This window comes from Bos javanicus, chromosome 12 (assembly GCF_032452875.1).
Source record: "Bos javanicus breed banteng chromosome 12, ARS-OSU_banteng_1.0, whole genome shotgun sequence".
Classification (NCBI taxonomy): domain Eukaryota; kingdom Metazoa; phylum Chordata; class Mammalia; order Artiodactyla; family Bovidae; genus Bos; species Bos javanicus.
The window spans coordinates 19,110,498-19,398,855 of NC_083879.1; the positions used below are offsets into that span (position 1 = coordinate 19,110,498).

A 288,358-nucleotide genomic window follows, 5' to 3' on the forward strand; every position below is an offset into this window, starting at 1 on the left:
ATCCCATGGACAGAGGAGCCTGCTGGGCTGCAGTCCATGGGGTCGCTAAGAGTCGGACATGACTGAGCAACTTCACTTTCACTTTTCACTTTCATGCATTGGAGAAGGAAATGGCAACCCAGTCCAGTGTTCTTGCCTGGAGAATCCCAGGGACGGGGGAGCCTGGTGGGCTGCTGTCTATGGGGTCACACAGAGTTGGACACGACTGCCATGACTTAGCAGCAGCAGCAGCAACACTTATTTTGCAACACTTATTTTACCCAACAATAGACATAAAATACTTCAAAAATAGCAATGCAACAACAATTATACTACTGAATATATTCCACTAAGGTACAGTCATCTCTTGTTATCCACGGGGGACTGGTTCCAGCCCAATCTCCTCATGGACAACAAAATCCATGGATGCTTAGATCCCTTATATAAAATGGTATAGTGTTTGCATATATCATATGCACATTACACATATAATTTAAATCATCTCTATATTATTTAACAATGTACATGCTCTATAAATTGGGGCAAATTCAAGTTTTGCTTTTTGGAACTTTCTCGAATTTTTTTTTTCCCGGAACATGCTCGATCTGTGGTTGGTTGACACTGCAGATGCAGAGGGCCAAGGTACAGTTCAGAATTTATGTTCTAAAGTCACTAAAATTAGGGCTTCCCTGGTGGTCCAGTGGTTAAGCATCTGCCTGCTAATGCAGGGGATATCGGTTCAATCCCCGGTCTGGGAAGATCCCACATGCTGTGGGACAACTAATCCCATGAGCTGCAACTACTCAGCGTGCACACCCTAGAGCTCATCTCTGCATCAAGAGAAGCCACTACAATGAGAAGCTTGAGCACCGCAACTAGAGAAAGCCTTTGAGCAGCAACGAAGACCCAGTGCAGCCATAAATAAATTTAAAAGAAAAAGTTACTAAAATTGTTCCTTTTCTTGAGTGGCTACGTCATCAAAATTCTTTATAGTTATGTAAATTTATTTCCTTTTTAGATTTCTCTTTCTACCTCTTTATTTTTGAATATGTAAACATACATGATTCTAAGATCAAAACTATACAAACAAGTTATAGAGAAATCTCTCCATCATTGGCACCATCCCTTCTACTTATAGATTAATCTATAGACTCTTCCGGAGAAGGCAATGGCACCTCACTCCAGAACTCTTGCTTGGAAAATCCCATGGACGGAGGAGCCTGTTAGGCTGCAATCCATGGGGTCGCACAGAGTCGGACTTGACTAAAGTGACTTAGCATAGCATAGCATAGTTAGGCAAGGGTGGTGGTAATTTACTTTTCGCTCCTTATAGATCTGTGTGGTTTTCTAAAACGATATATGGAGAGATTTGGATTTAGAAAGTTACCAGTATCCTACAAAAACCTTGAGCCAGGTTTTCTTTTTTTAATTTTTGAATTATTTTCTTGACTTATTATGTGTGATCAAAATTTTGACTTTTTGTATTCTGGAACCAAGATATTCTTTGTGGTCTAATATAGATTTTTATAACTGTCCTCTGTGCACTTGAGAAGATATATTCTCTATTAATGGATTCAGACTTTGATACAAATCTGTAAGAGCTACCTTAAGGATTTTTCTGGTCCACTTAACCTGACTTACGTCGAGACACGTGTTAAAGTCTTCTATTATTAGCAGGCTTCTGTTCCTTCTTACATCTCTAGCAGTTTCTACTTTATATCTATTGATGTGTCATTTGGTAAATAGATATTTTTAAAAATCTTTATTGTAAATATAGCCCTTAGCTTTATAAGGGCTATTTTATAATATCCTTCACCTTAATACTTTTTCAATTAAATTCTGCCTTAATACTAAGATGATGAACCCTGCTTTCTAAAAAATTTGCATTTATTTGATGTCTTACACTCTTATTATTTTTAAATTATTCATTTACTAACTCCCTTTATTTATGATTTTTACAACTGTATCTTTCATATACAACAATCATTAAGTTGAGCCATATACATTTATTAATACATCTGATATATTTTGCGGTGAGATAATGCTTCGCCTTCTATTCATTTTGTGTGTGTACAGATAAAAATATATAGAATATGTGTTCACATCATTATATGGTCTGTTCTCTTTGCTCTTTTTAGGGTAGGTATTTCTTTTAACATTTAGGGGAGTGTTGTGTATTTTGTTATCAGGGGTTAACTCTATAGTAATAGCTTTATACAATACTCTTCATTTTCCCCCCGCCCTTTTTAAGACACCCTTGGTTCCCTGCTATTAGCAGTAATAAAATTAGTAACTTCCTCTTCTGCACTTGGTATTGTAACACTTTTATGAGTGCTTCACATCTAAGTACGTATACTTATTTATAACATGTTTCTGCCCATCGGTCAGTGTCAAGCATTATCCTTTTCCTTACAGCTCATTCCTTTGAAGCAAGTGACCACTATTCTACTTTGCAATTCCACTCACCTCCTCCTCCCTTTTTCTGTAGGTTGTAGTATTTTAACATCAGATTATATAACATTTACATAACATCCTACCACTATATTATGATTCCAATCACTATTATGTATGAAATTCTCCAGGATATTCTTCAAGAAGTGATCCTAGGAACAACATTCCTTGAGTTGTTTCATGTTTATAAATGCTTGTTGATGTCCTGAATTCTTAATAGTTTGGTGAGAAATGGAATATTTATTTCCTTGAATTTTAAAAACATGTTGGGCTATTATTGTTTAGTAGCTAAGTTGTGTCCAACTCTTTTGCAACCCCGTGAACTGCAGCCCGCCAGGCTCCTTTGTCAATGGGACTTCCCAGGCAAGAATACTGGAGTGGGTCGCCATTTCCTTTTCCAGGAGATCTTCCCAATCCAGGGATCGAACCTGCATCTCCTGCATTGGCAGGAGGATTCTTTACCATTGAGCTACCACCATGCTTTGTTAACATCTGGCATAAAATGTCACTGCTAAAAAATCTAATCCTATCTGATTTTCTTTCCAAGTTTACTTGGTCTTTTCTCCATGCGTGCAGTCATGGAAGTCAAACTTATGTCTTAACTAATACAAATTTAAGGTTAAGAAGTATGGGCTTTGTCAATACTACCATCGGAGAAGGCGATGGCACCCCACTCCAGTACTCTTGCCTGGAAAATCCCATGGATGGAGGAGCCTGGTAGGCTGCAGTCCATGGGCTCGCGAATAGTCAGATATGACTGAGTGACTTCCCTTTCACTTTTCACTTTCATGCATTGGAGAAGGAAATGGCAGCCCACTCCAGTGTTCTTGCCTGGAGAATCCCAGGGACGGGGGCGCCTGGTGGGCTGCCGTCTATGGGGTCGCACAGAGTCGGACACGACTGAAGCGACTTAGCAGCAGCAGCAGCAATACTACCATGGCATATGAAATGTTAAGAAAAAGAAAAGACCTAAAATAAATCAGGACAGTGGCAGTGATAGTAGAAAATGAAGAAAGCCATTTGGAGGCTGAAGTTACAGATTATAAAATTGGGCAAAAGGGAGACATAAGAATATTGTTCTAGGGCTCGGCTGCGCGCGCACCGCCCCTCGCACCAGTGCGCGCGCGCGGCCCCGCCCCATTCCCCGCCGGCGCTCGGAGCCCGAGTCCGCGGGAAGATGGTGGCCCTGCTCATCCCCCTTTCCCAGCAGATTCCCGCTGGAAATCCATTATATGAGTCTTACTACAAGCAGGTAGACCCAGCATACACAGGGCGAGTTGGGGCGAGTGAAGCTGCACTTTTTCTAAAGAAGTCTGGACTCTCAGACATAAAAAAAAAAAAAAAAAGAATATTGTTCTACATCTGAGCCACTGAAAAGCCATTAATCAAGATAGGAACATGAAAGAGGGTGAGTAGTACATAAATTGAATAGATCTAATTGTCAAAAGGCTGTGAGACATGTGTGTTAAGTGCTTAAGAGATAGGGCTCATTTACACAAAAATGAACAGCAGGAACAAGTGAGATTTCAAAGGAAGAAGTAGTATTTCAATTCCCCTATGCTTTTAAAAAAACCCTAAATATATAATAATTTAAACATTTCGTTTAAGTGAAATATAAATGTACCATGTGTTTACCTCAGAAGCACTTTCAGTAGTTAATGGACATTCTCATGATTCAGACATCCAATCAGTTCCATTGATTAGCTGAAAAGCACAAACTGCGGTAGTCATTTTGATTTTTATACAGGTTTTCTTTTTTCTTTTTTTAAATTGAAATATTTAATTTACAATGATGTGTCTTTTTCTGTCATACAGAAAATTGATTCAGCTATATGTGTATACATTTTTTATATTCTTTTCCAATACAGTTTATATCAGGATATTGAATATAGCTCTTTGAGCTATACAATAGAATGATCTTTATAAGTTTTAAATAATTTTTTATTTTTAGTCACATTGTTTTATTCCCATAATGGACCTTATTGAATATCAGAAAAATAATGGTAAAACACATCAAATTAATGAAGAATACAGAAATATTTCTGAAAATTTCAAAATGTTCCCCCTAAAGTGACATCTACATGGTCAAAACTAATTCCAAAGCCCATCAAAGTATTTCTGGTACTTCAAAATAAATTTTAAAAAGATGGTTATATGCAATTTAGTTACAGAGAGGAAAACCTATCACATTTTAATGTTTTTTTTTTAAATAAAAAAGTGCTTGTATTTTCACTTATATATGGAATCCGAAAAATAAAACAAATGTAACAAGGCAGAAAGAGACTCACAGATAATATACAAAGAACAAACTAGTGGTTACCAAAGAGGAGAGGTATGGGTAAGCGGCAAAACAGGTGAAGGGGATTGAGAAGTACAAACTGCTAAGTATAAAACTAAAAAGTTACAAGAACGTAATGCATAGCACAGAGAATATGAAACTGAGTCCCCCTAAAACTGAGTTCCTCTGCTGAGTTTATGATTAATCTCTCCAACCAGAACTTTATTTCCTTTCTTGTCCCCACCTGTTCCCCTCAAGATTAAGCAGTATCAAAGAAAAGGAGGTACTGAAACAAAGCAGGTTCCTGGGGGCCCTCCTTGGTACAAAAGCCCCCTCTGTGTTCCCCATTTCTGTCTTTGTAGAAAAAGGCTTTAGTCTTCCAGGCTTTCCCTGAGTTCCAAAGAGCAGGCACAGGCAGTTACTAATTATGAAAATGAGGGAATGCAGAAACAAAGGAAAAGCAGTTAAACAAGAAAAGTAATGACAATAAATCAGTGATAAAGCAGAGTCTTAGTTCCTCCTCAAGGGACAGACATAACAACCTGACGGCTATCTTTACAGGGAACTAAGCCCCCCACCCAACTCCCCACGCAGGTGGAGGATGGTGACTACATCCTCAAGCACTAGACCCCAGATGAGCTAGGGCCGGAAGGCTGACGATTGAGACTTCTGAAGCATCACTCTGTTACCTCACTACCAACCAATCAGAAGAAAGTCATGAATTCTGCAGCCCTCACCTTGAAATGCTGTTTTTAAAACCGATCCCCTGAAAACCACCCAGAAGTCTGGCTCTTTTTAACAGAGCTGCCCATACTTCTTATTAGGGCCTGCAATAATCGTTGCACTTTTCTTTACCATGCTGCTGCTGCTGCTAAGTCACTTCAGTCGTGTCCAACTCTGTACAACCCCATAGACAGCAGCCCACCAGGCTCCCCCATTCCTGGGATTCTCCAGGCAAGAACACTGGGGTGGGCTGCCATTTCCTTCTCCAGTGCATGAAAGGGAAAAGTGAAAGTGAAGTCGCTCAGTCGTGTCTGACTCTTAGCGACCCCACGGACTACAGCCCACCGGGCTCCTCTGTCCATGGGATTTTCCAGGCAAGAGTACTGGAGTGGGGTGCCATTGCCTTCTCTGTTCTTTACCATAGGCACTGTCAATAAACTGGCTTTGCTGTATGGCAGGTGAGCAGACTCACGTTTGGTTCAGTAAAAGATATAGTCAATATTTTATATTGACTTTGTATTAAGTATTATATATAAAAATATTGAATTGCAACGAACACCTGCAACTATATAATATTTAAGTCAACTCTAATAATAATATAAAAGAAATGCTTATCATCACTCTAAAACCTTCACACATAAAACCTTCTGGCATTTTTAAGTACCAAATGCAAGAATTCCAAACAGGTTCTGAAAACAATTTTTATTGACTTTTTAAAATGCCGTGTTAGATTCCAATCCACATTCAGTCACAAAACATATTTAAAAGGTGTCATCAAATTTTCTTTTATAAACTATGTATCACTTGATAATGGGAAAAAATCTAAATTTGTATATATGCTACTGCTACTGATAAGTGGTTTCAGTCGTGTCCGACTCTGTGCGACCCCATAGACACAGCCCACCAGGCTCCCCCGTCCCTGAGATTCTCCAGGCAAGAACACTGGAGTGGGTTGCCATTTCCTTCTCCAATGCATGAAAGTGAAGTCACTCAGTCGCGTCCCACTCTTAGCAATCCCATGAACTGCAGCCTACCAGGCTCTTCCGTCCATGGGATTTTCCAGGCAAGAGTATTGGAGTGGGTTGCCATTGCCTTCTCCTTTGTATATATGGGACTGCGTTAAAAAATAACCTCTAACGTCAAAGTTAAATCAAAGTTAAATCACTTTTACTTAACATCACTTGACATTGTTCACGCAAAAGTGTTATTTTAAAACATTTCTATGGATCTTCAGATTATATATTATGAAATCTACAGAAGTATATTCTTCAAACAAAAGTCTGCAGATACTCACCAAATTTGTTATTTTAAAATTACTTATATACAGAACATATTTATGCACTATAGTAAATGTAAACACAGTATTTTGACTTTAAGTTGTGTTAAAAAGAAAAATAGAAGAGTAATAAATTTTCTTCAGCAGAAGAGACTGAAAGCAATAAGTTTGGCATCATTTACTGAGACTGGATACTTTGAAGAAAAAAATGGCAAATAGAGCATTATTACTTAAAAGGTTCATTTTCATTATCTCTACTGTAGGATCTCAAAACAGACCTCAGAAAAAAAGAATTATGAACCTGTCCTTAGTATTATTCTAACGTATAAATTGGAAAAGAAAAACAAACTGAAGGTCAAGTTTTCTGGAAAGCAGACTAAAAAGTTATTTTTTAGTTAGGCTAAAGAAAAGAAAATGGACAGGAGTTTGAGTAAACTCAATGGACATGAGTTTGAGTGAACTCTGGGAGTTGGTGATGGACAGGGAGGTCTGACGTGCTGCAGTCCATGGGGTCACACAGTCAGACATGACTGAGTGACTGAACTGAACTGAAAAAAAAAAGTATATCCATACCTCCCAATTGCTGTATTTTTTAATTCATTCATTCAACAATTTTTGAATATATGCCAAGAACTATTACCATGTTATCGTTATCCAAAGGCTTTCACAAACATTTACTGAGCATCTACTTTGTTACTGGTGTTTGTTAGCCACTAGTCCCTTTGATAGCCTATATAGTTCTCCAGAGCCAAGGACTGGTTCCAAAACTCCCCACAGATACCAAAATTCCTTAGGCACCTAGTACCTAAGCCATCAACTCCATAATAAATTACTGATACTTGAACTCTTATAACTTAAGTTTTTAAGATTCATGGATAAAAAGTAAAATTTTTAAAGAAAATTAATTTTCAATTGTTTATTTTACATTTTACTGCTGTTCTCCTTGATACTCCTGCCACAAAATACAAGGCACTGTTGACTTGATTGGGTTACCAGTTAACCTTGATAAATGATTTCTAAACTCAAGGCAGTATCTTCGCTTCTTCTCAGTATCAAAACTGCTAACGTTAATAATAAAATACTAGCCTTTTAGCTAGGTTTTCGGATCTGAGATAATTTCCCCCTCAAATGAATAACCAAGCAAGCTTTCTACTTTGATTTTTAAAAATAATAAAGAGGAGAAGGAGGTAATTCCTGCCTCTGTCCTCCCATCTCATAGAGCTTGGGAGTTAAAAATGCTTTCTTTTACACAAACCTCTACCTACCCAGGACGAAGCCACCAAGCATGCCAAAGCTAACCCTGAGATTCCCAAATCTTCAGCAGATCGTAATCAGGAAAACCAAGATTTGACAAAATTCTTCCTTCGCTTTCTGTTTCTGCAAAGGCCATCCACGTTCTAGCTTTAAAAAAAACCACCACTGCAGGAGTGCCGGCTGTACACTAATGAATAAAACTGCCCTAACGCAGAAGCTGGGGCTCACGGCTTCCAAAGGATGGCCTTAGAGGTTAAGCAAAACACATGAGTTGTTTAGAGGGAGCAAAACACTCCCTCGCAAACGACATCAAACGAAGACGTCTCTTTCGACTCGTAAAGATAGTCGTATCTCCCTCTCTCCTCTTCCATCACCAGTCTTGTTCCTTTCTCAATCAGGCAGTCCATCAGACAACCTTCCTTGTCAGTATAGAGGGTTGACTGTCAGAATGTTTCGCAGACAACGATTACTAGAATAGTTCCCTGGAACCCAAGGGATCACTGCTAAAGCATCAGTCCACGCCAAGCCCTGACAATAACAAACCAAAGCCTGTGATCCTAATCACCTCCATCATTTATCTCTCTTTCCAGTCAAGGCTGAGACTCAGACCAGGAAAACCTTTCCCTTTCAGGGAAGTAAGAAGCTTCCAGGTCTGTTTCCTAAGGCCCCTACTTTCCTCCACTGCTTCTTCAGGACAGCTCTACAGCTTGAACCGCTGAGGAAGGTTCCAAAGGCCCAGCAGCCCAATCCCAGCCACACACAAGATGGCAGCCAAACACCTACCAGAGGAAACAGACGAACCACCACTCCAGCGAAGCCGGCCTCTCGACTGTGGATATCCGCATTGGTCCAGTCGGAGAGCGCGAGACAACCCGAGAACTCTGACAGCCAATCGGAAGGCGGCGCGCTGAAGCGCCGCCGCGTTGCAGGCTGTACGTGCTCGGAACCTCTAAGGCGTTGCAGGCTGTACGCGCTCGGAATCCGGTGGGGGTGTGCAGCCAATGAGCTAGGGGCTGGGAAGTGGGAGCGGTCGATGTCCTACTCCTCCCATTTCGGGTTCAAGGACCTTACAAATATGGGCGGTCCTCCCTACCCAGCTGAGGCGAGGCGGGACTGTTGGCTGAGGTGAGGTCTAGTAAACGGTGAAGTACTTCCCGGCCAGGGGGCACCTGAGGCCGCGGGTTCTCGGCGGCGTGGAGTGGGAGAGGAGTCCGACGCGCGGGGAACTCAGCCTCGCCAGCGTGGCGGGCGGAGCGCAGCTTTCGACTGTCGCGGGCTGCGTGGAAAGCGTTAGCTGAGCTAATGTAACTGCCGTGGGTGGCCCTCCCGAAGGCTCTTTCGGTCCAGGACCAGGGAACGCGGCGGAACTCTCTGCCGCCTGGATCCCAGCCCTTGGGACCTCCCTTCTCCCTTTGACGCGTGTTCAGTCCCGAACTGAAGAGGGGGACCGCGGGCGCCCTGAGTTCTCACCCCCCGCATTTCAGTCTCTTGTCATCCGGTTGCACACATTCTTGAGAGGTGATTTCTAAAGCAGCTGGGAACCTGAAGCTGTAATGGGGGCTGCGGAAAATGAACTGCAGCCCAAAATCCAGAAGCAGAACTTGGTGGTTTAACCACTGACCCATTTCACAGGTAAGACTACAGAAACGCTGAATAAAATCGTTTCCCCAATATCACGGAGTTGAGAGCAGATGCTCAGAGCTCCTCTCATTAACCACAACCCAATAGGTAGTTATCCCCAATAGGTAGGAAATAAAATAAACAATACGTAATTGTGCTCATCAGCAAGTGAAATCCTGCAGTGAGTTCTCTGTGTGTTAAGAATGAGGCGGTAGATTAAAAGGATCAAAAACGGGCTCAGAAACCAGGCTGCTTGGTTCCTTAGTTTGTCTTTGCCATGTACAGTGTAACATGCTTTAGCCTCTTCGTGAGAAAAACCAGGCATGCTGCGGTTTGTCCCTCGTGATTGTTACGCAGGTTAATAAGAACACGGGAAGTGTTTAGAGGCCTGCCTGACACATGGTTTATACTCAATAAATGTTCATTACTGTCATCGCTGTTAAAACATAACAGAAGAAATGGTCACAGTTTCACAAAAGCCTATTGGTGAAAACCAACCATAAATCGAAGCGAAACACTATTTTCCTGCCAAAATGAAAAAGAAGGGAAAATATGAACAAATTTTTAAATACTGTTACAATCTAAAGTTAAATTGGTAGTCTCTGGATGATGAGATTATGAAAGATTTAAATTTTCTTCTCTATGCTTTACAATATTCTGCAGATTTACTGAAGAAAACCTTTTTTGTGATTACTAACATAATTGGCCTTTTTCACATCCTCTTTTTTTACGATGTTTCTATTCCTATCTTTTGTATTTTGTATTTTTCCATTTTTCTTTTTAAATGAGGTTAGCCCCAAGTTTTCTTTGTTCTGTTTTCTTTTTCATACTGTACTTTTACATTTTTTAAAATTTTTATTGGAGGATAGTTGCTTTACAATGTGTCACCTTTATATTTTTAATGCAATTCATACATTTAGTTTGTATTGATATCCTCTGTACAAAGAACTTAGTATGATTTACTTTACTTTCTGTAATCTTACAATCCCCTTCCGTCCCTCCTCCAAAAAAAACCGTTTCCTGTGGTTTTATTTTCTAGCATTATTTCATTTGTCATTAAAACCCACTTTAAATCTGTTTTTAATCTAGCATTAATGTGTTTTATTTACGTATTTGCTCACTTTTGTTTCTTTTACTTCAGTACTTCCTTCTAGATTAGTTTTTATTAATGAAGTACTTCTTCATTTCTTTCAGAGTCTCTGAATGGCTCTTTGAGTGTCTGTAAGAGTCTTTTTTTGTTTTTAAACTCTTGCTATTGAAACATAAGGTGGCTGGAATAGTATTCTGGATTCAGACTTATTTTCCCTTAACATTTTGCATCGACATTTCTGATGAGAAGTCTGATTACCAGTTTGATAAACGTTCATTTTAAATCATCTAGATTTTCTGAAAGTTTCTGAGGCTTTGTCTTTATTCTTGATGTTCTGAAGTTTACCCATGGTTTGTCTAGTGGTTTGTATTAATAAGTTTATTTTGTTACTCAGTGGACCATTAGTGGCCTACGTGTTTTCCAGTTATAAGAATTTTTTGATCATTATTGCCTTGTCTTCTTTCTACTTACCCCCCCCCCCTTTTTTTTTGCCAGTTCTTTGCTCTGTATTCTGAGTGAGTTACTCAACTTTGTCTCCTAGCTTACTAACTGGCTCTTCATCTGAATCTGTTACTGTGACTGTTAATTATTGAGTTTATTTAACAACTACTTTTATATCCAAGATATCCAGTTAATTATTTTTCGGAATTGTATGTTATTTCTTTAGCTCTTTTATATTAAATACAATAATATTTGTTTTAAAATTATTTTCAGGATGCTCCGTTAATTCTCTTTAATTCAATTCAATTCATCAGTTTGGTGGGCTTGTTAAGTCTCTTCCATGGTGTAACTTTTTTCAGATGTTTGATGACTCTTGGTTGTATATACTCATCTCCTGTGAGAGAATCTGCTCTTTATTTTGCCATGGTACGTTTGTGGTTGGCATTATCTTTGCAACTTCCCATCTGTTTCCTTTCCACAGAGAGGTCCCACAGACTCAGTCTATAGATAATTTCCTTTTTATTTTCAGCATGATTCTATATTTTTAATTAAAAAAATTAAGATTTCTGTGAATTCGGTGTGGGAGTAGGAGAAGAATTTACCATGTGTTGACTAACATCCTGAGACTAAAAGTGCTGACCTCTTTTTGACCTTTAGTTCTGCCTCTAAGTGTGTATCTTAAGGAAATAATCAGGGATAGCCATAAAGTATATTCCATCATTATTTACTGTATTGGAAAAATAGAAATAATCTAAATGTCTGATATAGAAGTTTACTTACTAACTTACTACATTTTAATTATTAAAATTCTTTAGTATAATTTAACTTAATGGATTATTGACCAAAGTATATTGTACAATCACTTAAAAGGTCATATTATAGGAAAACATTAATGATGAGAGAAAGTGCAAGATATATTATCAATGAAAATTATAAAAATTTATATATACTAAAATTCAAATTTTGTTTTTAAAGTATATATACGGAAAGAATAATAATAACTGTTAGCATTTATTGAGTCCTTTGTAATGTGCCGGGTATTATTCTAAGGGATTAAGTCAGCCTCACAACAGTCTTTTGAAGTAATTAACATTATTAGCCCCGTTTAAAAGTTTTTAAAGGTTTATGAAATGGAGATAGTTTATATTAATTAACATATATTTTAAATAGGTAGTTTTGAATTTTTCTATAATATTTGTAATGTTGATATTTTGTATGTTTTTCCAGTTAATATGTATTCTTTTTTCATGATAATTCATGCTATTTTAAAAGATAGAGCTATTGTTACAACAGCCCTTTTTTTCTGATATATTTTATTATTTTCAAATATGCCATTTACCATTCCTTATTGTTTCCTTACAGAATGTTTCATGTATTCATGGACCAAAAGATGGAGTTGATTTTTGTTTTTAAAAAGATACTGTTGATGATCTGATACAACTGTATGTATTCACTTGATAAGGATTCATGGAGTGATCATTAAGTTGGACTAGTAATCATTTCTGAAAGTTTCTTCAAGCACTGTTTAAAATTCAGGTGTCAAAGAATATTCGGCTTAAAACAGTATAATATATTTTCTTTGAGTACTGCAAATTTCAGAGACCACAGTTGGATTCCAGTTATATTCTACAATCAAAGTGATTCAGTTCTTTGATAAAGTTAATTTCAAAGAATTTGATGTTTGTTAGCAGCGCCAAAAGATGGGAGAAAAAAATGGTAGGTTGAAAAACCATTGTTAAACTATGTTTAAAAGTATATAGACTACTTAATGAAGTTGAATTGTCGAATTTTCAAGTTTTTTCATTGCACGTGACTTTCCTGAATTACAATTAAGGATTTATTCTCGTGGAACAACAGTTTGGACTTTATAATTAATTATGTATCTGTAATGCTTAGTGAGTAATGTACTTTAAAAACTATACTTTATTTTTTTAGAAAACTTTAAACTTTACAGAAAAATTGAAAGGCTGGTACAGAGTTCCCTGCACCCAGTTCTGCCTATGATTAAAATCTAACATTTGGCTGATAACATTTGTTACAGTTATTGTTACTGACACATTATTGTTAACTAAAGTTCATAGTTTATTCTTATTTCCTTACACGATGTCTATTTCTATTCCAGGGTCCCATTCAGGATACCACATTACATTTACTTGTCATGTTTCCTTAGGGTCCTCTTGGATACAACAGTTTCTCAGACATATTGTTTTTGTAAGATTTTGTATCCAAGTGTTTTATAAGATGCCCCTCTATCAGAATTATTGAGTGATATTTCTTTTTCTCATGATTAGACCTGGGGTTGTTTTATTTGGGGGAGAAAGACCATAGAGGTAAAGTGTCATTTTTTACCACATAATGTCAAGGGTGCATGTTATCAACATGATTTCTCGCCTGTTGATGTTGAGCCTGGCTGACATCATGTTCAGTGATTTCTCCACTGTAAATTACTGCTCTCTTTTTCCCTCCATTTCCCTACTTACTTTTTGACAGGAAATCACTATGTACAGCCCATACTTAAGGAGTGGAAAGTCATACTCCTCCTCTTTGAGAGCAGGATACTCACACTATTATTCAGAATTCTTCTGCAAGGGAGATTGGTCTCCTCTCCCCAATTTATGTATTTATTCAGTCATGTATTTATATCAGTATAGATTCTTGGATACATATTTTATATTTGGGGTTATAATCCAGTACTTTTTTATTTTGTTATTCAGATTATCCCAGGATTGGGCATTGGAGCTCTTTCAGTCAGGCTCCTCCCCCTTTGACATACCCCATCAGTGCAGTTGGTTTTTGTTTTGTTCTTTGTTTTTGGTTTTTAGCACTTTCTTATTTTCTGGTACTAAAAGATGTTCCAAGTTGATCTCATATATTTCCTGCCATCTTCCTAGAATGAGCCGTTTCTTGAATGAGCCTACCTGGTTCCTTTTATTGGAGGATGGTATTACAAACCAAGATCTGGGCAGTAGGTGTGTTTGTTGCTCTTGGGGTATCTTGATTATAGGCCCTCTCAACTGACAGAGCAAGATATATATAAATTGTATTTGCACGTATCTATAAATACTTCTGTATGTAACCATCTCTAACTATACTAAGTTAAACATGAGTTTATACTGATGTTTCTGGCTCTAATCCATTACCACATGGGTATGCTAACCTAGTCTCCTTGCTTATCCATAAATTCCCATTATCTGTTATCCACTTGTTTATTTGCTTAATTCCCATATATATGTATAGCAGTATCAGAAGTATATACTGATTCCGAGGTCGGAAACCTCAGTGCTTGTGCAAGTTCCTTTTGCCGGTAGTTTTACAGAGTCCACTTATTTCCAAAGTTGTTTCAATCAGCATCTTTTCCACCCAGCCCTTCAGCAGAGTTGTGTATACATGCCTTCCTGGGATCCCTGACCTCTTAAATGATATTGCATACATTAAGCTTCCCTCGTTGTGCTTTCAAGTACTGTGGGTTTTGATGAATGCATAATGTCATGTATACACCGTTCCAGTAGCGTACAGAATGGTTTCACCACCCTTTAACATGTGTGTAATAGGTGAATTGTTACAAAGATTGTAGTACCTAATTCACTGGACAGTTATTTAGACCAGTGGTTTCAAGCCTTCTTTTGGTTTCAGGACTACTTTATACTCTTAAAAGTATTTAAAACCCTCAGTAGCTTTTGTTTATGTGGTTCATATCTGTTCATATTTACTATATTAAGAAATTGAGAAGCTTCAAAAATGGTAATTGACCTATGTTTTTAAAATAATAAACCCAACATGTTAATATAAATTACGTGAGAGAGAACTATTTTCTGAAACAAAAAAAATCAGTGAGAAAACCACTGTTTTTTATTTTTACAAATCTCTTTGATAGTTGGCTTAATAGAAGAGAGATTCTCATATCTGCTTCTGCCTTCAGTCTGTTGTGATATGAGGCTTTGGGGTAAATATATAAAGAAAATGAAGCTTCACACAGACAAGTTTTTAATAGCCTCTCAGATGATGATGGAAATTTTTATTTGATACAACTACAAAACTCAACAAGTAGTCATTCCTTCAAGGTTAGTTATAGTGTGGAATCTGAATTCCTATCAGTGAGCTTTCTTTACACTGTTACACTAAAATCCATGGATTTGTCTTGCACTTTGAATGGGTCTCTTACACATGTATGATTTTATAACATCGTGCATTGGCCACTTGGAAAACATTGGTGCAATGAATTATGCAGGTTTTTCCAAATGTTGACACATTTAATCACAATATTTTAAAATTACATTTCTTAATATTGCTATCAATCATCAAAAATTGATGAATTAGTGAGAACCTTTCAAACTTATGGCAGATACAAGTTTTCTAAATTTTCAATTTTAATTTGGTAGCTTGAATTTTATCATTAGCAATGACTGCCATTACTTTTGTACTTCAAGTTTGAGAAAATGTGTACCAAACACCCAGTCAGAAAACCATAATTTTTATTAGTGTTTCTTTTAAGTAAAAATGGTTTTCCATGGTCATGAGAAATGCTGGGCTGGAGGAAGCACAAGCTGGAATCAAGATTGCCGGGAGAAATATCAGTAACCTCAGATGTGCAGATGACACCACCCTTATGGCAGAAAGAGAAGAAGAACTAAAGAGCCTATTGATGAAAGTGAAAGAAGAGAGTGAAAAAGTTGGCTTAAAGCTCAACATTCAGAAAACGAAGATCATGGCATCTGGTCCCATCACTTCATGGCAAATAGATGGGGAATCAGTGGCTGACTTTGCTTTTCTGGGCTCCAAAATCACTGCAGATGGTGATTGCAGCCATAAAATTAAAAGACACTTGCTCCTTAGAAGGAAAGTTATGACCAACCTAGACAGCATATTAAAAAGCAGAGACATTACTTTGCCAACAAAGGTCCACCTAGTCAAGGCTATGGTTTTTCCAGTGGTCGTGTATGGATGTGAGAGTTGGACTATAAAGAAAGTTGAGCACCGAAGAATTGATGCTTTTGAACTGTGGTGTTGGAGAAGACTCTTGAAAGTCCCTTGGACTGCAAGGAGATCCAACCAGTCCATCCTAAAGGAGATCAGTCCTGGGTGTTCCTTGGAAGGACTGATGTTGAAGCTGAAACTCCAATACTTTGGCCACCTGATGTGAAGAGCTGACTCATTTGAAAAGACCTTGATGCTGGGAAAGATTGAGGGCAGGAGGAGAACGGGACAACAGAGGATGAGATGGTTGGATGGCATCACTGACTCAACGGACATGGGTTTGGGTGAACTCTGGGAGTTGGTGATGGACAGGGAGGCCCTGCGTGCTGTGATTCACGGGGTCGCAAAGAGTCGGACACGACTGAGCGACTGATCTGATCTGATCTGATCTGATCAAGGACCCTAAGTGAAGTTGGTGGTAAACAATACAATGGCTTACTGGTAGTTTGGTGCAACTGCCTTGATTCACACTAAGGCTCCAGCACTTTTATTCACCAGAGCTTTTGAACCATCAGCTAATGTCAGTATAGGGAAGAAAAAGGCAAATAATGTATTACTATTAAAATAGTTTGACCTAGTGTATTGTCTGAAAGGATTTGTGCTATGCTGTGCTTAGTCGCTCAGTCATGTCCCGACTCTTTTGACCCATGGACTATAGTCTGCCAGGCTTCTCTATTCATGGGGATTCTCTAGGCAAGAATACTGGAGTGGGTTGCCATTCCCTTCTCCAAGGGATCTTCCCCACCCAGGGATCAAACCCAGGTGTCCCACATCACAGGTGGATTCTTTACCATCTGAGCCACCAAGGAAGCCCCAATATCCAAGAATTCATAAACTATACTTTGCTGATAACAGGCTCGAAGGTGTCTTAGAGATTCTCTGGACCACTGCCCTGAAGCTCTTCAAGGAATGGATGGAGAAATATAAATACATACATATACATGTACCTAGGTCATTATCAATGTGTTTAGTAAGCAGTTCATAAATATTCATCTACTAAATGAGCTCAGGTCAATGTGATTCATAAGTGTTGCCTATTTACAAAGACTTTCTAGCTCATGTGAGATTAGAAGACATACAGTATAACTGTATAGTTTGCTTGTCTTCCTTCTTTGCAGTGGTGCATACCTCTTCATGATTATGTTCTTGCAATAAATCTTAATATCTAGCTGAATAATGGAGCAAGCTTGGATAGACAGTGGAGTTGTAAGATGATATTCTTCATTTCTAGAGGCGAGTAGCAGCAGTATTAGTTTGCTGATTTGAGTTTCAACTCAAGTATCTGCTCCTATATTTCTTCTCAGTCTCCATGATTCCTTTTTCTTATTCTCATCACTTACATGTTGATGTTTTACAGAAAACCCTTCTCGTTCTACGCATTCTCTCTAATCACATCTCCTTTGTGGCTTCAATCAAGAATTTTTGTATTATTGACTCCAAAATTAATTTGTATAGCTGGACCAGATCTTACTCTGGAACCTACATATCCACTTTACCTACGCTGCTTGAATTTCTCACTTGTTGCTCTACCTTTATTCACTATTGCAAATAATACCAGTATTATACATATGGTTGACCAAATCAGAAACAGAGAAATCAATCTTGACTCCCTTTTCCCACTGCCCCGTGAGTGAGATTTTTAAAAACAAATTAATGACATAATGATAAGATGCTTAAGCCTCTTAAGTGGCTCCCCATTGCCTTCCATGTAAAAATAAGGTTGCTTAGTATGGCACACAAGGCCCTCCTTGTAACAGCCCCTACCTTTCTCTAAAACATCATTTCTCATCCCTTTTGCCTTTTCACATTGTGTTTCTTTTTTTAAGTGTTGAAACCTTTGTCTGAACTGTGCTTTGGGGAATTAAAAGTAGGCTTAGTCTTGTGTAGTACACAATAGGCCAGAGAGTTAACAGGGAAGCAGTGCTCCTCCTGAGGCTGCTGGAGAGCAGCGGCCCTCATTAGCCAGAGGTCCCCTTTGGGTAAGATGACTGCCAGGGAGAGTTGGGACTTTGAAGTCTAAGCCTCTTTTGAAGAATTCCCCACCGTTACTAACTGGGAGGTTCTGGGTTTAAATTTTATGAAGGAAAATGTATTTTTTGGTCAACTTACTGTGCTGTCTGCTCATTAATCCTCCCAGTGGCTTCTCAAGTGACCTGTCTACAGTGCATTTCCTCCTCTGCTTAAGGTCCAATTCATTTTAAGCATTTTATACATTAATGTTATCTATTTTAGAAATAATTTGTGTTTAACATTTTGGGTATTTTTATTACTTTTAAACATGGTGTGAGATTTGACTTTTGTCAGTTTATTTTCATCGCATTTCTCACATTTCTGTTTTCAGCTGTGAAAGGATGGAAATTTTTAATTACAGTGTTAGTTTGCTGAGCATCTGAAATGTTGGTTTATCTATATAACTTTATAAAAGCTTTAAACATTATTTTGCCTCATGTCACTGTGAACAAAAAATATTGCCTGCCACTTCAGAAGATAATGAGTGCTGCCTGCCATCAAGCCAACATCTACATGCGCCCCTAGTGGCACTCCCTGAGGAGAATTCAGAAGGTAGAAAAACTAGATACTGACGTAGATAGTTAAGATGCATATCTGAAGAATAATTTCAGTGAGCCCAGCCTCTTGTATCTCCCTAGACGTAAAAAAGCACTAACATCGTTAAATTGAGACGTCTGTTCTTTGTGATTGGCAGTAATCATTCAGTCTTTAATTGCATGTTTTATTTTTACCTCTCAGCAAAAACTGTTTATTCTGACTCTTCCCTTACCTCTTGGGAGCCGTTTCTCAGAGCTATCTCAGAGGCTGTCTCCCAGACTGTAGTCCTCAGTAGTTCCCCAAATAAAATATAATTTGCAGCTTTTAGATTGTTTTTCTTCAGTCAACATAACTATTAAAAAGTTGATAGCCAAGATATTTTTAAAAGCATCAGTGTTAGATATTTCATTATTTCAGCACTTGTTGAGATGTTTCATTCTGAAACCATCCACTCGCATACTTATTGGAGGTTACATCCTTGAAAAAATTTAAATGTATAGTTGTCCATAAGTACGCCCGCTTCCACCCCAGAATGAAATCATTCCTTCTGTTTTCCAGTCAAGAAATAGTTTCACTAACGTTTTCAACACTTTTTTTTTTTTCATTAGCAGAAATAAGGGAGATGCCTAGGTCATCTTCTTTGTTTTTCATTCTTTCTAAAGAGATAGTGACCAAGGACTCCAGTGGTTAGGCCTCCACACTTCCACTGCCAAGGACCCGGGTCCCGTCCCTGGTCAGGGAACTAAGATCATGTGGCCAAAAGAGAAAAGAAGAAACAGTGACGAAAATCTTTTTCCTGAAGGAAAGTAATAGCCCAATTAAATCTTGATTTTATTTAGAAACCAGGTGGATTTTTACTAGCATGTGCCTTAGAAAATTTACAGTCTATGTCTGTTGAGCTCTTAGGCTATTCACCTGTTTTTTCTTTAGGTGATGCAAAAACTTTCTGGATGGAGCTGGAAGATGATGGGAAAGTGGATTTCATATTTGAACAAGTGCAAAATGTGCTGCAGTCACTGAAACAAAAGATCAAAGATGGGTCTGCCACAAATAAAGGTATGAAGCAATAAAAACTTTCAACACATTTAATGCTAAATATTACCCACTGGTAATACAGTTTAGTTCTAATTCCAATATTGCTATTTGTTTTTAAAAGTCAAAATATTTTCTTTTGTTTTCTAAGAACCTAACATCAGTTCTGTTTGCTTTTTTTGTGTATATGCTCTGTTTCTATAAAAACTCATTTTTATACTATGAACACTTGTCGGAGAAGGCAATGGCACCCCACTCCAGTACTGTTGCCTGGAAAATCCCATGGACGGAGGAGCCTGGTAGGCTGCAGTCCATGGGATCGCTAAGAGTTGGACACGACTGAGCGACTTCACTTTCACTTTTCACTTTCATGCATTGGAGAAGGATATGGCAACCCACTCCAGTGTTCTTGCCTGGAGGATCCCACGGATGAGGGAGCCTGGTGGGCTGCCGTCTATGGGGTCACACAGAGTCGGACACGACTGAAGTGACTTAGCATAGCATAGCATGAACACTTGTAAAAGTGGATGAAGATGATTATTTTGAATAATAAATTATGAATAGATAAATAAATCTCTCTTTATTTCAGGCTACTTTTCTCTTCCTCACTTTATCTTTATGCGGGGGTGGAAGGGGTGTATTACAAAACTCGTATGTGCTCCTTGTAGAACATTTGGTACATACAGAAAAATACAACAGATTATCCATCACCCAATCTTTCAGAGACAGCTTAGACATATATGGATATGTTTTGCCTGCTTTAAACAGCATTTGCGTTAGTAGTCTTCAGAGAGCAAACCTTGTATTTTACGTAGGCAGGCAGTTCAGTCATCCAGGTTTTTATTTTTTCTGTTTGTCTTCAGCCCAGGTAGTTGTAGAATATAGACTTTTATATGGAAACTTCCTTCATTCCATCAGAATACATGATTTTCAAGCAAAATTTCCCCCCTCCTATTCTTTGTTTTCCCCAGGATATTCTTAATTCTTTTTGGATATTCTATGACATTAGTCTGTTGTGTGTTTGTCTACAAAATTAATACTGTCTTTCATTTTAATATTCTCATTCCTTCATGAATCTAATATATCTAGGTTTGAATTCACTTCTACCTCTTCCTATCTGATTGACCTGAAGTAAACAGTAAGCTACTAACCTCTAAGCTTCAATTTCTTTGTCTTTATTTTTTTTTTAATTTCTTTTTTTTAAATTTCTTTGTCTTTAAAGTAGATACTCATAAAAACCTCTCAGAGGAGTTCCAAAGATTGAATGAGATAAAGTATGTGTCAGTGAATTGCATAGCACAGGAGCTGACATCTTGAATAAAGGTGATGCTGCTGCTGATTGTTTTCATTCTTTTTTCCCTTCCTTAACAGAATACATCCAAGCAATGATTCTAGTAAAAGATGCAATTATAAACCACAATTTAACATTGATAAAGGGTATGTACATTTCTAATCCTAACCTACAATATTCTCTGCTGTTTTCTTGCTTTGAAGCAAGCCAGCCTTAATTATGTTGCATTAAGCAAAGACAGTTTAAGATAAAACTGCAGGATCCATATAGGTAAGTTATGGAAATCATGTGTTCCTAGTCAATGAAAAGTCCTGCCCATCCAGAGATAGGAAATGCACACTCTATTAAACCTCTCAGGAAGAACAAATGTATCTCTTCTTCAAAAAAGCTTCTCCTATAAGAAGCACAAACAGAATCCAAGACTCCAAACCATTGTAAACCTGCTTTGTGTAAAGAACAATGCTAGAAAGATATATTTTGGTATAGATAAATTGATGGAAACTTTTTTCATTTCTAGATTATTATTAGAACATCAGTGTATCAACTTTAAAGGAATTGAACAAAGATGATGTACTAGGATTAGAAAAAGAAAAATTGAGAAGCTATTGTAGGTAAAAAACAAGGTCCTACTGTGTAGTACAGGGATCTGCGTTCAATATGCTATAATAGTCCATATTGGAGAAGAATATGAAGAAGAACATACGTGTGTGTGTGTGTGTGTGTGTGTGTATAACTGAGTCACATTGCTATATAACAAACACAACACTGTCTATCAATTATCCTTCAATTTAAAAACTTTTTAATTAAAAAGTTATCAGAATCACTAGCTTATAAATCTTAGACTATCACTAATTTGGTAAAGCGTTGAGGAAGTACATTTTCTAAATTTTAATACTGCTAAATATTTTCAACAGATTGTAATCATTTTAACTGTCATAATTTGGAGCCTTAGAGTTTTAAATCTCTGAAAATATGGTTTAACATCATCAGTTTATTTTTTATTTTTTAAAATATATATTTATTTTAATTGGAGGCTAATTACTTTACAATATTGTTTTGGTTTTGCCATACATCAATGTGAATCTGCCACAGGTGTACACATATTCCCCATCCTGAACCCCCCTCTCACCTCCCTCCCCATACCATCCCTCTGGGTCTTCCCAGTACACCAGCCCCGAGTATCCTGTATCATGCATCGAGCCTGGACTGGCAATTTGTTTCACATATGATATTACACATGTTTCAATGCCATTCTCCCAAATCAGCCCACCCTCGCCCTCTCCCACAGAGTCCAAAAGACTGGTCTCTTTTGCTGTCTCTCATATAGGGTTATCGTTCCCATCTTTCTAAATTCCATATATATGCGGTACTGTATTGGTGTTTTTCTTTTTGGCTTACTTCACTCTGTATAATAGGCTCCAGTTTCATCCACCTTATTAGAACTGATTCAAATGTATTCTTTTTAATGGCTGAGTAATACTCCATTGTGTATATGCATCAGTTTATTTTAAAGAAAGGTTTTGTTATTCAGAAATGTTTTCAGTTTCAGTCGCTAATGTAAAGTTTCAGAAGAGAGTACATTCTTTCAAGAAAACAGTCTTTCTCCCAGTGGCCTACAGTAGTACTTAGAATCAACATACCCTTAAGGGGTTAGATTCGTTTTCTAAGAGAGAACCCTATAAGTGCAAGAGGTGGTAAGAAGAAATAATTCTAAACAGCTTTTTTCTTTCTAAATAATCTTCCCCAGTAAAAGAAAGTAAGTTGGGTTTTTGTCTTGGTTCTTTTAAAGTAATGATTTCATTAGTAGAAATGCAGAGTATTCTAGTTTCATATTTTTATATGTTCATCTGAAGTATAATAAATTTATCAAAATAGAAGTATATGTTTGCTAGTGGTAGAGCTAGCAAATGTTTTTAAAGTAATCAGGGAATTACGTAGTGACATTACTAGCAAATGTAGGGGTTAAACACTTCATAGTAACTTTATTAAACTTTAGGTTTCATATTAGTATTTATTTTAAAAGGAATACTAAGACTGGGAGAAACAAAAGGACTTGGTGTTGAGGTCAAAACAAGCCATCCCAGATCCAGCCTGAACTCCCCAAACCACTAATTTACGTTTGATTTTTCTTTGCTTGTGTATAATTCTATAAATATTTGCTGTGTCCCTATACAATGACCCTATACAGAGTCATTGGAAAAGACTGATGCTGGGAGGGATTGGGGGCAAGAGGAGAAGGGGACGACAGAGGATGAGATGGCTGGATGGCATCACTGACTCGATGGATGTGAGTCTGGGTGAACTCCAGGAGTTGATGATGGACAGGGAGGCCTGGCGTGCTGCGATTCATGGGGTCGCAAAGAGTTGGACACGACTGAGCGACTGATCTGATCTGATTTGATCTGATCCCTATACAAAGAACTGGATACTGTTTTTTTGAAAGAAATTATTTCTCCTTTCTCCTCTTATCTAATGGTTAATATAAAATCTCCATGTTTTTTGGTAAATGTTGTTTCTGACTATGCTTATATACCTTTGTTATATTTGTTATCTGTTAGTATGGCATTATATGGCTCATTCAAAGAAATTTCCTGGGAAAAATCAGAAATTCTTAATTTGAAAAACTTACTTTTTTTTTTAAAGGCTGTGCCATGTGGCATTGGGTTATTACTTCCCCAAGCGGGGATTGAACTTTTGCCCCCTACTACATTGGGAGCACAGAGTCTTAGCCACTGGCCAAAACTTATTTATTAATCAGTTATTGTAGCTCTCTTCATCTATCAGATTTTAAATCTTCCTTCTTTACCTCAGTAACTAAAGAGGGATATTTGCTTTCCAGTTAGCCAAGGATGACCTTGGATTAGGGCTTCCCATGTGGCACTAGTGGTAAAGAACCTGCTTCCCAATGCAGGAAGCATGAGACGCAGGTTCGATCCCTGGGTCAGGAATATCCCCTGGAGTAGAGCGTGGCAAATATTCTTGTATTCATCTCCAGTATTCTTGCCTGGAGAATGCCATGGACAGAGGAGCCTGGTGGCCTAAGGTCACAAAAAGCTGGACATGACTGAAGCGACACATGCATCTACACACATGACCCTGGATTATAACTTAAACTATTCTTTTATTTTCTTAAACTTTTTTTTTCTGTTTAATAAGACTGGTCTACACTGAAGGACCAGTGCAAGTTAATAATAAGGCAGGAAGAGAATCACTTTTTTATTAAGGTCTACCACTGCATAGGAAAAAGCATGATTAAAAACAATTTTTTTAAAAAACAAACATAGACTGTTCTGCATATTCATTTTTTTTTTTTCCCAAAATAAGAGCAGGAAATCTATGACTTTTTTTCATTAACTGCATAGCTTATTTGTGTAGTGAAGTCATGTTAGAGAGTAAGAATAGGTGAAGTTGGAAAACACAGCGACAAGAACGAACCACGGACATCCTGGCTCAAGATGAAATTAAGTGCAGAAAGATACAGGGGAGACTAAGAGAACTATGAATGAACAAATGAAAAGACAAAAAGAGCAGCCCAAATACTTTTCCCTCTTCTACAAAAGTAGAAAGTAATAGAATAATGAGAAAGCAAGAGAAACGTAAAGGCTTCCTATTTTGCGACCTTAATAGAGTCTCTGAGAGTTACACTATTTTTTCTGTAAAATACAAGCAGAAATAGGGATACTTGATGTTTGCTTTAAAGGATGATTAAAATTCAGATAAAGTTTGGGCCAAATTAGAATTTCTGCAGTAGAAATTTCTTCTATGTCTTATTTTATCCTATCTTATTTTCTTAATATTTTTGAAAATGTTGATACCTAATTTTTGCCTCAATTTTGAAACCTTAATGGTTTCAGATTTAAGGGCTCCTTATATCTCTAGTTAATAGAGTTATTAGATATTACAGTGACTCATTTTTAACTTGTTCGTAATTTTTTCATGTAGATCATAGATCTGTGACCAAGAACGCAGAAGAAAACAAGTCAAGTTCATTGCCCTCGACATCATATGAAGACTTCTTTCCAAAAGACTGCACCTCTCTGTATGTATAGAAGTTAAATTTATTTATGTTGTTAGTGCTTTTGCTCCCAGAAAGCGATTTACTGTTGCTAATCATTTGACGTAAGAGTAGATAAAGTGAAGTTGCTCAGTCGTGTCTGACTCTTTGCAGACTGTAGCCTACCATGCTCCTCTGTCCGTGGGATTTTCCAGGCAATAGTACTGGAGTGGGTTGCCATTACCTTCTCCAGAGGATCTTCCCGACCCAGGGATCGAACCCACGTCTCCTGCATTGTAAGCAAGATGCTTTACTGTCTGAGCCACCAGGGGAAAATATATTAAAAAAGGATTCTTTCCCATGAAAAGTTTTTTTTAAAAAATCTTCTTTATTTTGTATTGGAGTATAGCCGATTAACAATGCTGTGAAAGTTTCAGGTGGACGGCAAAGGTACTCAGCCATACATATATATGTATCCATTCTCCCCCAAACTCCCTGCCATCCAGGCTTCCATATAACATTAAGCAGAGTTCCCTGTGCTTTACAATAGGTCCTTGTTGGTTATCTATTTTAAATATAGCAGTGTATACCTGTCCATCCCAAACTCTATAACCATCCATTTCCCCTACCCTTCTGGAAAAGTTTTAAAAGTTGTGTACTTTATGTAGGTTCATAATTCTCTACATAGGTTATTTGTTAAGTCTGTAAGTAATAAAATCTTTTAATAAACTTTAGAACTAAGGATACCCCAGATACAATTTTTTCTCTTGAAAATATGCTGTTAATCCCTTCATAACAAAGAACTTCTTGAATCATCAGTATTTCATATTCCCCTTCCCCAAAAATAGGAGAAATAAATTGATGACATTTTGTTGAAAAGAATGCCACAGAACCCAGCTTGAAACATAATTTATTTGTTTTAAAGTTCAAAATCAAGTTGAAAAGGGAAATGAAACACTTAGTTTACTGGTTATACAACCCTAGTGGAATTGCTCAGTTGTGTCCGACTCTTTGCAGCCCCACAGACTGTAGCCTACCAGGCTCCTCCATCCATGGAATTTTCCAGGCAAGAGTACTAGAGTGGGTTGCTGTTTCCTTCTCTAGGGGATCTTCCTGACCCAGGAATCAAATCCAGGTCTCCTGCATTGCAGACAGACACTATACCCTCTGAGCCACACCGTAGCTATGTAAATCACTCAAGAGTAAATTAGTCTAGAACAAAACAAAGAACAAAGCTATGAGAGCTTAAGAGAATTTATTTCAGTAAGTACGGAATAAAGCCAAAGGTATATATATCCCAGGTAGACAAATAGTAGTGCTCCTAGCTCAGAATATACTATAATGCTTTATAAGAAAAAGTGGTAGAAAGGAACTTGGCACTTAATAATAAGGAAAGAGTAATTCCAGGCACAGTCTTTAAAAAAGAAGGAAATACTGAATACCAAAGTAAATAAAGAAATCAAAAACTTATTAAAATGGACTAGGCTAAGAAGATAGAAGTTAAATGGAAAAACAAAGCAAAATGGAAGAACAAAGCAAAAAATGCATAATAGACTATATTTTTACTATGGAATGTACCCCCAGTATTATTTAAAAACTACTAAGATAGATTGAAGTTATTTAAGGAAAATCATAACCTTACCTCTTTTTTTTTTTGTTTCTTCCCTCATTTTTAATGTATTAGGTGCTATTGCATTGTAGTCCATGGATATGATAGATTTGCATTGATCTTTTAGCTGCATTCTCATTCAATATTTTTTACTATCTTTCTGAGAATTTTTAAGATTGAGAACATATAAAAGAGTATAGCAAAAACTATACTAACACCAGCCAGAACTAACAGCTATTAACATTTCATTGTATTTGCTTCCAGTGTCTTTTTTTTAAAAGAAAACAAAACACTGTAGTCTCTTTGAGCCATACCTGACTTCTCACCCTGACAAAGTTCTGTTCTCCTCTCTGCCTTTATGAGCAGTCACTGTCATCAGTTATTTCTCTAGTTCATTTTTTTAATATTTACATAGCCATAAGTAATATTTAGTGCTGTTACTTACAGTTGTTAAATTTTACATAAATATTCATATATGTACCTTCTTACTTTACTCAGCATTAGTTTTGAGATCTAATCATGTTGCTTGCTGTGTTATAGATCTGTTTCATTCCCTTTAACTGTTGTTTGGATTTCCATAATGTGAAAATACATTTTATTTATTCATTCCTTTAAGGATGGATAGATCATTCTAAATATTACCTAATGTAAATAGTAGTACAGTGATCAGTTTTACCCCAAACTTTCTTTTAAGAAAGTATCCATTGTGAAAGTTGCTATTAAGGAACCCAAAGGTTTAGTCTGGAATCTATAAGATTACCCAAAATGTAGAAGAAAAGGGCAAATGGTTGAGAAAAAGAAGAGAATGATGAATAGTGTTCTTAAAAAGAAGCCATTACCAGAAAACCAATGATTTTAATGAACACTATAGAAATATTTTCTGGATTATCCATACGTTATAATGTTTTTTTAGAAAATGTTAAGAGTTTCAAGCTAAGATGATAGAGTTAGGGCCACTGTGCTGCTGCTCATAGCTCTAGTGAAGGAAATCACAAAATCTAAACTAGGCTTCAGGATGGTTCCAGCAACTAGAAAATGAAAATACATGTTTTTCATTTAAAAATTTGTTACTTAGGGAATTCCCTGATTGTCCAGTGATTAAGACTCCCATGTTCCCAGTACAGGGGACATGGGTTCTTTCCCTGATCGGGGAACTGAGATCTACACGCCATACAGCATGGCCAAAAGAAAAAGAATTCAATCGAAAGGCAGAATGAGTCTAGAAAATAAGAGAACATTTTTGTGTATTTATAAAAACTTAAAGATATTAAGCTAGTAAGTCAAAATTAGGTGAAAGGACTCTTTACAGTATTCAGTAAAAGACTCTAGAACAATTGGATATCATTTGGAGAATTTAAGTTAGATATTCATGTTACATCAATATAAACTCCAGATGAAATTGAACTCTCAAACCTAAAAAATTAATTATAAAATTAGAAACCTTAAAATCAGAAAAATAAAAGATTAGATGTCTTTCCATAACATTATTTAACATGGCATTATTCATAAAATCATTTATACTTTATTATAAATACTTAATTCTCTGCCACGAATGTAAGTTCCTTGATTACAGAGCTCTCATCTTTGTTTTCATAGCACCTGGCACGTAGCAGGCATTCAAGAAATCTTTGATGCCCTTGCAGCCCTACCTCCCAGCCTCCAGGGAGGGGAGAAAGGCTGCAGGTGGAGATAATCACCAGTAGCAAGTGATGTAATCTTTCATGCTTAAGCAGTTAAACCAGTATAAAAAGCAACAGGGCTCTTGGAGGTTCCTGGTTGGCAGACACTTTGAGGTGCTGGGAGGGGGGTGCATTTGGAGCGGGCATATGGGAACTCCATGCCCTTTCTTACCTACGTTGCCCCATGCCTCTCTCCCATTTGGCTGTTCCTGAGTGCATCTTTTATTATAAACTGGTAATAGTAGTTAAAGTGCTTTCCTGAAGTCTGTGAGTCTTTCCAGCCCATTAACAAAGAGGAGGAGTTTGTGGGAACTCATGGATTGGTCAGAAGTGTGGTGACCTGGAAATTGCATTTCGCATCTGGATTGGGGGCAGTTTTATGGGACTGAACCCTTTAATTTGTGGAATCTGATGCTGACTCCAGGTAGATAATGCCAGAATTGAACTGAATTATTGGACACTCATTGAAGAAGTGGTGCTAGAAAAAAAATACCATGTATTAGGTGCTCAGAAGAAGATTAAAAAAAACACTTACATAACTTTCTATAACTGCAAAACATAGATGTTTTATTTCAGGGTCTGGCTTATTTTCATGTTGTCTGAGAAGAAACTAATATAGGAATTAAATATCATCTTAGTGGTTTTTTTTTGAATATGGGGAATTGTGCTATAAATTTGAGGTTCTAATAAATAATTAATTTTAAACAGATCTACAGAAAACCAGGAAATTCCCCCTATGGAAAATAAAGTTGCAGACTTTAGAGAAAAAGAATCTTCTTTAAATTTATCTTACCAAAAGCATCAGTGCTCTGGCTCCTGTCTGATGAAAATGCCATTTACCTTCAAGGGGGAAAACCCTCTGCAGCTACCAATCAAATGCCATTTCCAAAGACGACACGCGAAGACAAACTCTCATTCTTCAGCACTCCACGTGAGTTATAAAACCCCTTGTGGAAGGAGTCTGCGAAACATGGAGGAAGTTTTTCGTTACCTGCTTGAGACAGAGTGTAACTTTCTATTTACAGATAACTTTTCTTTCAATACCTATGCTCAGTTGACTCGGAATTACCCAAAGGAAGAAGAAATTGTTTCTGATGTGGATATTAGCAATGGCGTGGAATCGGTGCCCATTTCTTTCTGTAATGAAATTGACAATAGAAAACTTCCACAGTTTAAGTACAGAAAGACTATGTGGCCACGAGCATATTATCTAAACAGCTTTTCCAACATGTTTACTGATTCATGTGACTGTTCTGAGGGCTGCATAGACATGTGAGTAGAAGAACATGGCATTTCAAAAAAATCTTCTGAATGTAGGGGCACTTGTCAAGAAATGCTGCTGTGTATCAGTTTGTTTGTCTGTCTTATCTAAAACCAGTTCATCAAGAATTGAAAATAGATGCACTCTCTCTTTAGCAATAGGAAGGAAACTCTTCACCTGTTATTTTATTTATTTGGGAATTATTTCTTGCAGAGATAAGTTTTTCCCTTAATCTGTTACTGTAACTCTTAATAGCAATAATTAGAGCTAATGCTGTGTAACTGTGCCAAACATTGTGACAAGTGCTTTCCCTCTATTTTCTTGTTTAGTCCTCACAAAGTCTTATGGAGTAGTTAATATTATTTCCATGTTACAAATGAGGAAGTTGAGAAACCAAATGTAAGGTCAACAAATTTAAGCACTAGGATTTTAACCTATGCTGCTTGCTGCTGCTGCTGCTAAGTCACTTGAGTCATGTCCGACTCTGTGCGACCCCACAGACGGCAGCCCACCAGGCTCCCCCGTCCCTGGGATTATCCAGGCAAGAACACTGGAGTGGGTTGCCATTGCCTTCTCCAGTGCAAGCATGCATGCTAAGTCGATTCAGTCGTGTCCAACTCTATGCTACCCTGTGGACAACAGCTCACCAGGCTCCTCTGGCCACAGGATTCTCTAGGCAAGAATACTGGAGTGGGTTGCCATTTCCTTCTCCTATGCTCTTAACTGTTATATGTCATGTTTTACTTTTCACATATCTTTTCCTTGCTCCTTTTTTAGACAGTTAATGGTGCCTGTCCTGATCCTAAAATTGACATTCCATAAAAAAATGAAAACATGTTCTAATATATCAAGACTTTGAAAACCATTTTGTTTTAAAGGTGTATAATTTACTGGTATTTGTAGGTTTGCATCGGTAGAACAGAGTTGCATTATATGTACATTTGCTGCTGCTGCTGCTAAGTCGCGTCAGTCGTGCCCGACTCTGTGCCACCCCACAGACGGAAGCCCACCAGGCTCTTCTGTCCCTGGGATTCTCTAGGCAAGAACACCGGAGTGGGTTGCCATTTCCTTCTCCAATGCATGAAAGTGAAAAGTGAAAGTGAAGTCACTCAGTCGTGCTGACTCTTAGCAGCCCCATGGACTGTAGCCTACCAGGCTCCTCCGTCCGTGGGATTTCCTAGGCAATATGTACATTTAACTTAATGCAAATTTAGCTGCCTATACTAGGAAAAAGAAAATGCATGAGAGAGATAAACAGAATTAATTTAAATTGTATAGATAGTAGTTTTTAACCATCCTGTCAGTTAGGAGTGTGAGATGAGGTACATAAATACAGTTTGGCCCAGTTGCTTTAGGTTTTGTCATAGAGGAAACCTCTCACTGTGCCAAGTTTTATTCTGTTTAAATATAGGTTGTTGTTTTTAAGCGTTGCCTCTAACCTGTCTACATCTGGCCAAGCCCAGTCTCCTTCAGTGTAAAGGAAAAACTAACTGTTGGGTTGGACAGTGTTTACTGAACTTTATGGTTAGTTTAACAAGGTGTTTTTCAAGAATAATTTTGATGGTGTGTGATTTTTGCCTTAGACCATAGAAACTAATCCCCATGTAACGTGCACCACCAGCATACATATGTTCGTTTTTTTGGTCACAAATTACAAGAGAAGTCACAAAATAAGCAAAAGCTGAGGCTCACGGGAATCTGGAATTGGACACAAGCACTGTGGCCAGGGATTCTAATCCTGACGGGAATGGGAATTAAACGTGTCTCATGCATGGTGGAGAGTGGGCACCGAGCTCTCAGGGAAAGGGGGCAGAAACAGGGACCTACCCAAGGCTAGGAGGTTGGCTAATAACAGGGCCTGCAATTGTATAATTGTATTGATAACAACCAGGCTTAGAGCTGTGAAACCCATAGGTCGGATCCAGAGCAGCCAGTGTAGAGGAACACCCAGGAGTAACCTGTACAGAAGTGTAATCTCGCATAGTCAGAGCACACAGAGGCATTTAGGATCATGAAGGCAGCCTAAGTTCCAACAAATGGCAGAGTTCACACCTGAGGAATCAGAGATAAATGTAGAATGTGACTGAAGGAGACTTTAAAATAGGTATGTTTAAAATGTCCAAAGAGATAAAATATTAATATCCATGGAATGAGGAGGTGATTATTTTTAACTATACTGTATAAGTAAAAGAGCCATTTAGAAATACGGGAAATAAAGCATATGGTTATGGAAATAAAAAACTAAGTAGAGGGACTAAGTGGTAGCATTGGTATAGCTGGAGAAACAATCAGTGAATAGCAAAGCAAAACTGAAGAGTTCTCCCAGAATGCAAAGAGATAAAAATATGAGGAAAAAAAACTTAGAGGTTAAAAAATATGAAAGGTCAATGAGAAATTCCAACATACCTCTGAGAAGAGAGCATCATTCAAAGAGACAGTAGCTGAGAATTTTCCAGAACTGAAGAAAGATAGGAGTCCTCAGAGTGAAAAAGCCTACTGTGTACTAGGAAGGGAAAAATCTTAAGATAACTTACATTTAAATATATCATGATGCAACTTTGCAAGTATCTAGGGCAAAGAATAAATATGCTAGCAGATGGAAAAGAGAAAAAATACATTGACAGGGCAGTTTTTATCAAAAATAGAAGACAAAAAGGCATATTAGCTTAAAATGCTGAAGGAAAATAAATATAAAACTAGAATTCTGTAACAAGCCAGTTATATGGTAGGGGGTGGGGGTGTTAAGAGGGTGTTCAAACAATTACACAGCAGTTGAAGATATGCACTCCTGTTTTTCAGCAATAGTATTTTTCTACCTAGAGCATTGTTTTCCAAGCTCTAAGTTTCAGTTCAGTTCAGTTCAGTCGCTCAGTCGTGTCCAACTCTTTGCGACCCCAGCACGAGGCACGCCAGGCCTCCCTGTCCATCACCAACTCCCAGAGTTCACTCAGACTCACATCCATCGAGTCAGTGATGCCATCCAGCCATCTCATCCTCTGTTGTCCCCTTCTCCTCCTGCCCCCAATCCCTCCCAGCATCAGTCTTTTCCAGTGAGTCAACTCTTCGCATTAGGTGGCCAAAGTACTGGAGTTTCAGCTTTAGCATCATTAAGCTCTAAGTTTAGTAGGATGTAAAATCACTTAAAGGGCTGTAACTAGAATCTTAAAAATTAAATTGTACAGGAAGTACCATGTGTACAGGAAGTACAGTGATAAGGTACTTATATGTGACTGCTATTTCTTACTTTACATATACACACATATAAATATGCATGCCTCTTGTAGGATCTTTTCTTAGAAATGTAAGACATTTCTTGGTATGAGTTATAGTCAAAAATATTTGAAAGCTGCTACCCAAAAGATGCTTAGACAGGGACATAAGAAGAAGGATGTTGCAGCATTGTTGTATTGAAAACTAGAAGCAGTTTAATTGTGATTCTAAATGCTGTGGAAAAGTTAAGAAGGTAGATCTCAAAAGCATTATATTGAATGAAAAGACAAGTTGTAGGATAATAGCTATGGTAATTTTTTAAAACAATACATTGTATTGTTTGTGGGTAAATATATATGCAAAAGTATAAAGGATGCCTCACCAAACCTCTTAAGAGCTTAGTTTTATCTTTTTTTTTTTTTTAAAGAAGATCATTTATACAGTATATATGTTGTAAATTATAGTTGACCTTTGAACAATGCAGGGGTTAGGGGTGCCAGCCCTCGAAAACACAACATGTAACATAATTGGCCCTTCACATAAGTGGTTCCGCATCCATAATTCCACATCCAAGTTTTCATCCAACTGTAGATGAGGTAGTACTGTGTTATTTACTATTGAAAAATATCCACATATAAGTGGACCTGTGTAGTTCAAACCCGTGCTGATCAAGGGTCAGCTGTATATACATCGGAGAAAGGACTAGACAAAACGATGACAGCTGATTCTGTCTGGTCAAAATGAGTGTTTGTTATTGTTTGTGTTGTCTGTACTTTGTAAACTTTGCAAACAAACTTATATTGAAAAAGCAACAATAGATTTCTACATCTGTAAATAGAATTCAAGTCAGTCAATATATTGCTTATTTTTTCTGTTGCAAACGGTAGTTACCACTCTGACATGTATATATACAGAAAAATACTGAAATGAATCATAGACGAAACAATCTAAGTCACTTGCCGTTTAACACAGGAGATGAGAGTCAGAGATTTTTAACCAGTAGTCACACATCAGGTTTGTAACTGAGACGCCCAGGTTCCTTACGCCTATAGAGTGTTAAGTCCCTGTCATGTTAGATAGTCATCTCAGTAGTTAGAGAGGAAATTTGTTTTTAGGTTTTCATGTTTACTGCTTAGCAGTGCTATGAAAAATAGCCGGATGCATGGCATCAGTCTCCTCAATCTATTTTTATGTCATTGGAGACAGAGATAATATAAAACATACACAAAACTATGTAAGTTCTTCTGAGCTTGACATGTTTAAGTTTATCCATTGTAGGAGGGCAGACCTGGGAAAATTCTCACAATGAAGCTTCTGCTGAATAGGAAATGAAAGGAATTCATTTTGAAATGTTAAAACTCATAGTTAACTATTTCATGAGCAAGTCGAGGTACAGGGCAGTTTATAATTATTTATGAACTTCTGGTAAATGTTGTCTTTCAAAGAGGTGTATTTTATTTAGGGAAGAAGTCTCGACTGTCCATGCGCCAAACAACTGTTTTAAATACAATTATAGTCTTTATACTTTTGTCAAGAGAGTCTCTTAACTTGATGCTTTTTTATTCTGACTTCTCCATACATTGTCTTCCTCCTAGAACAAAATGTGCATGTCTTCAACTAACAGCAAGGAATGCCAAGACTTGCCCCTTGTCAAATAATAAAATAACCACTGGATATAAATATAAAAGACTAGAGAGACAGATACCTACTGGGTAAGATACGCTGTGGATTTGTTGCAGGGTGTTTATATCTTTGAAGGAGGGTGCTTTATCATTGTGGCCTATTTAGTCTTATAAATATTGTTGATGTGAGAGTTGGACTATAAAGAAAGTTGACTGCCGAAGAATTGATGCTTTTGAACTGTGGTGCTGAAGAAGACTCTTGAGAGTCCCTTGGACTGCAAGGAGATCCAACCAGTCCATCCTAAATGAGATCAGTCCTGGGTGTTCATTGGAAGGACTGATGTTGAAGCTGAAACTCCAATACTTTGGCTACCTGATGCGAAGTGCTGACTCATTTGAAAAGACCCTGATGCTGGGAAAGATTGAGGGCAGGAGAAGAAGGAGACTACAGAGGATGAGATGGTTGGATGACATCACCAACTCGATGGACATGGGTTTGGGTGAACTCCGGGAGTTGGTGATGGACAGGGAGGCCTGGCGTGCTGCGATTCATAGGGTCGCAAAAAGTCGGACATGACTGAGCGACTGAACTGAACTGAATGCTTAATTTCTTATTTGTTGTTCTTGTTCAGTTGCTAAGTTGTTCCCGACTCTGCAACTCCATGGACTGCAGCACACTAGGCTCCCCTGTCCTTCACTGTCTCCCTGAGTTTGCTCAAATTCATATCCATTGAGTCGGTGATGCCATCCAACCATCTCAACCTCTGCTGCCCCCTTCTCCTTTTGCTTTCAGTCTTTCTCAGTGTCCGGATCTTTTCCATTGAGTTGGCTCTTTGCATTAGGTGGCCAAAGTATTGGAGCTTCAACTTCAGCATCAGTCCTCCCATTGAATATTGAGGGTTGATTTCCTTTAGGATTTGACTGGTTTGATCTCCTTGCAGTCCGAAGGACTCTCAAGTCTTCTCCAACACCACAATTCAAAGGCATCAATTCTTTGCCACAGTTCAAAAGCATCGGTTCTTCAGCCTTCAGCCTTCTTTATGGTCCACCTCTCACATCCATTCATGACTACTGGAAAAACCATAGCTTTGACTATACAGACTTCGTCGGCAGAGTGATGTCTGCTTTTTGATACACTGTCTAGGTTTTTCACAGCTTTCCTTTGAGGGAGAAAGTATCTTTTAATTTCATGACTGCAGTCACTGTCCACAGTGGTTTTGGAGCCCAAGAAAATAAAGCCTGTCAGTGTTCCCACTTTTTCCTCATCTGTTTGTCATGAAGTGATGGGACCAGATGCCATGATCTTTGTTGGGTTTTGAGTTTCAAGAGAGCTTTTTTTACTCTCCTCTTTCACCCTCATCAGGAGGCTCTTTAATTCCTCTTTGCTTTCTGCTTTTAAAGTTGTATCATCTGCATATCTGAGGTGGTTGGTATTTCACCTGGCATTCTTAATTCCTGCTGGTGACTCATCCAGCCTGACACTTCTCATGATATACTTAGCATATAAGTTAAATAAGCAGGGTGAAAATATACAGCCTTGATGTATTCCTTTCCCAATTTGAAACCAGTCCATTGTTCCATATCTGGTTCTAACTGTTGCTTCTTGATCTGCATACAGGTTTCTCAGGAGACAGGTTAGGTGATCTGGTATTCGAATCTCTTTAAGAATTTTCCACAGTTTGTCGTGATCCACACAGTCAAAGGCTTTGGTACAGTCAGTGAAGCAGAAGTAGATGTTTTTCTGGAATTCTCTTGCTTTCCGACAACAGATGGTGGCAATTTGATCTCTGGTTCCTCTGCCTTTTCTAAATCCAGCTTATACATCTGAAAGTTCTTGGTTCCTGTACTGCTGAAGCCTGACTTGAAGGATTTTGAGCGTTACCTTACTAGCATGTGAAACGAGTACATTTGTACAGTAGTTTGAACATTCTTTCGTATTGGCCTTCTTTGGGATTGGAATGAAAGCGGACCTTTTCTAGTCCTGTGGCACTGGCAAGTTTCCAAATTTGCTGACATATTAAGTGCAGCACTTTAACAGCATCATCTTTTAGGATTTTAAATAGTTCAGCTGGAATTAATTTCTTATACCAAAAATCTAAATTAAAGAATTTTTTTTAAAGCCTGTATATCATTTTTGGAAATGGAAGTCAGAGTGCACACATGTAACATGCAGACTGTACTTGACACTCATCTGCTTTTCCTCTGACTCTTACCCCTGTTGGGTTAGCTTACTTTGGGTAGACATTTCCCCATTAAGACATATACTGTGCAGAGGTCATCTGAGAATTGGGAATTTTCGTCTTTTCAAGGTGGTTATTGCTAAAAGACAAACAGAAAAGTATTCTTACTAGATTTTCCCTTCTTAGACATTGGGAGACATTTTAAAAGAGCTAACCCTTATTCTGTGCCAGGCATTGTCTCAAGCACCTTGTAAATACTGACTTATTTAATCTTTTTTTAAAATTAAATTTTATTGAAATGTAGTTGATTTCCATGTTGTGTTAGTTGTGGCTATACAGCAATGTGATTCAGTTATACATCTATCCACTTGTTTTTAGATTCTATTCCCATATAGGCCATTATAGAGTACTGAGTAGAGTTCCCGTGCTATACAATAGGTCCTTATTAGTTGTCTATTTTATATATAGCAGTGTGTATATGTCAACCCTGATTAACGATTTATCCCTTTCCCCCCTCAAATTTCCCCTGTGGTAACCTTAAGTCTGTTTTCTACATCTCTGACTCTATTTCTACTTTGTAAATAAGTTCATTTATACCATTTTCTTCGATTCCACATGTAAACAATATCAGGTGATACTTGTCTTTCTCTGTCTGACTTACCCAATTCATTTAATCTTCACAAAACCACCTTATGCCGTATAATCCATATTGTATGGTAGTACCATATAATCCCCATTTTAAAAATGGAAGATTGAAGCACAAAGAGATTAAATCCATGGGCACACAGCTAGTGAGTGTTGGAGCTGTGATGGGAACTAGGCAGTCTAGCCCTGGGAGCCTTCACACTTAGTCTCTTTCCCTCAGTGATTATTAGCGAGGTAGCAATAGAAAGTGCTTTTGCTTTTAATTTGTCTAATTGATTTTCTCTTGTATATTTTATTGACAAGCATTTATGAATGCAGCCTATTATGCAAGTGTGATCGACGAATATGTCAAAACCGAGTTGTCCAGCATGGACCTCAAGTGAGGCTACAAGTGTTCAAAACTGAGAAGAAGGGATGGGGAGTGCGCTGTCTAGATGACATTGACAGAGGGACATTTGTTTGCATTTATTCAGGTAAAGCAAAGGTTTACTTTCACATTACGCTGTGGTAAGATCTACATTTCTGAATCTCCATTTTACTAGTCAAGGCTACTGAGATCTTATAGCAAGGATAAGAGCAACAATATAGGAGGAGTATCAGAGGAAGGCAAGTGACTGGGAAATTGAGCACTGAAGGGATGACATGCGTTAAGAGGTACCAGGTGTTCCAGAAAAGAAAGGCTAAAGGATAAAACTTGGGTTACTGCATGAGATGTGTTTTTGGTCTCTGTGGCTGCAGATGCTTCGGGGTAAAGTAAGAAAACTTTTAAATAGAAAAATAAATGATTTACTAAGGTAAAGATTATTGGTCAGAGACTGTCTTCGTCAACATCTTGAGCTATTAGAATTTAACAAAAGTTAATGTTATAATGAATACCTTTAGGTGATGATTCAGTCAAGGCTGCTGCTGCTGCTGCTACCAAGTCGCTTCAGTCGTGTCCGACTTTGTGCGATCCTGTAGACGGCAGCCCACCAGGCTCCTCTGTCCCTGGGATTTTCCAAGCAAGAGTATTGGAGTGGGTTACCCCACTGCCTTCTCCAAATCAGTCAAGGCAGTTCACTCCATTTCAGGGGTTCTATGGAGAGTTGCCCATGTTCTGAGCAAAGCCTCCCCACCATGTGTTCAGTTCAGTTCAGTTCGGTCGCTCAGTTGTGTCTGACTCTGCGACCCCATGAATCGCAGCACGCCAGGCCTCCCTGTCCATCACCAACACCCGGAGTTCACTCAAACTCACGTCCATCGAGTCGGAGATGCCATCTAGCCATCTCATCCTCTGTCATCCCCTTCTCCTCCTGCCTTCAATCCCTCCCAGCATCAGAGTCTTTTCCAGTGAGTCAACTCTTTACATGAGGTGGCCAAAGTACTGGAGTTTCAGCTTTAGCATCATTTCTTCCAAAGAACACCCAGGACTGATCTCCTTCAGAATGGACTGGTTGGATCTCCTTGCAGTCCAAGGGACTCTCAAGAGTCTTCTCCAACACCACAGTTCAAAAGCATCAATTCTCTGTGTGTTAACGGTTATGCAAATTACTGATTCTTTCAGGCTATAGCCCACAGCCCAGACAGGTCCATCTCTAGTAGTCTTTTCCTTTTACCCCAGAGTGTTAGGCAAAAGTCCTCACTTTGTGTGTGTACCACGAAGTGAGAAAGGTTGGTGAAATGTGGCTGTCAAGGCAGTCTGAAGGAGATGTGCCAGGCAGCAGGGACCAGAGCAGTCCTCCTCATCTGGAATTCCAGGTTCACTTTAGTGAGGGCAAGAATCCTCAGAGTTCAGAACGGTCACGGCTGGATCCCTGCCACATCCCACTTACAGACACAAATACTGCACAACTTGCCTGGACATTTGTCTCTCATGTTTCTCAAAATAACTCTTTGATAAAAGTTATCTTACCATAAAATGCCAGATGGTGTCCAGGAAGTATCATTTACTGACTTTATCTGCATTGCTAGAAAATGCACCTAAGGGTATCTCTCTAATCTAGCTGTTAATTTTGACTTATTAACTGTAATTTTAAGTTCCTTGAAAAAAAATGCATAAACTTCAGACTAACATTTTGATTACATTAAGGCTTAAGAAGAGAACAGGCACATATCACCACAGATTTAAATACATCACTTTATAAATAAAGTTTTTAAATGATAAAGCATTCATAACTAGACACAAAAGCTATAATTGTAAGACTAGAGTTCACCTCTCTAATTTTCTAGAGTGCTTTCTGATCTGTATTGTTTTATATTGTAGCTGAATCTCTTGTCTTCTGTGATACTCCACTTCAGACAAATACTTGTTCCTACGTTTTTTCATGTACTGGAAGATACGAAGTCTCTTCTTGGTCTTTTATTATTTCTCACAGTAGTTTTCTTGGATGAATTAATGTTTCTCTTCATTCTAGAAATGAGGTTCCATACACGGTTCTAATAGAGCAGAAGAGATGCCCTTTTGTTGCTTAATAACTGTATTACTTTTTGTCATATTTAGCTCTTTTACTTTTTCTTTTAGGAAGATTACTAAGCAGATCTGACACTGAGAAACCTGATGCTATTGATGAAAATGGAAAAGAAGAGAATATTATGAAAAATATGTTTTCCAGAAAGAGGAAAATAGAAGTTGCAGATTGTGAGGTTGAAGTTATCCCAATAGAACTGGAAGCACGTCCTAGAAGTATGGAGACTCAGGAGTATCCACCTAAGCTCCATAATAATACCAAAGAGCCTATTACGTGAGTGAGATCATAGGAACCCAGTCAAGATTGACCTATACTGTTTAATACCAATTAAGAGTAGTTCTTTTTCTTTTTTCTTATTTTCCACTCCAACTTCTGTATCTCCTGTATATCAGTTTGCTTCCCAGTTGTAAGTTTCACACTGAGAAATCTAGGGCACTTAAATTTAAAAATCTAACCAACATACTGTATTTTCTCAGTTTCCATCTGTGGAACTTCATCTTTAAAAACTTTGACTTTAATCAGATTGTTTATGGATGTCATGACTTTGGCAGTTCTTTTTATTTTCTATAACCATTTTATTTGCAAAGGTTTTCTTCGTTTTTTAAATATACTTCCAGAATGATTGGCTTTAAAATATGACTATTCTAGTGAGGAGTAGGCATAGGTGTTATAACTTAGATTAATTTCTAATGAATATTTACATAACTGATGCTATCTATATTTCGGGGCACAATAAAGAGCATTTTTAGTGATTTACAGAATAACTTTGTTTTCCTTTTCAGAGGAATGAAATATAACAGCATTTCAAGAATTCGATATCATTCTGTCATAAGAAGTCCTAAAACCAAGACCGTCATTATTCAACACAATGGGAAAAATATGGTAAAAACTGTAAAACATAGATGGTGCCCTTCTGAGAACATTACTACTTAATTCAAATTGTTTGTGTTAGTTAATGATGTGTAGGATTTCTTTTATTATTTTGTAATGTGGTGCTGTTGAAGTGTTAGGACTATGTTTTTTAATGACTTTGTATCCTAAGTAACGGTTGGCATGTTCCCAACTTAGATACAGAAGGAGAATGTTGATCATGATCTGACAGTGTATTCTACTGAGACTTAGAGCTATACAGTGTAAGAATTCATGGAAGAAGCTAAAGTGATAGTGTTACATAAGAAAGAAGGATGGAGTAATTTAGGTTGAGGAGATATGGTTGTGAGATGTAGGAGAAAGAACAGAAGCAGTCTAATGAGAGAGTCATCCAGAAAGCAGCACTTTACATGATAGCTTGTGAAGATACACTTTGCAGTCTGTCCTGAGAAGAATAGCTAGTCAGAGACTATAACTTAAGAGAATGATGCAAGAAACAGAACAGGCAGACAAAATGGTAGTTCATGGCTTGTTGGTGAAAAAAAAATTCTAACGTAGGTGGTACACAAATACTTGCCCTCTGCCTAGTAACATACAGAAGATAACTCCTTAATACCACATCATTATGCGAAGATTGGGCCAGGAGATCACATAGACCTGGTTTGCCCTCCAACACTGCACCTTAACTAGCTGGTTAACGTCTTCTGTCTACAATTCTTTTTCTGAAAAATTAGAATAATAATATCTATGTCAGAATTAAGAGGGTTAAATGAGATAATGTCAGAAACGTAGTGTAGCACAATGCTTGACACCCAGCTAAGTGCTCAACACATGTTGAACGTTGAAGTCCATGGAAAAGAATAATAATGGTCAAATGTGTTCCGTGCCAAGCATTGTGCTAAACCTAATACCCCTTTTTGAAAGTTATCATTACCATATAAAGTGATTGCAGTGTCCTCAACTCATGGAGATAGGCAGCTCCTTTAGCCTTTTCTTTCAAGTAACTACCTAAAGAGTGTTTTTAATCTTTGCACATCTTATAGTGGAAGCCAAATTTATCATCTGGTATCAGAATTGAGGGATACCGACGGATATATTTGTATTTTATTTTGAATTTATAATGCCTCAAGAATGTCTTGACAGTCCTTATAATTGTCATAGCTGTGGCTCATGAAAGTGCCTGGGAGTAGAACACAGCTAAAAGGGCTCCATCCTGTCAGAGATTCCTCAGGGTATCAGCTTTGAGTCTTTGAAAACTAATCTAATTGCTGCAGCCTATGAAGATTGATACTTGATGAAAGAGGCCTTACTGCTAACTTAAATTCTTTTTCCTAACCTAGAAAGTAAAGACATCTTCCTTGTTTTCTTTTAAGGGATTTACTTCCTCAGAGTCTGTCACCTCAGAAGATAATGGGGAACTTAATCCAGCTCAAGTACATCTGAACTCTAAAGCCAAGGAAATGAGAAGTAGGCTTTGTTTCATTCTGTGGTTGTCTGCCTCTTCTGCTTTTTGTCTCTCATGCTCAATACTCATAGCTCATTTTTTCAGACACTATTACAAAAATGCTGCATTCATCACAGGGCTTTCTCTACGTCTAGATCAGAGGTCGACAAACCGTGATGTGTGGGCCACATCCAGCTCACCACCAGTTTATGTATGGCCTGTAAGCTAAGATAATTTTTACCTTTTAAAATAACTGAGAAGAGATGAGAAGATAAATAATACTTTGTGACACTCGAAACTTACAGGAAATTATATTTTCAGTGTTGCTAAATGTATCGGAAGATAGCCACACTCTTTTGATTTAGTATTGTCTCTGCTTTCGCACTATGGTGGCAGAGCTGCATACTCACACAGAGATGGTGGCCCACAGTGTTTACTGTTTGGCCCCTTACAGAAGACGTTTGCTGACCCCTGGTCTAGATGCCAACCGTGACCTGATGCTGGGCAGGAGAATAGCGTGGACAACTCACAGGCCATCTCTGGCTGTGGAAGCCCTGCCCAGCGCAGCCATTTCCTGACTGTTTGTTTAGGCTCCTTTAAAAATAAAGACATGACATTCTCCTGCAGTATTCCAGCCAGTGCTGCCCCAGAGGATGCTTAGCAAAAAGTGAAAATATTGCTACCCTGAGTGCTCATCTTTCAGTGTTACCAGTCTTGCCATGGTATAGACTATACAGTCCATGGAATTCTCCAGGCCAGAATACTGGAGTGGGTAGCCTTTCCCTTCTCCAAGGATCCTCCCAACCCAGGGATCAAACTCAGGCCTCCCGCACTGCAGGCAGATTCTTTACCAGCTGAGCCACAAGGGAAGCCAATTTAATATTAAAACCTGACAAAACTGGACTTGAGTTCATTTACATCTCAGTATACCCCTCAGTGGGGAGACGTTGCTGAGACATGGCCCTTTGTGAAGAACTGACTGACCGTGGCCTCTTCTCCCTTTGGGCTTCCTTGGCATATACACCCCCAACTCCCCACCTTCCTAGTATTAACAGAAAGAGGGACACCTTTGTAAATTTATATCCTGTTTTTAGGCAGAGAGAGGAGAGGACTGAGAGCTTTTCCTGTATTACTGCTTAGCTCAAATTGCCCTTAGCTCAAAATAGTTCTTATGTCAAAGATGTGTATTTTGGGACAACAGTCTCATATATCACCATTTAATGCATGAAAGTCATCTGAGAACTATTGCTCTTGGTTCTTTTGTTGTTTTCATTGACCACTATAGTACATATAGCAGGCAGTAAAAAATCAGTTATTAATATTACTGCAAGTAACCTATGATAGGAAAAAGCAGCCAGAAACAGTGATGATTACATCAAAAACATTAATTTTAGAAAAGTATAATTTCTTTCTGCCACTGAATTGGGAGGCACAAATGACTTTTTAACAATAAATAATTTTACTTATTCCATTTGACAGGCATTCATACTTTTGAATATTTTGGAAAATTATTTGCATTACTGGATAAGAAAAATAAGCAGTTCATCTTCTAAAGTATTGTTGTTTGTAAAAGTGTAATTACTGAATGATCATCTAGCAAAAACACATATACAAAACCCATAGCGGTAGTTGTTGCTACTGGGCCTTAGAGCGGCTGACTCTTAATCAGGGTCTCCCCAGCCTTTCATTGGTATCATAAAGGCCTAAAATGCTCCCTAAACCCTCTCTGTTACAGCTGTTTAGAATATATTTAAATGCAGAGTCCAAAGTTGAAGAGAAGTCAATTTGTAAGGAGTAGAGCTTAACTATAGTAACAGGAAGCAACATGTATACAGATTCATAAAAAGGTATTGTTAGGTAGTAGAAAGAAGGTAGACTTCAGAATCAGATATTTCTGATTCTCATTATTATTGCTAGTTAGTTGAGTGAATCCCTTAAGCCTTCAGAAGCTCAGAATTTTCATTTGTAAAATTGAAGTACTGTGTACCTTAATACATTGTACGGATTAGCAATAATTAACACAACTTGCACTTAATTAGTATTGTTACTCTCAGCAGTATTGCTCAGCCATTTGTATTCCCTGACAATTCCTTCCAAAATGTTTATTAGAGGACTCAAGCTCAAACCAAGTTGAAGATTGTAAAGACAACCCTGTGATTGATTCCGATGTGATAGATATAACCAAGTGTAGAGAAGACACTCCGCCAGGGGACACAAGTCACCAAGCAATCACACTGGATAACAAGAATGAGGTTCAAATACAAAAGCCGCAAGAGGAAAAATCTCCAGCATGTCAAAACCAGCAGGTCTTTTGTGGTAAAGAGTTACCGAATGAAACCAAAGATGCTTCATCTGATTCTCTAGAGAAGTTCAATAAAGGGAATGTGTTTCTATTGGATGCCACAAAAGAAGGAAATGTGGGCCGCTTCCTTAATGTGAGTATGTGGGCTGAGATTCCTATATCTAAACACATTTTTTCCCTAGGCTTCTTCACAAAATCATGAGGAAAATGTGACTGACGGGTTCCAAAGCCACGCTACCTGGATTAGAATCCCAGGCCTCTACTTACTTGGCCTTGGACATCTTGCTTGACCTCTCCAGGCTGTATTTCCCATTTCAATAATATGGAGTTAATAACTATCTAGAGTGTTGTGAAGATTAAATGTATTATATATAAAGTGCTTAAACGGTATCTAGCACACAGTAAACATTTGCTTAAAGAAACTGTAAGAAATTATAAGTAAGAAAATATATGTATTTATTGAAAGGCTTTTAAGATGCATTCCTTCAAAAAAAAAACAATGGGAGCACATAGAATAAGTTTTTCTTTTGTGTCATATAATAGAATGTCTTATTCAGAAATGCCTCTATTAAAAAAATTTAGTTGGGAGCACTTATGTTTTACTGTTCTCACTAAATTTTGATTGATTTAGTGGCTTAGTACTGGAGAATGCAATGGCAACCCACTCCAGTACTCTTGCCTGAAAAATCCCATGGACGGAGGAGCCTGGTGGGCTGCAGTCCATGGGGTTGCTAGGAGTCGCACGCGACTGAGCGACTTGACTTTCACTTTTAACTTTCATGCATTGGAGAAGGAAATGGCAACCCACTCCAGTGTTCTTGCCTGGAGAATCCCAGGGACGGAGGAGCCTGGTGGGTTGCCGTCTCTGGGGTCGCACGGAGTCGGACACGACTGAAGCGACTTAGCAGCAGCAGCAGTGGCTTAGTACAGAAAACTATTTATCAGAATATTGCATTTTACTATCTTACTCTTTTTTTATTCCTAAGCCATAGTCATTTGCTATTTCTGTATATGTTTGGGATACATGTAATGAGACTTATTTTCATTTATATAGAGGAATATTTATGATTTCTCTGATTTAAGGTTCATTGGGCTTCCCTGATAGCTCAGTTGGAAAAAAATCCGCCTGCAGTGCAGGAAACCCCGGTTCTATTCCTGGGTCGAGAAGATCTGCTGGAGAAGGGATAGGCTACCCACTTCAGCATTCTTGGGCTTCCCTTGTGGCCCAGCTGATAAAGAATCTGCCTGCAATGCGGGAGACCTGGGTTCGATCCCTGGGTGGGGAAGATCCCCCTGGAGAAGGGAAAGGCTACCCACTCTAAGTATTCTGGCCTGGAGAATTCCATGAACTGTATAGTCAGTGAGGTCACAAAGAGTCAGACACGACTGAGCAACTTTCACTTCACAAGGTTCATTGACACTTAAGACTCCTGGCATCTTCTTGATGAGAGGGAAACTTTGTATTATTGGCCGTAACTACTGTGTAGGGTGGAATTGGAGTTAGCTTTTCCCATCAGACTGCCAGTCTCGTCTCTCCTGCCTCCTACCATCATACATGCTTTTCAAAGAATGTATAGTCCCAGAAATTTTCCTGGGGAAAAAAGAAAAATACCTTCACCACTAGTCTCAGTGTCTGTATAGACTGTCCTGTCTTTGGCCAGCTGGACCATGCAGAAGCCACCTGCATTCCTCCTCCTCTCTGGGCTCCACTTTGTTCTGACTTATCCTACCCAGGAGGGTGACAAGGAGTCGTGGAAGCAGGACGGGAACTTTATGATAGCCTCTGCATATCCTTTGGAAAGGTCCATTCAGGTTCACTGATCTCTGGATATGGCCTTAATTTTTCTCTTTGCTCTGTATCAGAGCTCTTCTTCCTCTCTGTGGGGTTCAGTTAGTGGGATGGGCAGCTTTGACTTTTCCCTTAAAATAATGGGAAGCATGCATAGCCCAAGATTCCTTTATGTATTTCCTTTGCTAAACCCAAGACCTATTTATTTATTTATTTGTGGCTGTACTACTTGGCTCACAGGATCTTAGTTCACTGACCAGGGATCAAACCTGTGCCCTCTCAGTGAAAGTAGAGTCCTAAGAACTGAACCACCAGGGAATTCCCTCAACACCTCTTTAAAATGTGACATTTGAATGGTTTGATGTTTCATGATAATTTTACATGTAATTCATGTGCCATCAGAAGAAAAAGTACTCTCAAGTCAGAAAATCTTTGAAACCAAAGAACTTTTTTTCATTGCTAGAGAAATCTGTTTGGCCTTTTTCTTTTTCTCTCTCCCAGTTAGAAGGACACTTGGTTAACAAGAGAATCCTCTCTGAATACTGGAGTGGGTTGCCATTCCCTTCTCCATGGGATCTTCCTGACCCAGGGATCGAACCTGGGTCTCCTGCACTTTCACTACTTCTACACTATTGCCAAACATGCTGGAAGCTACTAAACATGCCAGGAGAGCCAAGAGATCAGTCAAGAATGATCCCTAGCAAAGGACTGGTGGTGGCTTTCTTTCCAGTCAGTTACGTTGAATAGTGGCTGCACTGGAATTATATGGTTGGTCTCACGAGCTGGATCCCCCCTTGTTTATAGGAGGAGAAAAAAAGGCTTTTCTGTCTTTTTAAATTTAATTTTCTACATAGATAATCCATTCTCATGATTTAAAAACTTAAATAAAACACCTTAGAAAATACAAACAGAATTGTTTCACAGCAGCTCTGACCCTGCCAAGTAGGTACCCTGAGTAAAGCTCACCAGGCTCAAACTGAAAAAAAATGTATGGATGATGGGAAGTTATCATTGAAATCTAACAGTGGTCAGTGTGTCTGAGGAATATTCCTGGGATTCGATCCCTTTATGAATCTGGTGATAGATGACTGTGTAGCAATAACAGCTCATGTGCAGCAAAATAACACTGAAATGGTGGTGATAGGAGATAGTTATCACCATGTTAGAAGCCTTGGAGAAACAATAAATAATGGTTGTGTTCAGCAGAGAAATCAATTACTTACATAGATACACTTTCCAAAGGATCTGTTTGATGTAAAATTCAGGTCACAACATATTCTTCGTATTAAACTTTTTGTTTTGTTTTAAAAATAATGTACTCTGCCCTTGTTCACCCTCTATAGCAAAATCATTTTTTATTACTTTTTGGTATATTATTATAGTTTCTGTATGCAAATACAAGTAAATGTAAGGATGTGTTCTTACTCCTACCCCTTACCTAAAAGATAGCATATTACATTCAGCGTCCTACACCTTGTGTTTTAAGTTAACAATATACCCTGGAGATCTTTCTGTATGAGTACACAGAGCTCCTCGTTTTTTTTTTGCTTATAGGCGCATATGATTCCAATGTGTGGCTATCCAGAAGTTTAAATAATCCTCTTTAGATAGACATTTGCATTGCTTCAAAACCTCTACTGTTGAAAACAATGTTCAGTAAATTATCTTATGCGGATACATATGCAGATATATCTGTTGAATACACTCCCAGATACTGGATTGTTGAATCAAAAGATAAATGCATTTATAATAATGATAAATAGGAGTTTTTACTATTTTGCATTTCTACTGGCAAGATGTAAGAATGTCAAAACAGGGCTTTCTGAATGAATTCCTACCATCAAAATTGTAATGAGCTATGATATTTTGCATACTAGTCAGAAAAAAAAAAAAAAAGATGTGTTGGAAACAGAATGGTATTCTAATGCTTCAAAGAACAATGTATCAGGCTTTATGCTATATCTAACATGTATTTGTCTGTTTTTGTTGACAGCATAGTTGTTGCCCAAATCTTTTGGTACAGAATGTTTTTGTAGAAACACATGACAGAAATTTTCCCTTGGTGGCGTTCTTCACCAACAGGTTTGAAAAATTTTTTAATATGATTAATTTTGAAATTGTGACTATAAAAATAACAGTACAAAAATATTAAAAGAAGATATATGCTATAGCCCCAACTCTCTGGTACCCTAGAATACTCAGTCATCCCAAACTGTTTAGAGGCAATAAAATTTTAAATAGTTGAAATTTTAATTCTTATTTCCTCTTAGAATTAATGTCCAAAAAGGCTAAAAATGGCAGGTCTCAGCCAGTTCAGTTCAGAGAATAAATGATGCAGAATGCTACATCTTTTAAGTCAAAACTACCCCCGATTACTTCCCCGGGCCTCAGTGCATTGCTGGGGCCCACTCTTTTTAAAAACACACTTCCTCCCTTGTGGATATTGACAGGTTTCTTCTTATTTGGGATTTTAGTAGATTTCTAATAAAACTCAAATAAAAAGAGCATTCCTAAGTAGTGGATGTTGGAGAGAGAAAACCATATTGTTGAGGAGGGTTAATGATGTTATATGAAAATTGATTATAATCAAATTTGGTTCATTCAGGATAATTTATGATTATTTTTAAAATTTCTACTTTCTAGGTATGTGAAAGCAAGAACAGAACTAACATGGGATTATGGTTATGAAGCTGGGACTATGCCTGAGAAAGAAATCCTCTGCCAATGTGGGGTTAATAAATGCAGAAGAAAAATATTATAAATCTGTAGTTAATACCTGCTCATGAAATCAGCTGATCAAGCTGAACCTAGGGCCATGCAAAAGAAACCCCTGTGGTCAGTGGAATTAATTTACATTACGATCTGTCAAGAGAATTCCTCTCAGTTTACCCTTATTGGGAGAGTTTATTTGCATTACTTAGAAATGCTTGGAACAAAATAGGGACATTTTCATACACATAGTCTATCTCTTTATTCTTACTGCTCTTCAACTATACATGAGTAGAATGGATGTATATATTTTATATGAAATACCACTATATAATTTGTAACTTATTTGTAAATTATGTATTCAAAAGAACAAATGTCACAGTTAATTTCAGCACTTCTTACTGCTTTTGTAATTATTATCTTTGACTTTCAGGGCCCCACAGGGCCAAATTTCACCTCTTTACCTGCAAAATTTATTTATGTTTAATTCCTGGCAAATAATTTACCATTGTGAGCCATAAGCTGGGCATCAGAACCTGAAGAATATTAATATTATGCAAATTACTTCCAAGTATTTTAAATTAATTGAATAAGCTCCATGAAATAATGTCCCGTCAGTCCACTTGAATGAGAAAGAAGAGAAAACTCTCCTAGGGGAAAGTTTTGGCACATTTTTTGAAATGAAACTTCTTTTCCACAGATTCTCTTCACTCCTTCTATACAAACACAGGAAAAGAGGGAATAGAAACTTGGAGGAGCTGAAATATTTTTGTTCTAGACAGAGTAGAACCGTAAGAAAAGGAAACTTAAGAGAATAGTCAGATGTGGCTTATTTATTGCCAGAAGAGATGGTGCTGGGTAAGAATTGTTGTAAACAATTCTGTTGAAAAAGTCTGAAACAGACTGTTGGAGTTTCCTGGGCATGATGCGCAAATTATTTTCCTAGAGAAAAAGGGAAAGATTTACTCTGCTGTAGGTTTCCTGACCATGATCATCTAGTGAAAAGGGGGTGAGAGCCTCCAAGAGTTAAAACTAACTTTATCTATAACAAAGATGTACATTTGGCTGTCAGGAAGTTCTCCCCACCCTTGGAACCAGCATAGGAATACTAGCTCAAAAAGGAGTAATTGAAGTAGTTCTGGGTTTTTTAGGGTTTGTTTTTTTCTTTTTTCTCAGCTTGCTTCTGGGTTTAATTACCTTTGGTTACCTTTCAGACAATGGAGAAGGAAATGGCAACCCACTCCAGTATTCTTGCCTGGAGAATCCCAGGGATAGAGGAGCCTGGTGGGCTGCCATCTGTGGGGTTGCACAGAGTCGGACACGACTGACGTGACTTAGCAGCAGCAGCACCTTTCAAACAAGAATCTAAGTTTGTACCGGATTTAATTTCTTAAAAATATTGAAATAAATAAAAATTTAACTTGAAGGTAGTTTAGAGAGTGGAAAACCAAAGAGCTAGGAAAGTGAGCAAGAAATTGTAACCCGACAGCCATAGACAAATGGGGAAAGCTGAGAAGTTAATTTATTCACAGTAAAGATACACGAATTTTAGGCAACGCACTGAAATGAAATGACACTTGAAAAGTATGGGAGATTTGTACAGAGATCTGACATCTTGATCTCCTTCATCTGTACTGGTTCCCAGTTGTCATCTCCCGTCAGCATCCTAGAGATTCCCTTTGTCTTTCCGACGTCAGGTCTATTTCTAGTTAAATCCCCTTATTTCTCCTTTCATTAATTTACTGCCACATATGGGCATGGAGTCACAAAGAGTTGGACACAACTGAATGACTCTCACTTTATGGGTGAAGCACATTCTCCAATACCTTTTGAAAGGGAAAAAATGAGACTATATGTTTCAACATGTTCTTTTGCCCTTAGACTTGATTGCTGTTTTGGCAGGGCAGAGAGTTCGTGAGTAGCCTTCATACCCAATTTTGAACATACCTACTACATTCCAGTGTTGCTTTGAAATCTGAAAATGTTCTCACCTCTGGCCTTCAGAGTGACTGTTGGAAGTCAGAGGCCATTCTTTCTCCCTTATATTTGTGACCAGTCTCTCTCTCTCTTGAACCTTACAGCAATCTCTCTGACCCAGCGTTCTGTTCCCAGTAAAGGTCTATTATTATACCTGATACTAGGTGCTTGGTGGGATCTTTCAATCTGAAAACTTTGTTCTTAGGGTCCTTTTCTTGAAGTGTTTCTTTAATGATAACTTATCTGTTCTCTCTTTCTAGAATTCCTGTTACCCAGACAGTAGACCTCCAGGATTGGTTCTCTGATTTTCTTACCTTCTCTGTTAATTTCCAGCTTTGTCTTATTGCTCTACTTTTTGGGAGATTTCCTCAACGTAATCTTCCAATTTGTCTATTGTGGTGGGTTTTTTGGTTTCTTAGTTTATTTGAAGGGGGGGGGTGTCTCATTTTTTTATTTCTAGAGCTCTCTGAACATTTTGTTTTTCAATAGTATCCTATTTTTGGTTCATGGTTGCAGTATCTTATCTCTTGGAAAATACTATTTATATAGTACATCACACACAGGCATTCATGCCTATATTTTCTTCCTGAATATTCTGTGACCTGCAAGTTTTCTGTTTTTCTATGTTTCCTTTGGTCTTTGTCTTTCAGGTTTTAGGCTCTCCTTAGTGATCTTGGCAGTCTGCTCCTCCTCAAGAGTGGAACACTGAAAAGCTGAGATTATGATCTGAGAATGGGCGAAGGGGCCCTTCACCTGCTTCATTTGGCCCAGCTGAGCTATTCAATCTCTTTTTCAGTTTCTTTAGGACTTTTTGGCCTGGCAATGAGTCACTCTTACCGCCTGACGGCAAAACACTGCTGCCAGAGCCTACCCTTTTCTCTCGTTTTGCTGCTGCACACACCTGCTTCTGTAATTCATGTGTGTTGGTCAAGATTAAGTTATCCTTTTTAACACTTTCTCTTTTCTATCCCTAATTTGCCTCCTTTCCTCTCTTCAAAACCTGCTCAAAAAAACAAGACTTCAAGAAGTTTTTCCTTTGATTGCCTCAGCAAACCACCAGCTATGACAGGTTTCTTTTTTACAGAGCAACTTATTTTGTAACTGCGATTTAATTACCCGCGTCTATGTTCTTTTGTGTATTTGTTCCGCGCGCCAGAAACCTCATCTTGTATGGTGCTGTGTACATTATGGGTGCTAAATAAAGGCTTACCACTGGAAACTGGCATTGTACTGTTAATTCTGCCTCCGCTTATGATAGACCTATTCAGCCCAAACTTGGGGTGTGTGTGAGTGAAATAATGGCTGACCACTGGAAACTGGCATTGCACTGTTAATATTTGGGGGGGGGGGGGAGGAGGGGGGTGTGGAGTGTTAGTTTTGATTGTGCCGCATGGCATGTGGGATTTTAGTTCCCCAATCAGGGATTGAATCCGGGCCCCCTGCAGTGGAAGTGTGGAGTCTCAATCACTGGACCGCCAGGGAAGCCCCACGTGATAACGGCTTTTTGAAAATAACGGGTAATCCCTCAGGAAGACCCATCAGTTCTCCAGCTGAGTCCAGGGGCTTCGGCCACCTTTCCTCCGACCATCGGATAAGTGGACACAGGGTGGGAAGCGCCTGGCGTGATTCGTTTTTTTTTTAAAGCAGTTCGAATTCAGACTCGGAGGTAGAGAAGCCGTCTGCAAAGCCTCGGTGCGCTTCCCCGGCAGGGGAAATCCATCAGCTTGATTTCGCCAAAGCGGACTTCCGGCGGCGGGGACGCAGCGCGCAGACATGGACACGGCGGGGCCTTCCGCGCCCGAGTCGACCCGCGGCGCCAGCTGGTCCGAGGCCCAGGCCGCGCGGGACATAGTCCCGCTCCCGACCGGTGAGTACGGCGCCGGGGGCGGTCGGATGGGGCTCGGTGGAGGCCCAGGGCAGCTCTCCGGTCGCCGCCTTACGGGAGTCGCCAGCCCCCACTCCGAGACCGCGCTGAAGTCTTTGCCCCGCGGCCCCCGGGCGTCCACCGCCGGCGGCCCCGCGCCCAGACCACTACCCGGGGCCTCTCGGAGGGGCGATCGTTTGCCTCCGTTTACCGTGTGCCTTGCCTCCCCCACTGCAGATGGGACAGCCCATTACTGCGGTCCTACAGCGCTAGGAATGCAGCCAGCTGGGAAAAGCGAAAGAAAAGCCTGTGGGTTTCCTTTCCCAGCGCGGCTCCACCCGCTTTTAAAACAATGCGGTCGGAGAAGTGCCCGGGGGAAGGGGGAGCTAGGTTGGAGGTGGACCCCTTTTGAAGGGACTGGTCAGTTGGGTCTCAGGATCAGTTGTTTAGTCGCTAAATCGCGTCCGACTCTTTGTGATCCCATGGACTGTAGCCCGCCAGGCTCCTCTGTCTAAGGGATTCCCCAGGCAGGAATACTGGAGTAGGTAGCCATGCCCTCCTCCAGGGTATCTTGGCAGGCGGATCATTGGCAGGCGGATTTATTTATTTATTTATTTTTAAACCGCTGAGCCACCGGAGAAGCCGGGCGGGGAGAGGGGGTGGGGCTGGCTGGGTTTCAGGAAGCAATTTGGAAACTTCACAGAGAATGTAATGTTTTGGAACCATGCCCTCCTTTCCATTTAGTAGTTAAAGTCTGTGGCCCTGTCTTTAAGTGAGACAGCAGCCTCTTGAGGGGGCAGCTTTCTTGCAGTTCAACAGGTGTGGGTCTTCTAACCCGTGTAGACCTTCTTCCCAGTGCAGGCTCAGGACCAGGTGCCAGGAATACAGTGATGAGCTAGGCAGACCCTGCCCTAGAGAATCTAATAGGCAACTCGTGTGTGAGCTGCTGAGAACCACAGAGGCGCAAATGAGGGGCTCCTTCAGCTCAGCCTGGTGTTCAGGGGACACCCTGTCTTCGTTTTAAAAGGCAAGAGTCAGTCACCCAGGGGTAGAAAGGGTGAAAGGGCAGTCCAGAGATGAAGACTCGAATAAAGGCGCCAGCCACAAAACATCAAGTGTGGCAGCCACAAGTGAAGCAACATGTTGACTATTTCATTTTAGCCAGCGAGCATTTAGCTAGTGGGCTTCCCTGGTGGCTCAAACGGTAAAGACTCTTTCAGCAATGCAGGAGACCTGGGTTTGATCCCTGGTCGGGAAGATCCCCTGGAGAAGAGAATGGCTGCCCACTCCAGTATTCTTGCCTGGAGAATCCCATAGACAGAGGAGCTTGGTGGGCTACATACAGTCCATGAGGTCGCAAAGAGTTGGACACAGCTGAGTGACTTAACACTAGCACTAGTGATCATACAGAATGCAAGATGAGTTACTGGAGATGAGGTTGTTTCTCGACCTTTCCCCCAAACTCCAGACTCCTATAACCAATTTAATCAATGCCTGGAGTGATCTCAAACTCCTGTTTGCCTGCACACACCCACATTCTCCAGACCTACTCAACCACTAGCAGCCTTCCCCCTTCCGTTCACCCAGGTGCTCAGACCAAGACCCTAGTGCCACACTCAGTGCCGCTCTTTCCTCCTTGCCTCCCACCTCACGTGTTAGGCAGACCAGTCAGTTCTGTCAACAAAATGTATCTCAAGCTTGACCTCTTCTTGCCACTTCTCTCACTACCATCCAAGCCACCATCATCTCAGGCCTAGACTGTGGGTTTCCTGGCTTCCACTCTAGCCTCTCGTACAGACAGGACTGCACGGTAGCCAAAAGGACCTTATAAAACAAAAAGCAAATATGATTCTCCTGCTCAAAGCCCTCCAGTAGTCTCATTGCTTCCAGAATAATCTTACTGTGGCTACCGTGTACCCCATGTCCTGATCTGATCCCGTCCCTACCCATCTTGATGCCTGCCACCCCTCTCTGCCTTGTGAGTCCTCTAAACCCCCACCATATTCAAATCTCTGCTCAGCAGTGACCTCCACAGACAGCCTTGCCTGCCCACCCTGTTTAGAAGAGCCGTCCCCCGTCCCTCATCAATCTCACCCTCCTTCCCTTGCTCGGCTTTTCTTCATAGCACTTACTACTACCTGAAAATAATGTGTTTGAGGGTCTGTCTCTACTACTAGGATGTAAGTTTCATGAGTGTTGAAATTCACATCTTATTCCCTGCTTTATTTCTAGTGCCTAAAAGGATGCATAATAGGTGCTCATCACGTACTGAAGAAGCCAGTGAGTCTGCATGTAAAGAGCTTGGTTTCTATTCTCCAGGTGATAGAGAAGGGTTTTTAGCAAGAGAGAAACATGGACAGTGGACATTGTAGATAGCCCTCTCTGGCAGCAATGTGAAGAAGGAAGTGGAGGTGTGACAAGGGAAAGCAGGAGGAGGGACATGAGCTTATCAGAATGGACCAGATAAAAGACAGTGAGGGCAAGGCAGTCCACTTTTCCACACTGCTGCCAGAGCTCACTCTCAGGTGCACATGTGCCTGCACACACAGATCAGGCCATGGTAGTGGCAGTGTTCACTAGGGCCTGCTGGCTACAAATAGTGCAAAATCAACCTGATACCATTTAAGCAAAAGGGATGCTTATAACTGGAAAGCAGGGAGACCAGACTCATCCCAGGAGCATGGATGCTGTTGTGTTTTCCAGAAAGAGCCAGGAACCAGGGCCTGAAAAGTCTTCATAAACTTTGACAGCACTCAGCATATCTGCTTTGTTCTTCTCTTTCTTTGGTCCAGTTTTCCTGCTAATGGGATAGAAGATGGCCACACTCACAGCTTCTCAGTTTTTTACATCTCCTTCTTCAAGAAGCCAGCCCAGTCTGAACTAAAATCTTCTATTCTGAATTCTGTATATCTGGGACGGGCAGGTAGGTCCTCTAGGACTGTCAGCTGCATAGGGAAAGAGTCACATAGTACAAACATGTCTGCTGGGAGTCATTCCTATGTGTGATGGTGAGCCTGGATAAACCAGGAGACAGTACAGCTCTTATAAGTCAGGAAAGAGGAAGGAAATAGTGACTAACCCAGTAGAAGAATGGGCTAAGGATGTCAGTGCCAGAGAAGAAACGCAAATGCCACCTTGTGATATCCTATATTCATAATTAGAGATGATGATTCATCTCTCTCTGCACTTTGTATTCTTTTTTGACTCAGTCATCTAACTTTCTGTCCCAGCTGTACCTTTATAGTATGTCTTAAAATCAGACAGACACTCTCTCATTTTTCCCTAAGTTTTGTTCACTGCCCATAATCATTTATTCTTCCAAATAATACATTTTTAAACCTCTTTAAAATAACCTTCTTGAGATTTAACTTGAAATGGTATTAAATCTAAAACTTATGCCAACCAAAGAAAAGCACAACCTAAAAATTGCAAGTTTTGTTTCATGTGGGGACCTTACTCAGGACTGTAGCCTGGGAGCCAGAGTCAGGAACTGCTTTGAAGAGGTGAGGGAGGAGCCAGGATATGTAGATTTTGCTGAAAACAAACATGTGGTTGAACATCAGAAGACTACTGCTAATAACAAAATCTCAAGTTAATGATTTTAGAGCTTTTCTAAGTATGGGAAGAGGCAAGAATCTGGCCTCATGGAAATTATTCCTTAGAAATGCATTGTAGGTATTTAGAGCAAGTATTCTTTCTGGTTTCACCATCCTGAATTCCCCTGAGGGCACCCCATTTTTGGGGGGGGGGGTATTGCTGCAGTGGCTGATGGCTTGATGGCAGGCAGCATGTTTTTGTTTGCCCTTACTTGAGATAGAACAGACAGCATTATGACATCCAGCCTTCTGTCCAGGTGCACTGTATTTCTCTCCTTGTACTGAAATGGAGCTTAAGACAACTCTTTCATCATGTTATTCCCCTCCTCAAAAATCCTTCCTGGCAGCCTTTCACCATCTGTTCCTCAAATTCTTTTCCAGCTTCCTTTGCACGAACTCTCCTCTTCAGTCCCGCTGATCGGCTGTCTCCCAGTCAGACCTCTTGGCCTCTTCCCCCGTCTGTGCTTCTGTCTGCAACGTCCCTCCCACCTTGACTCCCCTTTTCATCTCCAGGTTGTACCGGCTCAAATCCGTGTCCTTGCCAGCACCCCATCCCATAAGGAGCATTTCCTCCTCTTACCATAGCACGTATTTTATGCTAGCTCCAAAGTGAGGTCTTTCCTACTCAACAGCTACTTTACTCTGTGCCAGGTATTCTGTTATTTTACTTTCCTAGTTGCTACTGCGTCTCCTTGTTTACCTTGTAAGCTTCTTGCAGGCAACAGTTCTGTCTTATGTTTCTTTTATATTCTCTGCTGTACCTTCTTCCATCTGTACCATATCTTCCATATAGTAGCCACCGTCTGCCTCTGCCTCTTGAGCATTGAAAATGTGGGTTGTCCAGTTGAGACGTGCAGTAAGCACTAAACACACTGGACTTCAAAACTCGGTACAAAGGATGAATTAATTGTTTTATTGATTAAGTGTTGAAAGGGTGGAATTTTGGATATATTTGATGGAATAAAGCCTATTAAAGTTAATTTCACCAACTTCCTTTTGAGGGGGACCTGCCATGTAGCATGTGGAATCTTAGATCCCCAATGGGATCAAACCCATGCCCCCTGCATGGAGAGCACAGAGTGTTAACCATGGGACCTCCAGGGAAGTCCCTCCTTTGCTTTTTTAAATGAGGCTTCTAGAAATTCTTCATTTGCACCTGTGGCCCACATGGTGTTTCTACAGTCAGCGCTGGTCTAGAGCCCTCAACACAGTGACTCTTGTACAAAGAGGTGCTCCCAACTCGGTGGTAGTTGGAGAGGAATGAAAAGCAGCAGTTCGCTGGTTGCGTTTCATCTGAGGCATTTTCTCTCGGTCTCGCCCACTCCTGTTTTCTTGGTTGATAGGAGCAGGAGGATCACTCATCTGTAGCCCCACTAAGCAGAACTCCAATCCAGGAAACATGATAATTAAAGAAGAAACTCATCTGAACGTGAAACAAATGCTAGCTCCAAAGAGAGGTCTTTGGACAGTGTGAGATGCAAAGTCTGATTTAAGAGAGGTGCCGCGAGATCTTCCACTTTGGAGTAACCAAAAAGACTTTTAAGAAGTGCTTAAGCAGTTTAACCTCATCTAAATTAAACCCTTTCACCGTTAAATGAAGTTTTGTTTCAGAACTAAAATTTGAAGGTAAAATTGAAAGTGCTTTCTGCTATGGAAAACCAGATGAATAAAGAGGATGAGCATTGGAAAGGGCGAAGAAATACTCCATGGATGCTTGTGGCCAAATTAACAGCAAACTAATAGATTAGAGAGTAAAGGTTGTCTCCCACTGGTACGTCCAAGTGGGCTGTTGGGAACAGCTGGCTTTTTTCTCCGTCTCTGACTCTTCCCTGTTCTTCCTAGCTCTCTCTCTGTTTCTTTCCCTTCTTCATTCTTCTCTTAAAAAAAAAATCTGCTTCCTATCATGTATCTTTCTCTCCTAATTTATTATAATGCTAGATTATATCACATTTAAGTACATTGTTCATTTACTTCTTTAATTCACCCCAAATTTTTGAATATAAGAATCTAAATTCTTTTTTATAGGTGGTTAGAGCATTATTTCTTGAATACAATTGATTTATAATGTCAATGATTATAATTGAGAACTTCCTATGGGCAGGAAAGTGATGTGAGAACTTTGTATTTAAATTCCTACTAAAGTTTGTTAGGCAAAGGGTTTCCTCATGTCTGTGTGTGCTCAGTGTCTCCAGTCGTATCTGACTCTTTGTAACCCTGTGGACTGTTAGCTCACCAGGCTTCTCTGTCTATGGGATTCTCCTGGCAGGAAGACTGGAGTGGGTTGTCATTCCCTCCTCCATGGGAATCTTTCTGACCCAGGAGTCAAACCGCGTCTCTTATATCTCCTGCATTGGCAGGCAGGTTCTTTACCACTAGCGCCATCTGGGAACCCCATTGTCCCTCATGTTTAGATCTTTTATTTATTTAGTTTTTAGAAAGTCCCTGGACATTTTAAATAAAATATTTTCTTTTTTTTTTTTTCATTAAGCCATTAAAAAAATGCAAAAGTAAAATTTAAATAATTGCAAAGGTGCTTTTCTACTTGGGTCCCGAATTTTCTTTCCCTGGGAGCTAAGACTCTCTTCTAAAAACAAGTGCCCAGCCCTCTCCTTTCAGATGGGTGGAGGAGTTACAGACCAAGGAATTCCACTTTTCCATTTCTCATGAGGGATGTTACTTTGTAGGTGTCTTCCAGGTTGCAGAAAGGTTGCAAAAAAGGATATGCGCGCTCTGCCCCAAAGACCTCGAGTGTAGTGTCCTGTACTTTGCACAGTCAGAGAATATAGCTGCTCATGAAAACTGTTTGGTAAGTTTGAACACACATGAGTCCTTCAGGGAAGGACATCCTGAAATAGATAAATGTACTTTGAATACAACAAAGAACAACACATTGGCTGCCCATGGTTTGGGCTTTTAAGTGGGGATTTGGGGAGCATATTTTTCTCATTTTAAAGTTTCAGATAGTAATATTTTTTGATTACTTTTGGTTTTATTTATAACTGATCAAACATAAGGAATTATGGTGAAGAAGCTTCTTTAAAGATATTTTAAATATTTCAAATGTAACAGATACCCATAGACATTTATAAAATGTCTACCCCAGACTTATTAAATGATATTATATGATACTCACTTCAGCTTTTATTTTTTTTAAGGAAAAACAACGTAGATAGTTAAGGACTCTCCCTTCTCTGTCCCATTCGTGGCATTCCTTCACCAACACAAATTTGGTACTTATTATTATGTTGTGTTTTTAATTTTATGCTTCCACCACATATTTAAGTATTTCTAAACAATAATATGATATTGTTTTATATGTTCTTGGACTTGACAGAATTTCTATCAAATTCTGTGGATTAGTGAGACTTATCCATGTTGATAGTAGCTCTAATCTTTCATTTTAAATGTTACAGTATTCCATTTTATGACTGTAATTAGTCTTTTTAAAATGATTTTGTTTTTCTTTAGTATTTACTTATCTTTTGCCTGTGCTGGGTCTCCGTTGCTGCACCTGGGCTTTCTCTAGTTGCAGCAGGCAGGGGCTGCTCTCTAGTTGGCGGTACGTGGGCTTCTCAGCGCTGGGGCTGCTCTTGTTGCAGAGCAGAGGCTCCGCAGGGCGCAGGCTCAGCCGTTGTGATGCACAGGCTTAGTTGCAAGACGTGTGGGATCTTCCCGGATCAGGGATCGAGCCCAAGTCCCCTGCATCGGCAGGCACATTCTTAGTCACTGGACCCCCAGGGAAGTCCGTATAATCACTATTAAAGTGAATGATCATTTGGGGTTTTCCAGTTTTTTATGTGACTGACCAGCTGCCATGAATATCCCTGGATAGGTCTCCTAATTCATGGGAGCTTTCCTCTGATCTGGGGGGCACTTAGCAAAAAGCAGAACTGCTGGGCTCAGGAAGAGTGCATTCTGCGCCTCAAGAAATGTGCCAAACTGCTCTCCAAAGGGATTGCGCCAAGTTCGACTTCCACTGTTCTTCTTTGTCAACACTTAGTGCTGTGTGATCTATTTATTTATTTAGATCTGGTAAAAGTGTGCGTAATTATGTAGAAAATTGCCGAACTGTCCTCCACGGTGGCTGTGCCACTTTACATCCCCACCCGAAATGAGTGAGCTCATGTTGTTTGTATCTGAATTATTAGTGGCCTGATGACACGAGATTTTGAACATCTTTTCATGTATTTATTTGCCATCTGTGTATCTTCTTTGGTGTTGTCTGTTCAGATCTTTTGTCCAGTTTTTAATTAGCTTGTTGTTGTTAAGTTTTAAGAGCTCTTTGTATTTTGGATAGAAGTCCTTTGACAGATATATTTTATGTATTTTCTCCCAGCCTGTAGCTTTTCTTTTCTTTCTCTTCACAGTTCCTCCTTGGGTCTGTGGTTTGGTGTCTGTCATGATGCTATGAAATTTAATGTTTTCCTTTCAGATGGGTGTGAGATAGTCTCTTGTTTGTATTTGCAGTTCCTGGATGACATAGTGGGCTTGCACCTCCCTTGCTGTGCTTCTTCTATGTGGTTCTATTTGCTTTCTTTTTGCAGTTCTGTTTGTTGATTCTGTGACTTCTGTTCAGAGACTACATTTTATTTTTGAGATCTTAATTTCACTTACATATATTTACATAAAAATACATTCAATGCTTTATCATATATTTGGCTTCTGATTTTATTTATGGTGCTTCCTGTTGCATGGAAGCTTGTAATGTAATTAACATTCATCATTTTCCTTTATAATTTGTAGGATTTTCACCCTAAAAATTTCTTTTCCATATTAAGGTTCTGTTTCCCAAAAAGTTTAAAAATTGTGTTGTTCTCATTTAGTTTCTTTTTTAACTTATGCTAATCAGTTTATTGTTGATAATAAGAATGCCTTTGGATTTAGAAACAGCTCATTTAGGACTGAGGTAAATTAGAAAGCTATGGGCTTCCCAGGTGGCTCACTGGTAAAGAATCCATCTGACAATGCAGGAGATGTGGGTTTGATCCCTAGTTGAGAAGATCCCCTGGAGAAGGAAATGGCAACTCCCTCTTTTGCCTGGGAAACCCCATGGACTGAGGAGCCTGTTGGGTTAGAGTCTGTGGGTCACAAACGAGTTGGATACAACTTAGCTACTAAACAACAACAAATTAGAAAGCTAAAGGAAAGATTGAAATAATTAAGGGAAGTGATATTTTTGATGCAACTGAATTTATCTGGATTACCATATAAAACAGGGATCTACTTTTGACAGCTTATGGTGAACAATGCCAGATTCTTGGTATCTGAAGATGGTTTAGCTTTGGGACCAGGAGCCAGGCTTGATCACTCAAGAGCTTTTGTGTAGCAGTTTTATTAAAATGAAAAAGGGACAGAGAAAGCTTCTGACACAGACATCAGAAGGGGGGTGGAGAGTACCCCGCTCACTGGTCTTTGCAAGGGCGCTGTATACCTTATTATAATAAAGGGTCTTACAGATGCACTCCCACAACATACATCTTAAGATAACAAGATTAGTCAGAAGGTTCTTGTTAAGGAGAAACATGTCTTTGAGCAAGATTCATTGTTATATTGACTAAGACAAAGCAGTGTAGAAAAAAACATTTGTCCTTTTCTCCTCTTTGGGCACTCCAGCCCCCTCTCTCCTCTTTGAGTAACCTGGACTTCTTATCAACCTACCTAGGAATTGACTCTTTCACTTTTTTTGTTTTTTCCATGTGATTAACTACTTCCCCCAGCTCTATCTCGCCTGCAGTGTGGGAGACCCAGGTTCAATCCCTAGGTTGGGAAGGTCCCCTGGAGAAGGAAATGGCTACCCACTCCAGTCTTCGCTGGAGAATCCCATGGACAGAGGAGCCTGGTGGGCTACAGTCCATGGGATGGCAAAGAATCGGACACAACTGAGCAACTAACACTTTCACTTTCCTGCACTATTATTAAAAAACAAACTATCCTTTCCTTACTGATCTGTAGTGATAATAATGGTTATTGTTATTATGATTTGGTGTCCACTGTGTGTAAGGTAATACTCTGGGAGCTTACCTGTGCTTAACTATTCACCCTCACCACTACTCTAAGACGGAGGTTTTGTAATTACGCCCAAACTAAAGGTGGAACAACTGAGGCAGAGAGAGATTAAGTGACTTGCCCAAGGTCGCAGGGCTGTAAGTGACTGAGCCAGGACTCTCACCTAGATGTCTAGTTCTTGAACCTTCATCCTTACCTGTTGCTCTTAACAGTATTGTCATATGGGCACAGATATCTTTCTTGGCTGTCCATTCTGTTCCATTGGTCACTTATGTATCCCTGAGCTGGTACAATGCTCTTAATTACTATGATTTTACGATAAGCCTTAGTTATTTTTTTTGCACTTTGAATTTGAGATCAGCTTATCAGGTTTCACAGAAATTTCTATTGGAATTTTAACTGGAATTCTATGGAATTTATAGATAAATTTGGGGAAAATAGACACCCTCACAATATGTCTTTCCATTAACAGGGCTGTCTCTCCAATTAGCCACATCTTTTATGAATTTCAAAAATGCCCAACAATTTTTGTCAGAACTTTGGGTCCGGTCTATTCCTGCGTTGGTTTTTGTTTTGTTTTTGTTAATACATTTTTAAAATGGACTATTATTGGTATACTGGCTTCCTGGGTGGCTCAGTGGTAAAGAACCCACGTGCCAATACAGGAGATGCAGGTTCAATCTGGGGATCAGAAGGATCTCCTGGAGAGGAAATGACAGCCTGCTGCAGTGTATGCTTGCTTGCAGAATCCCATGAACAGAGGAGACTATAGTCCACAGGGTTGCAAGAGTCGGATGTGACTTAGCAACTAGACAACATAATTGATATACACAAACACTATTGATTTTTTTTTAACTCATCCAAAAATCTTGCCAAATTCTTGCATCTAAAAATCAGATTTACTTGGATATTTTATTTGGGCAGTCCTCATCTATAAATGAAGACTTTTTTTTCCTATAAATTTTTGGGCCTCTTAATTTCTTTTTCTTATTTTACCACATTTTTCTAGAACATTTGTTATACTGGTGATTAGAAGCATTTTAGTGAGCCTTGATTGTTCTTATATTACTGGGATGCTTCTAGGTTTTATCATTAAATTTGTATTTAAGTTTTTAATACTTCCAATTTATTAAAATTAGATAGCTCCCTTTTATTTTTAGTTTTCTACAAGTTAAAGTATTGAATATTATGAAGCGCTTTTTTCTGCATCTATTGTAATGATCTTCTGGGTTCTTTCCCTCTCTTTCTCTGGGCATGCACAATGCTAGATGCTTTCTTTTTTTATATACATACTTTGACTTTCTTAAATCTCAAACTTACAGAAAAGTTGCACGTACAGTACAAAGAATCTTTTTTGTTGGAACTGATCAAAGAACTATTCACATATTGAGATACAGGAAAGTCATTCTGGCTTATACATGAGTTAACTTGAATTTTATGCTAACTAAAATAGTCTTTCTGTGGCCTATCAAATATACATTGTACATCTGCTTTATTTGTTAGAGATAAGGGGACATTGACCAGAAGTAAAAAAAGTCCATGTTAAAAATAAAGATTAAATGCCTCTCTTCCTGGCATGCCAACACAGGTCCTTCGTTGATGATAAACCTCCCTTCCCAGGTACCAAGGTCCTACTGACTCACTGCGTATGTGCTGGTCTGTTCTTTTTCTTCTTCTTTTTTTTAAAAATAATTTTGAAGAAATGTAACGCTGACTTGTTTAATGTTCTTTGTTCTAACAAGGTATAAAACTGTACTAGAAACAGTGTTTCTGCGGAGCAGTTTCTTAGAGTAATCTGGGAAATGGACTTCCAGGCTAGGCCTTCATTTGGCTCAAATCCATTCTTATTATAGATTGTTCGTTGATTATTTTCATTGACAGAACCATTGGAAATTGAGACACGATATATTATCTTTCCTGAACACTTAGTGTGTCTTTTTTACAAACAAGGATATTTACATAATCACAATGTAACCATCAAAATCAGGGATTCAGCATTAATATATTACTATCACCTGATCCTCAGACCACTCAGGTTTCAGGTTCAAGTGTCCCAATAACTTTCTTTATAGCAGAAGATTCTGATATGTTTGGTTTTCATGTCTCAAGTTTTCTCCTTTTAATTTGTTACTATAAGGTATGTGCTTGTTTATTTTATGCTGTTAAGCCATTCTGAGAATAACACTATTTGATTGTGATGTTTATCCTAATATACTCTTAATGTTCATTTTGTATGTTCAGTTAACCCTGTTGGTACAATTTACATTAAAAAGCACTCATTTTAAGTGTACAGTTCAGAGAGTATGAATTCACGTATTTGCCAATGTAACCGCTACCACCATCAAGATGTAGAACATTTCCGTTACCCAAGAAGGTTCTCTCATGCCTCCTTGTAACCACTTCCCCCCCAGCCCCAGCACCTCTAGGTTGAACCTGTCTTTCTCATCTCATATGAAAGGAACCAGTATGTATGCTTTGTGTCTGGCATCTTTTGCTCATTAACAGTCTTTGGAGATTCTTCCATGGTGTTTCTTGTATCTGTAATTTGTTCCTTTTTAGTTCTGCATAGTATTCCATTGTATGGATCTGTCCTAATCTGTTTATTCATTCGTCTGTTGATAGACATATGTATTATTTTCATTGTGGGGCTATGCTGTGTGCTGTGCTCAGTTGGTTCAGTCGTGTCCATCTCTTTGCAACTCTATGGACTGTGGTCCGCCAGGCTCCTCTGTCCATGGGATTCTCCAGGCAAGCATACTGGAGTGGGTTGCCATGCCCTCCTCAGGGAATCTTACCAACCCAGGGATGGTACCTGCTTCTCTTCTGTCTCCTTCATTAGGGTGGGTCCTTTACCACCAGCACCACCTGGGAATTTTAAGATAACTCTGCTGTGCACATCTGACTGTGTGTCTTCATGTAGGCATGTTTTTTGTGTATTATATCACTAGTTTATTTTTTTAGATTCCACATATAAGTGATGACAAGTACTGTCTTTGACTTCTTTCACTAAGCATAATACCTTCCACATCCATCCATGTTGTTGCAGATGGCAAAATTTCATTCTTTTTTATGGCTGAAGAGTATTCCATTGTGCGTTTGTGTGTGTGCATACTAAATATATACATACATACATACATATATATGTGTGTGTGTATATATTATATATACATATAGGAGCTTCCCTAGTGGCTCAGATAGTAAAGAATCTGCCTGCAGTGAGAGAGACTCGAGTTTGATCCATGGATCTGGAAGATTCCCTGGAGAAGGAATCTTCTGAAGTGGCTACCCACTCCAGTATTCTTGCTTGGAGAATTCCTGGACAGAGAAGCCTGGCGGGCTACAGTCCACGGGGTCACAAAGAGTCACACACCGCACATCTTTATTTTCCATCCATCTGTTGATGGACACTTAGTCTGCTTCCACACTTTGGCTATTGTAAATAACACTGTTGTGAACATTGTGGTATGTGCATCTTCTTGAATTTGTGTTTTCATTTTCTTTGGATGCATACCCAGGAGTGGAATTGCTGGATCATATGATAGTTCTGTTTTTAGTTTTTTTGAGGAACCTCCATATTGTTTTCCATAGCAGCTGTACCAACTTACATTCCCACCATCCATGCACAGGGTTCCCTTTTCTCAACATCCTCACCAACATTTATGTGCAGTCTTCTTGATGACAGCCATTCTGACAGGTGTGAGGCGACATCTCTTTCAGGTTTTCATTTGCCCTTCTCTGATGATCAGTGATACTGAGCATCTTTTCATGTGCCTTTCGGCCATCTGCATGTCTTCTTTGGAAAAATATCCATTCAGATCTTCTGCCCATCTTTTAATCAGGTTGTTTTTTGATCTTCAGTTTTATGAGCTGTTTGTATTTTAACCCCTTACTGGTCATATCATATGCAAATATTTTCTCCCACTCAATAGGTTGTCTTTCTGTCTTATTGATGGTTTGTTGATGCAAAAGCTTTTAAGTTTAATTAGGTCCCATTTGTTTATTTTTGCTTATATTTTCCTTGCATTTGGAGATAAAAAAGAATACTGCTTTTTGTCAAAGAGTGTCCTGCCTGTGTTTTCTTCTAGGAGTTTTATGGTGCCCCATCTTACACTTAGGTCTTTAATCCATTTTGAATTTATTTTTGTGTATGATGAGAAGATGTTCAAATTTCATTTTTTAACATGTTGCTGTCCAATTTTCCCATCACTGCTTATTGAAGAGACTGTCTTTTCTCCATTGTATATTCTTGCCTTCTTTAAATGTGGACATACACTTTTATTTCTTGAGTGAATACCTAGAAGAGGAATGCTGGGTCATAAAGTAAGTGTATGTTTAACTTTAAAGGTGACTGCATTATTTTACACTTCTACCAACAATGTGTAAGTATTTCATTTGCTCCATACCGGCATTGACACTTGGTTATTTTTCAGTCTTTTTAATTCTAACCGATCTGGTGAGTGTGTACTGGTATCTCATTGTGGCTGTGGCTGCGGGTTACCGGTTTTGAGCATCTTTCCATGTGCTTATTCACCATTTGTAACTCTTCTCTGAAGTGTCTGTCCAGATCTTTTGGCCATTTTTAATTGTATTGTCTTATTGAGTGGCAACAGTTTTTCCTATACCCTAGATATACGTTTTTTGTCAGGTATATGAATTGCAAATATTTTCTCCCAATTTCTGGCTTGCCTTTCTTTTTTCTTAGCAATGTCTTTCAAAGAGCAAAAACTTTTAATTTTGATGAATTCCAACTTTTTAACTTTTAAAAATATTTATCTATTTATTTGGCTGTGTTGAGTCTTGGTTGCAACATGTGAAGTCTCTTTTTGCAGCGCATGGGCTTAGTTGCTCCATGGCATGTGGTATCTTAGTTCCCTGACCAGGGATCAAACTCATGTCCTCTGCATTGGAAGGTGGATTCTTAACCACTGGACCACCAGGGAAGTCCCGACCAGCTTGACAACTTTTTTAGAGTTTCTGCTTTTATTAGAAATCTTTGCCTATGTCAGGTCAGAATGTTTTTCTTATGTTTTTCATGCGCTTTATAAATTAAATACTGTAATGTTGGTCTTTCATTAGGAAGTAGTTTGGATTCTTTTGGATCCAAAAGCTCTTAGAAACTCGAGCCAACCTGAATACATAAGAGGCTTTGTGAGTTGCAGAGCCCCTCTGTGGCTCCTAAAGGCAGCTCCAGAGGCAGGGCCAAGAAACAGGAGCTGAGAAGCCCTTAGGAACCTGGGGTGTCCTGACTAGCCCTCATTTTTTGTTTTCCCTCTCTCAGTAGACTGGCTTTCTCTTCTCTGACTGTGTGCCTCAGAGCCTATTTAACTTTCCTAGAATAGGAACTTTGGTTGGCCCAGCTTGGGATCTGGGCCTTGACCAAGTCCAGTTAGCCACTGAGGGTCAGGGTTAGGCAGTGTGAAACATGCCCGGGGATCAGGACTTTTCCCAGAGAAAAGCTGGGTGGCTTGAGGTCTGCTCACACACCCCGAAAGTTTGTCAGCTTCCATTCCTGGTGAACACTTTTTTGGTACCATTTTCTGACTTGTAGCTCTCAACATTTCTTTGTACATAATCTGGATTGTTTTTCTTTTCCCAATCTGCAGCTGTATTCCTCGGCACTTGTGGAATGTGAGGACTATGATCCATCTAATAATGATAGAAATTTTGATGTGGAATCAGTAAAGAAAGAAATCAAGAGAGGAAGGAAGTTGGTAAGTATGAATGATTTTCTTAGAAAGATGAACAAACCCTTGGGGATGCCTTCAAAAAAAAGTCTATTTGATTAATAAACCAGGGATACAGATGTATCTTGGAAAGCTGAAAGAAGTAGGATCTGTATTGGAAACTTACATTCAATTGAATATATTAATATTTTAAAATAAGCTACAATGTATTTCATCAGCAAAGTATCAATAGATAACAAGTCAGAATGCTTTGGCTAAAAGTAGAAGGAACTCTAGCTGAGACTGGCTTTTAAAAAAAGAATGCTCATTTTCTCACTTAGCCAGAGGAAAAATTGGCTTCACCGTTGGTTGATTCAGGGGCTCAATGATGTCATCAAGGGCCCATCATCCTTTTCACCCTGCTGTCCACAGCATCAGCTGGTCCCTTTGTGATCTTAGGGTGGCCACAGGCAGCTGCTGAAGCATCAGGCTTTCGTCTTCCTGTCTATAAAAAGTTCTTCCCCAAGCATGGCCTAAGAGCCCTCCTGAAAGCTGAGTTAGGCCGCATTTCTCTTTCTGCACCAATTGCTAGAGGCGACCGTTCGTAATCAGGATCTACCCTTGGAGCTGGGGTCAGCTCCCTGGGAAGGAAGCACCCTGGGCAGTTACCCTCCCGGGGCTGCTGCAGGAGACTCCCCCAGTGACAGCACCCTTCACAGCTTAGACAGCAGTACAGTAAGCATAAGCACTGACACGCTCAGCACCACCACAACCCACAGTCAGGTTAGTGATCCAGAAAACATTCTTTGAGTCCTTGTGCGATGTCAGCATATACGGGGGCAGTTTCCGCAGCACCCGATGCACTTTGAGATGTGCCTGCTCTGGGCGCTCAGTGAGCAGGCAGCTCAGCACAGCTGGGGCTCAGGAAGCCTTCTGCGCTGGGGGTGGGGCTGAAAATGAAGACGGGGAATTCCAGAGAGAGGGGACAGGGCGTGCAAAAGCTTATGGAAGGCCGGAAAGAAGATGCGGTGTGTTCATAGAACCACAAGCATAGGACTCTCCCTGGCATTCTCTTTACTGACCTCACAGAATTATACAGATGTAATAGAAGGTGTGAGGCCACTCCCTTGCCCTTAGACGGTGAGTTGACTCCGGTTTCCACTGGAACAGCAAAGCCGCAGTAAGCGTCTTTGTGCATTACCCTTATGTGCTGGTGTGAGGGGTACTGTGCGGCACAGTCCCAGAAACAGCTGAGTCAGAGAGAGTTCCCTTTAAAATCTTTGAAACGTGCTGACAAAATGACCCCCAGGAAGACTATACCACTTTATACATCTGTTCTTCGTGGATGAAAGAGCGCTTCTCCCAGCCCTAGACAAAAATGAGTGTCACAGACCTTGTTGATTTTTGCCAGTCTCACCAAGTTCTACATTGCGTTTCCCCAACCCCTGGAGAAGCTGACCATTTCCCCTCCTAAGTCACTGTCCTGGCCTCCCGGCTAGCCCAGCTGCAGCGGCTCTTCCGTGATCTGTGGCCACGGCCCAGCACAGCCGTCACTCCCCTGCGGCCCTCCCCGCCCCACCGGGCGCCCTCCGTGCTCACGGAGCAGAACCCCTCCCTGGGGAAGCACGTCTGTATGATGTCTGCAGGAGCTCAGTAGTGCTGGCAGCCCAGCAGTTAACCCGAGAAAACCCACAGATGTTCTCACTGATCTTAGATTCACAGCCATAAACTTCAAACAGACCGTCAGCACTTCACCCTCCGCACGAACTGATTCATGTCCTCTCATCTGTCTTTTAAGTCTTGCCCCACCCCAACTTCTCATTCCCAAGATGATGACTCTGCCTGTTGGGTTTTGGTGTTTTGTTTTTTTTTTTTAATATTTATTATTTATTTATTTGGCTGCACCGGGTCTTATTTGCACCGTGTGAACTGTTAGAGCATGTGGGATCTAGTTCCCCAGCCAGAGATCAAACTAGGGCCCCCTGCTTTGGGAGCTTGGAGTCTTAGCCACTGGACCACCAGGGAAGTCCTGGTTCTGTTTTTCTTTTTGATAAGACTTTAGTTTTAGGTTCACAAAAAAACCTGAGGGGACAGTACAGAGAGTTCCCATATCCCACCCCACCCTTTATCAACACCACCCCCCTCGAGAGGGGACATTTGTTACAACTGATGAACAACACTGATACATCAGAAACACCTGGAGGCCATCACTGAAGTTAGGGTACTCTCCTGGTGGTATACATTTCTTTGCCTGATTCTTACCGAGAAGGTGGAAGCGATTAGTCAAGAACATCTCCCAAATACTCCACCCCCCTGTCCCCAGACCTCCAGCCTGTCAAAGCTAACCCTGCACCTGGGCTTTGGAGCCGCTGCCCCCCACCCGCTCCCTGAGGACTAGGCTCTTGCATTTTCCTCCCCTGCCCCTTCATATCAGCGTCCCCTCTTTCTACTTGATTATTCCCATCAGCATATAAACATGATCAACTGATCATGTCTTCTTTTAAAAAAAAATCCTCCCTCATACACCAAAAGCTGGTCAGTTACAGGGTCACTTGTCTGACTTAGGTGACCTTCCGGCAGGACCCTCACACCGGTCCCTGCCCTGCATCTTGCAGCACTTCCTTCTTCTCACGTCCCGGACATACTCTGCTGGGATGTCTTACCTTTCAGGCTGCTTCCCAGGTGCCTGGGCTGTTTTTCCTCCTCTGCTCACCCTCTGTGAGGTTTGGAGTGCCCAAGGCCCTGTCCTGGGTTCCTTCATCAATCTGAACAGCCTTCCTCCATGACCTCATCCAGTTCCCGTGGCTTCAGGACCACTCTTATCCCTGGACTCTTTTTATCTCCAGCCCTGAAGACCAGCCTGACATACTTAACCTGGATGTCTAATTGCATCTCCCGTTAAACTGGCCCAGAAAAAAACTAGTTCCATCCCCTGCACATACCTGCACACGGTCCATCCACAGCTGTCTGCTTCTCCTCTGCAAATAGCATATCGCTTGTCCACCATCATCTGCTCCGCAGCCCCAGCCCAGCATCAAGCCCATTAGCATCACCCTATAGATCTTGTGCCCTCCTCTTCTCTCTCACCACCACCCATCCACCAGGGTGGGGTTTGACCCACTCTCTCAGATGGTTGTTGAACACTGTGGATACCTGTCCCGCTTTTCTCTCCCGCCCACCCCTCCCATCCCATCCTCCACACAGCTGCCAGAACAGCGTCTTTACGCGTGTTTATGCTCCCCTTGCACGAAGATAAAACTGCAGCTCATCACTGTGGTTCATAAGGCCCATATGTCCAAGCCCTCAGTTGCCCCCTGGATCTTAGCTCAGACTCTCCCCCTTGCGTCCCCTCTGTTCCAGCAACACTACCCGTCCCTCTTGTAAGCTGGCCAGTACGGAAGCTCATTTCTGTCACAAGAACACAGGCCTTCTGCTGACGATGTCCTTACCTCTGCTTTGATGTAGACTAGGAGCCCTTATAATGTCACCCCTTTAGGGAGGCCCTGTGTATCACTGACCACCCAGTTTGAAATAGGGAACCAGAGACACTCTATCACTTGGCCTTAATTCTCTACAAAGCATATGTCATTGTTTTAAAGTTGGCTTTATTTGATCATTGTCTGTCTCCACCACAAAGTTTACTTCATAATGGCAGGTACCTTATCCACTCCTGTTTCCCTTGTCCTAGAAGAGAGCCTGCCAGGTCAACAGGGACTCCGTGGTCTTTCGGTGAGGCAGTGTTTATTGTTCAGTTGCTAAGATGTGTCTGACTCTGTGACCCCATGAATTGCACACCAGGCTCCTCTGTCCTCCACCATCTCCTGGAGTTTGCTCATGTCCATTAAGTTGATGATGCCATCCAACCACCTCATCCTCTGTCGCCCCCTTCTCCTGGCCTCAATCTTTCCCAGCATCAGGGTCTTTTCCAATGAGTCAGCTCTTCGCATCAGGTGGCCAAAGTATTGGCGCTTCAGCATTAGTCCTTCCAATGAATATTCAGGGATGATTTCCTTTAGGATTGACTGGTTTGATCTCCTTGCTGTCCCAGGGACCCTCAAGAATCCTCTCCAGCACCACAATTAGAAATCATCAGTTCTTCAGCACTCAGCCTTCTTTTTGGTCCAGCAGTCACATCTGTACATGACTATTGGAAAAAACCATGGTTTTGACTGTGTGGACCTCTGTCGGCAAAGTGATGTCTCTGCTTTCTAAAACGCTGTCTAGGTTTGTCATAGCTTTCCTTCCAAGGAGCAAGCGTCTTCTGATTTGATGTTTATTAGCTGTTTGTATTTCTGGTGTGATTTGCCTCTTCCCGTTTTTCTGTGGGTTGGTAGATTCTTAACCCGTTTTCAACTATGCAGCAAACAGTCTTCCTTTTTTCTTTTTATGGTATCTTATCACCTTAAAGGTGGCGCTTACATTTTCTTATGTAGTCAGATCAGTCTTTTTCTTTGTGGCTTCTGAGTTTCCTGCCTTGCTTAGACAGCCTTCCTCACTTCAGTACTATACTTTTTTTCTTTTCTCATATTTTCCAGATTTCAGTAGGTTTTTAAAAATAACCTATTTTTTATATAAAGCCTTATTCCACATGAAATTTATTGAGAAATATATTGTGAGGTAGGGATCTTACTTCTTTTCTGTGCATCTAGTTAGATGCCCCCCCAACGTTAAACGATCATTCTTTGTACTCTGACTTCACATCCTGCCTTCCGCACAATCTAATTGCTCTCCCATATTTGCATTTTGTTTATTTAGAGTTGTGTGTGCTGCTCTTGGGATACTGTGTGAGCTTTCTCCTGTTTTGCTAGGTGGTTACCTTGAGCTTGTACTTCGTGCAGCCAGAGCGTGATATAAACCAGCCTTGGTCATGGCTCAGATTCCCCGAAACGGTTAGGTTTCTGTCCTTCTAGCCATCTCTACCCCACCTTCCTATCAGGCCAATAGACTAATACAGAGGCAAGAGATCAAATGAATTGAAGTAAGGAAAAAACTTACTCTTCAGAAGGTTTTTTATGTTTGTTTTTTTTACATTTTTGGCCTTTCTGCATAGATGCCAAAGAGGTTTCCCTTCCTTTCTCTCATGTCTCCTCAGTCAAGCGTCTATAAGACACGCGCTGTTATCCCCAGGGAAGAATGCAGGTCCAGGAGAGGGGAAGGAGCCTGCTAGAGATGGCACAGCTGTTAGGGCACCCCCTGGAGCTGCCCTTGGCCACAGGCTCAGTGTCACCTACAGAACCTCTTGCCTAGAGCCAGGCAGTGTTGCTAGCCCAGCTTTTTAAAAATCTCTTAAAGAGAGGGGACAGGATCAGATCATTATAAAACATTCCAGTTAGCTGAGGTTGTGCTGAAATTCCAAAACGAGCAGCCAGATGTCAGGACCCAGTGTTTGTAACTGAGGACATGAGGGCAGCCAGCTTAAAAATAGCACTTGATGACCTCTTGCCTTTTAATTTTCAACAAAAACTCTGAAAAAGCAGGTGCTTACTCAGTAAATCTCCTCTTCTGTAGAAATGCACGTTTTGCGGGAAAAAAGGAGCCACCGTGGGATGTGACTTAAAATCCTGTTTCAAGAATTACCACTTTTTCTGTGCCAAGAATGACCACGCAGTTCTGCAAGCTGATGGACGTACAGGAATTTATAAGTATTTAATAAAACTGTTGTAAAGCCACATTTGGGGGAGGGGTGGATTGGAATATGGAATGGTTAGATTAAGAGAAGACTTTTTAAAGCTAGTTTTATACAAATTCTTTCCAAGTAGGAATGTGGTTTGGGAGATGCCCAGTTAGGAACCTGACTTCAAAAGACCATCCCTGGCTTCCCAGGTGGCTCAGTGGTAAAGAACCCACCTGCCAGTGCGTGAAAGTGGGTTCAGTCTCTGGGTCAGAAAGATCCCGAAGGAGGGCAGGGCAGCCACTCCAGTATTCTTGCCTGGAGAAAGAATCCCACGGACAAGAGGGCCTGGCGGGCTACAGTCCACAGAGTCACCAAGAGCTGAACACAACTTAGCGACTAAACAGTAACAATAGTTGTAAGAAGGAAAGCAGGGTTGGTTTTGTCTGGAGTTTGCTCTCCCTGCACCGTGTCTTTCCTGGTAGAAAGTGCTGCTTGTCATAGGGGCGCAAGTGACCTAACAGGTGGCCACAAGGATGGGAACCAGTCCACACTCGCTCTTGTCTGCAAACAGGAAGGAGCCTTCTTAGTCACAGGTCCCCACTATACCATCTTGTCTCCAAATGGATGCATTTTCCCACTAATGTCACCACCCTCTTCACTATAGCCTCTGAAAATGACAAACTAGGCAGCAAGTACAGTTATCAGACATCAAGTCCTTGAAGAAAAACTTGTTTTGTCTTTCAGTTATTCTGTCGTGTTAATTTTTACACAGTGAGGCGTATTTCAAATCTACTACAAGTGTATTTGTTTTACCCGGAGAAACTTGATCTTCCTTCTGATGAAAGATGTCAGTTAAGTCATTATACAGTTTAGTCAGAGGAAATCAGTAAGCCAGTTGTTAATTGATTCAGGTCATTGTAAGTGAACTCTTTCATATATAGATGCAGTGTAGAATATGTTATATAAAGGTGAAGAAAGTTATATAATGGTCTTAACAGTTTTGACCTTTTTAATGTTATGAGATGGAGTAAAACAGAGACTGATGGTCTAGCGTGGACAAGCCAGGGAGACACCTGTCACTTCTTTGGGGGCATGTGAATAGATTCTGATCGAACCGGACATTTTATTTATTTTCGCTGTGCTGGGTCTTCGTTGCTGTGCACGGGCGTTCTCTAGCTGTGACGATGGGGGGCCACTCTCGAGTTGCTGAGACGGCTGCTCTTTGCGGTGGCCTCTCTCGTTGCAGAGCTCGGGCCCCGGGTACACGGGCTCTAGGGCACAGGCTCAGTAGTCGTGGCACACAGGCTTAGCTGCCCCTCAGCATGCGGACTCTTCCCAGACCAGGGATCGAACCTGTGTTCCCTGCACTGGCGGGTGAATTCTTTATCACTGGACCACCAAGGAAGTCCTGGACATTTTAAAGTTCAGTGAAATACATACATTTTTTTCAGTCACAGTATCTGAATAATAGGATCAGTGTTAAGAGGATTATTATTTTATAGTTGGGAGTATAGCTGATTTACAGTGTTGTGTTAGTGTGAGGTGTACAGAAGTGATTCAGCTCAGGCTTTCTCAGACTCTTTTCCATTACAGGTTGTTACAGAATAGTAAGCAGGGTTCCCTGTGCTCTACAGTAGGTCCTGATGGCTATCTGTTGTATATATAGTAGTATATATATGCTAATCCCAAACTCCTAATTTATCCCTCCCAGAGGGTTACTTTTAATACGATTTTTTAAGATCTATTACATTCCTAAATGATATTTTAAAATTCCATATGGAGGGTAGACTCCCCCACCCCCAATTTTATCAAAATCTTCCAACACTAACTTTATAACCCACTTACTTTATGCCAGGAATACTTCAAAGTACTTTGCAAAGATTAATTCATTTAAAACTCATATAATAGCCCAGTAAGGTAGATACTGTTATTCCCATACTATTATGAGGAGACTGAGGCCCTGAGGGACAGTGATTTGTACCCAGGCCACACTTTTGGCAAGTAGCAGAGCTGGGCTAAAGGGCTCCAGAGGCTTTGCTCTTTGCCACTACATCCTCTTTAAGCTTAGGGGCCATATATGCCAAAATATGGGCAAACCTAACATTCCAAAAAGTCTAAAGTAATTTATAAAATAATTTGACTTCTGATTTTACAAGTTCCATAGGTATTTTCTTGCTTGAGACTAGACAGGAAATGTATGAATATGTTAATTTTATATTTTTTATATTTGATTTACAGAGAAACCCATGGGTTGTAATATTCTTTCACTTTTATTACTTACCTTCCCAAAGAGCTTGTTTTATTATGACTTCTCCAAAGTCCTGAAACACCCACTGTGAAAGACTATTATTAGCAGAGCTACAAGGTCAAACAAAAAGAAGTTCCTGCTATACCTTAAAGTCTGAAAAAATACTGATCATATATTAGAACCACTGAAGAGAGACTCCATAAAATAATCCTTTTTTGTCATAGTTTTTATCAAGTATCAGGCTTCCCTGGTGGCTCAGACAGTAAAGAATCTGCCTGCAATGCAGGAGACCCAGGTCTGATCCCTGGGTCAGTAAGATCCCCTGGAGAACGGAATGGCTACCTGCTCCAGTACTCTTGCCTGGAGAATCCCATGGACAGAGGAGCCTGGCGGGCTATGGTCCCTGGGGTCGCAAAGAGTCGGACACGACTGAGCGACTGACACTATCAAGTACCAGGTGAACTTTCATTGATTTTTTATTGAATTGAAACATTCAGAGTGCCTGTCACGCACAAGACCCGTTGTTATGTGCTGTGATATAAAGAGGAACAAGATGTGGACTAAACCCATTACCTCATGGGAGAACCAGAAGGTCAGAACTATCAGCCTGTGGCAGGATGGGAGCAGGAGGGGACTTGCGTGAAGCTGGCTTGGCCTTCAGTTGATAATTGTTGAAAATGGGTGGGGGCATGGGAGTTCATCACATCTCCACTTCTGTTTGAAATTTTCCATAAAAAATTAAGTATACCTGGCAAACAAAAGTGCTCAGAGATACCAGAATCCGAAGGATGAGGAGATTAATATTGATTGGGGATGGGGGGTGGTTTGTTGGGAGAACTGCATGGAGGAGGCGGGCACTGGTATAAGATGGGAAGAATTCATACATTCTCCTAGGCGCGGGGGACCCTGCATCTGGGGGTCAGCACCTTAAAGATCTGGGGGCAGAGGAGGAACAGAGGCTGCAGAAAAAACTGGGGCCAGGGCAGCTCCTTCACTCAGAGCACCCCTCTGCTGCAGCTGCACTTCTTCCTTCTCTTCTATGGCTGATCAGTTCCAGGCTTGTGAAGATCAAAGATCTGGGGGCGATGTCTGTGGAGTTAGAGAACTACTCGCCCCGCAGATTAATGCATGCAACTTGCAGTTTCAGTTTCTTGTTTCTTTTTGGCTGTGCCTGGCCTTTGTTGCTGCATAGGCTTTTCTCTGGTTGTGGAGAGCAGGGGCCGCTCTTCATTGCGGTGCACGGGCTTCTCATTGTGGTGACTCCTCTTGTTGCAGAGCACGGGCTCTGGGCGCATGGGCTCAGCAGTTGGAGCACGTGGGCTGGGGTAGCACAGGATCAGTAGTTGTGGCATGCTGGCTTAGATGTCCTGTGGCACGTGGGATCTTCCTGGACCAGGAATTAATAACCCGTGTCCCCTGCTATGGCAGGTGGGTTCTTAAACACTGGACCACCAGGGAAGTCCAATTTTGTGCTTATTGTGGAAAAGCAACTTTGTATAGTCAGATGAAAATTTGTGCCTTAGCTGTTGGATTGCTCAGGATCTTTATACAGTAAAATCCCACTGACCCCTATGTAATAAACATATTGTTTAAAATATGTCATCAGCACTCACCCCTGCAGAGACCATGTTGATGGTCCACGTGGTTCAAGGGCACCAGGGACGCTGGTATGGGCTCCATCTGCACTTGATGTGTGTCAATCACGAATGCAGGCTTGAGCAGCGATTTTTTGTTTGTTTTGGGGTTTTTCCCCTTGGCCATGCTAATGTAGCATGTGGAATCTGAGTTTCCTGACCAGGGATCAAACCCTCACCTCCTGCATTGGGAGCACAGAGTCCTAACCACTCAACAACCCAGGGAAATCACAGCAGTTTTGTTTTTAATGATTTTATTTATTTATGGCTGTGCTGCGTCGTCTTTGCCGCAAAGGCTTTTCTCCAGTTGTGGCAAGCGGGGGCTTCTCACTGTGATGGCTTCTCTTGTTGCAGAGCACAGGCTGTAGGGTAAGCAGGCTGCAGCAGTTGGGGCACATGGCCTCAGTAACTGCGGCTCCCAGGCTCTACAGCACAGGCTTAGTAGTTGTGGCGCACACAGGCTTAGTTGTTCCAAGGCCACGTGGGATCCTCCTGGATCAGGAATCAAACCTGTGTCTCCTGGATTGGCAGGCAGATTCTTTACCACCGAGTCACCAGGGAAGCCCAGCAATTTTGTTTTTAAAATAAATACTTAGGGTTAAGCCCTCATGAAAAACAGGTTAGTTCCCTTTTAAGTTACAAAGCAATAGGCGTAATACTTTAAAAATATAAATCAAAATATCTGACTCTCTGAAATTTCATGTTTTCAGAGTGTTTTGCCAACAACATGCTGACCCTCAAAATGGTAAGTATCTAAAATTCAGTGTTGTGGGTTTAAAAAAGGTAAACATTTAGGTAAGACATGGAATAATCTGATGTACTGGCCTCAGTAAGTTAAAATACAAGTTTTTGAGTTAAAATGTTTAATACTTTTAAAATTAAGCTGTTGGTCCCTGTGCAGTGTGCAGTATATAATGGACTAAATTTCTCTCTGTAACTAGATCTACCATCGGTGAAGCCTTTGTCTGGTGTCTTCCATTCTCACTACAGTGAGCAGACCAAACCAAGACACGGTAAAAAGCTGTGGCTTTTGTGACTATTCGTCTTCTAAAACGAGTATCAATTGCTGTATGTTCCCTGAATGCGATTTTCCTAAGAATGCATGATTAGCATTTCTGTTCTGAGGACAGTGGGTCCTGGCTGCTTAGAGTTAGGTAGCCTTTGTGTTCTGCTGGAACAGCCGTCTTGCCGACACTTAACCGGAATGCTGTCTGTTCACGGGAGTCAGCCCTTGGGTAAAGGCTTAGTTCCCTGTCCTGCCAGCTGCATTGTGCGGTGTTAAACAATGCTCTCTAAACCTATGAGTTACCCTCATTCTTCAACCATTAGCCTTTCAACTTATCAGATATACTATAAAAAATACTGTCAATCAATGTTTACTGACAGGAAAAGATGACCATAATGTGTTTCCAAAAGCAAACTGTAATACCATTTGTAATGAATCCTTTCCCTGGATGAAACCTTTTTTTTTTTTTAATTCTTCCAAAAGTGTTCTGTGTATACAAACATATCTACTACTGTCCTTCGCTTTTTTCACTTCATGTATCTTAGAGATTCTTCCCTGTCAGTGGCTGTGAGTAGATCTTACCTCATTTTTTAAAATAGGCTTCATAGTCTTCCACTGTGTATCTTACTCAGTTGTATAGCTGAACCACTTGTTTCCAGCTTTTTCTATCACATTAAATACTGTAGTATTCTTCTGGAATCATCCTTGTGCAGGTATGTAACCATACTGTTTGACTTCCTGTAAGTAGATAGCTGGGTCAAAGCGTATGCAGAGTGAAACTCTGGGTTAACTGTTGGCTAGTTATCTTCTAGAGGCCACACCAGCAGTACACACGATGACCCAAATCCTTGCAAACTTTATATATTAAACATCTTCATCTTAATCTGTCCAGTGAAAAATTGTTTTCCTCTGAATATCTTTACTTTGGGTGAAATTGAGTGTATTTCTCTATCTTCTGATCAGTCCTGTGACCTAAGTTGTTTTTCTGTTTAATGAACCCTCCTCTCCAGGGCTCCCCATTTGCCTTTTTTCTACCTACGCTGCCCTTTTCATATTGATTCACATGGTCTTTTTATATTTTAAAATTTGCCCTTTTGTCGTTTGTTTTGCAGACATTTAGTCTTAAGTCTGACATATCCAAGTTTGACATTGTACACTTTATGCAGTCAAGCATTAGTCTTTTCCTTTACGAATTCCAGTGTCTACATAATTTGTTTTTCAGCCTGCTTTTCAGGAGTGAAAAGAAAAAGAGGAAGAAGTAAACGTCATCATGTACAGGTAATTTGACTTCATTTTATTACAGCTTTAATTTTCTCCATACAGTCTTTTAAACCATTCTGAATTTTGGGTGACACAATGATAGATGGTAAGATGAATACAAAAGAGAAGTCGGATGTGTCTTGGGTGTGCAAGCACATAACCTCCAGGTGACCATCCCGTGGCTCCTGTAATACGTGCCCTGGTACCAAATCAGTGAGGATCTGAGCGCACATGGTACATGGAACATCCTTACCTAGCCAAGTATTTCCCAGCTACAGGATCCATATTTGCCCTAATACGTGACTCATAATTTTCTGGATTCCTGTTATGGGTAAAGCATATGAAAATGTTTTGGGGATTTGCAGTAGCTCATATAAGCTAAATTAATATGAGCCAGTAGCCTTCATCTCTCACCCTTTATACAAGAGGGGCTTATTACACCTCTTAAGGTTTTGTTAGACAACACAAAAATACATTTGATGTTTATGCCTATAGACGTGACTTTCACCGTAGGCATATCACTGAATTTGATAAAACTTCTCATTTTATGCAATACAGTAAGTCCCCTCCATATGAACCTTCAGGTTGCACCCTTTCAAAGACGAGGACGTGTGTTGGCACGTCCAGTCACATAAGCCGGTTACTTGTCTGGCATACACTGTCACCTGTGTGCACCCTCTACAGGGGGTGGTTCTGCTGTGCACTTTACAGTACAGAGACTACAGTAGTACAGTATCTTTATTTTAAGCACAGGACCCGAACGTAGAACGGCACGCGAAGGCTGCAGCAGCCGTTCAGAACGCAGTCCCGTGCCGCCCCGTCACCTGTGACGAGAAAAAGAGAGCTCCCATCCAGACAACACTGGATCGCTTTTTCAAGAGGGTAGATAGAATTGAATCCAGCAAGGAACCAGAACCTGTGCCCTCAACCTCAGGCGTGAGTGAAGCTGCGGCTTGCCCTCCACCTCCTACCACTGCCGACCCTTCAGCTCTAGACCATCTCCCACCTCCTCTCCCTTCTCCAGTCAGTAGCTCCTCCTTCCACTCAGCCAGCCCCTGTGTGCCAGCTGTTATACTGTACTACTGTACTTTTCAAGGTACTGTAACACTAAAAATGTTTTTATTATTTTTGTGAAAAGTATTCTACACCTATTACAGTACCGTATAGCTGATTGTGTTAGTTGGGTACCTAGGTTAACTGTTGGAATCACAAATTGGACTTCCAAATGCGCTCTCAGACTGGAACTTGTTCATATGTAGAGGACTTACTGTATTAAGTATCAACAGTAAAAAATCAGTGTAAAGTAGTTTTGATTCTTCTCTCCTAGCCACCTGAGAGAATGGCATTGAAGAAGGAAAAGGACGGCAGACACACAGGTTTGCTATAAGTTTTCAGTAACAAATATGGCTTACAGTACTTATTACCGTGAATTTTAGAGTTGGTATCCTACTTTATTCTTCTGGACTTGTAGTAGTGAACTGTGAGAGTAGAAATCTTCTGTCATGACTATCCACTCCATCAAAATCTCAACAGATCAAGGTAACAGGGTGGGATGGTCCACAGCTCTTCAGGATTAGGAAAGGATACAGAAGCCAGGTTGCCCAAATTCATCCAGTGACACGCCGCCCCTCACCCTGTAATCCCCTCCCTCCCTGCACCCCAGGAGGCTGAGCCAGTAATTTTACCTTTCTGTTAAGGAAATGGACTTCCCTTGCAGCTCAGCTGGTAAAGAATCCACCTGCAATGCAGGAGGCCTGGGTTTGATCCCTGAGTTAGGAAGATCTCCTGGAGAAGGGAAAGGCTGCCCACTCCAGTATCCAGTTAAGGAAATAGATATTCCATAATGATAAACAGTCAATTGTGACAGAAAAAAAATGAGACTGTTATCTCAAAGATTTGAAGCTAAATTTTAGAAAATTCTATTTACATCATTATTCTAAGCAGAGAAGTTGTTTTCCCTTTGTATAACATTTCATTGTTTCAGCTTGGAAAAAAAAGAGCTATGGTGAAATTAGAAGAAAAGATAAAGGTGCTGTGCTGTGCTTAGTCACTCAGTCATGTCCAACTCTTTGTGACCCCATGGACTGTAGCCCGCCAGGCCCCTCTGGACTGAATTGCCATGCCCTTCTCCAGGGGATTTTCCCAACCCAGGGATCGAACCCAGGTCTCTCAGATTGCAGGCAGATTCTTCACCAGTTAGCTACCAGGGAGGCCCAAAGTGCTGTGTATGTATTACCTAATAACGCTCATCCACCATCAGGGAAAGCCTGAAGGAGTGAGTGTGTGTGGGATGGCTGCCCTGAGACGCACCATGTCCTTCTAAAGTTCTTTTCTTATTCTTAGACGCAATTGTGAAAGCTGCTTTTCTCAAGAAATGTAAAGAAGCAGGGCTTCTTGACGCTTTATTTGAAGAAATATTAGACAAACTTCATTTGATTCAGGAAAGACTCATGGATGAGACCACTGCAGAATCAGGTACTGAATTAACAAATTTTCTACATACAGAGATGTCTCAGACCTACATCGTGAACAAAACAAACACCCCCCTAAAGTACACATTTTCTATGCTGTTTCTTCTTTTCCTTCTTTATCTCATTCTTTAATAAAGTTTATTCATCCAGATCTCTGTAAGTCAACAGGATGTAAGTAATTCACAAACTCATTAATGTAGTAAAAGAAAAAAAAATAGCCTGGTGCCCTGGAAGTTTTAATGTTTTTTCCCAGAGGTTCATAACTAGATTCATTCACACACTTGCCCCCTCCCCGCAACTGAGCATGTTCACTACTAAGATCTGAGAACGGCATTCATTATGTTAGTTTTGATTTGACTCAGATTCTGTTTATTAAAAAGCTAGTTGCCTTTTTTTTTAAACTATAAAACATAAAGAGATTTTAACGTTTTTGTTGATTTGGGTTTAAAGATGCCTTTCCGAAACAGCTCTTTTGGCGGCTTAAGTTCCATCTGTACACGCAGGTATATAGCCACGTACCCTTCTTCTAAGCTGTGTTAGGAGCTTAAAGGCAAGGATACTGGACTGAATTGCCATGCCCTTCTCCAGGGGATTTTCCCAACCCAGGGATCGAACCCAGGTCTCTCAGATTGCAGGCAGATTCTTCACCAGTTAGCTACCAGGGAGGCCCAAAGTGCTGTGCATGTATGATCTAGTAACGCTCATCCACCATCAGGGAAAGCCTAAAGGAGTGAGTGAGTAAATAAAGCTGACACTTAAATAACAGGTTTGAACTTTACAGGCCCACTTACACCTGATTTTTTTTTTCAGTAAATACTACACAATAAAATACTACCCAATCTGTGGATGCAAAACCACAGATCGAGGAACTGCATATTTGGGGGGCTGGCTATAAAGTTTAGCCTGGATTTTTGACGGCACAGGTGGTCAGCAGCATAGCTGTCTTAAAAGGAAAAGCCTGACTGTATTTTAGGGAACAATGTAAAATATATGATTATTTGAAAGGGATTTTTTTTCCATAGGACAAAACCAAAAAGTGAAGTTATAAGCAAACATTTGCCAAAGATCACGCACTAAATTCTTCTGTTTGCTTATTTTTGTCTCTAGATCAAGCACATGTGAACTTGAGCATGCCCCTTAGGACCACCTGGGGGGCTTGTTAACACGGTGGCTCCTTTTTGATCCAGTGAAGGTGCTAGGAGTTTGCATTTCCAGCAAGTTCCCTGGGGAGGCTGCTGCTGCAGGCTGCAAGGGGTGCCCGCTCTGTGTGCTGCTCCTTATTTGGGGTTACTCTGTGAGGTGTTTCTGTCTATATAAAACTGAAAATGTTTTTCTCCCTCCAGACTATGAAGAAATCGGGACTTCACTTTTTGACTGTAGATTGTTTGAAGACACACTTGTAAACTTTCAAGCAGGTATGTGAGTTATAACTGAGCAGCAGAGTTCATAAATACTTCCATACTGAAAATAATATAACACTAGTCAGGTGATGAAAGTCCTATTCTGGAAGAATGTTCAATTCAGTTTCATTCAATTAAAAAGCCCATTGCAAACATGAGCCCTCACCCAGAAGGAACACACATATACACAGAGACACACGTGCACAGAAGAACCGCACATGATGGAAACAGCAGGTACCTGTAAGTGGCTGGATTACAGTAACTTCTTTGGTCTTAGTGCTCACTGTATTTTCCACATTTAATACAGACACAAAATACTTTCCTAATCAGAAAAAAACTCATTTAAAAAAGTAGAAACAACAAAAAAAAATTGACCGAAGAATGAAGTATTTGGGCACCATGTTTGAACACCAGCAGGAGTGGGTGAGGCTGTGATATCAATCATGAGGCCACCGTCTCCCTCTCACTTGGTGTGATGTGTATACATTTCAATTCTGCCAACATTAATCTTCAAATCTAATGGGGGAGAGGGAAAGTTGTGATCAATTCTAAAGTTCATCAAAAAAGAACCGCCAAGAAATTTTTGAAAAAACCTGCTGGAAACAGAGACATAATTTTTCCATAAAACACTGAGCAGTGGTCCTTTCACCACTGTTTCAGATGCCTTTGAAAGAGGCTAAGTTTCCACACTGATGGGTCTTGCCTGACTTCCCCACCAAGGCTGCCACACACAGCTGGCCAGGCTGTGCCCTGCACATCCCAGGCAGGCGAGGAGGGCACAGGGTTTGGGGCAGGGGGCTCCCCCTGAAGTTGAAAACAAACAATGGCCTACACTCTGTTCTTTTCCGGAGATGTATTTGTCTTTTCAGCAAACATATTAAAATACTTTCCCTGTGAAGAAAATATTAGTTCATACTCCTCCCTCAGTATGCACAAGTCTTTCTCATTTTTGTTTTCATAATACACATTTCTGTTTGAATTTTGTGTTACATTTATAGTCGGCAGGAAAATGTTGTTTTTAATTTACCAACAATGGTGTTTTTTGTTTTTTTTTTACCAGTCTCTTGAGACTGTCTGCATACTTCTAATGGGAGTACCTTTTTTTTTTTTGAAAGCACTGCTTGATTTTGTATTTTGACTTTCGTTTGTGTTTATTTTTCTTTCGTATTAAAGTGACATGTTTAGCACATGTCAGCACCCAGGTGAGTCAGTTGGGAGCAGTACAGTGTATTGTTTGCGGGGTGTGAGCACCAGGAAGAGACACTGTTAGGAGGAGACACTATTTGGAATTGCATGAGAACCAACTTAGAAGATTTAACTTCTGACGCTCCAAGGGGTAACTCTCATGCTTAATTCAGCCTTTCCAATGTTCCAGAAAGTTAACTACAGATATACAGATACTCTAAGAAAAGATTATGTATGTATATATTTTAATATTCTTCCATTTTCACGTTTTAAAAAAATGACATTGCCATTGAGTAGTATTATAAATTCATAAAGCCTAACTAAAGTAGCTTCTAAGTTGCCACAATAAAAGCACTCCTATTTCTAAATAAAGCCAGAAGCTTTTGTGTAACATTAAAACTAGGATGCATTTGTCTGAAAGATCTGCCTTACCTTCGGTAGTCTAACCACATCCTCTCCCAATAAATGGATAATGTGCAGCATGAAGGTTATACAGTTGCTGCTTTCAAGTCCTCAAAGATATACAGAAGCTACCTTTTCTAATTGTATACAAAATTTTCAAGAATTATGGACCCGCCTTAAGTGTGATAAATACTAGAATTCGATCCTGAACTAGAAGAGGAAGCAAAGGCATGAAAACGCACAAGACACTGGGCCCTTTTCATTGGGGCACAGGGCTGTGCACTGAGCACTTTCAGAAGCGGCCAGAAGCAGTACATGATGTGCAGAAGCACTGAGTAACCTGAATACTTTCCTTCTCACAGCGATAGAAAATCAAATTCATCAATCTGAAGAGAGGCGACGACAGCTGAAGGAAGAGATTGAGCTACTCCAGGACTTAAAACAAACCTTGTGCTCTGGGCTTCAGTCAAGTTCCACTTCAGATTCTTCCCTGTCTTCTTAAGAAGCACCATTTCCTAAGCCAGGAATCGAGCACAGTTGCAAACAGGGTGAAAGCTGGAGACCGGCCTGTGAAAGCCACACACCTTCAGCACCAGGCCCCCGGGGAGTCTCTGGTCCTTGCCCGCTCTTACCTGTTCTTGCTGATGGGTACATCTGCCTCCCCCTCCTTACTGTCATCTTCTACCTCTCTCCCACTAGTAAGATATTCCTCAGAGTCTACTTGAGTAAATTAGACCATGCTTCCCATGGCTCTTAAAAATCTTTTAGTGGCCTCCTCCCCTCCCCCACTCCAGTGAGCCAAGTGAACGCCAGGTCCTCCTGCCCCAGGGCCTCTGCACGTTCTGCTGTGAGGTCTTCACCGAGATCGTCCTTTCTGCTCACGTCTCTTCTCGGTGTAAGCCACTGTATCGCACATCAGACCGCTGGCGTGTAAGCAGCCTGTGGGCAGAAACTCCCATTCCTGTTTTTCTCCCTGTCACGTTTCCAGCAGCTAGCATGCTCAGTAAACGTTAAATGGATAAACTGTTTTTATCTTTTGAGACTAGTTCCAGTCCATAATGCCTCTTTGATATAATAAATTTTTATATTATACATTACCAAACCTGTCTGCTTTTGAAATTTCTCTTCATCCACAGTCACCACGTGAGTACAATATCATCTTCAAAATAAACATTTAAAACCGGCCTCTCTGGAGGTTTTTCTCAACCTAACAATATACAGTTCAGATGTTATGTCCTCTTCATGTCTGACCTCTGAAAACTTCACATTCACGTTTCTACCTTTTTACCACACTATCTGATCCACAGCAGCGCTACATTTCAGCATGAGTTTGATCCGAGTCCCATCTGGCACATAATACACTCAAAAAATACCTGTTGAAGAGCAGGACGTAAGTGAAGAACATGTCCATCCCTGCTGTAGTGGCAACCCCAGCCCAAGTCACTAATAACCGGGGGCAAAATGTTAGTGGTGTCCAAATTTGGCTACACATCAGAATCATCAGAGGACAAACTACAGAAGCCAAAAAAAAATATACGTATGTATATATACTTTAGATTACAAGGTGGCAGAGTAGAAAGACTCTTGAGCTCACCTCACCTCACAGGCATACCAAAATTACAACTTGCTGCCCAGCTGGTACAGTGGTAAAGAATCTGCCTGCCAATGGCGGAGAAACGAGAGATGTGGGTTGGATCCCTGGACTGGAAGACCCCCTGGAGAAGGAAGTCGCAATCCACTCCAGTATTCTTGCCTGGGAAGTTCCATGGACAGAGGAGCCTGGAGGGCACAATCCCTGGGGTCACAAAAGAATCGGACACGACTGAGCATGTGTGCACACACACACCAAGAACTACTATGGATCAGAGAGACTGAGTGAACACACGCGCACACACACAACTATGTATTGCTATGGATCAAAGAGACCGAAAGTACCTAACGGTCTTTTCTACAACTAAAGATAAAAAGAAAGAACCATGACCAGATACGTGGTGGTGCAAACACACAATATAGTCAAGACCAACACTTGGGGGTGAGTGACCCACAGAGAGGTTCTCTCCAAGGAACAATGGGTCTGAGCCTCTGGGACATTCGGCTTTGGAGGTCAGTGGGGCTTGCCTTTGGGAGTCCCAGGGGGCAGGGGGAAACGGAGACTTCACTCTTAAAGGCTGCACACAGGAACTCATGCTCCAGGGCACAAGCAGGAATTTGAAAAGAGCCTGGGACAGACCTGCCTGCTCATCGTGAAGTGTCTCCCTGAGAGCTGGGAGGCGACTGGAGCTCACCTGGAACACAGAACCGGCGTTTCTGGGAGCTCATTCTACCACGTGGACACTGCTGGTAGACCAGTGGCCAACACCATTCTGGAATCCTCTAGCTTTAGCCTCAGTAAGAGCCGTGCCCCTGCTCACTAGCCTACAGGTACCAGTACTGGGAGACCTTGGCCTTCCCAGGTGGCGTAGTGGTGAAGAATCCACCTGCCAATGCAGGAGATGTGGGTTTAATCCTTGGGTCGAGAGGATTCCCTGGAGGAGGGCATGGCAACCCACACCAGTATTCTTGCCTCGAGAACTCCACAGTCAGAGGAGCCTGGCGGGCTATAATCCATGGAGTTGCAAGAGTTGGATACAGCAACTAAACAGCAGCAGCAACTGGTATACCTCAGGCAGAACAACTGGTATACCTCAGACAGAGCCCCACACACCAGCAGACCTGCCGCCTTAAGACCCCCGAGCCCAGAGCCACCCCGGACACAGCCCTGCCTGCCACAGGGCCAGGCCCCGGTGCAGAGACAGCAGACCTGATCACCCTGGGACCCAGCTCTGTCCACCAGTGGGCAGACATCAGCCCCAGACTCCCCGGAGCCCCAGCCCACTCACCAGTGAGCCTGCTCCAGCCTGGGGACCAGCCTCACCCACCTCAGGACAACCACAGCCCACCCCCCAGCAGGCCAGTACCAGTCCCTGGACCAGATGGGCCCAAGCCCCGCCCACCAGGAGATAAACCCAATTTCAAGACACCCCGACCCAGGACTTCCCAGGTGGTCCAGTGGCTAAGACTCCACACTCCAAATACAGGGGACCTGGATTCAATCCCTGGTCAGAGAAGTAGAGTTTGCATGGTACAATTAAGAGTTCGCATGCCACAACTAAGATCCTTCATGCCGCAACTAAGACCCAGCACAGGTTTAAAAAAAAAAAAAAAAGACACCCCAGACCCTGTAGCCAGCTGTGTCAGGAACTGATCATACCCACCAGGGGTCTGACACCAGTTCTGGGACCCCAGGGCCCTGAAGCAAGATTCCAGGACCTGGCTTCAGCCACCAGGGGGCAGGACCAGCTCCAGAATCTCCTGGACCCAATTCCTGGTTCCAATGAGCCAGCACCAGCCCCTGGGCGAGCCTCGCAGAGTTCCACAGCCTCGTGATCCACCTGCTAACCAGTGGTCAGCTGCCTCTGTACAAGGCAGGGCCTGGCAACCCATCAGACCAGAGGCCAGCCACACCTTCCAGACAGCCCTCAGTGGTCAGCCTGCCACAGCAGAAAGACCCACACAGAAGGGCACCCCCTACCAAAAGCCACTTCTCCAAAGTCAGGAAACATAACCAACCTCCCCAATACACAGAAATAAACACAGTAAGTTAAATAAAATGAGGTGACAGAGGAACACTTCATCCCAGATGAAAGATACAATCCTAGAGTGAAGCAGAGGCAGAGTTCCAAGTCATGATCATAAAGATGACTAAAGAACTGAGAATAAGAATAAATGAACAGTGAGAAATCAGAAGTTCTTAAAAAAGAGAAAACATAAAGAACCACCAAAAGATGACGAATACAATAACTGAAATGAAAACATACTAGAAGGAATCAATGGCAGGCTAAGATGATACAGATGGACAGGTCCATGGGCTGAAGACAGTAGTGGGAATGAATCACTGCCACTGAACAGAAAAGAAGAATGGAAAGAGGGCAGTTGAGATCACTGAGACAGTAACAATCACACTAACATTCATATTATAGAGAATCCAGAAGGAGAAGAGAGAAAGGGCCCGAGAATACACCTGAAGACACAGAAGCTAAAGACTTGCCTAACCTGGGAAAGAAAACAGTCACCCAAGTCCAGGAAGCACAGAGTCCCAAACAGGATCACCCCAAAGAGGACCACACATACTGTAATTACAATGGCAAAAACAGAAGATAAAGAGAGAATATTAAAAGCAACAGGGAACAACAAGTTACTTATAAGGAAACTCCCATAAGGACATCAGCTGACTTTTCAGCAGAAACTCCGCAGACCAGAAGGGAGTAGCGTGATCGTGTTTAAAGAGATGAGAGGGAAAAGCCTACAACCAAGAATACTCCTCTTGACATGGCTCTCGTTCAGATCTGATGAAAATCCAAAGTCTCACAGACTAGCAAAAGCTAAAAATGTTCAGTGCCACCAAACCAACTTTACGACAAATGCTGGAGGAAACTTTTTAGTGGAAAAGAAAAGGCCACACAACTAGAAACACCAACATTATAAAAGGAAAAAACTCACTGATAACGGCAAACATACAGCAAAGACAGTAAATCATTCATGAACAAAGTTAGCAGGAAGGATAAAAGACAAAAAGTGAAAGCGTTAGTGTTAGCTGCTCAGTCCTGTCTCTTTGTGATCACGTGGACTGTAGCCCGCCGGGCTCCTCTGTCCCTGGGATTCTCCAGGCAGCAATACTGGAGTGGGTTGCCATGCCCTTCTCCAGAAAAGACAAAAGTAACAGTAAAAATCATTTATGCCTACAAAAAGAAGGGACGGACAAGACAAACAGATTCAAAATATATGTCAAAAACAGTCATCATGAGGGGAGGAGAGTACAACTGTAGGGCTGTTACAATGCATCTGAAATTAAGAGATCAACAATTTAAAATAATCACATATACATATACATAGACTGCTTATAGAAAAGGAGAAGGCGATGGCACCCCACTCCAGTACTCTTGCCTGGAAAATCCCATGGGTGGAGGAGCCTGGTGGGCTGCAGTCCATGGGGTCGCTAAGAGTTGGGCACGACTGAGCAACTTCCCTTTCACTTTTCACTTTCATGCATTGGAGAAGGAAATGGCAACCCACTCCAGTGTTCTTGCCTGGAGAATCCCAGGGACGGGGAGCTCGGCGAGCTGCCATCTATGGGGTTGTACAGAGTCAGACACAACTGAAGCGACTTAGCAGCAGCAGCAGCTATACAAAAACCTCATGGTACCCATAAACGAAAACCCCAAAAAACAGTAACAGAGAAAGAAATTCAAACATAAACTAAAAATAATCATCAAATCACAAGGGAAAGAGAACAAAAGAAGGGAAAAAAAAAAAAAAATACAAAAACAGTCTACAAATAGAACTACAAAACAATTAATGAACGGCAATAATTGCAAACATACCAATAATTACAAATGTAAATGGATTAAATGCTCTCATCAAAAGACAGAGACTAGCTGAATGGATATAAAAACATGCTTCCTACAAGAGAGTCACTTCAGATCTAAAGACACACGGAGACAAAGTTAAAAGAAGGAGAGGCATTCCATGCAAGTGGAAATCAAAAGAAAACAATACTGTACCAGACAAAATAGATTTTAAAACAAAGATTGTTAAAGAGGTAAAGAAGGACATTACGTAACAATCATGGGATCAAAGAAGATATAACAATGGAAATATACAGACACCCAACACGGGACCACCTAAATTTATAAAGCAAATATTAACAGACATAAAGGGAAAAATTGACAGCAACTCAATAATAGTGGAGAACTTTAACAGCCCAATTACATCAATGGACAGATTATCCAGACAGGAAATCTATAAGGAAACACTGATCTAGACACAGCAGTCTAGACACATTAACCATCTACAGAACAAAAAGAACCTACTGAATGGGAGAAAATATTTACAAATGATATGAGTGATAAAGGGTTAATATACAAAACATGTAAATGACGCATATAATTCAACATAAAAAAAAAAACCCAACTTGATTGAAATAGAAGACCAAAAGGGACATTTCTTTAAAAAGGACATAGAGATAGATGGCCAACAGGCGCATGAAAAGATGCTCAACACTGCTAACTCATCAGGGAAATGCAAAAAGTATCATGAGGTATCACCTCACACCTGTCAGAATGGCTATCCTCAAAAAGACCATAAGTAGGGGAGTTCCCTGGTGATCCAGTGCTTAGGACTTGGGCTTTCACTGCCGTGGCCCGGGTTCAATGCCCCAGTATTCACAGCAGCATTATTTACACTAGCCACGATATGGAAGAAACCTAAGTGTTCATCAACAGATGAACAGATGAAGATGTGGGGTGTGGGTGTGTCCTAGTCAGCCATCAAAAAGAAGGAAATTCTGACATTTGCAACAACGTGGATGGACTTGGGGGGTATTACGCTAAGTGAGATCAGTCAGAGAAAAAGACGGATGCTGTATGTTTTCAGTTACATGTGAGACCTAAAAATTAAAACAAACTAGTGACTATAACAGAAAAGAGACTCACAAGTACAGAGAACAAACTAGAGGTTACAAGTCGGGTGAGGGAAGGGGCTGGACACAACACAGCATTAGGGGATTAAGGGCTACAAACTATTATGTTTTATAATGAATAAGCTATTAGGATACACTGTACCACAATATAGCCAAGATTTTATAATAGCTATAAATGGAGTATAAGCTATAAAAATGTTGAATCAATATGCTGTATATCTAAAACTAATCTTATAAATCAACTACTGGAAAAAAAAAATCCATTGAAACTGGAAAAAAAAAATCCATTGAAACTGGAAAAAAAAAAATCCATTGAAACTGGAAAAAAAAAATCCATTGAAACTGGAAAAAAAAAAAAAATAAATAAATAAGTAAATAAATCAACTATACCTGAATAAAAAAGCCAAGGCTCCACCTTAGACCTGCTGAAGAAAGATTTGCCCCCGTCTAGATGCTGCTGTAACTTCAGCTTGCCTCCCCGATCTTACATCCTGCAGCAAAGCTTATCTGAGGAACAGTTCTCATGTCATGACGTTTATTTCTAAAAAACCCTCTGGCCTCCACTTTACTTTCAGATTTCACTGGTCACTCACAGTGGTAACTCAGCACAACAGAGCAACAAGAACGAGGCAGCCATCAGGTGGCAAATGTTGGACAAGTGAAAACAGAAGCTGGGTTTGTACTTCTGCAGTCGCTTACTGCTGAAAAAATTATTTAATCTGAGCCTAATTCTGCCTAGTCTATGATACAAAAATGTGGGCATTAAAAAAGAAAACATAGGGGCCTTCTCTGGTAGTGCGTTGGATAAGAATCTGCCTGCTGTAAGGCAATGGCATCCCACTCCAGTACTCTTGCCTGGAAAATCCCATGGATGGAGGAGCCTAGTAGGCTGCAGTCCATGGGGTCGCTAAGAGTCGGACACGACTGAGTGACTTCACTCACTTTTCACTTTCACACATTGGAGGAGGAAATGGCAACCCACTCCAGTGTTCTTGCCTGGAGAATCCCAGGGACGGGGAGCCTGGTGGGCTGCCGTCTATGGGGTCGCACGGAGTCGGACACGACTGAAGCGACTTAGCAGCAGCAGCAGCCAGTTCAGGGGACACAGGTTCGATCCCTGGCCAGGGAAGATTCCACACGCCAGGCTAAGCCAGTGTCCCAACTGCTAAGCCCGCACGCCTGGAGCCCGGGCTCTGCAACAAGAGACGCCACTGCGATGAGAGCCCGTGCAACCGCACCTAAGAGTAACAGGCTCCCGAGTGCCGCAACTAGAGAAAGCCCGCGAACAGCAACGAAGACTCAGCGCAGCCAGAAAACAAAAACAAAATATTTGTGAAGCACAGGGCCTGGCATCGTGGGAAATAACTGTTCTCATCCACGTCACACACACACAAACACCACACGTGTCCACACGGCCTCCCCTTGCCAACACTGCTGCCTGAGGAGCCCTGGATTATTTTTTCCATTCTGACCAAACGAGCTTGCTTACGGTAACGTTCTGAAAGGCGTGTTAGCCCCCACCTCTAAGCCGTTGCTTGGGCCGCTCACCTGTTTTGGAAATGGGCTAAAAGGACAGTGTGTGTGCCCCCGTGCCGCACCAACAGGGCCTTCAGAACGAGTACTTCTCACACTAACCTGACGGGGTTTCTTCTCAATGACTTACGAGAAGCTGTTTCTAAATGTTACGGTGTTTACTCCTAAATCTCGCTCTTCTCTCCTAACAATTTTCACATTCCTTGAGGACAGGGACTATGTCTCACCCCTCATTTATTAGTCCCCCAAAGGATCCGGATATATTAATATTTTTTCGCTGTGATGGCTCAACTGTAGTGTCTTTCAGCAGGAATAAAGCTAGAGCCTATTTTCTGGGGTTGGGGCATAGCTGAGACACAGCATGCTCGTGGTGAAGCTGAAAGTCACTCAGTTGTGTCCGACTCTTTGCGACCCCAGGGACTGTAGCCAGACCAGATTCCTCTGTCCATGGGGATTCTCCAGGCAAGAATACTGGAGTGGGTTGCCATTTCCTTCTCCAGGGGATGTTCCTGACCGAAGGATCGAACCCGGGTCTCCTGCACTGCAGGCAGATGCTTTACCCTTTGAGCCACCAGGAAAATGCTCACAGTGGTACCTGCTTTTAGCCTAATATCCAAGAATCAGAGTACTGCTTTTTTAAAAATTTTTCATTGCAAAATACACATTACCGTATTAACCATGGTTAAGTTCAGCAGCATTAAGTCATTCACATTGTTGTGTACCATCTGCGCACAGGACACTTTTTATCTTACGAAACTGAAACTCTGAACCTATTATGTAATCACCCCTCGGACCCCTTCCCCCAGCCCCTGGCAACAACCATCTACCTTGACTGCTCGAGGGATCTCATGTAAGTGGGATCATAAAGGGCTTGTCATTTTGTGACTGGCTTATTTCACTGAGCATAACACCCTCAAAGTTCATCCAAGGGGCAGCATGTGTCAGAATTTCTTTCCTTTTTAAGGCTGCATATTATTGATTTTTGAGAGGGAAAAGATAACTCTAGATGCCCATTTTAACAGACTGCTTTATTTATTAACATGTCACTCTAAACACTGCATAAATACAACCTGTATAACTAGAGTATCAAATGTTCCAGTAAGAAGTTCAAGAGTATATTTTAGGGCTATTTTAAGAAATACAAATATTTCGGCTTTCATAATTATGTCTGATGAAGAAAACAACTCAAAGAATAGTTTTTATCTCCTGACGTGATTAACAAAACCAGGTAGAAAAATAAGAGAGCATAATTAAAAAAAAAACACATACACACAAGTACTTTCTGAAGGACTTTTTCCTGTTCTCTTCACTGAATACATACTCATACAAATAACTCAGTAATCTGAGAAGTGGTTCTTCACCTATTAGGAACTCGGCAAATATTTGTTGAATGAATGAACTATCTATGGAAATGGATATACTACGTTAATTTGTGCTTTTGTTTAAGTGTTTTTTTTCAAGTAAGAGCAATAGTAAACACACTGAAGTTCTTGCTTTGCCCAGATAACCTATGAGAGTGACTGTTATAAATACTACCCATCATGGCTAATAATCAAATTAATGTACATTTCTCGACCTAGTAAGAAAATTCTATCATGCTGCAGTAATAATCCTAATGTAGTAACTCACTGGGCTTTGATCACTTGCAACACGGTCAAGGAAAGGGGGCTGGGATTTCTGGGCTTGTGTTTATTGCCCCCATCAATGAATTCCCATCTTTGGGCCCTCCCCTGCCAACACACACAGAAACTTTGCTAACAACAGTAGCTGCAGCATCTCTTCACCCTCTTGTTCATTTGAGTCTGAAAATGTATCTAGTCTCAATTCAGATGGGAGACCTTCCAAACAGCAAACAGTTCACCAGGGGAGCTTCCACAGAGAGAAATGAGTCTGTTGGCCAGAGAGAAAAACAAAGGCTTGCTCTCCAAGCAAGCTCCACAGACACGTGAAGCAAGCTGCAAAGACACACACTGAACACTCTTACTCCCAGAGCCACGTTTCATAACCAGACCACCCGCCCCTAATTCAGATCCTTCTTCAAAGTCAAGTTGTGCTAAATATTATACCTAACACGACCAAAAGGAAAGTCAAATGTGAAAGCTGGTGAAATTTCAAATAAGCAAAATGTATGGTGGTATTTGGCACAGATAAAAACCAATCAAAACAAACTCTGTTAAGTCCTGTAAGAAACTTGGGTTTAAGAACTACTTATTTGAGTCAGACATAGCAAATCTGATGATTCAGCAACCATGATTTAGGAAGCAAGAGAATGAGGAATATATCACTATTATCCTCTTACATGATTAGCATTTATAGGGGAAAAGGTGGGGGCATTTAAATTTGGGTTCTCAAATTTAACCTTAATAAAACACTGTTAGAAGTGGAGACTCTGATTTATAAAATATTCACCTTCACCCAAGTGAAGTTTCTTCCATTATTAATTTTTCATAGATAGTTCTACATTACTACTCTTGCATGTACTTAAGCCTTAAGAGAAACCCTGACTAACTGAGAAATTCGTCTTTGTGTAATTACCATTTCAATAGGTTTATATTAAATTGAATATCATTTTGAAGTTAAAAAAAGTCATCAATGATGCAAAAACACAAACAAAACCTCAAACGATCTTAACTATCCCTTCAAAGTGAGGCCACAGACCTGGTAACTAATGCAGCTCTCAGCCAAGTCCCAAGTCAGCACCTTTCATTCTGGGGGGGGAGGGCGGGGGGGCCTCTACGCCTCTCACAATTCGTGCACTATCCCAACTCCTGGGAGCAAAAGGGCTGCCGATACATGAGCCAGGAGAGTTGCCACAAACGTCCGCTTCCAACTTTAGAAGTTCCTCTAATCAAAAACAAACAAAAACAAAAAAACAACCAACCAGCAAAACTTTCACCCCTTTACAATGTCCCAGCCAAATGTTAAGGTCACATTCAAAATACACACATCTGGAAATAGTTTAAAATGGGTTTAGGAAGAGCCGTGCACTCTTCACATATCCCTACACAGAGAACTGTATCCCAATGTGAGCAAGACATGTGATGGTTTGTTATTTTTTACCTGCAGAATTACATCCCTCATAGAGCACAAACGACACGCCTTCACCAGCCCCAGAGCACTCACACAAAACCCAGCAGTCTTGGGCTTCAGTTCTTAAAGGCTCCACATTTACTGGCTTTAGCAATGAATTCCTTTAGGAGAGGGCCATCCATTTGCCAAAATGCTGCAGTCTGTGTGACTTCTGTCAAATGATTGATGCAAAACTTAAAGCAGAATTCTTCTAAATCCTGGACACACACAACAAAAATAAAAACAAGAAGAGGCCTTTTTTTAATTAACTTTGATTGAATTCCTTCTCTCCAGATCCCTCACCCCAAAGCTCTCACCCTCCCCTAGAAGAGATTTGAGGCCAGAAACCTCATACTAGGCAAACACATGACCACAGGTACAAGGCAGAAAAAATACCAACTGTTTTCTCATCACACAGTAAAAGCAATGGTTCCCTTACTCAGGTCTGACTCTTCAAAACACACACACAGTTGTGGGATGTAGGGCTGCAGTTTCTTCACAATTATCACATAATCCAGTCACTCGAAGACATGGTTTTAAAAAGTTGAAAGCAACTTAAGTCCATATAATATGTTTTACTACATTCAAGCATCAGGGAAAAGCATTAAGATGTGGGTCATTTGGTTCAAGGGAAGAAAAGACTTTTCAAAAACAGAAAAATGATGAAATGATCAACCTAAAGTGACACATTAAAAATAAAAATTCTAAAAAAACAATAAAAATTCCAAAGACCTTAAAATCACTTTCATGCTCTCCTATATAAAAATGTCTTCATTTTTAAAGCCACAAGGAGTAATACACTATAATTCCCACCACACTAATTTCTCAGATGGTCAATCAGAGGAGAAGGGTCACCAGCTACCAACATTCACAGCGCAAGTCTCACACACAAGTGGCAAACTGAGAGTTTAAGAGCCAACTTGTGCCTGTGCTAAGACATGCTTTCACCCCAGCAAAATGCTACTGTGACCTTGTTCCTTCAAACGTTGGAACATACATTTATTACATCAACTAGGTAACCTGGAACGTGCACAAAGGTGAAGTCTGACAGCTCGCTTTCTGTAACCTGGCCAGCAATACTGAAGGTCAATATTCAGGGTTCTACCAGACCAGGATCCCAACAACAGTTAAACTGTAGGGTCTTGGCTTCCTGCATCCCAGCTCCCACCAAATGAGAATATCAGGCAGGGTGGGGGAAGGGCTGCTTTCCACACAGAAATGCCCCTTTCAGAGCCCTGCAAACAAATGCTTCCTCATTCTACGAGTCTCTCTGTCCCTTGCTGAAAGAAGCACCCTCTCCAGTCATATAACCAGGAAGAGAGAAACCACATCTGAAGTCTCTCAGACAGCTGCTGCCAGAGTTCTATTCTCAGATAATTGAAAACACATTTAGATTGTTAGCGCAGTCTCTGGATCCATGGCTTTGTTTTGTTTTGTTTTGAAGTAAGAGACTCCTGGTGAGCTAAATGGACAGCTGAATGCCCTACAACATAAAACATTCTCTCTCATATTGTTATTCAGGAAAAAGCACTACTCCTGGTATTATAACTCAGTGGTTAATAAACAGCTCTAGGGACTAAATTACATCCCATAGAAAGATGAAAGTCACATTTTAATTTATCAAAAATACATAACTAGTTTAATTATCTACATATATCTGAGAAAGAAGGACCCAGTCACAGCATAAAAAGTCCTTCAAACCATGTCATGTATCAGATATGGATCTTTAGGTATTTAAATTTTAATTATACAATTTCAAGTTCAAAGGTGAAATTAAATTCTGACACTGCAAAACCGTACCACTTCTCAGCCTGGATGGAGGGGAGTTTGGGGGAGATGGATACGTGTGCACGTATGGCTGAGTCCCGTCACTGTCCGCCTGAAACCATCCCAGCATCTCTTGTTACTCGGCTATTTGTTGTTGCTGTTCAGTCACTAAGTTGTGTCCAACTCTCTGCAACCCCATGAACTGCAGCACGCTAGGCTATTCTGTTCTTCATATCTCCTGGAGTTTGCTCAAATTCACATCCACTGAGTCGGTGATGCCATCTAACCATGTCATCCTCTGCCACTCCCTTCTACTATTACCCCATACAAAATAAAAAGTCAAAAAAAAAAAAAAAACTTAACCACTCCTGTATCTGCTAATTTGGAATTAAAGATATTTGTAGTATAATGAAAAAGCCAGTTTATTCAGTTTATTAATTGTATAGATTACCTGGGGTATAAACTGTTAAGAACTTTTTTATATAGCACAGGCATACAAAGTGAAAAGTGTTAGTTGCTCAGTTATGTCTAGCTCTTTGCAACCTCATGAACTGTAGCCCACCAGGCTCCTCTGTGCATGGAATTCTCCAGGCCAGAATACTGGAGTGGGTAGCCAATCCCTTCTCCAAGGGATCTTCCAGACCCAGGGATCAAACCTGGGTCCCCCACAATGCAGGCATTCTTTACCATCTGAGCCACCAGGGAAGCCCCAGGTATACAAATGGGGCTTCTAAATTGTCAGTTCACAACTCTATGAAAATAGTTTTATCAAATTGCTTTGTCTTCCCCTCCATTTAGTTTGGTGAGATTTCTCAGTGCAGTTGATCCTTGAACGACATGGGAGTTAACCCAAGTATAATTTATAGTTGGCCCTCCATATTTGCAGATTCAGCCAACCACAGATCTAACAGTACTGTAGTATTTACTATTGAAAAATATCCATGTATAAGTAGACCCATGCAGTTCAAACCCACGTTGATCAAGGGTCAACCGCATTCAACAAATGTTTAATAGTTTCAAACACCGAAAGGCTAACTAAAGAATACAGCCGCTGCTGCTAAGTCGCTTCAATCATGTCCGACTCTGTGCGACCCCATAGATGGCAGCCCACCAGGCTTCCCCATCCCTGGGATTCTTCAGGCAAGAACACTGGAGTGGGTTGCCATTTCCTTCTCCAATGCATGAAAGTGAAAAGTGAAAGTGAAGTCGCTCAGTCGTGTCTGACTCCTAGCAACCCCATGGACTGCAGCCCACCAGGTTCCTCCGTCCATGGGATTTTCCAGGCAAGAGTACTGGAGTGGGGTGCCATTGCCTTCTCCAAAGAATACTGAAAGTAATCTAAATCTGAGTTGTCTAAATAACTAATTAAACTGTGGTTAAGGCAGATCTTCGGAAAAGGAAGCGCTGAACGCACTTGAACAGAGGAATTAAAATCTGCATGTTCACTTCCATGAACCAGAGAGCTGCACAGTCAAGCAGATTCAATCAGCAACCTGAGCCCGTGTGCTGCTGATGGTGATATGTGAATTAGAAAAATTAGAAAAATGCCCTTCTGAGAACTCTTAAATAGTATAAGAACCTACATGATTTGTTCAGCTCAATATGCAAATGATCAGATCTTCAATTACCTAGGGGAAAAAATGCAACTCTTACCCAACTAATAAGTCAACTATAATAGGACTGCTGGACTTAAAAAAAAAAAAAAATTCTAAGAAGGACAAGGAGTATTTGGCCAGGAGGTAAGAAAAGTTCCTAAGCACCTTCTCAAGCCTATGGAATATGAAAGTGGGCAAGGGTGTAAATTCAAGGAATCTCATAATATGGTAGTCTTGGTGTTTCAGAAGCAAAGTCCATGTTTATGACTGTCTGTGGTGGAATTATTATAAAGCGATTCTGAAGCAGATCAAATAGCAGATTTGTTCTAATTAGGAAGGAAGATCTACATTTATAAATTCATTCTCAATCTTTAAACATCGCATTATTCCAATCACTGTACACACTCTGAAAATAACTTGGTTTTTCTTTCCACAGATTTTCTTTAGTAACAAAACATGGAAGATCGACAGTCTTAAAACCCACATTTTAAAATGATGTTGCAGCTTTCAGTGGAGTTATTATCCAGTGTTAACAGCCCAAGGCTAAAATACATGAGTGCTAAGACATTTTGCAGAAGGACTACTCTGCCAGGGTGATATTTTTCAACAGCACATACTAACTGCACTACAGGATCCAAGGTTGACTGACTCCAGGGATTTGGACAAACCACATACACGGAGGGTTGACTGTAAATTATACACCTTTAACCCCTGCACTGTTCAAGAATCAACTGTACATCAAGTACAAAAACATTCCATATCAAAGTGGGTTTTCATTTTCTTTTTTAGAAAGTGTTTCAGTGTCTCACCATATTGGAAAAAATTTTTAAAAAGCAGAGACATCACTTTGCTGACAAAGGTCTGTAGAGTCAAAGCTACGGTTTTGCCAGTAGTCATGTATGGATGTGCAAGTTGGACCATAAAGAAGGCTGAGGGCCGAAGAATTGATGCTTTGGAACTGTGGTGTTGGAGAAGACTCTTGAGAATCTCTTCGACTGCAAGGAGATCAAACCAGTCAATCCTAAAGAAAATTAACTCTGAATATTCACTGGAAGGACTGATGCTGAAGCTCCAATACTTTGGGCATCTGATGCGAAGAGCCAACTCATTGGAGGAGACCCTGATGCTGGGAAAGACTGAGGGCAGGAGGAGAAGGGGACGACAGAGGATGAGATAGCTGGATGGCATCACCGACTCGATGGACAAGAGTTTGAGCGAAGTCTGAGAGATAGTGAAGGACAGGGAAGGCTGGCAAGCTGCAGTCCATGAGGTCACAAAGAGTCGGACATGATTGAGTGACTGAACATACACTCAAAAAATATTCTGTAGTCTACTGATCACAAAAAATGTTTAATTAACCTCCTAAGAAAAGAAGTAAATGCTGACCATCTGGCATTAGCACTAAGTTTTAAAAAAATCATGTCCCCAAATCAATTCTGTAATTAGATTCTTGGCTCATATTTATTTCTACCCACCAAAAGCAAAATTTTAAGACATAGCTGCTCAGAAAGTAGTATTTTCTGGAAAGTTCTCTAATCTGATTAAACAAACAAACAAAACACTCCCCAACTGTTTCTTCTAATGTTCAACCAGACACAGAAAACAAAAATTTCCTGAAAAGAAACAGTATAAATAGAAGCATTTCAAAATGTTTATACCTAAAACATGATCAGGACTATCACGAGACAATGTTTTATACACATTTTCTCCCCTGATATCAACACTCATTCAGGTTTGTACTATAGGAATATGTAAGTCTTCTTTCTCTAAGTCCTTCTTTACTTTTTAAAAATTTGCAGAAAATTTGACAATGCATCTATAAGGGTTCCACAACAATTAGCTTACTTTCAAAAATCTTCACAACTATTGAGTCAATCAATATATTTTTGTTCTTTTAACATATGTACATTTGCTTCAAAATTCTCTTGTCAAAAGGAAGCATGGAGGAACCACAGTAATTTTTATAGAAAAAAGAAGAAATATGAGAGGCAGGGAGTCTCCACCCTCCCATTTTCACAGAATGAAAGAAAAGTCACATAGGGTCCCTAAGCTGAATCACTGAAAATAACAGATTTTGCAGCTAATTTCCAATCTGCCTTAGCAGCAGCTTCCAATCAACTAACAGATATAGTAAGTGGGCTTCATTTTTATATTCTAAATGTATATATTTCTACATTCTACAGTATTAAGGTAATAAAACGTAAAGGTACATTAGTCAATTATATAACTCCCAACAGAATAAAAAATAATTCAACCTAAAAAGAAGGCTTTTTGCCTTCTATTTTCTAATTTCTCTACATTGAATACATAAAATTTACAGGATTATGAGTTATTGTTTAACAATTTTTTTTAAAGTACAACTTTATGGTGACATGTTTCAAATACATTCATTCGTTCACTTAACTCAGCATGTACTTCTGAGTGCCAACTACACGCCCGCAATGGGACAGACTCTGGTGACGCATGTTTGTGGTCTCAAACAAGGGACAGCTTCTAATGTACTTTATATCAGAAAAGTGAAAACCAGTGAAGGAAATGACCTGGCCTGGGTAGGCATAAGGCATCTTCCATAAACTTTCTGGGATAGATTTTAGCTGAAGGTGAGAAAGAACTTTCCAGCAACGAGAGTCGAGTTGCTGCCCCAGTGGTCCTGGCTCCCAGGTGGCGCTAGTGGTGAAGAATCTGCCTGCTAATGCAGGTTAGACAAAAGATACGCGGGTTGGATCCTTGGGTGGGGAAGATCCCCTGGAGGAGGGCATGGCAACCCACTCCAGTATTCTTGCCTGGAGAATCCCATGGACAGAGGAGCCTGGGGCTACAGTCCATGGCGTCGCACAGAATCGGACACAATGGAAGCAACGCAGCACAGTACAGGTGGTCCTGACTGGTTTTGGTCAGCAAGCTCCTTATCCCAAGAACACAGACCTCATGAGCACTGAGAAGGAGTATGGAGAGACACAGAAGGTTCAAAGTCAATCGCCAAAAGAAGTGAAAAGTCATGGACCAATTTAAAATTGTATCACTGGGAGGAAATAAAATCTGAAGAAACAGCGTTGCTAATAGAGATGTTCATGATGACAAAGAAAGGGTAGGAAAAAAACTAGACATCCATTTCCTATTAGAAATGATTTACTTTGATCATCATCCCATCTGTTGAAAAGGCCACAGAGAAAATCAGCTATATCTGACCTCATCAAATATTTATAATCATAATATAGTCTGAAATAAAAATAGGATGCATTTTGAAAACCCAAGACATAATGGTCCATTTTGATCCCCAAATGCAGCAAAGATGCAGTCTGTCCTCCAACACATCTCCAAGGCCGCAGCTGCAGATCTTTGCATGAGTCTGGTAAATTCTCTGACACCAGGTGATCTCCCTGGTCACACGATGATAAAACGAAAGACTGACTGTGTCATTTCGGGTGCAAACCTTAGCTAGACACCTCAACCAAAGCTACTGCTCTTTGACTTTTATTCTCCATGAAGACATGAAACCAACCATCTCAGCCTTCAGTTCCCTAATTATCCTTAATGCATCCTTTCCGTGTTCACTCAGTTCAAAAACTGGCCACCCATGTGCTGGGCACAAGGCACACAGATGAACGGGATACAGCTCCTGTGCAGAGGGAGCTGACATTCTGATGGTACCATGGCTCTTCACTTCCAGAAAATGCACACAAAGAACCGCAGGCTCCCAAAGCCCATTCACTCAGGGACTCTCCAGAGATCCATCAATCAATCCCGTATAAAAAACCACCAAACAAAAAGGAGTCCAGAGCAGGCTCTTCATCCATGAATAACCGTGAGTGACAATTAGATGATGACAGAACTTCAGAGCAAACACAGGGATAAATCACAGGGCAGCCCTGGCTTATGACAGGGCAACGGTGGGGCAAAAGCACAGTGGGTCCTGAGAAAAAATGTATTACGCTCGCCTGGAGAAATACTTGAAATATCACATGCCGTCTGCTAGTCCCATGAGATGTGGCTCTTTATATTCCAACCTGCAGTGGGGCTGCTGGGACTCCAGTTTCCTATCTCAGGTAGAAACAGGAGAAACAACCATTTTTGAAGCTGTGAACAGAGAATAAAGCAAGCCAGATTCCATTTTTTTAGGGGTCAGTCCATTCAGTGATTCCCCAAACAGAAATGAAGTCACTCATCATGTTCCTTGTCCCATGAGAAAAAAAGGGGGGAAGGTGCCCCCGGGGAGTTATGGGCGGCGTGTTTGCGCGCGCTGGTTTACGTTACCTCTGCGTCGTATCTGACTGCAGCGGAGAACAGTGAGAAGGCGTTCTCCACGGTGATTCCTCGCTTGATGAGATGCTGACAAAGTTTCTTCAGCCTGTTTTCGCAGTAGGATGTCGCCAAGTCCAGAAGACCTGAAAGTAAAGTATGGGATGCTTAATGGAGCTCATAATAGTTTCCAACCATCTACAGCCATTTCCTTTTGGTGAAGAGAGTTATACAGATAAGTCAGCAGGAGCTTCTTAGGGAACAGTACTCTCAATCTTACTAAATAAATTCTCTTTCAAAGTTCGTCCCTTCCCCACCTCCCAAACACAGCTCTCCTATACTCCATTTATACAATTTCTTCTATAGTACAAAGGAAGAGGAAAAAATCGAATTGTCCCGTGTTTCCAAAATGATACGCTTAATTCATTAGCAACTTACACCTGAGGATTAAAAGAGTAAAATAAGACCACAGTCATAAATTAACTGTGTCCATATAGGTAACTGTGATATTTATATATACTTTCTGAATTTTTTTTTAATTGAAGTACAGTTGACTTACAATGTTGTGTTAATTTCTGCTGCACAGCAAAGCGACTCGTTATCCACTTATATACTCTACCATGCTGTTACTCAGTTGCTCAGTTGTGTCCGACTCTTCACGACCTCATGGACTGCAGCATGCCAGGCTTCCCTGTCCATCACCATCTCCCGGAGCATATCATGAGACAAATGCATATTCCCTGTGAGGGACAGGGAAGCTTGGCATGCTGCAGTCCATGGGGTTGTAAACAATCTGACACGACTTGGTGACTGAACAACATATTCTCTTTTACATTCTTTTCCATTATGATTTATCCCAGGACATCGAATATGGTTCCGCGTGCTATACAGTAGGATGTTGTTTATCCATCCTGTATGTAATGGCAAACCACTTCAGTATTCTTGCCTTGAGAACCCCATGAACAGTATGAAAAGGCAAAATGATAGGATACTGAAAGAGGAACTCCCCAGGTCAGTAGGTGCCCAATATGCTACTGGAGATCAGTGGAGAAATAACTCCAGAAAGAATGAAGGGATGGAGCCAAAGCAAAAACAATACCCAGATGTGGATGTGACTGGTGATAGAAGCAAGGTCCGATGCTGTAAAGAGCAATATTGCATAGGAACCTGGAATGTCAGGTCCATGAATCAAGGCAAATTGGAAGTGGTTAAACAGGAGATGGCAAGAGTGAATGTTGACATTCTAGGAATCAGCGAACTGAAATGGACTGGAATGGGTGAATTTAACTCAGATGACCATTATATCTACTACTGTGGGCAGGAATCCCTCAGAAGAAATGGAGTGGCCGTCATGGTCAACAAAGAGAGTCCGAAATGCAGTACTTGGATGCAATCTCAAAAACGACAGAATGATCTCAGTTTGTTTCCAAGGCAAACCATTCAATATCACAGTAATCCAAGTCTATGCCCCAACCAGTAATGCTGAAGAAGCTGAAGTTTAACGGTTCTATGAAGACCTACAAGACCTTTTAGAACTAACACCCAAAAAAGATGTCCTTTTCATTATAGGGGACTGGAATGCAAAAGTAAGAAGTCAAGAAACACCTGGAGTAACAGGCAAATTTGGCCTTGGAATATGGAATGAAGCAGGGCAAAGACTAATAGAGTTTTGCCAAGAAAATGCGCTGGTCATAACAAACACCCTCTTCCAACAACACAAGAGAAGACTCTACACATGGACATCACCAGATAGTCAACACAGAAATCAGACTGATTATATTCTTTGCAGCCAAAGATGGAGAAGCTCTATACAGTCAGCAAAAACAAGACCAGGAGCTGACTGTGGCTCAGACCATGAACTCCTTATTGCCAAATTCAGACTTAAATTGAAGAAACTAGGGAAAACCACTAGACCATTCAGGTATGACCTAAATCAAATCCCTTATGATTATACAGTGGAAGTGAGAAATAGATTTAAGGGCCTAGATCTGATAGACAGAGTGCCTGATGAACTATGGAATGAGGTTCGTGACATTGTACAGGAGACAGGGAGCAAGACCATCCCCATGGAAAAGAAATGCAAAAAAGCAAAATGGCTGTCTGGGGAGGCCTTACAAATAGCTGTGAAAAGAAGAGAAGTGAAAAGCAAAGGAGAAAAGGAAAGATATAAACATCTGAATGCAGAGTTCCAAAGAATAGCAAGAAGAGATAAGAAAGCCTTCTTCAGCGATCAATGCAAAGAAATAGAGGAAAACAACAGAATGGGAAACACTAGGGATCTCTTCAAGAAAATCAGAGATACCAAAGGAACATTTCATGCAAAGATGGGCTCGATAAAGGACAGAAATGGTATGGACCTAACAGAAGCAGAAGATACTAAGAAGAGATGGCAAGAATACACAGAAGAACTGTACAAAAAAGATCTTCACGACCCAGATAATCTCGATGGTGTGATCACTGACCTAGAGCCAGACATCCTGGAATGTGAAGTCAAGTGGGCCTTAGAAAGCATTACTACGAACAAAGCTAGTGGAGGTGATGGAATTCCAGCTGAGCTATTCCAAATCCTGAAAGATGATGCTGTGAAAGTGCTGCACTCAATATGCCAGCAAATCTGGAAAACTCAGCAGTGGCCACAGGACTGGAAGAGGTCAGTTTTCATTCCAATCCCAAAGAAAGGCAATGCCAAAGAATGCTCAAACTACCGCACAATTGCACTCATCTCACACGCTAGTAAAGTAATGCTCAAAATTCTCCAAGCCAGGCTTCAGCAATATGTGAACCGTGAACTTCCTGATGTTCAAGCTGGTTTTAGAAAAGGCAGAGGAACCAGAGATCAAATTGCCAACATCCGATGGATCATGGAAAAAGCAAGACAGTTTCAGAAAAGCATCTATTTCTGCTTTGTTGACTATGCCAAAGCCTTTGACTGTGTGGATCACAATAAACTGTGGAAAATTCTGAAAGAGATGGGAATACCAGATCACCTGATCTGCCTCTTGAGAAATTTGTATGCAGGTCAGGAAGCAACAGTTAGAACTGGACATGGAACAACAGACTGGTTCCAAATAGGAAAAGGAGTACATCAACGCTGTATATTGTCACCCTGTTTATTTAACTTCTATGCAGAGTACATCATGAGAAACGCTGGACTGGAAGAAAAACAAGCTGGAATCAAGACTTCTGGGAGAAATATCAATAACCTCAGATATGCAGATGACACCACCCTTATGGCAGACAGTGAAGAAGAACTAAAAAGCCTCGTGATGAAAGTCAAAGTGGAGAGTGAAAAAGTTGGCTTAAAGCTCAACATTCAGAAAACGAAGATCATGGCATCTGGCCCCATCACTTCATTGGAAATAGATAGGGAAACAGTGGAAACAGTGTCAGACTTTATTTTTTGGGGCTCAAAATCACTGCAGATGGTAACTGCAGCCATGAAATTAAAAGACGCTTACTCCTTGGAAGGAAAGTTATGACCAACCTAGATAGCATATTCAAAAGCAGAGACATTACTTTGCCAACAAGGTTTGTCTAGTCAAGGCTATGGTTTTTCCTGTGGTCATATATGGATGTGAGAGTTGGACTGTGAAGAAGGCTGAGCACCGAAGAATTGATGCTTTCGAACTGTGGTGTCGGAGAAGACTCTTGAGAGTCCCTTGGACTGCAAGGAGATCCACCCAGTCCATCCTGGAGGAGATCAGCCCTGGGATTTCTTTGGAAGGAATGATGCTAAAGCTGAAACTCCAGTACTCTGGCCATCTCATGCGAAGAGTTGACTCATTGGAAAGACTCTGATGCTGGGAGGGATTGGGGGCAGGAGGAGAAGGGGACGACAGAGGATGAGATGGCTGGATGGCATCACTGACTCGATGGACATGAGTCTCAGTGAACTCCGGGAGTTGGTGATGGACAGAGAGGCCTGGCGTGCTGCGATTCATGGGGTCGCAAAGAGTCGGACACAACTGAGTGACTGATCTGATCTGACCAACCCCAAACCGGAAGTTTATCTCTCACCCAAATTCAATACTATTTCTAAAGGCATTTACTTTAAATCGTTCTTTAAAAGCATGTTAAAAACCAATAAATCTGAAACCTTTTACCTTTCAATACTATCAGAAAATTAAGATCATGCCATCTGGTCCCATCACTTCATGGCAAATAGATGGGGAAACAATGGAAACAGTGACAGACTTTATTTTGGGGGCTCAAAAATCACTGCAGATGGTGACTGCAGCCATGAAATTAAAAGACATTTGCTCCTTGGAAGAAAAGTTATGATCAACCTAGACAACATATTAAAAAGCAGAGACATTCCTTTGTCAACAAAGGTCCATCTAGTCAAAGCTATAGCTTTTCCAGGAGTCACGTATGGATGTGAGAATTGGACTATAAAGAGAGCTGAGCACCAAAGAACTGATGCTTTTGAACTGTGGTGTTGGAGGAGACTCTTGAGAGTCCCCTGGACTGCAAGGAGATCCAATCAGTCCATCCTAAAGGAAATCAGTCCTGAATATTCATTGGAAGGACTGATACTGAATCTGAAGCTCCAATACTTTGGCCACCTGACACGAAGAACTGATTCACTGGAAAAGACCCTGATGCTGGGAAAGATTGAAGGCAGGAGGAGAAGGGGACAATAGAGGATGAGATAGTTGGATGGCATCACCGACTCGATGGACATGAGTTTGAGTAAACTCCGGGAGTTGGTGATGGACAGGGAGGCCTGGTGTGCTGCAGTCCGTAGGATCGCAAGAGTCGGACATGACTGAGCAACTAACTGAACTATAAGAGTATGGGAAGCTCGCTCAGTTGTGTCTGACTCTTTGCAACCCCATGGACTATACAGTCCATGAAGTTCTCCAGGCCAGAATACCGAAGTGGGTAGCCTTTCCCTTCTCCAGAGGATCTTCCCAACCCAGGAATCGAACCCAGGTCTCCCGCATTGCAGGCCGATTCTTTACCAGCTGAGTCACAAGGTGAGCCCAGTAAGAGTTGGGAGACATGTTTTTGACCCTGTGCCGTGGCCAGTCCCAGCGCGGCTGGTACCTATGGCGTCCTCCGGGGGCAGGTCCACTGCGTCCGTGTAGAGGTACTGGAGAAAGGCACGGTACACGGCGTAGGAGAACTGCTCTATCTCTATCACCTCCTTCATGTCCTCATTCCAGTAAGACTGGAACATGGATCGAAAGTGCTCACACCTGAAACACAACAGCAAAACTCACCTGCTTAAGGCGGTGGGAGCAAGCATGAACAAGTATTACAGGGATGGTTACTCTATTTGAGTAGTACATTCATTCCACGTACAAAAACCAAAATATATTCCACATGCAAGGGTTTTTATATTCACCTTTTACATACACTCACTTTCATTCTTTAAGGTATTGCCTAGTAAAACAGTAAGAACTATACATAGCCTCAAAGTAGCCAGCGCTTCAACAAGTACCACTGTTTGCATCTGACAGACCTCATTCAGATTAAGGCTTTTGCTTACCTGTTTTGTTTAAAAGATGTTATACAGAAGGGCATTTCAAACAATGAAATTCAAAAGAAATTCAAAAGTGACTGTTCAAACTTTTGATATGTATCTGCTGCTGCTAACTGCTGCTAAGTCGATTCAGTCATGTCCGACTCTGTGCAACCCCATAGACGGCAGCCCACCAGGCTCCCCCGTCCCTGGGATTCTCCAGGCAAGAACACTGGAGTGGGTTGCCATTTCCTTCTCCAATGCATCAAAGTCAAAAGTGAAAGTGAAGTCACTCAGTCATGTCCAACTCTTCATGACCCCATGGACTGCAGCCTACCAGGCTCCTCTGCCTGTGGGATTTTCCAGGCAAGAGTACTGGAGTGGGTTGCCATTGCCTTCTCCGTGATATGTATCAATACCACTCAAATGATTCAGTGTTTGTATGTTACCAGCACATTCTTGCAATCACCATTTTTGTAATCGGCACATTCTTAAAATGGTTTTAAAAGTTAACTGGATTATGTTCAAAAGGATTTTTATTCCATTACCGTACATGACAACTTTCCTTCTTTTCTGACTCATCCTCAAAACAGCCACCATCCCAACTTTGTTCCTTTTCTTTCATCTGCTCCCCTTCTTCTTCCAAGCCTGTTACCAATTTATTTGTGACACTCACTAGGATAGTCACATATTTGAACAAAAACTAAACAGGTCTTTTTGTATTGTATTTACATGTACAGATACACCTAAATGAGGAACTGATTTCTGAATATTTGATTTTCTTAAAGTATAACATACTTCATGATTTTTTTTTTAATCATCTTTTCAAATCCTTTTTAAAATGAGTTACAGTAGAAAAACACAAATATATGTTCAATATCCATTCAGAATACTGAAAGAATGGCTCCACTTACAAAGGAAATTACCTCATCTGGGAGGGAAAAAGTTACAGTTGTCTAGGCAAGGGTTCTGGAGAAGGCAATGGCACCCCACTCCAGTACTCTTGCCTGGAAAATCCCATGGATGGAGGGGCCTGGTAGGCTGCAGTCCATGCGGTCGCTAAGAGTCGGACACGACTGAGCGACTTCACTTTCACTTTTCACTTTCATGCTTTGGAGAAGGAAATGGCAACCCACTCCAGTGTTCTTGCCTGGAGAATCCCAGGGACGGGGGAGCCTGGTGGGCTGCTGTCTATGGGGTCACACAGAGTCAGACACGACTGAAGTGACTTAGCAGCAGCAGGCAAGGGTTAATAGATGAACTCAGTCAGAACACTATGCAGGAAAATCCGACGGGCTGACCACAGGTCTTCAGACAGAAACAATTCCCCTTCACCTTTTCAATTACTACTTTGGTGTAGACACTTACTCCTTTAAAGCAATGAATGACATAGCATTTTAGTTCCCTAAAAACACGTTATTTTGTAAATAGATGTTAAACTAAATTTTGAAAAAAGACTCGTAAATGGCCAGTTTAACTCTCAATGGTCAGATTTTATGTGCCTCTCTCTCGAATGGCAGCCTCAGTGAGCAATCATCCAGTTATTAATTAATACAAAGTTCCCTCACATTTATACAAAGAACTCCTGCCATGTACCATATTTAGAGAACATTTCTTCAACTGGGAATTAGTTGTCTCTCAGGACCAGAAAGTCCAGTATTCCTAAGTTTTCTGCTTGTGGAAAATGAAGTTTTAACTGCTGCTGCTGCTGCTAAGTTGCTTCAGTCGTGTCTGACTCTGTGCGACCACATAAGACGGCAGCCCACCAGGCTCCCACGTCCCTGGGATTCTCCAGGCAAGAACACTGGAGTGGATTGCCATTTCCTTCTCCAATGTATGAAAGTGAAAAGTGAGAGTGAAGTCGCTCAGTCATGTCTGACTCTGTGACCCCATGGACTGTAGCCCACCAGGCTCCTCTGTGCATGGGATTTTCCAGGCAAGAGTGCTGGAGTGGGGTGCCACTGCCTTCTCTGGAAGTTTTAACTAAAAGAAGACATATACACTTTTCACTGATGGGCCTTTGTATTTTCTTAAAGCTATATACAATTTTTTTGATGGAAATAATTATGTATGAGCTACTTCATTTAACAAACAATACAGAAAAATACTCCCACATTATGCTTTTTCTAAAAGGCGCATGAGTGTACACGTGCGCACACACACACACACAAACATACACGCAAAACTTTTCAATAACGAGTGGACTGATACTACATGCAAAATTATTAAGTGTGCTGTTTCACTCTACTCCCAAGATTAGTTCTTATTAGTCTCCATTGTGTGGGATAACAAGGAAATGGAGACTGCAAAAGAGTAAGGTTACTGATGACTCTAAACTCAGGAGAAAATACCTGATTTTCAAAACAGCTTTATGGACATGGATGTATTTCCCATCAATTCGAAACTTCAGATCGGCAGTTTCTGGACTGTCAAATTCTTTCTTCAGTGACTCTGCAACTGTTAGAAAGTCTTCATGCTCTGAAGGAAGCAAGCACATTAACACAGGTGCTCAAGCTTTGAAAGACTTCACAAAGATACTGACTAGCACGATGGATAATTCCATTAGATTTTTCTCAGAAGAGTTCACCCCTTACTCGACAAATCAACTTTCCAGTATTAAAATCAATGTCATAGAAATTAAATTAAATTTCATAGGCTAACAGGGAGACAAAAAATTCCAGGGGCCGTCATCAGCACTGAATGAAGGTACTGCAGACACAGGAGATAGCTTTTGATGTCCCCGAGATGAGAAGGTCTCAGCAGCTGGTGATACCCAAATGTCGCTAAGTGTATGCTGCTGCTGCTGCTGCTAAGTCGCTTCAGTCGTGTTCGACTCTGTGCGACCCCATAGACGGCAGCCCACCAGGCTCCCCTGTCCCTGGGATTCTCCAGGCAAGAACACTGGAGTGGGTTGCCATTTCCTTCTCCAATGCATGAAAGTGAAAAGTGAAAGTGAAGCTGCTCAGTTGTATCCGACTCTAAGCGACCCCATGGACTGTAGCCCACCAGGCTCCTCCGTCCATGGGATTTTCCAGGCAAGAGTACTGGAGTGGGGTGCCATTGCCTTCTAAACTATAAGAAAAAAAATGTATATTTGGATTCTGTAAAGCAATTATCCTTCAATAAAAAAATAAATTAATTAAAAGAAAAAGTATATTTGGAAAGGCCAAAAACCGGTCTTCCAAACTAAGCTAGACATTAAAAATGTGTATTCTGCGGACTTCCCTGGTCCAGAAGTTAAGACTTCACCTTCTAGCTCAGGGGGTGTGGGTCTGATCCCTAGTCGGGAAACTAAAATCAAAAAACAGAACAAAACAAAACAAAACATAAAACTGAAACACTGTTGTAACAAATTCAATCAAGACTTTAAAAACATGGTCCACATAAAAAAAAAATCTTTTTGAAAAGAAAAGGTTATAGATTGTCATTTTACCTAAACTCTTCTCTCGAAAGTTTGAGTAGTGTTCATCTAAGGGTGAGAATTGATCAGTTTTCCTCCACTGAAGCACTTTTGGACACCTCTGCTCTGCTTTTAGGGTAGTTTCAAGGAGTTGGTAAATTCAATTCAAGGAGTCCTAAGAAACACATTCCTCACTTGAGTGGTCACGCTAGAGCAGTGTTCCTTCCCAGGGTGACCCTTTTCCCTCCCTACCTGGCATCTAAACATCGTTCTTAACATTAAAAATCAATGCAGCACAAACAATAATCCTCACACACTATCTGAAAGCAGAGCAAATTTACTTAGTAGGAATGTGTACTTAAGAGGAGTGGCAAAAAAAAAAAAAAAAAAGAGGAGTGGCTTTACTAAACCGTGGTCACACTGCCTGATAAAAAGGTGCAAGGACATTTAATTCTTACATGTAAGTAGAACTGTGTTATCATGAAAACTAAAGGCGTGTGTACAAACTCATGCAACACTTTCTTGTGCTTTACATGTGTGAACAAAGGAAAAGAGGAGAAGCAGCTGGCTAACAGGGAAACTTAAAAATTCCAGAGACCTTCACTGGCACTGCTGAATGAAGGTACTACTGAGGCAGGAGACCCATTTCCAATTCCCCAAAATGAGGACTTCCCCCAGGACGCAGCAGCTGCTGTCACCAGGGCAACTCTTACAGAGGGGCAACTGCTAAAAGCTAGGCTGAAACCTAACAACGAGCTTTCCATGAGCTCTGTTATCAGACTCTCCTAAGGAAATACCATTTGCCTAAGCCCTGTTACTCTAACCTACAGCCTCCCCTCCGACCCTGACGATGCAGAGCTCTCTTGGCTGTGGAGGAAAGATGGATATTCTTTCAAAAACCTGACCCTGTAATCTGAATCCCCAGTGAATGAAAAGATGGGAAATAACTAAGATGGGCAAAGAGTCCAAGAGCCTAGATTGTTACCCACCCTCCCCACCCAGAACACAGTTCTTCTCAGAGCCTCAACTCCTGCATCTCGTCCTAAGGGCTGGACCACCTTGGTTTCTGGCAACTAGTACCACCCTCCAGAGAAGAAACTGTTCTTCAGAGGTACCCATTCATCCTCTGACTTTCTTCCCAGCACTCTGCTGAGATCAGAAACTGTGAGTAAGCAAACACTTCTGACGTTTAGAGGGTGGACAGGAAAAGAGGTCACCTGGAGATATACTTAGTGACTGTACTTTTTCCAAACTTAATAGAAAATGGTAGGACATTTGGTCTGAAAAGAATGTCTTTTCAAGATGAGGATTTTAAGATGCAAGAACCCTTTCATAAACAGGTCCAGGTTAGGCAGGTATATGAGACTCTGAAAATGTGTACAGGTCTATACATATGTGTGAGTATGGCCAAGGAGTCCCGTCCTATGAACTAAATTTTCTCTAATCACAACATTCACTGCAAACAATCACTGAATTACAGTTAGAGAATCTGGAAAGGTTCCATTTCTTTAAGTTGAGCAGCAGCTTTACTTTTCCTAAACATCTTTCCCCATGACCACAAAGACTGGTCACCTGTTGATGGGACAGCCCCAGCTGCCTGACGCACCTGAGCTGGACGTGTATTACAAGACCTTCAGTATCAACTGCTGAGCAACCAAACCCCATGCTGTCACAGCTGTATTAATTTTCAAGCACAGGGTTTCCTGGCTCACTTTATTCCCTCTGCATTATAAACAAAAGAACAATTTAGAAAAAATACATTTAGAATACACTAAAAAAAAAAAAAAAAAAGAAATACACTGGCTAAAAGGTACAAAAAAGAAATAAAAAGAGACCAAGATTATCCTGCTAATGGCTACTCAGCTTGATGACAGCTTCACATTTTCGATCAACAACAGGCCCATGAAGGAAGACAGTATTCAGAAAAGGGACAGCTGACGTAACCAAAGATCACCCTGAATTCCACTATCCTTTTATTCTTTTTCAGGCCACACTGTGCAGCAGGTGGGATCTTAGTTCCTTGACTAGGGATCGAACCTGGGCCCCCTGCAGTGGGAGCACAGAGTCTTTAACTACCAGGTAAGTCCCCCACTATCCTTCATAATATCTCTCCTTAGCTCTCCTCCAAGGAAAAAAAAAGTTTGAGGTTGGTTGAAAGGAAAAAAGGAGAAAAAAAAGTGGAATTAACTCTACAAAGTTAACAAGTTCTTCATTTTTTTTTAAGTTCACGTTAAATTATATAATAAATTCAGTATTACAAAAGCACTTAAGAATATTTGTACACACTCAAATATTTGTACATGAATGTTCAAGACAACAGTATTCACAATAGCCAAAAAGTGGAAACCATCCAAATGTCCATCAACAGATAGATGACAAACTGTGGTCTATATATATAACACAACACTGCTGCTGTTGCTGCTGAGTCGCTTCAGTCGTGTCCGACTCTGTGCGACCCCATAGACGGCAGCCCACCAGGCTCCGCCGTCCCTGGGATTCTCCAGGCAAGAACACTGGAGTGGGTTGCCATGTCCTTCTCCTACTCAGTCATAAAAAGAAGCACTGACACGTATTATGTTACAACCTGGATGGGTCTCAAAAGCACTGAGTGAAAGAAGTCAGACACAAAAGGTTGTACATGGTAAGATTCCACTTAAGGCAAACATCCAGAACCGGTAAATCCATAGATACAAACAAAACAAAACAAACAAATTGGTAGCTGCCAGTGGTTGCGGGGGAGAAAGAATGGGGAGTGACTGCGTAATGGGTATAGGGGTTTCTTCTGAAGTGAGGAAATGCTGCAGAGCTTGATGTAAATGCTGGCTCAGCAACATGGTGAAGGCAGTAAATGCCTCTGAATTGTATACTTTAAAAATGGTTCATTTTTGTATGTGAATTTCACCTCAAACTGAAAACACCCAAGAGGAGGAAATAATAAATTCATATAATATTCCATAGCATTTTAATAAGCAGTATCATGCAAGTCTAATTTGGGGAAGGGTTTTAAAGCTAAAGGAGGATAAAGCATTCTGAAGCGGACGGAGCCCACAGCCAGCAGACGCACAGGCACAGCGCTCCGCTGACGGTGCCCTTCGTCCGGGCGGGCAGCCGGAGCTCTCTCTCACCCACAGACAGGAGGCGCCACGTGACGGCGGGCGTGGCGAAGCAGGCGAACACGTCGTCGGTGGAGGATAAGTGCGTGAGGTGCGGCAGGGTCACCGACTGGCCGCGGCACTGGCCCCACATGTACACATGGCCGCCCTGCGTCTTGGCGGCCGACGTGTGCGCCGAGTGGCAGGCCGCGATCTCTATCACCCTGGAGAGTTTTAAGAAAAACGCACGTTATGTTTGCTTCGCAGAAGCCCAAGCGCACCACACACGGTAAGTAAAAGTTTTGTGCTCCGAACATCTCAAAGAGCCCAGGATCCAGGAAAGTTAGCTGTCAGGTCATACGGACAAAACCAAAAGACTGGAGCAACAGCTCTGGGTTACACTCATCCTGGTGCCCCGTTCTCACCCAAAGCTCATTCTGAGTTAGGACAAGTAATGCATACTGTTGAGGAAAACCTGGGAAAACGGACTAGCAACCACAGTAGATGAGGAAAGTAGACACTGAAAAAAATGTCCTGGCAGTTCTGGGGGCTTACCCAGTAGCAAAAAATCCTGTATTCAATAAACCATTTCCTTACACATACAACTTTCCCCCAATCGGGGCTCAGAACACTCATTAGGCTGACTAAGCAGTGGTCCAGGGGTCATGGACTCTGAATATCCTAATCCAAAGGGACATCAAGCCAAACTTACTACATTTCTCTGCATGCTTCTTAAGTGGCGTCCCAGAATTAGAAGTCAACATCCTAAAGCTTTAGTGGGCAAGAACTCACAATATGGCTCAACAAACACTTAAGCATCTATTCCAGTAACACACATTAAATCAAATCAATATTAAAACAGATAATGGCCTTTCAAGGGCAGATTTTATTTATTTAAAAGTTTAGTTGGCTCAAAGGGAAAATAATAGGTTTTAAATTTCAACACAGTGACAGACCCTATTGGGAAGTCTGCAGGCAATACACCAAAATGCATGAATGCCTTTCGGTGGTTATGTCGGGTGGTCATCTGAGAAAGCTGCAAGAGAATCATGTCAACTTCACCTTCACGCTGACTGGTACAGCACTCTCGTTCACAATGAGAACGTTAACGAACGAAGAGCTACAAAGCCAAACACCAGCGCTCCAGCACACAGGCCCAAGTCCCCATGCACACACAATCCCAAGACATGGTACCGCCAAGTTACCTTTCTTTCTCCACCATGATGTGTGCTGGGCTTAGCAGGTTATTTTTATTGCCAGTTCCCAGCTGCCCATACGTGTTAGCTCCCCAGGCATAGAGCAAGCCCTCATCGGTTAGTGCTAGAGTATGTGCATAGCCGCAGACAATCTGCAAGTAAATTTACATGGTTACCATCAACAGGAGAACAGGAAGGGCAGGGGAAACATCTACTTAAAGATTACAGCCAGCTCCTGCAGAATGCCAATTCATCATCAGATGTGGACTGACATTCTCTGGAACATTAAAAAAGCATTAGAAAAGCCTATACCTGAGACTACTGGCTTTTTCCCAGTAGCTTTTCAAATTATCAAGACCAATGTGCCAGCACCATGGTCTTGCTTCTCCTCATGGGAATTTAGGGAGAATATAAATGTGGCAGATGAAGGCACAGGGTACTGTTCAACAAGTCTGGTTAAAAGAGTGAATCTCTGGGACTTCCCTATTGGTCCAATGATTGGGACTCCATGCTTCTATTACAGGAGGAACAAGTTCAATCCCTGGTCCGGGATCTAAATTCTCACAAATGTTCCAAGTCAGAGCAGGGAAGACAGACGGGGAGCAGCAGCTAGGAGCCCACCACACATACCTGGTTGACACACACACTGTGCAAAGCTGCCACTCTCACGGGGGTCAGCTGATTGCCATTGTTTCCCAAGCCGAGCTGACCATTGCCGTTGTAGCCCCAGCCATACACCTTAGAGAAAGGGGGAGAAGAGGGTTTTAAAACTGCTGGTAGGAGGAAAGAGATAAAAATGAAATCTGTCTAAACAAATGAGAGATTTCTTTCACTTCCAACACTCTTATTCTAGTGAATGAGGTCCTACCACTGATCTCCAAACAGATGTTTCAGTCATGGGGATGACAGAATCCGGCAGCTTCTACTCCAGAGCTTACTAGCTGGATAGCCTTGGGCGAGTCATTAATTCTTGCTTGCTACAAGAGGAACCTAAGGCTCATTAACAACTATTAATCACTGACTGTATTTCAGGATTTTTTGAGAAGTACTAGGAATTAAGTCTTTGGAAGCAGGTGAACAGGGGAGATGGACACACGCAATTCTTCTGCAGCCAGACAGCAAGTGCTGGGGTAGAGATATAATCAAGGCACTACAGGTAGAGAGGAGAAAGGACTTAGCCATAGGAAGAAAGTTAAGCAAAGATTTTTTTAGATAGCAGAAATCTGAGCAGGGTAGATGCTCAGATCTGGCTAAAGGGTAGATGCGGATGAAGGTATACCTTCATCCCAGGGAGAGGCAGGTTCAGGAGATAAGCAGGTGGGCTGGCTGGTCCCACCTTGGGTGGTGGTGGGGAAAAGACCAGAAGGAAAAGTAAAGGCCAAGGGACGAAGTGCCCAAACACAGACCAAGGAACGTGAAATGCATCCATGGATCTGCCACTGAAATATTCCAAAGCAGAGATAAACATGATTAAAGTTGTATTCTGGAGCTATCTTGCAGGCAGCAACATGAAGGGTGACTGTGGTGAGCAAGACCAGAGGCAGAAAGACCTCAAAGACATAAACTCATCTCCCATTGGCAGATAGTGAGCTCTGATGGGGGTCCAGCAAAGGCAGTGACGGCAGGACCACAGGAGAGGGGACAGAGGAAAGAGGTGTAAGGAGGAGACACAGGAGAATGTGGGGACCCCTCAGACACCTGCAGCAAGAGGGGTCACTCTGCTCAAATCTCTGCTTTGGAATATTTCAGTGGCAGATCCATGGATGCATTTCACGTTCCTTGGTCTGTGTTTGGGCCCTTCATCCCTTGGCCTTTACTTTTCCTTCTGGTCTTTTCCCCACCACCACCCAAGGTGGGTCCAGCCAGCCCACCTGCTTATCTCCTGAACCTGCCTCTCCCTCACTCTGCTCAAAGCAGCAGAGCCGGGCACAGGTCTGACAGTGACTGTTGAAGGCTGAGAACAGCCAGTGTGCAAAGGGTGAAGTCCTGGCCAGAACAGACAGAAGGCCTGGCTCAGATCAGAAACACGAGGTGTGGTGGCAACACACCCCAGGGCAACGCAGGGCAAATGGGCGTGGGTGAGGGCCTTCCACATCCCTGTGACAAGGGGAAAAGGAGACAAGGAGTTCAGGGTGCTAGCAAGAGATGGCCAAAAGCACATTTAGTGTTGGAAGTCTAACAGGTTTGAACCTTCTGGGGAGAAATTTGGCAAGAGCTATCAAAAAATGTACCCTATTTCTGGAAAATTATTCTATAGAAATACTTGTGTGTACAAAGATATACACACAAACAGTAACAGAGAAAATCAGTGCAACAGTGTTTTTAATAGCCAAATATGAAAAAAAAAAAAAAGTTGAAATGCCCATCAGAAGAGTTCTGGATATGGGTCATGGAAAACCAACATCCATACAAAGAAAATTAAGCAACTGTTATAATGGTTATAATGGAAGCAACTATAAATGGTCTGCCAATGGATCCAGGTAAAACATCTATGCTGTTAAAGCAGAAAAGGTGCAGACTGGCAGAGAAAAGCGGTAGGTAATTATACTCACCCATATGTAACTATTTATAGAGAAAGGTCCAAAAGGATATACATCAAGCCATTAAAAAACTGAGGGAAAGGCATTTACTTTTTATTTCATATGTCTTATTTGTTTTCCTTTGTTGAATTAATCACATAATAATTTTTAAATTTAATTTACTTTTAAAAATTAAAAAAGTTTTTCAAAAAATAAAGAAAGAAAGAAGTGGAAAATACTGGGATGGAGGATGTTAGATGACTATCCCAAGGAATTCAGAAGTCATCCAGCATAATATCAGGCTTGATTCAGAAAGTCAGCTAACAGAGCTGAGCACTCAGTAAACTCTACAGCACCCTCACACCTCGATGCAGGATGCCGTACATTCGCATTCAGAGAAGTATCCTGGAGTAAAGTTTGTGCACTGGGACACATACAAGTGGTAACAGGTCCATTTAAGTAGAAGCTGCAACCAGAACAATTTTATAGAAATAACCATCAGCTCAAAGGTGACCGTGGTCAAGGATCACTGAAAGGTGGGTTTTTTAAAAGTAGCTAATAACCATCAGGATGAAAAATTCTGCATTTGCAAGTTGCTTCTTCCTAGGGGCAAGCATTGCAGACACCGGCAGGCACAGAGCCTTCATGCCCATTAGCATCAGTGCTTATAAACACTGTCAGCTAACTTTAAAGAGCGCACAGGGCCTCTCACCTTCTGAGGTGGCCCGCACTCGGTCTGCAGAGTGTTTCGATGAGACAGGCTGTATTCTGTCTATGGAATGTCTATCTCTCTAAATAAACCAGCTTTCGCTTAAAAAAAAAAAAAAGAGTCCTCTTTCATTAGAAGAAAGTGGTAACGTCAACTTCTTTCATCTACTACATTAAATCACAAACAAATGCCTGTGAGCATCGGGCTATGTGAATCTGGCAAAAACACATTCAACTTCTACTTGCAGATAAACCTTGGAACTTAAAAATTCATAATGAGGAGCGAACAGCCTGTGGTTGCACCTCTATCAGTTAACTATCCATGCAGCCATCAAATCAGAGCACTCTTCCTTCCATGATCTAAGCCCGTACCTCATAAAGAAAAGGACAGGAGAAAGGGGGGTGCGAAGACCGCTCACCTCACCATTGTCCAGAACAGCCATGGACGAGGTCTGACCACAGGCGATGCCCACCACCCTCTTAATATGTAAACAGTTCGTCACTTTCCGAGGAGTTGGCTGGTTTGCGGTGGACCCTGACCCCACCTGGCCGCAGTTGTTATAGCCCCAAGCAAATACCTACACAAGAGAAGGATAAAAGAGGAAGAAAGAAGAGTAAGGGTGAAAATTCTAACACACGATAATCGTCATAAAACAAAACAAACCCACTGAATGAGTCCTTACAGCGTGCCAATGGTCCTAAGTGCTTCACACACAGGAACCCTCACAGGAAGCCTGAAAGATGACCCTGGGGCCGGTATTAATACTATTATCATCCCCATTGTATACGTGTAGACGGGAACACAGAGAGGTCAAGTGACTTGCTTGAGATTCCACAGCTAGTAAATACGATTTACTACTAGTATGAACCCAAGCAGTCTAGCGGCGCTCTCCACACTGTTACACAGCCACTACAATTTTAGTAGCTCTTTATGGTTTTTAAATCTGGCATCCAAAGGAAATGAGGTATGTGCCACGTAAGTATCAGTGATATGAACAAAAATCAGCCTAACTCTTTGGGTGTAGTCTTTTTTTTTCCCCCATGGAAATCCTTCAAACAATACTTACTTTCCTTTATCTCATTAATCACCAGTGGGCGATACTATAGACCCTTCCTGATGACACAAGCCCACCATCATTACAGTTATTAATCACAGTTCCACTTCCTAACACAGTCACACTCACAAGTATTAAGGAGATGCCTGTCCCTACAGGAATGACATGGGGTTGTTAAGAAATTCTTTTTTTTTTTTAATTATTTTTAACTGTAGAACTGCTGCTCTAGAATGTTGAGTTGTGCTTGATAATGTTTTCTGAGTCCTCACTGGCTGTCATCTCCAAGCAGCTCCCCTCCTCAACTGCATCCTGTTTACTTTTTGCCTGTGAACAGCCACAGCCTGAAAACCATATTTCTAATGGAGAGAGACACAAATGGATCTCTAAGCTAAAGATGAAAAACAAAATGAAAAATCCCTTCAAGTTAATTATTAACTGAGCCTGTCAAACAAGAGTGTGGCCAGAGAGAATGAGCCAAGGGCAGATGCTGGCAGCAGAGGAGATAACTTCCTCCATCACTAGGAAGATCTGTGAGGACCCCTCTCACCCCATCACTTGCCTGTGGCAAGCGGTCCTCACACATCCTGAGTTCTGGCTTCCATGAGTCTCTGTTCTCTCTCCTCTGTCAGCATTTTCTACCTAAGATCACATGTCTGAGGCTGCTCATGGACTGTCTTGAAACTCACACTGATATTTTAAAAAGTACATGTGGCACAGGTTAATTTCACAGGCACAGAAAGAAAAAACCCTCAAAGTAATTACTTCCTGTTAAGTGGCTTCCCTGGTGGCTCAGACGGTAAAGCTCTGCCTGCAATGCAGGAGACCTGGGTTCAATTCCTGGGTCGGGAAGATCCCCTGGAAAAGGAAATGGCAATCCACTGCAGCACTCTTGCTTGGAAAATCCCATGGACGGAGGAGCCTGATAAGCTACAGCCCATGGAGTCGCAAAGAGTCGGACACGACTGAGCGACTTCACTTCACTTCACTAACTGGATTCACAGGACTAGCTAGTGTAAATATTTATATTTACCAGTTTCCCAGAGTAGCATATGCTTAAGGTTACAATAAACCAGGAATGCACGCTGCACAATTAGCAAGTTCTAATTTCAACCGTCATTCTTTTGCACTTCTTTTCAAATAGCCCAAGTTCTCTACCAATGCAGTTGCCGTTTGTTTTTTTAAAAAATGGGGACTGGGGTTCCACTGACCAAGAAACAGGTTGGGAACAGTAGATTCCATGCAGCAGGGCTGTGTGCAAGGCCTGGCTCCAGCACATCACAGCCACGAAACCTTTATCTCACCGAGCTGCTCACCCCACTTAGTGAAATCACTCTAAAGTCTCTGAAGGACTAAACAGGGAACAACAGAATCTGACTTTTATTTCTGAAGACACAGTGGACAGAGAAGTTATACTGCACAGTGTAGACCAATGTAAAAGCTATGGGATCGGGACTGCCCTGGGGGGCCAGTGGCTAAGACTCTGTACTCCCAGTGCAGGGGGCCTGACTTTGATCCCTGGTCAGGGAACTAGATCCCACATCCCACAGCTAAAGTCCTTGCATGCTGCAACTAAGATCCGGCACAGCCAAATAAATAAGTAAATATTTTAAAAAAGAAAAAAAAAAGCTATGAAACAGAAGAGCCCATGGCAACAGTCCAGGAGATGGCCAAGCCTGACCTAAGGTGATAGAGATGGAGAGGAACGAAATGACACAAGACACCAGACGATAGAACCAGCGGAATGAGTGACATTTAAGATATTCGTGGAACTTGGCTGGGGGGGACAGGAAATCAAGCTGTACAGAACCTACTGGAATGTTGGTAGTGATGCTATGACATCACTACATTTACTGAAAAACAAAATAGACCTGGGGGTAGGGTGCGGGGAGAGGTCATTAAAAAAACGACAGTATAGAACACTGTCATACACATCTGATTTGTAATCTGAGCAAAAAGCAAGAGACTTAACTGCCTTAAGAATTCAGTCTACTGTCTTCAAAAGAGTGCTCCAGACCACACAACGTAGGCTGTGTTAGAGAAGGAGCTTGTTCTCACGGTGGTTTTAGCTATGTATCCAGGGCAGCTATGTTCACATGATATTCAGTTCAAGTACAAATATGGTCTTAAAAAAAAAAAAAAAAGGCAAGGCACTTTCACATGGCCAAAGGTAGAAATGATCCAAATGTTCATCAACAGACAAATGGATAAACAAAACAGATAAACAATGAAACAGTGTCAGCCTTAAAAAGGGATGAAAATCCACTACATGCGGCCCCATGGATGAACCTTGAGGATATTAGGTGAGATAAGGCGGTCACAGTGAACAAGTACTGTGTGATTCCACTCATATGAGGTACCTAGAGGGGTTAAATTCTTAGAAAGCAGAATGGGGGTTGCCAGGGGATGGAACTAAAAGGAGAGAGTTCATGTTTAATGGGCACAGAGGTCAGTTCTGCAAGATGAAAGTGCTGTGGATGGATGGTGGTGATGGCTGCAAAACAACGTGAGTATACGTCATGTCACTGAACTGAACACTTAAAAATGGTTAAGACGGTAACTTTTATATGTCTTTTGTGTGTGTTAGTTGCTCAGTCATGTCCAACTTTCTGCAACCCCATGGACTGTAGCTCACCATGCTCCTCTGTCTATGGATTCTCCAGGCAAGGATACTGGAATGGGTTGCCATTTCCTTCTCCAGAGAATCTTCCCAATACAGGAATCAAACCCAAGTCTCCTGCATTGCAGGCAGATTCTTTACCCTTCGAGCTACAGGGAAGTGAACGAGGGACTCCCCTGGCAGTCCAGTGGCTGAGACTTCGCACCTCCATTACAGGGAGCATGATACCCAGTCAGGGAACTAAGATCTCCCACACCTTGAGGAATGGCCCCCCAAAATTAAAAATAAATAAAAGTAACAATAAAGCATAAGAGCAGGGCACTTACCTCTCCATCAGCTGCCAGAGCCATTGAATGATGCGAGCCACAAGCTACTTCAACCACTTGCTTGATCAAGAGGTTGGTGCAGACCTGGATGGGTGCCAGGCCTTGGTTGGTCGTCCCATTCCCAAGCTGGCTGTAGCCATTGTGGCCCCAGGCATACACGACTCCATCTACACAAGGAGGGCCACACACACACAGTCAGAGAAGAGAAGAGAGAGCCGACCCCGAACTTTCCTCCCAGACTCTGTACAACTCGTGTTAACCTTTACTTCTTTTAGTGACATTGTGATTTGTAAGAAATATGTATTTGGTCATCCAGATTACAAAAATACATTGCTCTTGTATACTTGGTCATCATCCACAGTCCCTGGCTCACAGCTCCCCAAACCGGAGGAATCTCCTTAGAGCTGACAATGACGAGGGTGTCTTTTGATAACAAGAACATTATCTCCTGGCATCTCTGTTGCCAGGAGAACCAACCACCAGGTAAGTGGGTCGGAGGGGAGAGGGCTGGAGGCTGAATCAACTGCCAATGCCGATGGCTTAGCCATCATGACTATATAAGGAAGCCTCCGTAAGAACCTCAGGGGACAGTTGTCTGGCCCCTTTTCAGAGGGTTTCCATGTTGGAGAACCAGAACACTTACACATGCCACTGTGTTAGACACCAAGCCTTACAAGGATGGAGGCTCCTTTATTCACGCCGTTGATTCATATCCTTTTATAATAATCAGTCATCTAGTGAGTAAATCGATTTTCTGGAGTTCCTTGAGTCATTCTGGCAAATTAATCCAATCCAAAGCACGAATTCCCCGGTGGTCCAGTGGTTGGGAATCTGTGCTTCCACTGCAGGGGGCCTGAGTTTGACCCCTGGGTCGGGGACTAAGATCCCACATGCTACATGGCATGGTGGAGAACAAAAACAAAAACAAAAACCCACAAAGCCTGAGGAGAGATGGAGGGAACCTGGGATTTGCAGCAGGTTAATCAGAAGCACAGGTAACAACCTGGGCTCAAGACCAGCATCTCAAGTGGAGGGTGGTGTTGTGGGACTGAGCCTCTTACCTGTGCAATCTGATTCTATCTCTGAGTAGATAGCATCAGAATTGTGTGCAATTCCTAGACACCCTGATAATATCCAAGCACTACTTCTTGGTGTTCCAAATAGGAAAAGGAGTACGTCAAGGCTGTATATTATCACCCTGCTTATTTAACTTATATGCAGAGTACATCATGAGAAACACTGGACTGGAAAAAACACAAGCTGGAATCAAGATTGCCGGGAGAAATATCAATAACCTCAGATATGCAGATGACACCACCCTTATGGCAGAAAGTGAAGAGGAACTAAAAAGCCTCTTGATGAAAGTGCAAGTGGAGAGTGAAAAAGTTGGCTTAAAGCTCAACATTCAGAAAACAAAGATCATGGCATCCGGTCCCATCACTTCATGGGAAATAGATGGGGAAACAGTGGAAACAGTGTCAGACTTTATTTTGGGGGGCTCCAAAATCACTGCAGATGGTGACTGCAGCCATGAAATTAAAAGATGCTTACTCCTTGGAAGGAAAGTTATGACCAACCTAGATAGCATATTCAAAAGCAGAGACATTACTTTGCCAACAAAGGTCCGTCTAGTCAAGGCTATGGTTTTTCCTGTGGTCATGTATGGATGTGAGAGTTGGACTGTGAAGAAGGCTGAGCGCTGAAGAATTGATGCTTTTGAATTGTGGTGTTGGAGAAGACTCTTGAGAGTCCCTTGGACTGCAAGGAGATCCAACCAGTCCATTCTGAAGGAGATCAGCCCTGGGATTTCTTTGGAAGGAATGATGCTGAAGCTGAAACTCCAGTACTTTAGCCACCTCATGCAAAGAGTTGACTCATTGGAAAAGACTCTGATGCTGGGAGGGATTGGGGGCAGGAGGAGAAAGGGACGACAGAGGATGAGATGGCTGGATGGCACCACCGACTCGATGCACATGAGTTTGGGTGAACTCCAGGAGTTGGTGATGGACAGGGAGGCCTGGTGTGCTGCGATTCATGGGGTCACAGAGTCGGACACGACTGAGCGACTGAACTGAACTGAACTGAACTGAACTGAACTTCTTGGTGTGGGAATGCCTATATACATACATGTGCACACAGATTGGGTCTAGGAATTAATTAACACCTTCTCTCTGTCTCTCTCTCTCTCTCTGTCTCTCTCTCACACACACACGCTGCAACCAAGAACTCTCTATTTAGTTGATATCAGGAATGGGATAGCCTGCAAATGGCTCACAGACATTTGTTTTTTGAAGACAAAGAGATTAAAGAGCAAAGAATGAGGAAACTCTGACTCCCGGATAGCTACCTAGTCACCATGGTACGAAACTGCAGCCATGCTGTGATCAGTTACTAAAGGTCAAAGTTACCAATGCAATTTAGAAATGGGAGTAGAGCCAACTCCTAAGGAACTGGCTCAACAGATACATAAGGAAATGCAAAATAAGCAGCACGCTAAATGAACAATTCCCTGCTTATTTCATATATAACAGCCAAAATGAAAATAAAAGTAAGTGCTGGGTTGGGCCCCTGATGTTGATTCAAGCTCAGATTTGGGTCAATCTGAGCTTCAGCCATTTGCCTCAAAGCTGCCGAGAAAATTATGTAGGATTAACAGAAACTACTTCTACTACCTCTGAGTCAACTGAGAAAATAGTTAACGTAGGGGAAGCAGTGGAGAAGGCGATGGCACCCCACTCCAGTACTCTTGCCTGGAAAATCCCATGGACGGAGAAGCCTGGTAGGCTGCAGTCCATGGGGTCGTGAAGAGTCGGACAGGACTGAGCGACTTCACTTTCACTTTTCACTTTCATGCACTGGAGAAGGAAATGGCAACCCACTCCAGTGTTCTTACCTGGAGAATCCCAGGGACGGGGAAGCCTGGTGGGCTGCCGTCTATGGGGTCGCACAGAGTCGGACACGACTGAAGCAACTTAGCAGCAGCAGCAGGGGAAGGGGAAACCAAGAAACAACCGAAGGCAGGGGGTACAGCGTGCAGGAACTGGCTCATTCTGAGGGCTGATGTCATGGGCTTCCTGAGGAAACTTTACTGACACAGGCTGTGTGTGCAACTGACATAAGGGCTGTGTCTGTGGTTTTCAAGGCTGCAGGCTGGAGGAGCATGTGTGGGTTGAGGCAGAACCCACTGCTCTCTACTGAACCATCACACGTGGCTGTGTGTGACCCAGGAGGTTATTCCCAAGGAGACTGCCAGGGTGGTGGACTGGATAAAAGCCACAGTAGTGTGTTTATCCTGAGAAGACGGATTTCCCAACTCCCCTACTAATAGCAAATGGAACATCCCAGATGAAGCAGCTGATATGCAAGCCCTATGGGACTGGCTTTACGATACCTGGGGTATTCACCTCTGAATACAAAATCAAATCGTTTGAGATGCCTTATCCAATATGCTATCTCAACTTCCTCATATGGATCTTACAGAGAACATGAAAGGAATTATGAAAATGGAGAAAGACAAAGGGAGAGCAACAAGGGACCCAACCCAGCAGAATAAAAGTCTTCAATTACCGAGTGGGATCAATAAAAGGGATGTTGATGGAACTGAAGCCAAGGGATGCCCATGGCACTGTCACAGTCTGGTGGACCAAAGGGACCCCATGTTGGTCTCTAACACCGAAGGGCCCCAAACAAGTCGACTCTATTTATCCCAGTTTTAAAGGCATTTGCTGACACGGTCTCCTTCGGTGTCCGCCGCCAAGGACTTTGGGTCTCTGGATGTACGCGGGGCTCTGGGCCTTCGGGCCGCCAGCTGGTGCCCGGTTCGGCCCTTGCCACTGGAGCCACCCGCCTGGGCCTGTGCGCCAGCTCCTGTGTGGTGTGTCTGGCTGACCCGACTTGTGGTGCCACTTCCGGTTTCCGGGCGACCCGAGGGCGGCGGGGCGAGGCGCCATGGGTCTTCTACCCTGTGCGCTCCCCGCTGCAGGCACCCAGTGAAGGCTGAGACGCGACCCCCGCCCTGTGGGCTCCGTGCCACGTGTCAGGCGTTCTCCTCCTGGGGTCATGGGCCGCTCTCGCCTGAGGCGAGGTGGGGGGCAGAGGTTGCCGGTGAGGCTTAAATCGGCCCCTCTGGTGACTGTCCTCGCCGTGCCTCCCCCCTGCTCCACCTTGGCTCAACTGATCGATGTGGTGTGGTCGTGCTCTCCTGGGCTGAGCCTAAGCCGTGCCAGACGAGGGATGTTGATGGAACTGAAGCCAAGGGATGCCCATGGCACTGTCACAGTCTGGTAGACCAAAGGGACCCCATGTTGGTCTCTAACACCGAAGGGCCCCAAACAAGTCGACTCTATTTATCCCAGTTTTAAAGGCATTTAAAAAGCTAGAAGGGCTTCCCTGGTGGCTCAGATGGTAAAGAATCTGTCCATAATACAGGAGACACCTGTATTCAATCCCAATGGGCTCAATGCCTGGGTCGGAAAGATCCCCTGGAGAAGGAAATGGCAACCCACTCCAGTATTCTTGCCTGGAGAATCCCATGGACAGAGGAGCCTGGTGGGCTACAGTCCATGGGGTCACAAAGAGTCAGACACGACTGAGCAACTTTTCACTTTTCAAAAAGCTAGAAGGTAATGATTAAGATAAGAAAATTGATCCGGAATGCCCTGGGGCGAGGATAAGAAAGATGATCACGATAAAAACTGACCTAAAGGCCAGGATCTTCTGGCCCCACCGCTGGCCAGGCACCCAAAGGCATAAGCACCCGTGTGGGTGAAACAGCCAGGGGGAGAGAGGACCAGCGCACTGTGCTTCCACAGCCTGTGGGTAAAGTCTTAACAGCCAAGCTTAGAATGGGAGGATGTGGACGGGCAACAGCGGACAGGAGTCAAGTGACAGTCTGGATGGAAAGTGGGGTTTTGGAACAGACTCCGAGTGAGGTGGTCCCGTCTCTCTTACCTGAAGGTATTACTGGATGGATATTAGTTCTGACTGGGGACTGCTTCCCCTACCTAAAACATGAGGTGTGGAAATCCACCCTCAGGCCAGTTTTAACTGGGCACTGGCTGGGAACCCGTAGAACTGCCTGAGCCCAAACAGGTGTTTAAAGAGAGAACACACGGTGGACAAGAAGAGCTCACCACTGTAATTCAAGCTGGGGCGCTGGGACTAATGTACTCGCTGAACGACTGAAGATTGCCCAGTGGCCTGCGGGAAAGGCAGATGGTTTCTGGGGACTAACAGCAGGCTTTTTAAAATCACTTCGGTCGTGTACGATGCTATGCAACCCCATGGACTGTAGCCCACCAGGATCCTCAGTCCATGGGATTTCCAAGGCAAGAATATTGGAGTGGGTTGCCGTTCTCTTCTCCACGGGATCTTCCCGACCCAGGGACTGAACCTGCATCTCCCGCTTGGCAGGTGGATTCTTTGCTACTAAGCCAGCAGGGAAACCCCATCTGTAAGACTGCCCAAAAGACAGCTGGATCCAAGTGGGGTCCTGCATGAGAGCAGGTATGTCTGAGTTAGCAGAGGGTGGCAGCTCTCCCATTGCTGAAAGGTGGAAAGGCACTGACTCAGACATGACCTTGAGAGTATCTGCCACCTGCACTCTGCACCAGGAGCTTACAGCCAACCTGGAGCACCTCCCAGCAGTGACCACTGGGATTTCAGACCAGAAATTTCCCAGATGCTGCTCACCATTTGAGAGGAAATCAGTTGCCTGGGCGGTAACTGAGATTCCTCAATGACTGAAGGACATAAAATAATCATGAAACTTGAGATACCCACATCATCTTGGGTGGCGTTGGAGAAGCACTCTAGTAAGGAAGGCAGCGCCCAGAGGGTTACAGAAATGTTTTACCCGGAGGGGGCATACTGCTGGGGTAAGGTGGGGAGGTGCCTGCTGTATCATGAAGCAGGCAGCCTCTGTTCATCGAGGACCAACTCTGGAGCCGGCTGAGAAGCTGCTAGAACCCACTGCCTTATGGACGTGCCCTGTGAAGCTCTAACCAAGCAACCAAGAGCTGCTGGCCTTACAGACGCAGTTCCAAGGCAAATGGACACTCTCCCATTTGGAAAGTGGCCACATTAAAACCAGTGGATGGCAAGACTGACTGAAGGAGGCAAGAACAATCAGCTCAGTGGCTGAACTGCAGGCTGTTTTCCCAGCAGTGACGCAAGAACTGAGCAATCGGAAAAGCCCCTGTGGTTGGGTCTTTACCAACTCACCGGCTGCAACCAATGGCCTGGCTGTGTGGTCAGGTGGATGGGCAATGGAAACTGGACTGGAAAAGGGATGCCCACGTGGGGCATGGCCCTATGCGATCACTCTGGGAATTCAAGAGGCACATTACAGTAGGACGTGTCCACGCCCATCACGAGAAGGTGATGGGAACCACCAAGTGACCGTCTGGTGCACTCTCTTGGAGTGGCCTCCTGGGGCCATGAAATGAATGGGTGTTGGGGCCTGCAGAGATGAAGAGACAGGTTGAATCTAGACATCTTCCTCTTGCACCTGAGAGCCACAAAATGCAGGCACAAGAACCATTCTGTCAACAAGAGAGACTACAAGGCTATGGGGAAGATTCCCCCGAACAGAGCTGGCAAGGGGATTACACTGGAACAATGCCAGCAGCCTCGGGGGCTATAAACGGGTCCTACCAGGAAGAGACCCTTTACTCTGGACTGAGCTCTGCCTACCAGGTAGTAAAGGCAAATGCTCAAAACACTATTAAAGCATTGGCATGGAAAATGCTGTTTTGTTGTTGTTTTGTCTTTTTTGTGCAGACAAGTCAGGGATCAATTGCCTGGGGAAGATAAAGGCATTTTAAGACGGTGTCTCAAAGACTTCTCTCATATCCCTTTCTTGGGAAGCTACGAGAAAATGTGTCTCACCCACATGAGGGTATAATCCGAGGAGGAAGACACGGTGAACAAAACGTAGCGATTCAGTAAGGACAAAGGTGAAGAGACTTCCAAGGATGATGGTGAAATGAAGATCTAGGACAAAAGGTGTGCAGCAGCTTAGAGTGACCAGTCCAGGCTGGAGCTGGGGGATGGGGTGACCTGGAGTGGCCTGACGGGCTCAGAGGTGCCCAGAAGCAACGCGGCGACACAGCGGACTTCCAGCTCGTGCTAATGACAGATGGGGAGAAAAGTAAGCCCAGGAAAGCAGACAGCTGTGGAAGAAAGGAGAATGGCTCAGCTGTGAATAACACTGTTCGAGTCCTGGGAATATGAAAAGTGAACGTGGACACGTGGTGACATCACTATACTGACAGGGTAAGCAGACGGAAGGCTAATCAGGCTCATCAGAGAGAGTGCCAATTCCTTCTGCTGCTACAAAAAGTCACAGGAGAAGGCCTAAAATGAACATTCAAAACCAACAGCATAAGCATATTAACTTAAAAACATGAGATTAAAAGTCAGAAAAACACACCTGAAGGAGTTAAAAAGGAGTGGTTTTTAAGAGTAAGGATGGATGAAGCTGCCTGCTGGTTTTTACTAAAAGTCATACAACGTTTGATGGTTTAAAGTGTTAAATTGTTTTTGAACTATATGACTACTTGAAATAGATACAAAATACACACAAATGTATATATTATACATACATTAGACATGCTATGTATCACGTATCATATATATGTACAATGTATTACAACAATCAAAACTGAATTAAAAACAAAAAGAAGACTACTCCCACAAGAAAATCAGTTACTTATATTTGTGCTTTCTGGTTATTTATATCTTAATTATAACATTCAAGATATTTAAAACTGCAGGATCTGAACTCTAAAAATAATTCCAAAAGTTAACTCTCCCAAGGTCATGCTTTAATGTTTTAATATGTTTTAATATGCTTGCTCTTGGGGAAAAAAAAAAAAAAACAACGCTTCAGTACTTTATGGTAGGAAGTCAATTGCCGCGTTAAAAAATTAACGCGTTAGGAAAACATTAAACCATTAGGTCACAATGGATGACAAGCTGAGCCAGCCAGCAAAGCAGCAGCTGCTTGAAAGGGCCCACGTGATGCCAGAAGGCAGGATCACACAACTCAGAGGCAGAATAATCACCTCATTATGCTCCACGCCAGTTACACTCTTACTAGTCATGCTCACATCTGGACCTCACAGCCTGAGGAAGATGCCAAGAACCCGGCTGGATTCCAACAGCAGTCAAAGGCAACTAAAAAGCTCAATACTAAGACCGGTGGTTACACCCAAGAAAGCCGTGATTCCCCAGGCTAGAGACAGAAAGGCAGAGACGCAAACGCACCCGCGTGCACCCTAGTTTACCCAACAAAAAGCTAGAGAGCAGGAACTCATGCGCCTAAAACGTGAAGGGAAGAAGCCGGGTTATGCATGACAGACTCAGGGCGTTCCGGGCACCCACGGTGCAGATCAACAGCCTGGGAAGAACGCAGAGGCCTCTCTGGTGGTCTCAGGGAGGCAGGAAGAATCTACCCCAGCTTTTTTCTATATGGCGGCCACATGAATGCCAGGAAATGAACTGAGGCTTCTTGAATTCAATATACGGAAATGACACTAGTAAAGTAAAACCAGTATCACCTGTGTTTTTAAAAACGTACCAAGTAAAACCTGGACGTTGCCATGCTACAATAAAACTCACTGAAAAACAGGGCTGACGGACCACTTCGTCTGCTGCGGGTCATCTTCCACAACTTTACAGAAGTCGTCTAAAACCTCAGAAGTTTGCTTAAAATCAAAGTCATCCGACGGCTGTTCCAAGGGGGAGCCTGAAGTGTTTAATAACTTTCACCTGCTTTATGTACCTCCTCTCAGAAATTAAGAAACAAAGCATTCGAAACTCAGTATGTGGCACAGCCCTACCTCCTCTTAGGTTAGAATTAACCGCTCGATTTCCCACAAACAGAAGAAGCTGAACTTGTTGCCACTTACCTTCGGTGCTGAGAAGAACATGGGGTCCACTCCCATAACTAAGACTCTTAATCTTCTTTCCACATAAGGCTTCCAGCTTTTTGGGTACAAGTGTACTGTGGTTATCTCCAGTTCCTAAACAGCTACTGTAGTTCAGACCAAATACAAAGACCTGGGAAACAAACAGTTCTGTCTGAGTCACTTGGCCTTCAGCTACACAAAGGGTCCCTTCTCCACCCTGAACATAAGACGCGCTTCAGCTCAGCTTGACCGCTCAGCAGATAGGTAGAGACTGATACGGCTATTAAAATGCAACCGCTGCTGCCTACTTAAGTTTTATAATATTTGGCTGTACCGTGAAACTCAATGGTTGGTTGGCATCACTGACTCAATAGAGATGAGTGTGAGCAAACTCTGGGAGATGGTGAAGGACAGGGAAGCCTGGCGTGTGGCAGTCAGGGGGTCAGACGTGACTAAGCTACTGGGCAACAACAAGCAATGAAACTCGAAGGGCAGCAGGGATGAGGGGTATTAAATCAAGAAACTGAAGGAAAAGACAAATTACATCAAAGATACAGCATCTTTTTGGATTTCAGGTTCTCCTTCTGCCCTCCTTTTCTCAGTCTGCACATGGCAGACTCAACCTCCCGGAAAGCCCTAGAAGGAAGCTCTGGGGTTTGGGAGAGGCCCACCTCATCGCTGTCAGTGACGTACAGCGCTTCGTTGGCTGAGGTGCCGAAGACACAAGCTTTCCGGATGGACGCGATCTCATGAGGCGACAGCAGAGTGAAGATGGGCCACTTTCCCACGTCCACCATGACTCTGGCTTCAAGTAATTCCTACAAAGGAGCCGACATCTCTGCTGTAACAAACAAAGAGGGTTCCAGAAGAGATTAAACAGCCACTCACCGAAACAGAAAAAGACCACGTTGATAAAGAGGAAACAGAAGCTGATTTCGGAATAAACCACCTACTTTCGGTTAAATGGACGGCTCACGTTCCCCAGCACCGTGTCCAATCCTTCCTCCACCTTCGAAGCTGTGCCTTTTCCTGAAACGAGAAGAACCACGGGCTAGAACCAGCTGTCTGTCGTGCCTGCTTACAAGTCAGGGCTCACTGGTCACGGGCATGTTTTACGTGCAATCTGACAGCAGATAAACGAAGAGAAGACATGCCAACCAGCGAAATCAAGGTCTCATCAGGGATTTCTGCCTCCAGGGTGATGAGATAAAGTTAAAGCTTACAATATTCATCTAAGAGAGTTAATTCTCATCTCAACTAGGAGAGTGTGAGAGTGTGTGTGTGTGTGTGTTATAAAAATCAGGATCATTTATCTCTACCTTCCCACTCTCCACTACTGCCCCCAGGATACCCTAAAAGACCCCTGGGTCCCTTGTAGAAAAACCACTGCCCCAATGAGGCACTGTTTACTGATAGAAATGGAACATCCCTCAACAGCCTGGAGTGGCAAAAATATGAAGAAGCAGTAGCCTAAGATTTACTGGATGAAACCATAAAAGAAAAGTACCATATTCGATGCATAATTTATATGACTACCTTTTCTACATATATACAGACCACATTGCATTTCACACTGAGAAATGTTATACACACAAGGATAAGCCAATTCACCCTCATCATGGTGTCAGAGTTGATAACTACAGCCTTCAGGCAAGTAGCAATCAGCTTAAAGAGCATCCTATACAAGGTAGAGATATCTACCAATTTCCGTAAAACACATTTGATCTGTTCAAGAAGTTTCACACAAAGAATCTTGGTCATAGCTCCAATTCTCTGAGGGTTCAAAAGTATTTCTAGAGATTCCAGGGGGCTGCACGAAGCACAAAAATCTATCAAGCCAGGTGAGTTTCCATTCTGGCTCTCACCTCTGGAAACTGAAATAGAATCAAAGAGTTGACAGACACATCCAGGGTTTTCTAATGAGTTTTCAGAACTCTTGATGGTCCTTCCACCTCACTCTCTTAGATCTCTAAAAACAGGTACATGAGTCAAGGTCTTTTTGGCACCAGCACCTCTGCCAGCAACTATAGGAGAGCCCTGGGTCTTGGGCTTACTTAGCCAGGGCCTCAGTTTCCACCACCCAGGGAGGTTTTTCTCATCAGCACCTGCTTGGATGAGAAGAGTAAGATGCTTGCAATGCCCCAAGGATCACAGTGCATATTCAGTAAGCATTAACCACCACCAGCACAGGCTGGTTTTTATCACTGCACAGTCGGACCCCTGGACTAACATTTGTTCTGAAAAGTGTGCATGAGGGTATATGTACATGCACACACACACACGTGTGTGTGTGTTTGTGTGTGTGTGTGTTGGTGGGAGCACATAAAGGACTTCAGAGAGGGGAAAAACTAACACTTAGGCATGTTAACATTTTTCTGTTCCAGATGGTACCAAAGGATACAGGAAAGTTAATCTCCCTACCACCCCTCCCTGACCCTCTCTTCAAAGGCAACTGCTACCACAGTTGATTCTAATTCCTTCCAGAGACAGTGCAGACTTACATGGCAGGTGTGGGGGTGTGGGGGTAAAAGCTTCCCCCTTCCCCTTAATAGTACATCTTTGGAATCATTAACACATGTACGTCATCTCTCTTCAGTGGTTCCAAAAGCACATTTCATTATATGAATTTAACAATTTAAATGTCTCCCACCAGAAATAAGTCACTTCCAGTCTGTTGCTAACATAAACAACACTGAAAACTACTGCTTGCATACATACATGTCTTTTTAATGTATGTTTCTAAGATAAATTCCTAAAAGTGGAACAGCAGGGTCAAAATCTAATAGCTCTTTTACCTTTAACAGCTATTTTAAATCGTCCTCTGCTAAACCAGTACCTCTGTTCCTTTGCATTGATAGATGAGGAAGGCTTTCTTATCTCTTCTTGCTATTCTTTGGAACTCCGCATTCAGATGCTTATATCTTTCCTTTTCTCCTTTGCTTTTCGCTTCTCTTCCTTTTCACAGCTATTTGTAAGGCCTCCCCAGACAGCCATTTTTGCTTTTTTGCATTTCTTTTCCATGGGGATGGTCTTGATCCCTGTCTCCTGTACACTGTCACGAACTTCCATTGATAGTTCATCAGGCACTCTATCTATCAGATCTAGTCCCTTGAATCTATTTCTCACTTCCACTGTATAATCATAAGGGATTTGATTTAGGTCATACCTGAATGGTCTAGTGGTTTTCCCTAGTTTCTTCAATTTAAGTCTGAATTTGGCAATAAGGAGTTCATGATCTGAGCCACGGTCAGCTTCCAGTCTTGTTTTTGTTGACTGTATAGAGCTTCTCCATCTTTGGCTGCAAAGAATATAATCAATCTGATTTCAATGTAGACCATCTGGTGATGTCCATGTGTAGAGTCTTCTCTTGTGTTGTTGGAAGAGGGTGTTTGCTATGACCAGTGCGTTCTCTTGGCAAAACTCTATTAGCCTTTGCCCTGCTTCATTCCGTATTCCAAGGCCAAATTTGCCTGTTACTCCAGGTGTTTCTTGATTTCCTACTTTTGCATTCCAGTCCCCTATAATGAAAAGGACATCTCTTCTGGGTGTTAGTTCTAAAAGGTCTTGTAGGTCTTCATAGAACCGTTCAGCTTCTTCAGCATTACTGACTGGGGCATAGACTTGAATTACCATGATATTGAATGGTTTGCCTTGGAAACGAACAGAGATCATTCTGTCGTTTTTGAGATTGCATCCAAGTACTGCAATTCGGACTCTTTTGTTGACCATGATGGCTACGCCATTTCTTCTAAGGTATTCCTACCCGCAGTAGTAGATATGGTGGTTCCAAATAGGAAAAGGAGTACATCAAGGCTGTATGTTGTCACCCTGCTTATTTAACTTCTATGCAGAGTACATCATGAGAAACGCTGGGCTGGAAGAAGCACAAGCTGGAATCAAGATTGCCAGGAGAAATATCAATAACCTCAGATATGCAGATGACACCACCCTTATGGCAGAAAGTGAAGAGGAACTAAAAAGCCTCTTGATGAAAGTGAAAGTGGAGAGTGAAAAAGTTGGCTTAAAGCTCAACATTCAGAAAACGAAGATCATGGCATCAGGTCTCATCACTTCATGGGAAATAGATGGGGAAACAGTGGAAACAGTGTCAGACTTTATTTTGGGGGCTCCAAAATCACTGCAGATGGTGGCTGCAGCCATGAAATTAAAAGACACTTACTCCTTGGAAGGAAAGTTATGACCAACCTAGATAGCATATTCAAAAGCAGAGACATTACTTTGCCAACAAAGGTCCGTCTAGTCAAGGCTATGGTTTTTCCAGTAGTCATGTATGGATGTGAGAGTTGGACTGTGAAGAAGGCTGAGCGCCAAAGAATTGATGCTTTTGAACTGCGGTGTTGGAGAAGATTCTTGAGAGTCCCTTGGACTGCAAGGAGATCCAACCAGTCCATTCTGAAGGAGATCAGCCCTGGGATTTCTTTGGAAGGAATGATGCTGAAGCTGAAACTCCAGTACTTTGGCCACCTCAGGCAAAGAGTTGACTCATTGGAAAAGACTCTGATGCTGGGAGGGATTGGGGGCAGGAGGAGAAGGGGACGACAGAGGATGAGATGGCTGGATGGCATCACCGACTCGATGGACGTGAGTTTGAGTGAACCCTAGGAGTTGGTGATAGACAGGGAGGCCTGGCGTGCTGGGATTCATAGGGTTGCAAAGAGTCGGACACGACTGAGCGACTGAACTGAAAGCACTACCAATATATTAATATAAAAGAATCATCCACGTACGGCACCACCCTTCACCTGCACCCTTGCTCACAGTGTGTTTTCATGTGTCTCAGCTTTGTTTAAACTTGAATTTCTCATAGGATGAGTGAGGTTGGGATAATTTTTTTTTAAATAATCACAATCATAGCAACAGCTAACACTTCTTGAGTATTGTGTGCCAAATACTGTCCCAAGTTATTTTACATTTTTTAATTCATTTAATCCTCACTTGACAGACGAGGAAATGGAGACAAAGGGATTTTAAGAGTTTGCTCAAACTAGTAAGTGGAAGATTCAGGACCTGAAATCATGCCACCTGGAGCCAGCGTGTGCACCTTTCACCTCTCAGTCTCATATGATTAAGAGACCAGGTGTCATCCTATTACATAAAGTCACTATTTTTTCCACTGGACTGTCATTCTTTTCTTAGTTCCTGATTTAGAAGTGTTCTTTGCATGTTAAGAAGACAGTCTTAAAGGCTTTTAGAAGTAACAGAAGGATGCCCCCCCAAATGGTCTGCCTTGTGCCTCTTACAAAATAAGGGGAGAAAAACACAAGAAATGAAACAGTGGGGATATCTACAAGCAGGTACATAAATTCCAAGAAAATCCAAACACCATTCTTCTAGAATATGAACTAAATCAAAACCTATATCAAACTGTGTCAAAATTTAATACTTTATGGTAACATACAATTACATTTTAAATGGGGAATTATTATATCAGCCAAAAATATGATTCACCACCTTTAAAATTATAACACAAAAGGATATTACCATTCAAAGTCATACAATTTCCTGACAGCAGTGCAATTATTCTGAAGTCATTAATCAGTTTACAGGCAGCTCTGCCCTAAGGGTTTGGTGATCTGCTAAAAAAAAAAAAAAAAAAAAATCAAGCTAACGCGCATAATGATAGCTCATTATACGAACTGAGTTTATGCATGCTAAATGACTTGAAGCTTTATGAGATACTGCTCCAAATGCTGGTAACTTGAGAGTCAATAAAAAAGTCAAAGCATATATCTTCCATGCCCACACTCCTCAGAAAAGCAGAAAGCATTACCAATAACCCTGGCCTGGTGCAAAGGACTGGAGCCCTGAGGCCTGGGTTCTAGTCCCAGGTTTACTTTTAATCAATCCATGGGATGTGATAACCTTCCTAAGCCTGGGTTTTCCAAAAAGCTGCTCTGTAAAAATCTACAGTTCAAGATGCAAAGAATAAGCTCCAGGGATTTCTGAACACATGAGAAAACAAAGGCAGTGACACTAGCCAAGCAAGCAATTTACTCCTGGTAACAAAACCAGCAAGAGCAGGGAGTCAGAAACTAATAAGGATCAAGGACCTGCTCTGTGCTAGGTAGCTTCACAGGCATTATTTCATTTAATCTTCACAATATCCTCACAAGGAAGAGACCATAATCCACGCTCACCAGGTAATGAAAGAGGTTCAAAGGTGAAATGACTTCCCCAGGTTATGGGGCAGTCAGGATTCAACACCCACTCCTGAGACTCTTCTTACAGAGAACATCAATCAGTCCTTCAAAGGCTGAACTGCTCCCAACACGGCTTCCTTCTGACTACCTTGTCTCAGACATGTACACCAGCATCTTTTCAAAATGTCTCAAATATAAAAGAAATTTACCTCCAAAAAAATAAAAATAAAAATCCATCCCCCAACTCCCCAAAATGCCTCTGTCTGGATTTACCTGGTTAAACCTTGGGAATGTCACTGGAACCTTCATTCCCCCCAAAACCACTGAGAAGGCAGGCCCTGAAGACTACATGTGTCCTTCATCCTCAGAGAGGTCATAAGAGCATGTGACACAAAGAATACCCTTGGGTTGTGGATCAAGGCACGGAGTGGGTCTTCATTAGACTAGACTCAACCTGGCCAACTGATAACACGAACAGGGAATCTTCAGAACCGAAACAAGGTTCTCTAAGAGCTCTGTGGAGCTATCAAAACCCAGCACTTGTCCTGTGCTGCCCATGACACAAATCAGTCCTGAGCTTGGGCTCGAGGTGTGTCTTTAGTGAGGCAGCGCAATGCAAATATAAATACCACTAGAATTTTCTGATTAGCTCAGAATGACCATCGTCATCATTAGTTAGATTACTGTGGTGAGACATTTAATTACTCTTCTTCCTGGGGGCAGTGGTATCTTCACTGGTTATTAAGAAAATCATACTAAGAAGCATAATTCTATCAACTTCAAAGACTTAACATTCCACCCTCTATCACAAAACTATAAAGTGTTCATCAAAAAAGCCAAAGCAGGCAGAATCACTAAAAATTAACCACTTAACTTTTTATGAAATCTGTATCAGACATACCAGATGGCGCTAGTGGTAAAGAACCTGCCTGTCAATGCAGGAGACTCAGAGACACGGGTTCGATCCCTGGGTCAGAAGACCCCCTGGAGGAGGGCAAGGCAACCCACGCCAGTATTCTTGCCTGGAGAATCCCATGGACAGAGGAGCCTGATGGGCTACAATCCATAGGGTCACAAAGAGTCAGACATCACTGAAGCAACTTAGCACCCATGCACTTACCAGAATGAAGAACCCTGTGACTTTCAATGACTGGGAAATACAAGGATCCATCACAGGAAAAGCGGCGTTAGTTAGGACAATGCTGATGTCCTATGACATCTACTAACTGTGCCTAAATGTGAAGCAGAGGTACTAACAGTTTTCATCTAACTGTATGGATGTCACTGTAGAGGAACATAAACAGTTTAACTATGTTTCATTTAAATCATCACTCTGGAGTTTTCAAAAACAAATTAAATGCTTCAAATAGCAACTTGTGAAGTTATTCTACCAATGAATGTACTGAAGATGTGACACTAACAGGGAAGAATTTTCACACACATTAGGTTCACTAGGTCCACTCAACCTAAGCCACCCTGGATAGTATGTACCTTAGTAAAGTATTCAGCGGTGATTAGCCAGGCTGTCCTTTTTGCCTTTTCATACTGTCCGTGGGATTCTCCAGGCAAGAATATTGGAGTGGGTTGCCATTACCTCCTCCTTGTCTATGACAAACCTAGACAGCATATTAAAAATCAGAAATATCACTTTGCTGACAAAGGTCCGTCTAGTCAAAGCTATCGTTTTTTTCAGTAATCATGTACAGATGTGACAGCTGGACCATAAAGAAGGCTGAGCACTGAAGAACTGATGCTTTCGAACTGTGGTGCTGGAGAAGACTCTTGAGTCCCTTGGACTGCAAGGAGAGCAAACCAGTCAATCCTAAAGGAAATCAACCATGAATATTCATTGGAAGGACTGACGCTGAAGTGCCAACACTTTGGCCACCTGATGCGCGAAGAACCGACTCATTGGAAAAGACCCTGATGCTGGGAAAGACTGAAGACAAAAGGAGAAGGGGATGACAGGATGAGATGGTTAGATAGCATCACTGACTCAGTGGACATGAATCTGAGCACACTCTGGGACAGCGGAGGAGCCTGGTGTGCTGCAGTCCAGGAGGTCTCAGAAGAGTTGGACACAACTCAGCGACCGAACAACCGTGACAACCAGGTGTCTTAAGGCCGACAGTCCAGTGCTTTTCCGTCCTACGTTAGTGGGCACTGCAAGGCAAGATGCTGACCAAAAGCTACACTATGTGCTTATTTCCAAGAGAAAAACAAAAACAAACCAAGAAACCCACAAAACCCAGAAGTACTCTGGAAGACTTATATAATAAAACAATATGTACTATGTGAATACAATTTTAAGTATAATGTATATAGAACAAGAATACAATTTTTTAAGTATCATGTATAATGTACTTCTCTAGAAAGATAGAGGTGATTTTTTTTTTTGCTTAACTATATTCCAAATTTCTGTAATACATATTTTGTGATAAAAAATAAACAAGCATTTTAAATGAAAATAAAAATTTAGTTATCTTAACTATGTTTATCCTAATCTGTTACAAGTTTTAAGAGGTATTTGTACCTTCAATTCACTACCTAGGGGGACAGAATGCTTCTGGCAAATCTGTAAAATGAATTTTTAATATAAACTTAAGTGTAGAAGGTGTGAATATGAAATGCTACAGCCAACGTGAGTTTGAATAGGCTCCAGGAGTTAGTGGTGGACAGGGAGGCCTGGCGTGCTGCAGGCCATGGGGTCGCAGAGTCGGACACAAATGAGCGACTGAACTGAACAGCCAACATGGAAAACATTATGGAAGTTTCTCAAAAAATCAAACACAGAATTACCATATGATTTAGCAACCCCACTTCTAGGGTATACCCCAAAGATTTGAAAGCAGGGTCGCAGGCAGCTGTACACTAATGTTCAAAGCAACATTATTCACAACAACCAAAAGATAGAAAATTCAAATGTCTATCAACAGATGAACGGACAGACAAAATATGTTCCCACTGGAATGAATAAACATGTATACAATGGGATGTTACGCAGCCTCGGAATGAAATACTAACACACAATAAGGATGAACCCTTAAGACATTATGCTAAGTAAAATATGCTAGACACGAATAAATACTGTATGTGTCCACTTACATGAGATACCTAGAGTACTCAAATTGACAGAGACAGAAAGTAGAAAGAGGTTGCCAGGGCCTGGGGGAGGTGGGTATGGGGTGTTAGTAAATAGGATACAGAATTTCAGGAGAGATGACGAGAAACTTCTGGAGACTGAGAGTGGTGACACTGGCATGACCACGTGAATGGCCTTAATATCATTCAACTGTATACTCAGAAATGGTTTTAAAATGCTAAATTTAATGTCATGCATATTTTAACCACAATTTTCAAAAATCAAAGAAAGGTCCCACGGGCTTCTACCAAGCCTGTATTAATAAACTCAAGCATGTTATTTTTAAAAGTTAAATGTAGAAGAGTTTCAGAACTAAAAAATAATTTAGGAAAAGTATAGTCATAATTCTGTCTCGGGAAAGCAAGCTCAGGTTAGGGAAATTGTGAATGGAACATTTCTACTCATAAAAGAAATATAACCTTAGAACTTTCCAGTACTTACAGCAATTCAAACTAGACCAAACTAAATGCTATGATGAACGGGTCCTTCCAGGACTTGACTGATAATCATAAAGAATGAGTTGTAATTAGCATGCCCTTTACGCTAAATAGTTACTCGTGAAGTTCAACAAGATAGTGATTTTTTTTTTGCAACATTATTTTTAGCCATTATTTTTTTTAGGAAATACTTTCTCATAAATAGCACTGATATGTTCAGCATGAATTATCATTCATTGTACATTAATAGGTGAATCAATGTTTTGTGGGGTTTTTTTTGGCTATATGGATATAAAATAAACATGAAAGAACAAAAAAGACAAATGGAAACAGAGATTATTAAAGAGTTTAACCCTCTCAAGGGCTTCCTCTATGGTTCAGCTGGTAAAGAATCTGCCGGCAATGCGGAGCACCTGGGTTTGATCCCTGGGTTGGGAAGATCCCCTGGAGAAGGGAAAGGCTGCCCACTCCAGTATTCTGGCCTGGAGAATTCCAAGGACTGTACAGTCCCTAGGGTCGCAAAGAATCGGACACGACTGAGCGACTTTCACACTCTCAAAGGATAATATGCCAACCCACTCAGATCTCTGTATTATCTCTGCCACTAGAAAATACATCCTAAAAAAACACGAATATACATCCTGTGTTGCCACAGACTGACTCTGTATGCACTAGGACCACAGACATGTATCACATTCCCTGGGCTGGCTTCTCCTAGCAACTGGCACTGTCCCTCAGAGTTGGTGGCACGGGGAAGAAAAGGTTGTTTCATTGTACTCTCTGAAAGCAAATTCAATCAAGAGGAGAGACACAGACCTTCCAATTATAGAAACCTGCATTAGACCTGGAGACTGAGGAGTATGCAGCAGCCAATCTTCTGATCCCCCTAAGAACCGAGTGTTAAGGGAAGGTACGGGGAAGGCACTGTTTTACTGATCTAGCAAAAATATATTTGAAAATGTTTAGAGTTTTTTTTAAAAACAGGAAATGGAGGAAAATAATACAGGAAAACTTTCATACTGAAAGTTTCTGATCAAATAATGGTCTCAATACTAAACGATACCAGAAATTTAGGGTCGCCTTGTAAGCCAGCCCTCGGCATCCACAAAGACCTCACCCCCCGAACTCTACCCAGATGTATTTGGCACAAAAGAGACTGATGTCACAGATGGGACTTCACCCCCGCAACCCATCTTCTGCTCACCCGAAAGCTTGCTAAGGAAAAGAGATTATAACAGAGTGAGACACCCAGCAGAACTGGTTAGCTCCCAGACTCTGACTCCTCTGGCTGGTGTCATCCTCGGGGCATGAAGTGAGACTGTATCACTCTTTATCACGGAAGCTGATGTCCTCACAGGAAACAGGAAGGACTCTGAGTGTTGGAACAATCCATCTAAAATGCCCTATGTGTTCCTCAGCATACCAGCCATAGCCAGGTTTAGACGACATCCAGAAACAGTCATGGCAAATATGAAAAATGATTTTTTAATTGAAAAAACTTTAGAGCACTTATAATACAAACTGAAGATCCCAAGTAAAGGTTTCTCTATTTTCATAAACTGGATGGGTAACGATTTTAATTATCAGTTTAGCTGCTGCTGCTGCTAAGTCACTTCAGTCATGTCCAACTCTGTGTGACCCTAGAGACGGCAGCCCACCAGGCTCCACCATCCCTGGGATTTTCCAGGCAAGAACACTGGAGTGGGTTGCCATTTCCTTCTCCAAGTTTAGCTGTTAGGCCATCTTAAAATAGGGCTTTATTTATAGTTAATGAGATATTGATAAAGTCTACGATGTCTTACAAAAAAGCACTACCATTTGATAATGTCAACAAAATGATAATATATATTCATTCTTCTGACCCCACATACCAATAATTCTGGGGAAAATCATAAAGCAATACAATTATGACCCCTGCCTCTGAGAAACTCTAGGACTAACGGAAAGTCAATCCTAGTAAGTGGAAAACTAAAATGCAAATATAAGTGGAAGAAGTAAGTAAGCAATGAGACAAACATGCCAACACACAGGCCAGGTGATACCTGTAAATGGAAAAAAATTATGCGCACAACAGTTACAACTATATAAAAATTACATCTCCGAGAAACCAGTTATATGAAGTTCCAAAAGTCAAATTCTCTCCAGCATATGACAACATGAAAGCATTTCCTCAGTGAAGCTCATCCAGGTTTCCTGCAGGAACAAGTGTTTTTTTATAGCCTCCTTTTGTCATCGGTGTAAGTTCCCATTTGAACACAAAAGATTTAGGGCGTGGCCATCTTTCCCCATTTTGGAGTACATTGTATTTCAACTCTAGGAAGACTTTCTAACAGAGGAATTCTAGGGCTTGGGGTAAAGTTTTCTGAAGCACAATTTTATTATAACTTGTTGTGTCTTGTAGCTATGCTACAACACAAGCAATTCAAAAAACCTCTGAAGTTACAGAAGAGCCACATGATACTCTTACTGTTTTCTTCTGCACTTATTCTGATGAGCTTTTTGAGACCCAGCAGATGCTACAACACTGATCTCGACACCAAACGTATTTCCCAGGTCCAGACAAGCCTCCAGAGAATGAGCTCAAAAATCTTTTAAATAAAAAAAACACTTTTGTTATGTAATTATTTTATACTGTTAGGTTAATCATGTTTCCATCATGGCTTGCAATTGTAATTACCTTTTATTTTTTTGTCTGGCTATTAATTGATGAAAACTGGTAAGTATCTTTTACTTCTGTGAAAAAAAAGTTACTTAAAATCATTTAACCCACACTTTCACAAATTTATTTGCACACAAAACTCTTATACAACAAAATAATACACATAAGAAACACTAATAATTACCTTTCCCAGGTGCCTTGATCCTGGGAAAGAAAGGGCACTGGCTAAAAAATTCAAGTCAAATTAATAAGAAATTAAAAACAATTATAGAATGATAAATTGGTATTCTTTTCACTACTTCACCCTTTAAAAAATACACTTTAAAACTATGTCGTCTATTCTCTGACATAAGTCTTACAAAACAGCAAAGTTTCAGAGACTGGCTGAGACACTGATACTGAAACAGCTGGAACAACTGTCGTTCCTTCTCTTTTCTGCAGTATTGCTGTGTGGCAAGAATGAAAATTGGAGACAGAAATGGCAACCTACTCCAGTATCCTTGGCTGGGAAAGCCCATGGACAGAGGAGCCTGGTGGGTTACAGTCCATGGCGTCTGAAAGAGTCGGACACAACTGAATGACTCTCACTCACTCAAGAATGAGAGTAAGAAAGAATGCCCCAAATACTTGACAAATTCCACAAAGACTATGGGACCCTAAGAATGAAGTGTTCTCCAAAGGGGTTTCTGCCAGCCCTCATCAAGACGCCTCTGTGCAGGTGACACGGTAATCCTCCTACCTTCACTGAAAGGCCGCATGACTGCTCTCTTATAATTTCCTAACACTTACTGCGATTCCTTTTGGCCTCATCAGCTTCATTCAAGTCCATTACTCATTGAAGAAGACAACTGTTACTTCTCACCCACCAACAGGTTACCTGATTTGAAGTTCAATGTGCAATAATGGCCTCAGGAAGCGATTCTTAAGCTTCATCCTCCAAGAGGCTGCAATCATGTTATTGCACAGAAACTTGAAGCATTTCTAGGACACCTGGGAATCTGACAGCCCCTTCATTGTAAGTGAAGAAATCATTTTACAGAAGCCACATACTCAGGTTAGCAAAGCAAACCACCCAAGTGGACACAGCACTAGCAACAAAAGAGGATAACTTTAGGGTTCTGAAGTTATGCTGCTTTTATGACATACTTTTATTTTCAAAAGGAAACCAGAAATCTCCATGACTACAAATAATTTTTTTCTATGCTTCTATTCTTTGTTGCACCAAGCATGCAGACTTAGCAAAATAGGCTGCATAAAAATAGACAAGTGAATAGTTAAAAAAATGGATGGCCCCAAGTTCAAATCTATTTCTGGTGTCATGAACCCCTCCTCCGGGGACATCTCTAAAATGATTTCACCTACTATTCTCCACTGCGTGAAGAGTATCCCTGTGCCCTGTGATGGCCTAAAGCCAAACTACAATCCCAGCAATGGATGGGCAGAAGCACACTATATTCACTCTGTAAGTGTTTACTGGATGTCCTCTAGGTAAACAAGACACAGAGCCAATCTCGCCCCCAGCAGAACTTCATGGAATCAGGGGGGCAGGGGGTGGTTTCAAGGCACAGAAATAGATGCTAACCACAGCGTGGCCATGCTTGCTGCAAAAAGCTTGTTGCTACTGAGTCACTCAGTCGTGTCCAACTCTTTGCGACCCCATGGACTGCAGCAGGCCAGGCTTCCCTGTCCTTCACCATCTCCCAGAGCTTGCTTGAACTCATATCCATCAAGTTGGTGACGCCATCCAACCATCTCATCCTCTGTCATCCCTTTCTCCTCCTGCCCTCAATCTTTCCAGGCATCATTGTCTTTTCCCATGAGTCGGCTCTTCGTATAGTGTATCCAAAAAGCTTAGTCCATCCAAAGAGCAACAAGTAACCACCAAAGGAACTTAAGCATGGAAGTGGCATGATTAGATGTGTGTCTGTGAAGGAAACTTCGACAGAATGCAGAGACTAGATGGGGATGACGGAGGAGACACACCCAGGGCCTAAGGTGGCTGCGGTAACCAGGGAAGAAAGAATGGAAGTCTATGCCAGGTAAACAGAAGTGGAGAAAACAACCCAGAGACAGATTCAAAAGCATTCTGCAACTGACTGAATGGGAGGAGGAAGCTACATCAGGGAAAGGCGGAGCCAAGGCTCACACTCTGGCACTCGGCTCAGGCAGTGAGGGATCCTTAACAACCACTCACGATGGGAGAGAACACAGCAAGTTTCAGGGGGAGATGAGGAATTCTACTCTGGGCATTTAAGCTACCTGTGGGATATCAAAGTGGGTATGTAGAATAGACAGATTCATAAATCTAAAGATCAAGACAGAGAGCTGTATAGACAGGTACACAAATGTATAACCACATCACTTTGATGTACACCTGAAACTAACACTGCAGATCAACTCCACTTCAAAAAATAACAACAATAATTTTAAAAAGCAAGAGATCTGGATTGGAGACTTGGAAATCTGGCACGAGATCACTCAGGAAAAAGCGTGTGGAGTGAGAAGAGAAGAGCGTCTTGGACAGAACTCAAAGGAACTCCAAAAGCAAAGGGACAAGCAGGGCTTCGTGACAGAGGCGGGAGGAAGAGGCAGAGCGGGAGGAAAGCCACAGGAAGAGGCACAGGAGCCTAGGGACACAACGGGGAAGAGGCAGAGCGGGAGGAAAGCCACAGGAAGAGGCACAGGAGCCTAGGGACACAACGGGGAAGAGGCAGAGCGGGAGGAAAACCACAGGAAGAGGCACAGGAGCCTAGGGACACAACGGGGAAGAGGCAGAGCGGGAGGAAAGCCACAGGAAGAGGCACAGGAGCCTAGGGACAAAACGGGGAAGAGGCAGAGCGGGAGGAAAGCCACAGGAAGAGGCACAGGAGCCTAGGAACACAACGGAGGCAGTGTCTGGGTCAAACGCTGCTGCGAGGCCAAACAAGGTGAGGACTGAGAAACGTCTGTTCCATTTACCAAAAATTAGTGGCAACTCTAAGAAGAAGAAGCCTCAGGGAGGCCGTGAGTGAATAAGGCCAGGCTGCAACGGTTTGAGAGCATGTGAAAAGTGAAGGACAGATCTGATGAAAAGGAATTTAAAAAGTTGGAGGTAATTTCCTTCTTTACTGTTCTCTCTTGGCTACTGAGAGTCTACATTGTCCAGTTCCACCAGCAATGTAGGGGGTTCCAGTTTCTCCATCTTATTGTCTGTCTTTGTCATCATAATCACCCTAGTGGGTGTGAAGTGGTATCTCATTGTGGGTTTGATATTTATCTAAGCGCATTCTCTTTCATAAATTCTCCCTGTGAACGAAGAGGGAAGGCTTTCTGTTGAAAGTAAGAGGGGAGGTAGCAACAAAAGATGGAGCAAACCAATAAAAAATAAAGGTAGGACCTCCCTGGAGGTCCAGTGCTTAAGACCCCACCTTCCAATGCAGGGGGTGCAGGTTTGATCCTTGGCCAGGGACCCACATGCCTCATCGCCAAAAAACCAAAACATAAAACAGAATCAATATTGTAACAAATTCAATAAAGACTTAAGGGGAAAAAAAAGGTCTACTGCTAAGTTGCTTCAGATGTGTCTGACTCTGTGCAACCCCAGAGACGGCAGCCCACCAGGCTCCCCCGTCCCTGGGATTCTCCAGGCAAGAACACTGGAGTGGGTTGCCATTTCCTTCTCCAATGCAGGAAAGTGAAAAGTGAAAGTGAAGTCACTCAGTTGTATCCAACTCTTAGCAATCCCATGGACTGCAGCCCACCAGGCTCCTCCATTCATAGGATTTTCCATGCAAGAGTACTGGAGTGGGGTGCCACTGCCTTCTCTGAAAAAAGGTCTACATCTAAAAAATTAAAAAAATGTTTTAAAAAGGGGCAGGGGAGGGGGGAGGATGGAAAAGAACACTGCCCAGGGAAACCTAAAAAGATGCTATACAGAGTCCAGTGGAGGTGGAGGCTATAAGTCTATAAAAGCACTCATCTGATCTCCAATGAGATTTTCTTCTCCAGAAAAGAGGGTTTTTCGGATTTTTTTTGTTTTTAACTGAATCAGAATTGGAATGAAAAGCTGCTCAGTTGATTTTTTTTAAGACAATAATGGGACTTCCCTGGTGGTCCAGTGGCTAAGACTTCCCAATCCCAGTGCAGAGGGCTGGGGTTCCATCCTTGGTCAGGGGACTATTAACAGATTCCATGTGCCACAGCTAAGATCCTGTATGCCAAGACTACGAACTTGCATAGCCAAATAAATAATTTTTTTTAAAGGCAGTAAGAACTGCCCCTGTAAAATCCATCAGTGCTTTTCTGAAGTCCTATATCATATTCATTAGAAATGACAGCTTGCATACAATTCACTCTCCTTGACCCTTGAAAGCAAAACACTTTCCAGACTTGTGTTCACTGCGGCAGATCTTACATCTGCACTTAGGACTACAATCATGATGATGATGCTACGTTCATCAAGTGGCAAACTTCAAGGAACACCACACATCCGACATCTCAGCAATGGGCAGTTCCTCTGAAACATGTCAGACACTGCTATCACCAAGTGTTAAGACTGATACTAACAATCATATATACAAATAACAACCAATTACACAAAAGAAACTGTCTTTTGACTTAACCATCATCTAGGAGAGTACAAGACATAGCCAGCCAGGTGCCGTGCTGTGCCTTGTGGCTCAGTCGTGTCCGACTCTTTTCGACCCCATGGACTGTGGCCCACCAGGCTCCTCTGTCCGTGGAATTCTCCAGGCAAGAATACTGGAGTGGGTAGCCTATCCCTTCTCCAGGGGATCTTCCCAACCAAGGAATTGAACCAGGTCTCCTGTACTGCAGGCAGATTCTTTACCAGCTGAGCAACCAGACATAGCCACAGTCTTCATTAAACTGTACTTAATTCAACTAGTGCATCCCTATGTAATATGAAATAAAGATGTAATTAACTGAGAGACTTAATCTTTAAAGCATGCCACTGCGTATGTTGACCACAATAGTGTGCTCGTGGATCCCATCTTGGGACGGCCTTACACGTGAACCGGATCCATACCCAGGGTTTCACTGCACGAGGTGCTACGCTGTTTCAGTTATCTGTTGCTGAGTAACGTGCCATCCCAAAACTCGGTGACTTAAAACAACAGCCATTTGTTATTTCACTCAATTCTGTGTTTTAAGTGGGCTGAGCTGGGATTGCAGGCACTGGGCACTTAACCAGGGTTGAAACAGGCCAGGCCTCGTTCACATAAACCTCCTCAGGTGGTCTTTCTCCACCCAGTCTAGTTCAAGCCTCTATACCAGCTGTTGGCCCCCAAGAGAATAAATGCTCAAGCTGCCAGGCTCTTAAGGACTAGGTCCAGAACTGACTCACAGCACTTCTACCACATTTACTGGTCAAAGCAAGTGACATGGAAAGCCTAGGTTCAGAGGGAGCAGAAACAGACTCCATCTCTTGAGGGGAGGAGGGACAGTAGTGGAGGGATGGGAGAAATTGCTGGCAGTCACCTCTGCAACACTCTTCCACAGCTGTAGACAGTATTACTGAATGTTTTCAAGATACCACTTGAATTCAGGATTGAAGCACCAGACAGGGTACAGACTTTATTTATTTCCAAAACTCAAACTTTGTCTTAAGCATCAAAAAGAATATTGGGGCAAAAATATTCTTTTCTCCCCGTTGGGATGCTAAGCTCACAAAAGCCATGGAATCTTCTCTTCTGGGACTGTGGGATGGAGACAGACCATCAGACTTCAGGAATGGTCTGAGTATAACCTTCCCTGGATGGGATTCATCATTTTCTGAAGTCATTTCACAACTTACAATATATTACGTATGCATGGGTACGATCTCATTTTTTAAAAACATATCTGTACTAAATATATATATATATATATGAAGAGAGGTCGCCTCAGCTATTTTAACTCTTTCTATCCAAACTTAAGAATCAAATAGATTTGGCTACTCAACTTTGCTACTGGCTCTTCTAGGCTCAGGAATGGACTCAATTTGAGTATCACAGTACCTTTTACAATATGAAATCTCACTATCTGAACAGAGCAATCCAGTATACCTCTTTTGTAAAAAGAACTTACAAGGGTATATATGTACACATATAGCTGATTCACTTTGCTGTATGGTAGAAACTAACACCACATTATAAAGCAACTAGACTTCAAAAAAAGTTTTTTTTTTAAAAGGACTTACACCCCAAATATTAACTTGTTCTCTTTAGATGATATGAATTACAGGTGATGTACATTCTTCTTCAATGTCTGTCTGCACTCGACATTCCTTGAGGGTCCAAACCCTGTTTTCCCTGCCTGTCTTACTGTTTAATGCAGTACACACAGAACGAGCAGCGTAATCATGATAATGAAGGTCTTTCACTTCCCTTGTTTCATTTTCCCCACTCTGACTTTCAGATAAAAGAAGACACTGTCTTGGACTTCCCAGCTTGAACTGCTGATTATTAAAATGAAGCCAAGCTTTTGTTGGACATAGAACACAGAGGCAACTCTTTAAACAATTTTAAAGAATTTTTTTTTTAAGCCGCAAACTTGATAGCACTGATTTTTATAGCTACCTGCTTTCTGAAGTTCTCAGAACTTGATGGTTTGGATCACATAAAAATCACTGCAGAAGAAATCTCTTTAAAGATGAATACCCTTCCTCTTCAACAGAAAGGAGGGAGGGTAGGAAAAAAGGACTAGTCTAGAAGTATTAATAAATGGATTAATAAATAAAATATATAAGTATAAATATTAAGTATAAATAAATAAATAAAATAAAAGTATTTGCACAATGGATTAAAAGATATCCATTCCACAGATTAACTGCCATATTAACAGACTCTAAATATACCTATTCAACCCTGAAGGCAGTCCAAAGAGATGAAATTCACCTGTGCTCACTACAAATAGATACTTGCTAAAATTTAAAGCACATCACACACTGTTGTCAGGTTCAAATCATTTTCCCCATTCCTTTCAGCATTATACACCTCGATACTTTCATGTTCTAGTCTACAACACACACCAGCTTCAGAAACTCAGTTTTTGCCTCCGAGAGCTATAATCCTCCCTCCAAAAAGAATAAGCCCAAACCAAATAAGACTATGAATCTGGGTTTTCTTAAGTGTTATGAAACTGCTTTATAAAACTGTAATCCTCAGATGCAGAGTTCTGCAGCAGATGATTTCGGAGTGTCTCACGTGCAAATAAACATAAAAAGTCACTTACAAGAGCAGAATAGAGAGTGCCTAGACGGTCATCTTAAATAAAGCAGGCAGTTTAACCGAGGCAGGACTAGAGAAATGTCTTTTCACTCAGTTCATCGCACTCCTGGACCAAAGTCCCTATTAAATAAAACCCCTTTGGTGGACTCCGTGTTGCGGAGGAAAGGGAGACGGTGCAGAGTATGGCGACCTACTGAGGCTTAGAAGCAGATGCGAAGATCTTGGCAAGGGCCGAGGGAGGACCGGGAGAGTGAGAGGGGAGGTCTCCTGCGCGCAGACCAGCGCCCAGAGCAGTGCCAGACTTCAGCTCCGAGCAAAACGTCGTCTCCGCAGCTCCCGAAAGAGAGGGACCCGGGAAAACTTTCCAGAGCTTCTCCCCCACCCCGTCCCTCCTCCTCCTCGGATGAAACGCTAGCAGAGGCGCTAACGGCGCGGAGCCGGCCGCCCCATCACCCGCCTGGCCGCAGCGCCGGATGGACCGGGGGTCTGGGGACCCGGGCCGGGGGGAGCGCGCAGGAGGAACGGGGCGCGCCGGCCGGGCCCTCGGGGAAAGCGAAGCGAGGGGAAGGGGCCTCCGTGCGCTCGGGCCCGCGCCCAGCCTCCCCGCCCCGCCGGGGTACCTGGGAAGCCAGCCGCGGCCGCGCGCCGTCCCACCAGGCCCAGCCGCCAGGACCTCGGAGACGTCGGGGCCCGAGAACCTCTACCGAGTGGCGGGCGAAGGGGCGGAGCTGGAAGGGGCGCCGGGGGCCGGGCCGCCGGGTCACGCGGCCCGGGCCGCCTCACGTGACGCCGCCGCCCGCCGGCCTCGGGCAAATCCGCGATCCGGGCGGGCTGGGAGCCCCGAAGCTCTCGGCCCGGGCCAGCGGGCAGGGGGCTCCCCGAGAAGCCGAGTGGGGCCCCCAGGCTCTGCGGAGAGTCCCTGTCGCGCTCGGGGACTGCCGGCACTGTCAGCGGCTTTGTCCTGCCTTTCTGCTCCCGCCGCCCTCGCTCTGCATATTGGCCGTGGGGAGGGGGCCGTCCAGCCACCCGAACGGGACCTAGGAAGTGCATATTCGGCTGGAAACCCTTCTCCCGGCCCCAAAGCGCGTCTGCCCACGGGGGCATTACTTAGGGGTGCTGCCAGGGGCAAAAGGCCAGAGAAGTCTATCCCCCGCCCCCCCCAAACCCCGAACATCCGTCTCTCATTTAATCTACCGGTGGACAAGCACCTAAGGCCCAGGAAGAGAGAAAGTAGCCCCTGCACCAAGATCAGAAGGAAGCAGGGAGGGAGGAGGTACAGGGCCCCGGTAATGGAAGGAAGGCAGAGGTACCTCGGATGCAGGCTGTCAGGATGGGAAGGGACCTAAGATGGCAAATGTCTCTTTGTTTATTTTTGTTATAAATGAAAAAAAAAAAAAACTGAGGCCGAAAGTGAGTATGCGATCTGCTGCTCCATCCAGTCTGTCATCCGTTGTGACCAGGTCTGTGGTTTGTGTGCGCGCGTGCATGCTCAGTAGTCCAGACTGTCCAACTCTTTGTGACCCCGTGGACTGTAGCCCCCACCCCACCCCTGCCACGTCCATGGAATTTTCCAGGCAAGAATACTGGAGTGGGTTGCCATTTCCTTCTCCAGGGAATCTTCCCCACCCAGGTATCCGAAACTCGTATCTCCTACATTGGCAGGCGGATTCTTTACCACCGAGCCACCTGGAAAGGCATGGAGACTGCAGTCACCTTTATAAAGTACTGCGCAGCTCTGGGGAAACTCTCTGGCTCCACAATATAAAGTCCCAACTTCTTGGCACAACATAACTTTCCAAGCAATTTTGTTCAAACTTACTTTTCCCGTTTAAATAGGAAAACATACCATTTTTTAAGCATCACCAAACAGCTCAGCTAATCTACTAAAAGATGCCTACTTTTCCTCATCTTCCAGGGCTAACTCCACACGACTCCATGCTCTGGCTGCAGAGAATTCCTGCTTCCCTTGACTGCTCAATTTTCTTTGGATTACTTACTGTTTTCCCCAAGTTGCTTTACTCCTCTTTGTTTGTTCATTCTTTGGCCTTAGTCTGAGATTCCCTGAATGCCCTCTTCTCCCATAAAGAAAACCAGAGCCCAGCAGTAGTTAAAGAAGTAAAAACAGATTTTGATCACAAGCTATTGCCACAAGGGAATTGAGTCCAGTTCTATAGTGAGGTTTGTTTTCCGCTTTGCAGTAGTTGCTGAATAAACTATTGTTCTTACTTCCTTAACCACCGTCCAGTTCTTGTTATCTTTAACAACCCGTATCAGTATGTATCAGTCTCCTACTCATCTTTCAAAATCCAGGTCAAAACCCACTCTTGTCTTCCTACCCTGCATCCTCCCCCTAATGAAGCAGCAACTGAAGTTCACGCAGAGGTGTCAGCTGTAGTTTCTAGGACAGTGTACCTATTCTGATACGTAAATCTCACATTGCTCAGGAAGGTTCCATTCAATTCTGGTAAGAAGTAAATTATCCCTGTCTTCTTTCCTAGATTATAAACTCTTTTAAAACAAGACTTCTGGGCTTACTTTGATGCCCTCAGTATCCCCTGAGTGATGATCAGTGTGGTAGCTCCTCAATACCACGGAGTGAAGGTTTATATAAAGACCCTCAATCTGCACTGAATGAAGTGGCTTGACCCCAAGGTAGCAGCCACTCACTGAGTATTCTAAAAGAGGTCTACTTTCCTCAAAGACCCTGAAGTCAGTTTCTCTGTAAAACGTGTTTGAGAAAAAAATGGGAGTTTGGGGTTTGGGTTATCAATATTTCCTGAGCACTCACTGCTTATCATGGGCCAGATGCTGTGTTTGCAGAATCTTGGAGAATGAAAAGTTTAGTAAGACCGCTTGTGGATCTCAAAGAAGGTGTAGTTTGGTTATTCCAGTCCAAGATGAAAGTGTGATACGGAATGCTAAATGAACACAAATGAGGCACCAAGAATTAGACAGGGGGTTAAGAAAAAAGTTTGACCAAATTCAGGTGGACAGGAAGTAGTTAGATGAAGAAGGGAAGGAAAGCCCTTCCAGAAGAGAGAGCAATGTGTTCAAAGATAGGGAGGCCTGAAACTGTGTTATTTATTTAAGAAAAGGGAGTCACCCTGCATAGCTGGACTCGATGACCTTGTTTACACCCGGAACAAAGGACACCTAATTAGGTTAACGTTAAGGTACTTGAAAGAATCAGATATTTATTAGGACTATTTATTGGATTGAGTAAGTTACCATCAGACAAATTATAGTCTTTTCACCTAAAATTAGCCTGTGCCCTGTTGCTGGGTGATTTCTTTTTTTCCAGCTCCAAAAGCTCTCTGTAACTGTTACCTAAAAACAGCAAAATTACTTGTTCCAAAAGAAATTATCTTAGGGCCCTCTAAATTTGCCTGCAGGGCAAAAGAACTCCATTTACCAGTAGTTCTTTAAGGAAGAAACTGGGCACTTATCTCCAGAGGTGGGGGCAGCGGGGAATACCCCATCCCGGTGTTTGTGCTAATATAGGACTATGCTGATAAGAAGTGTCTGTCAGTAAACTAATGAAATATAGTTAATGTAAGGTTAAGGTGGGATGGGACGTAGGAGAGCCATTCTAAGCACTCTCGGAGGCTGCAGAATTTCGTTTCAAAAGTTAATCTCTCGGTAAATGCAAACTCCGAACACCATCTTTTGTTTACTCCCTCCCCCTCCACTGTGCTCCTCTACTCCAAGTGTCATTTGGGTCAGGCGTGGGTCAGCCAAACCAGCCCCACTTCCTTCAGCTGGGCTATCTAATGCATGACTAAATGCACCTCTTACACAATTTTCTTGGCCAAGGAAGTCTTCTAAAGGTTCCCTAGGTGGACGCGTGTCTTTCACAGGTCACTGGGAAGTTCTTGATATTCAGCAAGCAAAATTAAAAGGGATTTCACTTACTTCCTTAAATACTTGAATATTATTTCTCCTGAGAGAATGAAAACAGCTGGGAGCACTCAGATAGTCTCCGCCTTTTCTTCTCTGCCTCTCTCTTCTCGTGGTTAGTCAAGATTCAGAGAAATAAACCAGAGAACCACCAACTCTTATAAAGGTTAACTAGGGAACATTTAGATCACTATATAAGATTGCTTACCTGTTTATATAATACACAGTCAGAAAATCTGTCTGGCATTCTCAAAACAACATCATTGGTTTTGAGACTTGAGATGAGATGACATAATTTCTAGGATTGTGCAAATGTAATAAAAGGTAGAATTTATCTAGAGGGAGATTCTTCAATGAGCTTAACCAAGCAGGTGAATGTGATCAGTGACAACAAGCTCTACAACCTTAGTCCTTATTATCAAACTACCTTGGGGATAATTTCTGCTCTTACAGTTGGGATGAAAAAACATGGCAAACAATGGGGAGAAAAGCTTGAAAGAAGTGGTAATGGAGACCTGGAAAAGAATTTTAATTCTAATTCCCTTTCACCCTCACCCCAGGAACCAGACGAATTCCCTGTGACCCTCATGCAAACACGTTAAATAAACAAGCACCTTAGCCCTGGCTGAAGGAGATGGCTCCCCTGATTCATATCTTCCCCTGCGCTGAAGCAGATGCTTTGCTGAACAGGTGGCATAAAAAGATAAAACCTGCTTCGCTCCCTGGACCAGCCATGAGACCAGGCGTGAGACTGCTGCTCTCGTGGTGTCAACACCACTCCCACACAAGATCACCTTTGCGTATACAAGTGACTCAACACACTGTTTAGAATTGCTTCCTTGTCCCTAGTCAGATGAAAGAGCTTCTTAAATATGAAATCCAATCCAGGAACCACTTTATAGCCAAGGAGGCGGGCCAGTGGGCAGAAGGGCATGGAATCCAGTGGACCTATCCCATGGTATAGCACCCTGAAGCGACTGGCCTGGTCAACAACAGAACAGCCGGCCAAAAGCTTGGCTGAATTGCCATCTTGGAGATGATTCCCTATGAGGACAGGGTGCTACCCCCTCCAGGATGTAAAATGCTCTAAATCGATCACCATTATGTGGTGCTGTTATCCTCAATAGGAAACCTGGAAATGAGATCAAATGAGATCCAATAGGGAGTGGCCCTATTTACCATTGATTCTGGTGACCCATGTGGGGAATTTCTGCTTTCTCATCCTCACAACTGTAACTACAGGCTTGGTTCCCAGGTCTTGGTTCCCAGAGGGGGAACATTTCTACCAGGGAACACAGCAAGAGTCTTCATTGATCTTTAAGCTACACCACCGCTCAGGCACTTTGGGCCCCTGTGTCAGGGACCACCAGGCAAGAGTAAGGTCCTGGTGAGGGTAACTAATCACCAAGAGGCAGTGGAGCTATGTTCTGCTGTTACACAATGTGCTGTGCTGTGCTTAGTTGCTCAGTCGCTCTTTACGACTCATGGTCTGTAGCCCGCCAGGCTTCTCTGTCCGTGGGTTTTCCTAGGCAAGAATACTGGAGTGGGTTGCCATTCCCTTCTCCAGGAGATCTTCCCAACCCAGAGATCGAACCCAGCTGTCTCACGTTGCAGGCGGATTCTTAACTGTCTGAGCCACCAGGGAAGCCTGTACTGGGGCACCCAGATAATCAACTTGAACCTCTCTTACTACTGTCCTGGGAAATTCTGACGACAAATGGACAAGAGCAGTGGGTACATTCTGAGAAGGGCGTGATAAACAGTAACGGGAACTCATGAGTTTTGAGAGTCTGAGTCCCTCCACTGGGTAAGTCACCTAAACCGTCACAGGTGATAATTGACAGTGAGGAGGGAGATAATAAAGATAAAAAACTACAGACGCGTTCAAATTAAGACTAAGCAAATTTTCCACTCACAGACCCTTGCAAAAAGAAGAAAAATAAATCAAGGAGGAAGGATTCGAATACAAGAATCAATAATGAGTAAAGAAATTAGTAGATTACATTGGTAAATCTAAGTAAACAATACTTATAGAAAATTACTAATTTTTAGAGGATAAAGCACAGGGTGAAACTAGAATACTACACAGCAATCAAATTGAAGATGAAAGGCCGATTCAGAATTAAATATTCTAAGTTCCTTATGATGCATATACAATGTTAATTTCACCTATAACTTTAAAAAATTTTAAGGAAAACATCTTAAGCGAATATGAAAAAAAGAAAAAATGACCAAAAAACCCCCACAAATAACCAAAATAAGTTTAACTAGTATATATAAAATCATCCTTGTTTCAAAATGGAAAATCAGGTACTAATTTATTCTTTATAAATTTCCTCTAACCAAAACCACTGACCATAAAATACCCACATCTGCCACTCTTGTCCCTCAACAATGAATTAGTGCTCAGTTGTTGTTCTTCATTCTTATAAAACTCCATGAAAGATATATACCAACATGTTGGGGAGGGGTGCTTCCCTAGTGGTCCTGGTTAAGACTCCATGCTCCCAATGCAGGGGGCACAGGTTCCATCCCTGGTCCAGGAACTAAGATCCCACATGCTGCACAGTGGCCAAAAGAAAAAAAAAAAATGCTAGAAGGAATCTCATTTACTACTTGGGGCTTTTTTTTTCACCAATGAGTCAAGTATCAATAATTATTTGCACAATACTCTACTCTTTCCTGGTGGAAATACAAAATAAAAAAAAAGAAAAAGAAAAACACAGTCTCTCTTACCAGGTAGTTTATAGTCTAATTAGGGAGAAGCAAGCAGTTAGAACTGGACATGGAACAACAGACTTGTTCCAAATAAGAAAAGGAGTATGTCAAGGCTGTATATTGTCACCCTGCTTATTTAACTTCTATGCAGAGTACATCATGAGAAACGCTGGGCTGGAAGAAGCACAAGCTGGAATCAAGATTGCTGGGAGAAATATCAATAACCTCAGATATGCAGATGACACCACCCTTATGGCAGAAAGTGAAGAGGAACTAAAAAGCCTCTTAATGAAGGTGAAAGAGGAGAGTGAAAAAGTTGGCTTAAAGCTCAACATTCAGAAAACGAAGATCATGGCATCTGGTCCCATCACTTCATGGGAAATAGATGGGGAAACAGTGGAAACATTGTCAGACTTTATTTTTGGGGCTCCAAAATCACTGCAGATGGTGACTGCAGCCATGAAATTAAAAGACGCTTACTCCTTGGAAGAAAAGTTATGACCAACCTAGAAAGCATATTGAAGAGCAGGGACATTACTTTGCCAACAAAGGTCTGTCTAGTCAAGGCTATGGTTTTCCAGGGGTCATGTATGTATGTGAGAGTTGGACTGTGAAGAAAGCTGAGTGCCGAAGAATTGATGCCTTTGAACTGTGGTGTTGGAGAAGACTCTTGAGAGTCCCTTGGACTCCAAGGAGATCTAACCAGTCCATTCTGAAGGAGATCAGCCCTGGGATTTCTTTGGAAGGAATGATGCTGAAGCTGAAACTCCAGTACTTTGGCCACCTCATATGAAGAGTTGACTCATTGGAAAAGACTCTGATGCTGGGAGGGATTGGGGGTAGTAGGAGAAGGGGACGACAGAGGACGAGATGGCTGGATGGCATCACTGACTCGATGGATGTGAGTCTGAGTGAACTCCGAGAGTTGGTGTTGGACAGGGAGGCCTGGCGTGCTGCGATTCATCGGGTTGCAAAGAGTCGGACACGACTGAGCGACTGAACTGAACTGAACTGAAGCTATATAAATCCACCTGAAAATAAACTCTACTGTGGTGGTAGAGGTTCAGTGAGTACATCGTGTCTGACTTTGTGCGACCCCATGGATTGTAGCCTGCCAGGATTCTCTGTCCATGGGATTTCCCAGGCAAGAATACTGGAGTGGGTTGCCATTTCCTTCTCCAGGGGATCTCCTGACCCAGGGATGGAACCCATGTTTCCAGCATTGGCAGGTGGATTCTTTACTGACTGGGCCACCAGGGATGCCAAACCCTACTGTTCAGTTCAGTCGCTCAGTCGTGTCTGACTCTTTGCGACCCAATGAACTGCAGCATGCCAGGCCTCCCTGTCCATCACCAACTCCCAGGGTTTACTCAAACTCACGTCCATCGAGTCGGTGATGCCATCCTACTGTAGAAGACAGCAAAGGTGAAGAGGCTTGTATTGTATAAATGTTACAGTTCAGTGTAACTAGGATCATTTCCAACCAGGATGCCTTGGAAGTCTTTGACTGAATATGCAACATTTAATCTGGACTTTAAGATAGATAGCATTTCATTAGAGAAAACTGGGAATAGGCATGAGCAAAAGCATTAAAATATCACAAAGTGTTGGAGCCAAGAAAAGACATTTTCCCAGAAGAACCTTCCCCTTCCTCCCTTGAATCCACCTGGTCGATTATTAAGAGTCATGATATTAATAATATCTAATATTAATTAATAAAATAAATTAAAAATAATAAAATTAATTAATAAAAGTAGGAAGTCAAGAAACACCTGGAGTAACAGGCAGATTTGGCCTTGGAATACAGAAGGAAGCAGGGCAAAGGCTAATAGAGTTCTGCCAAGAGAACGCACTGGTCATAGCAAACACCCTCTTCCAACAACACAAGAGAAGACTCTACACATGGACATCACCAGATGGCTGACACCAAAATCAGATTGATTATATTCTTTGCAGCCAAAGATGGAAAAGCTGTATACAGTCAGCGAAAACAAGACCAGGAGCTGAGTGTGGCTCGGATCATGAACTCCTTATTGCCAAATTCAGAGTTAAATTGAAGAAAGTAGGGAAAACCACTAGACCATTCAGGTATGACCTAAATCAAATCCCTTATGATTATACAGTGGAAGTGAGAAATAGATTTAAGGGACTAGATCTGATAGAGTGCCTGATGAACTATGGATGGAGGTAAGTGACATTGTACAGGAGACAGGGATCAAGACCATTCCCAAGAAAAAGAAATGCAAAAAAGCAAAATGGCTGTCTGAGGAGGCCTTACAAATAGCTGTGAAAAGCTACCCATTTGAATGCAGAGTTCCAAAGAATAGTAAGGAGAGATAAGAAAGCCTTCCTCAGAGATCAATGCAAAGACATAGAGGAAAACAATAGAATGGGAAAGACTAGAGATCTATTCAAGAAAATGAGAGATACCGAGGGAACATTTCATGCAAAGATGGGCTCGATAAAGGACAGAAATGGTATGGACCTAACAGAAGCAGAAGATATTAAGAAGAGGTGGCAAGAATACACAGAAGAGCTCTACAAAAAAGATCTTCATGACCCAGATAATCACGATGGTGTGATCACTCACCTAGAGCAAGACATTCTGGAATGTGAAGTCAAGTGGCCTTAGGAACAAAGCTAGTGGACGTGATGGAATTCCAGTTGAGCTATTTCAAACCCTGAAAGATGATGCTGTGAAAGTGCTGCATTCAATATGCCAGCAAATTTAGAAATCTCAGCAGTGGCCACAGGACTGGAAAAAGATGAGTTTTCATTCCAATCCCAAAGAAAGGCAATGCCAAAGAATGCTCAAACTACCGCACAATTGCACTCATCTCACACGCTAATAAAGTAATGCTTAAAATTCTCCAAGCCAGGCTTCAGCAATACATGAACCGTGAACTTCCAGATGTTCAAGCTGGTTTTAGAAAAGGCAGAGGAACCAGAGATCAAATTGCTAACATCCACTGCATCATCGAAAGAGCAAGAGAGTTCCAGAAAAACATCTATTTCTGCTTTATTGACTATGCCAAAGACTTTGAATGTGTGAATCACAATAAACTGTGGAAAATTCTGAAAGAGATGGGAATACCAGACCACCTGACCTGCCTCTTGAGAAACCTATATGCAGGTCAGGAAGCAACAGTTAGAACTGGACATGGAACAACAGACTGGTTCCAAATAGGAAAAGGAGTATGTCAAGGCTGTATATTGTCACCCTGCTTAAGTTATATGCAGAGTACATCATGAGAAACGATGGGCTGGAAGAAGCACAAGCTGAAATCAATATTGCCAGGAGAAATATCAATAACCTCAGATATGCAGATGACACCACCCTTATGGCAGAAAGAGAAGAAGAACTAAAGAGCCTCTTGATGAAGGTGAAAAAGGAGAGTGAAAAAGTTGGCTTAAAGCTCAACATTCAGAAAACGAAGATCATTGCATCTGGTCCCATCACTTCATGGGAAATAGATGGGGAAACAGTGGAAACAGTGTGAGACTTTATTTTTTTGGGCTCCAAAATCACTGCAGATGGTGATTGCAGCCAGGAAATTAAATGACGCTTACTCCTTGGAAGGAAAGTTATAACCAACCTAGACAGCATATTAAAAAGCAGAGGCATTACTTTGCCAACAAAGGTCTGTCTAGTCAAGGCTATGGTTTTTCCAGTGGTCATGTATGGATGTGAGAGTTGGACCATAAAGAAAGCTGACTGCCGAAGAATTGATGCTTTTGAACTGTGGTGTTGGAGAAGAGTCTTGAGAGTCCCTTGGAGTGCAAGGAGATCCAACCAGTCCATCCTAAAGGAGATCAGTCCTGGGTGTTCACTGGAAGGACTGATGTTGAAGCTGAAACTCCAATACTTTGGCCACCTGATGCAAAGAGCTGACTCATTGGAAAAGACCCTGATGCTGGGAAAGATTGAGGGCAGGAGGAGAAGGGGACAACAGAGGATGAGATGGTTGGATGGCATCACCGACTCGATGGACATGGGTTTGGGTGGACTCTGGGAGTTGGTGATGGACAGGAGGCCTGGCATGCTGTGGTTCATGGGGTTGCAAAGAGTCGGACACGACTGAGTGACTGAACTGAACTGAATATTAATTAAGCAGGTGTATTGTGATAAGTGCTTTAAGTGCTATTTTAGTTAATGACAGCTGCCAGATTAGAGAAATATCAGTGGCTGAGCAAAATCGAGGTTTATTTCTCAGTCACGTAAAGTCCTTAATGAGTGTTGGTAATAGGCATGAAGCGCTCCTCCACGCCATTTCAGGACCAAGTTCCCTTCCGTTTCCTAAAGGTGATGGCTCTGCCATCTAAGAAGTAGCTTCCTGGAAACTGCAGAAGTTGAAAGAACAGTGAAGATCACAATGGGAGGTTTTGTGAGCTGAGCCTAGAAGTAGCAGGAACCTCTTCCTCTTACATTCCATTAGCCAGAATGTGGTCATACAACCACAATTAACTGCAGGTGATGATGTGAAATGTGGTTTAGCTGGTTGCACAGGAACAAAAAGAATGATTTAATGAATAGTTTGCCCAGTCTCTGCCATACATACATTTCCCCCCATATAATCTTAACAAATCCACCCGAAAGGAGTATAATTTATAGTCCTTTAAAGATGAGGAAGCTGGAATTTGATAGGCCAGGTCCCTTATCTCACAGTTAATAAATGACATAGTTCAGTCAGTTCAGTCACTCAGTCGTGTCCGACTCTTTGCGACCCCATGGACTGCAGCACCCCAGGCCTCCCTGTCCATAACCAACTCCGGAGTTTGCTCAAACTCATGTCCATCAAGTCGGTGATACCATCCAACCATCTGTCGTCCCCTTCTGCTCTCACCTTAGTCTTTCCCAGATCAGGGTCTTTTCCAATGAGTCAGTTCTCTGTGCCAGGTGGTGAAAGTTTTGGAGCTTCAGCTTCAGCATCAGTCCTTCCAATGAATATTCAGGACTGATTTCCTTTAGCAGTGACAGGTTTGATCTCCTTGTAGTTCAAGGGACTCTCAAGAGTTTTCTCCAACACCACGGTTCAAAAGCATCAATTCTTCAGTGCTCAGCTTTCTTTATAGTCCAACTCTCACATCCATACATGACTACTGGAAAAACCATAGCTTTGACTAGATGGACCTTCGTTGGCAAAGTAATGTCTCTGCTTTTTAATATGCTGTCTAAAATGGTCACAGCTTTTCTTCCAAGGAGCAAGCATCTTTTAACTTCATGGCTACAGTCACCATCTGCAGTGATTTGGAGCCGAAGAAAAGAAAGTCTGTCACTGTTTCCAGAATGGCAAACTACTTCAGTATTCTTGCCTTGAGAACCCCATGAACAGTATAAATGACAAACTCAAATCCAAATCTAGGCAATCTAACTGAAAAGCTATATTCCTTATCAAGTTAACTGCAGTATGGATGAAATTAAGAATGTTTAGGCTATTTTTAGTTTTAAGAGAGGTTATAAAAGGGCAGACATTTCCCTGCCCTCTCCCTGCATTTATCAAAATAAAAAAGGTATCTAAATTTGTTTAAAAGGCAATTGATTAGAACCTCCCTAGTGGTCCTGCAGTTAAGACTTTGCCTTCCAAGGGTGTGCAGGTTGGATCCCTGGTCAGGGAGCTAAGATTCTACATGCCTAGTGGCCAAAAAAACCCCGAAAACATTAAACAGAAGCCATATTGAATAAATCCAACGAAGACTTAACAAAAAAGAAAAGAAAAGGATGATTTTAGAACTGTAAGTAATCCAAACCCATACTTTTAGTGATGAAGAAACTGAGGTCTAGAGGTGGAATGTCCTGTGGAAGGTTGTAAAGAACATTTTATAAGAAAACATAGTCTTGACAAATCAATAACTTACGCCATTCTTTCTAAAAGTTAACTTCCTAGAAGACGTGGTTGCTACGCTGCTGCGTTGCTTCAGTCGTGTCTGACTCTGTGTGACCCCATAGACGGCAGCCCACCAGGCTCCCCCGTCCCTGGGATTCTCCAGGCAAGAACACTGGAGTGGGTTGCCATTTCCTTCTTCAATGCATGAAAGTGAAAAGTGAAAGTGAAGTCACTCAGTCGTGTCCGACTCTAGCGACCCCATGGACTGCAGCCTACCAGGCTCCTCCGTCCATGGGATTTTCTAGGCAAAAGTACTGGAGTGGGGTGCCATTGCCTTCTCCGGAAGATGTGGTTTCCTGGACTTAAATCCAAACATTGAGATTTGCTTCATGAACAGGAAGCATAACACAGAGTAAGCCTGCCACCGTGTGGCATGGCTTAAACTCAAACGTTTGTTAAATGCTTTATTCCCATTTACTGTGTTTGCTTCTAGTTTATTTAACCAACCTAGATTTGATGATGCTTTTGATAAGAAATTCACACTCACCTCTGTCAATGCTATAGGTTTAAGTACTTTTTAATTTCAGGATACATTTCTTCACCCAATTCTAAAAACCACTGCAATATTTCTGATCCTACTACAGGGGTGACCAACTTAAAACGTGGCCTAGGCATTCTCACAAGAGGATTACTTACTTTGGTGTTCACAAACAAAGAAACAAATTTAACAACTAGGAAGATTAATCTCAGTCTACTCCATCTGAGGCAAAGAGCCAGCTCATTGGAAAAGACACTGATGCTGGGAAACAGTGAAGGCAGGAGGAGAAGGGGACGGATGACAAGAGGATGAGATGGTTGGATGGCATCACCAACTCTATGGACTTGGGTTTGAGCAAACTCTGGGAGATGGTGAAGGACAGGGAAGCCAGGTGTGCTACAGTCCATGGGGTCGCAAAGAGTCAGACACGATTTAGCAAGGGAACAACAACAACTCAGAAGTGAATCGATGAGCCAGATTAGAAGACAGAATTCCCGATCATGCAATGGGGATTTCTAAAGACTCTTTGAATATGGATAACACATCCCTAGGAAGAAGGAATGCCAGAATTTAGACAGAGTTCACCATTTCCTAGAGTTTTAGCAACATACAAGCTTTATATGTTGTAACTCGCCAAGCAGACATTTCCCTGACCTGTCCCTGCATTTATCAAAATAAAAGTGATATCTAAAAAAAGTCCTAAAGTTGTTTAGGACTTTCTTGGTGGTAGAGTGGGTAAGAACTGGGTTTGATCCAGGGTCTGGGAAGATCCTCGTGGCTCAGACGGTAAAGCGTCTGTCTACAATGTGAGAGACCTGGGTTCAATCCCTGGGTCGGGAAGATTCCCTGGAGAAGGAAATGGCAACCCACTCCAGTACTCTTGCCTAGAAAATCCCATGGACAGAGGAGCCTGGTGTCCATGGGGTCACAAGGAGTCGGACACAACTGAGCGACTTCACTCACTCTGGGAAGATCCACATGCCTCGGAGCAACTAAGCCCATATATCACAAATACTGAAGCCTGCATGCTCTGGAGCCAGGGAGCGCCAACCACTGAGCCCACAAGCTGCGACTTCGGAAGCCTGTGTACCTAGAGCATGTGTTCCGCAACAAAAGAAGCCACCAAAACGAGAAGCCTGAGCACCAGAGTTGGCAAGTAGCCCCCATGTGCCACAGCTAAGGAAAGACCCAGCACAGCCAAAAATAAATAAATAAATAAATAAGATGGTTAAAAAAACCTATTCTCTGTGAATTACGCTAACTTCTCTATGAGAAAAACAAATGATAACCATTTTTATGTATATATTTGACCATAATCTAATCTGGGAGGTCCTCCATTTTTTACTAAAAGGATATTTGTGCAAAACTGACAGAAAATATTATACTGAATGAAAACATTAGATGTATTACCACTAAAGATAGCATGGATTTTTAAAAAAAGCTACAAATGTTTTTGCACCTCTCCTATGGACAGATGGAGTTTGTGTATCCTCACTTGGAAACTGGGTAGGCTTATGATTTGCTTGTAACCAATAAAAAGCAGAAGTGGCCTAGTGTGACTTCTCAGGCTGGGTTAGAAAGGGTGATACAGCTGCCTACTTGTTCCCTGGAACTCTGGCTCTTGGAAGAAATCAAATGATGGAATGGAATACAGAAGGCAGAAACATTCAAACCCAGGTTTCCATGTCAATATATGAATTAGAATACGATAGAGACTTTCGGAGAAGGCAATGGCAACCCACTCCAGTACTCTTGCCTGGAAAATCCCATGGACGGAGGAGCTTGCGGGCTGCCGTCTATGGGGTCGCACAGAGTCGGACACAACTGAAGTGAGTTAGCAGCAGCAGCAGCAGCAAAGGTGACACTTAAGTTAGCCAGGAAAAAAAGAGAGCTTATTCATTAAATAGTATTTATTCAACTCATCTAAGTTGTTGGTTTTATCGGCATAAGGTTGTCCATAATATTCTCCTCATCAAAACATTTGAGTCCGTTCTAATGAGGTGGATGCACCAAGAGCCTATTATACAGGGTGAAGTAAGTCAGAAGAGAAAGACAAATATCGTATATTAACACAGATCTATGGAATCTAGAAAGACGGTACTGATGAACCCATTTGCAGGGCAGCAATGGAGATGCAGACATAGAAAACAGACTTGTGGACACGGCAGGGAAGGAGAGAGTGAGACGAGTGGAGAAAGAAGCGTGGAAACATATACAGTACCACGTGTAAATAGACAGCCAGTGGGAATTTGCTCTATGACTCAGGGAACTCAAACCAGGGCTCTGTAACAACCTAGAGGGGTGGGATGGGGTGGGAGGGAGCTTCAAGAGGGAAGGGACATATGTATACCAATGGCCGATTCATGTTGATGTGTGGCAGAAACCAACGAAACATTGTAAAGCAATTCAGTTCAGTTCAGTCGCTCAGTCGTGTCCGACTCTTTGCGACCCCATGAATCGCAGCACGCCAGGCCTCCCTGTCCATCACCAACTCCCGGAGTTCACTCAGACTCACGTCCATCGAGTCAGTGATGCCATCCAGCCATCTCATCCTCTGTCGTCCCCTTCTCCTCCTGCCCCCAATCCCTCCCAGCATCAGAGTCTTTTCCAATGAGTCAACTCTTCACATGAGGTGGCCAAAGTACTGGAGTTTCAGCTTCAGCATCATTCCTTCCAAAGAAATCCCAGGGCTGATCTCCTTCAGGATGGACTGGTTGGATCTCCTTGCAGTCCAAGGGATTATCCTTCAATTAAAAATAAATTAGAAAAAATTCTCATCATTTCTCTTAATGTCTAAAATCTACAACGATGTCTCTTTTTTCATTCCTCATAATTTTGTTTTTCTTCATCAGTCTTATCGGCAATTTATTGACTTTATTAATCTTTTCAACTTTCTCAATTTTCTGTTTTTTCCATTTAATTGATTTCCATTCTATTTTATTATTCCTCCTACTTATTTTGTATTTAGCTTGCTTTTATTTTTTTCTCTCGAGATTGGCACTCAGATCACTGATTTGTACATCTTTCTTTCTTTTCTCATATAAGCATTTAAGTGTAAGAGTTTTCCAAGGCTTTTGCAGTAACCCACAAATCCTGATATACTGTATTTCATTTGGCTCAAGATATTTTTTAATTTCTTTTGCAATTTCTTAGGTGGTCCATGGGTGTTTTAGAAGTATGTTATTTATTTATTTTCCATTTAAAAAATCATTTACTGATTTTTGGCTGCACTGGGTCTTCACTGCTGCGCGGGCTTTTCTCTAGTTGCAGCAAGCAGGGGCTACTCTTCGTTGTAGTGCATGGGCTTCTCATTTCGGTGGCTTCTCTTGTTGCTGAGCAGACTGGGGCTCGTGGCCTTCTGTAGTTGCGGCTTGCAGGCTGACAAGCACAGGCCCAGAAGTAGTGGTGCTGGGGCTTAGTTACTCCTCGGCATGTGGGAACTTCCTAGATCTGGGAGCAGACTCGTGTCTCCTGCACTGGCAAGCTGATTCCTAGCCACTGCACTACCAGGAAAGTCCCAGAAGTGTGTTATTTAATTTCCAAAAATGTCGGGGCGGGGGGCGCTTTTCTACGTATCAGTCCATTACTTTCTTATTGTTGTTCAATCACTATGTTGTGTCCAACTCTTCTGTGACCCCGTGGACTGTAGCCCTGACAGGCTCCTCTGTCCATGGGGTTTCCCAGGCAAGAGTACCGGGGTGGGTTACCATTTCATTCTCCAGGGGATCTTCCCGACCCAGGGATCGAACGATGGCTGGTGGATTCTTTACCACTAAGCCACCTGGAATGCTACCTTATTTCCCCTGTGGTCACACTAAGGAGTATACTCAGTGTGATTTCAATTCTTTTATCATCTTTTTCTTGGCCACAAGGCACAACTTGTGGGATCTTAGTTCCCAGAGCAGGGATTGAACCCAGGCCCTCGGCAGTGAAAGTGCAGACTCCTAACCACTGGACCTCCAGTGAAGCCCCAAGTTCTTTTATAATTATTGAGACTTTTCTAATAGCCCACCGTACAGGCTACGTTGGTGAGCGTTCTGTGCTCCTTCACTTGGTCCCCATGCAATTATTGTGCATACTGACAAGACAGCATTCTGCTCCAAAGTGGCAAATAGGATCCAGGTAGAAGCAGGCTCCCTGCTAGGAAACAGACTGCATGCTCCCTTAAAGGAATCAGACCCCAACTCAAAAAATAAGAACATGACCCCTCTGCTTGTTACCCCATTTGTCTTCTGATTCAGGGTCTCCTGTTTTCATTCTGCTTGGTTCCATGGAAACTCAGAGAGATGATGCAAAATAAGCACGCTATTTTCAAAAATTCAGAGAACAAAAATGAGCCCTTGAAAATATTTTTAAAAATCATAGATAAAACCAGAAAATATAACAGAAGGGTTAAAAGATAATGTTGAAGAAATCTTCCTGGAAGTAGAACGGAAAGGCAGTGGTGTAAGGGACTGTCCTGGTGGCCCAGTGGTTAAGACTCCGAGCTTCCCCTTCAGGGAGCACGGGTTCCATCCCTGGTCAGGGAACTAAGATTCCCAATGCCACGTGGTATGGCCAAAAAAAGAGCAAAGGTGTGGAAAAGGAAATATGTTTTTTAATTAGAGAATAAGTCAGAGCTCAACAACTAAATAATAGGATTTCCAGCAAGAGACATAAAAACTGGAGAGGAGAATCAAGAAGACGTCCCAGAACTGAGAGTAACTCACTTCTAGGAGTAGGTAGCGGAGTGAAGGACCTGCTAAGTTTCCAGTGTAATGGATGAAAAGAGACTCATATCAACACACGTGATTATGAAATCTTAGAATTCCTGGAACAAAGAGATTTTATGAATCTCCAGAGAGAAAAAAAAGTCACATTTAATGGATCTTGGTCACACTTAATGGATCAAGAGTCAGTCTGGTTTCAGATTCTCAACAGTGACAGTGGATGCTGGAACATAAAGAAGCAACGCCTTCAAGAGGGGGACTTCCCTGGTGGTCCAGTGGTTAAGACTCTGTGCTTCCAATGCAAGGGGTGCAGGTTTGATCCCTGGTCAGGGAACTAAGATTCCACATGCCATACAATGTGGCCAAAACCAAAACAAAACAAAAAGTCCTGAGAGGAAATAATTCCATCCTAGACTTTCATACCCATCGACACTGTCAAATTGGTTGCTAGAGTAAAATAGTTTCAGAGATTCAAGGTCTCATAAAATGGTACCTCCCACACATCCAAGAAAACATGCTCCATCAAGACAATAGAGTGACTTGACCCAAGAAAGGGGAAAACCTGGAATCCAAAGCAGAGGACGAACACGGGAGTGAGTTCAAGGGGATCTCACAGAGGATGTGTGGACCATGTGGAGAGTGACCAGTTTCAACCGAGGTGGCGTTTCTTAGAGGCTCAGTGAGGGTTGTTTCCATCAAGCTCTCTGCAGTCATCACACTCTCTTTACCTGGAGGAAAACGCTCCCAGGCCACCCTGGCTCAGATTCGCGTCTGTAGCTGCTAGGCCTTGAATGTGTGCTGATGAAGTCTCTCCCTCTTCTCTCTACGCCCCGAAGCCAGGATCAGCTGAGGACACTCCCTGAGGACGCACCCCAAGAGGTATTCTGATTCGCCAGCTCCTGAGAACTAAAACTACAGAGCAGTCCATTCCCAGTGACCACAGATAACCAGTACTGACCCACACTTAAGGCCTGCCAGCTACCCCAACCACAGTGAGCTGTATGCTTCCCAAGAAGGGCTGTGCCCACCAGCTGCCCCAGAAGGGGCTCTTACAAAACTCCCAAGGGAGTTAAAGTCAGGTTCAGAAACTCCATGGCTCATCTTTCCCTGGGAGCCCTCATCTATGTTCCTTCTTAGTGAGATCTGCACTTGTTTCATAAACTAATGTAGATGTCATGTATGATACAGGTGAGGGGCTTAATCAGTGATACCACTTTTTAAAAAAAACTTCAGTTTAGGACGATGTTTCCTTTGAGGTGTGAGTATATGAGTGACTATGCTGTGTGTGTTCAGGGTTGTACATACAAAGCACAATGAGGGAAAAGCAAGGGCAGCGTGCATCTGCCCAGGTAACAGAGGCTTCCAGAGAGGGCAACTTTCAAATTCTTGCAGAAAAAAACTGTGAGACTGACAAGGTCCCAGAAGCTTCTGAGCTATGGCAGAATCAGAGGTTTTATATCTCTTATATAATTTTATATATAATTTATACCTCTTCTATTTTTTTAATATTTTACTATGGAGAAGTTCAAATGTATGTAAAATGCAAAGACTAATACCATATACCCCTGATCTACCTAGCTTCACAATTTTCAATTTATGGCCAATCTTGTTATATTTATATTCCAAGCCACTTATTCTCCTTTGACAAGCAAATCTCAGAGTCACATAATTTCTCCTGCATTTTAGTCTTATACTTCTTACAGCCTTCTCATTATTTAACAAATTCTTATTTAAAATAATAACAGAAGATAATTAGGTAGACAACTAGGTATATAGACTAACTAGCAGATAATTAGGTACATGTACCAACATGAAGAAATCACAGACACACTGTTAGATGAAATAAATAAGTTGCAGACATCACAATTACATTTAACAAAAGGCCCAACCAAACAAAAATAAGTAATAAAATAGACATGTGCTCCAAAATACATAAGCCTATCATAGAAGGATAACTGCAAAAATGTACATTGAACTGTGGATTCTAATGATCTCTGAGAAGGGGAGTAGTGATTTGGGGGCTGAACTTAGGAGCTACACCTTGTAGACTTTTATATTGTTTGACTCTCATACAGAAGAATATATTCATCATCACTTATGTAATGCTTTTTAATAAAAAGAAGAAAATCGAAGTAAACACTTTGCTGCTTGCTGCCCAGAGTGACAGGAAGTCATCTGGGAAATGGAGAAAAGTCTCAAGTGCTGATTGGAGTTTCTGAGAAGTGACCTTCCACACTCCTTCCTAATCAAGTGATTTTTTTCTTGCCAACTAAAAATACACTCTCCAGTTCAGGAAATGTGGCTGATTGAATAGCAGCTGCTGCCAACGGCCTACTTTGCATATTAAAACAACCTTAGAAGAAAAGTAGCAAAACCTCCCTGCCATCAGTTCCTGTTTGGACCAAGGCTGAAGCTCATCACACACGTCTCTCTTGGCCTCCACATTAGCCTTCCTGTGTATTTTCACAAGACAGCCTCTGGCCACGGTGTCAGGAAACTTCCTGCAAATATTGTAAAAGCAGAAGCTGAAGGAGCTTGAGTGCGAAGCTAACATTCTTCAGATCTTTCTCAGTTTCAAAGAGCAGATCACCCACTGCTGTTTCCTTTTCCTGTGTGTTTTTTAAGTGACAAAGATCCACTGCCAAGATACTATTTCTGTTCAGAGCCAGCGAGAGAGAGCAAAGAGAGACAGGCACAAAAATTTCCCCCAGCTCCACCATGGTGGAGAGATGGTATTTTCAGTAAAATGGAAACTAGAAACATGGAAAAGGTCTGGAAAATGAGCTGTGCTGTAAATGTAAAACACAAGTCAGCCAAAGTGATAATAACTCAAAGTACACTTTGTGATGCTAAATACAGACACTTAAAGAGTCTACAATATTATACTCTGTATCTAATTCTATTACATGATATCCTAGTCTCCATAAGCATGAGTAACGTTGACCTCTCCCATTCATAAAGCATGCAGATGCATTTTGAAAGATTTACTTTTTTTAATTGGGGAATTCTCTGGCAGTCCAGTGGTTAGGACGCTTTCACTCCCAAGGGCCTGGATTTGATCCCTGGTCAGGAAACCAAGATTCCACATGCTGAACAGTACAGTCAAAAAAACAACAACAAAAAAAACCCTGATAGAGTATACAGAGCACTGCTCATAGCTGCTCAATAAAGTGTTGCATTGAATCTGTTCTGTGGCAGCCGGGATGGGAGAGGAATTTGGGGGAGAATGGATACATGTATATATATGGCTGAGTTCCTTTGCCGTCCACCTGAAAATGTCACAACATTGTTAACCACCTACACGCCAATGTAAAAAAGTTCAAAAAATCGCATTGTATTTATAGAATATTAGAGCAGAATGAAATTTAGAGATGACCTAGTCCTACCTTTTTGCTTTACAGATTAGAAAATGGGGTTCAGAAAGATTAAATAACTGACCCAAGGCAACATAGATAGAAGTAGCAGATCTGGGCCTCGAATTCAGATCTCTAGTTCGTCAATCTGCCTTCTTCCTACTATATGATGGTGCCTCACGATTCCAGGCTCCCTCTTCTGCTGTCTCTCATTTGCTAGACAGCAAGCAAGAATTACTGCAGCATTTCCTTTGATTTCTTTTCTTTGGACTTGACGACCGAGCTATCTAAGCAACCAAGTATGAGCACCTGGGACATGCCCTCCCCCCACCCCCGTACACACACACTGATAATTCTCATTAAAGACAATCTTGGAACAAAGCATGTGCTGTAAGAAGACAACCTTCTACCATGGAATGCTGGGGAAATACAGCAGACACTGCTGCTCACTGAACACTATTCTCACTTCCTTCTTGCTTAGACTAGTGCAACTTTATTCAGCTATTGAGAAACAGAGACAGTGTGTTCAGAGGTGAACCCTGCCTGGCCAAACCAAGTCATTTCATCCTCTCGGACAATGAGATGTTAGAACTGACTGGGAGGCTTTGGGGGAGTATTTCCTTCCTGATACAAGGAAGGTGTGGTACCCCTTACCACACACACACAGCCCTTGCAAGACCACGGTAGCCACACCACAGACTCACAAACGAACAAAACAACAGTAACCTCAACAACACAGTGCTGCCTAGCTTTCTGATTTTTCCCAGTTGCTTCCTCCTATTAAATATAGCAGCCTGATGATATCAGTCATCACAATAAGATGCTTGCCATTTACAAAGCACTTCCTTGGTGAGTAACATGATCTGATAAAAAAGAAAGAGATGAATTATAAACCTCAGCAAGATCATGAGCAAATTATTTATCCCGTCTGAGCCTGTTTCTTCATTGGTAAGATGAGAGAATCACAACCCCCAGCTTGGTTCCTGACATTTTAATGAAAGAATGTGCCGGAAAGCAGAGTTGTCACCCATTATGAGAGCCAAATCACTGATGCTCCAGATCCAAATCAGGATCTGCTACAGAAGCAAGGGCTTCTGACCGGCCAATGTTTTGAAAATTCTATTTTCTGGGGGCATCATTTCTACTGGGAAAAATATAGTGACACTGTTCAGGAAAAAAAGAAAGCTGCTTGCTGCTGCTGCTAAGTCGCTTCAGTCGTGTCCGACTCTGTGCGACCCCATAGACAGCAGCCCACCAGGCTCCCCTGTCCCTGGGATTCTCCAGGCAAGAACACTGGAGTGGGTTGCCATTTCCTTCTCCAATGCATGAAAGTGAAAAGTGAAAGTGAAGTCGCTCAGTCATGTCTGACTCTTCACGACCCCATGGACTGCAGCCTACCAGCTCCTCCGTCCATGGGATTTTCCAGGCAAGAGTACTGGAGTGGGGTGCCATCACCTTCTCCAAAGCTGCTTAATCGTCCTTAATTTTAACTTTATAATTTTTAAATAAAATTTTAAACTTCTAACTTTAATATAGTAGTAGTAGTTCAGTAACTGAGTCATGTCTAACTCTTTGCAACCCTGTGGACTGCAGCACACCAGGCTTCCCTGTCCGTCACCAACCCCTGAAGCTTGCTCAAACTCATTTATATATATATATGCATATATATATGGTGGCCCAGATAGTAAAGAATCTGCCCCTAATGCAGGAGACTCGGGTTTAACCCCTGGGTTAAACCTAGAGAAGGGAATGGCAACCCACTCCAGGATCCTTGCCTGGAGAATTTCATGCACAGAGGAGCCTGGTGGGCTACATTCCATGGGGTTGCAAAGAGTCAGACACAACTAAGTGACTAAACACTTTCACATATAAGGTAAACCATAAAATTATATATCTATAATAATTATATAAATTATAGGTATATAATTTTATATTTTATATATTTAAATATATATATTATATATATATATAGGTTTACTTTCAACACTTTAGACCTATTTTTTAAATTAGTTTATTTTTTAAATTTTATTTTAACTTTACAATATTGTATTGGTTTTGCCATATATCAAAATGAATCTGCCACAGGTATAAATGTGTTCCCCATCCTGAACCCTCCTCCCTCCTCCCTCCCCATACCATCCCTCTGGGTCATCCCAGTGCACCAGCCCCAAGCATCCAGTATCGTGGATCGAACCTGGACTGGCGACTCGTTTCATATATGATATTATACATATTTCAATGCCATTCTCCCAAATCATCGCACCCTCTCCCTCTCCCACAGAGTCCAAAAGACTGTTCTATACATCAGTGTCTCTTTTGCTGTCTCGTGAGGTGGATGAAACTGGAGCCTATTATACAGAGTGAAGTAAGCCAGAAAGAAAAACACCAATACAGTATACTAACGCATATATATGGAATTTAGACCTATTTTTTAAGACCGTTTTAATACTATTTAGGCAGTTCTTCAGCACATATGGTTCCAAGCAAACGAAAGAATCTCCAGGCACCAGAAGCACAGGGAGGCATGAGCTGAAAGAAAAGGTCCAGTTCTCAGCTTTCTGCTTGGAGGGGATCTGAGATCCTGAGAGGAGGAGCAGGAGAGAAGCAGCTGAACACGACCCGGTTCCAAGCCAGGCGCCCACCCTCCTGCCTACGGAGTCTGAGCTGCAGAGACCCGGGAGCTGCGCCGGGGCTCCTAGGGCAGAGCTGAAGGGCAGAGGGCATCCTGGCGGCACCCAGGGTGCCAAGCTCCTGGGAGCCCCGGCGTCGGGGGAGGGGCTCAGAGCCGGCCCCGCCCCCGCCCCCCAGGGGAAGGAAGAAGAAAAAGGGGAACCGGCCCATCCTCTCACACTATACTAGCCTCTCAGGACTGAAAGCAGCTGCCCTGGGAGGACCACACAGAGGGGCAGCCTAGTAACTCTGAGGTAATTGTCATTTTAACGCTTCTACCCCTGGCCTGGGGATTGAACTGAGGGCATCTCATTTTCCTCCACGGGGCAGCTGAAATCTATTCCTGGGCCTGAGATGTCCCTTCCCCTGTTCCAGCCAAGGTTTCCTGGGACTTAAGGTGGGGACAGGTCTTGGTCTTAACACTTGAGATTCTTCAAAAACGTGTATAATGTTCTGGAGGTAATTTATGTGGGTAAGCCACTGGAGGAAACCACTTTGCTCTGACCGGTTCCTTTGCCTGCAGTCAGCAGGATTTATAAATAGGCACTTTTAATGGGGTGGCAGCCTGGTCCTGGGTGGGGCGGGGGCGCAGTGGTTCCAAAGGCTGCAGAAGTCACCAGCAGCCCCCTGCCCACTTTTCTCAGCGCACTGGCCCTGAGATAACTTCCCTTTGGGGTTTAGGCTTCCAGGTGGACACCAGAGGCTCGAAGCCACGACCAGCAAGAATCGAAGACATCCTTCAGTCACTTCTACTCAACCAGGTTTGTCTAACAGAAGTGGGTTGTGCCTCCTTGCCTTAACTACATAGGAATGGGAGCTGACGTTCCATGTCTTCAGGGGGAGACCCTGGTCTCTTCTCTGCAGCAGGTACCCCTCCCCCTGATCCCCAGAGATAGGTCAGCTGATGCTGACTCACACAGCCCTACTTCCCTGGGTTTGAAAGATGACACTGTGGACATTACCTTGGGTGTAGAAGCCCTTCTCCCATGGCCCACACGGATTTGTGTTCCTTCTGACGACTGCACCTGGCCTTTCTCCCCTAGGGTCTGGCAGTGGCCCCCATGGGGTCTGTGAGTTCCCGAAGCCACAGGGCGGAAGCCCAGGTGGTGATGATGGGCCTGGACTCGGCCGGCAAGACCACACTCCTGTACAAACTGAAGGGCCACCAGCTGGTGGACACCCTGCCCACCGTGGGTTTCAACGTGGAGCCCCTCGAGGCCCCCGGGCAGGTGTGCCTCACCCTCTGGGATGTCGGGGGGCAGAGCCCACTCAGGGCCAGCTGGAAGGACTACCTGGAGGGCACGGCCGTCCTCGTGTTTGTGCTGGACAGCACAGACGAGGCCCGCTTGCCCGAGGCAGTGGCTGAGCTCACGGAGGTCCTGGAGGACCCCCACCTGGACGGCGTCCCTCTCCTGGTGCTGGCCAACAAGCACGAGGCACCCCACGCCCTGCCGCTGCCCGAGATCCGAAACAGGCTAGGCCTGCAGAGGTTCCCGGGACTCTGCTGGCAGCTGCGGGCCTGCAGTGCCCTCACTGGCGAGGGGCTGCCCGAGGCCCTGGGGAGCCTGAGGCGTCTCCTGAGCTACCGCAGCCCCCGGAGTCTCCAGGTGAGTGCAGGGGGCGGCCGTCGGGAGACCTGAGAGCCTCGATCCGGGCAGAGCAGCCTGTCTTCTCTGCTCTTACAGACTGGAACACCAGCTAATCCTGGAGAGAACCTCAAGTTCTGTTTATCAAACAAGGAACCCTCCTAGGCTCAGACACAATATTTAAGTCTTGGGACTTATTGTCACCGGTGTTTATGTTGCAAATCAGCTACTCTTGGAATAATGATACTCTAAGTGTTCCAGGTGGTTCAGCAGCAAAGAATCTGCCTGCAACGCAGGAGACATGGGTTTGATCCCTGGGTTGTGAAGATCCCTTGGAGAAGGGAGTGGCAACCCACTCCAGTATTCTTGCCTGGAGAATCCTGTGGACAGAGGAGCCTGGCGGGCTACAGTCCATGGGCTCACAAGAGAATCGGACATGACTTACCGACTAAACGACAACAAAGAAAAAAAAAAAAAACCTCAACATAATTCGTTTAGTAACTCATCATTACCACGTGTGAACTGAGAAACTATAATAACAGAACCAGTGGCTGCCGAATAATTAAGACCTAAATTCACAGAGGGAAAGAGATTTCAAAATCAGATCAGAATATCAGACTTGGACATGTTCACGATCTTATGAGTGATTGTCCTTAGTAGCCCCCTAAATCGCAAGCAGTCAGGGCCAGCAGAGTCAAGCCTGCTTCCAAAGGACCTCGGGTTAGAAGCTGGCTGGGGCACTCAGCCCTGGACAGAGGCTGGGAGTTCAGACCTTCCAAAATCAATCACCTTCTCTGACCTTGACTAGTCATTCTCTGGAGGAGGGCGTGACAACCCACTCAAGTATTCTTGCCTGGAGAATCCCATGGACAGAGGAGCCCGACGGGCTACAGTCCATAGGGTCGCAAAGAGTCAGACATGACTGAAGCGACTGAACGTGAATGCATGGATGCACAGCCCTTCTCCACCTTTTTGTTATCCTGTGCTGGTCTTTTTCCAGAACCCTTCGTTGTTTTCCTTCTGTTTTCCTTCTCTTTCTTCTCCTTGTCATGTATAGATTCCCTTAAAGATCAGATTAATCAGTTTCATTCATCCATTTATTCATTCACTTAATCAAAAATATGTTGAGCATGGAATTAGTGGCAAAAGGCAATGAGTTTTAGATATGAAGCAGGGTCTCCAGATGGGAGGCGTGAATTCTGAAGATATGAAGAGCAGCAGTGTACCTCTCCCTATTTACAGGGAAAGAGGAAGTTGAACATAGCATCCTAGAAGGGTCCTCGGGGGGTGATCTTTACCCAGGATCCATGAAGCTCCTGAAATTATTTCCAAAAAGATCAGAAACTTTCATTAGATTTTCAAAGGCACCTGTGACTCCCTAAGGTAAGAAGCACCAATCTGGTCTTATCCTTCATCCAACCCAGGAATACTTCCTATAATCTGAGTTTTTTAATAGCAAGCTGCTTCCATTTGGTACCGGCTCTCATGTTAAACAGCTCTAAATGTTGGATATTCTTTCCCTCTTGGGTTCCATCAGCCTCCTAAGAGCTCCTGACGGTGGCTCTGCCCTCTGTGGAATGACATGTGACAACTGGCCCTCGACACCCCTCTGATGTCTGAGAGGTCTCTCTACCCAAAGTCTCCCCTTCTAACAGCAGCTTAGATGTGCCTGGCTTTTTCTACCTCTTGCCAGTTGATGTGTTTCAAGACTTCCTGTGTTGGACTCAGGAAAGTACAAAGATGCAAAGAGAAAGGGAACAAGGTCTCCAGGCTCAGGGAGCTCTGGGTGGGGAAGCAGAGGACATGATTCCCATGAAAAGGTGAGGATGGGAGTTTACTGTGCATGTGCTGGGGCCAGTTCTGTGCTCAGTCCCTTACAAGAGATGATCTCTAACTCTCCCAATTCTGCCAAGTAGGTATCCTTCCCATTTTATAGAATTAGACACTGAGGCTCGGAGAGGTTGTGACTTGCTTGAGGCACGGCTCTTAAGTGACACTTTTGGAATTTGAACCAGATGTTCCAGCCCTTGATGATGCCTGCGTTCTTCCATGACATTGTGCTTCTAGGAGGTTTAAGCCAAGGTTGACATTTGATTAGCAGATGAGATGGGGGAGCAGTCTAATCAGAGGAAAGAGATTGTTTGGAGGCATGAGGAATAAGCCAAAAAAAACCCAAAACAAAACAGAAACAGGAGATTGGGGGTGAGAGGTGGTATGTATTATAAAAGGAAACAAAACCAAAAGGAGGGACTTCCCTGGTGGTCCAGTGGCCAAGCCTCCACGCTCCCAATGCAGGGGGCCCAGGTTCGATCCCTGGTCAGGGAACTAGATCCCACATGCTGAAACGATGACCTGGCACAGCCAAATAAATGAATACGTGTTATTATTGTTTTTTTAATGGAGAGAAATTTCAGATCCAAGTTGAGAAGGCTTCTCTTGTGGTTCAGATGGTAAAGAATCTACCTGCAATGTGGGAGAGCCAGGTTCCATCCCTGGGTCGGGAAAATCCCCTGGAGAAGGAAATGGCAACCCACTCCAGTATTCTTGCCTGGAGAATTCCATGGACAGAGGAGCCTGATGGGCTACAGTCCAGGGAGTCGCCAAGAGCTGGACATGACTGAGTGACTAACACACACACATGAGAAGGCTTAGACTTTCATCATCAGGAGTTGGTCTCAGAGAAGTGAAACTGTCTGGCTTCCATTTAAGAGGCTAATTTAGTGGCAGTGTAGGGGTGAAACAAAGAGAAGTGGGAACACTGGGAATGGAGAGGCAGGGAAACCCGGTGGGTGCCTGTCACAGTCACAGAGGAGAGGAGAGGAAGACAAGAACACTGAGAGCCACTTTTAAGAGAAAAGGCTGAGAGAGGAAGAACTCGAAGACATTCAAGGTTTTGAGCCTATGTGGCAGGTGGGATTGGAATGAACTGAGAAGGTGGACACGGGAGGAGCAGGTTGTGAAGGGGTCAGAACCGCTGGGCTCTGCTGGGTCTGAATGTGTTTATAGCTCTGTTCACACTGTCATTATCTGCAGACCCTGGGGCACCCAGGACCCCCGGAGGTATCTGCTGGTTTCTGTTCATGGAAGCTCATCTCCTCACGTGATTTGTCCTGTTTTCATGGTGAGCTCATCTTCAGCAGGGTGTGCTTTTCCCGTGTGACTGCCTTGTGCTCTGGGTTGTGACAGGGTTTCTACACAGAGGGGTTTCCCATCAGCTGTCTACTAGATGCTGGGGCTTTTGATTGTTTGAGACCAGATATTATGTTAGTTTCTCCACTTGGGGCTCACAGACCTCCCAGGCAGTAGAAATCTGAACTCTATTAATTCATAATCCAGGCCCCAGAGATGAAGTTTCTGACAGACGACTGTTTTTCTTTGCATTCATATCCCAAGATAAGACCATCTGCTTTCACATGCCTGGCTGAGCTGGTGAGCAGACTTTTCTAATCCCCTTTTAAGAGGGGGGTGCCACTTTAATGCTCTTGCTTTTCTGTTGAGCTCAGAGCAAAATTTTCTCCCCTCCAAACAAGAGTGAGGCCACATCTCCCATCCCCATGCAGATGCTACGACTGCAGCCCAGTCCCTAGAATCTCGGTTTGGCTTCTCTAAGATGCTCTTGGACTCCAGGCTTCACTTAACTGCTTTGGCTATGGTTTTTCCCCTTCATTTCTACCACTTGGATTTCTCTCTCTCTTTTTTTAATGTTCAATGATAGGCTACATTAAAACATTTTTTCTGACTACAGTTTACTCAACACTTATGACTCCATAGTGGAAAACATCTGCCATGTTGTTAGGCACCTGCCAGGGTCCCAGAAAAGGCTGAGAGGAGAGCAGGATGGCCTAAGGCACACAGGTGGTGGCTGGCTTTGCCTTCTCCAGGTTTCCCATCTTTCCCCCTGCTTCCATTCCAACCATGGCGGGTCTGGAGGGAGGGTGGAACCCCCTCTTCCTTTAGAATCTTGCCGGTAGGACTGGGAATTCTACTCTCCTGGCTGCTGGCAACTGGAAGGTGGGGCAGTGTGGCCAGTCGGATGGCCTCAGCCTTTGGCTCCCCTCCCAAGTCAGGCCGGAGCCCACCAGGGACGTGGAGAGGGCAGACAGAGGGGCTTCCCTCCTGCTCTTCTGCTCAGATACACATATGGGTATATACATGTACTTACACCACAGAGCTACAACACAGGGAACCTTAGGAAAAAACAAATTGTACCTTCTGTTTTATTTTGTTGTTTAAAAGGTATTCTCCTTATGGGAGAGGTATTTTGCGTGTTTCAAATCACCCACACCTTTAAGATCTACCTGCCTTCCATTAACCCATGAGCAGGAGTAAGGAGGTGCAGGAGCTGATGTGGCTGAAAAGCACATGTCTATTGCCTTCTTATATAAAATGAACTTTTTCTTTCTGCAAACACTGTATACAGTGAGATTTATTTCACGTTGGAGAGCCGATTACCTCTTTGAATATGGGTTGAGCTTCTCCCTCTCTGACTCACTGATTTTTACGTTTATTTAGGCTGTGCTGGGTCTTCCTTGCTGCGCAGGCTTCTCTCCAGTTGTGGTGAGCAGGGGTTACTCTCTGGTTGCGGTGCACGGGCTTCTCATTGCAGTGGCTTCTCTAGTTATGGATCGTGGGCTCTAGAGCACAGGCTCGACAGTTGTGGCTTCGTTGCTCCGAGACAGGAGGGATCTTCCCAGGCCAGGGATCGAACCCATGTCTCCTGCACTGACAGGTGTATTCTTTACCAATGAGTCGTCAGGGGAGCCCCTCTGACTCAGATTCTGAAGATGTTTCTGCCTCCCCTCTTGGACAGAAGCGATCCTTCGGTGAAAGTTACAGACCATGGGAGTTGGGTTTTGGTTTGGTTCTGCTGAGTTTTAAGGTTGGGGCTGTCCATCCTCAAGGATCTCTGCACTCACCTCCTCCTGTGGGGGCTTGGGGCAGCTGTGTCCTCTAAAGTGGGCCAGGCCCCCCTTCTGAGCACATGGGTGAGCCGGGATCTTGCCTTCCTTCTCATCCTCCATTACCCGCAGCGTCCCAGCTGCAACCTCAGGTCATGCGGTGCAGTTACTTCTATAAAGACTTGTCTTGCTTCAGAGCCCACCTGATGCAACTCAAGACCAGTGGGGCCCCACACAGAAGCCCCCGCCCCGCAGACAGACAAATGCAAGTCAGACAGCAGGAATGATGAGACTGTTCAGGCCACGCCTCTCGTGGCAGAGGCTGAGCCAAGATGGGAGAGTCCCTGAGTGAGTGGGAGGAAGACCCCCTGGAGGAGGGCATGGCAACCCATTCCAGTGCTCTTGCCTGGAGAATCCCAAGGACAGAGGAGCCTGGTGGGCTACAGTTCAGAGGGTCGCAAAGAGTTGGACATGACTGAAGCAACTTAGCACATCGTACACTTTGAGCAGGGCTTCTGTGTGTAAAAGGACAACGTCATGACCCAAGCAGAAAAAGATCAAAATTCTGTGGGCCTAATCCTTTGGCCACCTGATGAGAAGAGCAAACTCATTTGAAAAGTCCGAGGCTGGGAAAGATTGAAGGCAGGAGAAGAAGGGGGTGACAGAGGATGAGATGGTTAGTTAACATCACCGACTCAATGGACACGAGTTTGCACAAACTCTGGGAGACAGTGAAGGACAGGGAAGCCTGGCGTGCTGCAGTCCATGGGGTTGCAAAGAGTCAGATATGACTTAGTGACTTAACAACAACTATCCTGCCTGGGGAGAAATTCTATTAAACCAGCATTCCAAACTCTTCAAGGAAGTCATGTGCAGAGGTGCCCCTTTCTACCACTTTGAAGACAAGATTGAGTTCTCTGGGTCGATCAGGTGATCCCCAGGAATCAGGAGCTCTGGGCAGTGGGGCGGAGCAGCTGGCTGGCTGTCAGGTTCTGTCACAGCCACGGGTCACGAGGTTTTTACACAAGCTCCGGGGTGGACCCATCACACACCCTTCCTTCCCCTCAGTCAGTGTTGGTGACTCAGGGGATTTCAGAAAGGAGCTCATGGGACATGCAACCAGCAGGTTCATCCCGAGGCGCTTCTCAGCGTTTTTGAGACAGAACTTTAGGAGCTGGATCGACACCTGAGTAAGAAGCCTGGCATTTGCTCCCCCGGCTCTGCCTGCTACACTCTGAGCTCAGGCCAGACTATGACAATGTACTACCTGGGGGCGCTGCTTCAGGAGAGACAGAGAAAGCAAGCAAGCTGTTGAGACTTGTGGTTCCACGCTGTGAAATGCATAGACACGTGACTCTACCGTCTCCCCATACCTGACAGGAGGGACAATAAAGGGATTTTTCTTTTAAACGCCAAAGCCCACAGGGACAAAGAAAGCAGAAGCAAATCTGGCAGGCTTGAGGTAGCACTAAGATTACAGAAGATAGAAAGTGATTCACAGACCAAAGAAAGTGGAAATATAAGTTGCTGGGGGTTGGGATGTATGTACGTGTGTGTGTGTGTGTGTGTGTGTGTGTTCAGTCGAAGGACTCACTCTGTACTGCCCTGGTCTAAGTGTTGAAGGTGTATTAACCTACATAATCCCCCAACAATGTGAGAGTTTCCAGCCTGATTTGGGGGATGAGGCACAGAGAGGTTAAACAACTTGTCCCAGGTCACACAGCAGAAGTTGAACCTCTGCAGAAGTGTGGCCCAGAAACCTTGGTCTACACAGCCTCACACAAGCAAGTCCTTCTGACACAAACCCCAGGACATCTCAGGACTTGGGCTCTCATGAAGCAACAAAGGAAACATAATTTGTGGAAAGTCTGTATGGAGAGACATATCCTCAGCCTCCTTTGCTATTTTATTCAGTCTGGACAACTGGATGCTTTCAGTTTATTCTCTGGAGGTGTTACCAGTTGAGGATGAGATGAGACATCTATTCAAAAATTCCTTGAAAGTGTGTGAATGGACCAGTGAGGCTGCCTGGACCCTCCCGCTTCCAGCTCCCAGGGGCTGGCAGCGAGGTTTACACAGGGAGGTGGGAACTGGGAGCCCCTCTCTCGGAACTGGCTGGCTGGAGAGAAGATACAGCACTGGCATCTGAAGGTCCCCGGATGAACCAGCTGGCTCACCAGTTGATCAGCCCTGCCTCCCATGAGCCAGGACTCACACGAGCTTCTGGAAGCTTTCTGGTATCTTTCTCTTTCCTCCACCTACATTTTTATTATGGAAAATGTAAACATACAGAAAAGCTGAAAAAAAAATACTATAATGAACACCCATATGCCCACCTCTTAAGTACTACAATTGCTAACACCTTGGCATATTTGCTTCATCTTTAGATAAAGGTATGTACATATAGTATATTTCTGAACCATTTGAAAATGACTGCAGACATTATATTTCACCTATACGTATTTCAGTATCTCTATTCAAAGAATAAGGATCTCATCAGCTCTAACCCACATGCATTATCACACCTGAGAAAATTTCAAATAGTTCCCAAATACATTCTGATATTCAATCCATATTCAAATTTCCCACACTGTCCCTAGAATATCATTGCATCTGGTTATTATGTCTCTTTATTCTCCTTCCTAGAACAGCCCTCCTTCCATTTGTTTGCCCCACGATGGTGATATTTTGAAGGGACCAGGTCATTCATTAAAGAAGCGTCTCAGAGCTGATGTGTCTGTGTCGTGCATCATTTAATTGGTCCCCGTATCACTTGTAAATGCTGTCAAGTGAAGTCAGGTCTAAAGGTGCGATGAGATTCAGATCAGATGTTTTTGGTGACACAGGGAGGTGACATTCTCTACTTCATGCTGCATCTCATCAGGGGACAGCGTTTGATTATCTCACTAGTGGGGAAGCAAAGCTCCATCTCTTGCTGAAGGCAGTGAGTGATGGATCGCTCCAGTGGAAAGAAGTGATAATGCCTTACTCAAATAGAACAGATAATAAAGGACGACAGGACATCTGAGAAAAAGTCTCCAGTATGAGAGAGAGAAAGGAAAAAACTCAGAGGAAAGAGGAGAGAGAGATCATTGCAGGAAGTAAAAGAAAACTTCCCCCAAATGATAAATCTCCTTAGAAATATGAGAAGATCTCACATCCCTGAAGCAAGATGGCTATAAATAAAAATTTAGAAACCAAGAAAGCGCTCTTGGAAATCTACACTGAAAATCCAATACAAACTTGGAAGACAGAGTAGAAGTAGAAATCTCCTAAAAAGTAGAACAAAAAGATAAAGGAGGAAAAATTGGGAAATAAAACATAAGAAAACTAGGGGATTAGTCTCAAAGTTTAGCATCGGGATAATGATGTCCCAGAAAACTCAGAGAGAATGAGAAAGCAGAGGGGTGAATTATCAGATAAATAAAACAAGAACATTTTTCAGAACACATGAGTTTCCAGCTTGAAAAAGTCTAAGGAGTTGCCCGATACAAATGCATGCTATAAACATGAGCACAATACTGTTCAATTTCAGAACATCCTAAAAAAGACAGGCCACATTCTAAAGGTCAAGAACCAGAATAGCATTAAACTTGACAGCAATACTGAAACCGGAAGGATAATGGAACAAAGCCTTCAATATTCAGAGGGCAATTTGAACAATAAAGTGGTATGATAACCCCCAGGATCAAAGAAATATTGTTGAGTGCATGCTGAGACAGATAACTGAATGAATGACTAAATGCATGGAGGAGAAGGAACAGCTTCATCTTACAATAGAATTTCATTAATGACTATAAGAGGAATGAGGCAAATAGAAAACTACTATTAAGTACATTATATTAATAACTATTTATAGGTAAGATTCACCAGTGGGTGCTAAAATTTGATAAGTGAAACTTTGAGGACAAGCAGGATATTTGTGTTATCTTCGAGAATGTCTACCAATATTTTTACTAACTATAAAAGGAAAAATAATAATGAGAATGAGAAGCCTAGCATGAACTACTTAGCCAAGTGATGAAGGTGGGCATCCTGAGTAGTGAGTATAGCATCAGCACAGAGCCCTGACATGAGGCAGGAAGACAGGCACGTCGTCTCGGTGGCATTCTCAGCCCAAAGTCCATAAGCGCAACCGAATCATGATAAAACATCAGAAAAATCCAAACTGAGGGACATTTTATAAAATAATTGACCAGTATTCTTCAAAATTGTTAAGATCATGAAAGAGACAGACTGAGGACTGGTTCAGATGGAGGAGACTAAGAAGATGTAGCAACTCAGTATAACGTGAGGTCCTAGATTGGATCCTGGAAAATAAAACGACATTATTGGAAAAACTGGTGAGATCCACAGTCTGCCACTTTGTTACCATAGTGGACTGAAGTTAATTGCTTAGTTGCCTCTTTTTTCTTTTGATGTAGACTTCTGCGTGCATCCCGGCTGTGTAAGATCTTAGAATCAGGGGAAGCTGGGTAAAGGCGTTAGCTAGAACTCTGTAATGTTTACGCAATTTTCTGTTAAGTTGAAAATTATTTCAAAATGGAAAGTTAAAACATTCTGAGGGAAAATTATTTCCCCCTAGAATTTTACACCCAATCAAGCTATCAATCATTTATGAGGACAGAATGTCATTTTCAGATAAACGAGAAGGCGTGCGTCTTTTATTGGAAGGGTACTGGTCGTCACGCTCCTTCAAGAGAATAACCTGAATGAAGATCAGGGATGCAGGCACTGTGAGATTCACCACCAGAGGGAAGCAGAGGAGTTTTGAGAAACCAGCTCTGTGCCGGCCTCCAGAGCAATTAGTATAGAGGGAAACAAGAGAATGCGTGGTTCCCAGAAGGATGTTGCAGATAAACCTACCAAAAAACCCAAAGGCTTCCTCTTATCTATTCGATCGCATCAGTGAAATCTGCAGCTCTGACAGTTTAGGGCTGTATTATTGATAAGCATTTATCAAGAGAAAACCAAGCAAACAGACCAAAAAAAAAAAAAAAAAACCCTCTTGGGGAAACAAAAGTTGAACCATAAGGAAATATAGTATACTCAACGGAAGTCATAATAATATAAGTACTAAAATGTTCATTTAACCAAAACGGCTCTACTGGGAGGATGGAGGAAGGAAAATATGTGTGTGGGTGGAGCATGGGGGAGAGTGTGAGAGGGTTAAATAATTCTCTTCCAAGGTAGGAAAACAGATGATGTGTAAGGTTGAAAAATCAAGGAACAGCAACATAAATTTGGGGGAAAATAGAGAGAAAATATGACAAGACACAGCTAAAACAGCTGCTTCTGGGGAGAAGTAATTAAGACTTGGTTGGGAGACTGTGTGTGTTAGAGGCTCAGTCATATGCGACTATCTGCAACCCCATGGACGGCAGCCCGCCAGGCTCCTCTGTCCATGGGATTCTCCAGGCAAGAATACTGGAGTGGGTTGCCATGCCCTCTTCTAGGGGAGCTTCCCAACCCAGGTATCGAACCCCGGTCTCCTGCATTGCAGGCAGATTCTTTACTGTCTGAGCCACTAGGGAAGCCCCAAGCAGGAGACTGCTGTTTTCCATTATAGGCCTCTGGGTTTTATTTCACTTCTTAAACTAGACACCTGTATGATTTTTATAAAAATGAAAACTAAATTTTAAATACTAAATAAGGCAAGAGCAACCAGAACATCACGGATAACTTTGTTTCAGTTCAGTTCAGTCGCTCAGTCATGTCCAACTCTTTGCGACCCCATGGACTGCAGCACGCCAGGCTTCCCTGTCAATCACCAACTCCCAGAGTTTACTTAAACTCATGTCCATCGAGTCAGTGATGCCATCCAGCCATCTCATCCTCTGTCGTCCCCTTCTCCTCCTGCCCCCAATCCCTCCCAGCATCAGGGTCTTTTCCAATGAGTTAACTCTTCGCATGAGGTGGCCAAAGTATTGGAGTTTCAGCTTTAGCATCATTCCTTCCAAAGAAATCCCAGGGCTGATCTCCTTCAGAATGGACTGGTTGGATCTCCTTGCAGTCCAAGGGACTCTCAAGAGTCTCCTCCAACACCACAGTTCAAAAGCACCAATTCTTCGGCACTCAGCTTTCTTTATAGTCCAACTCTCACATACATACATGACTATTGGAAAAACCATAGTCTTGACTAGATGGACCTTTGTTGACAAAGTAATGTCTCTGCTTTTGAATATGCTCTCTAGGTTGGTCATAACTTTTCTTCCAAGGAGTAAGTGTCTTTTAATTTCATGGCTGCAATCACCATCTGCAGTGATTTTGGAGCCCCAAAAAATAAAGTCAGCCACTTAAGCATCTAAACCCAACTAACTGTAGGGCTCGAGTAAGGGTCTTAACCCTGCCTATTTGGTATTCCTTCTTGTCCAGATTTCGGCTAGCGCTGACCTTCACCTGGCTGGCCCAAAGGCTCTGCCCTCTGCTTTCCTCTGCTTTTCAATGCCTCAGAGCATACAGGTTCACACCCTTGAGCTGTGGAAGAGTTCTTTGGTTGTCTGCTCTGTTCTCTACACCTCTGCTGACCGCTCCCTCCTCATCTGCCCTCCGGGGCTGCCCTCTCCCACCAGAAGCTGACTTGGATTAAGCAGAGTGGTCACTTGGTTCTCTGACCACAGGGAGCCTGTGAGCTGTTTAACCTCCAGAAGTTTCTCAGGACTGGCTGGGTTCCTTGAAGCACCTTTGCAACAAAACGCTGCTAGCAGCAACTGGCCGAAGAAGCCCTTTATCGTTTTCTTGTGTGCCACCGGTGAGCATGGTGGTATTTTTGGCCCCGACTCTTCACTCCTTTCTCCATCCACACGTTTGCTATGGCTTCATCGTGGATGGAGTGTCCTTTGTCGACACTGGGGTTGGCCATGTGACTTTCTTTGGCCAATGGGCTGTCAGCAGATAGACACAAGCAGGGGTTTGAATAGTGTTTGCACGTGGGGGTTTCCCTCTGCTGACTCTGCCATCAGAAGAACAAGCTTCAGCTAGCCTGCTGTCCGAGGAGGAGAGGAGGAGAGGCATGGAGAGCAAAACCGCCAAGGACTTCCCTGGTGGTTAAGAGTCCACCTGCCAACGCAGGGGACGTGGATTCGATCCCTGCTCCGGGAGGATCCCACATGACAAGGGGCAACTAAGCCCATGGACCACAACTCCTAAGCCTGCGCCCTCCTAAGCCCATGCTCTGCATCAAGAGAAGCCACCGCAATGAGAAACTCTCGCACCACAGCCAGAAAGTACCCCTTGCTCACCGCAACTGGCAAAAAGCCTGAGCATAGCAACAAAGACCCAGCACAGCCAAAGATAAAATAATTTTGAAACAAACAAAAACCTACTAAGTAGTCCAGAGACCTGAAGCCACTGCAGCCCAAGCAGAGACGGCCAGCTGAGGCCAGTCGGGATCAGCCAGATCCTGGTCCCCGACAGGGCTCCGAAGACAAACGCTTACCACTGCATGCCACTAAGAAGATTGCTGTGTGTTTTTGCCCCGAGGTGCTGGGTGACTAATACAGGCACTAAATGTTGGAAACCACCTATCTATAGTTTTATACCATGATTTCACTGGTTTATAAAATAATGCTCAAGGGTAGTATCCCAAGGTCAAATCATAAAAAGAGCTTGAGTCTTGAATCATTTACGAGCTAAGAAAAGAACTAACCTCAGACAGGGGTGGTGGATGACAAATGTCCTACAAACTTGGCATGTGCTTTGACATTTTTACAGAGGACAGTCTGACATAAACGTGGTCACGCCCGGGGCATATGGATGTTGAGAGGGAAGATGCAGTGATAATGGCTACTTCTCAGTTTTGTGTGAAACTGCTTTTTGGAATTCTTAAGATTCCTTGGTGCTCCCAGGAGGAGTGCCTGGCCATAAAACTCTCTTCCATCTTGTGGGTGTTCAGTTGATTCTAACTTAATGTGAACATACAGATTAGATACTATGCTGAGAATAGGTTTTAGTTAAGAATGGAGAGCAGGCGATGGGTTCTGGAAGCCAGAGATCCCAGAACGGACTTAAAACAGAGATTCGTATACAATGTTGATCAAATCAGAGAGGAGGAAGACAGCACGCAGCAGAGGGGGCATGCACCTCAGCTGGCAGGACCCCTGGGATTTAACCACACTCAGACCACCTTCGCTCTTCCTGAAGAACCATCTCTGCTTGGAATGGGACTGCCAATGGGAGGGACTCAACCAAAAACGTGGGGGTCTGGGGATGTGAAGAGGAGGGAAACCAGGGATAAAGGACCAGTTCACAGATTCAAAGGCTGTGGTTCACATCTTGCTTGGATTTAATGGAAAAAAAAAAAAGGGTAATACATTCTCAGAATGGCCAGCCAGGGTGGCCAGGGCTGAAGTCTTCCAAGTCAGGACTGTGGGACTGAGTCACTTAATAAAAGGCTCCTCACAGGCCCAGGGGCTCCCCTGGTGGCTCAGACAGTAAAGAATCTGCCCACAGTACAGGAGAACCAGGTTTGATCCCTGGGTGGGGAAGATCCCCTGGAGAAGGGAATGGCAACCCACTCCAGTATTCCTGCCTGGAAAATCCCCATGGACAGAGGAGCCTGGCGGGCTACAGTCCATGGGGTCACAAAGAGTCAGCTGTGACTGAGCAACTAACACTTTCACTTTCTTTCCCAGGCCCAGGGCGTTCCCAGCAGATGTTGGGGAACACAGGATGAGGACTCGGAAGGCAGAAAGCAAGAAAAAGCAAGACTGCTGTCTAAGGAGCTCTGGCCTCAAAGCAAGCAGCGCCCTCTGGGTGCTGATCTGGGGCGGGGGCGGGGAGGGGGACACGAGGAAGAGGATTGCAACAGATGTGGAGGCGTGGGGGGCCCCTCTCTCCCCTGCTGCCTCCCAATGGTTCAGCTACCAGGCAGGCTGGGAGGTGGTGGAGAGCTAGGGTGGAGCGGGATTAGGACTGGGGCAATGGTCCAGGCGGGGCTGACTCACGATGAGCTCAGGTTCACTTTTGGGAGCAATTGGCGTCCAAGGAGATGCCATCTGGGGTGCGGATGCAGCCACGAGTCAAGGCAGCTGACAGCTCTCACGACGTGGCTGTGGCATGTGGGCCAGCGCTCCCCAAGCTGGGATCTGTAAACCACCGGTTCTGAAGGCTGTGAAGAGCTGTTGGCCTGAAAAGAGGGTTCCATGGTCCAACAAGCTTGGGAGGTGCTAGGTTTAATGGAATTACACAGGTTTCTCCACTGCAGGACATCTCAAAGCCCTTAATATGATGACAGGAATAGCCAGGCTCTAAAGCAAGAACTGTGGTGTTGGAGAAGACTCTTGAGAGTCCCTTGGATTGCACGGAAATCAAACAAGTCCATCCTTAAGGAAATCAACCCTGAATATTCATTGGAAGGACTGATGCTGAAGCTCCAATACTTTGGCCACCTGATGCGAAGAGCCAACTCATTGGAAAAGACCCTGATGCTGGGAAAGATTGAGGGCAGGAGAAGGGGACGACAGAGGATAAGATGGTTGGACGGCATCACCGACTCAATGGACATGAGCTTGAGCAGGCTCCGGGAGATGGTGAAGGACAGGGAAGCCTGGCATGCTGCAGTGCATGGGGTCGCAGAGTCGGACACGACTGAGCGACTGAACGACAACAAAAGCAAGGCAGGCAGGATTAGAGTGTACAGATTTCAATCATGATCACGGAACCCTTTCTACACAGAACTTCGGGCTAGTGAACTACTGACACTTTCCAGAGAGGGACACTAAAAATACCCCAGCCACCTGATGCCCAAGCGGGCAGTAAATCACTGGCCTTCAAGCTCCAGAATGCAGGCCAGGCCTGGCCTACCATGGCCGCAGGCGGCTGACCCTTGCCAGATGGCCCAGGTCCACTTCTTCGCACCCAGGCAGTCAGTGGGGCAGGAGGAGAGGGGCCCCAGGAGGCAGGAAGCTGCTGCAGGTGCGTCCTGGGTGTGGGGTGGTTAGAGGTGGGCGTGTCATGGGAGGAAACGGGGTTCCCTGGGAAAGGGCAGTGGCTTCCACAGTGACAACTGCTTTACTATTAATAAATACAATCAGGGCATCCCGTCAGAACCCACAGATCAGCCTCTCAAATTACCCCCACGGCCGCCAGATGTCGCTGTTGCAGGGAGCATGAACTTGCAGTCCCGTCTCCCTACAGGCAATGACTTTACCAAGACAGTTCAAATTGTGGGCGCTCAGACGCACATGAGACCCACCCAATTCCTGCGACCCAATTGAGTGAGACCCTGCTTCCAGTTCTTAGTGATTAGATCGCACCAACCCCACCTCCAGCAGCCCTGGGACCAAAAGCAGTCCGACTCCCAGAATGTAACCAAGAAATGCCAAAAATCTGTGCATGGTTCCTTTCAGCACAAAACAGCAAATCAGAAAATGAGAGGCCAAGACAAAATACTTATTTTTTTAACTAAAAACACAGAACAATGAAATTGAAAGGCTCCTCAAGTATAAGGAATAGACCCAGATGATCAAAAATGTACTGAGGTTGAATTTTTTTGACCATTAAAAAATCCAGAGGGTGGGATGATTTGGGAGAAAGGCACTGAAATATGTATATCATATATGAAACGAGTCACCAGTCCAGGTTCGATGCACGATACTGGATGCTTGGGGCTGGTGCACTGGGACGACCCAGAGGGATGGTATGGGGAGGGAGGAGGGAGGAAGGTTCAAGATGGGGAACTCGTGTATACCTGTGGCAGATTCATTTGGTTTTGTATGGCAAAACCAATACAATATTGTAAAGTTAAAAAATAAAATAAAATTAAAAAAAAAAAACTGGGACTAAAATTTGGAAATGTTTAAAAAAAAAAATCCACACAGCTAAACGGTTTTCATAGCTTGCAGGCTTCCAGCAACATGTCTAACAGGTTGGACTTGGAAAAGTACTTATTTGATGTGGAGCATCTTTTAAGTCTTTGTTGAACTTGTTACAAAATTGCTTCATTTTATGTTTTCTAGGAGGCCCATGGAATCTTAGCTCCAGGCCTGGGATAAAACCTGCACCCACTGCATCAGAAGGTGAAGACTTAACCAATGGACTCCCAGGGAAGTCCCTAAAAGTACTTTTAAGTGACCTAGGTTCTAGTTCACTAAAAAGCTATGTGGACTTGGGCAGGTTATCCAACCTCTCTGAGCCTTAGTTTCCTTGTGTGTGAACTGAACCTACCCAGGCCCCACCCCCCTTTTAAAACATTTTTATTGGAGTATAGTTGCTTTACAATGTTGTGTTAGATTCTGCTGTACAACAAAGTGATTCAGTTATACACACACACACACACACATATATATATACACACATCCATTTTTTAGATTTCCTTCCCATTTGGTGACCACAGAACATTGAGTAGAGTTGCCCATGCCACATAGTAGGTTCTCATCAGTCATCTATTTTATATTTATAAGAGTATAAATGTCAATCCCAATCGCCCAATTCATCCTCCCCTACTCCCCGCTCAAGGCCCCTTTAAACAATATATGATTCTAAGATTCTAAGCGTGGCCTTGAAGGGCCCATGTGCAGCTGGGAAGGTGGATATCAAAAATAACAAAACAATACGAGGCCACTTAAGTGACACAGACAAGGGCTACAAGTATGCAGAGTCCTCCTCTTCTGACTGGGGGACTGAGAGAGGCTTCCAAAGGGGAAGGGATTAAACACCTAAAACCCAGCACTGCAGCACGCTCAGCACACTTGATCCCTCCCTTGAAGAGTTGGGAGGTGGCCAATCCAATATTTTAAGATGTCAACTTGATCTGTGTGGACATAAACATCTAAGGAAACTGGTTTCCAAAAATAAATGATAACTGCTACCTATCAGCCTCTGTGAGCGCATGAATTTCTCAAGGATGGGGGCATGTTCTGTAATTCTATCCAGTTGGTTCTGTGTGGACAAGTATAGTATACTGCTAGTTCCTGGATGATAAATCTGGGGCAAGGGAGAGAGAGGAAGGGAGCGGGGAGGTTAAAACCCTTCTTCACATGTTTAAAGTATCCTCTCCCACCTATGTTAATACATGCACAGGCAACAGCTTGAGAAATGGAAACTAAATTTGTAATAGCGATTCTGTCTGATGATACTGGGGGTTATTTTTCTTTTTGCTTATCTGGATTTTCCATTTTTATCAACAGGCATGGATCAATTGTATTTTTTTTAATGCAAAAACATCTGGGAAGGATGATACATCCAACCACTATCAGTTACCAGCACCTTAATATGAATTAATGGATGTAATCGGCATCCTACAGTGAAGCAGTGGTTTTGTTATGTTGGGTCAGCCAGACTGTCAAGGCAGTGGAAAGGGAAAGATGTAGAGTTTCTAAAAGGACAGTGAGTAGAGGAGGCCTGCCAGGGTGTTTATTGACCTTGACGGAGTTTTACAAGAGTAAGGACAGCAACAGTTAAACTTTCTCATTCAAAGCTTTATCCAATTATTCTCATTATAAATTATTTTTAGATCCAAGCTTTCATAATGAACAACGGTACATGGATTTTAAGAATACTTTAAAAAGAAAGAAAACAAAGGATTCTTCTCCAAACTTTGTGCATTTTGGTTTCCGTCAAGCCTTTTTTGGACAAAGTTTTATGAAATGGTTAGATAGCCTCTCTGCGACCCCATGGGGTGCTGCAGTCCATGGGGCTGCAAATAGTCGGACACAACTGAGTAACTGAACTGAACTGAACTGACACAGCATCGCCGACACAATGGATGTGGACGTGAGCAATCTCAGAGATGGTGGATGACAGAGGAGCCTGGCGGGCTACAGTCCGTGGGGTTGCAAAGAGTCGAACATGATTCAGCGACTGAACAATGCTGCAGCCTGTAGACTTTTCATAAAGCCTCAGTGCTAGCACTTTAGGATTGTAGAACTGACATAATTAAATACAAGAAAACATCATCATTTAGACTCTGATTTTGGATGGATTATGCTGATATTTGCCTCAGCATTACTTGGAAAGGAAGAGTGCACAGAGGAAATTTATGATGTAAACACTGAGAAAGGGTTAGGGTTAGGGTTTGCAGGAATCTAGCTGCCTTTAATATAAGCAATTCATAACTCATTGCAAATCATTTGATAGACAAATCATCAAAATATGCCTTCTGTGGCCAGCTCCTAGGGAACAAATGTGATGGAACGGGGCTGCGGGGGTGGGGCAGATATTGGAGTAAATGATTCCTAAGGTCCGAAGTAAAATTTAGACTTAAGACATATTTGAATCCAAGTAGTTGGACATATTCACACTTGAAGAGAGGAACAATTTGAAGGTAGTGACTTATTTGACTTTAAGATGCCATAAGGCTTCCCTGGTGGCTCAGCTGATAAAGAATCCACCTGCAATGTGGGAGACCTGGGTTCGATCCCTGGGTTGAGAAGATCCCCTGGAGGAGGGAATGGCTACCCACTCCAGTATTCTGCCCTGGAGAAGTCCATGGACTGGACAGTCCATGGGGTCGCAAAGAGTCGGACATGACTGAGCGACTTTCACTTTCAGGATGCAATCAATTATAGATGATTATATTTTTGAAACAAAAAACACGGCCAACTCAATTATGACACATGAGCTGTAAAATGCATTCTCATTTTTTAAATGTTAAAATGTGGGTGGAAATATCTATCTTAGAGTTAATGAAATATTACCTGTGTCACCTTGCCCCTAGCTCCCTGTCACAGTGACCTGTTCAGACTTCACAGGGATACACCAATCCTTCCCATTCACCGAAGGGCTGAAAGATTCAGGTCCTTACTTGGCAGTAAAATGTATCTGTCCCCCAAGGTCCTGTCAGAGTCTATAACCTCCATTTCTCTCCCATCCAATACTCAGCAAAAGCTCAGTATTTTTAGGACTGCCTGCATGATATGTAAGCCCGTCCATCTTTCTCTATTCTGTTTACCCGTGGCTTGAGCCAGATCAGCAGAGAGCAAAGTACTGGAAACAACTAGTAATCCCTCATAGAAAGGCTGATCCAGACTCTCTCTGGCATCCTACCTTCAGCCATGTTGGGGACACTGTTAGAACAGCCCTAGTCGTTCTCAAACTGCTGTAAAGGACACAGCATTCTCTTCACGAGGACCTGGGAGAGACATTTTTCAGGTCTTTATACCAGTAATCTCAACAAATAAACTTTTTAAGTTGAAGTGTAACATACATAGAGAAAAGTACACCATTCATACAGGTACAGCTGAATGAACTATCACAAATTATAACAACCACTCAAATGAAAAATATAAAACATTACCAGCATCTGAGAAGCCCCTTCGTGACTTCTCCCCATCACTATCTCCACCCTCTTCCCCAGAGGCAACCTCTGTCCTGATTTCCAACACCACAGTTTTATCCATTTTTTAAAAAATTAATTTTTATTGGGATATAGTTGCTTTACAATGTTAGTTTTTGCTGTACAGCAGAGTGAATCTGCTATACACATACACGTATCCCCCCTTTTTTGGGATTTCCTTCTATGTAGATAGAGTTCTTTGTTCTCATTAGTTATTTCTTTTATACATAGAGATGGGAATTGACATGTATACACTTTTTTCTTTTTTTTTTTACACTTTTTTCTTAATACTTTTTTCCTTGTGTGGTTTGTGAGATCTTAGTTCCTGACCAGGAACTGAACCCTCCAGCTCAGCGGTGAAAACAAGGCATCCTAACCAACTGGACCGCCAGGGAATTCCCCTACTTATCTGCTTTTGAAGCTTACAGAAATTGAATCATACAATATGTACCCTCTTGCTCTGGCTTCTTTTACTTATAACTATTTTTGTGCAATGCATCCATGTTATTATGAGAAGTAGGTTGTTAAGTTTTCATATTGCAATTTTCACTGTATGTACCTACAGTCCATTATATGTATATACCACAGTTTATTCATTTAGGTTGGTTCTGGTTAGGGTTATAATGAATGATGCTGCCGTTCTGGTGCACAGAGTAAGCACTTCTGTGAAGCACACCTAAGCTGGGTTTTAGGGCATGCACACGTTCAGTTTCACTTCAAAACAGTTTTCCACTTTACATTCCACCAGCAGGGTATGAGAAGTCCAGTGGTTCTGCGTCTTCACCAACACTCATCATTGTCAGTCTTTTCATTTTTAGCCATTTTAACAGGTCTCTGGTAGCTCAGTAGATAAAGAATGCGCCTGTAATGTGGGAGACCTGGGTTTGATCCCTGGGTTGGGAAGATCCCCTGGAGGAGGGCATGGCAACCCATTCCAGTATCCTGGCCTGGAGAATCCCCATGGACAGAGGAGCCTGGTGGTCTACAGTCCATGGGGCTGAAAAGAGTCAGACATGACTGAGTGACCAACCACAGCAGCACACAGCAACATCTTGTGGCCTTAATTATCATTCCCCCAAATCCCTTCTCTTTTGTGAAGTATTTAGTCAGATTATCTCATCAACTTTTCTCTATTAAATTGCATGTCTTTGTCTAATTGATTTACTCGTTGGGATGGGTCTTCTGTCAGCTATATGTACTACAAATGTCTTCCACCTTCTGGCTTCCTTTTTTTTCTCTTAATGGTGGATTTTGATAATCCAAAGTATCAACACTTGACTTTAAAGTAGTCAAACTTATCACTGGTTTTGGATCTTTTTAAAGGATATATTCTATTTTTTCTTCTTGAAGCTTTATTATTTGCCTTTCATATTAAAATCAACAATTCACCTGGAGTTGATATTATGCATGGTGTGAGGTAAGGATCAAAATTCATATTCCCCACATGGATATGCAACTGACCTGGCACCATTTACTGAAAAGAGTATCCTTTCCCCATCACTCTACAGTGGTACCTTTGTCCTAAATCCAGAGTCCATACAGGAAGGTCTGTCTCTGGTCTCTCTAGTCTGCTTCATGGGTCTGTCTACTCACTGGTTTTCCGGTACCAACACCACATTGCCGTAATTACTGCAGCTTTATACTAAGACTTAATGTCTAGTAGAGTGAGTCCTCCGGCTCTGAGCTCTCACAACGTTGTCTTAGCCTTCTTGGCCCTTTGCAGTGCCATAAAATATCTTAAAATCAACTTATTTAACAAATGGCAAACAGATAAATCTGTCTGGATTTTAATTGGGATTACATGGAATCTATAGATCAATTTGGGGAGAACTGACTTCTTTACAATATTAAGCCTTCCAATCCACGAACATGGCATATCTCTCTTGCTTATTTAGGTCTTATTTAACTTCTCTGTGTTTTATAGTTGTCTTTGTTTTCTGTGTAAGACTTGAATATCTTTCTGTTTTCCCCTAAATATTAGAATGCTATACCAAATGACATTTTTTTAAATGGTACTTTAATTATTTACTGGTTTGTTTTTAATCCCACGAAAATTGGACTCTGTTACTCAGAGCTTCCCCCTACCTGATTCCATGAAACAACCATCCCACTTGTTAAAGTGGTCTGATATATGTTGGGGAAAGTTGGGCTTAACAAATTAATCTCGCTTCTTTACTGCAGAACTTCTAAAGTCTTTAATGTGCTAATATAATATTCCTCAAGCATACTTGCCCATATTCATTCAGTATTCAACAAATATCGTAGTCAAGTATCATTCAAGATATAAGCCTAGAAAACAGCGATTACTCTAGGTATTTTAAGCAGGAGAATTCCACAGACATTCCCTGTCACCGGAAAACAGAAAAACAACAACGAAAAGGAACAGTTGAAAATGGTCTCCATGTGTCACCCTTCAAACCTCTCACAAATACCTCCAAAGGTGAGACCAATTTGGCCTCCGGGACCATAACTGCAGCTCTCTGCACGATAAGGGGAAACCGAGGCAGAGGCGGAATGAAGGCTGAGCTGAGTGACAGCATCCACGACGGCCGAGCCAGTGCCCGGCGTACATATGTGCCAGGCAAGCCTCCTAGGCAGAGAACACATCCGTGAGCTATGAGGCTCTAAGAAAAGCAGGTGCTGAGCCAGTTAAGGTGAGTACCCGCCCTCCACCCCCCGACAGAACTGCTACATTTGCCAAAAAAGTGTTTCCTGCAACAGCGTGCGGTAGTGCTTCCCTCTTGGTACTGACGGTAAATGTCAAATCCGTGTGTCACTTGTGTCAATGACACACGACGTCATGGCATGCCTTTCTGCATATTAACTTTACCTTCATCTTATTTCTCACTCTTACTTTCCCTATGTTCCTATTTCCTGATTTACTTTTTATCGTATTTTTGTAAGCTATTTCAAATCTTCCTCCTTGCAAGAGAACAGATATAAATTAATCAGCTGTTAGTGAAACCCCAGTGTTCACCCATGAGGAGTTAACCCACTCATAAACTCCTTCTACTGTCATTTTTTTGTTGGCTTCACAAATTTGATACAGTACAAACACAACACAGAAGCATTCATTTCATTTCTGGTTTCACTTTAGTAACCAAAAGACTGGTGGGAAGATCAGAAGTGGAAGCAACAACAAGTTCTTTGAAATAAAAAATTAATATAACATGCTCTATGGCATTTCACGATAATTGGCTTTATTAATGTAGAACAATTAATGTTAGCCATAAAAGGATATAATTAAATGTGTTTTATTCTGTTTAAAACTTATTCTGTTCCCTGTATTGCCATTTAACTGGAAAAAACAACAACAGCAAAAACTCATCAAGCTTACAGTCCATTTGAAATTGATTCCACTGAAATCAATTAGGTTGTTCCAAAATGACAATAGAAAAAGAAAAGCGCAGACTGGAATGCGTTACATTTTGGCCCAATAAAAAAAGGATTCAATCTCATAAAGCAAGCTGACAGTGTTTATGACTTTGAAAATTCACTGAAACTTTTTGCGTGAATTAGATCCTTTGTGATGCATTTTCTTGAGTTCTACCCATGACTGCCACAGTAACAGTCCTGGGATCAGAACCCAAACACCATTGAAAAATACCAGATAGACCCAAAAGTAGAGCCAACTGTTGGTGTTGAGGTTGGGGCTTCCCATTAGCCAGTCTGGGCAGAAGGTCATCCACCCGCCATACAATTCACACACGCACAGGGTAATCTGTACGAAATGCCTGTTAGAGAGAAAGAGACAGTGATGAAACTGCCAGCTGTACCAACATCATCTCCCACAGCAGAACACCTCCCTGAAGTGGGAACTCAGGTTTCGCACGGAGCTCCCTTGATGGGGCAAGTTGATCACTGATGAAGACCCATGCTTTCCTTTGGAGAAGAAAATGGCAACCCACTCCAGTATTCTTGCCTGGAGAATCCCACGGGCAGAGGAATTGGCAGGCTACAGCCCATGGGGTCACAAAGAGTCGGACACGACGAAGAAACACTTTCCTTGGAGAAGCAACAGCACCCTCTCTAGATTATGCTCCGAGTTAAAGAAGGTCTCTTGGGTATCTTGGAAAGTTTAGTGAAGTCACGAAAGAGAGACCTGGATGTGAACCTATGAGCTCCAATCTCCCCTGTTGGAAAAGGGCTAATAATAGTCCCCTCCTTGAATAATGCTTCGCTGGTGGCTCGGTGGTAAAAAATTCGCCTGACAATGCAGGGGACTGGGGTTCAATCCCCGGGTTGGGAAGATCCTCCGGAGGAGGGAATGGCAACTCGCTCCAATCCTGTGGCCTGGAAAATCCCACAGACAGAGGAGGCCTGGCGGGCTACAGTCCATGGGGTCTGTAGCGTCGGACATGACGTAGCGACTAAACGACAACCATCTCGAATAATATTGTGGAGATTAAATGAGATGTGCAGATAAAGCACTGCGCCTGGTGCATATTCAGCCATGCATATGTGTGAAAGTGTTTGAAATAACAAAACGCGTGGGTAAACGTGGCAGACTCACAGCCACGATCGTGGACATGTAAGGCACCCAGAAGCAAGCTCCAGGAGATGTGAGGGACAGGGAAGCCTGGCACGCTGCAGTTCGCAGGGTCACAAAGAGTCGGACACAGCTGAGTGACTGAACAACTACAAGGCACCCAGAAGGAAATTTTTCCTGCCAACTCTCTATGTAAAATTGGGTGGGGGCAAGTGCATTAAATGACTTTTGAGGTTTCTTTCAAGTCTGAAATTTCATGACAAAGTTTTATACAGGCTTCTTTGATACAAGATGGTGGAAATGGAATGCCACTGTGCCCAGCTGACAGGAGTCTAAAACCATTCCCTGGGACTCATTCCCGGGAAAGCAATCTGTTCGTCCCAGGTCACCCTGTCCCTAAGGAGGAGAGGAAGGAAATGGAGGGAGGGGGCGGAGCCCACAGTTTCAGGGCCTGACTGATGGATGGCTAATCTGCCGTCTTTCTCCTCCATCTCCCCACTCTTCTGCCTTCCTCATACCTTCTGTAAGCTGCTATCTTGCATGTCCAGCTCAGAATTACATAAGAGACTTCTCTTTGTGACAGGTGGAAGAGAAGTTTCTAGAATGATTTGGGGGCAGAGGATGAAAATAACTACTCTTTGATTTTCCACAATATTGGTGGCCAATCACTCAAAGCTGCTAACACTGTGCTTGTCTATACAGGATCGAGGTTGTCACTACCATCATATTTCTAGTGTTTTTTATTTTGACCGATCCGAAATTAAGCTGTATCAGATGATTTTCTACTCCACTTTTCGTCTAACAAAGAACGGTGGTCGTCATCCACTCCACATGTCACTTTGGCATCGGGACAGCTGGTGTTTCTCCTCTTTCCAGCCGGATAGGGAAGAGCACTTACCGATAATGTTTCTCTTTGACGATGGCATAAACGAGGACCAGTGCCAGAGATCCACCCAGGACGACCGTCAGAATTTCCACAGACACGATGGTTGGATCAAAATAAAGCCATCTTGCATCAGCTTTGCCATATTCTTTCCCTAAAAACAAAACACTTTGTTACTCATCTGGCAACTATTTTTAGGACAGTTGGTGGAAATGACCTCCCCCCACCACATTTGGAGGAGGTAAAAAGAATAACTGAACTGCCATTCTCTCTACAGTCTTCATGATGCCTTAGTGGAAGGAAAGAGGGGTCCTGAGACAAAAACCCATTACCACCGGACACAAGTGATGATAACAACATCACGTTACATTTGTAAAATGATTTGCATTTTCCAAAGTGCTTTCACAGGTGTGGCTTCTTCACCTCCTCCTTTTCCATCATAAGCAGCAGAATTCTAAACCAATTCGACACAGTCAGACTTTGCAAAGTAATCTTTAATAATTATCTTGGTAGATGCATTATAATTCCTAACTTTAAAATTTCAATATAAAGTTTGTATTAGTCAGACGTGGGAAAATTACTGTTCAGGAAATGTTTATAAAAACACGTTTATTAATAACTGAAGAGGAATTGAGTGTTGAGGGGCCAGCAAGGAGGGGAGGGGAGCAACACAGCCTGGACTACAGAATGAATCTGAAATGGACCAAGAGGGCATTTCAGTCTGCTACAGACACAGTATTCACTAACAACAGCCACCACAAAAGCCCCAGTTGTGCTGACCCGGGGGTAGGTGTGCACTAAGAAATCTTTTCAGACCCCATTATCAGGATGGTTTCTTCCAGAAAGCACCATGAGGTCAGAGAGTCTTCATGCAAGGCCTGGACCGCGGGCCTTGCATGAAGTCATATTTCCTTCCCTCCTTCTCTCTTCTTTCCTTCCTCCTCCTCTCCCTCCTCTTTTTCTCTGTCTTTATCTCTTTCTTTTTCTGTTTGCCAAAGTAATACATGCTGGTCCTAAGATCTCACATAACCAGTGGGGGAAAAAAATACCCCAAAGCCCCCACCTCTTTGCTTCAACTACGGTTCTCACATAACTTAGGAAAGCTATGAATGGTCCCAAATTAGCTACATGATCTGATTGATTGGTCTGAACAGCACAAAACAACAGTCTCTTAATGGTTAGAGTTAGGGTCCCTCCGGGGCTGGGGACAGAGGTTTCTGATGAAAGGCTGTCCTCAGGGAAAGGACAGGCCAGTAAACAGAGTGAGCTATTAAATGAGATAACACAGAGAGACACGCTGAGTGGAGAGTCTGTGAGAGGCAGACGCAACTGGCAGAGGCGTCCAGCCTGTCCTGAGCTGACTGCCAGCCGTGACCTCACCGGAAAACAGCTAACAGTGAAAGTAAAAGTTTTCCCTTTAAACACAGATACAACAGGTGGGATACAGCTCCTAGCGTACCCAAAATCTAAGAAAATATCACAAGTGCAAGGTCAGTGCTTTAGGAGCGAAGAGATTAGGGGGTATTCAGACATTCACAAAAATAACCCTATTCATTCATTAAAAAAAAATATATTTATTTGGCTGTGCTGGGTCTTAGCTGTGGCACAAGGGATCTTCAGTCTCTGTTGCAGCACTCGGGATCTTTAGGAGCAGCACGGGAACTCTTAATTGCAGTATGTGGATCTAGCTCCCTGACCAGGGATTGAACCCGGGGCATCAGGAGTGGGGGGTCTTAGCCACTGGACCACCAGGAAGTAGCATATAGACGCCTCTGTGCTAGACCTCAAGAATGCCTAGCACAGAACACAAAGTCTGCCTGCTGGTGGCTCACGCAGTAAGTGACGGGGGCAGAGAATGGGGCCAGGGAGGCACTGCACAGACCAGGAGATGAGGGGTTCGGATCACCTCCTCTTCACCCTACAGGGGAGGGAGAGAGTCCACCCTGGGCTCATGGGGCGGCTCAGCACACAACAGGCGGGCGACACTGGACGGATGAGGCTGACGGCGGCTCCTCGGTGATGTGAGACTCGAAGGCTCGGGGAGGAGGACACGGGCCACGGGGGGCCACAGGGGGGCCGTACTAGGACACAGAGGGAACGGGGCGGGGGGGCCGTGGGAGGCGGGCTGTGCACTCAGGGTGGGTGAGCCCTGCTCCCACGGGCAACGTGGCTGGCCTGCTGGAGTAGTTCTGAGCGCTGGCAGGGCACTGAAGCCGGCTCCTTAGGGACACACAGGCGCCGTGCTGGTCCGCGAGCCGGAAGGGTGTGGGGGTGGGGGCTGCTTGTCTAGACTTCCATTATACGGGCAAGCAGGGTGCGGAGGGGCTGTGCGCTGAGGGTGTTTGAGGGCCTCTGGATTTTACCAGGAGTCAAGGCACACGCACCCCTGGATCTTAATCTCAGGCTCTTCTCTTACTCCCAGACCTTCCACTGTTGGTGTTCAGTTGCTCAGTTGCATTTGACTCTTTGCGACCCTACGGGCTGCAGGATGCCAGGCTTCCCTGTCCTTCACCATCTCCCGGAGTTTGCTCACACTCGTGTCCATCGAGTCGAGGATGCCGTCCAACCGCCAGCAATCAAGGCGATGAAGTGAGGATAAGCACCCCACAGATCAGTGGCCAACCCACCATTCGTTTCTGTCCCAAAAGGTTCCCGGTCCAGTCTCAAGGGCCAGTTAGAGGAGGGGGTCACTTAACACGAGCCCCACATAGACCCTCGAGTGGTGCGCCAGTTGCCCCCACCTTGCGGAAGTGTGTATGAACTGAAACACAGCTCTCACTCCCTAAATCAAACGGCCTCTTATGGAACTTGTGCTAAGAAATAATTTGAATTACAGAAATAAAGTGCATTTAATGGAGAAACAAACAAAAAATCTCAGGTCTTAAATCATAGGAGGCGAGCCCTGAATAGGGGAGGGAGAGGTGTTTCAGGGGAAAAGTTTGAGCAAAAGCCTGGGGCTGAGCGCGCTTGGTGTGTCTGAAACTAGAGGTAATTCAGCAAGTTGAAGGAGACAGGATATGTGTGTGCGCGCGTGCATGCATGTGAAAGTGGGGGCGGGGGGGAGCGGCAGGCCCTGCTATCTGCCCGCCCCAGTGGACCAGACCTCTGGCCTCTCATCTACCGCTTAACTTTGACCATCTCTTTGCAGGTTCAACGCCTATAAAGGGAGGGAAAGGACAAGCAGAGCATTAACAAACCTAATGTGATCCTCGTCCTTTTTCCTGTGACTGACCGCCAGGCCCGGGCAGAGGTTTAGAGAAAGATGCACAGGCAGAGCTGGAGGAGGCATCCAGGAGCAAAGCCACGCTGCGGCCTTTGCCACAGGGCAGAGACGAGGACGCGAGGGGCGGCGATTCTTTTTCTTAACCAAACTCAGGTCAGCCTCCTCCGAAACCCTTTCTCCAAAAGGCCCCAGCACCTTGGGTTCTGGGCTCAGCCCAAGAATCCTGCTGAGTAACCTTAGTGATTTATCCTCTCAACAGCTTTATAAATGCCACACCGCAGTGTTAATTGTATTGACTCTGTCATACGTTACATCCCTAGTAAGAATTTATTGTATAATTAGAAGTCTGTACCTTTTGAACATCTTCATCTAATTCCACCTCTCCCCAGCCCCTGCCTCTGGTAACCACAAATCTGATCCTTCTCTAAAATGAGTTTCGGTTTTTCAAATTCCACATAAAAATGAGATATTGTCGTTTTCATTTTTTTCTGTCTAGCTTCTATCACTTGGCATAATGTTCTTCAAAGTCTGTCATCACAAACTGCAGGATTTCCTTCTTTTTATGGCTGAATAATATTCTGCTTCCCTGGTGGCTCAGGTGGTAAAGAATCCACCTGCAATGCAGGAGACCCAGGTTCGATCCATGGGAAGGGAAGATCCCCTGGAGAAGAGAATGGCAACCCACTCCAGTATTCTTGCCTGGAGAATTCCATTGACAGAGAAGCCTGGCGGACTACAGTCCATGGGGTTGAAGAGTCAGATAAATACAATGCAGGTTGTTTATCCACTCATCTGTGAGTGGACACTCAGGTTGTTTCATGTCTTGGCTGCTGTATAATAGATACTGCTGCTATAAACAGGGAGTGTAGATTACCAATCACTCCTGATATCAAATCTAATTCCTCATCCCCCACCCTTTATATCAATACCCTGGCCTGCCTTTAGCAAGGATCCTGTTGAGTCTATCATCAGTCCCCAAGCCTTGATGTTTCTTCTTAATAATTTTCCATCCACTGACTCCGACCCTGTTCCCAGCCTATAAATCCCCACCTATCCCTGTATTTAGGGCTTCCCTGGTGGCTCAGATAGTAGAGAATCCGCCTGCAATGCAGGAGACCTGGGTTCCATCCCTGGGTTGGGAAGATCCGCTGGAGAAGAAAATGGCAACCCACGCCATTATTCTTGCCCAGGAGAATTCCATTTTGGGGCTTCCCTGGTAGAACTAGTGGGACAGAACCTGCCTGCCGATGCAGGAGATGTAAGACACGTGAATTTGATCCCTGGGTTGGGAATATCCCCTGGAGGAGGGCATGGCCACCCTCTCCAGTATTCTGACCTGGAGCATCCCATGGACAGAGGAACCTGGCGGGCTATACTCCATGGGGTTGCAAAGAGTCGGGCACAACTGAGTGACTGAACATGAACACATGTCCCTGTATTAAGGGTTGAGCCAATCTCTTTCCCACTGCTGTGGTCTCCGTGGAATAAAGTCTTCCTTACCATCTTTAACAAGTTCTACATCCTGGTGAACCAAAATCAAAGGACAGTCCACAGATCAATATCCAGGAGGCCTTACCCCAGACCCTCTGAATCAGAATCTGCATTTTAACAAGAACCCCAAGCAATCTGTGTCCTTCTGTTCAGCTGTGCTGGGTCTGTGTTGCAGCACATGGACCCAGTTGCTCTGAGGCATATGGGATCTTAGTTCCCCAACCAGGCATCGGACCTGTGTCCCCTGCATTGGAAGGTGGATTCTTGACCACTGGATCATTAAGGAAAACTAGTTAATATCTCTGTAGAGCAGGAAGAGTTCTGGAAATTATCTACTAGAATACATATATGTAACTGTAGCCTACCAGGCTCCTCTGTCCATGGAATGCTCCAGGCAAGAATACTGGAGTGGGTTGTCATGCCCTTCTCCAGGGGATCTTCCTGACCCAGGGATGGAACCCAGGTATCCCGCATTACAGGCAGATTCTTTACCATCTGAGCCACCTGGGAAGCCCGTACAATATATATACATTTATATACAAATAAATGTTAAAAGTATGGAAAACACCCAGTTTAAATACTGCAGACTCCTCAATCTGTACTCACTGCAAACATTTTAAAATATAGCTTTATTGAGATATAATCCATGTGCCAGGTCTGCTTTTTCTTAAATCTGTTTACAGTGTATAATTCAACAAGTTTTAGTACTTTCCCAGATTTGAATCACCACAACCTCACTTTACGTTAGTTTCTACTTCTCAAAAGAAACCAATACCCACTGTTAGTCATTCCCCATTTCTGGCCAAATCCCACTCCCTTCCTGCACCCCCACGCACCCACTAATCTGTCATCTCTCTCCATAGATCTGTCTCTTCCAGACATTTCATGCAAACAGAATCATACAACGTGGGATAGAGGTACTCATTTAATGGACAGCCGTACTTGGAACTGACCCCCCACATGTGGCAGCGCCAGCATTTTACACTCACACAACGAAGCGATCACGGCATCTGAGTCTGTGACGTTTCCCACCATACACAAGTAGACATAAGGGCCTTCCTAGAGAGAAGAAAAGGAAAACATGCTCTAATTCAGCATCACACCCACAGGATGGCACCGGAGGCACACCCCTGTGCGGGCAGCACCCCTTGCCCAGCATGCAGGAGCACACGTCCCGGCCAGCACCCTCAGCCCCGCACCTCGCAATCCCAGTGTTTATGGGCGGGGGCAGGTGAGGGCCGACCTTGGAAATGAATCCATCCGAAGTGAATGTTCATACAGTAAGTGCTAGTTTTCAGTGACTGGCATTCTAAAACCAGAGGTGTGTTCAGATGGGGAAAAAAAATAAGCTGAAAATTTTGTCCAAGAGTCTAAATGTTATAGTAAATAAGCTGAATTCTGGATTAATCCAGAAGTACTTCAGAGTACTTCATTGCATCTCACCTCCAAAAAACCCCAAGATCTCTCTTAACAAACATGGTATTTAAGTATCACTATCAGAGCAGGAACTAGATCTTTCCTCTTGCATAAGGGCAAATTCAGGAAAATTAAAAATGCTTACAGGCTATATTTAAAATTTTGGGTAAGGAAATCTCTGCAATTATATTTAGCATTTCATCAGAGAAATGTTCCTTTGCCTAAGATTTCAAAAACTGGATTAACTAGGATTCTCTAAGATATCTGATTATGTTGTTCCTTTAAAAAAATTTTGTTGCTGGTCAATACAACTTTTTTTTGGTTTCTTTTTACCAAAACAATCACTTATATGACATCAGAACAGTGTCTCTGCCTAAACCCTAAGCTCACTTCTAGTACAAAACTTCCCAGAGGCTACCAGTTTTAACCACTTCTAACTGTAGTTCTGGCAACTATCTTTATACTTATATTACTATTTCTATTTTTTTGTGCTTAGTCGATCAGTCATGTCCGACTCGCGACCCCATGGACTGAAGCCCATCAGGCTTCTCTGTCCCTGGGGATTCTCCAGGCAAGAATACTGGAGTGGGTGGCCATGCCCTCCTCCAAGGGATCTTCCCAACCCAGGGATCGAACCCAGTCTCCCACACTGCAGGTGGATTCTTTACAGTCTGAGCCACCAGGGAAGCCCAAGAATACTACTGTGGGTAGCCTACCCTTTCTCCAGGGGATCTTCCCGACTCAGGAATCTAAATGGGGTCTCCTGCATTGCAGGTGGATTATTTACTAGCTGAGCTACTGGGGAAGGCCCACTATTAACTGCCCATCCTGAAAAATTACGATATAAATTATACTGTTTCCCCTTCCCTTCCCTCCATCCAATTTTTGATAATGTAGGGGAGGAAAAACTTCTTCCTCCCCTCTTAGGTTCTGTAAGCTGGTTTAAGAATTAACTGACATAAATGGATTAAAAAGAAAAGCATACACATTTGACTTACTATGTTGACATGTACATGGGAATCTTCAAAAGGAAAATGACCTGAATAAGCTGTCAGGCCCCAAAACTCATACGCCTTTTTACCCAAAGACCAGTAACTGCAGGGATGTGAAGAGACCAGGGAGCTTGGGCTGAGGAGTACTGTCCCCAGGAAATACATGGGGAGAAACTAACAGAAGACAAGGGTTATTTGAGTCAGGCTACTTACACAATACCATTTCAGCACTGACTCCCAGTCCACAGTGAAATGAATGTTCTTTTCCTCCTGGTAAAGGGAGAGCACCTTTCTCAAGGGAAATTCAAAGACCTGATTTGAGCTAGAAAGCGGGGAGATCAGAGTGCCCTTCCGCATCTATTGTTCTCAATTGCCTTCTGTTCAAAATCCTCAACATGCCAAAGTGGCAATAATTTGGAGTGGCGTGTTCTGAACTCTTTTAACAGCTACATGCTGCTGCTGCTGCTGCTGCTGCTGCTAAGTCGCTTCAGTCATGTCCGACTCTGTGTGACCCCATAGACGGCAGCCCACCAGGCTCCCCCGTCCCTGGGATTCTCCAGGCAAGAACACTGGAGTGGGTTGCCATTTCCTTCTCCAATGCATGAAAGTGAAAAGTGAAAGTGAAGGTGCTCAGTCGTGTCCGACTTTTAGCGACCCCATGGACTGTAGCCGAGTTCTCTTTAATTCTTCGGTTAGTTATCCCGAATTTGTAACTTCAGGAATAAGCTTCAAACCTCACCCGACTCCTTCATCAGTGCTGTGCAGTATATGGACTTCTGTGATATCAGGCGAGCATGAGAACCCCCAGCAAGCTCTCTCCCACTCCTCCCCACTTCTCTCAGCCTCTGTTCACTTTGTACACTGCTGAGATTGATCGTATTTCCATTCTTGTTCTGTAAATGTATTTGTCTTCCTCATTTTATCTGTAAGTAGATTCTCAAAGCTGAAAAGTCAATCAATGCTCTACTGACAATATGGCTATTATATAAACAGTGTTCATTGGAAGAGGCTACAACTTCCTACTCTACAAATCAGTATTTCTGTCACTTAAGAAGAATGTGGCAAATGGAATATTCTTTCTTACCTTCATACATCTCTCAAAATCATGCTACATTTTAGTTTCCTTTGACTTTGGGCCAGGACTTTCTTATATTTTGGTTTATGCCACAGTTTGTAATTGCCTTTCTTTTTCTCTAATTGAGAGAAGAAACCCTACTTTCTCCCCGTCTCATTAACATAATCTTACAGCTTCTTGTCCATTCCATTCTTTGCTGAACAGAGGCTTGAAGCTGGTTTCTCTTTTCTTCCTTTAAAAGATTTATTTATGTATTTATTTATGGCTGTGCAGGGTCATCATTGCTGTGCTCGGGCTTTCTCCAGTTGCCGGCGAGCGGGGGCTACTCTTTCTTGAGGTGTGAGGGCTTCTCACTGCAGCGGTTTCTCTTGTTGCGGGGCACAGGCTCTAGGCATACAGGCCTCAGTAGCTGCAGTGCATGGACTCAACACCCATGGCACACAGGCTTAGTTGTTCCACGGCAAAGTGGAATCTTCTTGGATCAGGGACCGAACCGGTGTCCCTGCATTGGCAGGCGGATTCTTCTCCACTGAGCCACCAGGGAAGCTCTATATTTTCCCTTTTCTTAACATTCTGTAAGTTACCTAATAGGTAAGTGTGGTTTATTTCAGAGCATATATGATAATCCTAGTCCTTAAAGGAGATAAAAAAAATTACACAAGATAATGTTTTTAAACAAGAAGTACTCCCTGTCTATTTTGTAGCTCCTTATTCTCACCAGCTGATTTTTTTATTTTTAGCAGAGCCGTAGGAAGTCCACATCTCTTCCCTGGCATGACTGGGGAACTTTCTAGACAAAAATACATCTGCTGGACTGGCCAGTAGGGGCAATGAGGCTGAGCTGAATATGACTCTCTGTGGGGCTCAGTCCACCTATCTGTGAGATAAAGGACTTCCCAAAATTAGACTGTTGATCTCATGACTTCCACGAGCAACCTCTTCAACTGGAGCCATCTGCAAACCGGGACCCTGACATCCTGTCTGGCTCTTTCCTCAGGAGGAATTCTGTGGGTAAATGCAGGATGGGGACCTGGATCTAAGTTCAAGATCAAAGTCACTGGAAACATTAGTTACTATTTGCCAAGAGCCAAAATTACCTGTAGAATTTTAGAGAATGAAAACAGACTTACTTCCTCCCATGAATTCATATTTTATATCAAATGAACCACAAAATGCTTTTTCTTCCCTGTGAAAATTATTTCCAGGCTCTGGAAGATGAAATTTATATTAACTTGCAGAATAAACTTGGAAGGTTATCAGCTTCAAAAGTCTTTAATCATACTATATGGTGAAGAACTAGCCAGCCAGAACTAAAATTCATGTTTGAGCTCAACAGCTACCTGGAGATTTTAAGGACCAGATGAAAGGTGCTTGGTAAGCAGCAAAGGCCATCAGTAGGGTGTTGCTTAACTGGGAAGGAGGGCCTGAACAGGTGGAGGGGTAAGTGCCCTGTGCTGCAGGCTGGAGATCTGGGTGAGTGAGCAAAAAAAAAAAAAAAAACCACAGCAGATTTTATTTCTTATATTCCCTGCTACCTTGACCTCTCTGAGTTTCAACTCCCTCATCAATAGAAAGCAACAGAGTAAAGCTCTCAACAGATGTTTGATGAATGAAGAACTGAACGAATGAGAGAGTCATGAGCAGAATTAGGCTAGATCTTCACCTTTCGCAGAGTGTCTCTTACTGACTGGAAGCCCTGAGTGCGGCACTTGGTCCACTGACCTCACTGAGTGGTGGCCCGGGCGGAGTGCCGTCAGTGGAGGGCCAGGCGCGGAGGAAGGGGGCCCCATGGAGGGTTGTGGGGTCAGAGCCTTTTAAGCCCCAGCCTTTCAAGTAGGAGTGGGCTGTGCGTCCCTCACCTGCCACCGGCCATCAGTCATGGGAAGGCCAAGCTCGTGGCAGCCCCCAGGGCAGACTCCCTGACTGACTGACTGGGCTTGAGGCTGTCGTCAAGAATTTCGGAGTGAGTGCAATTATTCCTACCACTGTCTGAGAGGCAGACACCTGTCCCCTAAGGAGCACAGCCTGAATTTTTACAGAGAAACTCACTCAGGATGTAGGGGCAACAGGACAGGAGGTCTGGGTTCCCTTGAAAATACTTCAGCAATAATGAAAGAAAAAGGAAGGGCGGGGGAAGGGAGGGAGGGAGAAAAAGAAAAAAGTGACAAATGAAGCAAGTGCAGCAAAATTTGAAAACACCAAACCTGCTCATTACACTAGTCTCTCTACATCTGTGCCTGCTTAAAATTTTTCACAGTAGGGCTTAATTTAAAAAAAGATACATGGGACTTGCCTGGTGGCCCAGGGGCTAGGACTCTGCACGCTCCCAACTCAGGGGGCCCAGATTTGCTCCCTGGTCAGGGAACTAGCGGAGAAGGCAATGGCAACCGACTCCAGTGTTCTTGCCTGGAAAGTCCCATGGACAGAGGAGCCTGGAAGGCTGCAGTCCATGGGGTCGCTAAGAGTCGGACACGACTGAGCAGCTTCACTTTCACTTTTCACTTTCATGCATTGGAGAAGGAAATGGCAACCCACTCCAGTGGTCTTGCCTGGAGAATCCCAGGGACGGGGGGCCTGGTGGGCTGCTGTCTCTGTGGTCGCACAGAGTCGGACACGACTGAAGCGACTTAGCAGCAGCAGCGGCAGGGAACTAGAGCTCATGTGCCTCAGCTAAGACCCGGTACAACCAAATATATAAAATAAATAAATACTTAAAAAAAATATATATATAGCACCTTTTCATACTGTTCATGGTTAGACAGCATCACTGACTCATTGGACATGAATTTGAGCAAACTCCCGTAGATGGTGAAGGACAGGGAAGCCTGGCGTGCTGCAGTCCATGGGGTTGCAAAGAGTTGGACACGACTGACTGAACAACAACAACATACAGCACTTTGTCAAAAATGAACTGCTGTCCCTTGCGTTTCTGGGTTCCTGACTCAGGACCCCGTGGTCCCAGAGGTCCTCTGCCCTCACACTTCTCACCAGCCTCAACGTGTCCTACACACACACGGATACACACACACACACCAAGGATAAAAAGCAAGGAGAGCCAATGGCCATGATCGCAAAAAGAAAGGGAAAATGGTCATGGTGTTTGCACACCCTTTTCAAATTACCTGTGCCCTTCTGGTGAACGAACAGCCATCGACATGCTAGCCCCCTGTCCTCCTGGCTCCAGGTGACACGCTGAGTGAATTCTCCATGTTGTCCAGTTAAGTCTGCAGAGAAGCTGCAGAGTGGGCTTCCGCTCACTCTGTGTGTGCATGCTAAGTCGCTTCAGTTGCATCCGATTCTGTGACTCCATGGACTGTAACCCACCAGGCTTCTCTGTCTGTGGGATTTCCCAGGCAAGAATACTGCAGTGGATTGCCATGCCTTCCTCCAGGGGATCTTCCCGACCCTGGGATCAAACCCGCGTCTCTTGCATCTCCTGTACTGGCAGGCCAGGTCTTTACTGCCAGGGCTCACCCTGATAAGGGCTCTTTTCCTGTTACAACTCACCTGTCCTTGCCCCACATCGGTGCTCCCAACCCCCACAGCATGCTGACTTTCCGTCACACTTTTCTTTACTCTTCCGACATCCTTTCTGGTAATGTGGGCTGCTGTTTTACCATTTTAACAATTAAAAATTATTGAAGTGATACGTGCTGTAAGTTAAAGAAAATTTACAAAAAGCTATAAGGTAAAAGGTAAAAGTCTCTTTCTTTCCCAATCCCCAATCTCACCCCCAGAGACATCACTGCTTGAGTTCCACAGTAGCCTTCAGGAAATTCTTCATGTATATGTTATTACATAGCTACAAATATTTAAAATACTTTCTCCCTGCATTAGTTTTCCTACTATCAACCTAGAGGGTGATGAGGACAATTCCACAATGTTTATTGACTTAAAAGATTTTAAGTTCAATGTATCAGGAATTTTGGTTTAAAAACCATTTAATTCATATTAAATGCTCTAAAATGGGACTGGACTATACTGTCTAATTGAGCTGCTAACAAAATCAACTTAAAAGCTAAAATGAATCATGGCAAATAAATTAAGAAACAAAGGCAAGACTTCCCCGGCATTTCAGTGGTTAATACTCTGTATTTCCAATGTTCAATTCCTGGTCAGGGAACTAAGATCTCACGTGCCTTGAAGTGGGGGAAAAAAAAGGCTGGTCTCATTTTTCACTTAATGTGTTCCAGACATGTAGTTCTAACAATGCATTTTATAGACTTTCAGACAGCTACAAGTCAAAGCTCAGATTTTAAAAACATGCTTGAGCTGGGCAAGTTTCTGCTATTTATAACTCAATGACCAATTGGTAAAGAATGCTCAATTTACTCATTTCACCCTTAAAGAAAAAATTTTATAAGCCTTTATAGGCTTTATAGAAATAAGAGAACATACATTTTCTTCTTGTAATTTGTGTTTGTATTTGTAAAGCCTGAATTTATAAATATATTTGCAAGGTTTTAAAAAAAAAAAGTGTGTGAACGAAGAGCCAGAAAAACTGCAATGCATTAAGAGTGGGAGAATAAAGTGGAGTAAGAATAGAATCAATACGTAAATCCTGTCAAAATGTATTAGCATTTACTGATCTGACTCATAAAACCTCAGCCTAATCGGACTTGATTTTTCCATGTCATGGCAACAGCACACATCATTGTTTCTGGAAGGATCAGCTGCTTCAGCCTCCTACAGCCCCTCAATGACAAGGCTTTATTGACTTCATAAATATATGCTGCCCAGCTGTCATCCGCTTAATGAGGCGACGACTTCCATTCGATGGAACCATTCCATTCGGTCCTAGCAGGCGGGCTGTTGCCTGACATTAACAATGGGCCATGCTGGCCCTTTCAGAAGTTGGGGTACCACACAGCCACACAAGTTCTATTGTTCCTACAACATGGCAGCTTAGTGTTTGCTTTAGGACTTAAAAACCACTTCTCCCCTTTAAAGAATATACCCTCCTTTGCTGAGGCAGTTACTTCTTAGATTTGAGACCTTCCAAGGCTCATCTTTATTGGACATGTGTATTATCACATGATTACTTAGGGATTGGATGAAAATTAAAACTTAATCCAAGTAAGAAGGATGGTGAGGAGGGGTCACAAAAGGGACAGAGGAAGGATGAACATTTACTGAACTCTGCTAAGCTCTGGGCACTGTGCCCAGTGCCCTTCATCCTTGCTATTCATATATGGTCCACGGACCACAGCTCGAGCACCAGCTGGGAGCTGGTGTGGACTATCAGACCCTAGCCCAGACTTATGGAGATTCCTGGGCACAGTCAAGTTTGAGGAGACCTGCCCTAAATTACCAAGTTTATTTAATTCTTTCAACAAGCATTCGAAGAAAATATTAGTTCCATACTTTATGTCTACAAATTTGGGGTAGATATCTCAAATTTGGGTCCTGATCTCAGACTTTCAGGCTCCAAAACTGTGAGAAAGAAATTTCTGTTGTTTATAAGCCACTCCGTGTGTGGCATTTTGTTGCAGCAGCCTAAAGAGACTAACACAATAAGGAAACCCAGAAAGAAAGTTTCCTTTCTCCCTCCCTCCCTTAAAAAAAAAAAAAAAACATTATTTTGCTTTTTATTTCTCTTTGCTGCCAAAAGAGTTTAATGCAAAATACAAGTATGAGTAAACAATGAAATAATTTCCCCAGTGCTCAGCTGTAAAGAATCTGCCTTTCATACAGGAGCTGCAGGAGACTCAGGTTTGATCCCTGGGTTGGCAAGATCCCCTGGAGGAGGGCATGACAACCCACTCTAGTATTCTTGGCTGGGAAATCCCATGGACAGAGGAGCCTGGCAGGCTACAATCCATGGAGTCGCAGAGAGTCGGACACGACTGAAGTGACTTAGCAGCAGCAGTAAAGAGGGGAAATCACTATAGTGAGAATTCTGGTTTTTCTGTATATGCTCTGCAAAGCCTCCTCAGCGTGTATGTCTCACACATATTTAATGCACATACTCTGGTGGTTCAGTCAGTAAAGAATCCGCCTGCAATGCAGGAGACCTGGGTTTGATCCCTGGGTTGGGAAGATCCCCTGGAAAAGGGAACAGCAACCTGCTCCAGTTTCCAAATTTGCCTGGAAAATTTGATGGACAGAGGAGCCTGGCAGGCTCCAGTCCATGGAGTCACGAAGGGTCGGACACAACTGAGTCACTAAAGCACCACGATTATTTCATAACGCACATATCTTTCTTCCTTCCCTTCTGCATCACAGAAAGGATTTCCAGCGGGAAAAGGGGCGCTGCCCAGGATTTCACAGGTGGGAAAAGACAGAGCCGGCCGCACCAGCACACCTGTCGGACCCCAAAGCCCGTGCTCCCCCCGCCTTCCCACTCTGCCCCAGGCTTCTTGAGTCAGAGCTCCTCTGGAACAGCGCCGAGTAACCAGCACTTGAAAGGCAGCCTGTGGTGTGAGTGAAGGTGAGTGACAGGGCGGAAAAGAGCCAGGAAACCACGCCGTGGGAAACGGCGGAGCTGCGGCTCAGCCTCCCTTTGGGCTACAGAAGATGGCACAAGTAGGACCCAAAGAAATCTCAAGGGGGCTAGTCTCAGCTCAACATAAGGCAACATTTTCTTGTAACTAGAGCTATTCTATTTGGGAAAGATGGCACCCACTGAACGTTCTCAAGCACAGGTGGCTGACCCAAGGACATCTGTCTGGACTATGAGAGAAGTCCTATTTCAGGGGGAGACTGGGCTACTTGGCTCCTGAACGCCACTCCCAGACTATGGCAACGTTCTCACTTTCCACACGCGGTACCGGGCGTTCCTCTGGATGTGTGGGGCACAACGCACCCTGTGCCTGCCACGGACTGGGCCAGGGTCTGCACCGCGACAGCCGCTCCTTCGGCTGCAGGTGCCCGGATCCAAGGATCGGGAGCGACAAGGAGGCAGTCAGCGCACGGGCTGGCGGCTGGCCTACGAAGCAGCCCTTGCAAAACATCACAACCTGAACAGACCCGAGCTGGGCCCGTGACAACATTCTTATTCTCCAAGAGCACCAATTCAGAAAGAGGGCGTGAAGCCAATCTGATTCTGACAATGAATACGTAGGAGAGGTCAGGAGAGGCCCAGAACAAGTCGACACTCTGAATAAAGTCAAGCTGCCAGGAAGCATAGTGCAGTCGTTGGATTGGGCTGCCACAGAAAAGTACCACAGATCGGGTGGCTTAAAACCGCAAGCACTGAACTGTGCCTCATCTGGAGGCTGGTGTGCAGGATCAACCTGTCAGCAGGGCCGTTTCTTCCCAGGGCTGCAGGGGGATTCTGTCTCCTGCCCCTCTCCCCTATACCTTCCAGGGGTTTGACGGTACTCTTTGGTGTGCCTTGGCATGAAGGAGTCTCACTCTGATCGATGCCTTCAAGTTCACATGGCGTTCTCTCCCTGTGTCCAAATTCCCTCCTTTATAAGGAACCAGTCATTATTGGGAGAAGGTCCATGCTCATGACCTCACTTTAAGCGAGGAAGTATTATACTGTGTTCTACTTTTACGGGGATCACTATCCCAAGGAGGCAGAGGAGGAGAAATGGGAAATGGGACCAAGGAGAGGCATGAATCAGGTAGGAGGCTACCTTAGTGGGTTTAGCAACTTAGTAAAGCTGCTTAGTAACAAGCTAACTGATGTCTCAATCTTACACTTGTCCAAAGACTGTATGAACTATTGCTTCTTTGGGGAGTTCCTCTTGGGTGAGAAGGAAGAATTTATCCTGTGGTTCCCAAAAATCATTGTCAAAGGTTCAGCCCGTGGGTAGGGATGTGGGAGCCAAGTGGGACCCCAGGACCCCACACCTGAGTGGCATGTGAGGGGCCTGGGGCAGGGGCTGGAAGCAGAAGGTGCCTGGATGGGACCCAGTGAAGCTGGAGTTGGTTGCCGTCATGGTGGCAGAAGCAGAGCAAATGGTCAAGGATCAGACGAAGCCAAGAAGATCTGAGAGGTACCTGATACACAATCTTGCTATCTCCTACTGGACGACTGGGGGAAAGCAGCTGATGGAACTACAAATGGGGATCATGTTTCTGGGATCTTCAAACACTGGCTTCCCTTGGTTTAGTCACTTAGTCATGTCCGACTCTTGTGACTCCATGGACTGCAGCCCGCCAGGCTCCTCTGTCCACGGCATTTCCCAGGCAAGCATACTGGAGTGGGTGACCATTTCCTTCTCCAGGGGATCTTCCCAACCCAGAGATCAAACCCGGGTCTCCTGCATTGCAGGCAGATTCTTTACCAACTGAGCCACCAGGGAAGCTCTTAGCTTCCCTTAAAGCAAGCAACTATACTTTTCAGGATTCATCCTGGGTAAACACTTAAGACAAGTGCATAAAAATATACAGAGAACATTCTATGTAATTGCCAGCAACTGGGAAAAGCCTGTAAGTCCAACAATTTAGGATTGGTGAAAAAGATTATACATGAAGTATAACGGAATCCTAAGCAGTTATTTAAATTTATGAGGTATTAATAGTTCAACAGACTCATACAGATGGCCACTGAACACAGCTAAATGGAAAAAAAGCAACAAAGAATGAATAATATGATCCCATTTTTTCAAAAAGGATTCTGACAAATATTTGTATGGATATATATATTCATATAAATTCTGGAAGACTATTTTTAAGAATACTAACAATAATTATCTCTAGGTAATTTTAACTTTTCTTCCTTGTAGATATGTTATTTTTTTACAATTATTGTGGAAATAAATAATTTAAAGAAATTTTGTTTTAAAAGACTGTCTGACATAGAAAAAAAACTGACATTTTAACCACTTTTTTTTTGCCTTGTGGCATATGGAATCTTCGGAGAAGGCAATGGCACCCTATTCCAGTACTCTTGCGGAGAAGCCTGGAAGGCTGCAGTCCATGCTAAGGGTTGGACACGACTGAGCGACTTCACTTTCACTTTTCATGTTCATGCATTGGAAAAGGAAATGGCAACCCACTCCAGTGTTCTTGCCTAGAGAATCCCAGGGACGGGGAGCCTAGTGGGCTGCCGTCTATGGGGTCGCACAGAGTTGGACACGACTGAAGTGACTTAGCAGCATATGGAATCTTAGTTCCCTGAGCAGGGATCGAACCCATGACCCCTGCACTGGGAGGGCACAGTCTTAACCACTGGACCACGAAGGAAGTCCAAGAACTGACATTTTAGATATCTGAGCAATCAGAGGCTTAAAATGCAAATGGTAGATGCTGCTAAAAATTAAATGCAAAGAATCACTCTTCCATTCATTCAGTATTAACAAATATTCCAGAATAGCTCCTACAAACCAGGCACCAGGCCAGGTTCTCGAGATAGAAGAAGTCAAAACAGTTACAAATTGTGTTTAGTGTTATAAAAGAAAAAAGATATTTCCCTGGAATATTTTTATTTCAAAGGAAGTAAGTTTAGTTGCATTAAAATTTTTTGAAATATTTACAGGCTTTCTCCTTTTACAAAAGATTTTAGGTTAATTACAACAAAAAACATTCCACTAAATGGTAAAATATACATAAGAATTTGGATCAGGGACAATAAAAACATCTATATGTAGACTATCTTTTGTTATTATAGAGCTTAAATATGGTTCTGAGCATCCAAGCAGCCAAAGTGAAAAGAAGAAACATTTATTTTGTTCTTGCCATCAGAGAGAAAGAGATCAATTTTTTAAAAAGAAACTAAGCTTCTCCTAGCCCTTATCTGCAAAGGAAATTTCTCATATGAGAAATTTCTCATATCGAGTGACATTAATAAATATTATTAATATTTATATTAACAAATATTATTTTCCACATGAAATAATAAGAAAAAATCTGCTAATCCATAAACTCTGAGAGGACAAGGGTCATCTATTTTGTTTGTATCTAGACACAGGTTTCCCAGCAGGCACTCAGATTTTGTGGAAAGGAGGAACAATACGTCATTCTGAGATGTGGCTACATGGACAGCCATCCCAATTGCTAAGGAACATTCTTCATCATGTCAGAAAACAGACTGAATCCTGATCTGTAGAAGTTCGAGGACTGTCTACCACCCTAAATAATGGATAGTGGCTCATTCTGGGCGCTATTCTTTAGGCTTTGACACCATAAACAGAACCACCAGGAGATTATATCTGTACCTAAAGTTATGTGTATGTATGTCTATATATCTACCTAGATTTATCATAAGGAACTGGCTTAAGCAATTGTCGAAGGCTGACAAGTCCCACGACCTGAGGTTGAGTCAGCAAGCTGGAGACCCAAGAAAGCCAATGGAGCTCTAACCCAAGCAGAGGCCTGAGAAGAGGCGGAACCAATGGTACAGATCTAGTCCAAAGGCCAGCAGGCTTGGGATTCAGGAAAAGCCCTTGTTTCAGTTTGAGTCAAAAGGCAGTAAAAAGCCAATGTCCCAGCGTGAATGTCTCCCAGGTAGGAGGCTTTCTTTCTGACTAGAGGGAAGACCAGGTTTTTGTTCCAGTCAGGACACCAAGGAGATCCAACCAGTCAATCCTAAAGGAAATCAATCCTGAATATTCATTGGAAGGACTGATGTTGAAGCTGAAGCTCCAATACTTTGGCCACCTGATATGAAGAGCTGACTCATTGGAAAAGACTCTGATACTGGAAAAGATTGAGGGCAGAAGGAGAAGGGGACGACAGAGGATGAGATGGCATCCTGGATGCCATCACTGGATGCCACTGAATCAGTGGAATGAGTTGAGCAAACTCTAGGAGAATGGTGAAGGACAGGGAAGCCTGGCATGCTGCAGTCCATGGGGTCGCAGAGTCGGGACGACAGAGCGACTGGACAACAGGCCTTCAGTTGATCGGATGAGGCCCACTCGTGTTACAGAGGGCATTCTGCTTTACCGATGTAAATATTAACTTCATCCAAAACACCTTCACAGGACACCCAGAATAACGTTTGTCAAAATATCTGGGCACCCCATGGCCCAGTCAAGGTGACACACAAAATTAACCAGTGAACCATTACTCTTAACACACAGCTAAACCCACTGTGATTCACCAGGCTTACCAAACCGCACAGGACTATGAATTCATTTACCAGAGAGGATATCTATCTTAGAGCGAAACTGATGAAGATAATGATGCCAAAAATGGAAAGGAAAACAGGAGCCAGCAACAGACGGCGAATTAAAAGGCAACTTCAGACCTCATGACAAAGTAGTGGGAGGAAGACAATTTTAGAAAGTCCCAAGATCAGAAGCTGAAGTTACTGCCATGAAGGCAAAGAACAGATGGCAACGTGAAACAGAAAAGGGTAATGTCCAAAATACACCATTAATAGGGAGGTAAGCAGCCTCAGGATTTCTTGAAGAAAGACGACGCTTGGGCGTTAAGGCAGAATGAATGGAGAGACTACAGAGCCCAGATGTTCCGTGACAACCGTCCTGCATCCTGATGGACAAGCCCAAGTGCTGCTCCACAGTCATGAGAGGGTGGGAATGGCTAGCCTAGGGGTCTGAGCAGAGGACCAGGGGCAGAGTCAGGCCCATCCGATTCCCCTCGGTTCATGCGGCCGGGCAACGCCAGACAACACGTGGGCCCGCACACAGCTCTGCCGTCCACCCTCCCCTGGACCAGGCTCCTGCTCACACATGTGCTCAGACCTTCCCACCTTAAACCCCAAGTCCCTGGCTCTTGCCGCATCTTTTGAACTTTTCTTTGTAAACAAGGAAGAATAAAGGGTGTTGATCAGCACCCAGCTCTGTGAGGATGAAGTCAACAGCCGCTGCAGTTGCTGACGGACCGCGCTCCCTGAGAAGAACTCGGGGTGAAATGCAGCATGAGACACACTGTGCTTCAGAAAAACAGGCCCCAGAGATTGTAGGATGCACGTCTCAGGAGGAATTCTCATGAACCCAGATTCAAGCATCTTCACATGTATGGTTGGACAAGCACTGATACTGTTACCTTGAGCTATCTTGTTTTTTTGTGACCAGCAGTGATTTTTTTTATCGAGGACGTGTGCTCGACTGCATGTCTTCCCTAGCCAAAACCCATATATAAGCTCTTTCGTGGCAACCCACTCCAGTATTCCTGCCTGGAGAATTCCATGGACAGAGGAGCCTGGTGGGTCACAAAGAGTTGGACACGACTGAGTGACTAACTTTCTTTCTTCTTTCTTTTCCCCTATCTTTTGGGGGCAGCTTCTTCTGAGCTCCTGAGAGACTGTCTCCTGGGCCACTCACAGTCCTCAGTAAGGTCCCTGAATTAAAACTTAGACTCACAGACTTCCCTGGCGGTCCCGCAGTTAAGAATTCATCCGTCAATGCGGGGGACATGGGTTCGATCCCTGGTCGGGGAAGACGCCGTGTGCTGTGGGGCAACTAAGCCCACAAGCTTAGAGCCCGAGCTCCCCAGTAAGAGAAGCCTGCGCATGCCAGCTAGAGAGTGGCCCCGCTCTCTGCAACTAGAGAAAGCCCACGCAGCAACAAAGACCCAGTGCAGCTAAAAAAACACCTCTATATATTAAACAAATTTTTTAAAAAAGCAACTTACACTCACAGCTCTTAAGTCTGTCCATTTTTCTTCAAGTCGGCACATTCCTGCACTGTCCTTCCTTCCACCACCAAATCTCCTGCAAGTCTGGCATATACTTCCCCTCTGCCCCACCTGCTAAGCCCTTGCCCCTGGCTGCTGGTGCCCCCATTCAAGCAATGCCATCTACATCCACTTCCTGACGGCTGGTCCCAGAAGGCTCAGCCTTCACCTTTTTTGAACTTTTTATTTTTGTAACAGTGCTGCACATTTCACGGTGATGCTGAAATTCCCTTCTTTAGCTCCCAGGACCCAGCACTATATCTTGTTCTTGGCCTTGCCCCCAAGATTCTTCCTGGATCTTCCTCTTCCTGATTGTTCAATAGCAATATCAAAAGACTCTGCTGTCATCCCCAGGCTTTTCACCGTTCTGTTTTCTCTTGCTCGGAAGTCACTCTCCCCAGGGCTTCCTACGCTCCTCCAGTCCAGTGAGGAACTTCCAACTCTCTGTTCCACCCTGACTCTGCCTCTCCAACGGGTCTTACATTTTCAGCGCCTTCCAACCATTTCCCCTCAATTACACCCTGGAGTCCCAGATTCACAGTTCTAAAATCAGACTTTCTTGTCCTTGTTAACATTATCAACATTATCCAAGCCAGCCAAATTCTAAACCCCAAGATCATCTCTACTCCCGATATATATATAACTGGTTACTCTGACTCATAAAATTCTTCCCTGCAAAGTCTCTTGTATTTCGCTTTTCTCCTCATTTTAACTTTCATCACCACCCAAGCTCAGCTTTCTTCTCATTCCTAAAATACTGCAATCGGTTTTAGCTGATCTTCTTGCCCTGAACTATCCTTTCCAATCCACTCTGCATCTGTTAGAAGACAATTTTCCATAAAGATCTCCTATTCTTGCAATGTCGGGCTGGGGTGTCTAAGCACAGGCATTCACACTAATTTAAGAATATTCCTGGTGGTCTCATGGTTAAGAATCTGCCTTGCAGTGCAGAGGATGTGGGTCTGATCCCTGGTCAGGGAACTAAGAACCCACATGGTGTGGATTAATTAAGCCCAGTGCCACAACTTCTGAGCCTAAGCACTAAACTACTACTAAATCCCATGGGCTCTGGCGCCCACATGCCACAACTAGAGTTCACGCGCCACAACCAAGATCCTTGGGTCAGGAAGATCCCCTGGAGAACGTAATGGCAACCCACTCCAGTACACTTGCTGGAGAATCCCGTGGACAGAGGAGCCTGGTAGGCTACAGTCCATGGGGTCGGACTGTCCAGAGAGCTGGACATGACTGAGCAACTAACACTGCAACTAGAGAAAAAGCCTGCAAAGCAACAAAGACCCAGCACAGCCAAAAATAAATAAAGTTATTCTAAAAAGAAAAACTAACATATTAAAAAAATAATCTATTAAAAAAAAAAAAGAATATGCACGTAAGGAGACACTCCAGAGTAGTAGGGCTTAGAGACCTCTCTTTCCTGAGATGTTTCAGGGTAGTGAAGATAAAGCCCTCACCTCCTCTTCCTCAGAGAGGATCTGTTTACATTCCTGAGTAAAGATAAGGTCTTTCTCTAGAGAGAAGTAGGAGCAGGTCACCAGCAGCTCCACAGAAGATGGGAACCTAACTGGGGGGTGTTCCTCTCTGTAATGCACCCCCAGCCTGTGCAAGTACCATCTGGCCCTCACTGCCTTGCCCTGTGGAGCTTGGGCAATCAACAAGGCTAACTTCACCCAAAAAGGTAAAATCTCAGCCCCCTTACCCTGTGACGTGATACACCACCACCAAATTATGTTTTGAAAGATCCGCTTTGGCCACCTTACTTCCTTGATTGAAACACTTCATGGCTTCCTTCCACAGAATAAAACTCTAAGCCTTATCTGTAATTCAAGTTCTCTTTCCAGTTTGTCCCCCTTCTAAGGGACTTAAGAATTTGTGGATCTGAGTATCCCAGGGGGTAATGGAAGCAATCCACCATAAATACTGACAGAGGACTATAGTCATGACAAAGAAAGAGAAATCAAAGCCGATGGTAATCAGCTAGGTCTGCAGATATCAGCTGGACACGTGTTGCTAGAGTCTTACCCTATGTAAATCTTCCATTCTAATCAATCTGGACTTCCACATGTTCCCCAAACAGGCATACACACCCTGCCTCCAGCTCTGGCCACGCCTGTGCTCAGTCACTCAGTTGTTTTCAGCTTTTTGCAACCTCATAGACTGTAGCCCACCAGGCTCCTCTGTCCATGAGATTCTCCAGGGAAGAATATGGGAGCAGGTTGCCATTTCCTATTCCAGGGGATCTTCCTGACACAGGGACTGAACCTGGATCTGTGTCTCCCGCATTGGCAGACAGATTCTTTCCCATGAGTGCCACCTGGGAAGCCCCCTGGCCATGCCTAGAATGCTACACTTAGATCACAGATGAGGGAAAACCCATGAAGCACCAGGGCAAGAAACACCCACAGCACCTTTTGAGCAATGGTGAGCCAAACCACTGATTTCTTCATGGATGTCACCGTGGCTCCCATCAGACAGGAAACCAACCAGCCCTCCATCCCGGCCATAACCGATGAACTGAAGGTCCGAGCTGCAGCCCCAGGTAACCAGTGTCTGATTGGACATCAGGGAGCTGAACCATCTCTGGCAATGCTTGGTTGAATCTCTGTGCAACAGGGGAGCTCGGCATTTTATGCTGGCCAACAGACCCAGACAGCGCCTCAACTTGAGAAGTCAAGTCAAAAGGGGTGAGGAGAGACAGCTCAGGTTCCAGTGGGAAGAAGTGAGCTGGGGTTTCAGACCTCCTTCAGTCTTTCTATTCAAATCTTAGCTCCACCCACATTTCTGGGTATTCTCACAACAAACTCCCAATCATCTCAAAGATAATATGGACATGCATTTGCCTGGTAGGCCTCAACCACTTAAGAGCCCTTCTCACAGTCTCTAAGATATGTGTACCAAGACGCTGGTTGAAGCATTGTGTGTAAATAGTCAACTTAACCAGACATTATTAATGGGTGTGCTTTTATCATATTTCATTATCAACTGAAAGATACAACCTAATTCCAGAGACATAAAATATCAGGGACTTCCCTGGTGATCCAGTGGCTGTGATTCTGCACTCTCCATGCAAGGGGCCCAGGTTCGATCCCTGGTCAGGGAACTAGATCCCACATGCTGCTCAAATAGTTCAAATCCCACAAGTAAAAGACTCCGGGTGCTGCCACTAAGAGTTGGTGCATTCAAACAAATGAATAAATATTTTTTAGTGGTGGTTTTGTGGCTAAATCGTGTCGGACTCTTGAAACCCCATGGACTGCAGCCCACCAGGCTCCTCTGTCCTTGGGATTTCCCAGGCAAGAATACTGGAGTGGGTTGCCATTTCCTTCTCCAGGGGATATTCTTGACCTAGGGATCGAATCTGGGTCTCCTGCATTCCAGGCAGATTCTTTACTGACTGAGCCATAAGGAAGCTTAAATATATATATATAAATTTAAAATACATATTTTAATACATCAATAAAATAACCCACAGTAGTTATGCCACTGATTGTTGTAACATATCAAAAAAAAAAAGTGCCTTTTAGAATTAAGGGATTATTGTATGTATTCAAGGTATGTATTCAGGTCCCCAGTGGCTCAGATGGCAAAGAATCTGCCTACAATTAGGAGATGCAGGAGACAAGGGTTTGATCTCTGGGTTGGCAAGATCCATTGGAGAAGGGAAGGGCAACCCACTCCAGTACTCTTGTCTGGAGAATTATAAGAACAGAGAAGTTTGGCAGGCTATAGACCAAGGGGTCACAAAGAGTCAGACACAACTGAGCGACTAACACTTTCACTTCAAGGTATGTATGGTATGGTACACTCAAACAGTGGGATGTTTTGCAGCTGAGACAGGTAAACAGCACAAGATGGGTCCATGGGTGGTGGTGGGGGGAAGAATTTCCTTCAGAATAAAGGAGGAGAGTGGGGCATACATGGGGCTACACCTCAAGGTGCCAAGTGGAGATGTATCCAGTGTTTCCTGGCAGTCGGTGCTTGTAAAGCAGACTTTAATTTTAAACCAGGTGGTGAACATGTGGGTGTATGTTTTAGTGTTTTAATACCCTTTTTGTGTGTCTAAAATATAATACACTTTAAGTGGGCCTTGTAACCTGTTTTATTGCCCCTGTTCCTTGGACACCTTGTGTTCAGCAACGGCTTACAAATTCTTTAGAGACTCCCCTGGTGGTCCATTGCAGGGGGCCACGGTTTGATTCCTGGTCGGGAAACTAGATCCCGCATGCCGCAACTAAAGATCCTGCATGCTGCAACGAAGACCGAAGACCCCATGTGCTGCAACTAAGACCCCGCGCAGCAAAAAAAAAATCAATTCTATAAATAAAGGAGTTGAGGGAACTATTTACTGTCTACAACCTCCACAAGTTGACTATTAGGAAAGAAGGAATTTCGTCATTCCCTCCAGCAGTATCTGATATGTGCACATATCCAACTGATAAACATCTGCAGCCCTAGGTGGTTATCCAAAAGTGCTCTTTCTCTATATTCCAGTCCTCCCTCCGACAAGGACTGTTTCCCACGCATGCCAAAACCCACAAATGCTCAAGTCACTTCTGTAAAAATGGTGTAGTATTTGCATATAACTGGACAGCAGCCCCTAGGCTTTAAATCATCTCTAGCTCACCTTTAATACCCAACACTATGTAAATGCTGCATAAGTAGCTGTAAATACAAGGTAAATACCATGTAACTAGTTGTGGGTGAGGAGGGGGAGTTGCAGAGGGGGGCAATTTCATCTTGGAAATTTCTGGAATTTTTTTTTTCTTGTATTTTCTATCCTCCGTTGATTGAAACCACCAGATAGGGAGGAGAACCGATTGTAGAGACCCTGGCTTCACATTAGCTTTGGGTTTGCCTAGATTTAACCAAGGTCAAATTGGCAAAAAAAGGAAAAAGATATTTTGCCTAGTTTAACAAAAGGCTTTAAGAAGAGTGTGTGCATGGGAAGTGGGGCATTTTCAATAGACTCCCTTAAAAACAAAAAGTGAGTTGAAGTTTTAAGGACAAGTTTCCTAAAGCCTGGCATGAAATAAAGTGCAAGCTTTGGAGTCAGACTAATTAATAAAAGTTATTCCGAAAATCACGCCAGCTGTGTGGCACTGTGAAGTCATCTAACTTTGCAGGGCTTGTTTCTCTGTAAAATGGGGACATTAATAAGTGACTTATGGGGTTTTCGCAGGTCAGAAATTTTAAACACAGTACTGGGCCTGCATACAGTAGTTACCCAATAAACGGTGATTAGTATTTGGGAGCGGGTTTGGGGTTTTGGTTCAGGCCCCAGCGTACCTCGTCACCCCTCCCTGCTGCCTCTGGGTCATTCAAAAACTCTCAATTATCTTAAACATCTATGTGCAGGTTACGAAGTCAAGCAAGCCAAGGCCTTTCGACAGCTTACAATCCGACTAAGAGCACCATAGAGGGATAACAACGTTCGGCTTTTCCTGGTTTAGTTTTAATTTGGTAGAGAAACTGGCACCACCAAGGAAGCTGCGCTACGGCCTTGGGACCTCGGAGAGGTGCAGTATCTGGCCAAAGGCCACGGGCACCACGGCCTCCAGGTGATTCCCGGGTCTCCCGCCATAGGGCCCGGGGCGGCCAAGGCGTCCCTGGCGTCCGCGTTCTTTCCTGGAAAGAGGGAACGGTCTCAAGAGAGGCGGCGTCCACCCGCGTTTTCGGGGCCCAGGCGAGGACACTCACTTACCAGCGCGAAATGCACCAGGGCGTTGAAGCAGAGCCAGGCGAGCAGCCCGCGGTCCGCCGCCCCCCGACCCCGGCCCAGGCGCAGGCCCAGCGCGCAGCCCACCGCCAGCAGCGAGGCGCACAGCAGCAGCGAGCCGCCCGCCGCGGCGCCCAGCTCCCCGCCCGCGTGCATGCTTCCTACTCCCAGCGCAGACTGTCCGCACCTGGACTGGGATCGCCCCGCGAGCAGGGAGCGGGAAAACGGGGCTGCGCGGCGAGGAGGCCGGGCTGCGCGGCGAGGAGGCGGGGCTGCGCGGCGAGGGGGTGGGGCGGAAGAAGGCTTCCGCCTCCCGCCCCGCTGCCCCGCGGAGTACCTAGACAGCAGAGCCAGACGTTTTCTCAACTCAGGTACAAGCTCACCAATTTTCTTAACTGCCGAAACCAGACCTATCCCCAGTTCTGTTCACTCACTCGTGTCCGACTCTTTGTTACCCCATGGACTGCAGCACGCCAGGCCTCCCTGTCCATCACCAACTCCCAGAGCTTACTGAGATTCAGGTCCATCGAGTCAGTGATGCCATGCAGCATCTCATCCTCTGTCCTCCGCTTCTTCTCAGCCTGCAATCTTTCCCAGCATCAGGGTCTTTTCAAATGAGTCAACTCTTCGCATGAGGTGGCCAAAGCATTGGAGTTTCAGCTTCAACATCAGTCCTTCCAATGAACACCCAGGACTGATCTCCTTTAGGATGGACTGGTTGGATCTCCTTGCAGTCCAAGGGACTCGCAAGAGTCTTCTCCAGTACCACAGTTCAAAAGCATCAATTCTTCGGCGCTCAGCTTTCTTTACAGTCCAACTCTCGCATGATCACTGGAAAAACCATAGCCTTGACTAGACCGACCTTTGTTGGCAAAGTAATGTCTCTGCTTTTTAATATGCTGTCTAGGTTGGTCATAATCTTCCTTCCAAGGAGTAAACGTAAGCCACCTATTCCCAGACCACGCCCAAAAGGCTGGCGATAGGGCCACACCTTTTGATGCAGTGTGATTGTTAACAGGGTTCAAAGCCTTAAGCCAAGAAGTGAAGTCTAGCTGTTGGAAATTTTGCCAATAGCCTGCAGTGGGGGAAGGGAGGAAGTAGAGGGTGGGGGGGGGTAGAATTTTAGGGACAAAATATTCTAATTAAGCCCTTGCAAGCAACCATCAGTAGACATTATGGCTTACTCTAACACTATCCTTAAAGATCCAAAATCACCATAAGTATGGGCGAGAGGAGCAGTAGGTCACAGCAGTTTGGTACCAGATAGTTTACCTGCGGTGTTTTATGTTGTACTTACTGTGTTGCTGTTTAGTTGCTCAGTCGTGTCCGAGTCTTTGCCACTCCAGAGACTGTAGCCCACCAAGCTTCTCTGTTCTACTGGAGTGGGTTGCCTTTTTTCTCCAGAGGAATCTTCCTGACCCAGGGATGGAACCTGTCTCCTGCATTGGCAGGCAGATTCTTTACAGCTGAGCCAGCTCATGTGGTATTTTATGTTTCTTTACAACCCTTGGACCCTGTGTGTGTCCTCCTATTTTACAAATGTGGAAACAGGCTCAAATAAGATTTAAATAACTTGTCTAAGGACTCTCAGTGACTGGGCCGAGGCCAGAACCCACGAGTGAAGTGTCCCCAAGGCCTTTGCTTTTTGACCCTTGAGTAGATGCTTAACAGACAACTACAGTCAGCCGGGTTGGATGAAGCCACAAGCTGGAATCAGGATTGCTGGGAGAAATATCAATAACCTCAGATATGCAAATGACACCACCCTTATAGCAGAAAGCAAAGAAGAACTAAAGAGCCTCTTGAAAGTGAAAGAGGAGAGTGAAAAAGTTGGCTTAAAACTCAACATTCAGAAAACTAAGATCATGGCATCCAGTCCCATCACTTCATGGCAAATAGATGGGGAAACAATGGAAACAGTGACAAACTATCTTTCTGGGCTCCAAAGTCACTGCAGACGGTGACAGCAGCCATGAAACTGGAAGATGCTTGCTCCTTGGAAGAAAGGCTATGACCAACCTAGACAGCATATTAAAAAGCAGAGACATTACTTTGCCAACAAAGGTCCATCTAGTCAAGGCTATGGTTTTCCCAGTAGTCATGTATGGATGTGAGAGTTGGACTATGAAGAAAGCTGAGAGCTGAAGAATTGATGCTTTTGAACTGTGGTGTTGGAGAAGACTCTTGAGAGTCCCTTCGACTGCAAGGAGAGCCAATCAATCAATCCTAAAGGAAATCACTCCTGAATGTACATTAGAAGGACTGATGCTGAAGCTGAAACTCCAATACTTTGGCCACCTGATGCGAAGCACTGACTCATTGGAAAAGACCCTGATGCTGGGAAAGATTGAAGGCAGAAGTGGACGACAGAGGATGAGATGGTTGGATGGCATCACCGACGTGATGAACATGAGTTTGAGTAGGCTCTGGAAGTTGGTGATGGACAGAGAGGCCTGGCATGCTGCAGTCCATGGGGTCGAAAAGAGTCGGACACAACTGAGCAACTGAACTGAACAGTCAGCCCTTGAATCCAGATAGGAAGGGCAAACTAATGGGACTTGAATATCCATGGATTCTGGTACACACAGGGACTTCTGGAACCATTGCCCCATGGATACCCAGGGATGACCTGCACTTCCTGTTTTAATAATCCCCAAAACAAGGATTCAGATCTCTAGCGCTGGCCCTCTCCTCTGAGCCCAGACCAGTATTTACAGCGTTGACCATCATTTGCGTGTCTCCACTCCACTCAACCCGAACTGAACTCATCACCCTCTACTGCACGCGTCTGACTCTCTCCTGTTGCTTTTTCCTTTTTCTTCTGACTGCACTGTGAGGCTTTCATGTTCTTTGTTCCTCGACCAGAGATTGATCCTCAGCCACAGCAGTGAAAGCGCCAAGTCCTAACCAATGAATCAGGGAACTCCCCCTCAGTGTTGCTTATTATCTTTTATGCCACTTAATATTCATCAGTTATAGCAACCCAGAAACACAGAAATCATCCTTGATATCTTCCTCTCCTCCAGTTCCTGATCTAAGCTTCGCTTGCTCCTGTTTCAGTTGCCAGTATCTCTGGATTCCATCTGGTGGCTCAGATGGTAAAGAATCTGCCCACAATGCCAGAGACCCGTGTTCGATCCCTGGGTTGGAAAGATCCCCTGCAGAAGGGCATAGCAACCCACTCCAGTATTCTTGCCTGGGAAATCCCACAGACAGAGGAGCCTGGCTACACTCCATGGGGTCACGAAGAGTTGGACACTTTCTTTCAACCACTTCATGGACCAACCTGTTCACCATCTCTTGCTTCAGGGCTTCACACTCACTATTTCAACCTGTACACATTACTAAACTCCAAGTACATTTCCTGTCCTTGCCCTACCAGCCAATGATTGTTATTAAACACAATACTTCTATCATCACTCTTATTTAATGATTTACCGTTGCTTGTAGAATATCAAAACTTCTTTGTATGCCTTACAGGTGGGGGTCTGGCACCTGCCTATCTCTTCAGCCCTCCCCTGGCCCTGGCAGCCCTCCCCTTCACTATCATTTTGGCTCCAGCTGTACTTCCTTTCGCTACCTGGACTCCCATGCTTCTTCCTATTTTGTACTGTTCCGTCTGCCAGAAAAGCTTTTCCAGTGAATCTGCCCAATTAACTCCTGCTTTTCCTTCACCACTATCAGCTGTGTAATTTTTGGAGACTTTAACTTCTGTCTGCCTGATAATAAGAATCTTCATCACAGACATGTTGAGGGCCGAGTTGGTACTTCTTAAGCACTCATGCCAGAGGCTGGCATTTACTGACAACTCACTGCCAGCCTGATTATCACCTTCCTAACCAGGCCAATTCCCTCTATTACGTATCATTGTATAACATTTGTCCCAGCTTTTACTTTTATTTGTGTGTGTGGACCTTGCACCCTAGCACGGGACCTGGCAGGGGATAGGATGCTCAAGAAGTATTTGAATGTTCTTAAAGGCTTAGTTTCAAAACTCTTATTTATAAAAAAAATGACTGAAGCCATGGAAAGGATGCATACAGATATGGAATCTGTTCTTATTATGAAGAAAACTGAGATGAAATCAAATAAAGTGAAATTTATAAATTCTATTAAGGTTTGAAAACTGTAAACACCAAACTACTGGATTAAAAAGAGCTGAAAACAAAGGGAACTGAGGCTGTTACCTGATCACAAATCTAATGATGATGAAGCTGGTAAAGTAACTGAAACAGTCTCCTCCATGTTAACAGAATTAAATGGCCAGATAATGGAATGTTCCCATTCCATTGTACCCAGAAACTAGCCAAAGCACACTTTATACACGGGGTCCTTGGTATGCACGAAGCCAAGAGGAACCAGGTCCAGGAAGGACTTTAAAGCAGGATGGCTGAAATGCATGGAGTGTTCAGGTTGAGAAAGGGAAGTTAATAAAAAGAGATCTGTCTCGTCTGCTATACAGGAATAATTAAAGTCTATACTCAAAATCAAGAACAGTTCATTTATAATGATGGTTCTTTAAGAGTGGGGACTTCTATTCAATATTAAGACAGTCACAATGAAAGCTAGTCCGTAAGTAGATCTACTTGGGAGTGCCTTTGCTTCTCCAACTCTTCTGACTCCTAGCCTGCAGCAATGTGTCCACAAAATGGTCTTTCTCAAAAACAAAACCTGATTTTGTCTTTAAAACATTATGCAAAATGTGTCCTTTACTAACACCTAGGTTTGTAGTACCATAAAACTGTCTTTCTTACATCAAGTAAAACCACTGCGCTGTGAAGATGCCTGGTTTCCCTTGAGGCTTCACGCATCATTTGGCACAAGGCCCCATTTATCTCCGGGAACCACAGTTTTAAAGAAGAATTACTCAAGAAGGCAGATGGTAGGCAGTTCTTCAGGGCTGGGAAAACGGATGTTGCAGAAGGCCCTGCAGGGAGCACATACTTTATAGAACAGCCATAGATCCCCTGCTTTTAATCATTTTTAATAAACCTGTGAAGTATCCTGATGAGGCCAATCTCTCACAATGCTTCAAAGCGGTGTTTTACAAACTATGCTAGGGGTTTCTCTGCTCCAACCCCAGCTTTCCCAGAAAACTTCAAGCTCTTCAACTAAGAATGTTTCAAACACATTGCTACAGGGAAGTGTTGAAAAAACAAAGGGCAATCCACACATTTGGTTGTTTCACACAACTTTTAGGGCTCCCCTCGTAGCTCACTGGTAAAGAATCCACCTTCAATGCAGGAGACACAGGGCATGCTGTTTCGATCCCTAGCTTGGGAAGATCCCCTGGAGGAGAAAATGGCAACCCACTCCAGTATTCTTGCTTGGGAAATTCCATGGGCAAAGGAGCCTGGTGGCCTGCAGTCCACAGTATGGCAAAGAATTGGATGCAACTGGTCGAACTGGGCTTCCCTAGTGGTGTGCGCACACATTCACAACTTCTTTTAGCCACAGGATGCATGCAAGAGAGGAACTACTCCACATTCCCATCCTCCTAAGCCCTTTGCAGTAGATAGGCTCAGGACTGCCAGGACTTCTCATGTGGGATCTGGGAAATGTGCTGATTTCTCCTAAAACTGAGATTGAAGAAAAGGCACATTTTTTTTTTTTGGTGGGGGTGGGGAGGGGGTTTCCGCTTTTTATCTTCTGTTTCTGGGGGTGGGGGGTGGGGGAAAGACCTGGCACTGTTCATAGAACAGAAGGCATGATTTAGGCTGTCTCATTTGAGTGAAGTTTCCTAGCTAAATTGATTTAGGCCAATCGTTCACACAACAAGCAGTTTTGGCCCCCAGGAAACACGTGGCTGTGTCTTGAGACGTTTTTCACTGTCCAGAATGGGAAGTGCAGAGGTGCTACAATGTCTAGTGGGCAGGGCCTAACGCTGCAGCTAAACACCCTACAATACACAGGACAGCCTCCCACAATCCAAAACTACCCAGCCTAAAATGTCCATTTTTCTCTTTTTTTTGGCCACACCTCAAGGCCTGCAGGATCGTAGTTTCCTGACCAGGGATCGCACCTGGTCCCTCGGCAGTGGAAGTGCAGAGTCCTAACCACTGGACCACCAGGGAATTCCCTAAAATGTCAATACTGAAGGGTCTGAGAAACCCTGATATACGTTAAAGTTAGCTGAGGGATCTCATGGGTAAATAGAGTGCATCACACGAGATGCCAGGCTGGATGAGTCACAAGCTGGAATCACAACCGCTGGGAGAAATATCAACAACCTCAGATATGCGGATGATACCCCTCTATGGCATAAAGCGAAGAGGAGCTAAAGAGCCCCTTGATAAGAGTCAGAGAGGACAGTGAAAAAGCTGGCTTGAAACTCAACATTCAAAAAACTAAGATCATGGCATCCATTCCTATCACTTCATGGCAAACAGATGGGGAAAAAGTGGAAGCAGTGAGACTTTTTCCTAGGCTCCAAAATCACTGCAGACGGTGACTGAAGCCATGAAATTAAAAGATGCTTGTTCCTTAGAAGAAAAAGGCAGTGTATTAAAAAGCAGAGATGTTACTTTGCCTACAAAGGTCCATATAGTCAAAGCTATGGTTTTTCTAGTAGTCACGTATGGATGTGAGAGTTAGACCATAAAGAAGGCTGAGGCTGAGCACCGAAGAATTGATGCTTTTGAACTGTGGTGCTGGAGAAGACTCTTGAGTCCCTTGGACTGCAAGGAGATCAAACCAGTCAGTCAATAAAGGAAATCAATCCTGAATATTCATCGGAAGGACAGATGCTGAAGCTGAAACTCCAATACTCTGGCCACCTGATGCAAAGAGCTGACTCATTGGAAAAGACTCTGATGCTGAGAAAGTTTGAAAAAAAATCCCGAGTCAACCCATTAATGAACACAGAGTTAAAGGTTATGCCATCAGCCAGCAAAATTGAGTTTACTGGGGAGTAACAGAGGGATTCTTTACCACCCGAGCTACCAGGGAAGCTTCCCTGATGGCTCAGATGGTAAAGAATTCGCCTGCAATGCAGGAGACCCAAATGATTCCTGGGTCGGGAAGATCCCCTGGAGAAGGGATAGCCTACCCACTCCAGTATTCTTGGGCTTCCCTGGTGGCTCAGATGGTAAAGAATCTGACTGCAATGCAGGAGACCTGGGCTGGGAAGATTCCCTGGAGGAGGGCATGGCAACCCATTCCAGTGTTCTCGCTTGAAGAATCCCAATGGAGAGAGCAGCCTGGCAGGCTACAGTCCATGGGGTTGCAAAGAGTTGGACATGACAGAAGTGACTAAGCACAGCACAGTGCTGATGCTGGGAAAGACTGAGGGCAGGAAGAGAAAAGGACAACGGAGGATGAGATGGTTAGCTAGTATCACCAACTCAATAAACAGGAATTTGAGCAGACTCTGGGAGATAGTGAAGGACAGAAGAGCCTAGCACACTATAGTCCATGGGGTTGCAAAGAGTCGGACACGACTTAGGGACTGAACAAGATGAAGGATGTGAATACTCCTATTCCTAAACACTTTGTCTTAAGTACTGAGTCCATCTATGTAACTGACCCTTGAACAACACGGGTTAGAGGTGCTGACCCTCTGAATATTTGAAAATCTGCCTAGAATTTATAGTCAGCCCTCCATATACAGAGTTTCTCCATACAGCAGTTCCTCTGTGTAAGTGGCTCCACATCCAAGGATTCAACCAACAGCAGATCGTACTATTGAAAAAACCCCACATATGTGTGGACCCACACAGTTCAAACCCATGTTGTTCCAGGGTCAGTCGTATACAAGTATGTATAGATAGAGCCTCATCTATATGCTGTGCTTTTGGGAATCATTCTACCAGTGTTTTTCATTTATTTAACAAAGTACATCATTTATGTGAAGAGCTCCTTTTACACTTTGGACAAATGAGTGGAAGATTAAAGACAGCACTCCTTGGCCTATATATGCCTTAAAACGTACAGAAATTATACTCCCCTTCTCCAAACAGATTTAAACCCCCAGGTCAACTAGGGTTAAGAAGATTCATAACCATCATTGTTAGACAACTGACATCCATAAATTTTTACCAGCAATAATCTTCTCAAAAGGACAACCCTTGTGAAGTACATGATGGCAAGATTAAATAGGAGTAGTGTAATTTATTTTCTCATACACTGAGTTTGTTCAAAAATAATCTGGAGTGTCATTATACAAAAGTAAAGTTTGGCTGATCCTTTGTTCTTTTAAATAATCCAAGATTTCATTTAGAGCCACAACCTCTATCTAACAGGTTAAAACTGTTAGGTTTACTTCAATTACTATCTTGCAAAGTTCTGGTTTTCAAGGATTAGACAAGCCTTAAGTTTCAGCTTTTGTTTCATGAAAGTCACAATTACACAATCATCTGAAATGGCTTTCTGTGAGTTACGGCATTTAAACCAGAGACACACAGAGAACACCCTGTGCCGACGAGAGCAGAGACTAGAGAGAGGCAGCTACCAGCTGAGGACCACCGAAAGCAGGAAGAGATGAAGATCCTTCCCTCGAGAGAGCAAGCCCCAGCCACCACCCTGACTTCTGGCCTCAAGCCTGTGCAACAAGAAGTTTCTATTGTTTCTGTCACTGTCTACAGCAGCTTTGGAAATCAGTGTAGATTTTGGTACTTCTTATGTTACACAATATTCTTAAATCTAGCATTGTTGCTGGTCATCCTAGTTTGCTCTAGTGGAAAGGAGATATTAAAATACAGTGAAAGAGTAATTCATGATTCACCTCCACTGGGGCTAATATTTGGAAAATAATTCCAAATTTAAATTTAACCACATAGAAAACAAAACTAGGAAATTCAGATACTTTCAAAAATAAGTTCTTCGATGTTTTATCATATTTGATAGCAGCTTTTTTATTGGTTACAAAACCTAAGCCCATATACAAAATTAGGAACACATTTAGATGCCTCTTTTGAAAGAACGTTTTAGTCTTTTTTAACTGAGTTTAAAAAAAATAAAAACAATGCAAATTTTCAACACTGTTTTGAAAACGTAAAAGTGCAGCAATATACTTAGTTTCCTTTGTCTATGAAATGGTGCAATTCCAATTCCAAACCGAGAGGTCACAACAAACTGGATCAAGCCAATGCACACGGACGTCTGCACTACTTGATGCTAATGTTCACTTATGTTAGTTTGCACTTAAAACACAAGAGGAAATAGGAGTCGGCACAGTAGAGGCCCAATTCAGTCTCAATGTGTGCAAAATTTAAAAGGTAACTGTCAGTAACTATGGGGAGTCCAAGGAAGTAAACTGGAAGGGGTATAATTCACAATATCAAGAAGATTTGGACTTTAAGGGTTTCACCGAAGTTTGTGACCTTAATTAGCTTTGACTTTATTACTCCTACTTTTAGTGAACACCACACTGTTTCAAAAATTTAGCCCATGGTGTCTGAACAGGATGCAGTTACCATATGAAGCTTTAACTCAAAATTTGGATAAAGAAAAAAAGGCACAATGAACTTCAACTCAATTTTATGTGCACAAGAGTTGAAAAGTCTGAGCCACCTTAAAGAGAAATTGATTCTAAAATTTATAAAACCTATAAATAATCAGAGGCCAAACCACTATATTAAAACAGATTCTCTAGCAAGTAAAAATCTTGCATTTTAAACATACGCTTGTATCCACTTTAGATACAAGACAAAACTCACTCTTTAAAGTGGCTCCACCTTGGCAGATACATATATTTGTAATGAATGCACACCTGCTATGTGTTGTTTACCAGTGAAAACACCCCGCTGATTCACAAAGCTCTGATGGCACGTGTCTCATCTTCATCACAGTAAATACACCCCCCTCCCATCGGACAACTAAATTAGTTTAGATTTCCTATCCCTTCACATCAACGCGTTGGGAAATTATACCCAGTAAACAATAGCAACACAACCATTCCTGTGACAGCACAAACTGTTCAGTTTAAAAATTTTCAAATCCATATTCTTTCGTTAATAACTGGGTCGGACAATTTACCAAAAGCAATGACTTTACACAGTAATACCAGATTTTTCAGAATTACTTGAAGATCACTGCAAATCAGGTTTATGCTAAATAACTGCAGATTACTCCTCTAGGCAGATCCTTGTCTGCATCTTTTTATATGTGAATATGCTTTTAGAGTAGGATCTGAGTAAACTTTCCAATACTCAAAGAATGAAGTTTTATGACACTTCTAATAGTTGCTGGTTTGTTGCCAACCACATTATCAAAAGCACTGGTTACTAAGTAAAAAATATTTTAAGACTAAATTACAGTAAACATGAAAGCTCCACAGTTTAAACCCAATATAAATCAACCATATCCAATTATCAATTTAAAATGAAAAATGTTAACTCCTGAAAGCTGAAAGCAAGATTTTCTTTTTAAATATCACCAATGGGTACTTTAGACCTTTGTGGTTTTTGGTTTCATTTATTTATTTTTTCTTTATGGTCAGGGATTCTTGCTTTCAACTTAAACAGAAGTTCAAGTCCGTAACAGGTTGCAGCTCAGGTAAAATACCATGCACAGCATTTGATTACTTCAAAACAGCAGGAACACACAGGCTGAAGTGAGTGGTCAAATAGGGCTTGCTGTTCTCAAAAATTAGGTATAATGGCGAAAGCGTTACCATCCATAGCTAAAGTCCTTCCTCCAACCCTGGCTTCTGAGGCAGATAATAAACACATCAATTACTGGTAGATGAAGCACAGTTTTTTAAAACTTATCTGTTTAATCAATAACCAAGTTTCTTTTTTTTTAAGTTACTTTTTGTTTGTGTCAGTTCCACCAATGAAAATCATTTGGCTTGTACTTTTAAAATCTATTCTTCCACATAAAGAGTATGAAAATATGTTTGTGGAGGACAATGATGGAGGCTCAGATCAGACTGCACCTCTTTAAAGTCTTCCAACGCGTGTATGTGTCATACCAAAGTGTCTTGATCCACAGCGCACCATTTTCCAAAGGAGTATCAAGTGGGCAGCTGACATGCCACCACTATGGAATATTCTAAAATGGAGATTGCAGATGTCAGCGTGTGGCACCAGGGAACGGGGGAAAATAGGGTAGTCAAGATTGTTAAGGAGAATTCTAAAATAGTTTAGGAAATCATGCATATGCATTTACAGTCCATGTGGATAGTGACTTTCGGCAACTGCAAAGTGACTGAGACATGGCTTGCTTCAGAAGCATCAAAACAAAGAGGCATGTATGTTTTGGAGCCTTCGGTTGCTGTTGCTCTTGTCATTTTGGTAGCCATCTGGTGGTGCTTCGTATTCAATGTGGGATAGATGCTGCACTCAACTGAATTTAAAAATTGAATTCTTTTGTTTGAAGGTTGGCCGTTGGGTCAAAGTTGTAGGTACCTCCTTGGGTTGCTTCAGGAATGAGGCTAGGATCTTCATCAATCTACAAGAATCAAGAAAAAGAATTTTCATTATGTTAAGATACTATACATTACAGTGTAAGCAGAGTTGATTTACTTCTCAGGAAAGAATTCTGTGTGTATGTTTTTATTACCTAAAAATATTTTAAGAAAACCAACAATGCTATTAAGAAATTTAACAACTTAGGGCCTCACTGCTGGCTCAAAGGTCAAGACACCAACTGCCCGCCAATGCAGGGGACATGGGTTCTATCCCTGATGTGGGAATATCCCATCTCTGTGCAGCAACTAAGCCCGTGTGCCACAACTACCGAGCCTGTGCTTTAGAGACCAGGAGCCACAACCACTGAAGCCCACGTGCCCCACAGCCCTGTGCTGTGCAACAAGAGAAGCCACCGCAATGAGAAGCCGTGCACCACCACTAGGGAGTAGCCTGCACAGCAACAAAGACCCAGCACAGACAAGAATAACAAGAGATTCAACAATTTAAAACTGAACATTGAAAAACTGCCCCATTCTTAAGTTCCTGTATCTGTAGATTTATTTTACCTGTTTGAACATACATCATTTCTGTAATTACTACTTCTTCCCATTTAACAAATTACAAAAGCAAAGGTGACAGAAATACAGTATCAACTCAGTCACGGAAAATTAATTCTTAGTAAACTTACTTTACGTACAGATTTTAATGTACATGTAGACACACTATACTTTAATATGTACTTACATCATCACCAGAGAAATACTGATCTATGATTTCAAATGCTAATTTATATATGTCTTCATTTTCATGTTGCTGTAAAACTTCAATTTTCTCCAAACCTGATAATAATTAAAATAATTAAATACATACTAATAAAGAAACTGTGCTTAAATCATTTAATCATGAAACATCTTAAAGAACTAAAAACACCCTCCCTACCACCCTCCAAAGATGATCGTTCATCTAAAAAACAGATAAAATCCTGAGTTGCTCTGGTTAGAGAACCAGCACCCCACTAATTTCTGCCTCTTTAGAAGCCCTTGAGGTACCCTGTTCCCTGAGGCCGGCAGTTTAAAAATCACCTAAACTCTCCATTTGACAGATATGGGAGTGTGGCACAGATACAAAGGGGTTTGTTTCAGGTTACATGGCGAGTGAGTGACAGGACTAGAATCAAGATCTCCCCCAGCCTAAGATTCCTTTAGTATAAATCATACTGCTGCATACAATAATTTTTTTATCATTTTGTTTTCCAAATGTTACTCAAAGATTGACATAAATAGAAGACAAAACTTTAAATTCAGAAGTGATTTTCATGGGGAAAAAAAAAGAAATAGGGTGCTTATCTCCTATATAGCCACATCAATTTGGGAATATTTTTTCAGAATAGTTAACTGTAGAATGCCTTTATTTATATTCCCAAAATATTTACTCCATATATCAGATGCAACTCCATTAAATCCTCAATACTATTCTTCCTTTAATGTCTTTTTAGCTAAGTTATTTTGAAGTAGTTTCAAAATAACTGCTTTTTAAAATTTTTTATATAGTAACAAATCTAAGTTACTATATAAAAAAATTTAACTTTTTTCTATAGTAACATCCAAACCAGAAAAATGGGAAAATGGGTATCAAAGATAAGGTATATAGAGTGCTTTATAAAATCATAAAATGCTAAGTAACTATGTACCCTAATTATAAGTATTTATCTCATAGACAGAAGCAACTATACTGATAAAAAGCTGGAGTAACAATTTTATAGCTCAAACTTTCTGGGTTAAATTGTTCTGAATCAGACTACAATGCTTGTTTCAAATTATTTAAAAAGTAAAACATCTTAAAAAAAAATTAGTTCCATTAATTTTATTTATTCCTATTTTAATTTTGAATTAATTAAAAAAATTTAATTTATTTAACTGGAGGATAATTACAATACTGTGGTGGTTTTTGCCATACATTGAAATGAATCAGCCATGGGTACATGTGCCCCCCCGCCATCCTGAAGCCCCCTTCCCACCTCCCTCCCCACACCACCCCTCTGAGTTCTCCCAGGGCACCGGCTTTGAGTGTCCTGTTTCATGCATTGAACTTGCACTGGTCATCTGTTTCACATATGGTAATATACATGTTTCAATACTGTCTCTCAAATAATCCCACCCTCGCCTTCTCCCACATAGTCCAAGTCTGTTCTTTACATCTGTGTCTCTTTTGCTGCCTTGCATATAGCATCGTCATTACCAGCTTTCTAAATTCTATATATATGCATTAATAAGACATCTTAAAAACAAAATGAAAAGTGAATTAATAGTAGTACAGTATGAAGATCTGGCTTTTAACTATGCTCCTACCACAAACTACTTCTCTGACCATGGACAAGACTCCTTAACATCTCTAGCATATTTTCTTCTTGTTATTAAGAAAACACTTTCTGTCTGAATATTCAGTGATGCTATCACATTTGTTTTCACTTAATCTTATGCAACATGACTTCAAGAGGAGTAACTGTGTTTCCTAAAAAGCACTGTAAAACTCTAAGAAGGTTATGGAGTGACTTTCACAATCAGCTGTGTTCTGGAAAATCTTCCTGGATTACTAACATAGCAAATAAAGAACAGCAACATCCTCAGACGATATTAATAGCAATGTATCCTAGCACTTTTCTTTCAAATTAACTGTCTTTAAAGGAACTAATGTTTCAGAGTTGCACAGCTCAACTGTTTTTCTTTAATCAACCCTCTTACCTCCACATTCTTCTATTATTTCAGCTATTGTGCTTGCTTCATCACCAGCCATTATCAGAATGTTTTTCAGACCATCTAGGACCACCTGAACAACTTGAGAATCTTTTACTGACAATAAATTACAGAATGGTGGTATTACATTCTGCTGTACAAGGTATTCAACCTAGACAACAAAAGAGAAGAGATACTCTTATTTATATAATTACCTCTTCCTCCAAAGGAATACAGGACAGGGCTTATACACAATCAGAAACTCCTGAACACAAGAGAGTAGTGCACTTCCCAGTATTAACAATCATAAGATTTTTTTTTCCAGACTCACTTGATCTTTTCTGCCACTTATCGTCAAGTTGCTAATAGCCCAAGCAGCTTCCTTTTGTGTTCCAAAGTCCCCCTAAAGATTTAAAAAGAAATGCTGAAATGAATTTTTTGCTCAAAAAGTCTTGGTTATAACATATTAACAGACATAATGAACTCATAACAATGACTGACCTTGGCAAGCTGATGAATAATCATAGGAATTAATCCAGCATCTATTACAGCTTGAACTTGTTGCTGGTTGCCTGCTGTAATGTTGGAAAGGAACCACACTGCTTCCTATAATTAAATAAAATACAAGGCACCTTTATTTGAAAAACTGTATCTTTAATGTGCTTATGCTCTTACTTTAATGTGGTTTACATACACAATAACAAAACCATCTCAGTTACAATAAGGCAAATGCATCTAAAGGTGATTAGGCAATACAGTATCTTCCATTTTAAACCTATTAGGAAACTTTTAAGCAGAATACCTTGGCCCATTTACCTAGCATAACCTTCAATAATACAGATGCTTAGGACTATACCCTAAGCACTGTTTCAGGCAGTGGTGACATGGCAGTGAATAAAACAGACAATAAATCTTTACGCAAGGACCTCACATTTTTGCTTCATGAGCTCCCTCTCAATAGTGATCCCCAACTTTTTTGGCACCAGGGACCAGTTTTGTAGAACACAACTTTCCCACAGACAGGGGTGGCAACTGGGATGATTCAGGGGCATTGTATTTATTGAGCACCACCACCTCAGATCAAGAGGCAATAAATTCTCATAAGGAGTTCACATCCTAGATCTCTCGCATGCACAGTTCACAGCTGGGTACAAGCTCCAAGAATCTAAGGCCACTACTCTTCTGATAGGAGGTGGAGCTCAGACGGTAAGGAAAGCAATGGGGAGCAGCTGTAAATACAGATGAAGCTTTGCTCGCTTGCCCACTGCTCACCTCCTGCTATGCAGCCCCAATTTCAAACAGGCCAGGGACTGGTACTAGTCCTTGGCTCAGAGGTTGGGGATCCCTGCTCTAAAAGACAAATGACAGAAATAAATAGAAGATAGAATTTCCTCATACTTTGTTAAAACTACTTCTAAGAAAGACGAATTGCTTTATTGTAAAAATACTTATTTGCAAAATATATTAGAACTTAAGTCTCTAACTAGTCTAAGAATGATCTATATGACAAATTTTATTGTAACCTTAGAGCTTTATGTCATGAACAAACAGGTTTATTTCTAAGTTTAGTGTTAAAGTACTATCTTCTTCTTCCTCTACAACTGAAAGATTATAGGAGAGCCCCCACGGGCCTAGTAATTACAATTAAGCACTTTCATCACCACAGCCTGGTTCAATCCCTGGTCAGGGAACTCAGATCCCACAAGCCCTGGCACATGGCCTAAATAATAAATAAAGAAAAAGACTGTACACTTTTTTGCCATCCAATTGTGGTGAGATATCAATAACTGGTTAACTGGTGTTTTAGAGTACAAGGGTGTTTCACTACACTATTTTTGCAAATTTCTTGCACATTTGAAAATTTTCAAACTAAAAGGTTGAGGGGGAAAAAAACCAAGTTGTTAACTTACACCTCCAAAGAACTATGATGTAATCAACATGCAAATAACACAAACACTCAAGGTGGAAAACTTCTGCAACAGCTACCTCCTTGCTGAAGCTGAGGAGATATCTATCTATAGAAACCCTTTTCCTTTCCCCTATGATACCTTCACTCAGAGTATATCAGATCCCAGGCCAGAACCTCTCTACCTACTCCTGTCCAGTTTCCTCACTTCTCAGCCTTGCTTCCCATTACAGAATACTAATACATTCAGCTGTAAAAATCACGTATATTTGCCTGGAGTCTAAAAGACTCTGGCTTCTTTCCCTTCATTGGAACAAGTTGAAAGTGAAAGTGTTAGTTACTCAGTCGTGTCCGACTCTGCGATCCCATCGACTGTAGCCCACCAGGCTCCTCTGTCCATGGGATTCTCCAGGCAAGAATCCTGGAGTGGGTAGCCATTCTTCAGAAGATCCCTTCTTCAGGGGATCTTCCCGACCCAGGGATCAAACCCAGGTCTTCAGTATTGCAGACAGACTCTCTATCACCTTAGCCACCAGGGAAGCTCATTGGAACAAAAGCACCTACAAAATGTGATTTCTGACTACACACTTTTCTATAAAAATTCAACTATCAAATTTTAGTTAAGGAACTATATAAATAGAAGTTTTGTTAGTCTGAGGAATGGTGGCATTTCAGGCAGATACTACATGTAAATCAAAACAAGCAGGATGGCTACAATAATAATTAAAAAAAGGAATTGGAGGGATTTTCCTCATGGTCCAGGGGCTAAGACTCCCTGCCCTCCCAATGCAGGGGGCCTGGATTTGACCCCTGGTCAGGGAACTAGATTTCACATGCCACAATGAACAATCCCGCATGCTCTAATGAAGACTGAAGATCCCACCTGCTGCAACTAAGACCTGGCATAGTCAAATAAATAAATAAATAAACTATATATATATAAAACAAGACTAGAACCTTCCTAACACTGCTTACAGGAATGTAAAATGGTGCAACTGCTATGGAAAGAAGCTTGACGGCTCTTCAACAAGCTAAACATGCAATTACCATATGACTGGACAATTCTACTCATAAAGATATACACGCAAAGGAACTGAAAGCAAGGACTCAAACCAATGTTCACAGCAGTATTATTATTCACAAGAGCCAAAAGGTAGAAACAATCCAAAAGTGTACATCCACAAATGAATGTATAAACAAAATACGGTATATAGGTACAATGCAGTATCTATTCAGCAATAAAAAGGAATGAAGTTTTGATACAAGCTCCAACATGGATGAATGTTGAAAACATGCAATGTGAAATAAGCTAGACAAGAAGACTAAAGTACTTCAGCACATGTTTAACAGTAAGTTTATATCGTAAGCTTAAAATCTTAAAAAAACAAAAACCAAACAGAAAACAATTTTAATGATCCTTTAATTTAGGCACTGTAGTTTTACATTCAGCCTAATTTTGTAGGGAAATTAAATTATGATCTATTTGTTTATAAAAAACACCAGCAAAAGAAAAAGATAATAGCCACCCAATGGAAAATTTCATATGTTCTTTCCACCTAGTGGCTACTAATTTGTTGATCATTGCTACTGCTCAATATACTGAAATAAAAACACTGGTTAAAATGAAAATAATTTTATTCTGTGATGATCATGGCAGCACTTACAGCAGGCAATTAAGAACTGAAAGAAAATAACTGCAGAGGTGGTGTGAAATTAACCAGAGTGGTTTGAAGAGAATCACAAATGAAAAGCAATCGAAACAAGAAGGTAGTTAAAAATGAGATATACAAAGAGAAAGAAATGCATTGATGGGGCTGTTCTATGCCTTACCTTATTTATCTTCTCTTTTGGGTGTGATAAGAGGTTTGGGAAGTGTGAGAGGACATCGCAGTTGAGAACAACCTGGGTCTGTTCGTCTGTACCTGTCACTATGTTGCCAACCGCTCTGAGTGCTGCTGTCTGGGTGGGGATAAAATATTTTCCATAAATTTGTTTATGATGAAACTGATTCTATGTTTTTTATAATCCCGAGAAAATGTAAAAATGCAAGCGGTAAATGATTAAAACTTACTACATACTTACACAAAGCATTTTATAGAACTGAGAAGCAATTCTGAATTTTAAACAACAGTTTTGTGAAAACTGGAATTATATAGGAAAAATTATGTGAAAAATTGTTGGAGAAAAGATTAAAATAAAAACATGTAAAGGTCCATTTTTTTCATAGCTATTTTTATCTATTAGTAAACTGGCACCACAGAAAGATTTTAATAAAGGCCTGGAATGGGTACAGATTTCTATCTAAAGTCATTTTGGCAGAAGTGGGATGAACAGATCTATCAGTGATGTGATGAGAAATTAGAGAGAGAGAAAGAGAAAGAAATGCAGTTATCCAGAGAAAAGAAAATAAACCTTGAACTAAATGAGTGGCTCTAGATATAAGGAGAAGCCAGATGTGAAAGCTATATAGTAAGGACTGACAGGTTTTGAAATGGAGCGGAGATAAGAGGAAGAATACCAAGGTTCCTAGCTTGGACTATGCTGTCCATTAATAGGGGATATATGAAGAGGAGTGGGTTTGTGGGAGAAGACGGTATGTTCATTTTTGCCTGCTTGAAATAATAACAATATTACTGAAGGAGGTTCTTGGCAGTTATGTCTAAGGACTCAAAGACAATTGGCTATATGAGTCTGAAACTCAGCAAAGAATCTGGATGAGATAAAGATTTAGAAATCAACAAAATCAGATTCAGTAAAATAGCAGAAGAAATACTGAAGAAATGTGCATACAGATAGAACTGAAGCCTGACTGTATAAGTTAACTGGTTACAGAAAGTACAAATTTTATACAAGTAAGAAAAATACTTAACACTTACTTGAACTTTCACTTCCTGGTGGCTCAGAAGGGGCACGAGGAACGGCACAACCCCTGAATCAATAACCATCTGTATCTGTTCATTACCTCCATCTGTCAGGTAAGACAGTGCCCAAACAGTGTCCACGAGAATCTGCAGGAAATAAAAAAGAATGGCCACTTAATGTATTTGTTTGAATACTTAAGATACATAACACACTTAGGAGATGGTGACATAAAAAGTAATTAAATTTTGTTTTAGCTTGGTAGCAAAAATATCTGCTAAGCTGATACAAGGTAAAACTTTCTCAATGGCTACCTCAGGTCACTCTTCACAAAAATGAGGCACAGAAGTCCGGGCCAACTTCTACCCCAACTTCCACATCTATATATTAAGTAGATAAAAATAGGCAGAAAAGGAATTCTTCCTGCTCCCACAAACTGAATACCCAATAATCATAAGGAAATACTTTATATACAGAATGAAACCAGTATGCCATGCTGCTTCAAGTCTAGAAGAGCCCCCAAAGATCATTTATCCATGTTAGTAGTTTTCAAACACGTTTAACAATGTAATTTTTCAGACTATTAAACAGATAAATGACTTGGCATTTTAACTTTAGGGGAAAAAAGTTAATTATTTGCAAATCTCTTGAAAAATGTCCCAGCAGAAGAGCACACAGTATAAACCATACACTACACTCATCTAAGTTTGCAAATAATAAACAAAAACCAGGCTCAGGTTTGTTGACTCATTCAAAGTCAGAGAGCTTATAAGTAGTTTTCCTTGGTGTCTTGACAGAGGAATGTAAGCACAGGTCTGATCTCATGTGAAATCCAGAGATGTTTCCTATTATAAGACATTTGTTGCTCTAAAATAAATACTGCCGTCTCAATTCAAATCTCTCCATGCATCCTTCAAAAAAATATACTATTTAATAAGGGCATGTAAAACCACACATAGCCCTCACCTTCAACGTTACTAGGAGTCTGAGAATGCTACAAATGTCAAATTACCTGTAAGAAGAGAAAAAAATGAATTCTGTCCTTTGTCTGGACCTCCCGTCTTAAGCTTATGTGAGACTTCAGAGAAGAGGAGAGGGGAGTGAAGAGCTTACAGTAACATATCCTTTGCTACTCCACATTAGTGGGACAGAGACCATGTGGCTCAAAAAAGCCTACAATATTTACTACCAGTTCTTTACAGAAAAATCTGCTGACACCCTTACCAGAGGATGAGCTTCTTTCAACTAAGAAATAAGTGAAGAAATATTTCACTGTAGATCAAAGATGAACACAAATGGGAAGATAAGAGTGGAAGAATACTTTTTAAATGATATATGTTTCAGAAAAATAGAAATATTGCAACTTCAAAAATGAGAGGACAGAAGGTATGCCCGAGAGTTGTATCCATCTACCATCCTACCCCCACAAGGAAGACCTCCTTACTGGAGGGTATGAAAAGATGCTGTGTGGAGCAGAGCTTGTCTACTCCTCAGTCTGGCATTAATAGGTAGCAAGATTTAAATAGAAATCAGAGTCTCATAACAACACCCAAAATGTGGGCTACAGCTGAAAATAACTCATCATACCAAGAACCAGGATCATTTAAACTGCAAAGGGAAAAGGTGGTCAACAGATGCCAATACTGAGATGACGCAGATGTTGGAACTATCTGACAAGAATTTCAAAGTAACTGTCATAAAAATTCTTTACCAAGCAATTGTGAACACATTAAGTATAGAAAATCTCAGCAAATAAAAAGGAGACATAAGGAAGAACCAAATGGATTTTAAAATTAACAAACTCAATAATCAAAATTTAAAACTCATTGGAAGTAGAAGAGAAAGAGAAAAAAAAAATCAACTAACTCAAAGACAGATCAATATAAATCATCCATGGGGGGAAGGGGAAGATGGCAAAGAATGAAGAGAGCTTTAGGAACATGTAGGATGATTAACAAAAGATGTAGAGTTTCAGAAAGAGGTGAAAAAGTATCTGAAGAAATAATGACAGAAAACTTCCCAAACTGGGCAAAAGCCACAAACCTAGATTCAAAAATGGGAGAATGAGGTGAGAGAAAAGTGAAAGTAGAATAAGCCAGTCACTTATTCTATGGGTAAAGACAGGAGTCAAAAAATACCACTGAAACTTGTCAAACCAGATAGTAAAAAAAAAAAAAGGGGGGGGGACTTATAAAAGGTTTAAGTATAAAGGTAACATTGTGAGAAAAACAAACTTTCCTAAATACCAAAAGAAATTTTTAAAAGAGAGAAGAACACTAAGTAGAAAATAAAACACAGAAATTATAACTCAAAGTTTAACAGGACAGAGTTGAAACCAAACATCAACAGGCTTAACTCACCTGCAACAAGAAAAAGATTTTCAAACTGGATCCTAAACAAAACCCAATTCTATACTGTATACAAGAGACACACCTAAGTCATTCAGAAAGGCTAAAAATAAAGGGACAAGCAAAGGCACACCAAGTAAATTATAAGAAAGCTGAGACTACAAGCCTATTAGCTGACCAGTATAATTCATTCTACAAATCATTACAAAGAATAAAAAAGGCTACTTTATAAAGCTAAAAATCCCACCATTTACAATGAAGATATAACTGTTAAAGACATCTATTTACCAAATAACCCTACAAATATCACTATAAAGGTGAAACTAAAAAGATGCAAGAAAAAATAAAAATATACTGATGAAAGACCTTACACTGTTGTCAGTATGAGGTCAAGTAGACAAGAAAATGAGGATACAGATTTTATAAATATATACTGAAATTCAAACCTTGATAATAGATAATATAACATGCAGACAGGGCACAAAAAAATCAGGTTCAAAGTAAACATCAATTACATAAAGCAGAAATACTATAAGATTATTACAAGGCAATAAAATTAGATATTAATAAATATGAAATACTGTATGGAAATTTAAGAGTCTTACTCTTGGATTAAAAAATACAAAAAAATTTTCTAGAATATTATAATGAAAATACCATATATCAGAAGCTACGGGATTTATGTAAAGCAGTGTTCAAAGGCAAGTTCACAGCCTTAAAAATGTGTATGACAGAACTTAAAAAGAATGAAAATCGATTTCAAAAAGCTAGAAAAAGAACAGAGTAAACCAAAAGAAAGCAAAAAGAAACAACAAAAACAATAGTAGAAAGAAATGAAGTAAAGAACAGGAAAAACCACAGATCTAATTAAAACACTGGAATCCTGATTCTTTGACAAAACTTTGAAAAGTCCTTGTTAACTTAATTAGAGAAAGTGGTGGAGGGAGCACAAATGTACAAAATAAGAAATGATGAAGAAAATAACCCTGAAACAGTAAATTAAACCCCTCAAAAAAATCTTACAATTATTCTGCATACTTACATACAAGCAGAGTTGAAAACTGAGAAGAAATGAATAATTTCCTAGGACAAGAGCTTACAAAAAACTGACCACAGCAGAGACAAGAGAACTTAAACCAATTTCAATAGCGAGAGAAAATTATCAAGGAACTAATCCCACAAAGTATCCAGACCCAAAAGGCTTCAACAGGAAAAGCTACCAAGTCTGCAAAGATCAGACAGACCCTAGGCTGAGCACAGAAAATAAATGAAGAATAATGTTTTTTAAATGTGGTAAAAATATAATAATGAAGACACCATTAAAAAAGCTGTGGACCAATATCATTCAGGTAAATAGTGATATAAAAATTCTGAATAAAATATTAGTGAACAGGAGCTCATACTACCTTAAGAAAATAATATATGATAATCAAGTGGAATTATTCAAGGAAAGCAAGGATGATTCAATTTTAGGAACATCTATCTATGTCGTATTAATAGATATAAACAGAAAATCATATAATCATCTCCATAGACACTGAAAGATTCCAACACTCATTTCTGAGGTCAACACTCAAAATGGGATTTTACGGACATTTCCTTAACATGATAAAACATTGTAACCGAGGAATAAAAATTTAAATCAACAAAAGGAATGGCTGATAAATTTGACTATATAAAAAGAAAAAATCTGCATGGCAAAATATATCAAAGACAAAGGACAAATTAGGAAAATATTTGAAATATATATCAAAAGTAAAGAGCTAACGTCCTTAAAACATAAAGAGCTCTTATACGCTAAGAAAAAGAGGCGAAAAATTTGATTAAAAATGAGCAATAAAAGATAAACAGGCTATTTGAAAAGATGCAAAAATGGCTCTTCAACAAAATCAAGTTCAACCTCACTTATAGAAAGTGAAACACATACTAAAAATGAAATACCGTTTCTCACAGATTGACAAAAATTTAAAATGTGACAGTACATTCTATGGGCAAGGCTAAGGAGAGAGTCACTTTTATGTATTTCTGCTGAGAATGCAAATGGCACCGCCTTGTGCAGGGTATTTGGTAGTGCATAACAAAAATTACAGTGCATTCACTCTCTCATCTAGCTATCCTGCTTCTAGGAATTTACCCTGAAATACACCTCCAGCAACATGAAAATACGTAAGATTAATCCCTGCTACATTATTCATATTTGCAAAATTCAAGAAATGGACTAATTGCCTACCCCAAGTAGGATATTTGAATTAACCTTAGCCACAAAATGGAATACTGTGCATAAAAATACTGGTTGCCTTGGCCTGTGATGTTTTAGGAGGTTGCTAAAGGAAATCTAACTTTGCTCCCTCCATTATAGCTCCCTTCTATTAGCAGAAAATCGTTTTTTTACCTAATACACAGTAGCTTAGAAAAATGAAATATTTAAGTTTTCTAAGCTGAAATCAATTCAAGGTTTTTGGTGGGATCTCATGACAACATTCAGAGGCTAGTGGGAGAAAGTAAGCTACAGCTAGGTCTCAGGTCCCCTGAAACTGCAGACTCTTCTAGTCACCCTTTAATTTTTCTTTTTGATAATATATTGGACCTTCAATGAAAATCTCATTTTTAAAATGCTTTAAAAATTTGAATTCACAGCACATGATTATCAGACTATTCAAATTTCTTTGTTCTCAGCAGTTTGCTTTCCTTACCTACGTAAGCAGACTAACAGCTGCTTTAATATTTGTAATTGTAACTTTCATTGCCTTTTCCCATCTGAACTGCTTCTGCTATTCTACAACTCCTCCATCTAATATTCTCCCCCCCGCCACCTGCCCATTTTCTAGATTTCTATGGTTAAATGCCTGGCTTTTACAGTCACTAACAGTCAATGACTATACTCTTTTCCTTTCAGCTAGTAATCAGATTAATCATGTGTCAATGAAGTCTTCAGCATTCCTGAGGTATTTTAATTACTTTTAAAGACCTTTTTTGTACAGTTCTATGTATACTTGCCACCTCTTTTTAATCTCTTCTGCTTCTATTAGGTCCTTGCTGTTTCTGTCCATTATCATTCCTATCTTTGCATGAAATGTTCCCTTGGTATCTCCAGTTTTCTTGAAGATATCTCTAGTCTTTCCCATTCTATTGTTTTCCTCCATTTCTTTGCTTTGTTCACTTCAGAAAGCTTTCTTATCCCTCCTTGCTAGTCTTTGGAACTCTGCATTCAGCGGGGTATATCTTGCCCCTTCTCCTTTGCCTTTTGCTTCTCTTCTTTTCTCAGCTATTTGTAAGGCCTCCTCAGATGACCATTTTGCTTTGTTGCATTTCTTTTTCTTGGAAATGGTTTTGATCACCACCTCCTGTACAATGTTATGAACCTCTGTCCACAGTTCTTCAGGCACTCTATCAGATCTAATCCCTTATATCTATTTGTCACTTCCACTGTATAATCATAAGGGGTCTGATTTAGGCCATGCCTGAATGGTATAGTGGTTTTTCCCTACTTTCTTCAAATTAAGTCTGAATTTTGCAATAAGGAGCTAATGATCTAAGCCACAGTCAGCTTCTGGTCTTGTTTTTGATGACTGTACAGAGCTTCACCCTTTAATAAACTAGTAAATGTAACTGTTTACCTAAGTTCTTTGAACTGCTCTAGCAAATTAATAGAACCCAAGGAGGGGGTCTTGGTTCTATTCATTAAACCTCCAATTTAAAGCTGGCTGGTCAGAAGCACCGGTCTGACTTTGTGACTGGCAACTGAAGTGTGCCTGTGGGTTAGGGGAAGAGGTGGCCACCACGTGGGACTGAGTCCTTGACCTGTGAGATCTGACACTATCTCTGGTTAGTGCTGGAACTGAATTAAATTGTAGGATATCCAGTGGATTGCAGATACTCACTTGGTGTTGTGGGGAATCTCCCCCCAAATCCCTACTGCAACACATCTGGCGACCAGAAGTATGAGAAGTGAAGTGTTCTGTGTTGCAGTAAAGGAGAGACATAGGAGACAGACCCACAGGGAAGAGCTGGGGTTTTTTCCTACACAGGAGGGAAAGGACAGTTTTCCCTAAACAAATCTGTATTCTTTTGCTATAAATTATAAGCATGAGTATAAAAGTTTTTCAATGATTCCTTCTAGCAAATCACTGAACTTGAAGGTGGTCTCAGGGACCCCTGACATATGATCAGGTGTCACTACCCATCATGTCTCAGCATATAACCAATCTGCCACAACTGACTGATTTCATTTGTACCAGCAGCAAAGCAAGGTAGATCTGTATCAAATGTTAGGTAACACTCAAAATTGTCTGGACATATCAAACCATGGATGAGTAACTTCAAAAAGGACAATGCTTTTTGAAAACCAAATGCTGCAGAATCACTGCAACTGCACGCTGACTTTAAGAAGAACAATAACTAGAAAGAAAATGAACACAGATTGACCTGAATCAGTCCAGATTTCTTCTTTAGTTCTCAGAGTCAGTAAGTAGTTCTTCTAATGTCATATAAGCATATTAATGTCCATTAACCACCTAGTTCTCCCTACACCCCAACACAGCTTCTCCAGCAGTCTCACAAATGACAGTCTCACAAATGAAGTCTTTATTTTAATGCTATTCTTTTACTTTTTCACTTCTCCTCTTTGATTCTTTCCTCTTGAAGTTCTACTCACTTTATCTTTCCTACCCATTACCACTTTGGGTTCATATCTTCATCAAGTCCCTCAAACCTACCATGATAGCAAAATAGGCCAGGTTATGTTCAAACCTGCCCTATTCCACATCCTCCTTATCGCTTTCAAAGTGTCTGACTATAACAGACACGAACGTATCACTCCTCTATTTGAAAATCTTACTTACTCTGCACTGATTACAAGAGAAGTCCAAACTCCCTAACACAAGATACGAAACTCTGTAATTTAAGCAAATGTTTCGGTTTATTAACCACCTGGATTCTCCACATCCTCATGTATTCTCTTTAATTCTTAATATAGTTCCTCTGGTACCTGAAACAACTTTTTCAACTTGACAAAATCCTTCTCATCCTAGTTGTATGACTACACACAAATTAGTTAGCCTTTTTTTTTTTTTAACCATATTTGTAACATGAAGACAATTTTAGTAACCAATCACGATTTTTCTAAGGAATAAATTAATATATGAAAAAGTGCTAAAAAACAGTGCCTGGCACACTTAAAACCCTTAATAAATGCTATCTTTTTTCACCTCTAACAACACTTCTACCACCATCCTTCTCCTTATAATGCTTATTTCAAAAGTTACTTTCTCAGTGAAGCTTTCCGGTTGCCAGAAAGAACATGTGCTTTGATAATTCATTTTGGTGATTTCTCTGTTTTCTTTTCTTGTTTGTTTGCACACATATTGTATCCTTATGTGATCATGGTACAAAACAGCATAGGCCTTGACTCGGCTTTAATTCTCAGCCATGGCTTTTATTCATCATATGACCCTTACGTTATTTTACTTTACTGAGTTTCAATTTCCTTACTAGTTCCTTACTAGTAAAATAAGAGAACAAAATTTATCTCATAAGGGTGCTGGTAAGATCAAAGGAGATTACAGAAATAGATTTAGTACAGCAAGCAACTGACAAAAGCCCATTTCGTTCACTCTTTTTACCTGCTGCTAATGCTGACATCTTAGAGGGCAGAGTCTCTATGTCTTCTTCATTTTTGTGCCTACAATTCTTTGCACAATTCTGCCTAAGTGAGACAATCTATTTTGTTAAACTCGATAAATATACTTAAAACTAGAGAACTTCATTACTTTAATACCTCTAGCTTTCAAATAAACAAGACCAATAGGTGGTGGAAGCTTTTATTCACCTACAATCAATTCCCTAATGTCCTGGAGGGGAAGTCTTGGTGGAAACATCAGATATCTTGCTTATTTTCCTTTTAATTTTGGCTTTCAGAAAGCTTAGGACTAAGTTTAGCATTCAGTAACAACAAATACACTTTAAAAAATAATTTTACCTCCTCCTCCTTTCTTCTAAGGTATTTATTATCTTATGTCTATTGCTAAGTCACTTTTATATCCATTTTGAAATCAGGACAGTATATAACTAAACAGGATTCACTTAATTGTTATGACAGTTCAGGCTAACACTTCACAAATAAAAAGTTACTTCAGTTACCTTTAAAAGATTCCTTCCTAAAAAAAAAAAAAAAGATTCCTTCCTAAGAACTTAAAGTCCTAAAATTAACTAGGGAAATGTGTGGTTCAGTACGTATATAGGAACTATATATTGCTTCTTGAGAAATGTTAACAAAGATGTATTTTCTTCATCTCAATGATAAATCACACATAATTCTGACACCCACACACATAAATATTATGTGTAAACAAGGATACACAAAAACACAAACATACAAATGGGAAGAGATCTTAACTGAAATATTAGAAGCCAAATTCACGCTGGATGAACATTAGAGTCAGTTCTGAATTCTCTAAAATTTATCCATTGTTTTACTTTGTGGAAGAATTGACATTCAGCCTTGCTACAATCAGGAGAATTCTCAGACTGCCTGAAACAAACTATGCCAGAATATATACAGTAAGTGCTTAACTAAACCTCATATAATGAACAAATAATCTAAAGATACCTTTGCATTTAAAGCGATACTTGATATTCTTCAATACTTTAGCTCAAAAGGTTATAGCCTAGGATTTAGTATGGTTTCATAGGAAGTAAACAAGATCTGTCATCAGAAGATCTCAGTTTTAAATATCGACACTGACCCTTATAAGCTCTGCAACTTTGAATAAGTCACTTAACCTTTCCCTGAGGCTGTTTCTTATTCTTTAAAAATGGGGATAATAATATCTAGACTACCAATTACAAAAATCAAATAAAAAATTTTTTTAAGTATGAAGGAGCTTTATAAAGCTTTTACCACTTTATAAATATTGATACTTAAAAATACTATTATGATATAAATAACTAAATTAACTACATATGTGATAATTTCTCCAATGTTAGTATTTTTGTTATCTGAATGATTTAAGATATAAACTCAGTTTAACCTTAATCCTATTTCTGAAAACAGAACATACATTTCTTCCACATACACTGTGGAAGCTTGACAAATTATTAGGATATATGGTGACACTTATTAAAAACATAAGAATAAATAACCCTTTCAGTCTCATTAAGAACCAAATTCCAAAACTAAGGTTCTGCTTTACTTACATTTATATCTGTATGGTATATAAGGACACATAAAGCTGGTAAAATCTGAGGAAAGAAAACAAATGATAAGTAACTCTAGAGTGGACGAAAATGTCTTTGCAAAAACAAGTAACTGTTGACTTTTTTAAAAAGCAGTAAATACTATTTGAGGGCAAGAAAAACAACATTAAGTTTTTTGAATCTCTATTAGGAAAACTAAAATACAATAAATTCAACCTGAAACACCAAAAAATATTTCAAATGTTTAATTAAAATAATCAAGTTAAGTCTGACAGAGACTAATGTACCTTAAAGGAAAAACATTTGTTTTCAATAACATTCTTTATGACATATGTCTACTGGAAACAGTGGAGATGCAAGTATATAGTTATTTTTAAAAAGCCATTCTTAAAACTGATCTCACTGTCCCACTTACCTGCTTAAAACTAAGATTTTATTTAATGAACTACTTGAGTCAAATTGAAGTTTTTGACCTCAGATTTAGTCAAGAAAAGTATGCCCAGTATAAAGTCTGTTGAATGCAGACATTTCAAATCTCTTCTTTAAATCTGTGAGGGAGTGGGGGGAATTACTAAGTACCCTTTCCATATGGGCAAGAGGAGGCAGAAGATGGTGAATGATGCTAATCATAAGGATTACAGATTCACAGTCAACATTTCTCTATACAGTCAAGTGATTAAAGGTTACATAGGATTTTATAAAACTTAAAATACTCAGATCCATTTACAAATCAGATGTAAAGAGCAAAGATTTTACTCTGCTTTAATTAGCAGATTTAACACAGCAATTTAACTCTAGAACATTTGCATATAAGTACACTAGTTTTATCAGCAGCCATCCCTTATTTTTTAGTGTTAAATCAACAACTCAATGTAGTAATAAAACTGAGATTTTATTTTCTTCTTTTGTAGTTTTCTGCTTGAATTTATGGTTTCTTAAATTAAGGTGGACTGTATTTGGTCAGGTGCCACAAGTCTCACAGAAGTCAAAAATTAAGTTATGATACATTACTTAAATATCTCATACCTGCAATGAAATCAGTATATGCGTTATTTCACTCCCTGTACATGAAAACCTAAAGCATAAACATAGGGAAAATATACCAACTGGCCTTTGCAATTCTTCATTTACCTCCTGAACTGTCTCCATAGGCGGTGGGGGGTCCTTATTCCTGCAGAGATTGACAATGACCCATGTGACGTTCCGAAGGAAGGTGATGGGAATGGAGGGATTGATGAAGGACAGAAGAGGTTTGACAACTCCCAGTGATATGACATAATCTCTACATTGAGGACCATCACCTACAGAAATGAAAATTGTATTTAAAAAAAAATTACATTCAGGATGAGAAAGTCTGAAATGTATGCAATGGCTCATGTTGGGACACTGATGTTCTATGTTTCCTCACCATCAGTCAAGGGCATCAACTGTTGCTAATTCTCCAAATTTTGATTTGGGGAACACAAATTTAACCTACCAGTCCTGGATAACAAATTGCATATCCATCTAAAGAGGTACAATCTTAAGTTAATATTTATGAAGCAAGAAGATAGTCAACCCACATTACAATTAGAGGAAACATAGTATGTAATGGCCAATGTAGGAAAAAAGTTAATTAAGATACTTAATTGGAGTGTTTTCAAACCTAATTTCAACTTACCTATAATGTTTCCCAAAGCCCATACTGCTTGTTCACAAACATTCTGATGTGGTGAATGGAGAAGTCTTAGAAAAAGAGGTACGGCATCTATAAGAAAGAAAAACTAACATTTATACTGCAAAATGTTGAAGAGTTCACAGGTTTCAGCCTAAATAAGTTGATGAAATATACACAGAGTTTGGTACACTAGAGTTGCTCAATTATAGTTCAGTGAATGAATAAATGTAGCAAATACCTTTACCCTAAATATGCTACATTTTACTGTTTCCCCTAGTCTCAAGCAACAGACTTATTGACAGTACCTAGAACTGCGATTATATTAAATGAAAACAACAGCATGATGCTTTTCCTGCAATTCATTAAAAAAAGGTTTCTACCTTAGAATACTTTAGTCAATATGATTCCAATTGTTGATATGGGATTAAAGAACTGATTATACCCATATCAAGCCTACCTTATATTTCAAGATAATTTATCATTATACTTCTTACTCTACACATAATTTATGAACTAACTCAAATTCCAAAAGACTGGTATCATATTCATTTCAGGTGAGAACTAAGTATAAGGCAGATCACTTTTTCCTAAAATTTCAGTATGTTGTATACTACCTCTAGGATTTTTAGCTGTATCTCTGCACGACCTGTATTATTGAATGTTTAAATTAAAATTGACTCAAACTTTTAACAGCTTTACTGAGATATAATTTATCTGTTTAAGTGTATAATTCAAAGGTTCTTAAGAGTTTATACAGAGTTGTGTAGTCATCACCACAATCTAATTTGACAACATTTCTACTGCCCCCAAAAGAAATCCCATACCCAGAAAATCCTCTTACCTTCTCCCCCAGCCCTAGGCAACCATTTACTCTGTTCTCTGTCTCTACAGATTTTCCTGTTCAGCACATTTCATACAAATGACAGAAGGTCCAGCAAGTAAATAAATTAATTTACTTACTAGACTGTACAACAGCTTGAGTCTGTGCAGAGGTTCCTGATGCTATATTAGTTAATGCCCATGCAGCTTCAAACTGTAATGAAGGACTGTAAAAAACAAACAAAAAAAATCTTTAGACACATAACTACCATTTAAGACCCACAGATTACATGGTTATCTCCTTTACCTTGTCCTTGAATTTCGCCTCATTACGTCCAACTGCCTGTTGAATATCTTCCACTTGAATGTCTCATTTGCTCTCAAAGTCAGTCAATATAAACTCACTTCTTCAGGTTCATTGGTATTGCAACATTTAGCCAGTCATTATTTTCCTTGACCCCTTTCTCTCCCACAGATATCTAACCAATATGTCATATCAATTTTACCTCTTAAATATTTTTTATATTTATAGTGACATCCAAAATATCACTGTGGTAGCTGAAGCCCTCATCATCTCATTTGAATCACTGCCACAACCTCTAGACAGGTCTTAAAGCTCTGACTCCACTACATCACCTGCTTCACATACCAGTGATATTACAAGGCTACATAATTTTGCTGAAAGGATAAGATCATTATAACCCGGAATGGTGATGGAAGACTTCACAAAGAAAGTGAAAACTGAACTAGGTTTTCCAAGAGTGATAAAGAAAGAAAGGCACTGACAACTGGAAATACAAATAAAACCACCATGGCTGGGATGATCATGATGCGTGCAGGTGACAACATAGAGACCACGAGAGCTGAAGCCAAGAAGGTACGCAACGCTGTGACACGGGGTAGAACTGCAAGGGCAAGTCACAATGTGGTGTGTGTGGAGCGGGACTCAAATCTCAGGCTTCAGGACTTAGAATTCATTCTACAGACATACCAAGGGTAGAGTGCTACTGAAAAGTGAAGTAAAGAAAACAATGTTGAAGTCCATGAAGAAGAGATAAAAACGGTCAAAGGCTGATGGAGGAAAAATCTGTTAAGAAGAAATTATCTATGTTAAGTTAGGGTAGATAGCTGAAAAACATCATTTCTTTTCAAACAGAATGCCAAGGTGGGAGGAGGTGGGAATGGGCAAAAACCAAGGAAAGCCAAAGGTTAGGAACTTAGAAGAAACTCTATAAATATCAAAGAAACAGAGTGAGGTTGTTAATACCAAAAGATTAGAGAGATCAGAGAAGGAAAAGGTTTTAAGAAGAAAAAATGTCAGTGATAATAGCAAGCAGTGAGGTTAAAAAGATGGAACAGACCAGACAATGAAGTAGCAGACAAGAACTATCAATACATGATGAACTTTGGCAAAAGGCAAGAAATAAGAGGGTATCAAAGTTGAGGAGAAATAAAGGAATGATAAGATCAAAGATGATGAGATAGTTTATGTTGTTTCAGACTGGAAGGAGAAAGAGTTATTAAACTAGGACAGATGATTTGGCAAAATACTGACAATGAGGGCCTGAAATGAGAAAACAGAAAGATGTAGAAAATACAATTACAAAGCTAGGGAAAGTCTTCTAAGATATAATTTAAAAAGAGAGAGATAAGATAGAGAAAATAAGTAATAAAATGAGCGCAGTAAGTAAACAATAAAAAACATTTATTATATGCTTGGTATTATGTGGTATTTTGTATATATTATTTTCATTCCTTGCAACCACCTACATTTTATAGATTAGGTACCTAAGCATCAAATGCTATTTGGGTTTAGGTCAGCCGCAAACCCTAGATTTAAACCAAGGTCTATTCGGCTCCAGTCTCGGTCTTTTATATTATGACACAATTTCCCATAACAAATCGATTAAGTCAGACTGAAACCATTGAAAATTTTCTATTTTTACCTTCAGTGGTAGTTACACATGTCTGTATATATTTCAGCATACTCTTCTGTTATATATACAAGCTACATTTCACAGACACACCCATACAAATGAGCCCATGACAAAGACAAAAATGCAAAATAAATAAATAAATGGAAAAGAAAAGAAGAAAAAAGAAAAGCAGCTCGAGCCAAAAAGAAAGGGGGCCCTAAAGGTAGAGGCAATATTTTTTTTATAACTAAAATAAAACTTATTTTTGCTTAAATAAATCTTATAGAAAATATATATGATAGTATTTAAAAAGTGTTAAGGGCTTTTGGAGAGATGGTTGTGGCACGTAATAGAAAAAGAATGAACTATTTTAAAATAATAAAAACTCTTAGTGGAAACATTTATAATGCTACTATTTTAATCTAGTCACCTGAAAATCTCATAGACAATATTTAGCAAAATACCCCCAAGTTTTAGTCTAAATGCTCCTTAAAAGAAAAATGAGCCTCTGTTTCAATGTATTTTGGGGTTCAGACTTACATTCTACCCAGTTAACTCAAACTGATGAGGTTTAAGATCTAGCACACCAAGATCTCTCCAAACACTAGTAGAAATGGGGCCAGTACCTCAAAACACACCAAGTGGTGTTTTTCTCTTTCTATTTTGGGAAATTATAATCTGCCCTCTTATTTTTAATTTACCACAAATAAAAACCATGATGATAGACAACTAATCATGGCTGGAGTTCTGTTAAAGACTTCACAGAGTATCAGTGGATCAGCTGGAATATTCCCAGGGAAAGAAAGAGCTACTCAGTTCTGGAAACCATTCATGTTGACTCAAGTCATGAGGTTAATCTATATATAGACTCATAAGCAAAGAATGACTCAAACACTATTTGGGTTGTTTTAAAACATTACTGACGAAAAAGCCAACTAACAAAGGAAGACTATAAATGTTTGAGACAATTTAGAACAGACAATAAACAGACGTTAAAATTTTCCTAGAAAATACACACACATACTTCATAAACTAAAAAGAAAAGCACTTAGGTCTGCAGAGTATTATCACAGTATTTAGAAAATTACATTAAAATACATGACAAATGAAAAATGTGATAAGGCAAAACCCAATGGAACCCATTAGTTTAATAATCCCAAATTTTCAGTTGGCTGAAAAAAGTGAACAGGGAGTCAAATCCATACTTACTTATCATCCCTTTCTAGACATTTCACTAGAATTGGTAAAATCCCAGATTTTATTAGGTCATCAATTGGTGGATTTCTGTCACTGGATAAAAGCTTTCTAGAAAAAGAAGTATGAGAAATTAACTGCTATAACTTTCAAACTATGAACAAAAGTAACAATGTACTACTTGTAGACCAGGTGTGACATAATTCTCTGGACAAATTCATCCTTACCTTGCAGCCTGGACAGCACTCAACTGGACCACTGGGTTATCACTTGTGGCATTCTGCAACACCAAGTGTAAATTTCAGAAATTTAAAAAAAAAATCAATTTCAAAATACTTCAAAAAGAGAATATTAAAATAATAACATACCTGCAATATAGCTTCTAGTGTTACATTTTGCTTAAAAAGAAAAAAAGATAGTTCAGCACAGAGTTTAATAGCAAAATTACATTAATTAATGTATTTACTGAAGTTAAACAGTCAATATACCCTAATTATCATTGTAAAATTAGTCTTAAGATTGAGAATAAAGTTCTCTAGTTATTATAAAAATTACTTTTACAACACCTTATAAGCAACGTTAACTTACTGCTTTAAAATCAGCATCAACATCTGAATCTTCTAAACTTTCCTCTTGGGGAACATTTCTTTTTTTCAGTAAGTGTTCATCTCTTTTGTTCTGAAAGACAACCAATAAAATAGTTAAGTTCTAAAAGCTGTTGCTAATGAAAACATCATTAAAATTGTTTCAACTTTATCAGCCAACTGTGAAATAAACACTAAATCTCTTTATAAGGATAATATGGATGAATTCCAGTTGAGCTATTTCAAATCCTGAAAGATGATGCAGTGAAAGTGCTGCATTCAATATGCCAGCAAATTTGGAAAACTCAGCAGTGGCCACAGGACTGGAAAAGGTCAGTTTTCATTCCGATCCCAAAGAAAGGCAATGCCAAAGAATGCTCAAACTACCGCACAATTGCACTCATCTCACACGCTAGTAAAGTAATGCTCAAAATCCTCCAAGCCAGGCTTCAGCAATACTTGAACCGTGAACTTCCGTGTTCAAGCTGGTTTTAGAAAAGGTAGAGGAACCACAGATCAAATTGCCAACATCTGCTGGATCATCAAAAAAGCAAGAGAGTTCCAGAAAAACATCTATTTCTGCTTTATTGACTATGCCAAGGCCTTTGACTGTATGGATCACAATACACTGTGGAAAATTCTGAAAGAGATGGGAATACCAGACCACCTGACCTGCCTCTTGAGAAACCTGTATGCAGGTCAGGAAGCAACAGTTAGAACTGGACATGGAACAACAGACTGGTTCCAAATAGGAAAAAGAGTACGTCAAGGCTATATACTGTCACCCTGCTTATTTAACTTATATGCAGAGTACATCATGAGAAACGCTGGACTGGAAGAAGCACAAGCTGGAATCAAGATTGCTGGGAGAAATATCAATAACCTCAGATATGCAGATGACACCACCCTTATGGCAGAAAATGAAGAGGAACTCAAAAGCCTCTTGATGAAAGTGCAAGTGGAGAGTGAAAAAGTTGGCTTAAAGCTCAACATTCAGAAAACAAAGATCATGGCATCCGGTCCCATCACTTCATGGGAAATAGATGGGGAAACAGTGCAAACAGTGTCAGACTTTATTTTTGGGGCTCCAAAATCACTGCAGATGGTGACTGCAGCCATGAAATTAAAAGACACTTATACTCCTTGGAAGGAAAGTTATGACCAACCTAGATAGCATATTCAAAAGCAGAGACATTACTTTGCCAACAAAGGTCCATCTAGTCAAGCCTATGGTTTTTCCTGTGGTCATGTATGGATGTGAGAGTTGGACTGTGAAGAAGGCTGAGCGCCAAAGAATTGATGCTTTTGAACTGTGGTGTTGGAGAAGACTCTTGAGAGTCCCTTGGACTGCAAGGAGATCCAACCAGTCCATTCTGAAGGAGATCAGCCTTGGGATTTCTCTGGAGGGAATGATGCTGAAGCTGAAACTCCAGTACTTTGGCCACCTCATGCGAAGAGTTGACTCATTGGAAAAGACTCTGATGCTGGGAGGGATTGGGGGCAGGAGGAGAAGGGGACGACAGAGGATGAGATGGCTGGATGGCATCACGGACTCGATGGACGTGAGTCTGAGTAAACTCCGGGAGTTGGTGATGGACAGGGAGGCCTGGTGTGCTGCGATTCATGGGGTCGCAAAGAGTTGGACATGACTGAGCGACTGAACTGAACTGAACTGAACTGATTACAAATCAATGACAGGCCACATTCTGGATTTGGTAACAAAATTAACTGGTTTAAAGGCCAGCACTCTTACACAGACACAATTTATTAGGCAGCAACTGTTTTCACCAATACTGTGCTTCCTAATTTGTAATAAAGATTCAAATTTTAAATTATTATGCTGCTGCTGCTAAGTTGCATCAGTTGTGTCCGACTCTGTGCGACCCCACAGACGGCAGCCCACCAGGCTCCTGTGTCCCTGGGATTCTCCAGGCAAGAATACTGGAGTAGGTTGCGATTTCCTTCTCTTATTATAAAGGTCTAGCAAATATATTTCAACCAGTATACTAGCTTTCATCAACTTACTGCTAATGGTTGCCTGAAGCAATGCATTTTTTAAGAAGCCAGCTTAATGAGGGTTTATTGCTCAAATGTTAAGATTTGTATGTATCCCACTTATTGGGAGTGCAGGAATGGGAACTCACTAGCAAAAATGTCATCTACTTGCTATTACCTCAGTTTTAAACTCTTATTTCTACATTTTATGGGATTTGAACTCTTTGTAATGGCAGTGTGCCATTTTACCTAATATATAACTGGGTAAATGACAATTTTTCTTTTTTTTAGTTTGTCTACAGAATTAAGTAAAAACAGATAAAAAGACTATGATATCTAAGATTCTTTTCAATTTAAAACTTTCAAGGCTTTACCTTCTGGTCTTCAATATTTACACAAGTGTTTGATTACAACAGAAAGGTACTGAAGATGTATTAATACTGATGCTAAAACTCAGATCAATTAGAAAAACTAGAGACAGATGAGGCTTACTGGGTTATATGCATGATATTTACTTTTGCGCTACGTATAAGTAACAATGTTTAAACTAGATATTTACATGTATGTTAATGCTTAAGAGATTACCAACTTCAAATTATATCACAGCACATTTTAGTATGTACTCAAATAATTAATTCTACATTATTTTCAAATTGATGCATCTCACAAATATGAAAATAATGCACTGATATTTTATAGTCTCAAGTGGCTCCCCACAGAATACTTACTAATTTACAGAGAGAAAACTGGGCAGATAAATGTCCTGATCAAACGGCAAAGATTATAATCGAGTAAAGGAAAAATATGTATAACTCAGGGAATTCTACTCAAAATTCTGTAATGGCCTCTATGGGGGAAAATAAAATCTTAAACAGCAAATATATCTCTTCAAGAAAATTAGTGATACCAAGGGAACATTTCATGAAAAGATGGGCACAATAAAGGACAGAAACCTAATGGACTTAACAGAAGGCGAAGACAGGAAGAAGAGGTGGCAAGAAAACACAGAAGAACTATACAAAAAAGATCTTCATGACCCAGATAACAACAATGGTGTGATCACTCATCTAGAGACAGACATCCTGGAATGTGAAGTCAAGTGGTCCTTAGGAAGCTTCACTATGAACAAAGCTAGGGAAGGTGATGGAATTCCACTTGAGCTATTTCAAATCCTAAAAGATGATGCTGTGAAAGTGCTGCACTCAATATGCCAGCAAATTTGGAAAACTCAGCAGTGGCCACAGGACTGGAAAAGGTCAGTTTTCATTCCAATCCCAAAGAAAGGCAATGCCAAAGAATGATTAAACTACTGCACAACTGCACTCATCTCACACACTAGTAAAGTAATGCTCAAAATTCCCCAAGCCAGGCTTCAAAAGTACATGAACTGTGAACTTCCAGATGTTCAAGTTGGATTTAGAAAAGGCAGAGGAACCAGAGGTCAAATTGCCAACATCCACTGGATCATTGAAAAAGACAGAGAGAGAGTTCTAGAAAAACATCTATTTCTGCTTTATTGACTATGCCAAAGTCTTTGACTATGCAGATCACAACAAACTGTGGAAAATTCTGAAAGAGAATGGGAATACCAGACCACCTGACCTGCCTCCTGAGAAATCCCTACACAGGTCAAGAACCAACAGTTAGAACTGGACATGGAACAACAGACTGGTTCCAAATCGGGAAAGGAGTGTGTCAAGGCTGTATATTGTTATCATGCTTATTTAACTCATACGCAGAGTGTATCATGCAAAATGCCAGGCTGGATGGAGCACAAGCTGGAATCAAGACTGCCGGGGAAAATATCAACAACCTCAGATATGTAGATGACATGACCCATGTGGCAGAAAATGAAGAGGAACTAAAGAGCCTCTTGATGAAAGTGAAAGAGGAGAGTGAAAAAGTTGGCTTAAAACTCAACATTCAGAAAACTAAGATTATGGCATCCGATCCCATCACTTCATGGCAAATAGATGGGGAAACAATGGAAACAGTGACAGACTTTATTTTGGGGGGCTCCAAAATCACTGCAGATGGTGACTGCAGCCATGAAATCAAGAGACGCTTGCTCCGTGGAAGAAAAGCTATGACCAACCTAGACAGCATATTCAAAAGCAGAGATATTACTTTGCCAACAAAGGTCCATCTAGTCAAAGCTATGGTTTTTCCAGTGGTCACGTACAGATGTAAGAGTTGAACTATAAAGAAAGCTAAGTGCCGAAGAATTGATGCTTTTGAACTGTGATGTTGGGGAAGACTCTTGAGAGTCCCTTGGACTGCAAGGAGATCCAACCAGTCCATCCTAAAGGAAATCAGTCCTGAACACTGATTGGAAGGACTGATACTGAATCTTAAGCTCCAATACTTTGGCCACCTGATGTGAAGAACTGGCTCACTGGAAAAGACCCTGATGCTGGGAAAGATTGAAGGCGGGAGGAGAAGGGGACAACAGAGGATGAGATGGTTGGATGGCATGACTGACTCGATGGACATGAGTTTGAGCAAGCACAGGGAAGTCAGGCGTGCTGCAGTCAATGGGGTTGCAGTGTCTGACACGACTGAGAGACTGAACTGAACTGATAGTTGATTTACAATGTTGTGTTAGTTTCAGGTATACAGCAAAGTGAATCAGCTATCAGTTGCTTCTCCTCCTGCCTTCAATCTTTCCCAGCATCAGGGTCTTTTCCAATGAGCCAGTTCTTCGCATCAGGTGGCCAAAGCATTGGAGCTTCAGATTCAGCATCAGTCCTCTAGTGAATATTCAGGACTGATTTCCTTTAGGATTGACAGGTTTGATCTCCTTGCAGGCCAAGAAAAAGAAATTTTTTTAAATTTCAAATACAGTTTAAAAGGAAAAAAGAGTAAATGAAAATCAACACAGTATGCCTTCTCATCGATGTACTGAGAAAACAGTATCATCTTGGTGGTACTCCTGGGCAAAATAATAGTAGTAATAACAACCATCTGAGAAAAGTCAGACAAACCTAAATTGGCCATTCTATTAAAAAATCAGTCTATATATTCAAATACACTGTCACGAAAGATACAGACTGAAGAACTACTGGATCAAAGGAGACTTAAAAGACGATATAACTAATTGCAATGTCTAATCCTAGACTGGATCTTGGATTTATAAAAGAATATTATTGGAAAAAGCTAGCAAAGTATGAGTGACAGTCTATGGATTAGATAAAAATTTATGTGAACTTGAAAAAAGAACTGTGGTTACACTGGAAGATATATGAAAATAATGTACTAAGGGTGTAAGGGGGCACCATGCCACAACTTAACTGGTTGGGGGGTTATATAAATATATATATTTATTTATCAGGGAGAAAGTAAGAATAAGGCAAATATGGGAAAATGCCAAGAATCAAGGAAGCTGGGTGCTGAGTGCTGTATGTTTTTGGTACTATTCTTGAAACTCTGAATTTCAAACTGCAAGTATGAAATTTTTTCCAAATTAAAAATGTACGCTTTTCACTTTGTGACTTACAACACAGTTAACCCTAAAATCCATTATTGTTTGTTATTCAGTCACTAAGTTGTGTCTGTCTCTCGGTGACCCCATGGACTGCAGCACACCAGGCTTCCCTGTCTTCCACTATCTTCTGGAGTTTAAGTTCATGTCCATGGAGTGAGTGATGCCATCTAACCATCTCATCCTTTGCTGCCCTCTTCTCCTTTTGCTTCCAATCTTCCCCAGCATTAGGATCTTTACCAATGAGTTGGCTCTCGGCATCATGTGGCCAAAGTATTGGAGCTTCAGCTTCAAGCATCAGTCCTTCCAATGAATATTCATCAGATATTTAGGACTGACTGGTATGATCTCCCTGCTGTCCAAAGGACTCCAAGGGTCTTCTCCAGCACTACAATTCTAAACCATCAATTCTCTGACATTCAAGTTATTTTTATGGTTCAACTCTCACATCTGTACCTGACTACTGGGAAAACCATAGCTTTTTTGACTATATGGACCTTTGTTGGGAAAGCAATGTCTCTGTTTTTTAATATAGTGTCTAGGTTTGTCATAGCTTTCTTTCCAAGAAGTAACTGTCTTCTAATTTCATGACTGTAGTCATCATCTGCAGTGATTTTGGAGCCCAAAAAATTGACATCAAATTGCCAATATTCGTTGGATCATAGAGAAAGCAAGGGAATTCCAGAAAAACATCTACTTGTGCTTCACTGACTACAAGAAAGCCTTTGACTGTGTAGCTCACAACAACATCTATTATATGGTAATTTTTAACACTTCTTGGAATTTAAGCCATTTAAAAAGTTTCAATAAAGTTGACTGATTTGACAGATAAACAAAACAAAAATTATTCTAACCCTGGTTCTATTTTCATCCTCTGTTTTCTCTAACTTTACCAGAGTCTGAATAATTAAGCTTCCGAAGGCCTTTCAGGGATCTTACTCCCCCTATTCCTCCTACTCTCCCAGGTATTTCAGGCATAAAAGTAATACAAAAGCATAAGCACGACTAAACCCTCCTCTGTACACAGATGCCCGATCCAGGATAGCGTTTTACCATTATATATTATGTCTGCTGTAAGGAAGCTCCTTTCTAATTCTAATCTGCTAAAGTTTCTTTTTCTTTTTCAGACACACATAGGTGCTCAATTTTATTAAACTGTGCTTTTTAAAAAAATCGATTGAAATGGCCACATAATTTTCTCCTTTCATTTATAAATGTGGTAAATTGTGAGTTTTTAATGTTAAACTCAGAACTTTTTAATGTTCAACTTATAACCTGGGATAAACCTGTCTTGGAATTTAAATATGTATGTATATTCATTACTGGATTCAATTTAATAATACTTTATGAGGGATTTTTTCCCACATATGTTCATAAGTGAAACTGGCTTATATACATCTTTTCTCATGCTGTCTTTGCCTGGTACTTGGTGTTATGGTTTGTTAACCTTATAAAATGAGTTGAGAAATGTTCCCTCTACCTTCTCTGAAATCATTAAGGCTGAAATTGTCAGTCCCTTGAATGTTTGCTGGAGTTCTCTCTGTGAGTACTTTTTCTATTCAGGGCGATAAGAGAGGTTACACTTTTAGTTACTGATTTAATTAATTGTTTTAAAATCTATTCAGATTTTTAAATTTCTTCTTAAGTAAGCTGGGTAAATTATTTTAAATTTCCCCACTGAGAAATTGTTTGTTTCACCTAAGTTTTCAAATTTACTGGCATAAAATTGTTCATATTCAAATTATGGTTGTTTTAGAAAATGATTATCATTCCCCTTCCCATATCCATGACTCTGGATAATCTGGTCCTGTATTTATTCCAGGTATGACCATGTAACTTGCTCTGACAATGGACTTGAGTTTAGTAAATGAACTTGAAAAGCTTCTCCACATCCAAGCATGTCCTCTCTTGCTGCTTATGTTAATTCTAGAGCCACCAGGTGAACAACTGTGAGCTTGCCTGTTGCAGGATGAGGCTATGTGGAAGACAACTAAGGTCTCAGTCAACAGTAAGAAACTTCTATGAGACCATCTTAGATCATCCAGTCACTAGCTAACCCACCAGCTGACCAGAGCTGAGTGAAGGAGCCCAAGCAGAGATCAGGTGAACTGGCCCAGACCAGAAGAACCACTCTGCCAACCCAAAGAATTGTCAGTGGAATAAAATGGCTATTTTGTTAATAAGCCACTAGGCTTCGGAGTGGTTCATTGTTGTTCGGTCATTAAGTCATGTCCGACTCTGAAACCCCATGGATAGAAGAAGCATGTCAGGCTTCCCTGTCCTTCACTATGTCCCAGTGTTTGGTCAAACTAATGTCCATTGAATTGGTGATGCCATCCAACCATCTCATCCTCTGTCGCCCCCTTCTTCTCCTGCCCTCAATCTTTCCCAGCATCAGTGTCCTCTCCAATGAGCTGGCTCTTCACATCACGTGGCCAAAGTACTGGAGCTTCAGCATTAATCTTTACAATGAATATTCAGGGTTGATTTCCTTTAGGATTGACTGGTTTGATCTCCTTGCTAGCCAATGGACTCTCAAGAGTATTGTCATGCAGTAAAAACTAAGTGATGTGAAAGTGAAAGTGTTAGTTGCTCGGTCGTGTCCAATTCTTTGCAACCCCATGGACTGTAGCCCGCCAGTCTCCTCTATCCATAGAATTCTCCAGGCAAGAATACAGGAGTGGGTAGCCATTCCCTTCTCCAGGGGATCTATACTATGCAGGGAAGTAATGTACTAATATTTTTAAAAAATAATGCTACATATGAATTAACATGTCTTTTAAATTCTGTTCATTCCCCTCTACCTGCTATAAATTTCTCCTATAAAGGTAACTCTTCAATTCCACAGGTTCTGACATGTAACATCTTCCTATTGGTCATATATTGGTGTTAGTTAACTTCCATTAGGATTTCTTGATGCTCAAAGTATTGAGAAGTGCTTACTTTTCCCCAACAATTATGAGATTTTGGTAACTTTCTCATTCACTGATTTCTCATTTAATTGTTTCATGATCAGAGAACAAAGTCTGTACAACACTGAAATTAGCTGACATTTGCTTTATAACACAGTTTCCAAAACCTTTTCAGTACATAGCATAAGCCAAAAGCAATACCCAACAGTTTTCTTTACCAAATAGTTAGATCCAAACAAGTTAATAGTAATTTGGGAGGGGAGGTGTGCCAAGGCACACATAAGTTTAAAGAAAATATCTTTATTTCACTTAGACAAAATATGTAATTGAAAAAAACACAGTGCAATCTAGTGGTCAAATTATGAACTATTTCAGTTCTGTGGTAATGAATGATTCTGTGGTATCTGAAATGTTAAGTGTCACTGTGTTTCTCATAAAAATTTAGAATATCCAAAGGTATTCCTCTGATTCACTAGAGTTCCATGGTACCTCACGGCACAGTGCAGCAACTAAGGCTACATACTATTCACAAAAGCAATATTCAAATATGCATGTGCTTCATATGTGTATATTAGATATCTAATACTTCAAATTAAGTTATTTACCTACCTCTTATTAACTGGTGTATTTAAAAGTTCTCCAACAATGGACAAACTTCTTGTGATTGTGTCAATTCTGGCTTACATTTATTAATATCTGGGCATACCCAAGTTTCTGGGCATACCCAAGCTTCTCAGTTATAACAACTAAGGGATACAGAGGTCTGGGGTACTGCAGTCCATGGGGTCACAAAGAGTCGGACACAACTTAGTGACTGAACAACAGCTTCTTAGTAAGTTGCTTCTTTTATCAAGAATTAAGTAACAACCTTCATTGCCAAATTAAAATCATCTTAACAAAGTTCATTTTGGGCATCCTAGGGCATGAAATTATACTTTACTCTTAACAAAAAATATGTACAACCAAAGTTAAGATGATCAATCCATGGGCAGATTGCTGGTGATGTGATTAATCACCAAAACCAGCAACTTCAACTGTCCTTTTGCTTGTCACTTAGAGATCTTTACCCTCTTAGAGACTGTGCTATAGTAAGTTCAGCATCTATAAAAGGTATCTTTTTCTTTAATCAAGTGGGAGGGGAGCTCAGAGGATATGGAAACTGGACTAGTTGCAATACCTACTTTATCTCCAAACACATACACACAGACTAGATCCATTTTAAAGTTCCTTTAGAAATCCATTATTAATCTGTTGCCTCATATATGTACTTAATACTTCTTAGATCTTCTGTTTTCTGACAACTGTTTGAACCACATGGAACGGCCACTTAGTACATCAAAAAACTTAAACATTTACATTAAGAGGCATTATAGCACAATGCTTAAAAACTCAGTTCTGCCATTTTTCAGCTAGAGACTGCCCCAGACTTGCCCGAGAGTGTCCAGGAGTCTCCAGCGGAGGCGTGGGTCAGCGGTGGCCTGCTGCAGGGTGGGCACTGACTGCAGGGGATGTTTGGAAGGAGGTCACCCATTATCTCCATTACTTCCACCATAGTTTGGCCTCAGGTCAAAAAACAGGGAGGAAACACAGCCCCACCCATCAACAAAAAACCGGATTAAAGATTTACTGAGCACGGCCTCACACATCTGAATAAGACCCAGTTTCCCCCTCAGTCAGTCTCTCCTATCAGGAAGTCTCTTATCTGTATCCAGCAGAGGGCAGAAAGAATGAAAACCACAATCACAGAAAACTAATTAATCTGATCACATGGACCACAGCCTTGTCTAACTCAATGAAACTATGAGCCATGCTGTGTAGGTCACCCAAGACGGTCGGATGTGGTCCACCGGAGAAGGGAATGGCAAATCACTTCAGTAGTCTTGCCTTGAGAAGCCCATAAGCAATATGTAAAGGCAAAAAGATATGACATTGAAAGATGAACTCCCCAGGTCGGTAGGTGCCCAATATGCTACTGGAAATCAGTGGAGAAATAACTCCAGAAAGAATGAAGAGACAGAGACAAAGAAAAAATAACGCCCAGTTGTGGATGTGACTGGTGATGGAAGGAAAGTCCAATGCTGTAAAGAGCAATACTGCATAGGAACCTGGAATGTTAGGTCCACGAATCAAAGTAAATTAGAAGTGGTCAAACAGGAGATGGCAAGAGTGAACATTGACATTTCACGAACCAGTGAACTAAAATGGACTGTAGTGGGTGAATTTAACTCCGATGACCATTGTATCTATTACTGTGGGCAAAAATCCCTTAGAAGAAATGGAGTAGCCCTCATAGTCAACAAAAGAGTCCAAAATGTAGTACTTGGATGCAATCTCAAAAACAACAGAATGATCTCTGTTCGTTTTCAAGGCAGATCATTCAGTATCACAGTGGTAGTGATGGTGGTGGTTTAGTCGCTAAGTTGTGTCCAACTCTCGCCATCCTACCAGGATCTACTGTCCATGGGATTCTCCAGGCAGGAATACTGGAGTGGGTTGCCATTTCCTTCTCCAGGGGATCTTCCCAATCCAGGAATTGAACCGGGACTCCTGCATTGCAGGCAGATGATAAATCAACTGAGCTATAAGGGCAGCCCAATATCACAGTAATCCAGGTCTATGCCCCAACTAGTAATGCTGAAGAAGCTGAAGTTGAATGGTTTGATGAAGACCTACAAGACCTTCTAGAACTAACACCCAAAAAAGATGTTCATTATAAGGGACTGGAATGCAAAAGTAGGAAGTCAAGAGATACCTGGAGTAACAGGCAAATTTGGCCTTCGACTAGAAAATGAAACAGGGCAAAGGCTAACAGAGTTTTGCCAAGAGAATGCACTGGTCACAGCAAACACCCTCTTCCAACAACAAAAGAGAAGACTCTACGTATGGGGATCACCAGATAATCAATACCAAAATCAGACTGATTATATTCTTTGCAGCCAAAGATAAGAGAAGCTCTATACAGTCAGCAAAAACAACACTGGGAGATGACTGTGGCCCACATCATGAACCCCTTATTGCAAAATGAAAATGAAAGTGTTAGTTGCTCAGTTGTGTCTGACTCTGCGTCGTCCATGGAATTCTCCAGGTAAGAATAGTGGAGTGGGTTGTCATTTCCTTCTCCAGGTGATCTTCCCAACCCAGGAGTCGAACCCACGGCTCCTGCACTGAAGGCAGATTCTTTACTGACTGAGCTATGAGGGAAGCCCCAAGTCAGACTTAAACTGAGGAAAGTAGGGAAAACCACTAGACCATTCAGGAATGACCTAAATGAAATCTCTTACAAATATATGGAAGTCACAAATAGATTCAAGGGATTAGATCTAATAGACAGAGTGCCTGAAGAACTATGGACGGAGGTTTCGGACACTGTACAGGAGGCAGTGATCAAGACCATCTCCAAGAAAAAGAAATCCAAAAAGGCAAAATGGTTGTCTAAGGAGGCCTTACAAATTAGCTGAAAAAAGAAGAAAAACGAAAGACAAAGGAGAAAAGGAAAAAAGACAAATTTGAAAGCAGAGTTCTAAAGAATAGCAAGGAGAGAAAAGAAAGCTTTCCTCAGTGACCAATGGAAAGAAGTAGAGGAAAACAATAGAATGGGAAAGACTAGAGATCTCTTCAAGAATATTCGACATATTAGGGGAACATTTCACACAAAGATGGGCACAATAAAGGACAGAAACAGTATGGACTTAACAGAAGGCGAAGACAGGAAGAAGAGGTGGCAAGAAAACACAGAAGAACTATACAAAAAGATCTTCGTGACCCAGATAACAACAATGGTGTCATTATTCACCTAGAGCCAGACATCCTGCAATGTGAAGTCAAGTGGGTCTTAGGAAGAATCACTATGAACAAAGCTAGTGGAGGTGATGGAATTCCACTTGAGCTATTTCAAATCCTAAAAGATGATGCTGTGAAAGTGCTGCACTCAATATGCCAGCAAATTTGGAAAACTCAGCAGTGGTCATAGGACTGGAAAAGGTCAGTTCTCATTCCAATCCCAAAGAAAGGCAATGCCAAAGAATGCTCAAACTACCACACAAATGCACTCATCTCACACACTAGTAAAGTGATGCTCAAAACCCTCCAAGCCAGGCTTCAACAGTACGTGAACCATGAATTTGCAGATGTTCAAGCTGGATTTAGAAAAGGCAGAGGAACCAGAGCTCAAATTGCCAACATCCACTGGATCATCGAAAAAGACAGAGGGTTCCAGAAAAACATCTACTTTTGCTTTATTGACTACACCAAAGCCTTTGACTGTGTGGATCACAACAAACTGTGGAAAATTCTGAAGGGATTAGAATACCAGACCACCTGACCTGCCTCTTGAGAAATCTGTATGCAGGTCAGGAACCAACAGTTAGAACTGGACATGGAACAACAGACTGGTTCCAAATAGGAAAAGGAGTACGTCAAGGCTGTATATTGTTACCCTGCTTGTTTAACTTATATGCAGAGTACATCATGAGAAACGCTGGGCTGGAGGAAGCACAAGCTGGAATCAAGATTGCTGGGAGAAATATCAATAACCTCAGATATGCAGATGACACCACCCTTATGGCAGAAAGTGAAGAGGAACTAAAGACCTTCTTGATGAAAGTGAAAGAGGAGAGTGAAAAAATTGGCTTAAAGCTCAACATTCAGAAAACAAAGATCATGGCATCTGGTCCCATCACTTCATGGAAAATAGATGGGGAAACAGTGGAAACAGTGGCCGACTTTATTTTTCTGGGCTCCAAAATCACTGCAGATGGTGATTGCAGCAATGAAGTTAAAAGATGCTTACTCCTTGGAAGGAAAGCTATGACCAACCTAGATAGCATATTCAAAAGCAGAGACATTACTTTACCAACAAAGGTCCGTCTAGTCAAGGCTATGGTTTTTCCAGTGGTCATGTATGGATGTGAGAGTTGGAATGTGAAGAAAGCTGAGCGCTGAAGAATTGATGCTTTTGAACTGTGGTGTTGGAGAAGACTCTTGAGAGTCCCTTGGACTGGAAGGAGATCCAACCAGTCCATCCTAAAGGAGATCAGTCCTGGGTGTTCATTGGAAGGACTGATGTTGAAGCTGAAACTCCAATACTTTGGCCACCTGATGCAAAGAGCTGACTCATTTGAAAAGACCCTGATGCTGGGAAAGATTGAGGGCAGGAGAAGGGGACAACAGAGGATGAGATGGTTGGATGGCATCACCAACTTGATGGACATGGGTTTGGGTGGACTCCGGAAGTTGGTGATGGACAGGGAGGCCTGGCATGCTGTGGTTCATGGGGTCACAAGAGAGTCGGACACAACTGAGTGACTGAACTGAACTGATCTGTTTTACATATGGTAATGTAAGTTTCCTGGTTACTCTTTCCATACATTTCACCCTCTCCTCCCCTCTCCTCAAGTCCATAAGTCTATTCTCTATGTCTGTTTCTCCACTGCTGCCCTGTAAATAAATTCTTCAGTACCATTTTTCTAGATTCCGTATATATGCATTAGAATATGATATTTATGTCTCTCTTTCTGAATATTTCATTCTCTATAGTAGGTTCTAGGTCCATCCATCAGATTGGAACTGACTCAAATGTGTTCTTTTTATGGCTGAGTAATATTCCATTGTGTATATGTACCACAACTTCTTTATCCATTCATCTGTTGATGGACATCCAGGTTGCTTCCAGGTTCTAGCTACTGCCAATAGTGCTGCAGTGAACAATGGGATACATGTGTCTTTCTCAATTTTGGTTTCCTCAGGGTATATCCCTAGGAGTGGGATTGCTGGATCACATGGTGGTTTTATTCCTAGTTTTTAAAGGAATCTCCATACCATCTTCCATAGTGGCTGTATCAATTTACATTCACACCAACTGTGCAAGAGCATTCCCTCTTCTCCACACCCTCTCCAGCATTTATTGTTTGTAAACTTTTTGATGATGGCCATTCTAACTGGTGCGAGGTGATATCTGATATCTCATTGTAGTTTTAATTTGCATTTATCTAATAATTAGCGTGTTAAAGCTCAACACTCAGAAAACCAGATCATGGCATCTGGTTCCATCACTTCATGGGAAATAGATGGGGTAACAGTGAAAACAGTGTAAGACTTTATTTTGGGGGCTCCAAAATCACTGCAGATGGTGACTGCAGCCATGAAATGAAAAGACGCTTACTCCTTGGAAGGAAAGTTATGACCAACCTAGAGAGCATATTGAAAAGCAGAGACATTACTTTGCCAACAAAGGTCCGTCTAGTCAAGGCTATGGTTTTTCCAGTGGTCATGTACGGATGTGAGAGTTGGACTGTGAAGAAAGCTGAGTGCCGAAGAATTGATGCTTTTGAACTGTGGTGTTGGAGAAGACTCTTGAGAGTCCTTTGGACTGCAAGGAGATCCAAGCAGTCCATTCTAAAGGAGATCAGTCCAGGGTGTTCTTTGGAAGGAATGATGCTACAGCTGAAACTCCAGTACTTTGGCCACCTCATGTGAAGAGTTGACTCACTGGAAAAGACTGATGCTAGGAGGGATTGGGGGCAGGAGGAGAAGGGGACGACAGAGGATTAGATGGTTGGATGGTATCACCGACTTGATGGATATGAGTTTGGGTGCACTACAGGAATTGGTGATGGACAGGGAGGCCTGGTGTGCTGCAATTCATGAGGTCCCAAAAAGTCAGACACGACTGAGCGACTGAACTGAATAATGAGCGATGTTCAGCATCTTTTCATGTGTTTGTTAGCCATCTGTATGACTTCTTTGGAGAAATGTCTGTTTAGGTCTTTTCCCCACTTTTTGATTGCGTTGTTTTTCTGGCATTGAGTTGTGTGAGCTGCTTGTATATTTTAGAAATTAATCCTTTGTCAGTTGCTTCATTTGCTATGATTTTCTCCCATTCTGAGGGTTAGGGTTTCACTTTACTTATACTTTCCTTTGCTGTGCAAAAGCTTTTAAGTTGAATCAGGTCCCACTAGTTTACTTTTGTTTTTATTTCCATTGCTCTAGGGAGGTGGGTCATGTGAAGAGTTGACTCACTGGAAAAGACTCTGATGCTGGGAGGGATTGGGGGCAGGAGGAGAAGGGGATGACAGAGGATGAGATGGCTGGATGGCATCACTGACTTGATGGATGTGAGTCTGAGTGAACTCCGGGAGTTGGTGATGGACAGGGAGGCCTGGCGTGCTGCAATTCATGGCGTCGCAAAGAGTCGGACACGACTGAGCAACTGAACTGAACTGAACTGAGGAGGTGGGTCAAAGAGGATCTTGCTTTGATTTATGTCACTGAGTGTTCTTCCTATGTTTTCCTTTAAGAGTTTTATAGTTTCTGGTCTTTAAACCATTTTGAGTTTATCTTTGTGTATGGTATTAGGAAGTATTCAAATTTCATTCTTTTACATGTAGCTGTCCACTTTTCCCAGAACCATTTATTGAAGAGGCTATCTCTGCTCCATTGTATATTCTTGCCTCCTCTGTCAAAAATAAGGTACCCATAAGTGCATGGGTTTACTTCTGGGCTTTCTACCTTGTTCCGTTGGTCTGTATTTCTGTTTTTGTGCCAGTACTATACTGTCTTGATGACTATAGCTTTGTAGTATAATCTGAAGTCAAGAAGGTTGATTCCTCCAGCTCCATTCTTCTTTCTCGAGACTGCTTTGGCTATTCAGGGTCTTTTTGTTTCTATATGAATTGTGAGATTGTTTTGTTCCAGTTCTGTGAAAAATGTCAATGGTAATGATAGGGATCGCATTGAATCTGTAGATTGCGTTTGGTAGTATAGTCATTTTCACAATATTGATTCTTCGTACCCAGGAACATGGAGTATCTCTCCATCTGTTTATGTTGTCTTTGATTTCTTTCATTAGTGTCTTACAATTTTCTGTGAACAGTTCTTTTGTCTGCTTAGGTAAGTTTATTCCTAGATATTTAATTATTTCTGTTGCAATGGTGAATGGGATTGATTCCTTAATTCCTCCTTCTGATTTTTCATTGTTAGTATATAGAAATGCAAGTGATTTCTGTGTATTGATTTTGTATCTCGCAAGTTTGCTAAATTCACTGATTAGCTCTAGTATTTTCTGATACTATCTTCAGGGTTTTCTATGTATAGTATCATGTCATCTGTAAACAGTGAGAGCTTTACTTCTTTTCTGACCTGGATTCCTTTTAGTTTTCTTCTCTGATTGTTGTAGCTAGGACATCCAGAACTATGTTGAATAATGGTGAAAGTGGACACCCTTGTCTTGTTCCTGATCTTAGGGGGAATGCTTTCAGTTTTTCACCATTGAGAATTCTGTTTGCTACAGGCTTATCATATATTGCCTTTACTATGTTGAGGTTGGTACCTTCTATGCCCATTTTTTGAAGAGTTTTAATCATAAATAGGTGCTGAATTTTGTCAAAGGCTTTTTCTGCATCTATTTAGATTACATTATGGTTTTTATCTTTCAATTTGTTAATATGGTGTACCACATTGATTGATTTGTGTATATTGAAGAATCCTTGCATTCCTGGAATAAACCCAACTTGATCATGGTGTATGAGCTTTTTGATGTGTTGCTGAATTCTGTTTGCTAAAATTTTGTTGAGGATTTTTGCATCTATGTTCATCAGTGATAGTGGCCTGTAGTTTTCTTGTGTTGTTTTCGTCTGGTTTTGGTATTAGGGTGATGGTGGCCTTGTAGAATGAGTTTGGAGGTATTCCTTCCTCTGCAGTTTCTTGAAGGATTTAGAAGGATAGGCATTAGCTCTTCTCTAAATGTTTGAGAGAATTTTCTTGTGAAGCCATCTGGTCCTGGGCTTTTGTTCTTTGGGAGATTTTTGATCACAGCTTCAATTCCAGTGCTTGTAATTGGGTTGTTCATAATTTCTGTTTCTTCCTGGTTCAGTCCTGGAAGATTGAACTTTTCTAAGAATCTGTCCATCTCTTCCAGGATATCCATTTTATTGCCATATTGTTGTTCATAATAGTCTCTTATAATCCTCTGTATTTCTGCATTGTCTGTTGTAACCTCTCCTTTTTCATTCCTAATTTTGTTGATTTGATTCTTCTTTTTTTCTTGATGAGTCTGGCTAAGGATTTGTCAATTTTGTTTATCTTCTCAAAGAACCAACTTTTAGTTGTATTAATCTTTATTCTTTCATTTCTTTTTCATTTATTTCTGCTTGGATCTTTCTGATTTCTTTCCATCTACTAACTTTGGCGGTTTTTTGTTCTTTTTCCAGTTGTTTTAGGTGTAAAGTTAGGTTGTCTATTCGATGTTTTTCTTGTTTCTTGAGGTAGGATTGTATTGCTATAAACTTCCCTGTTAACTGCTTTTGTTGCATCCCATAGGTTTTGTCGTGTTTTGTCATTTGTTTCTAGAAATTTTTTTAATTTCCCTTTTGACTTCTTCAGTAACCTGCTGGTTATTTAGAAACGCATTGTTTAATCTCCCCTGTGTTTCTTATAGCTTTTTCTTGTTAATTGATATCTAGTCTCATAGCATTGTGGTCGGAGAAGATACTTGATATGATTTTAATTTTCTTAAATTTACTGAGGTTTGATTTGTGACCTAAGATGTGGTCTATCCTGGAGATGTTCCATGTGCACTTGTATTCTTCTGCATTTGGATGGAATGTCCTAAAGATATCAGTGAGATCTATCTCATCTACTGTATCATTTAAGACTTGTGTTTCCTTATTAATTTTGTTTTGATGATCTGTCCATTGGTGTGAGTGGGGTGTTAAAGTCTCCTACTATTATTGTGTTACTGTCAATTTCTCCTCTATGTCTGTTAGTGCTTGTCTTGTGTATGGAGGTGCTCCTATGTTGGGTGCACAGATATTTACAATTGCTATGTCTTCCTCTTGGACTGATCCCTTGATCATTATGTAGTGTCCTTCCTTATCTCTTGCAATATTCTTTATTTTAAGGTCTATTTTGTGTGACATGAGGATTGCTACTCCAGCTTTCTTTTGCTTCCCATCTGCATGGAATATATTTTTTCATCCTGTCACTTTCAGTCTATATGTGTCTTTAGGTCTGAAGTGCATTTCTTGAAGACAGCGTATATATGGATCTTGTTTTTGGATCCATTCAGCTAGTCTGTGTCTTTTGGTTGGAGCATTTAATCCATTTACATTTGAAGTAATTATTGATATATATGTTCCTATTGCCATTTTTAAATTGTTTGAGGTCAATTTTGTAGATCTTTTTTCTTCTTTTGTATTTCTTGACTATATAAGTCCCTTTAACATTTGCTGTAAAGCTGGTTTGGTGGTACTGAATTCTCTTAACTTTTGCTTGTCTGTAAAGCTTTTTATTTCTCCATCAATTCTGAATAAGATCCTTGCTGGGTACAGCAATCTTGGTTGTAGATTTTTCCCTTTTAGTACTTTAAATACATCCTTCCATTCCCTTCTAGCCTGCAGAGTTTCTGTTGGAAGATCAACTGTTAAACATATGGGGCTTCCCTTGTATGTTACTTGTTGCTTTTCCCTGGCTGCTTTTAATATTTTTTCTTTGTGTTTAGTCTTTGTTAGTTTGATTAGTATGTGTCTTGGCATATTTCTCCTTGGGTTTATCCAGTATGGGGCTCTTTGTGCCTCTTAGACTTGATTCACTATTTCCTTTTCCATGCTGGGGAAATTTTCAACTATAATCTCTTTGAAAATTTTCTCATATCCTTCTTTTTCTCTTCTTCTGGGATCCCTATAACTCGAATGTTGGTGTGTTTGATATTGTCCCAGCGGTCTCTGAAACTATCCTCAGTTCTTTCCATTCTTTTTACTTTATTCTGCTCTTCAGAAGTTAATTTCACCATTTTATCTTCCAGCTCACTGATCCATTCCTCTGCTTTAGATTTGTTTATTATTTTGAGACAAGCTCCCTGACTTGTCACAGATCAGGTCTTCTGAATAGCACTACTCTATAACTAAAGTGTTTTTCGTAAAATTTCAATAAGCGATGTAAATTTAAGTAAAAATTTAAGATATCACAATTCCAGACCCCGGTTTGATTCCTGGGTCAGGAAGATCCACTGGAGAAGGGACAGGCTACCCACTCCAGTATTCCTGGGCTTCCCTTGTGGCTCAGCTGGTAAGGAATTCACCTGCAATGCAGGAGACCTGGGTTCAATTCCTGGGTTGGGAAGATTCCCTGGAGAAGGGAAAGGCTACCCACTCCAGTATCCTGGCCTAGAGAATGGACTGCATAGTCCATGGGGTTGCAAAGAGTTGGACATGACTGAGTGACTTTCACTTTCATTTACCAACTACATGTCTGCGATTCCTTGGTGGTTCAGTTCAGTTCAGTTCATTTCAGTCGCTCAGTTGTGTCCGACTCTTTGCGACCCCAAGAATCGCAGCATGCCAGGCCTCCCTGGTGGCTCAGACGGTAGAAAAAAAAATCTGTCTGCAATGCAGGAGACCCAGCTTCAGTCCCTAGGTTGGGAAGATCTTCTGAAGAAGGGAATGGCAACCCACTCCAGTATTCTTGCCTGGAGAATTCTACGGACAGAGGAGCTACAGTCCATGGGGTTGCAAAGAGGTGGACACAATGAAGTGACTAACACTTTCAACTACATGTCCAAAATCTGACTAAGCATTTTGAGATGGGCTGGGGAAGAGACCTAGGAGTACTGGGGTGAGGGAAGCTGGGGTTGGATGGGAGGAGTGTGGTTAACATATTCAATTTAAAAGCTGACCATCTAGTAGAAACGTGTAGAGCTAATCTAAGAAACTCTGGGAACTAGCTCCCTTGTATTTTCAACAATCTCAGTGTCAGTAATAACAATGCTGTGATTTTCTCCTCAATGGAGCAATAGAGATAACAAGGCTGAAATCAAAGACAGACACTTTGTCCTTAAACAGTGGAAGAATCTTCTTTTGAAGGGCTCTTCACACCTCTGAAAAAGTACATCAAAATCAATTAAGCTTTGAAGTCTATGCTTTGTTTCAGGAAGGGGTCACTTTCTGCTGCTTACTCAAGGAATTCGGAAATGTGAAATAAGGAACTGCCTGAAATTTCTTCAGTTAATTTTATTTTGATCATCCTACAAGCATTTTTTTCAGGAATTAATCAGAGTAATTAGAAAGGAAATAATGTTATCCAGAAGGGAAAAAATGAAGAGCTAAGAAAGAGGTCTCTAGACTAAACCACCACCACAACCACCACACGGATTTGATCCCTGGGTCAGGAAGATCCCCTAAAGAAGGGCATGGCAACCCACTCCAGTATTCTTGCTGGGAAAATCCCAAGAACAGAGAAGCCTGGTGGGCTACAGTCCACAAGGTTGCAAAGAGTTGGACAGGACTAAAGCCACTGAGCACACAACCAACAAGGACCTACTGTGTATCACAGGGAACTCGCTCAGTATTCTTAAAAACCTGAATGGAAAAGAATTTGATAAAGAACAGATACAAGTATATGTTTAAGTGAATAACTCTGTTGTACAGCTGAAACAAACACAACATTGTTAATCAATTATACTCCAATATAAAATAAAAGTTTTAAAAAAAAGTGATCTCCAAAGAAACCAAGGTGGATATTAAGAAAAGATGTACTCTGGCAAGGAAGAAACTTTAATTCTATAAATTAAATACAGAGGGAGCACAACTATTAATATAAGAGAAACAAATCACCAAGTAAATATAAGAGCTTAGATTTATAAGCGTATCAGAAGAGCTAAAAAGCTTAAAACAGGAGCGAATTCTGAATAATACCAAGACCAATACAAAAGTCTCAGAATTGTATTCCAAGCATGAAAAGTTAAGGGAAAATGAAGGCTTATATCTGGGGAGAGAGTTGATGTAATATGAAGAGCTAACAAAAAATGAATAATTATTTAATTTCAATTTTATTCCTAGTGGCTCTCCTACAGAGAATGATCTTCACAAGATGAATGAAAAACCAAATACAAAAGGACACATACTATTCCATTTATATAAAGTTCAAAATCTGCAAAATAACCTATAACATTAGAAATCAGGGTAATGGTTACCTTGGGGCATAGCACTAACTGTGAAGGGGCCTTAGGATACAGATGTGTTCACTTTGTGAAAATTCATCAAGCTGTACACTTAAGTTGTGTTGATATTTTGTATGTATGTGCTAATAAAAAGTTAAAAAGAAAAAGAAGCTAAGTCCAAAGTGTTTAAGATTGGCAAGGAGCTCACCTCACTCACTTTATTAAAAGCTAAGGCTTAGTTCAGTTCTCTGGTCCAAATGACCCAACGATCTGAAAACTGACAAATCACTGAGGTTAATCTCTGAGTATCCATGAAGCTAAGGAGTCGAAAGAACTGAGATTAGCAAGTATTTTTCAAATTTAATAAAAAATGGGTCAGAAGGGGTATGGAAGAATGGATCTCAGGAACTATATACTATACCAAGTAGCATAATATCAATGCTGAGTAAAAATTCATGACACAAAGTGGGTATTAAAGACTTACTGAGTAAATAAATGTACTAAGTGAAGTGAAGTCGCTCAGTTGTGTCCGACTCTTTGCGACCCCATAAACTGTAGCCTACCAGGCTCCTCCGTCCATGGGATTTTCCAGGCAATAGTACTGGAGTGGATTGCCATTTCCTTCTCCAGGGGATCTTCCCAACCCAGGGTCTGAACCCAGGTCTCCCGCATTGTAGACAGATGCTTTAACGTCTGAGCCACCAGGGAAGTCCATTTAATTTTAGTGACTCACTAAGAGAGTGTGTACTCTCTGAATCAAGATAGTCTTTCTCTGAAACTGGAAAGATTTAAGATAATATGTGAGTTTTAGGAGTGAATCAGATGAACAAAATCTAACCTAAGACAAACACACAGATTTAGAAGTTTCAAATCTATTTTTTAAATGTACGTGGGTATATAGACAGAATTTATTATGTGTACTTACTTAATTGATAATTAAAATTTGCTTAAAATAAAATGTGCTTAAAAAAATAAAATGTGCTTGCATAAAAACACAATCTAATCAAGGGCAATTCAAAAGTAATGGAAGAAAACAAAACAAATTTTTAACAGCAGTTGCATCCAACTGGTAGAATATAAGGTTATTCTATTGTTATTTATTTCTCTAAATGTCTTTAACAAACAGTATCTAACTTTACCAGATGTTATGAGAATTTCAATGACAGTGGGACAGTACTTCACACAGTACCTAACACCTCAATAAATGGAAGGTACTAAAAATGTATACCATCATAAATTATTTAACCATGTTTCTATGCTGTATAGTTTTAGGGATGCCCACTAATCTGCCATAGTATTTTCATTATTCAAGTTATACAAAGTTTTAACATCAGAAAAAAATCTATTTTTTAATTAAACACAAATCACTCTTACCTTTCGCAATTCAACTGTCACTTCATTTCTGTGTCTTCGCATTGTCTGTAAGAAAAACAAAAATTTCATTATCTAAATATTGATACTGCTAGTATAAATTAAGGTCTCTGGCATTTATTTTTTTTAGATTTTATTCTTAAAGATTAAGGATTAATCAGTTTTAGACTTTAAATGATGAACTATAGGAAGCTAAAAAGTCAAAACTCCTATCTATTTTACTGGATACCTGTTGCTTAGTTCTGTGGGGAGTGGGAGACAGAGCTCAGCTGCCTAAGACCCATGCCCCTGTCCTAACTGCACCCAGGTTTCTATGGGGAATTATATACTCTCCACTGTGTAGTCTTGATGGACCATCTATTAAAGCATCTCCAAAAAAAGAAAAAAGAAAATCATCTCACTCTCTCCTAGCATCAACAGCATGAGCTCCAACTCTGCCAACAGAACTCTTCCCTGTAACTCTGAACTCAGAGCAAAATAGAAAGGGGGAAATTTTTTTTAAAAGCATGTTAATTACCAAAGGAAGTATCTGGACAAGGCAGTGAGCCATGCCTATTTCTGAACTTGCTATATTCCTAGTTACCTGGTGTCTCTACTCAGTCGATGAACTACCTCATAGTCTTCCAATATGATTTTGCTTTTAAGTCAGCCAGAACCAATTTTTTATGCCTGCAACTAATGTAGTCTATCTCAAACAATTAATGTTTCAAAAAAGTAAATTAGTCATTGTTATGACCTTAAAAATCACATAAAAATGAAAATAAACTTTAGACAGGTATTTTGTATCAAAAGATAAAGAAGTATCCTTCTAAGTTTACTAAGAGGCTCTCTCATAAATGTCTTAATAGCAATTATTAAAATAACTAGATATCTCTGGTAGTTCAGCTGGTAAAGAATCCGCCTGCAACACAGGAGACCTAGGTTCAATCCCTGGGTTGGGAAGATCCCCTGGAGGAGGGCATGGCAACCCACTCCAGTATTCTTGCCTGCAGAATCCCCATGGACAGAGGAGCCTGGTGTGTTGCAGTCTATGGTTTTGCAGAGTCGGATATGAATGAGCGACTAAGGACAGCACATATATCCCTTCTCCCCTTAACACAGTGATATAATGGATTATTTGATTACATATACAAATACAGTAAATGTTTACATTTTTAGATTAAAGGCCACATGTCATGGTGTATTATTATTTTAATATACTGCTAGATGCAATATGTTATTAATATTATTCTATTTAATGATCTTTTGTTATTGTGCCTCTGTCAAGTTTTCTTAAACTGCAGTGATAAATTACTCTCTTTGTAGGAAAAAGAATCCCATGGAACCCAAATTATAAACTTTGTTAAATACACTGAAATATTAATCTAGATATAAACTCATGCTTAAAGACAGATATATATTTAATGTAAAGGAAACTGCCAAACAAAATTCAAATTAGTAACATTTATTTGATGTGATGGAAAGAGAAACTGCTAAAACTATTACTTCTAATAAGGTTCAACACTAAAAAGAAATAGCCCTGAATATAATTCTATATTTAATGTTTCTGGGTTTAGGCTTCAACACTATTAATACAGAGAATGCTTTATGTATTGACTAATCATACAAATTATAATAAATGTTGAGCAAATACAAATATTAATGAAGTGTTATCTGATCACTCTATAAAGAAAGCTGTCTTTATTCACCTGAAAAACTACCAATAGTCAAAATCTGCCTGTATAAACTGTTTGCCTAATCCAACCGTTAACTAAAACTGGAAGAGAAAGGTATTCTGATTGTAATAACTACTACACTCAATTGTTTACAAACTGTTTAAAGAGAGTACACAAGGACTTCCCTGGTGGTCCAGTGGTTAAGAATACGCCTGCCAACACAGGGGACATGTTCGATCCCTGGTCCAGGAAGATCCCACCTGGAGCGGAGCAACTAAGCCCACGTGCTGCAACTACTGAAGCCCGGGAGCACGTGCTCTGCAGCAAGAGAAGCCGCCGCAAAGAGATGCCCATGAACGGCAACTGGAGAGTAGCCACCGCTCTCTACAAGCAGAGAAAGCCTGAAGGCAGCAAGAAGATCCAGCGCAGTCAAAAATAAATTAATTAATTAATTAATTAAAAAAACAAGATAGTAGACAACAAAA

The 288,358-nt window shown here is 42.0% G+C and overlaps 5 protein-coding genes, 1 non-coding gene and 1 pseudogene across 16 annotated transcripts in view; 3 read left to right on the plus strand and 4 right to left on the minus strand.

Moving 5' to 3' along the window:
• The first annotated feature begins 9,503 nt into the window (after positions 1–9,503).
• SETDB2 (SET domain bifurcated histone lysine methyltransferase 2) lies at positions 9,504–86,145 on the plus strand. Its single transcript, XM_061434416.1, has 23 exons — positions 9,504–9,593; positions 12,475–12,828; positions 19,564–19,689; positions 21,037–21,102; positions 24,899–24,995; positions 28,947–29,510; positions 34,305–34,421; positions 37,460–37,629; positions 39,657–39,876; positions 40,386–40,485; positions 41,847–41,940; positions 58,839–58,960; positions 67,764–67,871; positions 73,332–73,465; positions 78,030–78,064; positions 78,261–78,332; positions 79,548–79,603; positions 80,339–80,715; positions 80,845–80,854; positions 80,913–80,961; positions 81,929–82,060; positions 83,400–83,471; positions 85,406–86,145. The coding sequence occupies exons 2-23, from the start codon at positions 12,813–12,815 to the stop codon at positions 85,543–85,545; spliced, it is 2,877 nt and encodes a 958-aa protein (XP_061290400.1). The 5' UTR covers positions 9,504–9,593; positions 12,475–12,812; the 3' UTR covers positions 85,546–86,145.
• On the plus strand, positions 44,423–47,995 carry LOC133258244 (small nuclear ribonucleoprotein G-like; annotated as a pseudogene).
• Positions 86,146–94,102: 7,957 nt separating the features above from the next.
• On the minus strand, positions 94,103–153,370 carry RCBTB1 (RCC1 and BTB domain containing protein 1). Of its 8 annotated transcripts, XM_061434634.1 has the most exons (14): positions 153,283–153,370; positions 134,009–134,084; positions 133,727–133,896; positions 133,056–133,206; positions 124,144–124,310; positions 120,565–120,723; positions 117,549–117,656; positions 116,928–117,070; positions 115,756–115,946; positions 111,582–111,708; positions 108,813–108,964; positions 103,779–103,909; positions 96,217–96,380; positions 94,103–95,937 (listed from the first exon to the last, which is right to left on the minus strand). In XM_061434634.1, the coding sequence occupies exons 3-13, from the start codon at positions 133,850–133,852 to the stop codon at positions 96,240–96,242; spliced, it is 1,596 nt and encodes a 531-aa protein (XP_061290618.1). In that variant the 5' UTR covers positions 133,853–133,896; positions 134,009–134,084; positions 153,283–153,370; the 3' UTR covers positions 94,103–95,937; positions 96,217–96,239. The 8 variants fall into 8 exon arrangements, with proteins under 8 accessions (XP_061290618.1, XP_061290619.1, XP_061290617.1 ...); XM_061434635.1 differs by having other exon boundaries at positions 94,103–96,380; positions 133,727–133,893; XM_061434633.1 differs by having other exon boundaries at positions 94,103–96,380.
• Positions 153,371–176,366: 22,996 nt separating this feature from the next.
• On the plus strand, positions 176,367–194,666 carry ARL11 (ADP ribosylation factor like GTPase 11). 3 transcript variants are annotated; one of them, XM_061434649.1, is made up of 4 exons: positions 176,408–176,626; positions 177,054–177,133; positions 177,416–177,979; positions 193,815–194,664. In XM_061434649.1, the coding sequence occupies exons 3-4, from the start codon at positions 177,434–177,436 to the stop codon at positions 193,848–193,850; spliced, it is 582 nt and encodes a 193-aa protein (XP_061290633.1). In that variant the 5' UTR covers positions 176,408–176,626; positions 177,054–177,133; positions 177,416–177,433; the 3' UTR covers positions 193,851–194,664. The 3 variants fall into 3 exon arrangements, with proteins under 3 accessions (XP_061290634.1, XP_061290633.1, XP_061290635.1); XM_061434650.1 differs by lacking the exon at positions 177,054–177,133 and having other exon boundaries at positions 176,367–176,626; positions 193,815–194,666; XM_061434651.1 differs by lacking the exon at positions 193,815–194,664 and having other exon boundaries at positions 176,419–176,626; positions 177,416–185,588.
• Positions 194,667–200,309: 5,643 nt separating this feature from the next.
• Positions 200,310–229,244, minus strand: EBPL (EBP like). The gene is made up of 4 exons (XM_061434648.1): positions 228,954–229,244; positions 208,207–208,276; positions 202,519–202,657; positions 200,310–200,865 (listed from the first exon to the last, which is right to left on the minus strand). The coding sequence occupies exons 1-4, from the start codon at positions 229,122–229,124 to the stop codon at positions 200,625–200,627; spliced, it is 621 nt and encodes a 206-aa protein (XP_061290632.1). The 5' UTR covers positions 229,125–229,244; the 3' UTR covers positions 200,310–200,624.
• Positions 229,245–234,969: 5,725 nt separating this feature from the next.
• Positions 234,970–235,042, minus strand: TRNAG-UCC (transfer RNA glycine (anticodon UCC)). The gene has a single exon. It is a non-coding gene; the product is annotated as a tRNA-Gly (tRNA).
• Positions 235,043–237,794: 2,752 nt separating this feature from the next.
• The window catches only part of KPNA3 (karyopherin subunit alpha 3), a 97,958-nt gene continuing 47,394 nt past the window's right edge, over positions 237,795–288,358 (minus strand). For both annotated transcript variants that reach the window (XM_061434646.1, XM_061434647.1), the window contains exons 2-17: positions 286,222–286,266; positions 263,533–263,622; positions 263,313–263,342; positions 263,172–263,224; positions 262,960–263,055; positions 259,976–260,061; positions 259,019–259,105; positions 258,490–258,659; positions 257,359–257,403; positions 247,834–247,965; positions 246,788–246,916; positions 243,553–243,657; positions 243,383–243,454; positions 243,061–243,223; positions 241,064–241,158; positions 237,795–240,359 (exon numbers count right to left, since the gene is read on the minus strand). In XM_061434646.1, coding sequence (XP_061290630.1) covers positions 240,261–240,359; positions 241,064–241,158; positions 243,061–243,223; positions 243,383–243,454; positions 243,553–243,657; positions 246,788–246,916; positions 247,834–247,965; positions 257,359–257,403; positions 258,490–258,659; positions 259,019–259,105; positions 259,976–260,061; positions 262,960–263,055; positions 263,172–263,224; positions 263,313–263,342; positions 263,533–263,622; positions 286,222–286,266 — 1,497 coding nt within the window. In that variant the 3' untranslated portion in view covers positions 237,795–240,260. The remainder of the gene's footprint in view (positions 240,360–241,063; positions 241,159–243,060; positions 243,224–243,382; positions 243,455–243,552; positions 243,658–246,787; positions 246,917–247,833; positions 247,966–257,358; positions 257,404–258,489; positions 258,660–259,018; positions 259,106–259,975; positions 260,062–262,959; positions 263,056–263,171; positions 263,225–263,312; positions 263,343–263,532; positions 263,623–286,221; positions 286,267–288,358) is intronic.

Excerpts from the sequence above, each read along its gene's own strand:
- ARL11 (XM_061434650.1), top strand. The coding sequence starts at position 177,434 with ATGGGGTCTGTGAGTTCCCGAAGCCACAGGGCGGAAGCCCAGGTGGTG. Across the intron at positions 177,980-193,814 it reads GCAGCCCCCGGAGTCTCCAG|GAGGCCCATGGAATCTTAGC; the intron begins GTGAGTGCAGGG and ends TATGTTTTCTAG.
- RCBTB1 (XM_061434635.1), bottom strand. The coding sequence starts at position 133,852 with ATGGTGGACGTGGGAAAGTGGCCCATCTTCACTCTGCTGTCGCCTCAT. Across the intron at positions 108,965-111,581 it reads AAAGCTGTTTTGAAAATCAG|GTGTGAGCACTTTCGATCCA; the intron begins GTATTTTCTCCT and ends GTTGTGTTTCAG. Across the intron at positions 96,381-103,778 it reads CAGTCAGATACGACGCAGAG|GATTTAGAAGAATTCTGCTT; the intron begins GTAACGTAAACC and ends GTGTGTGTCCAG.
- EBPL (XM_061434648.1), bottom strand. The coding sequence starts at position 229,124 with ATGCACGCGGGCGGGGAGCTGGGCGCCGCGGCGGGCGGCTCGCTGCTG. Across the intron at positions 202,658-208,206 it reads TGCCGTGATCGCTTCGTTGT|GGAAAGAATATGGCAAAGCT; the intron begins GTGAGTGTAAAA and ends TTTTGTTTTTAG. Across the intron at positions 200,866-202,518 it reads GTCAAAGAGAAACATTATCG|GCATTTCGTACAGATTACCC; the intron begins GTAAGTGCTCTT and ends TCTCTCTAACAG.
- SETDB2 (XM_061434416.1), top strand. Across the intron at positions 21,103-24,898 it reads CAATTTAACATTGATAAAGG|ATCATAGATCTGTGACCAAG; the intron begins GTATGTACATTT and ends TTTTTCATGTAG. Across the intron at positions 29,511-34,304 it reads TCTGAGGGCTGCATAGACAT|AACAAAATGTGCATGTCTTC; the intron begins GTGAGTAGAAGA and ends TCTTCCTCCTAG.